Source organism: Cryptomeria japonica, chromosome 8 (assembly GCF_030272615.1).
Source record: "Cryptomeria japonica chromosome 8, Sugi_1.0, whole genome shotgun sequence".
Classification (NCBI taxonomy): Eukaryota; Viridiplantae; Streptophyta; class Pinopsida; order Cupressales; family Cupressaceae; genus Cryptomeria; species Cryptomeria japonica.
The window spans coordinates 119546564-119834921 of record NC_081412.1 but is presented as its reverse complement, the minus strand read 5'-3'; the positions used below and the strand labels follow the sequence as shown (position 1 = coordinate 119834921).

At 37.4% G+C, this 288358-nt stretch overlaps 1 protein-coding gene across 3 annotated transcripts; it reads right to left on the bottom strand.

Moving 5' to 3' along the window:
• Positions 1 to 57273: 57273 nt before the first annotated feature.
• LOC131031262 (uncharacterized) lies at positions 57274 to 215009 on the bottom strand. 3 transcript variants are annotated; one of them, XM_057962323.2, is made up of 9 exons: positions 214704 to 215009; positions 214512 to 214620; positions 205875 to 205942; positions 144271 to 144369; positions 139540 to 139596; positions 78007 to 78075; positions 61993 to 62055; positions 61063 to 61887; positions 57274 to 60874 (listed from the first exon to the last, which is right to left on the bottom strand). In XM_057962323.2, exons 1-9 carry the CDS (start codon positions 214902 to 214904, stop codon positions 58019 to 58021), a joined length of 4347 nt encoding a protein of 1448 aa, XP_057818306.2. In that variant the 5' UTR covers positions 214905 to 215009; the 3' UTR covers positions 57274 to 58018. The 3 variants fall into 3 exon arrangements, with proteins under 3 accessions (XP_057818306.2, XP_059065553.1, XP_057818307.1); XM_059209570.1 differs by lacking the exons at positions 139540 to 139596; positions 144271 to 144369; positions 205875 to 205942; positions 214512 to 214620; positions 214704 to 215009 and adding an exon at positions 81026 to 81713; XM_057962324.2 differs by lacking the exons at positions 78007 to 78075; positions 139540 to 139596; positions 144271 to 144369; ... (1 more) ...; positions 214512 to 214620; positions 214704 to 215009 and adding an exon at positions 77144 to 77266.
• Positions 215010 to 288358: the final 73349 nt, after the last annotated feature.

Below are 288358 nucleotides of genomic sequence, written 5' to 3'. Positions count from 1 at the left end.
TTTGTAGCTACTTTTAGTGCATCAAGCAAAGTCTACAAAAGGTAGGAAATAACTCCCAATTGATTTCAACAAAAAATCAAGAGGTAAGTTTGTATTTTTAAGATTTTTAAGATTTTTTTTAATAAAAAAATTATCTCTTTTACATTTCTTTTTTAGTTTCCTATTTTGTTTTGATGGAGCAAAGAACAAACCCTAGGTGTGTTTAAATTTTTTGTTAAACAAATCCTAAGTGTTTTTGTAATTTTTTTTTTACTTGTAAACCATAAAACGTTTTATATTAGCTTAATGATAAACCATAAATTTTTATTTATTTATATGTTATTGTAGCATTCTTGGGATTTATAAATTATCTTTACCACAATAACCAAAACCTAGTTAGAAGGGACCCTTGTTAAAAACATGATATTGTTACCCCTACAACTTTTTTTGTTGCAAAACAACTTTTCTTGGAGGAGGCCTTCATATATTAAAATGGCTCTATAGTGGCTCTTCCACTTGATGGAAGTTTCTCACATGTGCACAATGACTATCTCATTTTCAAACTCAGTTTCAATGGGTCTGTGTAGCGCTAGTTGTGCGGCTCCTCTACGTGACCCTACACCTTTAGGTGTTCTTGCTCTTGTGGGTGTGGCGCTTCTCCCAACTCCCAAGTTGTGGGTGGGTCTGGTGTTGCTACTAAATATGTTGGTACTACCATGGCTATTTTGAGTGTTGGGGTCCTCCCTCTTGGGCCTTTTTCTACTACTAGTGGGTAGAGCTTTGCTTGTGTTCAGGGTTAACTTTAAGAAACCATCCCCCGAGAAACTATGTAAAATCTTGGCGAATCAGACATTATTTTCTGAGGGAAATTTTCATATTGATGGCAAAAAAAAAATTCAAAATAGGGCAAAAAATTATTTTGTATTGGCAATTTTTTTCTAGGGTACGAAAATTCCATAAACTTCTGGCGAATTATACCTTGTTCTATGGGGAAAACATATATTATAGGAGGTGAATAATTTTTGTTAAAAGGAACAAATATATAATTGTATGGGCGAAAAATTTTACTCCGAAGGAAAAATTATTTAAATGTATTGGCGATTTTTATCCACCGCTTGAAAATTATTGAATTTGTTTTGGCGAATATTTTGTTATTTATGGAAAAATATATAATTTATTAGCGAATTCATGAATTCATTTCCATTAATAGACAATGCACATCACATCACATCAGTACATCACATTGAGTCCGAACTCTGCACGATGTATCAATAAGCGTGGCCTCTTTGACACGTGAAGGGTGACACATACCTAAAATCCATCAATGATTTTAAATCGTTCGATGATCATAGATCAATGGCTGAAGTTTTATTTCGGCCCAATTTTCTGAAGAGAACATAGCTCACCAAAAAGTGCCCCAAATGGAATTGGATTCAATAGACATGTATCAAATGTCACGAATCACATTCGATAATTTCGATCATTTAATATATATATGTTCACTTACTGCAATCCACTCTGTCCCCACAACTTCCAATGTGGTACTTGCCAACTTGGTATTGGTTTATAGTTGTTTCCAATTTCGCACACTCGTGCATTTATGGGAAAGATTTGCAAAGATACGAAAGATTTAAAATTTTTTAAAGCAATTAATACGGTTAGAGAAGTAATTATTACAATCAAGAGCTTCAATTATTTATATATGAGCTCTTCTTCTTTCATCTTCAATTAGCCTTTGCCATTTGGTAGATAAATCCTCGGAGCTCACGGTATTTAAATTCTTCCTCTGGTTTAGGTTTATAGGCTCAGGTTGTTTAATTTGTTAATCTGATTTCTCAAGATGGACACTCCCATCTGCTTGAGAAGCATTTCTGTAGAGGACTAGAGCGTCTTTCTGGGCTCTGTTAGAGACCCAACCCTCCAATCAGTCTACAAGGAGGTTGGGTCATTCACCAATGAGGTTGTGCGGATGGTGTTGGGTAGAGAGTTTCTACGAAATGAAAATAGATACCGTGTTAACATGGACATTACATCCCGGTTCTTGGTGTCTCTTCTGGACCTCGGAGGAGACAAGGTGGATATGTTGATGCTATTGAGGAAGGTTTCTAAGGAAGACTTCCTTGGAGACGACATTACTATTGTCGTCCTTGCAGAAGTAGGGGTGGGGATCCCTTGGGCGAGTGAATTATCCAAGCTTCTCCTCCTTGCCCAAACAGTGTCAGTGGCCAAGCAACTGTTTCTCCTAAACCTGAATGCAGAGCACTTGATGCGTCACAGAAAATGGGTGTGGATTGGTAGGGACTTCCTCTAGAAATGGTTGCTGCTGGATGACTTTCCAAACTACATGTGGCTTGAATAATTCTCTCAGCTTGTGATGTCTGAAGAATTCTACATGGAAGGAGGGCCAAATTCTTAGGGCAAAGTTGTAAATCATCCACTACCTGTGCCCTAGCCTCGACCCCCTAGCAGTTTTTTTTTGCCTATGTCCTCAAAACCTCACAGACTCAATGACTCACTCATTTTGGCTTTTAAGTTTTTGAGGGACTCAAGTCTCAGACGTAAAAATTGTAAATTTCCAAAGCATAAATATTAATGATAATTTTTCAAATTCCAGTTTGTTTCAGTTTGCCTCTTAGAGTCTTATGGATATAAAAATGCTTTCTATAATTCTATTCAATTTTTATTAATGATTTTTTTTCAATTTTTTTTTGTCTCTACGCTACGTTATTTCAATATTTTGTTAAACAATGGAAATAAATTTAATACTGTGATCTTTTTATGTAATGCTTCTTCCTCTATATTTAATATATATAATAAATAATTCAGTTCGTTCCATTAATTATTTGTACATTGATTATGGTTGATTATAATTTTATAAATATATATAAAAAAGAAGTTTATCTCGCAAAAAATAAGTGAATTAAAATTAAAAGACCAACTTACTTGTTGTTGAAGTTTTGAACTAGTGCATGTGTGGGTTGGTATTGGATACATGCTATGATTTATAGTTAAGATTTTGTCATAATGAAGAAATTTGAGACATTTATGAAGGGTAGATGGGATCGCTTTCATGGAAGAGAACCAAGGGCAAGGATGTCCCAACTTCACACAAAATTGATCTGAAGTAGGTTTTAGGAATGATAGCAAAAATGACATCTAAGCACTTAGTACCAACCTTAACAGGAAGAGTAATAGAACCTATAGTAGGACAAGAGAAACCATCTAAGATCTTAACCACTAAATCAAATTTATCATATCAATATGTTACTTCATGCAATTGTAAAGTATAAAGATATTCCTAACTTATTACATTCACCATACATGTTGGATCAATCATCAATGAGAACCCCTCGTGAGAGTATGTCTTTGATCTTTGCAGGTGATATATAGACTTATAGTGGGCCATCAGGTGTTTCAAATTTCAATAGTCTCACTAGGAATCTAGGATCAAAGGTAATGCTTATTGCATAGGTCCTTAGGAGGTGCAAGTTTATCGATAAGATTCAGCACATTATTTATCAACAAAATTATATTAAATTAAAATTTATATTAAACTAAATTTATGTTGAACTTTTATATATATTTTTAGTCTTTATTTATTTATTAAATTAAATTAAATTAAAATTTATATTACACTAAATTTATGTTGAACTTTTATATATATTTTTAAACTATTTTTTAAAATTATACATCGTAAACATATTTTTAAAGAATTTTGTTAAACTTTAAATTAATATTTTAGATTTAATATTGAATGTTTTCTTTTTTATATTAAACTTTTACCTTTCAAATTGTATATCAAAATTTATATTTTTATTTAGTAATTTTTTTAATTCTAGAAACTAAGTTTCATGTTCTATACTATTTTTGAATTTCATATTTTTACAAATAATATTAACATTATATTTAATAGTTATCTCAAACTATTGCACATCTTTAAATGTCTCTTATTATGGGACCCACGACATCTGACAATAGGTACCATCGTCTGTTGGATGAGAAAAGATCAACGGCTTAGGGTGGATTTCGGCCCGAATGTGGGAAGTGAACACATTTGTGAGAACTTCGCCCAGAATTGAATGTTTTAAATTTAATTAAATATAATTAAGTCTATAAAGCTCTTTTTTTGGCGGAAGTTTAAAGTCTCGAAAAGTGACACGAGTATGGTGACGTGCCTGAAAAATGGCAGAAGTCGTGGGACCCATGACATCTGACAATAGGTACCATCGTCCATTGGATGAGCAAAGGTCAATGGCTTAGGGTGGATTTCAACCTGAATGTGGGAAGTGAATACATTTGTGAGAACTTTGCCCGTAATTGAACGTTTTCAATTTAATTAAATATAATTAAGTCTATAATTATAAAGCTCTTTTTCGAGCGGAAGTTTAAAATGATTAAACAGACTTAAAAAATAGTCCCGACTCTCGAAAAGTGACTCGAGTGTGGTGATGTGACCGAAAAATAGCATAAGTCATGGGGCCCATGACATCTAACAACAGGTACCATCGTCTGTTGGATGAGAAAAGATCAACGACTTAGGGTGGATTTCGACCCGAATGTGGGAAGTGAACACATTTGTGAGAACTTCGCTCGGCATTGAATGTTTTAAATTTAATTAAATATAATTTAGTCTATAAAGCTCTTTTTCGGGCAGAAGTTTAAAATGATTAAACACTATAAAAAAAATCCCGAAAAGTGACTCGAGTGTGGTGACGTGCCTGAAAAATGGCAAGTCATGGGACCCATGACATCTGACAACAAGTACCATCATCTGTTGGATGAGCAAAGATCAACAGCTTAGGGTAGATTTTGGCCCGAATGTGGGAAGTGAACACATTTGTGAGAACTTCGCCCGAAATTGAACATTTTACATTTAATGTCCTCAGAATTTAGACTAAAAGTGAAGTAATGAATGTTTTGTCCTTTGACGGCGAATAGATATTAATAATAATTAATAAAATTACAACATGATTCTAGATATTTTGCCCTAAGTATTACTTTTGAACTTTTCAAAGTTTTCAAAATAAGTGGCTCATAAATCATAATCGTATTTCATTTCATGGACAAACCACTAAATCGAGGGAGATTCTGAAACAACTACTAGATTAAGGAATGCAAGTTGCAACAGAGACTGTCTGCACCAATCTAGTGAAATAGAAATTTTGGGTTAAATCTAGAACACATCCCGCCTTTTTTAATTTTTTTTAATCTCGTGGTCCAATTTGAGGGTTAGCATTTTCAGGTTTGTATCTAGCATTATTTTGAATTATTAACAATAACAGTGATGGGGAAAATGGGAAGTAGTAGTTCAACAAGAACCTAAGTGAAAAAAAATGTACCTAACCAAACTGGTTAAAACACTAGGTTTCACTGATGAATACCATGATATTTATGACCCTGCTATCCATGGTGAAAAGCGTATCATAGATATTAGATATGCATTATCTAATAAGGTGGCAAATCCATCCAAGGCAAAATTTATTGTTTTCAACGTAACGTTAAAACTAAGAACAAATAAAATCACATCGTGGGATGCTAGATTGGGAAGCATGGTGTTACCTGAAGTATTCCCTTGGCCTGATTTTGTCATGCTCTATGTCAAAAATTATGATGAAGATAAAAAAGCAATTGTCAATAAAAATACAAAAGAGGAAATTCTATCCATAAACATGGGAGAATTTGCTCATTTGTTGAACCTAGGGTTTGAAGCACAAAACTCAAACGTCCAAATTGACCTAGGAAATCTGGCAGAGAATTATGAGAGTCTCAATTCAAGTCACAGATATTCATTTATCAAAGCTCTAATAAAGCATGGTACTCAGTTGGATCAGAATCATAAGTCTCTGATTCTAACATTTTTGTTACATGGGTTGGGGATACTATTTCCTTGTTGTTGTTTTGCCTGGGATTGGAAAATGATAGGGAAGTGGGTGCAAGCCTTCTTGAAATGATTTTTAGGATCCATTGTGTAGGTCAACTAGTAAGATAATTTTATTGAGCACATTGTTCAATCCATGCAAAAGAAATTACTAATGATCAAAAAAGGTTCCTGTAAGACATTTAGGTTCTCATCCTACTTGTGGTATCTCCTTCTATCCAAGTATCGTGCAATATTCGAGACCAACAATATTGAAATTGTGAACTATAAGATTGATGAGAAGACTCGGAACAGAATAGAGTGTCTAATATATGAATGGTCACCAAAGATAAGAATGCATGATAACAGAAAGAACTACAACCATTTTGTAGACTTCTTTTTGGCACCAATGTATAATGAAATTACCAGCACTCCAATGCCTAGATTGCCTGTGTCTTGTAGAGATTCCATTCAACTCGGAAGTCAAATACAATTGGTTGACTGGTTCTTCATGGAAGAATACACTGTGTTAAGGTTTTATGGATCAGCAGTAAAACCATATAGACTTCCAATAGATGTGACAGAGAGGGTATTTGCACTGGAATATGTACGGTAGTTGGAGAGCATAGATAGGCACTTCCATGGTCAGCAAAAGAAGAGCATATTTATTTCCTTGCCATTCTCATGTGGAGGGTTCACATTTGAGAGAAAAGCATTCAATGTAGCACATGATTTTTTACAATTTTTAGCTTTGGTGATGAGGGTCTCTGGTAGTATGATCCAATCGGTGTAGTTCAAGCAAGGCTTAAGAAAAATGGGAACTCTTCAGTGTTATGTCAACATGAAAGTAAACCATTGCTAGAAAAGCTTACAAACATGGACTCCTGGGATGAGGTAAAAAAAGAGATGGAGAAAATTGTTGTTGACAATGACATTTCAACTGTAGAAATGTCATCACAAATTATGGCATTGCACACACAGAGGACAACAGAGGATGGCCAGGGCATCCAAAATAGGAGGTCCTACAATTTATACCAAAAAATATGCTAATCCATCTAACAAATCTATTCCCAAATCAATTCTGCAAGAATGTAAAGAGAGTTATTGGACTCAAACCAAAATAAATGATTTTTGGACTATGAGGAAGAATCTCGGTGAACCAAAGACCAGTGCAGAATTTGAGACCATTGACGAGGATGAAGAGTTTAGCAAATTGTGGAATATGGAGCATCCCACAATAGCATATGACGGGAGTGAAGATGATGATGAGTATGAGGTTGATCCCACTCCAACAACTACTACAGCCCCTAAAATATTAGGTGGAGTCAATGAGTCCATAAGAGAAAAATTTAGCAAAGGGGAAAACATTGTGGAAAAAATGGGTTTTGAAGGTGGTGGTCTAGGTCCCAGAGGAGAAGGCATTTGGTATCCACTTGAGGTACAACTTCCATCAGATTCAAAATCAAAAGCTCTTGTTAAAATAATCATTGGACTTGATTCTTCATATTCATCATGGAAAGGTACTACTCATTACCCTCAGGGTCCACCTACATTTGTTTCAGGTTCAAATCCACAACCACCGCCACAACATGGTACTCCCATTGGTGGTGAATCAAGTGCCATTGCCACTGGTGGGGAATCTGGGGATAGTATTCCTATTATTGTTCAGTCAAGTTTTGTTGTGATTGGTGGGGTTGGCATGGGTACTACTAGTGATACTAGTTGTCTTGGTATTGGAAAAGGGCTACAACAAAATATCTCTCATGAGAAGCCACTAGTGGTAGATACTCAATCGCATACTATTGAGAATCCTATATCAAGTGCCACTGACACTACAAATCAATCATTTGTAGCTTCAGATCACACACCTCAAAAGATTATGAAAAATATACATGAAAGTGTCAATGGGACAGGATCAGGAAAGGTTGTTGGTAATCCTAGTAATGCATTAGTTAAAACCACAGGCATAAGTGGAACTAGAGCCTCTATTACTCCTATGTTACCTTTCAAACATTGAATTGCTTCAGCAAGCCCAGATTTTCAATTCATGATTACTATGAAAATTTTGAACACACAACAAATGCAAATAAAGAAAAAAAAAATAGCATTTCATAGGGTTGCCCTGACTGAAGTTTTAGATGAACAACCTGCAAGGAACGGGGTATTTCCAACATATGACCCACACAAAGATATGATGGAGTTCATGGTTGTTATGCCCTCAACTAAAGATAAAAATCCACCACATAGTCAGATAGATCCCTCTGAATTTCAAGTTAGCACCCTCCAAATGGATTTTTCCAAAGTACATAATGTGGACAAAATTAGTGTGTCAAAAATGACTAATGAAGTGGTCTACACTTCACTGCTAAAGGTGGAGAGAGAAAAAAATAAATTGGAGAAACAAATAGAAAAGTTACTGATAGACCTGGCAAATGAAAAATCAAAGAGGAAAGCAGCAGATAACAAGTGTAATGATTTACAGAAGGATAAAAAATTTGGGCTCTGCAGTAGAAATTGCAGAGCAGGAGAATATGGATGTAGAATTGAAGGACCTGAGAGAAAAACTGGCTAAAAACAATAAAAAAAATTGATGAGGAAAGAGCCAGTTTTCAAAAAATATACAAAAGTTATGAGTTTGTTGCTGCCGAAATAAGAAAAACACGGGACCTATTGGATCATGAGAAGGAAAAAGAAAAACATTTGCAACAGGAAGTAGAGGAAGAAAGAAAGAAACGTGCACAAATGAAAGAAGACCTACACAATGCAAATGATAAAATTAAAACTTTGGAGGATAGATTGAAAGATAATATGAAAATACAACGAAGTATATACAAGAAAACATTTGGCGGCAAATAATGCAGAGGAGTGACAAGTTGTGTGAATGGTTTGAATTGAATGAAAGTCTGAGAGTAATTTATATGAAAATCAAAGGGTACTTTGAGAAGAGCATACGTGTTTATTCAAAAGAGGATATGGCAAAACAGATTCTTCAAGTAGTCTACAGTACCAGTGATAGCTACTTGGCATCCAAGGGAATTTTAGCCGCATTGATGCCACAGTTAAGACATCATCTATCACTCAAAAATGCAAGAAACTAAGGGAAACATCAGAAGTTCTGGATAAATGTGGCAAAAAGATATTGAAGCTGTAAGAAAAGAAAACTAATTTGATTAAACTTGGTTTTCCTAAGACCGTTGACCCATCAAATAAATTCATTGGAAAAGAAGCTTACAAAAAAAGAATGGAGATAAAAATGAAGTTTGATTTAAACTTGCTTCCTAAGGACACAGCTCCCCAAAGCTTTCTGGAATTCATCCAACCATTTACAACTCTGAATTTGGTATTGGGTGAAATAGTGATGTCAAGTCACTCTTCTAAATATGGAATGTTGACGAAGTTGCAGTTGATTTTCCATAGTTTATAGAATATTGACCTTCCATCAGACGAAGAGTGGAGCACCCTACAAAAACTGGCACATAAATCTTAAGAATCATAGTATGTATTGCACAATTTTCTTCTTTTACTCTTAATTTCAAGGTTTTATGTTTTTTTTTGTTTGGAATTTGGCATCGCTTGAAATAACTATGTTTTATGAATAGGAAAAAACTAGCACTCGCTATTGCTAAATTACTAATCCAACCTATGAATCTATGATGCACAGTGCAAAAGTTCAGCCTGTAAATTTGTATTCTCAAATTCTCCCAAGCTTTAATATTTTTGCATTTCTCTATTTCCGATTACTAGGTTTTGGGCATTGATATTGTCTATATTTAATTTTTCATTGCGTGAATCAATATTTAATTTTGAATTCTGTTTTTTGAACAGGAGACATCAGACATGTAGCAGTTGTTAAATTGCTAATTCGCCCTGTCATTGCCATGTAAATCTATGTTGAGTTTGTGATTTTTAAGTTGAGTCTTGTAATGCCCCTACCCTAGTTGGCCTTGTAAAACCCATTTGACCTTGGTTGACTTCCTATGTGGCATTTTTGTATGGTTGGTTAACCATGATGCAAGGTTGTAGATTAGATAATATAAATAATTGTGCATACCTATTATTGTGCTTTTGCATCGATTCTTGTGTAAATGTAGTTGTTTCCTAATTTTTGTTATAAATCTTGAGCTAACGCCTTCATTGAATATGTATATGTATATGTATGCTTGCGTGATTCATGGGTGCAAGAGATTGCAGGTACAACACCACCTAGGGCGAGGTTCATCTCCTTCAGGATTCGCAGGGTTGAGTATACCTCCTCCATCCTTAGAATTCGAATTTGGAGGTCATAAAACTCTCGTCTTGCCATAGCCATGATCAGGTGAGAGTCGTGTGATTGGTGGACTTTCTTGGTTTGCGTGTCGTGTGTGTGGTAGATGGATTATTTTATCCTAAGTAATTTAATTCCAATTAATGTGTGGATGTACGCATTAGTAATTTAGAAATTTAAAATAGATAGTTTCTTTTATATGATTAATCGTTAATGTAAGAGATCGCTTTATTTATATTTGTAGCAAGCTTAAGTATTTAAATCGAATTAATGTGTTCATTTACGCATTAGTAGTTGAGAAATTAAAATAAATAGGTTTCCTTCATGAGATTAGTCATTTATTAAAAAGATCGCTTTATTATGTGTAGCGAGTTCAATTTAATAGTTAATAACAAATTTAATTAGTTATGCGTTTTAGAAAGGAAAGATTTAAAGTCATTTGGAAATAGAAATAATTTAATCATTTTCGCATTTTGGAAAAGAAAGATTAATTGTCATTATTTAAAAGAAAATCATTTTTATTTGTAAAGTTTGATATAGTATAAAAGATTGATTTTTGAAAATTAATTTAATTTATATACTTTACCCTTGTCAATAGTTCGAAATATAAATGTTGGATAAATTTATATTGAGAAATTTAAAATAAAAATTAAATAAGAGAGAGCCACATTAATTAGAAAATCAAGTTGAATTGATTTAATAGTTGAAAAGAATTATTAATTCTTTTTATTTTAAAAGGGCTTAAATTTGGAAATTGGAGATTAGGTCAAAATTGGTTTTTCCATTTTAACCTAAGTGGAAAAATATAGGGGATTATTATTCTTTTTTGGGAGAAAAATGTTGGAAGGAAGATGGAGAGATTTCGGAAGGATGGATTTTTTTCTACAGGTGGGCTCTTCTTCAAAATTCTTGCCAGGAATGCTAAGGGAGGTAGGTTTCTTGTTTATCTGTTATTTCATTTTAAATCAAAAGGAATGTGTTTGATTCTTCCTTAAAATCCGAGTTCTAGTTTTGAAAATAATGGTGGACATTTGAACAAGTTTGTTGTTATTGTTTCATGATTTAGCAAATCTTACCCGTCTGAAAATTATTGGGTTTTTTGTTTGGGAAAAAATCATGAACTTTTTTTTTGGAAATTTTTCCCCATTCTGATATTTTGGTCATTCTGGAAAAAAAATGGATGTGACTGTGATAAATGGTTAATGGGGGATTTACGTTATTTTAGATATTTCGTTTATGTGCATTTAAAAAAAAAAAAAAAATTAGTTAAATCGAAACTGAAAATACAGAATACATAATAAATAAGAAAAAAGAAAAAAAATGAAAAAAAATGAAGAAAAAAATAAATAAATAAATAAATAAATATATATATATATATATATATATATTAAATTGGGGGGTTTTCGAGGGAGGGGGGGGAGGGGAGCCGAAGCTCAACCCGCCCCTCCCCGCTGCCATTCGGCACCACACAGTGCCGGCCGAAGGGGCTGCAATGCCCACAGCGGCCGCAGCAACCCTCGGCTCCACACAGTGGAGGCCAAAGGGGTTGCGACGCCATGGCGGCCGCAACAACCTCCGGTTCCACTAAGTGGGGGCCGAAGGGGCTGCGACCCCACGAAGGCCGCAGTAACCCCGACTACACTATAGGTGGAGGTCGAGGGCCTGCGTCCTCCGTGGAGGCCGCAGTTCCCTCCGACTAGGACACGGCTAGGGTTTCAGCCGCCCTAAAATTTATTATTTAATTTTTTTTGCCATGTTTAAAATTTAAGTTTGATGTCATTTTAGTATTAAAAAAAGGATATATAATAATAAAAATATATTATAAGTAATGTATATTTGTTATTAATAAAGTTTGGTTATGATTTATATTTTTAGGAAGTAACAATTAAAAACAAAAAGGAAATTTTGAATGGGGTTTTGGATTATTTAAATTCAGCTTTTATTTTATATTATTTAATTTGAGTACTAAATAATATTTGGACTTCAGATAATTGAAAATTAGATCATCCATATAGTAATATGTGTTATTAATCATATATTGATTTTTGTGAAACGCTGATTAATATATATAGCATTAATATTTAGTAATTATTAATTGTGGATGAATGTGGATTTTAAATAAATGTTATTTTAGATAATCCATTTATTAATATATAATATTAATTATATGTGGCTTTTTGGTCCCTTGTAACGAATTCTGTCAGTGAATTAACCATTAGTGCTTAGACGTTAATTTTAATTGGTTAGATATAAATCGAGATACATGTATACTTGCCTTATATATACGCAAGAGATTTGTAAATCATTGGGGAGTGTTTTCTTTTCACTTCAAAGAATCCTTTTAAGCTATATTTTCTTTTGAATAGGGTATAATGGTGTTGCAAGAGAGGGGACTAGAGTATAGCTCTAAACCAATATGTCAATGATGTTTTATCTAAGGATTAAATAACCTACCTAGATGAATGATGCTGTCATTTATGTGAACTTGGTTGGAAAACTTGTAAAGATGTATTTATTGGCTGAAGTGGTCGTTGTATAGTGGTTGTGATTGCCTAAATGGGAAGGATGTATATGACATGAACCTTATGTAATCTTAGCTATATTAAATGCCAAAGGGGTCTTGCAGTTGAGCAGACCCGAAGATGTAGCCCTTTAGGGGTGAACTCCGAGATCATATCCGTGTTATGCGATGCCTTGTCTCTTTTAATTCATACTTTAAGTTATCATGTATGGTTGCTTTTTCAAAAGTGTATAATGGGAATTTAATGAAGCTAAATCAAAGTGCATAAAATTAGTCATCTTGATAAGTGTAGTAATCAGGTTCATAAAATATTGTAATTATGATTATGGAAAAAAATATTTTTTTAATGTTAATTAAAAGAAGTAATAGTGGAAAGAATCTCGCTAGGTTACCATTATTGTTTTAGCTTGATATAAATTGGTAAATTGAACGAATTTGAATGGGAAACAAAGTTAGAATTGATTTCGTAATTTCTAGATTGAAATCTAAAGGATGAACTTCATATAGGTATTTACCTTTCTATCTTAGTAAATGAACATCGTCATGTTAGTTATATTTCACTATATTAGATGAATTTAATTAGTTATTTATGTTTTAATCTTAACAAATAATCTTTACCAAATCAATTTTATAGATGGGTGAACTCAACTAGTTATCCATATTATAACCCTCATAAATGAATTTCTTTATGATTGTTGAAATTGAACTGAAAGGGAAGGATTCATTAGTTGTTGAATTTCTTAATGACACACATTAAGTTAGTTATATTCTAATCCTATTGGAAGAACGTCACTATGTACTTATATTTTTAATCCTGAAAGAATGTATATCATCTTGCTAACTATACTTTAATTAAAGGGGTGAACTCATGTGGTCCTAATACATTTTCACCTTAATGAATTGAGCTCCATCCATTAGCATTATTTTAACTCCAATGAAAGAACTCTATGGCTACTTACATTTTATCCTCCATAAAAGAACTATGACTCATTAGTTGGTTTTGCTTAAAATCAAATGAAGGAACCTCGTTTTATTGATTGCAGTTTAATCCTAAATGAATGAATCTCATTAGGCATACTTTTAATTATAAAGGATGATATCAATCGTGGGTGGTTACCTTTAACCCAAAAGAACGAACTTTGTTATATTAGTCGTATTGTACCTTAATGGGTGGACTCTTAAGTTAATTTTGTTTTAAAGTGCATTGAGTAAATAACCTCGTGTTAACCTCCTATCCATTCAAAATAAATGAACGCTTCCTAAAATTCTAAGATGTCAATTTATCGAACATATATATATCCATGTCTTAAGCATTATCTCGTAATTAAGATATCCAACTTATTGGATCAATTGTCATGAGTTGAGTTAGGTGTAAGGTTACGTAATCGCGTTGGGAAACTCCTTAGGTTCATTTAGCCTTCCGCTATGTTATCTAAGTGTTAGATAACTCCAAATTATCTTAATGTTGGAACTTATTATTAACGCTCGTAATTATTATTATTATAAAAAAAAATATTTACACTCTATTTGAGTGTTTTTAACTTAAACCCTTTGGGGTTTCCTGGCGAGGCATTACACTTGGTATCAGATCCCATGTTGCAACACTGGGATCTCTGGTTTCGGTTGTGCCCTTAGTTGGTGTGTAGGTGTCCACCTTATGTTGTATGCTTGTCCTCCTTGATGTGAGGGTGTGATTGAACAAACCCTACTTGTGTGTAACACATGTGTTCACACCTTGTTGTCACCTTCTTGATGTGGGTGTTTTGGAATGATTATATGTGCTTTATTTACTTATTGCGGTCTTGGTCTATGATTCCTTTTATTCTGAAAGAGAGTCGTATGTACCTTCGTTCTTGAATTGTTTTACTTTTTTGACTAATTTGTCTAGGTTGGTTGGTATTGTCTTGAATCTAAAAGTACGAAATGTGCTTGTTATGGTTATGATCTATCTTAGTGTTGTCCACTTGAAGGACTAGTATGGCAAATATTAAATGCTTATTATGTAGTAAATTGAACGATTATCACCCTTTCTCCTCTCTCTCTCTAGAAATTTAAAATGCTTGTTATATGTGTAACTATCCCTTAAATATGAGTTTTCTCTTTGCAAGAGAAAGGTTGTGACTCCTTGAGCCCTTGTGTGAGCCTTATAACGCAATGTGTTTTTAGATTGTGAAAGGAATTTGGTTGGAAAGTTAATATTGGTTATTGAGAGAAAATTGTATGTTTACATTAAGGATTCTCCATGTGCTTGGTAGGAGTAATATAATTAAATTTCCATCTTAAGTAAGGTGCATTAATATGCGCATAGCTGATTTTGTGAAAATTGTTTTATTGTGAAAGAAGTACCAAAAGAGAACATGTTATAGTAGCTTCAAGAGTGTATTAATGTGTTTTTTTTTGAAAGATTGTTTTATGTGCTTCTTCAAACCAATTTGATTTAGGACCTATTTTAGCAATGCTCCATTTAACTTGCCTTTGGATATAGATAATTGTCTTTTTGTGTTTAGAAAGATCAAATGAAAGACTTGTTAATTTGTATGCATTAATGTGTAATATTTAGTAGATAGCTCCTCATTTACCTTCTTGTCGTATTTTGAATTTTCAATGTTAGGTTTGAGGTATTATTGTATTGTATTACGAATAGTGAGTGTTCTCAAGAGGACTTGTATTACCGAAAAATTGTTTGTCTAGATTTCTTGATTTGGAAAACTAGAACATTATATTGCAACAATAATAATTATAAATGCCATGTTAGGTTGCTTTGGCACCCTCCTAAAAGATAGCGAAATGAAAACCGTGCAACTAAAATGATAGACTTATATCTGAGCATATAGTGTGATCTTGTTGATCTTGTGTATTCGTAGGAAATAGTTGATTTTCCAACTCTCTTCCTCCTCTTGCCTAAATTATAGGATTTTTTGTTTTTGAAATACTATTAAGAATGCAGTGATTTAAGAAAAAAAAAATTTACAACGCATATGAAATTGTATGTTTGCTTTTGGCTTCTAATTGAAAGAGGAAATTTTTTCGCTTTGGAAAAGAAAATTGCATAGTTAGTAATGTGAATGAAAATGCTTAGTGGAATTTGAGAAAGATATCAGAATGATGTTATTTCCTTGTGTAAATTTGAATTGTTAATAATTTCAGAACGTGTATCTAGAGTAAACTTTATTTAGTGATTCATGTGAAAAGCATAATTAAAACTTCCCTTAAGCAGATGATAGCGTATTGAAAAGTATTCCCCGTAAATGTGACTAAACCAGTAATGGTGTTATTCCTTGTGTGTTGTAAGAAACCCATACTTGCTATGTGTGCCCATGGGATGGTGAAGTAATCAACCATGGGGGATATGTTTGCTTATGAGTATGGGAAACCATACTATTTATGTGATGTTGCATATTTGTTCCCTTACTAAGTGCCAACCCACGGGTTGCTGATAAGTCAGTATGTGAAGGGGTAATATTAGGAGTCACCATTCCTTGAATAGTATGAACAGCGTACAAGTAATGTCAACGTGAAGCGACTGTAGCTTCCCTATCTCGAGGAAAAATATAGTTATATAATGAAACTGTATTATAGGTGAGCTTAATACTTTCCCTTATGATGAACAGATTTATGAGGTTCATGTGTGCCAGCCTAATTCCTATCTTTAATTTTGAGCCTTCACTCATTCCTTGTGTGCGATGTGTCTATCTTTTGCAAAAGGGGTTGTGTTCCAACTCTGGCCTTCAATGCCATGATGCTCTGCATCCGCTTTGCTACATTAAATAAAAGTTCTCACCTACTTATGTGCATTTGCGAAAGCAAGTTTTCCTTCATCTCTAACTGTCCTCTATCTAATTTCTTCTTACTAACATTTCTTCCATCAGTCTTAGCAGTCCATTTGATCCGTTCGAACCTATCGTCTTCTGTCATTCTTATCGATCGCTTGGCCTCTTTTTTGGATTTTTTCAGCCAATTCCTCGAGGGGGCATGCATATGTCATTGTTATTGTCTGGGGAATTTTCATTATTGTTCTTTGAAACAACGCTTAAAATCGCATTGTCTCAAAGAGGGGCAAAATGTAGACATCTAAAAATGGTCAACGTTTGTGGAGTCATACTTTAACATTTGCGCATTGCCTTATTTTAGGGTTCTTGCATCGCATTAACATTTCTTCTATGTTGCGCACTTGGTCTTTATCATTTGCGAGCATTGAGTCCTTCTTCTGCATTCTTCATTTTTCTCGCTTTCGAATTAGGTCTTGTCGATAGCAATTTTTCAGGATTCGTCATCGATACTTGTCCTTGTCAATCTCATCATTTTTGCGATCGATTCGTCATCGATCCTTGTCCTTGTCAATCTCGTCATTTTGTGATCGATTCGTCATTGATCCTTGTTCTTGTCAATCTTGTCATTTTGCGATCGATTCGTCATCAATCCTCGTCCTTTTCAATCATGTCAATTTGGATCAATTAGTCATTGTTCCTCGTCAATTGGTGCCTATCAATTTGATCTCCTTGTCAATCTTGGTCAATTTGTCATTGATTTTTGTCAACCAATTTTAATCATTTATCAACATTGGTACTTTGTCAATCAGAGTCATGATCGAACCTACATTAATTTCTTGTTGTCTTGACCTAATTCCTTGTCTTCTTATTTCTAGGGTTTTATGGTTTGTTCATTTAATCCTTTTCTTCTTCTTTGTGGGTTAAATAAATCTATTTATTTAGTCCTAGGTCTCTTTCATGAATTAATTAATGGATAAAAACCTATTAATTAATTCACCTAATTTCTATTCCATCTTTTTCTTCAATTTTTCTAATTTTCTAATTTCTCCTAATTTCTAATTTCTATTTCTATTTCAATCTTGTCATAGTTTGTCATGCATTTTGCATAGCAACTTGTCATAATTTGTCATACTCCTTACATAGAAATTGTCATACATTTGTCATAATGTTGCCATTCTTGATTTGAATTTCCTTTCAAATCTCTTCATGCTAATCTTGTCCTCTCTCCAATTTGTCTATAAATTGGATGATTTTCTTCAATGAAACGATCAATCAATCACATTTTCGAGTAGCCTTATGCTGCAAATTTCATCTCTCAACTTGCTTTCTACTTGTATTTTGCACTTGTAGGTGAGATCAACATCAAATTTGAAGGTGAAAGAAGAACAATGGAGCCACATGAAGGAGATATCTGCATTGGTTTTCTTTGATTTCATGCAATTTGAATATCTTGTCTTTATGTTTTCATTGATTGGATTAGGATTGTTTTCATTGCAGTCTTAGGTTTTGTGATTGTCCTAATTTGATATTGCTTTGATGTTTTCTCAATTTCCTGATCTACACATATAGATGACAGTTCTTGAGCATATTGATGTATTTTATTGGAGCATCTTTTGCCTTGTCTTCATGAGAGGCATGTTATTCTCTTACATGAGTTGCCAATTGACTAGTGTTGGTAGACTTGTGGGTAGACCTTAGCCATGTATACCTCTGGCTTACGGCGAGTATCCTAAGAGGAACATCGCTATGTGGGGTGTGACCGACACATGCCTTATCCGTGAGGTACACTGCCATGCAGGATACATTCATTGTGTGCCCTGTCTTCTTGGAGTATTGCCATGTTGTGCTGAGACACGATGCGGGATGTAGTAGACATTTCCATGCAGCCTACCAATAGGTATAGGGTAGAGCCATACCGCGTGACGACGTGATGTGGGGTGATGTCGAGGTGCACACTACCATGCCATGCGGATGTGTGACTTGGCCACACCACATGATGAGCTACTAGGATAGCTAGATGATTGTCCCTTCCTTCCTCGTTGGTGGATAGCTGCTAGTCACGTAGTGATGTAATGTGCACTTATGATCTTCTTTTATTATTTATTTATTTATTTATTTCCTTGTGGGCCAGCAAATTTATTTTATTTTGACCTTGAAGGTTTAGCCACGATCTTGCAATCTTGTTCTTACTTGATTTGATGTTGCAATTCCGGAAATTATTTTCTTGTCTTATTGTTGGAATTGACAATTATTATCGTTATTCTTTTGTACTTTGGTGGCTAAACTGGTTTATCCTTGTTGTTTTCGTATGTTGGTCTTGTGTTGCAATGTGAATTCCTCTCCAAGAATGTAGGAGACGGTCTTGGATGAGTGTATACGAGGAAGTAGACATAGGGAACCTTGAGGATGGAGGTATGTGAGGTTGTGAGACAGCTAGGATCCACTACCTACCTATGAGTGGTGACTATCTCTTGGAGGCTAAACACCTTACACAGCAAGGGATATTCACGAGGGACTTGTATGGAAGGTAGCACTGCTATGGTGTACCCTAGCACCATCAAGCCCTTGAGTGAGATGTTGGATATTGATGATCATGTATTTGTTCTGAGAGCAGGCATAGAGATGTTGATCGTGTATGTTACCTTTGACCGAGCACTAGACATGCTCACATGTGGCCTTTTGTGTTGTGCAAACCAGTTATGTGGATGGTTATTATGTGTAATCATGGATTAAATGGTATTAACTTGTCACTATGTTATGGGACATAGTCATTGGAAAAGTTCTTATATGTCTGGAAAGTGTAAACAATTGAGTTATCTACGTTACTCCTAGTTATGGAAATGTTATCTTGGTTGTAGAAATTAATTTTTTGAAGTTAGTCCTATGCGGTAAATTATTGTTGGAAGAGGTATGGGTGAAAGAATTTGATCTTGAAGGCATGTTTTCTTGTCATGTTTGATAGGAGATTATGGTAACTGTCGTCTATATCTTGTAATGCAATAAATTGGTGTAATGAAAGGAAGGAAAAAATTTCTCATTTCTCTACTATGATTGTGTGTAAATTCTAGGATAGTTTAAGTGTATGATTTTAGATGCATCCTACTAATGGATAATGACATTCGTAGAGGATTTATAAATAATGTTTTAAAATGTTGACAAAATAGTTGTTGGTGCAAATTGATAATTGTTAATTGAGTTTAAGGGCTAATACGTGTTGTATGACTTCCGCTTAGCCTTGCGACTTCCAGGAGTAAGTCGGAGCCTGGGGGGAGAATGTAATGCCCCTACCCTAGTCAGCCTTGTAAAACCCATTTGACCTTGGTTGACTTCCTATGTGGCATTTTTGAATGGTTGGTTAACCGTGATGCAAGGTTGTAGATTAGATAATATAAATAATTGTGCATACCTATTATTGTGCTTTTGCATCGATTCTTGTGTAAATGTAGTTGTTTCCTAATTTTTGTTATAAATCTTGAGCTAACGCCTTCATTGAATATGTATATGTATATGTATATGTATATGTATGCTTGCATGATTCATGGGTGCAGGAGATTGCAGGTACAACACCGCCTAGGGCGAGGTTCATCTCCTTCGGGATTCACAGGGTTGAGTATACCTCCTCCAACCTTAGAATTCGGATTTGGAGGTCATAAAACTCTCATCTTGCCATAGCCATGATCAGGTGAGCATCGTGTGTTTGGTGGACTTTCTTGGTTTGCGTGTCATGCGTGTGGTAGATGGATTATTTTATCCTAAGTAATTTAATTCCAATTAATGTGTGGATGTACGCATTAGTAATTTAGAAATTTAAAATAGATAGTTTCTTTTATATGATTAATCATTAATTTAAGAGATCGCTTTATTTATATTTGTAGCAAGCTTAAGTATTTAAATCAAATTAATGTGTTCATTTACACATTAGTAGTTCAGGAATTAAAATAAATAGGTTTCCTTCATGAGATTAGTCATTTATTAAAAAGATCGCTTTATTATGTGTAGTGAGTTCAATTTAATAGTTAATAACGAATTTAATTAGTTATGCGTTTTAGAAAGGAAAGATTTAAAGTCATTTGGAAATAGAAATAATTTAATCATTTTCACATTTTGGAAAAGAAAGATTAATTGTCATTATTTAAAAGAAAATCATTTTTATTTGTAAAGTTTGATATAGTATAAAAGATTGATTTTTGAAAATTAATTTAATTTATATACTTTACCCTTGTCAATAGTTCGAAATATAAATGTTGGATAAATTTATATTGAGAAATTTAAAATAAAAATTAAATAAGAGAGAGCCACATTAATTAGAAAATCAAGTTGAATTGATTTAATAGTTGAAAAGAATTATTAATTCTTTTTATTTTAAAAGGGCTTAAATTTGGAAATTGGAGATTAGGTCAAAATTGGTTTTTCCATTTTAACCTAAGTGGAAAAATATAGGGGATTATTATTCTTTTTTGGGAGAAAAATGTTGGAAGGAAGATGGAGAGATTTCGGAAGGATGGATTTTTTTCTACAGGTGGGCTCTTCTTCAAAATTCTTGCCAGGAATGCTAAGGGAGGTAGGTTTCTTGTTTATCTGTTATTTCATTTTAAATCAAAAGGAATGTGTTTGATTCTTCCTTAAAATCCGAGTTCTAGTTTTGAAAATAATGGTGGACATTTGAACAAGTTTGTTGTTATTTTTCATGATTTAGCAAATCTTACCCATCTGAATGTTATTGGGTTTTTTGTTTGGGAAAAAATCATGAACTTTTTTTTGGAAATTTTTCCCCATTCTGATATTTTGGTCATTCTGGAAAAAAAATGGATGTGACTGTGATAAATGGTTAATGGGGGATTTACGTTATTTTAGATATTTCGTTTATGTGCATTTTTAAAAAAAAAGAAATTAGTTAAATTGAAACTAAAAATACATAATACATAATAAATAAGAAAAAAAAATAAAAATGAAGAAATATATATATATATATATATATATTAAATTGGGGGGTTTTCGGGGGGGGGGGGAGCCGAAGCTCAACCCGCCCCTCCCCGCTGCCATTCGGCACCACACAGTGGCGGCCGAAGGGGCTGCGACGCCCATGGCGGCCGCAGCAACCCCCGGCCTCACACAGTGGAGGCCGAAGGGGCTGCGACGCCATGGCGGCCGCAGCAACCTCCAATTCCACTAAGTGGGGGCTGAAGGGGCTGTGACCCCACGGCGGCCGCAGTAACCCCGACTCCACTATAGGTGGAGGTTGAGGGCCTACGTCCTCCGTGGAGGCCACAATTCCCTCCGGCTAGGGCACGGCTAGGGTTTCAGCCGCCCTAAAATTTATTATTTAATTTTTTTTGCCATGTTTAAAATTTAAGTTTGATGTCATTTTAGTATAAAAAAAAGGATATATAATAATAAAAATATATTATAAGTAATATATATTTGTTATTAATAAAGTTTGGTTATGATTTATATTTTTATGAAGTAACAATTTTTAAAAAAAGGAAATTTTGAATGGGGTTTTGGATTATTTAAATTCAACTTTTATTTTATATTATTTAATTCAAGTACTAAATAATATTTGGACTTCAGATAATTGAAAATTAGATCATCCATATAGTAATATGTGTTATTAATCATATATTGATTTTTGCCAAACTCTGATTAATATATATAGCATTAATATTTAGTAATTATTAATTGTGGATGAATGTGGATTTTAAATAAATGTTATTTTAGATCATCCATATATTAATATATAATATTAATTATATGTGGCTTTTTGGTCCCTTGTAACGAATTTTGTCAGTGAATTAACCATTAGTGCTCAGACGTTAATTTTAATTGATTAGATATAAATCGAGATACATGTATACTTACCTTAAATATATGCAAGAGATTTATAAATCATTGGGGAGCATTTTCTTTTCACTTCAAAGAATCCTTTTAAGGTATATTTTCTTTTGAATAGGGTATAAAGGTGTTGCAAGAGAGGGGACTAGAGTATAGCTCTAAACCAATATGTCAATGATGTTTTATCTAAGGATTAAATAACCTACCTAGACGAATGATGTTGTTATTTATGTGAACTTGGTTGGAAAACTTGTAGAGATGTATTTATTGGCTGAAGTGGTCGTTGCATAGTGGTTGTGATTGCCTAAATGGCAAGGATGTATATGACATGAACCTTATGTATTCTTAACTATATTAAATGCCAGAGGGGTCTTGCAGTTGAGCAAACTCGGAGATGTAGCCCTTTAGGGGTGAACTCCGAGATCATATCCGTGTTATGTGATGCCTTGTCTTTTTTAATTCATACTTTAAGTTATCATGTATGGTTGCCTTTTCATAAGTGTATAATGGGAATTTAATGAAGCTAAATCAAAGTGCATAAAATTAGTCATCTTGATAAGTGTAGTAATCAGATTCATAAAATATTGTAATTATGATTATGGAAAAAAATATTTTGTTTATGTTAATTAAAAGAAGTAATAGTGGAAAGAATCTCGCTAGGTTACCATTATTGTTTTAGCTTGATATAAGTTGGTAAATTGAACGAATGTGAATGGGAAACAAAGTTAGAATTGATGTCATAATTTCTAGATTGAAATCTAAAGGATGAACTTCATATAGGTATTTACCTTTCTATCTTAGTAAATGAGCATCGTCATGTTAGTTATATTTCACTATATTGGATGAATTTAATTAAAAATTTATGTTTTAATCTTAACAAATAATCTTTACCAAATCAATTTTAAAGATGGGTAAACTCAACTAGCTATCCATATTATAACCATGATAAATGAATTTCTTTATGATTGCTGAAATTGAACTGAAAGGGAAGGATTCATTTAGTTGTTTATATCTTAATCTTAGCAAATGTATCTCTTCATATTAACTTTATTTTAACTAAAAAGAGTGACACACATTAAGTTAGTTATATTCTAATCCTATTGGAAGAACGTCACTATGTACTTATATTTTTAATCCTGAAAGAATGTATATCATCTTGCTAACTATACTTTAATTAAAGGGATGAACTCATGTGGTCCTAATACATTTTCACCTTAATGAATTGAGCTCCATCCATTAGCATTATTTTAACTCCAATGAAAGAACTCTATGGCTACTTACATTTGATCCTCCATAAAAGAACTACGACTCATTAGTTGGTTTTGCTTAAAATCAAATGAAGGAACCTCGTTTTATTGATTGCAGTTTAATCCTAAATGAATGAATCTCATTAGGCATACTTTTAATTATAAAGGATGATATCAATCGTGGGTGGTTACCTTTAACCCAAAAGAACGAACTTCGTTATATTAGTCGTATTGTACCTTAATGGGTGGACTCTTAAGTTAATTTTGTTTTAAAGTGCATTGAGTAAATAACCTCGTGTTAACCTCCTATCCATTCAAAATAAATGAACGCTTCCTAAAATTCTAAGATGTCAATTTATCGAACATATATATATCCATGTCTTAAGCATTATCTCGTAATTAAGATATCCAGCTTATTGGATCAATTGTCGCGAGTTGAGTTAGGTGTAAGGTTACGTAATCGTGTTGGGAAACTCCTTAGGTTCGTGTAGCCTTCCACTGTGTTATCTAAGTTTTAGATAACTCCAAATTATCTTAATGTTGTAACTTATTATTAATGCTCGTAATTATTATTATTATAAAAATATATATTTACACTCTATTTGAGTGTTTTTAACTTAAACCCTTTGGGGTTTCCTGGCGGGGCATTACAAGTCTTCACATGTTGCAATTTGACTTGAAGTTGTTGTTGCTCCCTTGTTTCTATAAAAGGGAATTCAGGGTCATTTGCAAAGGGTTCTGAAACTTTGTATTGACTTTTGCATGGAGAATCACACATACTGGTGTATTACTATTGAATAAATTGTATCGTATAGCTATATTTTGAAAGAATTAATGAAAATCTAAGTTCTCGACATGTTACATTACCAAACATGGTTATGAAATGTATTACTATTGAATGAATTGTATCATATGGCTATATTTTATTACTGGACATGGTTCTGAAATGTATTACTATTGAATGAATTGTATCAAGGGAGGTTGGTTTTGCATGGAGAATCACACAGAGTGGTGTATTACTATTGAATGAATTGTATCATATGGCTATATTTTGAAAGGATTAATGAAAATCTAAGTTCTCGACATGTGTATTACTATTGAATGAATTGTATCATATGGTTCTGAAATGTATCACACAGATTTGAGACTCAAACATGTCTAAATAAACAATAAACATCTATGTATCAATAAACACATTATGGTCTTTTATTATGCTATTTCAAATCTGGAAATAGAAAGTTGAAAACTACAATTACAAATCAATATTAAATTCTAATTGCAAAAAGTAGTATTCTATTGTAATATGAATGATGAGATACAATAATAAGATTAATAAATACCAATCTCTTACAGTTTTCATCCATCCTAATCAAATTCAGAGCTTTCTTGATTCTTGCATGTGGTTTTTTCACTCTGAGTCTGCATACCTTCGTTGAACTGCATCTCAATGCTACCAGTAGGTCCAATAAATGAGTCAATAGTCCCACTGGCACTTTGGTTTGAAGTGTTGCCCAAACCTCTTCTTTCACATTTGGACCTCCAGATTTGCAGTGCCCTATCGTAAAGAAAAGTGTGGACATCATACCTAGATGTATAGAGCCTCAAGCAATTTTCCAAATTTTTGTCTAGTTTATTTCTTAGCTTTGATTTTAGGAACCCCAAAGCACTGAAAACTCTCTCATCTTCCACCGAACCCAATATCATGGTAAGACATAAATCAGCAAGCTTCAAATATTCTGGCATTGAATCATGCAACGATGCGTTCTCAGCTATATATTTCCAAAGCCTTGCTACTGATCCCTCTTCGCGGGGGGTCTCCATTTTGCCATATTGCTCTCTCATAGTGTATGCAAAACGAGATGATCTCTCTCGAAGATGATTTTTGTCTAATATTCCATTTATAGTTACCCCATTCAATTCTATGGATATGCAAAATTGTTTTATCAAAGTCAGTAGCTTACTTCAAAAATCAGCTGCACTGTTGAGGCTCCAATAATGAGGAAACACAGTAGACATGGTTTCAAGTAGGTTGTTAGAAGGGAATTTGGTTCTAATTTGTGAGGAAAGATCATACACAATTTTCTTCACAGAAGTAGTTACAGTCTCAACAATCTTGTCAAAATATTCCCTTGTAACTCTTGCTAGTTGCTTCCTGGGGCGCTTTCCTAGTTCCTCGGGGTCGACCATGGCATAGAAGTGCATTGGTATCTCAACTCCCCGTACATTGGCACATACCTCCCCGTCTGCACCAATTTGTAAAATGTTATCAGGATTGTTCAAATCTGTGAGTGTTCGCCACTTAACAAATTTTTCATCAGATAGTGTTGGTTGATTTCGATAGAGATTGTTGAGGGTCATGCATGTCATGTTACACAATGTAGCATATTTTGCAATATACAAAGCTCTTTTTTGGGTAGCCTTCATAATATTCCTCATTTCCTCTAGCATGGGCAAAAGAGATGCTAAAGTTAAGAGTGTCTCTAGATTACTTAACCTTTGAAGAAGGTCAAGAAATTTTGGTTGATCTGATTCATTGCGAGTTGTGTGAAACAGTCCAATCAAGGATGGATATTCTAAAAAAACCCGATGCGCTGGATCATCCAAAGAGATCAATCTGGTATCATTATCCTTGAGAAGCTTGTTCCCATTAGTTATTCCATTAGCAAAGTGTTGAAATTTCATAAATCGCTTGGGACTTTGACAGAAGTGTGAGTAGAGCTCTCTGATTAAAATTTTAATTTTTTTTACCGAAGCAAACTTGCTCACAATTCCAAAAGCTAGATTCAGTCTATGAGCCATGTAGTGAATTGCAGTAATGTACGGTGTAAATGAAGTTTCAATATTTGTACAAAGACCGTTCATGTGACCTTGCATTACTGAAGCTCCATCTACTCCAACACAAACCAATTTTTTGGCTACCGTCAAGTCATCCATACCTCGATATTCAATTAAAATTCTCTTTACTAGTTGAAATAAATTTTTCATTGTCGCACTCTCCTTCATTTTAACAATAGATAGTAGATGAGGTTGGCAGGTATGATTCTCTACAGTATAAACATGCATGCATACCCATGAAGTATTTTCTATTGCCATAACTTCATCTAAAGAATGCAATAAAGTTTGGCTCTCTTATTTTTTCCCTTACATCTTCTTTTTCAACCTCAGAGAGACAACTTGCCCATTCCCATCCACTGTTTACTGACCAGTGTCTATTAGAATAGTTAGGAACTTTCAAAAAGTGTAATAAACCACTAATTGATGGGAAATCTGTCATAGAACGCCCTCTGCTCAAAATATAAAAAACAACGCTTAACTGAACAACTTTTTTCCAGTTGTTCTATTTGCATTTCTTTTCCAAAACTAGCTTCAATTGAACCTTTAACTTCAACAAGCTTCGTCTGTTTTTTTCTCATGAAAATAATACTCTTCGGCATTCCTCACATGCTTACATTCCTCCTTTGTTTTCCATCTTATCATTGATTTTTCAACCCCATCTATCATTTGTTTTTCATAAACTTTACCCATATGCTTTTCTATGGTGTCAAATTTTAGCTACAACCTAATTTCCTTGTAATGTTTCCAAGTGCAAATCTTACACCTGCATTATATTGGAGGCTCACCTTCAATTGGATTCTCCACTGGTTCAATGAATGGATACTTTGATGCCTAATTAATTTGAAAATTCCTCACTGACATATCCCACTCCCAAACCTTTTTTGATTGTGGTTCATCCTTTTTTGATCTGGCTTTTCTTTTCCCCTTCTGTGCATTATCACCCAAGTCGATTATATCATTCTGGCTAACTTGGACATTTACCAGATAATCTTCTTCAAGATCATCCTGATCTAAGATATCAGGTTCGGCGTCGTCTTCAACATGCGATGTAGGTTGTGAATTTTGTACTTGTACTTGTGATGATGTACCTTTCTGATTTTCACCACACTCTTTTCCAAATCCAAAGTATGAAGACAACGTTCTACTTTTTGTTGGCCTCTCATGGCCTTCCCCACATTCAAGTTTCCTACCCTTCTTCCTGTTTGACATCTCCAACGAAATAAAGGCTGCATAAAAATATCAATTTGTTGAAGAAGCAATAATAGACTATAAAGTATAATATATGTTTCATTGGCCCTACGACCTATAATATAGATGTCTGAGGTCTGAATGTCTCGGCTGACCACTTGGCACTAACGGGTCGCCTTTGAATAAAAATGAACTCAACAATGCAAACAAATATAGATAAACTTAGAATAACATTATAACATTTCAAAAATATGATCGCTCACCTTTAGGTCACTAGCAGTCGCCAATGCAGTCAACAACAATGATTTTCCTTAGTCTAGAACTTTGCTATTGATAACAATTCAGAGCCTAGAACCCACTAGATTGTGTAGAGATAGATCTGATCTTTGCATGTATTTATACCAATCCTTATATGGTGAATTCCATGGGAATTTTATATGGTATACAAATATTTAGCGAATCCCGCGTAACTATAACACGACATGTAATTTTTGAGGCGATTATGGGTCGTCCAAATAATTGACAAATACAATATAGTTGGCGAAAGTTGGGGTGAATGGAGACACGCATCGGCAAAATGTCGAGTGAATTGGGTCCTCCTAGCTAACAAATATTCACATTCCTATAGGCAAATTATGGTCATCTATTAAGGCAACCTTGAAGAGTGTAGGCGAAAAAAATAAATTTAGCATGTGTCCACCGTATATTGTATTGGCAAAATCCTCACATAGAAACATTTAATTATATAAAACATATGGCGATCGAGCCATGAATTTGACAAAAATTGATAATGTTCTGGTGACATGGCCACCCCAATCAGTACAAAATATTCATCGTTTCCCAAGTCGCCGACGTGAAAAATTTTCCATTGGTGAATATTCGCCACTAATCTCTGCTTGTGTTGCCAAAGTCATTGTTTCTCATCCTTCAAAGGGAAAATCTTGTCATTTTTCTTATGCCAAGACCTCCCCTATTGTGGTTTATCACCAAGATGTGGTAGAAAACATTTCTTTCTACCAACATTGTGGTTTGGTGTGTAGATTTGTTGGGCTTTTTCCTTCCCTCCTAAAACTACATCATTGGGTGAGAGATTATTGGAAGTCATTGGTTGTTGGTAATATTGAGAGTTTCCCTTATGCTAAGGGTATTTTTATGGCTTCCTTTGCTTCTTCTAATGATTGTGACATGGTGTTGACCAATTTCTGGGCTTCAGGAGTTAACTCTCTCTTGGTCAAACCTTGGACAACTTCTTTTAAACCCTCGTATTGATCCACTCAATATGCATCCAATGTGGGTTCATCTTTCAATCTTCCTCTTTATTTTTGGCAGCAATCTTGTTATGATTCCTTTGGCAACTCTATCAGCCACTTCTTGAAGGTTGAAGATAATACTTCTTTCATGAGTCATTCTATTTTTGCTCATATTTTAATCAATATTGACATCTCCATGCATCTCCCTAAGGAAGTGGTTCTTATGGTTGGAGATAGGAAATTGACATAATCACTAGATTATGAGGGTCTCCCTTTTCATTATCATAGATGCTTCTCAACTATTACATAGCTATGGATTGTTCTCTCTCATGTCGTAAAGGTGATGTTGCTTGGTGAAAGGACACTAATGGTGATCATTTGACTATCGAGGCTTCTAATTTTGATGATTGTTCACATGCTGATGATTACTCCTCCTATGATGAGGTTGTGCCTCTTATTGTTGTTGTCACCTCCTCAATCCCCTTGCATCCTACTCCTCTTGTTTCTGGTGTGGCCTTCTCTGGGTCTGTCATTTTTACCCCTATTTCTTTTGTTCTGTAGCAACCTTTGATGGTTGGTCAATAGTCAGCTCCAAGTGCTGACAAATTCTCTAAGGGGATTTCCCCCCTTGATCCCACTTGTAATGTTGTTCCTAATAGTAGTATCACCTAGATTGTTGTTTGTCTGAGGTAAAAAGGTAATTCTCCCCCCCAAACTCTTCCTCAAGCTGTGCATGAAATATCTTCTCACTTTTGAGTTCATATACCACTAATGCGTTGTTGAAGGTCATATGTCATGGCCTATTCAACTTGAGTTTGTATGGGGGAAGAACCCTTGTTTTACTAGTTATTTTTTTAAGTTGTCTTCAAGTTTTTTGTTGATAGGGCCAGCACCCTTGTTTTGCTGCTTTCAATAACAAAAATAGATTAAAATACCATCTTGCACATATACCATGTTAATATGTTAATCCATGCCCACATTTGTCTGTTGACATTAAGTGTGAAGTATGAATTCAATTAGAAACCTTTGAGCAACAAAGAACTAAAAAAAGAGGAAAAGAGAAGAGATGGTAGCCTCTAGTGGAAGCAAGGAGTCTTCTTCCATTCCTCCATTTTGTCCATCTTTAGGTGTTGGTAGTACTAGTGCTACTGGTGGTGGCAGTGGTAGTGGCAATGTTGGCATTGAGCCAAGAGTTTGTGTATCTAGGTTAAATTCACCATGCACTACTTCAAGTTCCTAATTGTCACTTGAGAGCATGGGTTGGAACAAAGATTAACATGATGTAGCTAAAAGAACAATTGAAATTTTTTCGTTCTATTTCAACATTCCATTTCATGAAGCCAAATTATTTTTTATTTTTTTTCAAATATATGGCTCGATTCTTTGTCTCTTAAATCTTTATAAGAGGTATGTTGAATTCAAATTTAAACCTTTATTTTATAATTTTTATTTATTTGTGTTTGGTCTCTTTAGTCACAAAACATGGTTGATTCCATTACTGTTTATAGGGCAGAGTTCAAAGCCCCTAATGATGAGAGGATAAAAAAGGGCATCATTTTGTCATAAAAAGATGGTTGGTCTAAAAGCCACAATAGAGGAGCAACTAGATATTTGGAGGAAAAATGGTTGCACAAACAAGGATGATATGTCTGTAAGATATAAATCCCAACTAGCTATGTCTGGAAGAACAATGTTTTGTTGCATTGAATCAATGGGGATCATGCAATAGCCAATGCCAATCTAATTAGGGACCAACAAAAGATGAAGATGACTGAGATGGGATCTCAATGTCAATATGAACATTAAGATAGGACTCTAATCCATCAAAACATGAAATACCTCTAATATACTCAAGGTCCTCTAAAGTATCATCATCAAAGGGTATGAAATTTGTATTTGCAAGGCGAAGAAGACAATCTAGTGTGGGATCCTCTAGGAATGGAGAGATTTGATGATCTTCATGCATCTCCCAAAGTTGAGTCCAAAGTGTGTGGGGACACTCAAGGTCCCATATAGCACACATAGTGTCATGATTAACACTAGAATAAAACACACCTACAACATAGTCTATAATATTACCCCAATTTATCTACCTCTTGATGTGTCTGGTTCAAGTACAAGTCTATACAAATAAGACAAAAAATATGGCCACCTAAGATGTGTTAGGATACCCTTTCACCAAGACTTGTAATTGTCCTTTGTCAAGTGGATAATACAAGGATGAACCAATGAACCCATGATACCTCCTCAAATGAAATAATTAGACACCAAGAATATCATCACATGTAAAACACATCAAGTAAAGAACTCTCTAGCAAACAAATCCATTCTTGGTGCCAAAACATCCAAGTAGTTGACTAGATAGTGAAACACAAAAATATTAATAAAATATACTTGGGACAAAATCTAAAAAAAAATAGTAATAAATTTGAATAGAGCACTGAATGAGATTTCCAACAATGCTTCAAGTTTTGAAAAACAAAGTCCGAATGAGCAAGATATGGCCCCAAAAGCATAAAATTGAAGGCTGAATTTGGAGGCCTGGTACGAAAAAAATGGAGTTGAATCTAACAAAATAACTAGCAGATCTGGATTGGCACCAAAGCCATCTTTTAGACAATATCTCCTTTGCATGATTTCGACTCCGTATGACCAAGTTATGGCTAAAAAACCAACTGTGTGTCATTTAGGACCTGGAAGGCTTGAAGGGTTTCCAAAAATAGAAACTTTCTGAAAAATAGAAAATTCTTGAAAATAGTAAGTTTTTGAAAATAGAAACTTTCCAAAAACAAAAATAATTCAAAAACAATAATTTCCAAAATTGAAAAAATTGATGCTTATTTTGCTCCAAAAGGTGATAAAAAATTGTTCACTTCCAAATCCACACAAGAAGGCAATTTTGGTGACCCTGCAATGCTTCTGAGAAAAGAAACTCTCAAATCTTGAGAAGGGGTGTGTTGGATCCACGCTCTGATACCATGTTGAATTTTGCAACACAAAAATTTGCAACACAAGCCTGGAAGATCAAACCACAAACTATAACACCTTCCATAAAAGAGGGTAGCAAGAAAAATATGGCATATTCCTCAAAAGAAAATATTATATGATGAAATTACTATGCATAATGATGTGTTTTGTACTGTGGAAAATTGGTGCTTAGCAAATTTGCCACATGGAAGGGGGAAATCACTAAGTCGATTTTCACTTGGAGGACTTTAAATTCAAAAGAGGGGATGAATCCACTAGATCCAATCCTAAATGATACAAGGACTAGATACTAAGTAGATTGATTGTGTTTGAAATGTGTTTGACCCTCTTTTGTAAGTTGAATAAGTAAAGTGCTGAAATTGAAGACAAAAGTAAACAGAAATAGTAAGCTACATATTCGGGATTTCGTTGTGCACATGGATCTGAGAAGTTTGAGATGATTCGGAGCTGCTTTGCAAAATCTGCCAAAAGTAGCGAGGACCTTGTGTCCAGACCAGGTCGCCCACCCTCTTCGTCCTCCAAACTTTTTGCACGTTGAAAAGGGTTTCTCCATCACTACAAATAAATCTTAATTCCAGAAGTACAGTTGTGCACCTCTTCCCTGCACACAAAAATAAAGAGAAAGGGGTTGGGAATAGGGGTTTGCCTAAGTCAAACCCCAATTTGGAATCAACCTTGAATGAAATACTACAAATACTTGAAATAAATGATGGAAAGGTATACCTTTAGATCTGCAATAGATGATGATTATGCTTTGTTTCTTAGATGTACTCACATATGTTGTTTGAAATGGCATGAACATGACAAAACCCTAACACACACATGCTTGTAAATGAATGATGTAATAATGCTCCAATGGATAGATGAAGAATATGCAGCCTTGAGGAATGCTTGATGACAAATGCTTGAATGCTTGAATGTAGTCTCCTTGCCTTCTCCACCTTGTCGTGCTCTTTGTGTATGATTGATGGATGTAAAATGAGAGGGAAAAATCTCCTTATATACTTGTATGTCATCAATTATTTAATTTTGTGACATAGGCTAACATAAGGGATTTATTTCCCACTCAAATTTAAGATAGGTCCTGATTAGGGAGGACCAGGGCGCTAGGGTGTGGCACCCTAGTCCTACCCTAATTTAGGCTAGGAACAAGGGGCTATGCAAGTTAAAAGATGCAAATATGAAGCTTGGTTTCATAGGTGAGACATAAATAGGTCTCGATCAAGCATGGGGATGAGACCAATAAGGTGGGGGCCCAAAATGCGATCAAAATTGCAAGGGGTGCAATTTTAGGATGCTACATGTTTATATAAGAGAATAAGGATGCCCTAAACTGAATTTAGGAGAACTAAAGAAAAATTATGAGTTAAATAAAGATCAACTACAACTAAGCTAGAGTGAAGTTAATATTAGCCTAATTAAATAGAAACTAAAAAACACCTAAGTTTAGCTTAAGTGAATAAAGTAAGTAAAGGGTCTAATTAATTAAATAATTAGATAATTGTCCTAATTACTCCTACAACTAATAGATAGGTACTCATCATTGTTTTGACTCCTTGTATTGCTCATTGGATTGACCACACAATATTCAATAGATCAAAGTATGTGTGGGAATAGCAAAAGCAATTTGTAAATTCATATACAAGCACACATGGGTTCTCAACCTAATGAGGCAATTCATAGGGAAGGAGTTGACTTGTCCCAAAATAACTTAGTTTGCAACTAATTTCATCACATTATAATCCTAGCTTTAGGAAAAGGAATCTTTCAAATGTATGCTAGTTAGTGATGAGTGGACTTCCTCATCATATGCTAAGACTAATGCAAAGATTCATGTGGCAAATTGGATTTTTGATGAGAAAAGATTTGAAGTACTAACCGCAAAGATTGTATAGGTAAATCTAATTCGACATTACTATTATTTTTTTCTTGCTTATTTTTGTTCAAACTTATGTTCATGTGAGCCTTTGGTGGTTCTCGTACAAGATATTGATGGGGCGAAGCCTGCAATGGGTTGTATATGTGAAGGTATGAATACGACCAAGGAAGCCATGTGATACATTAATGCGAGAGTTGAGGATACGTATTGTCCCAATTAGAAAATTATTGATAGATGATGACACCTCTAGCTTCACAAGCATCTCCATGCAGCTGCTTATTTCCTCAATTTGGTATTCCATTTTTTTCCTAAACTATATGCAAGGAAACTCAATTGACATTGTAGTTAGGTAAAAACCTATTAAAAAGAATAATTTAAGTTTAATGCTACTATTTTTTCCTCTTTTTATATTATTACAGATTGAACCTCAAATTGGGTAGTGATATTGTTTTTTTTATTTTTTTCATCTCATATGTATGTTGAAAATATTTGGTGCTAAAGCACCAAATATTAAAGGATTATAGCTCAATTATTGAGCCAACCATGTGATGCTTCACGTTGTGAATGCAATTGGAGTATGTTTGAGCACACACTCCAAGAAGCACAATAATCAATGCAGAGGTTGAATGATCTAGTTTATGTTTATTACAACCTACACCTCTTCCACAGACAAATTTTGAGCACTGAATTATCACCCATCACATTAGAGGAGGTTGATCTATAGTCAAATTGGATCATTGAGGTTGATGATCATATCTTTAGTGAAGATGACCTTGATTAGGTTGACTAGGTGGATAGAGAGGCAAAGGCAATAGTTATGGCAGAGGTGGATAGAGAATTAGTAGACACCTTGGATGTTGGTGTGGGTGTCACAAAGACAAAGGAAAATATCTTGGCCACAACATCATCCAAGATCTATCTTAAACATTCACACAAGAGGATCGAGTAATGCAAGCTCCTCTAAGCCAAAGACTTATAGCTTTTGTATTAATATTTGTTCATAGATTTTTATGCCATGGATTTCATTATCAATGAGTTTTGTATACATTTGACAATATTTATATATCTAAATGTGTTATTCCATTTCACTAAAATTTGTGTTTATACTTATGTGATTAATGTATACTTGTGTATGTAGTTAGAGTAGCTTCTACTTGATGAGGTTATTTTCTTTAAGGTTTACTTATTAAAGGATTCATGAAACAATTTTTAAATATTTATAAATCTCTAAATTTCTTAGGGTTTTCAATTTGTCGAGTCTAGACGCCAAGTCCAAGCTTGAGCCAAAAGTCAGCTTGTCAAGTTGAGGCAAGTCTAAATCTTGTAACAATGCTAACATGGATTACCTTCAAAAAATGATTTAATGTTTCATCCCTATGAACATCACTTAAGATGTAATGAGTGTTAAATGGACCATTCATGCTCATGAGAGACAGTTTTGTGTTAAATACTACTCATAAAACATGTGTCAGTGATTGACTTTGAAACTACGAAGTTGAATCCTAACGAGACATAATAATTTGGCATTGTGAAAAACAACTTCTACTAGTCTATTTAAAACTTTGTAAAAAATAATTCTAAAAACTTTGGAGAACATGGGTATAGGTGATACCAATTCTGAAATTTGATGACCACCTGTACCTATCATATGAATTATTTATGACAGTTTGGTCATTTCAATGCCTTTCATTTGATGTTTTAAGGAAAATATTAATTTTCAGAAAATATTTAATTTATAAATAATTTCATATAAATTCTTTTATGTTTAAACATTTTTACCAATTTAACCAATAATACATATTAAATATGAAATACATTTTTATTTTTAATAAAATAATGTGCAAATAATCTAGTTTTTTTTTAAGTATATTATTATCTATTATTGAAATTAACTAATTATTTTTATTGTAATAGAGATTAACTATACACATAATTATATATTATTTCTATTATTGATTCACTAAACCCTTCTCTACCGTCCACCTATACATTTCTTCAATGGTAGCTTGTTTCTTTCTCTTTAAGACATATTTTTGAAGTACTTAAACAAGAGCAAATATATTAATTAGGTGTAAAACATCATTTTCTAAACTAATTATATTACAAACTTGATGGTGTTTTGAAAAATATTTTTAAAATAAATAAAGTGCAACTATAGACATAAATTGTATTTCTAAATAAAAAGAATTAGAACATAATTGTATGACATACATGTTAGGATAACTGGTGAACAACTGAGAGGGGGGTGAATCAGTTGTTAACAGATTATGAAACCTTTAAGCATACAAAACCTTTTACCGGAATAGAAGATATATCAATTAAGCACAAACATAAATTATAAACTAAATACCATGCATCCACAACACATAACACCAAGATTTGTACATGGAAAACCTGGTAAAGGGAAAAACCACTGTGGGAAGCCTACCCACAGTCAAATGATACTTATGCAGTAAGTATGTGATTACAATAAGGGGTCTGCACATGCAGGAAGGCCAATAGCCTAGAGCGCACTGCTCATGACAAAAGGAGCCTCACTGACTACAAAATAAATCCAGACTACAATCTAGAAATAAGAATGAAATGCACGAATAGCATCTCATATGCTTGAGTATAGTTCCGGTTAAGCTCAATGCCAGAGGTCTTAAACCTCTTACACAAACCCAATTCTATCACCTATGATCAACCAAACCTTATGCATATGATTACAACTTTATTCGCACACAGATAATCCCATAACCATGACTGATACCATGATCTACAAAGAGATTTTACATCATATTTATACCAACCCGGGACCTAAGCAATTAGGTCAACCACCTAAAAGATAATATAATAAATCCATTACATAAACCCACAAACCAATTATAATCCAAGTCTGCCTAAGACCGAAACAATATTAACCAAACAATAAATCCAACCGGTAACGCATCGGGAGCATGTACCAACACATTACATAAACTGGTTCATAACCTAGTAGGATAAGACCAGACCTAAAATAGGTCATCATAAACCAAATTAAATACCACCAATCAACTAGAGCATGAACATGATAACCATTAGCATCCTAAAAACCTTCTAGAAGCCGCACCAACGCCACTTATCAAATCCATCAAAAGATCTTCAACGAAGCTCTACCAGTAGAACCCTTCTCGGTAACCAAAAGGCCTACTAGAACATATGATATCTTTTGGATCACCAAATCCCAAACCAACTGAATGCGACACACATCTCAATAACATGAATGACCGAACCAAACCAATTCCACCAATCGGAATATACTGAAGACAAATCTCTTGATCATCATCAAAGTCCAACCACTCTACGAGAACCCGGTAGATAGCCAAAGAAGCTAGTGTTGACATCAATGCAACACATAATCAATTCCTCCAAATTTCCAACAATCTTCCCCTTTGGCATTGATGGCAAAATTAGATGTGAAAAACATCCAAGTGCCAAGAAGTGCCAAACAATTCTCCTCCAATGGAAGAAATACAACAAATGATATATCAATGATGTTTTGAACCAAATAACCAAACCATAGACCAAACTCCCGTTGTGATTGATATCTCTATTAAGCTTTATTTTTCACATGTATACCTCTCCCCCTTTGACATCAATGCCAAAAATCTGACATAAACATCAAAGAAAAGCCATAGAACCTCTGAACCACACAACTGACTAATCCCCCTGAGTAGTAGCACCAACTCATCAATTTGGAATGAATTATAGTTTTGATAATGCATACCAGACTGATGCCAATCAACATCACTCAAGTCTCAACCGGAGGGGCAGAGACCCTCAATCTGTCTCTAAAGTACTCAAATGATTCTTTGGGCAAAGGTTTAGTGAAGATATCTGCAATCTTCTCTTTAGTGTTCACATAAACCAATTTGACTTCATTTGCTTCCACCTTTTACTTCAAAAAGTTATGCTTGATTAATATGTGCTTTGTCTTAGAATGAAATATCAGATTCTTTGATATGTCAATAGCAGCAGAGTTATCATAGTGAATAACTACTGATTCATTGCAATCTACCCTTATATCCTTCAACATTTGCTTCATCCATAGAACTTGTGTACAACTAGTAGCAACAACAACATACTCCACTTCAGTAGTAGATAAAGAAGTACATGATTGTTTCTTGTCGATCCATGAAACAAGTTTCTTTCCAAGAAAGAAATCTCCACCAGATGTGCTTTTCCAGTCATCTATATCTCTAGCCCAATTTACATTTGTATATGCACTTAATTTAAAGTCATCATCTTTAGGATACCACAAACCATATTCAGTTATTCCTTGTAAATATCTAAAAATCCTTTTCACTACACTCATGATTTTCTCTAGGATCACTCTGATATCTTGGTACAATACAAACTGCATTCATTATGTCCAGTCTAGTCTGAGTCAAATATAACAAACCTCCAATCATAGATTTATGCCTTGTAGGATTCACCGAAGCTGATACATCTTTCTTTTTCAATTTCTCACTTGTAACCATAGGAGTACTAACTTGTTTAGAATTTTCCATACCAAATTTATTCAACAACTCTCTAGCATACTTAGTTTGACAAATAAAAATACCTTTATCAGTTTGAGTAATCTGCAAACCTAAGAAAAATCTCATTTCTCCAATCATAGACATCTCAAATTCATTCTTTATATTATCAGAGAACTCCATACATAACTTTTCCTCACCTCCAAAAATGATATCATCCACAAAGACCTCAACAATCAATATGTCATCATTAGTGATCTTATAGTATAAGTTACTATCAGCATTACCTTTAGTGAAACCAAGCTTCAAAAGATATTTTTCCAATCTAGCATACCAAGCTCACGGTGCTTTCTTCAATCCATATAAAGCTTTCCTTAATCAGAAAACCATGTTATTGTCATCTGAAAGAGGAAATCCATCAGGTTGCTCAATGTAGACTTCCTCTTCAAGATCTCCATTTACAAATGCACACTTAACATCCATCTTATAAACCTTGTATTTTTTATGGGCAGCATAAGCTAGAAATAATCTCACAGCTTCAAACCTAGCTACCGGAGCAAAAGTTTTATCATAATCAATTCCTTTCTTATGAGAATATCCTTTACATACCAATCTAGCCTTGTTCCTCACAACTTGTCTATCTTCATTCAATTTATTCCTATATTTAGTTCCAATAACATTCTTATTTTTAGGTTGGAGAACTAAAGTCCACGTGTTGTTCTTTTCTATCTGATCCAATTCCTCTTCCATAGCTTTCATCCAACATTCATCCTTACATGCTTCATCTACCAATGTCGATTCAATTTAAGAAATTAAACATACCTCTTCAGTTACCAACCTTCTCCTTGTCATCACATCTTTGTTTTTGTCTCCAATGATCTGGTTTTCTAAATGATTCAACCTTACATACCTAGGAGTCTTCTGACTTTTTGTTTCTTTGCTCTGATCTTCAGTTACTGTTGAATTTTTTGATACTTTCAGGGTCACTGGTTCAACATTTTGTTCCAGTACAGGTGTTATCTTTTCAGTTATGATCATTTCTACTTCCGGTTCTCTCTCATAAGTTCTTATTTGACCTCTGTACTGCTCATCCACCTTGACATTAACGCTCCCCACAATTATATGCAATCTTTTGTTATAACATCTATATGCTTTGCTTTCATTTGAATAACCAATAAATATTCCTTCATCACATCTAGGATCAAACTTTCCAATGGAATCATCTCTTTTGATATAGCATTTACTACCAAAGATTCAAAAATACTTAACTGTAGGTGTATGACCAAACCATAACTCATAAGGTGTCTTATCGGTGTCTCCTTTGATATGAACTTTGTTGAATGTGTACACCGGCGTGCTCACAGCTTCTCTCCAGTATATATGTGGCAAATTAGCTTCCATCATCATAGATCTAGTTGCATCTAGGATAGTTATGTTCTTTCTTTCCACAAAACCATTCTGCTGAGGTGTCTGGGGTGCAGACAACTGTCTCCTTATCCCATGTTTCTCACAATAACTGTTAAATTCACCAGATGTGAATTCATCACCCTGATCATATCTTAAGCATTTGATCTTCAATCTTGTCTCTATCTCAACCATAGCTTTAAAGTCTTGAATTTTTCAAAGGCTTTAGATTTCTCCCTTAGAAAAGTAACCCGCATCATTATAGAATAGTCATCAATGATTAGCATGAAATATATATCACCCTGAGAACTTCTTATTCTAGCAAGACCATATAAATTAGTATGAACAATATCAAGAACATCATTAGATTTATCTTGAATACTCTTAAAATAAGTCCTGACTTGCTTTCCCATTTGACATTCCTTACATACCAGATTATGAGGCTTCACAATCTTAGGTATATCTCTAACTACCTTACTTGAACTGATCTTTACAATGCAATCGAAATTCACATAGCCAACTCTCATCAATATGTGAAATCAAACATGTCTTCTCACCGGAGTTCAAATGAAAGATGTTACCTCTAGTCTGAGTACCAGTAGCAATCTCCAATCTAGATCTATTAATGATTTTGCATTTTCCATTCTTGAACTGTAATTGAAATCCCTTATCCATCAACTGACCTACACTCAAAAGATTATGTCTTAAACCTTGAACATAATAAACAGTTGTAGTGTTATGCTTACCATCCAATGATATAGTTCCTCTTCCTCTGATCATGCATGCTTTTTCATCTCCAAATCTGACTAGACCACCATCAAATTCTTGCAAAGATATAAACTTCCTTTTATCTCTAGTCATATGATGTCAGCATCCATTGTCTATCACTCATTCATCCTTGTCTTCAACTCTAGCAGCAAGGGCCTTATCTTCATTATGAATGACAGGTTCTGGAGCATCTTCCTTGATAGATAAGAATACCCATTCCTTTCCCTTGCCAGATCCACTAGCTGAATCTTTTGTCAGTTCATCATCAGAATCACCAGTTACACCTTCCTCACCAACATAATAGCATGATTTGTCTATGTTCCTCCTGTACTTATGCTTGTTTTGATATTCATGGTTAGGCTTAAAAGATCTTCTAGCTTTCTCTTCAAATCTTGAATTCCTCTCAGGACATCTAGATGCAAAATGACATATCTTATTACATGCAAAACATTTGAAAGGTAATTTTCCTTCATACTTACTTCCTGTTGGACCTTTAGGTACTCTTCTAGCAAATAGGGCTTCAAGCTCTTCATCTTGTTTCCTCATATCCTCCAGTTTCTTTGAATATAATGCTTTCCAAACACTCTTGTTGGTTGATGATGTAGATGCCTTGAATGCAGAATCTGTCTTTGTAGCTCCCTGAGAACCAAATTCTTCAAGCTCAAAGGTAGATAACTTTCCAACCAAAGTATCCCTATTAACAGAAGTGTTAGAAATTATTCTTAGCTAATTAATTGCAGTAGCCTTCATCTTGTAAGCAGATGGTAAAGCTCTCAATACTTTAGAAACAATCTCATCTTCACTCAGAGATCCACCACAACATTGAATTCCCAAGACAATTTCATTGACTCTTTCCATAAAAGCAGTAATTATTTAATCTTCCTCCATTCTAAGGTTCTCATACCTTACACGGTAACCATCAAGTTTAGCAATTTTAATAGTAGGGTCACCCTCATTCAGAGTCTCCAACTTATCCCATATAGATTTTGCAGATGATTTGTCTATTAATCCCATTACCCGTTGATCTGAAAGGGTGCTCAAAAGGGCTTCTCTCGCTCTACAGTCATTTTCAATGTTCTTATCCAAATCTAGTTGAGGAGGGTAGTCAGATGACGGATCGTAAGGGGTATAGCCTTTCTCAGTGATCTCCCAAATATCCTTGTTAAGACATCTCAGATGAGTCTCCATCTGAAGCTTCCATACTTTGTAATGTGTTCCTTCGAGCCTAGGGTTGTCCCTTTGGTGAGCAATTGAAGTTGAATGATTACTCACCATAGGATCTTCCTCAAGCAATTAAGCTTCTGTAGAGAGGACCAAGCTTTGATACCAATTGTTAGGATAACCAATGAACAACTGAGAGGGGGGGTGAATCAGTTGTTAACAGATTATGAAACTTTTAAGAACACAAAACTTTTTACCAAAATAGAAGATATATCAATTAAGCACAAACATAAATCATAAACCAAATACCATGCATCCACAACACATAACACCAAGATTTGTACGTGGAAAACCCGGTAAAGGGAAAAACCACGGTGGGAAGCCTACCCACAGTCAGATGATACTTATGTAGTAAGTATGTGATTACAATAAGGGGCTTGCAAATATAGGAAGGCCAATAGCCTAGAGCGCACTGCTCATCACAAAAGGAGCCTCACTGACTACAAAAGAAATCTAGACTACAATCCAAAAATAAAAATGAACTGCAAGAATAGCATCTCCTATGCCTGAGTATAGTTCCAGTTAAGCTCAATGACGGAGGTCTTAAACCTCTTACACAAACCCAATTTGATCACCTATGATCGACCAAACCTTTTGCATATGATTACAACTTTATTCGCACACAGATAATTTCATAACCATGATCGATACCACGATCTACAAAGAGATCTTACATCATATTTATACCAACCCAGGACCTAAGCAATTAGGTCGACCACCTAAAAGATAATACAATAAATCCATTACATAAACCCGCAAACCAATGATAAACCAAGTCGGCCTAAGACCAAAACAGCATTAACCAAACAATAAATCAAACTAGTAACACATCGGGAGCATCCACCAACACATTACATAAACTGGTTCATAACCTAGTAGAATAAGACCGGACCTAAAATAGGTCGCCATAAACCAAATTAAATACCACCAATCAACTGGAACACGAATAGGATAACCATCAGCATCCTGAAAACCTTCTAGAAGCTGCACCAACACCACTTATTGAATCCATCAAAAGATCTTTAACGAAGATCTGCCAATAGAACCCTTACCGGTAACCAAAAGGCTTACTAGAACATATGATAGCTTCTGGATCACCAAATCCCGAACCAACTAAATGTGACACACATCTGAATAACATGAATGACCGAACCAAACCAATTCCACCAATCAGAATATACTGGAGACAAATCCCCTGATCATAATCAAAGTCCAACCACTCTATCAAAACCCGGTAGATAACCAAAGAAGCTAGTGTTGACATCAATTCAACACATAATCAATTCCTCCAAATTGCCAACACTACAAAGTGTATAACTTAGGCTTCACCTATGAGCAAGTAGAAGATTGAAGCTACAATAAAATATAGATGCACCTGTTTCTTGAAAAGAACTACCTTGTGTAAAAATGCAAATGGACCTGTTTCTTTGAATAAAATGAAAATCCTTGTCCTTTCATTATTCATATCACATACATATATCTTATATAGATAAAAAAGAATGCAAAAAATTAGAAAATAATGATAATTTAGTAATATATGCAAAAATCTTAAATTTACTAAGTTTTTAAACTCATGCCAAAAAATATTTTTTACAATTATATTATATTTTGAAAAGATGCTAAATTAATACATATTTATAATAAACATTATAAATCATTAATATTGTATTTTAACATTAAATGATAATCATTTAATAATTATTAAATTACTAATAATAAATATCATAAACAAGTTTCTAAATTCATTTTTGAGACAATCTTATTAAATATAATTTAAAAATTAAATTGACTAAGTTTCTAAATTCAAATGAGAAAATGGTAACTATTCTAAAAATTCATATTAAAATATTATAAAATTAACAACTATATCCTTCTACATCAAAACATTTTAAATAAATTATAATACTCTATAATATATATTACCTATTATAATTTTTTACAGTTTATTAATAATTTGAAATGTTTTGGATTATGGCAAAAACAGGTTTTGAAGGGGCCTTGAAACCTTTTACAAAATGGATTCTAAAAGATATAGAATCAAAGCAAAAAAAATATCCATAACAAGACATGTTGTGAAGTATAGAACATTACAAACAGCAGCCAAAAAGATAGCAAAAGCCCAGACGAGCAGCAACAAGCCAGCATAAAGACCAAACACACAAACAAACAAAACCAGGAGACCAACTACATGAGGCTCTTGAGGGTTTTAGCCACCTCCGCCTCCAAGGTACTCATCTTTTTAGCTACAACCTTAATTTCTTTGTAATCCTTATTCTAAGTGGTCGCTTTCTTCTTCATATTGTCTCGCATCCTCTTAGTGGGTCCTTCATCAGCCTGGATCATATCAGTATCATCTCCAATGGTAACAACAGTTTTGTCCTGATCCATTCTATCAAAGTTGTTTACCATTGCATTCATGGCATCAATAGTTTGCTTGACAATCTTATGGCTGCTAGACATAATAGTCTTAAGGGTAGCCTAGATTTTCTCATAGCCAACTTCCACCTTGGAGATTCTGTCCTCAAACCCTTTTTTCATTTGGTCAATACCTTCTCCAGTCCTTTGAATGCACTCCAACACCTAATTTTTCTCCTCCTCTGACCACTGCCCAACCTCTTTCTGATTGCCTTGAATGTTACCCACAGGAATGGCCTCCATTTTGCTTCCCAGTGCCCTCTGATTAAGTCTAACCTCTTTCAACTCATGAAACAACAACTTAAAAATACTAAAGGTATCGATGGCATGTTCCCTTGCCATCCATAGAACATCCTCATAGTCCTCCTTATCATTAAGCTCATCACATTTAGGATGAAGATCCTCATGAATCGTAACACCAGTATTAGCAGTAGTAGTACCAATGGGTGGTGGAGGGGGAGACTATAGGTTTTGACCCATACTACCCTCCTTCTCACCCATAGAAACCTCAGGGTTACCTTTAGGGCCACTGGAAATAGGGGTATCCTTAGCTGCTGAAGTAGAGGAAGAAGAAATCACAACTTTCTTCTGCCCTTTTATGCCTTTTCCCATAGGAGACTTGGCCATTGGGATCTTTTCAGTCTTAGATTTTTTAAGAGGGGGAGTAGACTCGGTTTCAAAATCTGAGTCAGAGTCCTCACCGCCTAACTCTCCAACATTAGTGGCATCCTCAAAGGAGGTCTGAATAGAAACATTCGGAGTAGGAAGGGCACGAAAGTGGGAATCAATCAGGACTAAAAGCCCTTCATGATGGTAAATAACTCCACACTTATTATTCTGTCCTCTTTGTCCACATACCAAAATCAAAAAGGAATTGATCTTTCTAGATTCACTACGAGTCATGATGGCACAAATTATCATTAATATCTCTGCCTCGACTTCTATCATGAAGGATAAGCATGAATAGATCATCCTCCAGCTTGTCTCCATTGGTCCAACTCAACTAACTTTTGCTAATAACCCCTTTATTTGCAAGGTAGTCAGCCACGACATTAGACTCCCTATAGGTATGGGATATAAAATATTTATCAGAAGTTTTAATGATATCCCTTGCTTTTTTAATCAAAATTTCAACATTCCAAGAGGGTTTGGAAGTACCCCTTAGATAGTTTATGATATTTTGGGAATCTCCCTCCAACCAAACACATTTGAAATTGTGTTGTCTAGCAAGAGTGAGACTATTATAGGTTCCAATGGATTCATCAAGATGGTTAGTTTGTGTTCCAAATGGGAGCGCCATCGCTGAAAGAAAGTTGTCATTATGATCACACAACACTCCCCTGCATCATATCGGCCCAAGGTTACCTTTGGCCGCTGGTGCAGGAGCACCTAACACAAAAGCACAAAAGGAGTCTATAAGAGGATAAAGATCAATTTATAAGTATATTCAATTACATTTTCATTTGTAAAGTCATTTTGAGTCAATATTAATCAATATGTAAGGCTAAAAGAGCCCATTGTAATGAGTTGTCCAAGTTGTCCTAATAAGGTCTTGAATTAGTCATTTGGTAAAATTTGTATAAAATATCCTTGGAGGAATAAAATGGTGACAAAAATACATTATTATTCCATCCTAATAGGTTTTTAAGGTTATTTTGAAGGTTTAAAGTCATTTGAGTCAAAAGTTGTAAAAGTTGTAAAATGTAACTTTTCAAAAGTTGTAAAAAGACCAAAATGGGAAGTTGTATGGTCATAAGAGGAAGTTGGGTAGTTGTAACTTCCATGTGAATATTAAAAGGATATAAAACCTCTATAATGGTCATTCATAAGAGGATGTAAAAATTGGAGAAGGAATTGGAAAGCATTGGAAACATTTTGGTATCATAATTTCATTGTTTTCAATCTCTTGTTTTGTGATCTTGGAAGTTTTTCCTCTTGTTTCCAGGCCTAGTATGGCCATTTATAGCCTAGAAACAAGTGCATTTCCATAATTATAGTGTAGTATATTGAATAATGTTTCCATTGCTTTTGGTTTGATTTTATTTCATTTAGTTTTGAGAAAGTTATGGATGTTTTGGTGAAAACCATTTGGAACTACCCAAAACCCTGATTCACAGCGACCAGTTTTGGCACAATCATCATAACTTTGGATTTCACCATTGGATCTTTCTATACTTTGGAGAAAATTTTTATAACTAGCATTTCTAGAATCTCACTGGAGAGATTGTTTGGGTGATTAATATTTTAAGAGTTATTAATGACTATTCATGACTATAATTTCATGACCAGATTAGAGTAAATTTCATAGTTTGGACAAATTCTTAGTTTTCATTTGCAAGAAATGAATAGATGAAGGGTTTAAATGATCCAAGTTTAATGCATAATATATGGATCTACAATCATTATGGATTGATATATATGTAGAATATTTGATAATGGTTTTTTGATTGATGTTTTCATGATGCTCTGCATCAACTGCCCCATCAAAATTAATTTTGGCCCAACCATAAGGAGGATTTCTCTAGCCAAGATTAGGTCTGATATTAGGATTGGTCCCAAAAAAATGAGACATACCACAATCAATTTCCCAAGCCCTTGCAACCCTGATCTCATAGTCTTTAAGATCATTTCTCTGAATCTTACACTTTAAACTGACAATAGAGATGTTATCAATTATGGCTCTATGAATTTTCCTGAAAATAATCTCAGGCTAAAGATAAGTCTCCCTGAAGATTTGATTATTTCACTCCTTCCATAAACCCCACGCCACATGAGGAACACAAAGGACCATAAAGTTTTTAATAAATAATTTCTAGTAGGCGCCCTCCATTGGTCAACAAGCTCCCTAACCATCCCAGGAAAGACCCATCAGAGATCCCACCTCTGAATAACTTGATTCCAAACTTCCATTGTATAATCACAGTGCAAAAAAATATGATCAACGAATTCAGCTTCCTTCAGGCACAAATAACATCTATTAGGTATAGAGAAGCCCCTCTTACAGAGATTGTCAGTTGTAAAGATTTTATTCAGAAAGAGAAGCCAAAAAAACATGTTAATCTTAGGTATTAAGTGCTTCATCCATACTTTAGACCACCACGGAACAGGAGGATCATCACAGTAATCCGCATAAGCAACATAGAATTTACCAATAGAGGAAAACCTCCATATCAATTCATCTTCAGAGCTACTCTCTAACCCAAAGGAGTTTAGAGAAACTTGCAACTGGGCAAGAGATGGATTAATAACAAAGAGATTCACCCATGTGCCATCAACCCAACAGTCCACCATCGTCGACCCAAAGAAGCAATACAAACATCTCTAAAAGCCCCCAATTGAGGATCAATGGCCAGTGGCCTCTTACCAATCCAACAATCATCCCAAAACCAGATACTCCTTCCAATTCTAGCCTTTCGATAAGCTCCATGATTGGCAACATCCCTAGCCTTGATAATGTTATTCCAAAGATGTGATCCAATAGGGATATGAGAGGAGTTCAGGAAATCCTAAAAAGAATGAACATTGAAGAGATATTTGTTATGCCAAATAGTATTCCATTCTCTCCTACAATCATAAGTCCTCCACACTTGTTTAGTCAAGAGAGTGGAATAAAAAGACTTGATACTCTTGATCCCCAGACCCCCATATTTTCTGGGTTTACAAACATACTCCCACGCCACCAGAGGGATTCTTTTCCTTTCCTCCACCCCCGACCAAAGAAATCTTTTTTGAATTTTTTCAATAATCTCTAGGAACTTTGAAGGAATCTTGAACAATCTGAGGGCATACACATGAAGGTTATGTAGCGTGGCCTTAAGCAACTGAATTTCCCCAGCTTGACTAAGAAGAGCACCCTTCCATCCCACCAATTTCCTATTGAATTGATCAATCAAGGAAAGCCAAAATAAATCAGAAGGTTTAGAACCAAGAGGAAGACCTAAATAGGTAGAGGGGAGCGACCCAATCTTACAACCAAGAATATCGATAATCTTCTTTTGTCTTGCCTCAGAAGTATTGAAGAAGAAAATGGAACTCTTCACTCTATTAACCACCTATCCTGAAGCCTTTTCATAGATACTTAAAGTTGACTTTATAACTCTGGCTTCCCCAACATAAGAGCTCCCCATCAGGATAGTGTCATCAACGAACTGCTAATGAGAACAAGTTAAACAAGAAGAAGACAGTTTCAATCCTTTTAGATTCCCTTCAAGAACATATTTATGGATGAACCTACCCAATCTTTCAGCCATAATGGTGAACAATATCAGGGAGATAGGATCTCCCTACCTTAAAACACAAGAAGCTCTAAAGAACTGAGATGGCGAACCATTGACAATAACAGCAGTAGAGGTCGTGGTGATGAGCTGCCAAATGAGACTAATGACCCTTCTAGAAAACCCAAAGACATAAAGAATTTTCCTCAAAAAGGACCAATCCACCCTATCATAAGCCTTCGCAATGTCCAGTTTCAGCAGAAAACCTTGCGTTTTCGAAGCAACCAAGGAGTGAATGTTCTCATGCACAGTGATAATGGAGTCCAAAATTTGTCTCCCTGGGACAAAACCATTCTGCTAAGGAGAAATCAAAAGAGGCAAAATCCACAAAAGTCTAGAATTCATAACTTTGGAAATGATTTTATAAAATGAATTGCACAGGATAATAGGTCGAAAGGCATCCAAAGAATTGGCCCCTTGCAACTTCAGAATAAGGACAATATAAGTTGCATTGACTTCCTTAAGCAAAGATCTAGCTCCAAATAATTCTTTAACAGTATTAGTGACATCTTTTTCAACAATATCGCAAAAGGTTTGAAAGAAAAACATAGGGAATCCATCTGGGCCCGGAGCCTTAATACCATCAAAGGAAAAGACAGCATTCTTCATTTCCTCATTAGAAGGGATAGCAGCCAAACTATGGTTCTGTTCATCGAACAACACCTTACGAATAGACTCAACCATTAGATTTTGGGCCTCTGGATCCAGCATAGGATTAGCCTTCAGAAGCTCTTCAAAAAACTCAACACCAGCTTCACTAATTTCCTCTGCCTTCTCAGTTTTAGTCTTGTTTTTAATGATGTAATCAATTCTATTGGCCGCTCTAAGCTTGAGAGTGGTGATATCAAAAAAATCTAGTGTTTCTATATCCAGTTTTGAGCCATAAAGACCTAGATCTTTGTCTCCAAAAAAGTTCCTCCCTAGCAATAATGCTATGATATTTAGACAAAATTTCACTCTCCTTACCAAAATTGTCATTCGCATAACCTTCTCTTTGGATCTTATCCTGAATAGTATTCAATTCTGACTATAGAGCAGCTTTCATCAAGAAAATGTCTCCAAAGGTCTCCTTGTTCCATTTTCTAACCTTATCCTTCACAATCCTAAGCTTTTTAGCAATGTGAAACATAGCAGTACCCTCAACTTGAACATTCCACCATTCCTTAACACAGTTAAGAAAACTCGGATGAGACAACCACATTTTTTCAAATATAAAGGGGAGCTTTCTTCTCCTACCACCTTTGGGTTCAACCACAAAGTTGAAAAGGAAAATGATCAAAACCAACTTTGATCAAAGAATTTAAAGAACAGTAATATAGATGTAACCATTCCATAGAGATGAGGGTCCTATCCAATCTAACTTTTATTAGCTCTTCCCCAACTCTGCGGGCAGTCCAAGTGTAGGAAGCTCCAAATAGTTCCAAATCTATAAGACACTAATCATTGATGAAGTTTGCCAGGTCCTGTTTACTATCCACTTGTATTTGAGATCCCCCAAACTTCTCATCCTTCTGGAGAGGAGTGTTAAAATCTCCAATAACAAGCCAAGGAATGTTAGGATGGTAACTCCGAAAGGAAGAAAGTTTAGCCCAAAATTTCCTTCTAGAAATCTGATTATTAGGCACATAGATATTAGATAAAATCCATGAGAAACCATATCTAGAATGCTTAAACAAAGTAGCAACATGGTTGCCATGATGAAAAAGAGGCACACCCTGAATAAAATATGAGTTCCATAAAGTAACAACACCCCCAGAAGCCCCATCAGAATTGCTACCTAGGGATTCACAAAACTTGAAAAACTTAAGTTTCGCAACTCTCTCCTTTGGCATTTTAGTTTCTTGAATAAGTAGAATATCCGGTTTATGGTCTCTAGCAAAATTACAAACAATAGCCTGTTTATGACAACTATTAAGACCTCTAATGTTCCAGGATAGTATCTTCATTTCTTACCAAGAGAGTTAAAAAGACTATCATGGATCGTCCTCTGTGATCCATCTGCAATATTTTGCAAGCACTCCTATTCTCTTTGCCATATGTTGGATTTCCTACCCGCACTCCAAGGAGGCCCACAATCTGCTTTAACTCTATTACGAGTAGAAACACCAGCCCCATACTTTACCTATGTTTTCTTCTTCTTCTCCACTTTAGTATAGCTCATGTCATCATCAAACTCAATCTCATCCAGGCTTATGTTTTCTTTATCTTCTCTGCTATGTTCTTCCCTTGGAGATTGAATCGAATCCAAAATGACGACATTCTGATCCAGATTGGAAAGGATCCCATCAGAGTTTTGGGTTGAAGATTCTACAGGATTGGGATTCTTCAGAAGGCCTGTAACCATATCTTCAAAGGAAGAGTCTAACACCGGTGAAGATTGATGGTCCATGAAGGTGCAAAAAGGGCTATTATGTCCTTCCTCAACCCCATACCTTCTATTACTTGACGAAACACATCTGGATCCAGCATTATTCGGAAGCTCCCCTTCCTCCAAGTCATCCCCCTTAATCTTTTCTCCATTATCATCCATATTAGTACTTTGATCTCCTAGAGTATTAGCTTCTTCATTCTGCATAGGGGCATCACCTTGAGTATCACCCCCCAGACCTTTCTCCTTAGTTTCATCATTCTTCTCCTATTGTAAATTTTCTATATCATCAACTTTGTTCTCCTGGCCTATCTCCTTAACTTCATCATTCTACACAGGCCAACGATTTCCCCCCTCATCTTTATCGTCTTCTAGAATCTCAATAGGTCCTTTAGGAAACTTATTCTCTTCCTGGTTACCCTGATCCTCAACCGCCCTAGTTCTAGGCTTCCACATCCTATAACCTTTATTTTTCTCTTCATCTTTCTTAATATTCTGGGGTCATTTCTTCGTCCAGTGTCCCGCCTTCTTGCACAAAAAGCATACAAAGGGTAGAGATTCGTATTCAATGGCTTGGGAAAGCGAACCCAATTTTGAAACAAGCTCAACCGAGGAAGGAAGATCCTTGGATTGGCTGACCCCCACACATAACCTAGCATAAACCATTCTCTTCCTAGCAACAATCATAGGGTCAATTGAGAGAAGCTCACCAAAAACTCTGACAATACCTTTGAAGATATCATCATGCCAATACTCCAAAGGAAGCCCTGGGAGTCTCACCCATACAAGAGCAATTTCAAAAAAGGCGTCGGACATGTCCATATTGGGAACCCATTTTTTTAGGGTTAGTGTAGATCTTCCCACAACCCATGCCCCCCCACAAAGAATCACCAAAACATCTTCAGCACAAGAGAACGCAAAGGAGAAAAAACCCCTCGGAAGAGCAGAGACCTCAACTTGTCCTTTCAACTTCCATCTTTTACTCACAAAAACCCTAACCGGGTTGATATTAGGTCTCAGACCAAAAAAATTACCAACAAGGGACAACTCCATCAAAGCAATGTTATGGTCAATCACCTGATCCGGGATCGCAAGAGCAACCTTTCCACTGTCCTTATCAGAGATAACAGAAATAGGGGGAAAGGAAGACTTGCCAGTCGGTTTGACTTTGAGTAACGAGGCTCACTGATTACCTGTGACTCTAGAGAGGAAGGCACGCTCTGTCGCACCCGTGATCTTATGGTTAGATCGAGGATCCCTTGACTCCCCATTTTTCTAGGGACGGTTTTCAAAACCCGCCTTAGGGGTTCACTCAACTAGGTCCACTTGAAACCCCATATTTGGGCCCCCACCATCTTCTGAGTCGATCTCTCCTTGCTTTTCTGCATTGTCAGCTGGATTGAGGACTCCAACATTCGCCTAACCCTGAAGGACACCGATTACAAATCCCGCTGAAACCCGCATGTCGCCATGCTGTAACCCTTCGCCTGCCACCATTACAAGCTATTAAATTAAGATGTTATTCTTAATAATTTGAAATGTTATATATATGGTTTTAGAAGAAAAAGAAAATAGCACGTCAATGCCTACAACCAATAATTTTTTAAGCTAGTGATACTACGAAAATATCATGCAACATGCAACTTATCCAAAGGGAGCATGTAGATATAAAGAAAATCTAGATGCAAAAATAAACAAGTACCACGCAATGACGAGTACTTATCATCATAATATGTTCTAATTTTGAATTATTATAATTTTGAATCATTGTTATTTTAAAGCTATATTAGTATAATTATATTTATGTACTATTAGCTATAACTTTTGTTTTAATAAAATAATATTGAAAATATATATTTTTCTTAAAAGCATAATACTAATTTAATTTTAAAAATTATATAATTATAATTATAATAATAAAATTAATCTCAAATTTAATTATTAATCTGTAGTGTAATATTATATTGTTTTAATTATATTTATGTAATATTAATTATAATTGGTCTTAATAAAATAACTATAAATAATTAAACTAAAAATAAACATTGTTTGAATAAGTTGATGAAAAATATTTAAATTTATGGTTACAAGTTATTAGATTATTTTGTATATATTAAAATAATTAAAAAATTATGATTTTCAAAAAATACTAAAAAATAGAATGATTTCAAAAAGATATATAAAATATAGTCATAAAGAATACATATTATATTTAGGTTTATTTTTTAATAGAAATATTTGTATTTGATTTAATTTAACCTTAATCAAATCCTTATAATTGGTTTTATTATCTGTATTTTGAGACAAAAAAGAATTATTAAAATTTACATATCTATTTAAAAATATATATTTTATTTACAATATTATAAATAATGAAAAATGAAAAAAACTATTTAAAATAAACATTTATTATTTTTAAATGCAAAGAAATCCAAAAAAAATCTTAAAACATCTAGAATTTGTTCTTATAACACCAATTTTTATAAACCAATAGATACTTAAAAATCCTTAAAAATTGGTGTTAAAGCTATATTAGTATAATTATATTTATGTACTATTAGCTATAACTTTTGTTTTTTTGTATTAAGTATCATAGAATCACAACTCAAGAGTCACAACTTAGAATTCTACACAAAGGTGTCCCTCATGAGAGTTGAACTTAGGTCTCCACATTGAGAACTCAATGCTTTAACCAACTAAGAACTTTTGTTTTAATAAAATAATATTGAAAATATATATTTTTCTTAAAAGCATAATACCAATTTAATTTTAAAAACTATATAATTATAATAATAATAATAAAATTAATCTCAAATTTAATTATTAATCTGTAGTATAATATTATATTGTTTTAATTATATTTATGTAATATTAATTATAATTGATCTTAATAAAATAACTATAAATAATTATAAAAATAAAAATAAACATTGTTTGAATAAGTTAATGAAAAATATTTAAATTTATGATTACAAGTTATTAGATTATTTTGTATATATTAAAATAATTAAAAAATTATGGTTTTCAAAAAATACTAAAAAATAGAATGATTTCAAAAAGATATATAAAATACAATCATAAAGAATACATATAATATTTAGGTTTATTTTTTAATAGAAATATTTATATTTAATTTAATTTAACCTATTAAAATATAATATTACACTACAGATTAATAATTAAATTTGAGATTAATTTTATTATTATAATTATAATTATATAATTTTTAAAATTAAAATAGTATTATGCTTTTAAGAAAAATATATATTTTCAATATTATTTTATTAAAACAAAAGTTGTAGCTAATAGTACATAAATATAATTATACTAATATAGCTTTAACACCAATTTTTTAGGATTTTTTAGTATCTATTGGTTTAAAAAAATTGGTGTTATAAGAACATATTCTAGATTTTTTAAGATTTTTTCTAGATTTCTTTACATTTAAAAATATTAAATGTTTATTTTAAATAGTTTTTTTTCATTTTTTGTTATTTATAATATTGTAAATAAAATATATTTTTTTTATTTTTTATTATTTATAATATATTTAATTTAATTATTTTTTATTTTTTATTATTTATAACACCAATTTTTTTAAACCAATAGATAAATAATTTTTACAATGTCTTAAATTTAAAAATATAAATCTTAACTAAAAAAAACCAAATTTATTTTCAAATTTATTTTGATTGGTGCAAAGTAATTGATTAATTGGACTGAGTGAATGCAATAATACAAGTACTAATAAAACCTAGGTATGAAGGATTTCAAATCAAGCTATGAATATTTTAAATTGTCGACTTGGATAAAGGTATAGAAAACCTTACGCAAAGATAGACTTAAATGGAATTTAAAGTATTTCAAATTCAAGAAAGCCTCACATAACAGAAAGCCGTAACGTAACGTAAATACATAAAAACCAGTGTTCCACGGGCGTTGGGGACGAGGGGACGGGGGGACGGGGGGGACGCGTTTCCGGGACGGCGGGACCAAGGGCCTAAATTTGGGGACGGCGGGGGGACGGCGGGGGGGGCGGCGGGGTGGTGGCGCTTATATACTTGTACATATACATATAGTACTTGAAAAACTAGTTTTGAAAAGATGTATGACAGTATTACAGTGTAAGAATTACATTTGAAATGAGACTATAGGAAATTTGAAATACTAAATCTAAATACCAAGATTTCTAAGTTGTGTTGTTATATGGAGCCTAATCAAACTCGGAGGTTAGATTTTCCCTACTTCTATCGGCGCGGTTTCCCCCTATATTTTTCAACGGGGGTTTGGGGGCAGCGCCCCCAAGTTGGGGTCAAGGGGCATCGCCCCTTGCGGGGTCAAGGGGCAGCGCCCCTTGCGCGTTCCCTGTCGCGATACAGGGCGGGGTCGAGGGGCAGCGCCCCGCGAGGCCAAAAATACTTTTATTATTTTCTAAAGGCGTCGGGTGTTATTTTTCTATTGGCCCACGTCCAATTAGAGTTACTCCTTAACCCTCCAAAAACTTAAAAACTCACTTTTTAAAAAAAATTTAATTTTAAACATTGCATATAAGTGGGGGCGACAGGAGACGTCTGGGCGTCTCCCCGTCCTTGGAGAGACGTCTGCACGTCTCTTGAAGGACGGGGAGACGCCCAAACGTCTCCCAAGGAGACGTGGAGGCGTCTCCATGTCTCTTTGGGAGACGCCCAAACGTCTCCCAAGGAGACGTCTCCACGTCTCCACGTCTCCCTGGGAGACGCGGGGACGCGGGGACGTCTCCGCGTCCCGGTGGCGTTTGGGTGGCGGTGGCGGGACGGCGGGGGACGTCGCGTCCCCGTCCCCCCGTCCCCGAGACGTTTCTGACGGGGGGACGCGCCCAAAAAGGGGGGGGACGCGTCCCCGTGGTTCACTGATAAAAACTCAAATACGAAGTGACTTCAGATCCGAAATGGGCTTGGGAGACAAAAGTAATGAACACGGGGACTTTACTCTCCAAAACTAGAATGAATGCATTGTAAAAATCTAATCAGGATATGAAAATGATTTCGGTCCGAAAACAAGGAAAACATGGCCAACCTAGATGTGATTAATATATAGATGGGAATGTATGAACAAGTTCAAGTAGATTTGAATTTAGACCAACTTTCTTGGAAAAGATAGGTGAGCCTAGAGAAATCACGACAGGCCTAACCCAATGAAGAAGAACAAAACATGACTGAATTAAACCAGATCACCTTGGACATTAAATCACACCCAAATACGTAAACACTAAGAGTTGGAATTAAAACTGAGAATAAACAACACAGACCATGGGACTTAGGAACATGGAAAACCAAATAGACAGATACAACACATAAATAAAAGAGAACTGACCGATGCAACCCCAAGTTTGAATATTTTAGATTGTAAGAAACACGTCACAACAATCCATGGGCCAATTTTGGACTTTCTTGAACATTAATATCGTTATCTTGCATCATCTAATCTTATCTCAAAGTGCCAAGAATTCTGAAAGTGCTGAAGGGCGTTGGTTTAATAGCATAACAAAGTTCATGTTGTAGGTACCTAGATGGAGCTGAATTCAGATCTTCTACATTAAAAAAACCAATTGATGAAAGTAAAAAGAAAAGTTCCCTTTAAGATGACATGTTTCACAACATTACAATCAAAAGTCTTTTTAAGCTGACACTGCGTATCACAAAATTATGATCAAAAGTTTTCGTTCCATATGACTAAATATTAATATCTACAATAAATCTCTTCCAGCAATAGAAACTCTTCGACATTTCTATTATGATGCTGATGGGCAAAGAAAGTCTTACATCGAAATGGGCTATGGCTGCCTCGGAACTACCATTAAATCAAGGTATGTCATGGCAACCTGCCACAACTCATCCTAAGGTATGACTTTGAATTCTTTATTCCAAATAATTGAAAATCATGAACTAGTTATGTTTGAAACACTCTGGGTGTAGGTGGTTTGAAAAGGTTTAGTTTATTCTGAAGCCTCATCATGAGATTGAAACCCAATGGTATAAAACTTTGGAGAAAACTAAAACCCTCTGAGATAAATGAAACAATTTACTCTTGTGGTTTTCCGTAAGGGGTATCATACACAATTTTGATGTCTGACATTGTCATGAATTTAAAATGACTCTACCTTTTATAAGTAATTCTGTGCAAGAACAGAGACTACACATTGAGATGACGAATCTTTGTTAACAGTAGACTGCTAAAGCCTAGAACTAAATCTTGTGAGATTTATGTGATTTATTGAAGCCTAAAACTACCAGTGGGTAAATATATAGCAGAAACTATTACAACCTAAAAACAGAATCTTCATATATAAGTTGAAAACTTCCTGCTGGTTATTGCTAGACCCAAGTCTGGAGTACTTTAAGACTATTACATGAACCACTCTAGTCAACGAACACCTTATACTCTCTAGTATATTAGCACACAAAAAATAAAATTGAGTTATAGAGGAATTAGGCATTTGAGTAAATTTATAATGACAAAGTAACCATCAAGAGGGACCAATCTCAAATTTGCCTGTAGAGATAAGTATAGCTGATAAAATAGAAGAATTACAGATCTTCCCAAAGATGGATGAACAAAAAGCTACAGTATAAGTCTGAAAACACTTTTATTAATAATTGAACATGGAAAAACTAATACCCTGATACTTCATTTCCTCAGAACAACAGTTTTTTTGTAACCTTTTAAAAAGATAAATAAAAATAAGCTGGATGCATCTTTAAAGGTGAAATGATAATTGCATCCAGTAGCAGATAATACTTCATCTTCTTTTGAAAAGAGTCCCGCTTTTCTGTTCAGTTACATTTACTTGCAATGTTATTTTGTTGAGAGACATTGTTACTTTTAATTTAGATAGTGCCCTGCTTCTGTAAAAAAAATAACCATTGCATTCATATTCTATTACACAAATACGCTAAAAAGGATAAACGTATATTGAATGAAGCAATGGAAGGAACCAGCATTGGGCCCCAATCATGATCATAAAGCGACTATCCAATCTGCTTTCTGGATGGAAGAAATAAAAAATAAGTTTATTTAAAAACTAAGCTAAAAAGAAAGGAAATCATACGAGAAATTTTTTGAAGAAAATGCATGGAAAATTGTGGAGGCTTCTCATGAAACTCAGATGGTACCTAGAATCTAGAAACTGTCTCGTTGATTTTGGACAATAAAACTACTTCGTACAGCCTATACACTTTATGTAGTAGCTATTGGAGCAATTATTTCTCCAATTTCACTCGTAAAGATTTTTGGCAAAACGCACAACTGTAATTCCATGCAATGTACTGCTGGATTTCAAAATCCACCAAACTAATAGGATTATTTGTATGCAAGAGGGAAGCAACCTTCGTAGCTGAACAAAATTAATGTACAATGACATGCAGTGCCCACCTTATGCATCTTTTCAATGCCTTGCATACACACTCTGGAATCTCCATTATCACAATTCTGATTTCTCCTTAGTATCCAAATGCTTGGTAGGAACCTTCTTGCTGAATATACCCCAACCTTTTTGTTTTGGCTCAGTAACAATCTTATTTTCAGTCTGCAGTAAATCCAGCTTTGGGGTACCAGTACCACTGATGGGAACCTTCATTTGGGTTTGAATGTGAAGATGTCTCGGTTCTGCATCACTTTGAGTTTCAATAGATGCACCAATATTGGTTTCCCGAATGATATTAGGTTCTTTAGATTGATACTGTGACATCTTTACAGGATCTCTTTGATTTTGAAGAACAGAACCTTTTTGCTGACTGAAAATACCCCAGCGAGAACCTCCTGTAACAGAAGCTTGCCTAGGATATGAAACATTAGGAGACTGTTTTCCTGTGAATGAAGCATGGTTCCCTTGGTCTCTTGGACTGTCAACAGCGGGAGCTTTCCTTGCATCATCCCATTGGATAGTGTCATAGTTTGGAATCTCCAATGAATCTCTTGGCATGGCAGTATTATTCACTCGAACAGATGACAGTGGCAGCTGCTTGGAAATACCATAAGTAGACACTCCTGTCTTACTGACTGGCTTAGGACTCAAATCAACAGATTTCTGTGTGACTTCCTTTTTAGCAGAATGCCCTCCCAGAATAGATTTGATACCAGAAAGATCTTGTTTCTTATGTTCACTGGGAATAGTTAGTTTGGTATTTTGAATTCTATTTTCTGTTTGCATTGGAGAAGCACCATTTACATCAACGGCAGATGATTGTCCATATGATAATATACTGTAAGTTTCTTCCAATACTTTGACAGGAGTTGAATCTGATGCTACAGGTATTTGCTTTTCTACATTTGAAATATTATCCCCTTGGCTGTTAGAACTATAATGATTTTGCTTTGTGTTATCACTGTTAGAGTGATAATTAGAATTTGAAACTCTAGGTTGATCCTGTGTTGTAGTATTATCATCACCCTCAAAATGTGACGGCTTTATCCATGTAAAAGTGGTTGACTGAGATTCGCTGGCCTTCTCGGGATGCAAATTTGCCAAAGGCTGCTTTTCTTTTTCTGGAACACACTTTTTGAGGTTACCATTGCTTGTTGCTGCAATAGTTGTGGTGGCATCCTTATAATTGTCAAAACTTGATGGATTAGACTGATTCTCTGTTGACTTTGCCGGATGTCTTTGAGTTTCAACAACACAGCTTTTTGGCTGGCTGAAAACACCCCAGCAAGATCCTCCTGAAACAGAAGCTTGCTCGGACAATGAATTTGAAGGAGGCTGCTTTCCTGTGACTGAAGAGTGCTTCCCTCGACCAATAGGATTTTCACCAGTCGGAACTTTCCTTCCATCGTCCCAAGGGATGCTTTTAGTACTTGGAATTTCCAATGGATCTCTTGGCAAGGGATTACTAATCACTTGAACGCCTGACAGTGGCAGATTTTTGTGCTCACTGGAAATAGCTTGTTTCAAAACTTTTACTCCGATTTCACTTTGTGTGGTAGCATCTTCATTTGCATTAATAGCCAAGAATTGACCCTGTGGAAAAATTTCATTAGTTTCAAATAAAACTTTAGCTGGGACAGATTCAGATGCTAAAGGTATTTGCTTTCCTATATTTGAAATGTCATGCCCTTTGTTACTAGGACTGGCGTAAGGAGGATCTTGCCTTGTGTCATCCCTGACAGCATGACACTCAACATTTGAAAATTCAAGTTGAACGTTTGCTACAATATTTTTATCTTCAGAATTTGATGGCTTTATCTGTTTAAATGTTGCCTGCTGAGGTTCACTGTGCTTTCTGAGAATCGTATCAATCAAAGGTTCCTTTCCTCTTTCTGATACACTTATTTCCTGGTTATTAGAACTGCAGTTACCAAGAACTTGCCCTAGAGATTCGGAAGCAATTTGATGACTGCTAATTGCTACATTCTGTTGATCTTGTGTTGCAGCATAATTATTCAAATCAAGGGCTGAGGTTTGCACCTTTTCAAAAATATTGCTTTTTATTTCACTTGTGGTGGTATTATTATTGCCATCAAAACATGATGGCTTATGATGCCCTAAAATATCCCCCCTAGATTCACATACTTTCTTTGAAAGCAAATTTTCCAAAGGCCACTTTCCTGTTTCTGATGCACCTTCTTTGTCATCAGAATTGCTGTTGGCAAGAACTTGCCTCAATCCACCAACAGAAATTTGTGCACTGCCAACTGAGATACTGTGTGAATCTTGTGCTGCAGTAACATTATTCAAAGTGGCAGGTGAGATCTGCAGCTCTTCAACAATATTACTTGTTACTTCACTAATTTGGGAGCTATTTTTATTGCCATCAAAATGTGCTGGCTTTACCTGTTTCAAAATAGCCCACCGGGATTCATTGGCCTTCTTGGGAAGAATATCTGCCAAAGGTCGCTTTCCTGTTTTTTCTTGGTTACCAGAACTGCGGTTGACAAGGGCTTGCCTTAAACTAGCAGCAGAAATTTTTGGAGTGCTATTTGTCATTTTCTGTTGATCTTTTGATGGAGTGGCATGGTTCAACTTGATAGGTGAGGTTTGAATGTCTTCAAAAATAGTGCTTGTTAATACACTCACTGTGGAACCATGAATCTTATGGTCATCGGTTGCATCTTTTGCATTAGCCATGATGGAACCACTGGCAGACTCAGAAACTGAATCTACAGTTTGTGGCTTCTCAACATTTGAAACATCACGCCCTTGGTCACTGTGAATTTTGCCAAATATAACTTGCCTTGAAGCATTAACTGGTACAGACTGCTTATGTTTATAATTCTCAAGCTGGTCTTGTTCTGCTGGTCCATTGCTCAAATTAGCAGACATGTGCAAGGCAGAGTGCTCCTGAAATCACAAATCATTACTCATGCTTAATCAATTCAAAAGCAAGTTTGATGATAGAAATTATTGAAATACTAGTTACATGTCAATGGGAATCACACACCTTCATCAATGTACCAAGTCAAAATGAAAGAATAGAATAAAGGAACATTACAAACAACAGAGACCAGCACTGACATGGTATTTCATACCTGCTTCAGAATTTCAATGTCTTTAGCTTTGGTAGAACCAAGAGATTGCTTAAAAGGACGATCTAAAGGAAACTGTTTTCCAGTATTTGAAGCATTATGATGATGCAATACAGAATGGGTGTTAGAAAGAGTTTCCATTGGTTGATCAAAATCATCATGTTTACTAGCATTTAAATTTCCAAGCTTGGCTTTTGTTTCAGTATAATTGATGCTGTCAACAACCACTGGCTCTTCTTTGAGAGCATTATTAGTATGCATTTCTCTTTCACTAGATAAAAGGAAATTGGCAGGGACTTCTTGGACTCTATCTATGCATGGAACTTCTTCAGCTGCAAAATCTTTGCGATACTCAGTAGTATCTTTCTCTTCAATTGATACACATTCTTCCTTGAATTCTTCATTAAGTGATGAAATTTTGTTATTTCTCTCACTGATTAAAAGAGCATCAGCGCTAGGTATTCCTTCTACTGTATCTATGGTTAATAGGGCATCAGCATTAGGGATTTCTTCTATTCTATCTACACTAGAAACTTCTTCAGAAGCAAACTCTTTGAACTTCTCAAGAGGAGCATACTCTTCAAATTGGCTGCATTCTCTTTTAAATACACCCTCAGGGAACACAACTCTATCAAGCTTCTTGTTTTCACTCTCACTTGTTTCATTAGAATTACCCCTTTCCATTTCACTCGTACTTGTTTCAACCAGCTTGGTAGTTTCTTGTGCTTCATTTTTCTTTGCACGTCCAAACTTGATATGCTTCACTATTAACCATGCACCTTTTTTATCTACCTTAGGCCCATTTTCCACAATGGAATAATCTTCCATCTGCACAATGGAAATCAAAGAAAAGAATAATAAATACTGCTTACTAAGAAATATTTGCGAAGTCAGAAAACAAAGTAGATTTAAAATTTAAGATTAATAGATTACCAAAGTTGAAAGCCGTGATAGTTGTTCTTCCAAAATTTCCTGTGCCGAGCCCATTGCCATACACTGTTTTATGACACAAAAGAAGTCAATATCAACAAATGGAATGTCTTACCTAAAATATAAAATATAGCACCTTACATCTCATAAGCCTTGATTTCAGAGTGCAATCTTGGGCAGCAAAACATGAGTATGTAAACAAAACAATAAAGGAGAGCAAAAAAGTAAAACATAATCACAATAACATAGAAACAATCCAGCATGTACTAATAGCAATCTTGAAGTCATATTACAGATGGTAAATTTACATTACAAGAACTAAAAATTAAATATTGCCACCAGGCTGTATTAGTATGTTTAACTGGAGTGGATGAATTTCCCTAGAAGAAGCTTCATCACAATATACTTTAATTTCACCTATTTTGAAGGGTATATCAGTATATGTGAATGTAGGGTCCTTTCACATTTGTGCCCAACCATTTCTATTTTTTTAATAAAAAGAGAAGTTTATATTTTATAAAGAGATGTATGAAGGTACAGAAACGTATAGAGCTAAGTCATTAGGAGCAGATTACATGGACCTTACATAGAAAGCAAACCAAGCATAGATAGACAGAAACATTGCAAACCTGGTAGACACTAGACAGAAACATTGCAAACCTGGTAGACACAGTTAATATGGTGAAAAGCAAGAACCCAATCGGCTTTAACTAAGGTTATAGACTTATAGTAGCATTACATTTGCACTGTATAGGCATGGCAAACTGAAAGTGTGAATGGAATTCAATTATACAATTTTAAAACAAGAATAAAGCAGCAAATTTACCCAAAACACTAAAAATAGCAGCTTTTTCAGAAAAACACGGGTTATTCAATAATCTGCATTTTTTTCAAAAAAAGAAACAGGCTTGAACAGTTAAAGCTGTGCCAGTTTGAACAGGTTTGATTGTTGGTAGGTTGCAAATGAATTTCAACCTGCCAACCTCACCCTAGCCAAGCCCTGGCTTGACCACCAATGTATAAGTTCCATTGATCTTCAGGTTCCCATTTGATCCCAACCATTTCATTACCACAAAATAGAGCCATGCTAAACAATAGTCAACATCTTATATGTTTAAGTTATAAACAACTGCCTGAACCTCAAACAAGAAAGGATTCACAAATCAAATGCACATAATAAATAAACATGCTGACTCACATCAAGAACTTTTCTTATCTTTTGCCGGTGGCAAGCTTGTGGAGCATTGTTTTAGCACTAGAGAAGGCTCACAGTGTTCTTGAAGGATCAATATGAGCTACTGATTATAAATTCTTCGTGATGATGGTTTAGATGAGGCACAATCCCACTCGTCTGGAATTCTCCTACTTTGGATTTCACCAAGTCAGTCTTTGTGTTGATTCACATTTCCATTCTTGTTTCAATATTTTCACTTAATTTCATTATATTCAGCTGCTTCACAAATTTGAGCCCTTAAGCAAACAATTACAAATTATTTGTTTAGTTGATTGCAAGCATTGTTCTTGTTAACAACAGCACATGGAAGTAGAACTGAGTCACATACAATTTAAACTAAGTGGCCACTTCAGGTTTGGTACATGGTTTTCGCAAAAAAATATTTGGGGTTGGGATTGTTTTGGGTTCGTCCTTACAAAAAAACATATAAATATATTAATATTTTAACCTAAAAACAAGGATAACCACTACATTTTATAAACAAAACAGGCATAAAAATATATGAATTCATATGAAGCTAGTATTAAAAGCTTGACTCCCTTTGTGTGAGCCCCACAGAGAGCATAAAAATTAAAAATTAAACCCAATTCTATTGTGTTGGATATTTAAAAAGCAGTTAAAAGTAAAGAGCACCCTGTTAATAACATGAATGAAGCCAGTGGCTTGATTTCATTGCAATCGCAGTGATTTCTACTTCTAGGGTTTAAACCTTGTCCCCTTCTGTCTGTCACCTCTTCTGGGTCACATGGCCTACCAGTCCTGGCCATGGCTGGGCCCTCTTTCAAACAAGTGGCTGGTCTTTGAGAGAAAGCAACCCATATGTTACTAAAGCAACAGATATTCTTGTCAATCTGGCTCATAGGCAGCAGGATTAATGTTTCAGATTTTCAGAGCAATTCAATCCAAGGTCATATGAGCATTTGGAGGTGGAAACTTGTTGGTAACCCTATGATAATTTTCTGTAAATCAAAAATTGTAGTCAGTAAACCATGTCGTTTGACTCGTTTCTGTCATGTCAGCCAAGTTTTAGCCCTACTCAATTTGCCAAGTAGTAAAGAGTTTGCCCAGTTTGTTTACTAACAGAGTCTGTAGATTGATAATGGAGAAGGAATGGCAAACAAAGATGAGTCAAGTTTTTGAAGGTTGATAGGTCTAGAGAAAAAATGAAGATGATACAGTGGCAAAGACTAGAAGCTAAGAACAAGGTTAGAAAATAACTAATAAATCCTCTACCACTTCATTCAAACAGAATTAGTAAGAAGTGGGAAAGATTGGGACAATGCATGCCAACTATGAAATGTCTAAAATTGTCAAGGTTCATCTCCATTTTATTGTTGCAATGCCAGCACAAAATCACACCTAGGAAGACAGACCCCTAAGTAATTTGTGCTAAAGATGTTAGGTGTTTCAAAAACATGAAGTGAATGTCACACACTTTATTGGTTGCAAGGCCAATATAAAACTTCACCCAAAGTGGCTAAATTCTAATGAAATAGTGCCAAATTCAAAGATGAAAAAACAAGAACAAGAAATCCCATTTTTAAGTGGCAAAATGCCAAGTTTCAAGTGAATATTGACAAGTGAAACTCACAAATTTGAAGTGGCTTCACCATGAGAAAATGCAGCAGATAATTGGCTATTCAGTAAAGAAAAGATGACCAGCAAGTGAAAGGAAACAAAAGTAAGTCATACATTTTACCTGGCATATCCATAGCAAAGCCATGAGTCAAAATGAAAAACACATTATGGAACTGCACCCAATCAAAGAATTTTTATTTTAAATGTCTATCTTTTCACATGGCATCACCACCTAAAAACACAACTAAGGAGAGTAAGCCAGGTTACAGTCAAACACCTAGTTTTAAGTTTTGAAGTAAAAACCACTAAAATAGGACGGCATCATTCTATCCAGTAAGCATACTTTAGAAATAAAGCAGAGGTTAATGGTCTATTAAACATTTTTTCCTTCATTCCAAAACAAAAAACAATCCTTAAGTCTGCTGTGTATAGCAGAAAGCTTCTACTTCACCTTCAATTTGTGGCTAAAAGTCTGAATTTTACCACCATGTGAGCTTGCTTGTGAAGTTGCAGCAGTGTGTAGAAGAATTCAACATACTTACTAGCTTACCTTTCAAAATTCATAAATTCTTTGCTGCTGTGATACTGAATATCTCATTTCAAAATTGCTGTTCTTTCAGTTGCACAGTTTACTATTTCAAGTGACGAAGACCTTTTTGAAGATTGAATTGCATGAAGATATCATGGAGCCTAAAACATTCATATCAAATGGCTCATATCATGTATGGGATATGATGCTGAGTCATATGAATATCCTAGACTTGAAGATGGATGAAAGAGTTAGAACAGAGCAATTTGGCTGTCAAATTAGTAGAAAGTGGACTCCTCTAAGCTGTCTCATTTCTTGTCTCAATTTAATCCATTGAATTGATGACAGCATGTGCTCATCTCTATAAGCCTAGCACCAAAAGGATCGTATCTTCCAACAACTGAGTGACTTGCAAATTGGATGCTAAGGCCCTCAAATCCACCTTTGGATTACAGCTCTCTGAAGAGACATGATTAGTTGATTTAGACGAATTGTTGACTTCAGTGAGACAACAAAGTACAAGGTTGCCAAAAAACAAGTGCATGGTAGTGGCTCAACGAGACTAGGAGGCCTACCCACTTGCCGACATTATACTAAAGTGATTCCAAAGAAAAACTCGGTATAAAGATTACCATGCTCAACAAAGTGGCAGGCCATGTGGAAGCGAGGATTTATGAGAATTGGATGTTTTCCAATATTGGCTTTATTTGTGATGGAAGAAGATGCATTGGCTGGGGTCATTTAATCAACAACTCCATTCATTCTTAGTTGACGATGTTCTCTGACACCACGGCTTTCCATATGGTTTCATATCTCAAATGCCTTTATAGGGTCGGAAAAGATCCAAACAAGAAGATGCACTTTCTTGAGATATCCACAACCGATGTACAAACGTTGATGGTTAGGGATTCAGAAAATGTAAACTATGTCCAGATTCATATCAAGCAAGGATGTTTATTATAGAGTACACAAATTGGTTCATCCAATTCCCTACCTTTGCCTGCATCAAATTATGCAAATTTGAGTCATATCCTTACAGGCTTCCACAATATCAAAGTAAACAGATTCTTTTGATGGAAATTGTAGGCAAATGTCACATGCAGATGAACGTGGCTCAATTCACTTGATCTGAAACTAATTTTTCCTAGAGAAAAATGATTGCTAATCTAGCACGTTTCAAGAAAATGACCAAGTGAATTATAGAATGGGGATCAAAATAGTCTCTAGTTCCCAACAGGAGTCTTGATTGGATACCGCTATAGAAAGGACCTTATATGAGGGGACCTCTAGAATTTACATTTTATGAAAACATTTCAAGGAAGAAACACAAGTTGGAGGCTAATTCTTCAATCTATTGGGCTATACAAATGTGCAAATGATATAGTTGTCAAGAACAAGGGTGCTAAATTGTCTGGTTTCAACCTTAAATTTTATTACAAGGGTAGGTGCTTTGACTCCAATACAAAATGATCAAGAGAGTTGGGACCAAATTTGCACATAACCTAATATTGAGGAATTTTGGGTGAACTACCTTGATGAATATAATATTTATAGAAGACATAAACGAATGATCTTGGAATACTAAATAAAGGGAAATCATATCCAATGAAGTGTCAAACAAGTTAGTTGATTCAGGTGAATATTTTGTCTCCACAATTTGTTCAATCAAAGGAATCTGTCCAAACATTATCTCCAATTGATCAATCGATCAAGGATGGCATTGCTGAAGATTGGAAGAACAAGACAATGTTGGACAAGTCTAGAGGATATTTGGAAAGAAAATAAGAAAAACAAGTGGGGATAGTACCACAAAGTAAAAAATTAAGACTGTTAGAAAGAACTAAAGAGGTGGCTCTTAGAGATTCAGCTGTTAGTATTGAAGATCAAAAAAGTAAGATGAAACTTTCAAGTGAGGCTAAGCGAAGTTCAAAGCCTAAGAAATTGAAACGAGTGACCAAAAAGAAGGTGAATTCTTCTTTACTTGATTCACATATGAAACTCTCCAATGCTTGGAAGTGAAACTCTCTGGTGCTTGGACCAATGGTAGTCACTCAACTATAGATAGTTCCTTAAGTTCCCAATTATCCCATTTTTTAATCTCCTGATCCAATGGTTCAGCCAAGTGAGGAAATTACAGATATGGAGATAGAAGTTTTGAGGCCAAGTATAAGTAATGAAGTATGGATCCAAGAAACTCTAATCAGGAAAAGAAGAATTGTAGTTGCACAGTCACTTAACCTGAAGGCAATTTCCAAGCTAATCATAAGGGAAAAGACATAAACAGACAAAAGACAAACAAAACAAAAAAAAATGAGAAAGGTGCAGTATGGCTAAAACTGCTATTCCTCCTGTCACCATGGATAAAAATGTTCAAGATGTATTGGTTACTGATTTCCAATTTCTTAAGGCCAACCTAGGACCAATAAGCTAGCATGGTGACATTGACTTCTTATACTTTGCTTCAAAAAATGCAAAAGAAATGTTAGAAAAGGATGGCAAAGATAAGGCAAATTTGTAGGCAGAAAACAAGGAATTGAGAGCATACATTACTCATCTTGTGAATCCAATGTCAAAGCCAAGAACAAGTTCACCACCAAGATTGGATGAGGGGCCCCAAACACAACATCTTGATGAGTTAGTGTCACATGGAAGAATAGTTCAATAGTGGATTAAGAATATTCGTGAAGATAGTTCAAGAACAATTGATGATTTATTTATCTTTCGAGAGGAGATCCAACTTACTACTCAACAGTCTATTGAATCAGAGTGTTCCACAACTACCAGTATTTCATCATGCAGGTGTTTAAACCAGCCTAGAGTCTATGGAATTTTGGGAAGTAGAGAGCTGATGAGGTTCAATGTGATTGTTGTTCCTAAAATGAAAGTTATCATATTCTGAAGTGGATAGCTAATTGCCACGTGCTACAGAGTTCCAAGAACCTTCTCTATTAAGGAAAACATAGAGAAGCTGAAAACTGAAAATTGTTGAGCAGTGTTTTCTACTATATCTGATAAATTAAAAGTTAAATACATGAATTAGTAATAAATATGATAATGCATACCAGATACAGGAGTAAAATGTGTCTTTATTTGCACATGAAATTATTACAAAAGAAGCCCAGAGATGATCAACCAAAGATCGGAGTTGATCCAACTAAATCATGTTACTTTCCTTAACGATACACAATATATTTAAAAGACCCGACGGTTGCCTAGAGGAACACAACCCTCAACCATGTGATGTCCCCAAACAAGACTCCATCAAGTATTGTTAATATTGAGAAAGCTCCTTGTATTATCTTTATAAATGATAATAGGCTTCAAAGCTAATATAACGAAGGACAAATGCTTAAGGTCGAGTATAGTGTCAACATCATCTAATGATGGGCAAGTTAGGCGACTGTATGAGTATGATCGGTGAATGTACATACAGTCCCATACGCATATTATGGTCAACAACTTGAAGAAAGACAAAGCATTGTTCAACATTGATAATAAGTTATTCATGAAACCAACATCATAATGAGATCGAGATTATATTAGCATCAACTTCATGATCAGACTTGTTGACGTGCATTTTGTGACCACACCAACACAGAATAAAGTTTCCCAATGGCTACCTTATCCTCTCTTGATAAAAATCATGTGTATGCTAAGATTGCAGGAAGATCATACAATGACTCCAAATTTCCAACTACGTACTAGTGACTTTCTGATGGATATAGGCTCGTTTGGCTTGATGTTTGTTGGTAATCCAAGGGGACTTACGTTTGGATCGTTCTTTCACTTCTTTGTTGTGGCTAGAGCTTCATCATCAGATATAGCAATTCTGTGATGCTTCTTCTTGGAATGAACTAAACTGGAATGAACTGAAATTAAAGGGAAAAGGGTTTAGGAAGACTAAGCTAAATCTAGGAACTCGGTAGATAGCAATGTTTAGGATAAGATCAACCCACTTCACTTCGCCATTAGGAGACAACTACATGAAGTAGGTGCAATCTTCAAGGGTTGTGTCAAAAGATTTTAAATCATTAATGAGTACCATCAGAGAACAATACTCATTCAATAATTCAGATTGTGCACACATAAAATGGCTCAGTCCAACCTTGCACAGTTGGTAACAATCAGCTATCAACAAAAGGTATGAGCAAGCGATCTTCTCCTTAACACACTACAATCAACCTCATTCATCAGAATACTTGAAATAAATCTACGCTAAGCGAGGAAGGTGAAACCATGCAAGCTACGAAAAAATAACTTAAGTGCACACCATCAGAGAACAATGTATCACTGTTATTATCTCAATAACTTATCGCAACAATTTCTTACGAATTTCCCTCCTTTACAAATGAAGGGGTCACCCCCTTATATAGGCCTCAAGCCTTGATTACATGCAAAAACTAATTAGGGTTTGACCCAAAAGATTCCACACACATGATGCAACAAGGTGGGAATAAACATTAATGACCCATTATGCTCATTATCAATTAATTACATTCATGCCAAAAATGACGTCCACTATGCATTAAATGCACCACTATCTTTCAAGTTTGTCCAATGTGCAATAAATGCTCCATCATGCAATTAGTCGCCCATAATTCCTTGAATGCTCCACCATCTTCAAAACTGGCCACATGTAATAAATGTTCCATTATCTTACCATGGAAAAACTCAGCCGCCATTTGGTCAAATTTTCCAACAATGAATGCGCCACTACCATGCTGCCATACATTCAATAGATTCTCGCCGTGCTAGTGGACCCCGCTATCATAGAACCTTTTATAATTTTTGAGTTGTGCTTCATTAATACAGAATATTCTTTACATGTTGCCAACTCATCCTATACAAGAATCTTTCCATTTTGGGCTCACAAAAGACATTTTGGAAGATTTTCTTGCCTTGGAAGAATTTTAACAATCTTTTCCACTTTTGAAGGATTCTTGTACGTCTAGAATTCTTGCAGAGAGAAAATTCTCCATTTATCTGGGAAGAATTTTCTCATGTTTTTGAGTTCATCTTGTATTGAATGAGATTTTTGGTCAATTATAACATTTCCTATTTTTTAGGATTTTTTTCCATTTTAAGCTCCGAAATTCTGGAGAGAGAAAAATTCTCTCATTTGGCCAATTTTAACCATTGCCTTGAAATTTCTTCACGTAGGGCAATTTTTATTTTTATCTTTTTTTTGAGAAGGAAATTTTGAATTCTTGAAGTTTTTCCTCTTGCTCTGAATTCTTTTCAATATTGACATATTGTCCTTGGGCTTCATTTTCACCTTGTGGAAAAATCCAGTCTAGGAAGGAAAATTCCAACGCTCCTTTCCTGACCTTGGGCGCAATCTGACTATGGAGGAGGAATTTATGACCCTGGAAGAAATTCCTCCATAAGGTCATTTTGGCACTCATCCTCTAATTGGAGTACATTTTCCAATAGGTGAAGGAAATTTTACCTTGGAGGAAAATTCCTCCACACCTCCATTCTGGCACCCTCAATCCAACTTGGGCAGAATTTTCATGCTAAGGAGGATTTTCTCTTGGAGGGGAAAATTCCTCCCTTACCCCTATTTGGCGCCCATCTGGCTACTTGGGTGGAATTTCTCAATCATGAAGGAATTTTACACTTGGAGGAAAAATCCTCCATTTCCTTGATTTGGCACTCTCCTTCATGTCTAGACGCTAATTCCATGTGCTGCAGGAATTTGTGCTTGGGAGGAAAATCCTCCATACCCTCATTCTAGTGACCTCCATCCAGTCTTGGGTGCTAATTGAACATGGTGCAAGAATTTAGTATGAGGAAAATTCCTCCACAACAAAGTTTTGGCGCTCCTCTCCTAGGCCTAGGCACTATTTCAATGCAGTGGAGGATTTTCGAATTTTCCAAGGATTCTTTCATGACCTCCATTCAATGCCCCTTCCAAATTTGATGTGCATTTTGCCATGCTAAGGATTCTTGCTTGATTTTCCTCCAGACTTAGCCATTTTTTCACTTTTCAGATTGGGATGCCATTTTTGGATTTGAAGTGGATTTCTCTGCCTTACAAGATTTTTCACGCTTTTTCCACTTCAGGAAAGAATTTAACCATTCCTCTGATCAACTGTCTACCTTTTCAACTTTCCGGATTTAGCCATGGATTTTTGGGAATCAATGTCAAGACCACTGCCTGTGATGAACCTACCAAAAATAGACTTACTAAAAATAGAAGTACTTCAAAACGTCAAAATTAGGGCAAATAGGATGAAACTTAATAAAAATAGAAACTTGCTAAAAATAGAAACTGCTAAAAATAGTAAGTTTGATTTTTGGCCAAATAAAGACAATCTGGGATGCAATGAAACTTGCTAAAAATAGTAAGTGCTTAGAATTCGCTCAAATTTCACTGGTAGCTTCCTTGAAGGGCTCTGATTTCATTGTGATGTTCAAATTTTCCGAAACCCTAAGGAAATGACCTCAAACCTAAGTCTGAAGGGAAAAACCCTAAAATAGGCAAAGAAAGTTCCAGACTTGGCCAAATTCGCTCAAATGACTTGCAGACTTGGACAAATTTCATCAAAACACTTGAAAACTGGGGAGACCGAAGAGATTGCAGCGAAAAAACCCAAAGAACAAAAACCAAAATCCCAAGAGGGCCTAAAAAGTAGGGGGTCCCCATTTGCAATGGGGCGATGTGTGAAAATGTCACAACAAGACTATCCTAGCAAACAACATATTCAGATCCATGTGGTGATTATAGTGGCTGACTCTATATATAAGTAGCAAATCCATCAATGACTGATAGAGCAGTGATAACATTAATGAACTGCCCTTTAGAATCTTTTTGGGGACACTACAACAACACAGTGATAGAGGATTTAGAAGAGCGGCGATCATGGTTGAGAAGCTTGAAGAGCCAACTTTAATGAATGACTAATATGCGTAATGAACAACAACATTAGAAGATAACATGAAACACTGAATAGGGAGCAACGTTTAATTCATTCTGAGACAATGCACAGCAAATTAATAGTGATTGTGGTTATATGTGCAACAATCTTCTAGTACAAACAATATGGCCAACTTCATATGCTTGGCAAGTTCTTAGTATATGCTGTAATGACCACCCCTATTTTTCCAATGAAAGAGACTTGCAAACTACTATGTGATATCAATTAAATTGCTTAATAATCAACATGGCATTTTATCAAACACTTGACAAACATACAACAATATATGCAAAACCCGAAACTTCTTATTTGTTGTTAAATACTGATTTGCAATATAAATGTGCACATTCAACTGCCTTATGGGCTGCGACAATTGTTCAGGTTTGTATTCAACAATTACAATGCTTAGTTATGAAAATATGATAGAAAAAACTTGGAATTGAATGTTGTAGTGATCTGCAGATGTAATGGTAGCCTTCCAAACAAGTAAACTTCATACCAACATTGTTCATGCACTATAGCAGCACTATTCATGGCACTGTAGCATTTTTACTATTCACGCTCACTGTAGCATAACACTATTCACGCGGCACTATAGCAAAACACTATTCACGTGGCAGTGTAGCAAAACACTATTCACGTGGCACTGTAGCAAAACACTATTCATGAGGTACTGTAGCAAAAATATTATTCACGCGGTACTGTAGCAAAAACACTATCTTCAAATCTGCACTTTCAAACCCCTGTAAAAACTTCATGGGAGAGCACCAGATGAAGCCCAATGTGTTTCCTGAATGAAAACACCATTAATCCTCCTGACTGTGTCTTTCAACAGCAAAGAGAATGCTAGCAAAGAGGGATTCCGTCCTCCAAGCCCAATAATCAAATCTCTACGAAATCCAACAGCATAACATTAATCTCATCCAAGCATACCCCAAAAGAGAGCTCGCAACCTCAATTTATATCTTCTTCCTGGATGCAAACACTTCATTTCCTAAATGTGGGATAATACATTTTAGAATAAAATATTATTTCCCACAATGTACACATTAAAGGGAACTTTTAATATTTTAAACATTATTTTATATTCCCAACCTTATAATATAACGATAAAGTTAAATATTTAATTTTACTTTACACTTTATCGTTAAATATTAAAACATTGTTGATAATCCCTTTAAATCATTGTCGCCTTCAAATATTTTTTACTGATAATTATGCCAACCAGGGAAACACTAAAAATTTCAAGTCGCTGCTTGGAGACTAACTTACTATAAATAGTAAATGTCTAGAAACCCTGTCAGAGCAGCACCGATTGGCCTGAAACTGAAAACACCTAGGCCAAAACACCTCAAGATCCCACCAATGTCCTTGTTAGCCTTCGGGACCGTGTCAGAATAGGCTAACAACACCCCATATCATGTTGCGCTAAAAAAGGGGACATTACATATGCCTACAACTTTATTGAGACTAAAACAAATGACTCATTTACTTAGTAAACAACAACTTCATCAAAGAAGTTAATAAAAGTTATAATAAGAATGGGGCAGTGACTAAGAAGGATACATTGCTTTGACTAAGAAGCAAGATAAATGCCAGCGACTGCAAAGATGGATGTGTATCTAAGAAGATTTAGTTAATGCAGCGATTGTTATCATTTAACTGACAGCGTGTATAAAGAACCAATTATAAGAACTAGAAAGACAGCGATTAATAAGAAGTATTGTAATTGATAGCAGCGATTATTGTTAAGGAAATAAAGCAAGCAAACTAATGAAGCGATTACTATCAAGAAAGACTTAATGCCAAGGAATTTGTGAACAAACCAAAAGGTGTGATTGGTCTGGAGTATTATTATATTCAAATATACATTGCAACGATTAAGTCTATGACAAAGGGACGCCTCTCTTGGTAAAAATACATATTTTGTGAGTGTTAAAGTTTGGATCAGATTTGATATGTGAGTAGTTTTATTTTTCTAATACTTGGTTCACATTAAACTATATGACAATGAACTCTTGAGTGCAGGTTGCTGCTTATGTGAAGGGAACACAACTTAATTCATAAGACTGCTAAATGAAGGAGATCGATATCTAATGGCTTGCACTTTCAATTACTGTACTTACCGATTAGAATCGAACTCCATCATAATATATACCTTATGGTATAGGCATGTCAATGGACAGACATGCCCCTATGTACGTGGAGACATGTCTCTTCATTGAGATGTCTCTTAACATACCGAAAATCATAACCCGATTTGCAAGACAACGATTCTCCTAATCGTTTGTTATCGGTTTAACAATAGACAATGATTCCTCAAATCGTTTGTTATCGGTTGACAATAGATAACAATTCTCATAATCGTTGGTTATCACTGTTATCTGCAAGTAACGATTCTCATAATCGTTTTTGAAGGGAGATCGACTATTGTCGATATACACAGCAATAAATGATATTGAACTATTAATGTGGAGAATCGATTTATATTGATCATTTCTTTTGATCAATATAATCGATACTTATATAGATACGGTGATCATATTCGATTTTGTATAAACAATGATAAGTATAAATTATGTATATATAAATATTCATATATATAATAATAATAAGAACACGTATTATTATTACATTTATTAATATGTATATATTCATATCAACTATAATCAGCATTACTTATACGTATGATTTTATGAGACTACTCCGACCGAAGCTATAAATTATCAACAGTGAGGAGTTGCATTTCTTAGAAGAGGTCATGCCTTTTCGATGGAAGAAGGAAGATATAAAGAATGGTTGTAGCATTGTGAGAAGGGGGTGGATATAGAAGATTTGTTTTTCAGATATTTAATTCAGTTTTACAGTGCTCACATGAGCCAATAGACAACCAAGTGAAATGAGGGTAAGGACCCATCCGATTTCAAGGTGAAGAGTACATATGCACAAAGCTAATATTCAGATACAGTACAAAGAATTACATAAGCAAAGTAATGACAAAACTAATCATAATGAAGAGACACTTATGAGTCACTAAGTGCAAAAAGGGTGCAATGGTGAGATACAACTTCTCACATCAAGCTCTATCGAAAGATATTAAAGGCCATAGTGAGATTTTCCAAAGGAATGGGTGTGAAGAGAGAAGGGAAATAAAAGGGATTATTCATCACAAGAAGGTCATATGAAGAAGTAAGAAGATTATCTTATGTAAATATGTACGAAGAAGTAGTAAGATGCAGATTTGAATGTGATGTGTATTGGGTATGATTTCAAAGACAACAAAACATATGTACCAAGTATCATTGATAAGGAGATAGATTGCAGACTTACGAAGGAAGAGTATGGGAACATTATTTCAGATTTAAAGAGAAGAGTATGAATTAATAGCAGATTCAAAACAGAGCATGAGAAGACAAATAGCAGATTAGATGAGAAGAATATAAGGAGTTTGAGATAATATTCATTACAGATTTATGAACAGACTATATCAGATATAAGGAGTCTTATAACAGATTTATAGTGAAGAGTTTTATAGAAGAATTGTAAGGAGATAGTAAAAAACAAGAAGCAAAAAACCAAAGAGAAGGAAAAAAGCGGAATTTCGAAAAAATTAAAAATTGAAGGGAAAAATTTCTATGGAGTGATAAGGGTGAAAAAATTGAAATCTAAAAATACAAGAATTGGCAAATGGTGGAGGAAAAGGATGTTTATTAAACTGTTGAACTTAAGGGAGTGCGAAAAAATAAAGATTACTAGTGAGGCCGTAAAAGAAATTATTGGCAAGAAAAAAATTAAAAAATGTTTTAAAGTGCCCAAGGGAGGAAAAATTAAAATAAACACCTTTAACAAAAAGGAAAAGTGATAAAAGAAAATAGGAAGGGAAAAATAAAGACAAGTGATAAAACTTAGCGAGAAAGGGCAATTATAAATTGACAACGTGTCAAGTAGTTTTACCATGGAAACCAAAAACAAGGAAGGTCTGGGCAGAGAAGGCATTGTACAGACTGAGGGAAGGCAGAGAGAAGGTATCATACAGATAGAAAAAACCTGAAGAATTGATGAATGGACATTTAACTAAGTGGAAAGTGAGATAATTACTTATTAAAGAATTACTACTCCCTTTAGGGTAAGGGCACCTTTTTTTACCACAAGACAAAATCTAACATATGAGAACATCAATGATAAATTGAAGCTCTAGAAGTAGTTTACTCTCATATAAATACCAAGTCTATAGATACTAGTGACCAATACAAAGTCTAAATTAACTTACTAAGAAGAATGTGCCTCAATTATGTTTCAAATTGCCAAAGAAATATTGCATCGAAAGGGTCTATAGCCACCTCAACAATATAAAGGAGAGATATGCTAGAGAATCAAGTGAAAAATGGTTGAGTAATTGTTAGCACATGTTCTATGAAAAGTAGACACAAACCTGTTTTAAATGTGTCCTCAAACACTATTTTTTTAAGACAGAGAAAAACATCTGATGCTCATTGGATCATCTTTCAAAAAGCATCACTCTCTAAAGGATCTTGCAATGGCAACTATATGGCCCCCACGAAACTACTGAAATCTCACGCTTGACAGTTACAGATTAAAAAATTCACTGGAAAATGAATCAATTAAATTGCCTTTCTACATGCTATTTTGAAATTATGCAATTAAATTTTCCCTAGATCTTGGGTATAACATATCATGCCCATTTATGAGCCTTCATGGAACTTGTAATCAGCTTATATATAGTATATAGTATATACATTAATGAAGTCCTGTTTCTGTAAGAATTCAGTCTCAATTTTGTTCTGACATAGATTTGACTTCTAACTTTGTATGAATACAAGTATCTATCCTTAACAAGGCTAGTATCCTTTGCATTCGCTCAGAAAAACATACCTTATTTTTTCCCAAAGTTGCCAGGTAACACCGTTATAGTAACATGGACTGCATACTCATCCTGATACCCATTATTTCTGGTGACTATGTTTATATATAATATATCTGTCTCCTTATTCATTTACTTGTGTACCCTAATTTGATTGAAATCCCTGTCTCGATCACCATACTTGTACCAGTATCCCTGCATCTCCTCATAACAATGTTAAATTTCTCCTACTCTATAAGATTGTTGAGCATCATCTAGTTCTATATGTGGCAATTCAATGGACGCAGAGAGTGCATTAATAATCAGATGGTAGAGTTAAGTATATAAATATTTAGGGCAAAGAAAAAATTACTTAAGCCTAAAAATAACATCAATAAAGTACTAAAGCCTGGCAATAGAGTTTTAAGATATATAAAGAATTAATCAGATTTGAAGATTCATTCATGGTTAGGGAAAGACTATCAAATGTAAGAAACTGAAGTTCTACTATCATCCAGGTGTGACATGTAACTTTGAAATTTTAAAATTCTATGTGAATCATTAAGTAAGCACAATTTTAAATTCTCTGGCCTTGTTACAAAGAAAAAAGTGGAAATTTTTTACTAAGAAATGGATTAGAAAATCATTATGAGAAAAATATAATTATGGAGGACCAATTTGAGGTTTGCATACAACCATTATACTCATTTACAGACAAAAGAGAAAAAGAAGTGACAACGTAGGAGTAATCTTGTATATTCCAGCAGATAACTGGATAAAAAATTGCAGCAAAAGGTTTCTTAAAAAAAAGGGTTAAAAATATAAGACATGATTCCCTACATCCTGGAAAAATAATTTTTTCTGCAGCCATATAGGAAACAAAGGAAGATGCTACCTTTACACGGTAACCACGTTCCAGGAGCCGCTTTGCCATTTCTGCTTTCCTTTCAAGGTCCTTCTGCTCCTGAAACCATACTCATTTCAGAATTAAAACAATCTCAAAAGACTGAAGATATCTCTAAAGCTTTTACTGCAGCATTGATTAATTCATATTGTATTTTACATGGATAAACCAATACGTGCTAGAAGTTCACAAAACCTCAAAACCTTAAAGAAAGAGAGAGAGAGAGAGAGAGAGAGAGAGAGATGTCTCATCTGTGAACTACTAAATTAAGTCATGGGTCTCAAAACATCACTCCATCATGCTTTCATAATGTGCCTAAAGAAGCTCCTATAACAGAAAAAAAGTAAAAAAATAAATAAATATTCTAAACCCTATAGGAAGGTCATCTCAGTAAGCTTCAAGTGTGGGGTGCAGCAATACCATGTTGTCACTGTTAGGAATATTGCATCATAGGATGCATAAGATGATAATTTGGTAGGTTTGTTATAATTTATTATATAGGTTATTGTATTAGTGGTACGAATATGTTGAGTTGTTAAAACAACTCAATATATTTGGGAAAGTTGTTTCGGGAGTTTCCTATAATGTACGAGATTAAAATCCTATATAAGTGTGATGTATTTGATTGAAAAATAATGAAGAATGCAAGCATACTATATCTAGAAAATTTTATTGTAGAGCTTCTATAAACTCTCCTCAAATCTCTGCCCATATTTCTAAAATGGTATCAGAGCAAAAGTTATAGCAATGGCCATGAAGGGGCAATTTTTGCAATTCCTTATTTGCCCTGTTCTACGAGATCCTATGAGAGTTATATTCTAGAATAGTAATCAGTTTTGTGTTTAAATCTTCTGAAGAACCGTGATCAGATGGATGGAACAGTGTAGGATATGAAGGACCCTGTTTTGAAGGAACTGTCATTAGATTTGGCATTATTAATATGCGTCAGGATAAGGAAGTGCAGCTACAAGTTTTAATGATAGGCTCATGCATATCAAGAGCAATATTTGAGCTCAGGTTGTTTAGATATCCTTTCATAATATCAGATCTCCATAGACTATTAGAAATTGGAGTACACAATTCTGCAAGAGGCATCTGAATTGCCAGAAGCTATTGTGTTTCAAGTTATTGCTGTTGTCTTCGTTGGGTGCTGCAATTGATCAGTTTTGGGGTGTTAGAGAAGTTTGAGATGCAACCATCATTGCCTCATCCATCACAGGATCTTGGGCACTGTGTGTGTTGGAAATATTGTCATTGATGTCAAAGGCACTCAATGGAGATTGTTAGCAAAGATATCGTCATTGATGTCAAAAGATTGTGAATGAGATCGTTGAACATATTGTCATTGATGTCAAAGCATAATTCACTGATATCAAGAAGACAGTAATAGATGTCACAATGTTCTTATCAATGAAAAATAGGGAATATCTTATGAAGAGCCGAAATGTATGGAGGAGCAGCAATTAACAGTAAAGAAGAAGACAACAACTATAATTTATAAAAGGCAGCAAGTTAAGGTATGAATTAAAGGTGGTTAGTTAACAAATGGTCATACCTTTATAAAAGGTTGTCTCCATTCAAAGGGATGCCTCCTTTCATGAAAAGGCATAAGGAGGATATAAAGGTAAAGAGAAGTTGGAGGGAGGAATATGGAGATGTAATAAGAGAATTGTGTCATTCAAACAGATTTATTAATGAAGAGGTGTGATTACCATATGGAATGAAGAGTTATAATTTTTAAAGGTGAAAGGAGATGTCTCTAAATGAAATTCTCTCTCTTGGGAAGATATAAAGAGAGCATTGAGTGAGGGATGATAGTCTGAGTTGTGTGTGAAAAAAATAAGTATATCAGATATAAAAATAAGATTGATTTGAAGATAAATAAAAGCATTTTAAAAAGACAATTAAAAGGTAAGATTATTAACAACGGGTGATATCTTTTCAAAGATGTCTCTTTTCTAAGACATGCATCATTTCATGAAGACATAAAGATATAAGATGTGAGTGAGATTTGTGGAGATAACTGTGTGTGGAGAAAAAAGAAAGTAGAGTGAGTGAGATATAAAAGATAATTCTAATATGAAGAAACATTGCATTCTGATGAAGGTTTACCTCTCTTGGTGAAGAGGTATGTTGGATTAGTATAAGAGGAGAAAAGTGAGAGGTGTGAAATGAGAAAATGTTTAATGTAATGTCCTTCCAAATAGTGAGCGGATTTATGAAGACTATCAGCATATTTATAAAGACTTTATGAGCATAATTGTGAAGAGTTTATGAGACTTGTAAGGAGGGTTTCATGCAAAGATAAAGAAGACTATGGAGAAGAATTATGAAGCATATTGAAGAGAGTTTTGTGAGAAGTAGTATGATGTAATATCCCCTTCTGTTGTATGGCTGAAAGTGTAGGGAATATTATCAACAATTGTCTGATAACCTGCTGTTATGGTTTTCAGACTGATAACCTGTGTGTTATGCAGTTTTGGACAGCTGTATAATTCTGCGTGTTATGCAGTTTTGCTAGTAGGAATCTAGGAATGCAATACAATGAATCTAGAGATGATTTATCAACTAATAAAGCATTCAAACATCATAATCATCTAGTTGCATTTTGACGAACACTTGGCATGCAACCTCAGATATGAAACAACTAATGACATCAAATGCAAAGCTCACAGCTGACTTATTTATTTAATGCAGTCTTGATTACAAATACTAGAGAAAGGGCCAAGACAATAGATGACTGATGCAAATAAACACTTACAGCCAAATGACATTATGTCAAACAGTTGGCACACATGCTGATCATTAAAGCACATATATATCAAATACTAGATTCCCAACAACAGCCCTTATTGAATGCGTATTCCAAACAACTATGGAAACCCAGCCTTATGGCTTACTACATAATAGTTTTCAGAATATTCTGAGTAACAATGGCAGCCCTGAACTCATACAAACATTCTGAAAAACTCAATGAAACACATGTCAAAAGAGAACCTAATTAAAGCACCTTGGTGTCTAGATGAAGAAACAAGCAATATCAAGTCTCCTCAAGCCTCCATTATGCCAAATCGAACCCTTAGTCAAAATTGCCCCTGTTCTGAAGCAAGTGGCAATAATAAATAATTATCAGCTCTTTCACTCCTTATGAAACATCTACATCATCGATAGATCCCTTCCAAGTGGTCGCTCCAATCTGGGACTGAATCAAGGCTCATAGATGAAGTTATAAGCAAAAATCGTGGTTATGGTAGGACTGGTCGATCTTGCTTCAGACCTGATATATCAACTGGAACCACCTCAAATGCTCCTAAGGATCGCCTAACCCTTCTTAGTCTGCTGATGCAAGTGTGGGCCAAAATGAGCCAAATCGTGGCTCTCCTCCAATCTGATAAAGTCTGAAAATTACTGAGATTAAACTCAGAAGTGAGGTAGATGTAATCAGCTCCGCGTAGACAAACAATGAGGCCCTATTGTCTCCAAATGTCTCCAATGTCTTCTCAAGTTCGTACCTAGCAGGTTGGCCTTTAGCCACAAATTAGTACCAATGAGATGACTGAATTATCACCTCCAGCTGCAACCCTTCAAGAGATGTTTCACTCCCTCAGTTATGCTATCAATGGGAGGTATCGTTCCCAAAGACAAATAGATCTGCAGAAACCCTTGGCTCCACAAACTCAATCAATACAAATATCAATTCCTGGCTGCCCAACAATGAGGCTGCCTCGTATATTTATTCTTTTCCTTTTAGAGGTCGGCCTCCTGCTAGAAGAAATAAAATAATATTTAATTGATCTTTCTAGAAGATAAACCTTAAATAATAATATTATCATTTAAGTGACTTTATTATTTAATTGCACTTTAGATAATTAAAATATCATTATGAATATAAAGTGCAACACACGTGACATCATACATGAGAACACATTATCTTACTTAAATCATATTAAAATGGAATGTGAAGCCACAAGCAACCGCCCAATCGACCCTCTCATCAACCTTTTGGCCTACGAGGATCAAGTAATAGGCCAAACTCCTCTGCGGACTGATCCTCATGAAAATGGGGACATTACATATGACGGATTTATAATGAGTTTTATGACAAGATTGTAATCAGTTTTGTGGCAAATTTATTGTCACCATGATAGAAGATTTGAAGAAGAGAGTTATCGCTCTTGTGAAGGCAATTTGAATGAGGGGTTGGTGCCTCTAGTGGGCTAGTGCTCACAAATTGAATGAGGGGTTGGTGCCTGTAGTGGGCAAGTGCTCACAAACTGAATGAGGGGTTGGTGCCTAGTAGGTTGACCCTACGAAATTTTTTAAGAATATTATATAAGCAAGTGATTTGTCGTGGTTTTCTCCCGTAAGGGTTTCCATGTCAATATTGTAGTATTGTGTTATTCACATGTGCATGATTATTGAAATTGAGTTACTGATGCTATCGTAACTGATAAAATTTAAATCTAAATTGATAAAAAAAATTATACTAATTCACCCCCCCCCCCCCTCTATGTATAATCGCGTGCTCATCAATTGGTATTAGAGTTGGTTCCTTCAAAAACATTTAACCACTTGAAGGTAGATCGAGAGCGCACATATGGAAAAGAGAAAAGGAAATAAAGGAAAAAGAAAGGCCAAGCAAAGTATTGATGATAAAGCACCAAATGAAGTAATGAAGTGATAAATAGAACACCCTTGGCAATAGAAGATGAATTCTTCGAAAGAGAAAAATATTTTGTGAGTAATAAAGAGATGAACTTAGAAGAGGAGTCAAAACAATACGATGAAAATGATGAGGAGAGTTTTGAAGAATAACTCTATCGCGCCATAGATGAGATTGAAAAACTTAGAAAGAACCAGAAACTAGAGCTACATTTTCAAGAGAATCTTGAATCTAATAAGGAATAAGTACTAAGCCTTGACGAATCCGAAAAGATAATCATATTTCTAAAAGTTCAAATTGAAGAAACAAAAAAAATTAAAAAAGAAACGAAAACCCAGTTGAAAGTAAAGTCAAAAAGTTGTGAAAGGTTAGAAGCTGAGATTACTTCTATAAAGATAGATTTAGAGAAAACTACTACCGAATTAAACACTACACTCAAGTTTGAAAAGAGATTTGAAATCCTAGATGACATCATTAATGGGAAAAGATCGCCATTGAATAAAACATGACTTGGCTATAAAGAAAGATTCCAAAGAGACTCCTAAGAAGACAAATGAGGGAAAGAGAAAAAGCCTTGAAGACACTTTCGAAAGCCCTATCAAGAATGAAGGTAGCAAGAAGACAAAGACTCCTCCTAAAGTTAACAAGGGCAATTTCAAGAAGACCTTTTCTCTAAGGCAAGCACATGCATACAAGTTCAAGAATACCTTTTATGACTATTGCAAGAGAGTGTAAAACACAACAGAAGTAGAAGTTTTTATGGGCGGACAAGTAGAAATTATAATTCATATATTCCTTTAGTGAATTAAAATGTTATATGCTACACATGTAGTAACTGTGGAAATATAGCATGACATTGTAGACGTGGTTTTGTGACACCACCTAGAGAGTACAAAATGAAAGATGCCATGAACAAACAAAAAAGAAAGCCTAATAAGGTATGGAGGAGGAAACAAGAGCAAAATATAAAAAGAATGAATGTATGATTATGCATTATGCACTTCATGCACAAATTTGAGGAGAAGCATGAATTTAGGGGTAGCTTATCATTGCACTATCATTCAGCTCTATTGAAAAGTAAAATAAAAAATGAAGTCATAAATGTTAATTTTGTGGATCAGAATTAAAATTTATCTTCTTCTATGTATTGTCTATCACTGAATTGTTGTATAAATCTGATTGTCTTCCTTTATGTTGCAGGAGAGGAGGAGCATTTTTTTATTTCGATGTCCATTCTCACACATTTCATTTGGTATATGTAGTGGGCTGGGTACGGTCAAGCGATGCCTTGACCGGCCATGTCTTTTGGACATGGCCGATCAAGACATCACTTGATCGTGCCCCCTCACGATAATAAATGTTTGAATGAGAGACATCATTTATCTCTCATTCAATCATTTATCTTACCGAGGCTATCATGCATTAACACTCCCTCTTAGCTAGGTAAGATAAATGTAAAAGGTATTGGGAGCAATATTCATAAATCGTATGATGCTTATCTTGGGACCATAGTTTCAAGATGTGAATTGCCTCTATCGGCGATTCTATTCACAAACTCTTGAGTGGATTGCCTCTGTCGGCGATTCTATCCATAAGCTCTTGTGTGGATTGCCTCAGTTGGCGATTCTATCCATGAGCTCTCACGTGGATTGCCTCAGTTGGTGATTCTATCCATGAGCTCTTGTGTGGATTGCCTCAGTCGGCAATTATATCCACAAGCTCTTACGTGGATTGCCTCAGTCGGCGATTCTATCCACAAGCTCTTGTGTGGATTGTCTCAATCGGCGATTCTATCCATGAGCTCTCACGTGGATTGCCTCAGTCAGCGATTCTATCCATGAGCTCTTACGTGGATTGCCTCAGTCGGCAATTCTATCCATGAGCTCTTGTGTGGATTGCCTCAATCGGCGATTCTATCCACAAGCTCTTACGTGGATTGCCTCAGTCGGTGATTCTATCCACAAGCTCTTATGTGGATTGCCTCTGTCGGTGATTCTATCCACAAGCTTTTACGTGGATTGCCTCAGTCGGCGATTCTATCCACAATCTTGAGTTATTGTAAGATCGTCACCTTCCAATAACCTCAAAAATACAAGTGGAAATCATTTGGAAGTCATCACTTCCTTATGATTTACACAGGGCCCATAAAATAATTATTAGTATTAATAATAATAATCAATATTTACAATTTTTACCTTAGAAGTGCTCAATCTTGATTAGTAAGCTCCCTCTCAATCACAAGGTATCTTGAGTTTCTTCTAGAGAACATATTTTTCTGAACATACGTCTGAATTTCTGACTTCAGCAAGGGACACTTGTAGTTTAAGTTTGAAAGGACAATTTCTTGCAATGTGGCCATATTCGAGACTTTCAAGGAGATATCAATCTGATCTTAATCGGATCTTCCTTCAGGCGGTTAGGCTTTATAGAAGGAAACCTGGCTCTGATACCATGTTAATTTTGTGGATCAAAATTAAAATTTATCTTCTTCTATGTATTATCTATCACTGAATTGTTGTATAAATCTGATTGTATTCTTTTATGTTGCAGGAGAGGAGCGTTTTTTTATTTCGATGTCCATTCTCACACATTTCATTTGGTATATGTAGTGGGCTGGGTACGGTCAAGCGATGCCTTGACCGGCCATGTCTTTTGGACATGGCCGATCAAGACATCACTTGATCGTGCCCCCTCACGATAATAAATGTTTGAATGAGAGACTTCATTTATCTCTCATTCAATCATTTATCTTACCGAGGCTATCATGCATTAACAATAAATATTAGAGAAAGAGAAGTCATGGTTGAAGAAAAGGATGAGAATTTTAATAGGGTAATAACAAACTACATATTAAAAGGTATGATGATAAAGACCCTAGAAGACTTAAGACAATGAGAGAGCATTTCAAGAATTTGATAGGAGGATGAAAACAATCCAAAGAAGTATGCTTGTATATTTGCATTTGACAAGCATGTGTTGGCAAAATAATACGAATTTGATAGAGGAAAGTAGGATGCTTATGTACACATTCACATTAAAAATGTTCCTATTAATGAAATGATCCCATAGAAGACATGGATGAAGGTATGATGAACATCCCTTCACCATTAATGTCAAAGAAAGAAAGTATTGTCGAGTAATTATGTATGTGTTAATTTGTGTGTTAAAAGTCGGCGGTTAACTGACGGTTGCCGGCAGTTGGCACCGGGCAACCGTCAGTTAACCGTCGACCTTTAACACACAAATTAACACATACATAATTACCCAACAACATAAAGTTACAACAAAGAGAGAATGACGGCATTTATGTCAAGAGGAAGTTTACCGAAGCGAATCAGGATACAAAGGATCAAGAAATGTAGAAAGAGGAGTATTAAAGCAAGGAGGGGCATTAGAGAATCTCCAACAAGTGGAGAAGCATATTCCCATTGCATTAATGTAAGTATAAGAATGGATGTTTCTAATGATCCATTTGTGGATAGAATGTTAATGAACATTCCTTTGCCATTGATGTCAAAGGGGGAGAGATATCGAACGGGGGAGAATTAGAAAGAGAAAGAGTTATGTTGCCATCAATGACAAAGGGGGAGATTGTTATAAATATTGTTATTGATGTCAAAGGCACTTGGTGGAGATTGTTGGCAAAGATATCGTCATTGATGTCAAAAGAGTATGGATGAGATCATTCAACATATTGTCATTGATGTCAAAGCATAATTCATTGCTATCAAGAAGGAAGTAACTGATATCACAATGATCTTATCAATGAAGAATAGAGAATATCTTATGAAGGGCAGAAATGTACGGAGTATGAGCGATTAACAGTAAATAAGAAGACAACGACTATAAATTATAAAAGGCGGAAAATTAAGGTTTGAATTAAAGGTGGTTAGTTAACAAATGGTCATACCTTTATAAAAGGTTGTCTCCATTCAAAGGGATGCCTCCTTTAATGAAAAGGCATAAGGAGGATATAAAGGTAAACAGAAGTTGAAGTGAGGAATATGGAAATGTAATAAGAGATTTGTGTCATTCAAACAGATTTATTAAAGAAGGGGTGTTATTAGCATATGAAATGAAGAGTTTTAAAGGTGAAAGAAGCTGCCTCTAAATGAAATTGCCTCTCTTGGGAAGATACAAAGAGAGCATTGAGTGAGGGATGATCTTCTGAGTTGTATACAAACAATAAGTATATCAGATATAAAAATCAGATTAATTTGAAGATAAATAAAAGCATTTTAAAAAGACAATTAAAAGGTAAGATTATTAACAAAGGGTGATATTTTTTCAAAGAGTTGTCTCTTTTCTAAGAGATGCATCATTTCATGAAGACATAAAGATATAAGATGTAAGTGAGATTTGTGGAGATAAGTGTGTGTTGAGGAAAAAGAAATTAGAGTAAGTGAGATATAAAAAATATATAGTTCTAATATGAAGAATGTTGCATTACTAATGAAGGGTTACCTCTCTTGGTGAAGAGGTATGTTGGAGTAGTATAAGAGGAGATAAGTGAGAGTTGTGAAATGTAAAAATGCTTAATGTAATATCCTTCCAAATAGTGAGCAGGTTTATGAAGATTTTATAAGCAGATTTACAAAGACTCTATGAGCATAATTGTGAAGACTTTATGAGACTTGTAAGGAGGGTTTCATGCAAAGATAAAGAAGACTTTGGAGAAGAATTATGAAGCATATTTAACAGAGTTTTATGAAAACTAGTATGGCAAATTTATAACAAGTTTTATGAGGAGATTGTGATCAGTCTTGTGGCAGATTTATTGTCACCATAATAGAAGATTTGAAGAAGAGAGTTATATCTTTTGTGAAGACAATTTGAATGAGGGATTGGTGCCTCTAGTGGGCTAGTGCTCACAAATTGAATGAAGAGTTGATGCCTCTAGTGGGCAAGTGCTCACAAACTGAATGAGGGGTTGGTGCCTCTAGTAGGTTGAACCTACGAAATTTGTTAAGAGATTATCATATAAGCAAATAATTTTTCATGGTTTTCTCCAGCAAGGGTTTCCACATAAATATTGTGTTATTGTGTTCTTCTCATGTGCATGATTATTGAAATTGAGTAAATGATGCTATAGTGATTAATAAAGTCTAAATTGATAAAAGTCATTATATTGATTCATACCCCCACCCCCCAATTAGTATAACCGTGTGCTCATCAATGTGAGCACTTAGGCTCAGAGTTCCCAGACTCGCCGCGAGTCAGGCGAGTTCGCCGAGTTGGTGAGTCGAGCCAAGCTCAGCAAGTTTTGCTGACTCGGGACTCGGACTCGACGAATTTTGGCCATAACTCGCGAGTCAGGCGAGTTATGCCAAAAAGTCGCCGAGTCCGAGCTCCAGGATTCAGCCGGCACAATGTTCAAATTTCGATTTAAAAAAAAAAAAAAAAAAAAAGCTTTTTGACATTTTTTTTTAAATTTCTCTTTCATTTAACCCTAAAAGGTCTTCTAATTGCTAGTTGTGAGAAGAAGAGAGGAAAAGTGAGAGAGAGGAAGGAAAACAAGAGGCCATAGGTTTGCAAACAGCAGGGAAGAAGAGCATCAAGGAGACCACAAATCACATTGGGGAGGCCATAGGCTTGCATTGAGAGCATCAAGGAGTCCATAGCAAGACTTCTCAACTCATTTGAAAGAGGTAAGTGTTAAACTTTGTAGATTTTGTTGATTTTTTTAGGTATGTTAATGGATTTTTTTCATTTGTTTGTTAATTTTTTTTAGTTTAACACTAAACTTTCCAAACCTTGAATGTTTTTATTTTTTTATCTTAACTTCAATGAGAGAAGTAGAATAATAGCAAAGTGCAAACCCTACATTTTTTTAGAAAAAATTTGTAAACATGTATTTACAATTTTTTCTTAAAAAAAAGTAGGGTTTGCTGATTTTTCTATTAGTTTAAAACTTTATAAAATTTTCTTATTGCAGCAACCTTCATGTTTAAAAAACATTCATTTTTCACAATGCCTAAAAAGGATGAAGTTTGGAAATATACTGAAGACTTTATTGGCAGACAAAAAAATCAAACAAAATGTTTTTTTTGTAAAGAAATTAATTTTGGTGGCATCAATAGATTTAAATACCATATTGCCAGCATACCTGGCCATGATATTGAGGTATGTAAAAAACATGAGGCAAAACGTTTCTGTTATGTCCAATTAGAAACACATGAACAAGAAAAGTTAACTAAGAAGAGGCAATTGGAAGAGGCTATTGGCTCCTATGCACCCACATCCGCATCCACATCTGCAGGCTGTGTTGGAGAGGGTTCTTCCATGCCTCCCTTTCGTCCTAGTGCTTCTGTTAGTGCTAGTGCTTCTACTTCTACTCCTCCGAGTGGCACTATTATCTTTGGCCCTAGAGTTTGGAAATCCAGGTTGGATAGTTATTTTGTGCCACGCAGTACTCCTGGGGCACAACCCTCGCTTGAGAGCATGGGTTGGAACAAGGAGGTTCATGATGCTGCAAGAAAACAAATTTGCAAGTTTTGGTACTTTTGCAACATTCCATTTATTGCAGCTAGGAAATTCTTTTTTATTTGATTGCTTTAAGTTTAAAAGTAAATTTATAGTTTGAAGTTGAACTCTACTTTGTCTAATCATAATCTATTTGTGACAGGTCTCCTTATTGGCAAGGCATGGTAGATGCCATAACCATTTGTGGTGCGGGGTTTAAAGCCCCTACTGATGCTGAGTTAAGTGGCCCCCTCTTGTTAGAAATGGTTTGAGGATATGAAAGTTGAGCTAGAGGACCACCGACAGTCTTGGAGCCAAAAGGGTTGCACCATCATGACAGATGGTTGGACGGATAAGAGGAATAGAACACTCCTAAATTTTCTTGTTTCCTGCGGAGGTGATTGATCATGATTCATTCTAATTTGTACTTCCCTAAATGCATTGAATAAATTAAATTTTGATTTGTTGAAACTCTATTTTCAGGATCCACCATGTTCTTGAAGTCTATTGATGCTTCCTCACATGTGAAAAATGCCACATACTTATGTGAGGCTATTGAGGAAGTCATACAAGAGGTGGGGGAAGAAAATGTGGTGCAAGTGGTGACAAATAATGCAACAAGTTAAGTTGCTGCAGGTAAACTTTGAACTTTTCAAGTCTCGATGGAGAGGCATCTATGATTATTTAAAATTTTCTTAACACATCAAAATTTCTAATTAATTTAAAATTGCTACAGGTAAACTTTTGATGGAGAGACACCCGAAATTTTTTTGGTCTCCATGTGCGGCCCATTGCCTTGACCTCATGTTGGAGGATATTGGTAAGCTTGAATGGGTGAAATCAATAGTTGAAAGGGCCAAAAATATCAGCAAGTTTATCTACAATCATGCATTGGTCCTTAGCATTATGAGGTAATACACGGGGCAAAAGGAGTTGGCTCGTCCTGGTATCACGAGGTTTGCCTCAAACTTCCTCACACTAAAATCCTTGATGAAATCAAAGGCGGCTTTGAGGCATATGTTTGTTGGTGAGGAGTGGACTTCCTCATCCTATGCTACGACCACTGCAGGGATAGATGTGGTAAATTGCATTTTTGATGAGCCAGGTTTTTGGACCCCCTGTGGAGAAATCGTGCAAGTAAATTTATTACAATTTAACATTTAGTAATTTAATTTTAATTTATTAACAAATTAACTTTGCAATTTTGCTTTTTTATTATTTAATTTGTGACTTAATTGTTTTTGTTTAACATTATGTGTAGGTCACTGAGCCCCTCGTAGTTCTCCTATGAGTTGTTGATGGGGAGAAGACCTCTATGGGCTATATATATGAGGGTATAGATAGGGCCAAGGAGGCCATTAGATCCATATATGCAGGAGATGAGGATAAGTATGGCCCCATTTGGGAGATTATTGATAGGAGATGGCAAAACCAGCTTCACAGGCCCATCCATGCAATAGCCTATTACCTCAATCCGGCATTTCAATTCCGTGATGACTTCAAGGCAGATAAGAAGGTTCTTAGTGGCCTATATACAGTGGTACAAAACTTGTGTATTGATGGCATAACCTCAAGTACAACGCTCTAGCTAGATAAATATAATAATCAAGAAGGGGCAATCTTCGCAAGCAGCATGTGCATAGAGGCTCGGACACAATTGCAGCTAGGTAGAAATATATGTAAACTTAAGATTCTTAAGTTTATGGCTTATGCATTTTAATTTTTGATTTTATAATCTAGCCTTAAAGTTGGAAATGAGTTTGATTTTTTATTTTTTTCGTTATTTCAGATAGATGGTGGCAAATGTTTGGGCCCTCAATCCCAAACCTTCAAAAAAATTGCCATCCGTATTTTGAGTCAGCCATGCAGCGCTTCTGGATGTGAGCGCAATTGGTCCATGTTCGAGCACATCCACTCGAAGAGGCGTAATAGATTGTCTGTGGAGAGGTTGAATGATCTTGTTTTTGTTCATTACAACCTCCATCTTAGGACCAGACAGATTTTGGACACTGACTCCTCTCCGATCACTTTAGCAGAGATCGATCTAGAGTCTGAGTGGATCACTGAGTCTACCGATCCCGTCTTCAATGAGGAGGACCATGAGTGGGTTGACCAGGCAAACAGAGAGGCTAAGGCTGTGGCTATGGCAGAGGAGGAGGATAGAGCACGATCCGACACAGGCACAACCGATGTTGATCATTGTGGCACCTCACAGGCAGAGACTATGGCTACTTAGTCATCCAGGACCTACCTTAGACGCATTTGTAGGAGGCAGACAGACTACTCTGAGGCTGAGGATGAGCTAAAGCCCGAGCCATAGACTTGTTTTTGTTTACAGTTACATATCTGTTTGGGAACATTTGATGTCATGGATTTTATATACATTTGACAACATTTATAACTCTATATATCTATGTTTTCTATTTCCTTCAACTACAATTTACATTTTGTAATATCCCTTGGCTAATCTGACCCTGTTTTTGCTTATTTGAACACCAAGGAATATTGTCAAACATTTGGCATACAATGTTTGAAGCCGCTGTAGTGAATTCTTTATTGTCTTCTTTGGGTTTGTAGGCTGCAAATGAAGTTATGGAAAGCTTCTAACAATGCAAAGTTTTTATAGAAATGATATACTAGCTGTTTTAGACCTTTCCACACATATGTAATGACTGAAATTAACTAGTACAGCTAGTTGACATTAAGACAAACACTTGTCATGCATCCCAATGTATACCTACAACCATTAGGCATTTAAGCAAACAATTGGCATGAAAGCTAAGTGGTTGATCAATGTTGAATGTTACCATGAATGTGGAATATGCAAATTATATCTCCATTAAACATATGCAACCTCCAAGTATTTCATATCTCCATTAAACATATGCAACCTCCAAGTATTTCATGATATAATCATAATAGAAAATGATGCAATGAAGTAATGATTTTCTAATACAATGACCATAGATAGAAAACCTGGTATTTCAATGGCTGCCTTGATATATTGGTTTGATTCTCCTCATATGCAAATCCCTTGTCAAATATATATAGCTGTTCAACCTTTCTAAATCCCCTTCTATAGAACTCAAACTACTGTAGCGCACTATTCACGGCACTGTAGCGCACTGTTCATGGCACTGTTCACGGCACTGTAGCGCACTATTCACGGCACTGTTCATGCGCACTATTCATGGCACTGTAGCGCACTGTTCACGGCACTGTTCATGCGCACTGTTCACGCGCACTGTAGCAGCAAGAACAAACTTGCAATCTGCTCTTAAAACCTTGAATAATTTGTTGATAATCTCTCCCAACAAGAATGATATAACTCCATGTGCCAAAGAAGGATGATTCACAACCAATTATAAATGTTCGCCAACAATAAACTTCAAACCCTTGTAGAAAACTTCACCAATTTGGACAAATGAAAGAACTGAAGTATTCTTTCCCACAACTGCAATAATTCAGGTGTTATTTCACACCTTCAAAATTACTATCAATAGGAAGTTTTCGTTTCCTATGATCAAAGAAGAAAATTGCGAAAGCCCTAGGCTCCACAATAAAAATCAATCAAAATACTATTCATCAACTGGATGCCGAGAATGAACTCTTGCCTTTCTTTTTATTCTTTCCTTAAGAGAGCTCAAACACCTTCCTGGCCAATGTGGGATAAAAGATTTATTCCCACATTAAATTATTCACTTAACGCACTTTATTATATTAAAGTGACTTTATTATTATAAAGTTACTTTAGAACTTTATAATAATATTAAAATATTAAATAAATCACTTAAGTCACTTAAACTTTAATATCTCTTGATGTACTTGTCTGATTGCTAAGCCGTCTGAGCCCGGAGTTGACTCTCCCTGTTCTCCATGCGATTGGATGCCTGTCTAAAAATAGAAACCCTGAATAGTAACTTACTATAAATAGTAAGTGTGCCAATCTGAGTCAAAAAACTTGTGCAAAGGCCAAAACCTGAATCCAGCTGAAGAGTAATGTCTCTAATCACCAAGTAACTGCCACACGAGGCCCTCTATCAATAATTATTAGCCTACGAGGGTCAAATGATAGGCTAATTCTTACAAACTCTGATGCTCGCAAAATGGGGACATTACAGTCCGCCCTCCCTGAAATTGCTTGTCCCCAAGCAATCTCCACTGCAAAGAAACTCCAATCCTCGGGAGGCCCAAAAGGAGAATTGTGAAATGTCCCACACATCCTTAACCGACTCCTGTAGCACCAACATAAACATAGTTGCGCACAATATCCCTGGATCCCAAACCTGGAATGGAAGTCTGCCAAGCCTAATACCCTCTGACTTCCTCTGCGCTACTCTGATCTCAACTTCACCATGCCAGAAGTGGTGAAGCAAACCAATGGGACCCATCCAATACACTGTGCCAAACCTGTCGCCTCCTGGATCCCAAAACAACTGAACCCCACATCCATTCGCCATATAGAGATAAAAATATCTGGAAGCGTCTATAACACAATATCTCTCTACAACTCTCGGTAAACTCCCATGGATGTGATAACTAACCAAACCGTCATGCCCACTGACACCATAGTCATCCTGTAACCATGTACCCATAAGAAAACTTTGTGACATAGAAGTAGCAAACCCTGTTGGATACATATCAGCATGATGTATAACTGACAGCTGTCCCTACAAGTAATCCCCCATAAACTGTTGAGTCAGGCGCTCGCAACTGCTAATCCCATCTTCTGAAGATGATGAATACCCATCCCACAAAGGATGGCATCTCGGAGCCAATCCACACGAATGCATCATCAAGTCCTCTGTGTGTGGATCAAAAGAAAAATGATGAGCACTCCTCATTGTGTAGTCGCGGTAAAATGCTCCAACCTCTATCAATGGCTCATCACTAACAACACTTGAATCGAGCAGCTTATCCCTTTGATTCTGAAAAACAACAAGCTGGCATCCAAAATCAGCTGCATGGGATGAAGTGATAGATTTGCTTCCAGGAGAGGGAAACTAATCTACATGAGAGCCATACTCCCAACCAGATGACACTATGCGAGTTCCATGTGAAGTGGATGGCATAATGTCGCGAACTAACACACAACTCTCTGGAGAGTCCACCACTGCCACACAAGAGCTATCAACAATCTGACCTGTATCATTTGTCATAGCACTAACCTCGGGAGAACCTGATGCAACAAGTGGTTCTCTGCTACTCTCAACACAAATACTCATCCCAGCTAAGTCACCTGTACCTGCATCAGTGACGGATGTAACCACATCCTCAACATACCCATCACTACAACCCGTGCGTGTAAACTCATCACCAAGTGATGCTATAGGAAACTCAACTGTATCCACAGATGGTGAAGACTGTGCTAAACTCAACGCCACGGTAAGTTCCTCAACCTGTGACTGTGACTCACAAAGGGCTGACTGAGCGCTCTCCAACGAGTCCATAGTCACCTCAAGCTCATGGGTGAGCTCATCAACCTCCTCCTCCTTTCCCTTTAGTGCATCGTAGCAAGTGCAATCCCACTCGAGAAGATAATCCCTATCAGCAAGTAACTGCAAGTAATTCTGTTTCATTATCCCAATAGCTGCTCGGAGTGCATGGAATTCTGCTAGGGAAAGGCTACTATCACCGTGCTCATATGTCTCAGGAGTACTCCAACCAAAGGTCGCCAACATTTGTCGAGCGACATCAAAATGCTCCAAAGCTGTAGCAATCATATCATCATTAACCTTCAACTGCCCAGCCAGATGATGATACCCCTGTGACTCATTCTTTCCACCCAAATCTGCACTATGGTATGAAACTGAATCAACATCACTCACCTCGTGATCAACAACATCATGCGTGCAATCAATTGTGCACACATCAATATCTAAGGTACTGCTGCTATGTACCTCGTAGGATGGCTCAACTGGCAAGGTAGAAGTTGTTGTTATGACAATATCTTCACACACTTCCACTTCCAATGCAACTACATGGCCATCCAAATCATGATTCTGGGATCCTATGCCAAAGCATGAATCTTCAAACTTGTTCTCTAAGGTCTGATCTGAAAAATCAGACTCTAAATGACATGAATCCACATCACACATTACCCCATTAGTACCCAAATCTCGAGTACCTTTATGCGGCAACTTAATAGAAGCATCTTGCACATGTGTAGTCACTGCTTTCTCATGCTGATGCAAAATTTCATCACTGCTGTCATGAAAATCAGAAGTAGCCTCTATATTAGAAACTTCTTGAGTCACCTCTTGCAAGGATGATGTAGATAAATCATTACCCAAAGCTGTGCTAGTGTCTTCTTGAATCAAATCAGCATGTCTATCAAATTCATCATATAAATTTCTGCATACTTCATAGGAATTTGAAGATACCAAATCATTTTGATGAAGAGTTGTATCATCTTTATGTGTAGATTCTCTATCCATTTCATGTGTAAACAATTCATGAGCTATAGTGTGATATTTATTCCTTGCCAACTCTGTGTTATGGCAAAGACTCGGGTGCAAATCCATGTAACTCATGAAAGGAAGTTCCTTCTTAATTTTTTGAGGAAGAGTGCTATACTCCTTAAACATGCTAATCACTTCTTCTTCTTTGTTTTGTGGTGTTCGACCTTTGCTGGTAGGAAGTGAATTGAATCTTTTAGGCAACCCAAACTTTGAAAACGTTTGCTCTAAACGCAACAACTCTCGGCTGAGCTTGTATTGTGATTGTTCAAGTTCTTTCAGTGCCTGTTTATCGCTGAACAATGTTGTCATGTAGCCCATTTTCACTACCCAACTGAAAACCAAATCAAAACCGATTTGTACACGGATGATTTTCCCACCAATTGAATGCAACCATCACCCAACAGGTTGGCAGGAAACCGCTCTGATACCACTGTAATATCCCTTGGCTAATCTGACCCTGTTTTTGCTTATTTGAACACCAAGGAATATTGTCAAACATTTGGCATACAATATTTGAAGCCGCTGTAGTGAATTCTTTATTTGTCTTCTTTGGGTTTGTAGGCTGCAAATGAAGTTATGGAAAGCTTCTAACAATGCAAAATTGTTATAGAAATGATATACTAGCTGTTTTAGACCTTTCCACACATATGTAATGACTGAAATTAACTAGTACAGCTAGTTGACATTAAGACAAACACTTGTCATGCATCCCAATGTATACCTACAACCATTAGGCATTTAAGCAAACAATTGGCATGAAAGCTAAGTGGTTGATCAATGTTGAATGTTACCATGAATGTGGAATATGCAAATTATATCTCCATTAAACATATGCAACCTCCAAGTATTTCATATCTCCATTAAACATATGCAACCTCCAAGTATTTCATGATATAATCATAATAGAAAATGATGCAATGAAGTAATGATTTTCTAATACAATGACCATAAATAGAAAACCTGGTATTTCAATGGCTGCCTTGATATATTAGTTTGATTCTCCTCATATGCAAATCCCTTGTCAAATATATATAGCTGTTCAACCTTTCTAAATCCCCTTCTATAGAACTCAAACTACTGTAGCGCACTATTCACGGCACTGTAGGGCACTGTTCATGGCACTGTTCACGGCACTGTAGCGCACTATTCACGGCACTGTTCATGCGCACTGTTCATGGCACTGTAGCGCACTGTTCACGGCACTGTTCATGCGCACTGTTCACGCGCACTGTAGCAGCAAGAACAAACTTGCAATCTGCTCTTAAAACCTTGAATAATTTGTTGATAATCTCTCCCAACAAGAATGATATAACTCCATGTGCCAAAGAAGGATGATTCACAACCAATTATAAATGTTCGCCAACAATAAACTTCAAACCCTTGTAGAAAACTTCACCAATTTGCACAAATGAAAGAACTGAAGTATTCTTTCCCACAACTGCAATAATTCAGGTGTTATTTCACACCTTCAAAATTACTATCAATAGGAAGTTTTCGTTTCCTATGATCAAAGAAGAAAATTGCGAAAGCCCTAGGCTCCACAATAAAAATCAATCAAAATACTATTCATCAACTGGATGCCGAGAATGAACTCTTGCCTTTCTTTTTATTCTTTCCTTAAGAGAGCTCAAACACCTTCCTGGCCAATGTGGGATAAAAGATTTATTCCCACATTAAATTATTCACTTAACGCACTTTATTATATTAAAGTGACTTTATTATTATAAAGTTACTTTAGAACTTTATAATAATATTAAAATATTAAATAAATCACTTAAGTCACTTAAACTTTAATATCTCTTGATGTACTTGTCTGATTGCTAAGCCGTCTGAGCCCGGAGTTGACTCTCCCTGTTCTCCATGCGATTGGATGCCTGTCTAAAAATAGAAACCCTGAATAGTAACTTACTATAAATAGTAAGTGTGCCAATCTGAGTCAAAAAACTTGTGCAAAGGCCAAAACCTGAATCCAGCTGAAGAGTAATGTCTCTAATCACCAAGTAACTGCCACACGAGGCCCTCTATCAATAATTATTAGCCTACGAGGGTCAAATGATAGGCTAATTCTTACAAACTCTGATGCTCGCAAAATGGGGACATTACACATTTTTACGCATGTGATGGATGTATGTTTATGTATGTGATCAAATTAGCTTCTATTTGATGATGTTATAGTGTCTTTAAGCTTTATTCAATAATGGGTGCATGAAACAAGTTTTAAATCGTTAAAAATCTCTAAATTTCAAGGATTTTTTATTTTGCCAAGTCATTGTCGAGTCGTTGCCGAGTCATAGCTGAGTCACGAGTCGAGCCAGCCTTGCCGAGTCCGAGCTGAGTCTAGGTCTGGGAACTTTGCTTAGGCTAGGCTCAATTTGGCAATGTGAGGTCTGTAGTCAATATTAGAGCAACAAGAGGAACTGCTCGGTGCAAAAGGCCATGGAGGAGAAAAGAATGACAAGTCACAAAAAATTAAATCATAGTGAATAATTAAGAACATAAGTAGATTCAAATGCATGTGGAAGTGAGGAATACTAGCAAAGTGCAAATTTTATGATGCTACATATTAATATATTGACATCATCTTACCAAGTAAAATATCTCTTTAGATAATGTGATCTTGAATTTGAATCCTAATTCTGTGTAATGTCCCCTTATTTTATGCTTTAGGAAATAGGGATATTTATCTTACAAAGACCAATTGTAAGAGACTTCTTTCAATTTAATGTTAATGAATACAATTCTACATGGATTATATTGCCAAACAACAATTCTGAAATGATTCTTTAAGTCACTGACAATATACTTGCTATATGATGGATGATTATCTTGATCTATATTATTGCTTATATAGAACAATGTATCCACACAGTTTACGATAATGTGAATAGATATCAGTTTGCAACTATAGATAGATATCAATCTGTAGATATATGGATCAGATCTGACTTGCTGAAAACACTGGTATAAACAAGTGATTGATATGGTATTGCTCTACTATTCGATTACTCCAATTATGGTTCTAGGAGGTGATCAAAAAGGATGAGTGGTGATTATTTTCGCTATGTGATGTTTGAATATGGCTTTATACCAGTCTGATAGTAAGATGATTACAAGATCAAATTATGATTCAATTGCTGGCTTGATACTAAAGCCGATCTGAAGTTTCTTATCACTGTCTCTGATATATGTATATATTCCTTTGCTTAGGCAATGTCCTTCTGATGCTGTTTCAGAATAATAATCTCTTTAGAATCGTGCATCCATGACACATAAAAATTTGTGGCTCCACAGAGCGCTCCACTTGGTCTGAGTAATTAAAGTAAATTCTTCCCCCTTCAATTGTCTCCAAATAACCTTTCATATATATCTTTTCCAAGAGAGTTGTCTTTTCACAAATAGACACACTCCAACCACTGGTCACATCCCTTTCATTAAAAACAAAAACACTTTCTTTGATTGCACCCTTTGGATAAAAAACATTTCTTTAAAATGATACCTTAACATATCGCACCTCTTTTGAAGAGTATTTTCTATTTAAATAAAAACAAGATACACTTCTTAATCGCACCTCTTTGAATACAACAAACTGCTGCAAACTAATCATGATTTAATCGCTGCATATTAGGGACGATGATATCCACAACCGCTTCTAAATTCCCTTCTTAATAGAGTCACTATTTTTGGTTTAGCACTAATCACTGTTTTGCTGTTCTGTTGGTCGCTGTCATAGTTGTTCGTTATGTTATTAAAACCATTGCATTCCAACTATTACTTTGATTCATTGTTTAGACTTTTTCCTTGGTCAATTCTCATATCTGTAAACATATCACTGTCACTGTATGTTTATTCACTGGCCTACATCATACAATCACTGGTCTGAATTCATTGCATGAAATCCTTACATTAAATCGCTACTATCTTACTATTCTGATGAAGTCGGCTATCAATATTATAAGTCAACCATATAATATTAATTTCAATACTGATTGCCACATCGCTGTCTTCCTATACTCAAATTGCTACCTTAATGATTATTGTTCACTGCTCTGCTGCATCTTATAATCATATATAACTCTTCACTTCATAATGTTGAAATCAATAGCTAGAATCGGATTATTTAAATTAACCTTTTAAATAACATATTGTAATAATTTAATGTAGCTTGTAAATCATATGAGGCTTCCCTATTTGGGCTTATAAGCAATGTGTAACGTGTTCTAGGGTAGGACCCAAATTGGGCGGTTGAGCAAAAAACATATAACGTGTAATAAATATTGTTTGTATTTTTGGCGGCAAGTGTACTTAGCCAACCTAGCCTATAAGGCAATGTAACCATGTATAAATACAAGATATAGTGATGCCTTGTTACAATCACAAGCAATAATCTCTTCTTCAGCGAATATCTCTGCAATATCAGCGAACTTGTTTTGGACATCAGCAAACACACATTAGAGACCAACGATCACACCTTGAGGCCTGCGATCTTCATCTGAGTCTCAGCTAACATCATCTCTGCTCATAGTATCAAGTTCTGAGTGTATTTCATCTGCCGAATCTGCCCTACTGGTGATTGAAGGATATTTCAAGTTCAGATCAGAAGTTACAAGTCAGATAAGTCAGTCTTGCCTTTGCCCTAGGAGGGTGAATTGTATTTGATCAACTGCTGATATTAATAAATAAGATCTGAACATTGTTGCTGGGTTTTTCCTCCAAGAGGGAGGTTTTCCCAGGGTATATGTGTGCCATGTGTTGATTTTGTGGTTGTTTATCTTGCATCTTGATTTTTTGTTCCTTAATGCTTATCTGATTACTAGTAACTAACATGGTATTAGAGCTTTAGGTTCATTCTAAGTAATCAGATTAACAGTAAGCTTTCACCTTCAGTTTGCTGTTTTATTTTCAAGATGGTGACAGGTCTGAAAGTAGAGGACAGACTTGATGGGGCTCTTAATTTTACCTCTTGGAAGGTTCGTGTTCTCCTTGCTCTTGAGAAGATTGATCTGTTGCAGTTTGTAGAAGATAAGGATCTGCCTGAGCCCTAAGATCCAGAAGAGTTAAAGCAGTTCAAGAAGAATGCTCTTAAGGCCAAGAAGTTCCTAATTGATTCTTTAAAGGATCATCTTGTCCCAATCATCTCCAAGCTACCTTCAGCCAGGGAGATGTTCAAACACTTAGAGGGAATGTATGAGATCAACAACATCAGTCGGGCACTTACCCTAAGGCAGCACCTACTTCAAGTCAAGATGAGTAAGGGAGATTCAATAATGTCTTTCTTCATGAAAATTTCAGAATTGAAGGATCAACTCAGCTCCATTGGAAATGAAGTTGTGGACAAGGACATTGTCATGATTGCATTAAATGGACTTCCTGATTCCTGGGATCCATTCATTCAAAGCATAAGTGGAAGATCTGAATTTCCCACATTTGATTGCCTTCGGTCTGATTGCATTCAAGAAGAATCACGCTTAGTTGCAAGAGGAATACTCAAGGGCACTCATGGAGGTGACCATCACATGCTTGCATCTCAATGTGTCAAAAGGACGGGTGGTCACTGGAAGAAGAACAACTTCAAAAGAAATAGAGATTTCAGACCTCCTGTTGTTCACAATTCAAGGAAGAAGCCAAGGGATCTTTCACGTATCCATTGCTTCAGATGTGATAAGTTTAGACACTATGCTAAAGAAAGTCAGAATCTGCCCAAGCAAGGAGAAGCGAACCTGAATGAAGTTGCAGATTTGAAGGATAACGAAGACTTCCTCTTCATTTCTGCCTTATCTAGCAATGTGACAACTGACAGCAACACTTGGTTGATAGACAGTGGTCCATCCAGGCATATCACGGGATACCAGGAGGACCTCTCAGACTTAATGGAGAAAGAGTCCAGCCTTCATGTGGTAATTGGTGATGATGATCGGTATTCGGTAAGAGGTTTTGGCAATACTTCTTTAAATTTGGAATTTGGTATCTCCTTGCATCTTAGTGATATTTTATTTGTTCCTAGAATTAAAAGAAATTTAATCTCCATTTTTGCCCTAGAAGATAAAGGTTATCAAGTAGCATTTTCTGAGGGTAGAGTACTTGCATGGCCTAAGAAATCTAGTTTTAAATATGCTCGTGTTATTGGAAATAGATATGATAGTTTGTATAAGCTTTCAGTTCACCTTGTTCAAGCACTCATTCATGAGGTTCCCGAATCTAGTGAGCTATGTTACACAAGGCTTGGTCACCTTCACTTCCAGGCACTTCCCTCACTTGAAAGATGGTTAAAGGTATGCCTAAACTTAGTCATTTTCATGATGATACTTGCAAAGGTTGTGCATTAGGTAAGAACACTAAAAGTCCATTCCATAAAAGTGAAAGTAGAGCCAAGGAAAAATTAGCACTTGTTCATTCTGACTTATGTGGACCTATGTCAATTCCTTCTCCCAGTGGATTTCTATATACTGTTACATTTATAGATGATTTTTCTAGAAAGACTTGGATTTACTTTCTAAGATCTAAAGAATTTGATGAAGTACTAAGTAGGTTCAAAGAATTTAAGGCTCTAGTTGAAAATATATCTGGTAAAAGGATTAAAGTGTTAAGATCTGATAATGGAGGTGAATACACCTCAAGTAGTTTTCATGACTTTTGTGTAGAGACAGGAATTAAGAGGGATTTTTGTGTCCCCTACAATCCTCAGCAAAATGGTGTGGCTGAAAGGAAGAATAGAGCCATTGTTGAAGCAGCTAAAGCTATGATTCATGATCAGGACCTGTAGACTTTCCTATGGGCCGAAGCATCTAAGACTACAGTGTATATTCAGAACAGATGCCCTCATCATGTCCTGAAGAACATGACTCCCGAAGAAGCCTTCGCTGGAATCAAACCTGATATCAATCACCTAAGGATTTTTGGAAGTCCTGTCTGTGTTCATGTGCCAAAAGAAAAGAGATCTAAGCTAGAGCCATCCAGGAAGAAGGTATCCTTGTTGGATACAGTGAGTCCTCCAAAGCATTTTGTCTCTACATTCCAGGACAAAGGTACATTGAGGTGAGTAGGGATGTTACGTTTGAAAAGAATATTGCTTAAAAGAAATCTAAAGGTTTCCTTGTCAATAATGATAGAGAAGTTAATGATAATCAAGATATGGATATTGATACTAACCCTGAGATTCAGGGGGAGTCTATTGAGCCTCCCGAACCTATTGAGCATGGTGATCCTCCTAGCCTCTAGATCCAACTAATGGACCTAGAGATATTGCAGTTAGCAAGAAAAGACCACTTTGGGTTAGGAGCAGAATTCAAGAAGCAGAAAAGTTTGCAGCTCCCCAAGGAACATTTAGAGAAAGTCGAAGACCTCATAAATTCTCAAACTATGTTGCAATGATGTGCAATATAATTGAGACTGAACCATCAAGCATAGAAGAAGCAATGAACTAGCAACCATGGAAACTAGCTATGGACGAAGAGTATCAATCTATCATCAAGAATGATGTCTGGGATATTGTGCCTAGACCTAATGGTAAGTCTGTTGTTTCTTCTAAATGGTTGTTTAAAATTAAACATGTTGCTAATGGTAGTATTGAGAAATATAAAGCTAGATTTGTAGCTCGTGGTTTTTCTCAAAAAGAAGGCATAGATTATGAAGAGACATTTGCTCCCGTTGCTAGATATAATTCTATTAAAACTATTATAGCTATTGCTATAGCTAAGGGTTGGAAGTTACATCAGATGGATGTAAAGACTACTTTCCTTAATGGTGTCATTGAGGAAGAAATCTATATTGAGCAACCAGAAGGATATGAGACTCACACTAGAGAATCTCATGTATGCAGATTGAAGAAAGCTCTTTACGGCCTCAAGCAAGCTCCTCGAGCTTGGTATGAAAGAATTGATAAGTATTTGGTTAATTTAGGGTTTTGTAAGAATGATGTTGATCATAACCTTTACTTTAAAGTATTTAATGGTGAAATACTAATTCTGGTTTTATATGTGGATGATGTATATCTAACTAGTGAAGATAGTCTCATCATTAGATGTATGAAAGAATTAGCCACTGAATTTGAAATGAAAGATCTTGATTTAATGCATTACTTTCTAGGGTTAGACGTATGGCAAAGATCTAATGAAATTATACTTAGTCAAGGAAAATACACCATTGATATATTGAAAAGATTTGGTATGCTGGATTGTAAACCTATGCTTACTACTATGGAAACTAATTTGAAGAAATTGAGTTTATCTGTAGCTAACTCTGATTTTGCAGATCCATCGGAGTACAGGCAGTTGATTGGATCCTTGATGTATCTAGTTAACACTAGACGGGATATTTGTTATGCAGTGACTGCCCTCAACCAGTTCATGAACAAGCCTAAGCATGTTCATCTTGTTGCAGCCAAGCATATCCTGAGATATTTGCGAGGCACAGTTGGCTATGGGTTGAAGTATCCAATCAACACTATCATCACCTTGGAGGGCTACTCTGATTCTTGTTTGCCCTCTCAAGTGAATAACTTAAAACATAAAGCACATAATGCAGAATAATGCCGTGAATATCAAACAGAGTATATAAGATGTTATTCCATTCATAATAATTGTGTGTTGCAAGTTACATTTCGAAGTATATAAAGATACCGAGGGGGTGCGAGTGCCAACCGTCGCACCGCAACTACCACCGCTCGGCTGCCAACTAACAAGCCCAATTAAAACTTAATTAACTAGTCGTATTCCCGTATACAATAATGCGGCTAACATCATCCCCCCCAAAAGAAAAGTCGTCTCCAGGCGACTTACAACAAAAATGGAGATCATGCAACCTAGACTATATACATATGAGAAAAACTAGGGAGGGGGCTGAGGAAGCGTCCCTGAAACAGAAGGCTGAGATGCCGGTGTCTAGGCAGCCAAGTGGGCGCGGAGCTCATACACCTGCTGAGTGCATACAGTCACATCTCGCTCTGCCACCAATACTTTCTCCAAAGTTGTCTTCACCATGTGTGCAGCTTCCAGCAACTCCTCTTTTGTATCCGCTGCCTCTGTCGCGCAGACCAACCTAGTCTGCAACAGACTCCTCTCGGTACTAACGGCATCCAACTCCTGCTGCACGTGGCTCCTCACACTCTACTCAGCCGCCAGACGAATCTCTACCTCGGCCTTCTCTGCCCGGGTCTCAGTCGTCTCTGCACGGGCCACCTCAAGCTGTGCCAACAACTGCGCCCTCTCGGCTGCCCAGGAGGCCTACTGACTGGCCATCTCCTTCTCCAACACTACTCGTGTAGCCTTGCGGACCGCAAACTCCTGTTGTGTACGCCTCAATGTATAATAGGCGTCCCGGTAGACCTACTCGATCTCGCGGACAACTGCCGTCACCCGACTCTCCACAGCGGGCTGACGCAGCCTCCAAGCCTGGAGCATCTCCTTTGTCTCGATAGTCGGCCAACCCTGAGACGCAAAGCAGGTAGCAAAGGCTGTCAGGCAGCCCACCCGTATAAACTGTAAGACCTGCTCTAGCTCCACCACCACCTGCTGCAATGCTTGCGATTGGGCAGCGGCCACCACCCGCCTACCCCTCGTCACCATGTCAGCCATGTCAGCTAGATAGGTCTCAATATCCTCTCCCATCTGCACCGAAGGCTGTGAAGTCTCTGGTGGAACAGACACAACCGCATCCTGTTGTGAAGGTAGCTCCTCCGCCACCAAAGGTGTACCATCTCCTAGCGCCTGCCCAGCAGAGGCGACCTCCCCTGCCTCGTTCCCAACTGTGAGTCCATGTGCCTCTCTTGATGAGTCATCCAAGTCGACTACCTTTGCTCTAGTCTCTCGACGCGGTGAGAATACAATAGCTCCCTCCGGTTGTGCCAGTGTCATATGAAACTGCTGTGTGAGCCAGCTCTGCATAGCCACGAGGTCGGCACGCATCTCTACCACCGGGAGATGGTTCGCTGTCGTCGGTTCCTCCAACAAGGAAGCAGAAATAGTCACCACTGCGTCACTACCCACGACGTCCAACCGCACCTGAGGCTCGGTATCCACCACCTCCGTCAGCCCCTGCTCCTCAACGACCACTACCCGATGCGATGACTCCTCCGTCCCTGACTCTGCCATGTCCTCCGCAGGTGCCGCTGTGGTTGGGCTCGGTGGTGCTACCTGTTGCTGAAGGGGGCCAAGTGTAACTGGCGTGTGGCTCTGTCCGAAAGCCGGAATAAAGGTGCCGCCTACTCCAGATGATGGCAACGGCGTGCCCATCGGTAGCAGGGGTGGGGCAAACAAAACTCGCTCCTCTGTTGCCCTGCTGCTATCATCCTCCTCTTCCGTTTCTGATTCCTTTGTGCTACTGGAATCCCTCCCGCTGTCAGGCTCCCCTGAAGCCGAGGTTGTATCTACCGCCCTTTTCCGCTTCACAGAAGAGTGCCCAATGTCCAAGTGCCTCTAATAGATTATTGGAGGCTCACCTGCTGCCAACGGTCCCTGTGGCCGTACCTCCAGCTCTTCTTCGGGCACTGCTTCCCGTGTGGCCTCCAGGAACAACCCTATAGCGTAGTGAGGCATATAGAATGTGCGATGCTGCAGCGTCAAAAACTCATACATGCGCTCTGCGAGTAACGCAGCCCAATCATACACGATGTCATTCATCAACCCGTTCATCAGCATAATCTGAGGGAGGGCGATGTCCGACGGCCTACCCGACCCTGTCAATCTGCTCTTGATGACATCCATAATGCATCTCCAGTGGCCCTCCGCAACAAAAGTCTTACGGGTTCCTCGACCCTTTGTGGCACTAGCCACGCTGTCCAACTCTACTGTCGTCAAGTTCCTGGAGATTAATTTAATCCACCGCTCCTCTTCCCGCTTCATCTTTTTAGCCTTCAATTCTATTTTCTTGCCTTGGATGCCTGGAATGCCGAATACCCTCGTAAATCCCCTGCTTTGAAGGATATAGTAACATCCCTCCCGAGGTATTCAAACGTGCTGGTGCATGTGTGCCTGTCGAAGGTGTCCACCATGAACCGTAGGGCACCATCATACTCGCGGATAGGAAACACGGGCATCCGAATAGCCCACTCCACTTCCGCCTTACGGAGGTTTTGCTTCACCACATCATCGTCGGGAGTGTCCTGCCACCATTTCCGGCATTCCGACCCATTCAAGCCTTCAAAGGTGATGTTCTGGGGCATCAATGTGTTTTTCGCACTTATGGCAGCCTGTGGTGCTTTCTGCTTTTGCTTCTGTCGGACGCTGGCATCCATGGTGCTTCCTGCAACACGTACGCCTGATGACAAAACCCTAATATTGCTATCCCTCGGGCTGCTACTGGAAGAAGCCTGCAACCGTTTTTCCAACTTCGTTTCCCTTCTGAATCCATTAATCTCTGGTATAACTTGGTATAACTGATTTCAGGCTATCGTTGGACACCTTCGTAACGGCCTTCCTTCTTGTGTATGGTTGCTGTTGTGCGGGCTGCTGGGGGTTTCCTTCGCCTTCTTTTTGTTCCTTTTCCTTCTCCCCATTTTTTTTTATTTTTTTTTTTTTTCCTTGTCTCTCCCTTTGCCTTCCTTCTCCCTGTGCGTGGGCTGCGTGGTGTTCCTTTATGCCAGCTGCGTGGTTTCCTTTATGCTGGTGCGGCGTGTTTCTTTTCTTGTTGTGCAGCGTGTTTCTTTTTTCCTTGTTTGCGTTGCGCGGGGGTTTATGCTGGGTGTGCGGTGTGTGGGTGATCACCTTCGGTGGCATCCACCGTCGGTGGCCCCACCGTCGGTGTGACCACCGCACGGTGGTTCCACCCTCAGTGGTCCCACCGCCAGTGGTTCACCGTACGGTGGCCCCACTTTTCTTTTTTTTTTAATTTTAAATTTTCATTTTTTTCCTTTTTTTTTTTTTATAATAATCCGTACGGTACGGTCATTGTACGGACTTTTTTTTTAAAAAAAAAATTTAGTGGATTGACAAACAGCCCGACTGGAGGGTCCAGGTTCCCTCCGTTCGTGATAAACCTTTAATTTCGACCCATTGACGGTGTCTGGTATCTCCTTCCCATCCAACGTCCACAACTTAATCGCCCCATTGGTATTGACCTCACGTACTTTGAAGGGCCCTAGCCACCGCACTTTGAATTTTTCAGGTTTGATTTCGTTCCTTCCATTGAATTTCAACACTAGTTGCCCAGGAGTCAACTTCATCCGTCGAAGATGCTTGTCATGCCAGACCTTTCGTCTTTGCTGGGCTGCCTCTGTGGCCCATTGTGCCATCATCTTTTTTTCATCCAACTTGCTTAAGGCATACAGTCTCTCCCTCAGACTCTCCATATCCACGAGTCTGTTCTCTACTGCAATGCGAAGGCTTGGTACCTGTTGTGACCATTTCACACATCGACCCATTAAAATGGGGACCCCCTCTTTTTGCTCGGTTTTGCCTGTTCTTCTCTCTGCTTTTAGGGTTTTTGGGAAGTGAGTGAGTCGTGTGGACTAGGGCTAAGCCTTAGGGTTTCTTTTTTTGATATTTTCAAGCCGCAGTCCAGTCAATTTTGAAGGTTATTGAGCATCCTCGTATGGATTGCAATTTTGGAATAGGACGAATCTGTCAAGGGGTCAAGTGAATCTGTCTAGATTCCGTCGGAATTTTGAAAGCAAGTCCAAATTTTGCCTAAGTGTTGATTATGGAATTGTGCAATTTTGTCAGGGTGAATTTTGACCAAATTTTGGAAAGTTTGATAATTGATCCTTCGCCTTGGAGATAACTTAATTTTGCCTTGTGAAGTGACTGAGAGCCTAAATTCTTGATATTTTGGCCTATAGAGGTAAAATTGCTCCTGTCCCTCAGCCAGGGACCAGGGCGAAATTGGTATTTTATGCGTCTGGGTTATTGACTTGCTTCATTTGTCTTGTGCAGGGTTGCCAGGAGATGCAATAATTGAAGATTTAGAAGATTTTTGAGACTCAAAATGGCAAATTTTTAAAGTTTAAAGTCAAATCGCTCCTGCCCCTCAGTCAAGGACCAGGGCGAAATGACTTACTTAGACCATTTTTGACCTCATTTTGATCAAATTGAAGCGTCAAGGACGCAATGGAAGGTGAAATCAACATGATGGAACGCCAGGATTTAGCCGTTTGCAATGAAAAGTTGAGATTTTGACCTCAAGGACAAAAATCGCTCTTGTCCCTCACTGAAGGACCGGAGCTTGTTTCTTAAAATTCAACTGTCCTTGCAGGACCAAGACATTTTTTGGATTGGAAGATATCAAGGAGGGCATCTTTGTCCATTGAATATAATTTGAAGAAATTTGCAAACAAGGAAATGTGCCAGAAGGACAAAATCGCTCCTGTCCCTCACTGAAGGACCGGAGCTTGAAATCCAAGATTGCTTTGTCCCTGCAAGATTTTAATGATTTCGCGATTTGAGGAGAACAAAGAAAGTGTGTTTTATCAGTTGAATATAACTTGAAAATGCCATCATGGAGAAAATCTACCCAAAAGGTCAGGATCACTCCTGTCCCTTTGTCAGGGACCAAGGCGAATTTCAATGATAGCTCCTGTCCCTCTCTCAGGGACCAGAGTGATTTCCTTAAAAGACAAGTTTGTGGCGAAGGTGAAGAAAGTTTTAAGTTTGAGGCAAGCAAAGGAAAGCATAACGAATCTATTGAAGATAATTTTGAAGGTTGCAAGACGCCAAGCCAGCCCATATTTGCCTAGGCGCTCATGTCCCTCTCCCAGGGACCAGAGCGATTTCCTCCTAAGACAAATTTCCCACCAAGTTGAAGCGAGTTTCATGCCAAAGATGAGTGAAGGGGAGCATAATAAATCCATTGAAGACAAATTTGAAGGTTGGCAAAACACGAATAAGCTTGCAAATGGAAGTTCGCTCCTATCCCTCTCCCAGGGACCAGAGCGAAATAGTCAAGTATGCTTAAATTTTGAATGCCACTTCCTTTTCAAACGTTCAAGGAGGAGTAAGGGACACTATTTTACGCTTTGAAGACAATTGGAGGTCGATATGATCAAAGATTAGCACAAGGAGCAAAAGTTCGCTCCTGTCCTTCAGACAAGGACCAGGGCGATATTCATTAAAACAATCATTTCCTTCAAAAAAACCATATCAAGGCGAAGTCATGCAAGGTCCGAAATGTCATTAGAAAGGTGATGAACAAGGAGTTAATATTAAAAGTTGACAATTTTGAGCTAAAAATACAAAGTTCGCTCCTGTGCCTCACCAAGGGACCAGGGCGAAAATCACTCAAATATCAAATTTGCCTTGCAAAGGACAAGTTAAGTATGCGTAGAATGAATGGATGAAGTTATTTCTTGCCTTGTGACGTAAGTTGGCAATTAAAATGATCAAGGATCAAGGAGAAAAGCAAAGTTCGCTCTTGTCCCTCACCAAGGGACCAGGGCGAAAATGGTCTAAGAGACATTCATTCAAAAGATTGAATAAGATCAAGCTCAAGGTTCCCAATTAAAATGCCAGTTTGGACGTAAGGGAAGTGACTTTGAACGTAAAAAGCGAGAAATTCAAGAACAAAATGCTAAAGCGCTCCTGTCCCTCTCCCAGGGACCAGAGCGATGAGGTTAATATTCATTATTCTTCCCATGTCTTGGCGCCAACATCATTTTCAAATTGCATTAAATGCTAAATTTCGATGAACCTTGATATTTTTAATTAAAATTGGCATTTAATGGGTGCGCACAAGGCATTTAATAATTAATTTTGCATTTTAAAAATCGAAACAATTAATTACAAAGGTATTTTAATTAATTAATTAAATAAGAGGGAGAGCGCTTGGGTTTTATTTTTATATTTATACAAAAGTTGGCCTCCTTTTATTTTAATTTTTTGTTATTATTTGCCTTATTTTCAAGTCGGCCTAGAGGTAATTAAAGAGGTGAGCGCCTATAAAAGGGAAGTATGATATCGCATTTCAAATCATCATTTAATCATTCATTTGCATGCAATTTGGAGAAGGCAAGGAGAAGTGCGAAATTTCCATCCAAGGAAGAGTGCGAATTTTGTTGCAAGTGGAGCGAATTTGTCCTCAAGGTGGTGAAATTAAGTAAGGAGGCGCCTTTGCTAGAGGAGGATCACGTTGAATACTTCAAACTTCGATTTTGCCTAGGTGAATTTCCTAATTTTGCATCCTTTTGTTAGAGTTAGCTCTCAAAGTGAGGTATGGCAAGATCTCCCTTGTCCAAATTTTGAAATTTGAAACGTCCTAGTCTTAATCTAAATTTTGAATTTTGAAATTTTGAATTTCCAGTAGCTCAATCGTATTTAGGAAATGATAACTCAAGGACTTATCATGAAGTTTCCTAAATTCAATCTTTAATCCAATCTATATTTATGCATTGCAAAATCTGTTACTCATTATGAAATGTTGTGTAGGTGTTACGATGGCGACCCCGAAGGCAGGAGCATCCACCAATCGTCCAACTCTCATGAAGGAAGATCAGAAGAACGAAGAATTGGAGACCAAGATCGTGTCGAAGTGGAGCAACATTGGAGATACCAACTTGGGAAACTTCAGTACGAAGAAGTTTCGAGAGGTCCCTTACATTGGCAAGCCATCACCTGTCGCAAGGAGAATAATTGAAAGTGGCATTATCAAGGCGGCCGGCTTCCCTCCAGCAATCCAGTGCCATGAGTTGATGATCAAGTGTGCTCGCCATTATGATCCATAGTCCAGATCGATAGTGTCCAAGGAAGGAGACACTTTTGCTTATCTTTCAGAGGAGGCTATCAGTGAAGCTCTTCACCTGCCAGAACATAAAGATATGATTTATAAAAGCTTAGAAGAAGCTAGGTCCATGTATGAAGATGATCCAGACACTTGCTTGAGCATCATCAACAAGCATTGGTTACTCAAGAGTCATCGTCGCCTAAGCAAGATTCCGAACACACCACATAGGATCGACTTCCAGGAGGAGTACAGAGATTTGATAACACTACTCAACCGAGTTACAGGGGCTCCTCAAGCCTTCTATTTTGAGAAGTGGATGTTCTACTTCATCCAAGTGATAGTTCAAGGAAAAGGAACAATTCATTGGGGTAGAATGATTAGCCATTGCTTGGACGTGCAGTTAAGAAGACTAAAGGCTACCAAGTCTTTCCACATGAGTTCATACATCATATATGCCTTGATCAGGAGTTTTGAATATGCAGGACTGCCTCACAGAGGAGTGATCGGGAGAGGGCCCGAGGAAGTTAGAGTTTGTGATTCCTATGTTCACTTGCATCATCCGCCAGGAAGTAACTACAAGTTAGTCAATGATACCTTCACGATGAACATCACCAGGACATTGCAAGGCGGGATTCACAATCGGCTATCTCAAGATGCACAAGAGCTTGTAAAGAGGTACGGTGCTTGGTTCATCCAATTTCAGAAATTTACATATATTAGAGTTCATGGATGTCCTTCACCTCCCTACATGTTGCCAAGATATCCGACAGACAGAAAAGTGTTACTTGAGGTAACTAGACAGTTGGCAGCATATGCAAAGGCATTCAAACACAGACATGGGAATGGAGTTCCTGTGCCTATCATACTAGGAAATTCAGTTGAGGTATGTCCTAATGCTCTAGCCATGGATGATGCAGAAAAGGAGTTAGCTTTGTATTCATTTTCGTTCTTTGCCATGAGAGAGAGTTTTGATCCTTATGGGTATATAGAAGAGACAGTCGGAAGGAAATACAGACATGAACCTCAGGTAGAGGACTTCGTGATGAATCCCTCAGATGATCTTGAAGTGAAAAGAAAGATGCATTCCAGATTGCCTTTAGACTTTATCAGGAAATGCAAAATTTACAGAGTGGCCGACCAAGCTCAGGACAGTGGTAGACATCTCCAATCATCTTATGACCGAGAAAGCAAAGCAGTGCGGCTAGATTGGAATGAACCTGAAATTTTGGATCTAGATGCCTTGATGGCTCCAGTTTTGTCTTGTACTCGCAGATGGGTTGATGTGCAACATCAAAAGTTGAGAGAGCAAGGCATATCTATGACTTTTACTTTGGAGGAAAGGCCATCCGAAGGAGGAGCAAGTGTAAGTGAAGGTAATCCTAATCCCAGAAACACAAGTGAAGGCAACCTTCGAAGCGTAAGTGAAGGCAACCCCCATCCTAGAGGCTCAAAGAGAAAAGAGAATCCTCCAAGAAGAAGCAAGAAGCCAACAGAGATCGTTCATCCGGCACATCTTCTCGACAGGAGAACAGGACACTTGAAGTGGAGGAATCTATGGAATCAATGGTACAGAACGATAAACAGGAAGAAGGACAGGCACCTCAACATTCATCAAGCCAATCTCTCCGAGTTAATGAGTTACATGAAGACAAGAACGATGATGAAGTGACATCTCCTCTCAGAGAAGAAGAAACATTGCTTAAGGAGATACAGGTTAGAGAAACAAGATCTGCCATTCCGGATTGGTTAAAAGAGAGACTAACAAGGGTGATTGTGATCGAGGACGAGGATAATGTGATTGATTTAGAGAGCCTTGTTGGAAATTCTCAGGAAGTGACAGAAAAGAGGAAGGCTACTAAGATGTCCAAGATGATCAGAGATGAGACAGGATCCAGGAAATTGCAGATAGCTACACCAGCAGTAGACAAGTATGAAGGTGAGATCCTCGCAGAGGAATATGATGTAGAGACATTTGAGCTTGGTCCACTCACAGCCGAGCAGAGGTTGGATGATGCCACTGATTCATTTGAGGCACTTAAGGACAAGCTTAGAGAAGAAATGGAAAAGAATAGGAAGCTTGAGCGAGAGGTCAGTGCTTGGAGAGGCTACTTTAGCCATCTCAATCAGCCTTTGAGGCGTCAGGATCCAACAGTATCTTCTGCACAGGCACTTCCCCTTGAATCAGTTGGCGAGGCAGAGAGAGTCAGGAGTTTGGTTCAGCTTATGAGCTCTTGGATTGACAAATCCCATACAGTTGCTATTGAATTTGCAACAAGGATGATGCAGACCATTCACCGAGCTATTCAAGTTCTTGAGGTCATCCACAACCTAATGATAACTGTAGCTGCTTTTGCTCATACTAAGGATGTTATCATTCCTGTCCTGCAAGTAATCAGACAAACATCAAGGAAGGTCTTAGCACAAGAAAAGATAATAGATGGAGGACCTCATAGTTTACTCCAATGGTCAACTTTACTCCAGATGAAGGAAGTTCTTTTTGAGGACATCAGTAACAAATGCAATCAAGTTGAAGAGATTATCCATCCAATCCAGGACAAAGTGTTTGAAGTATTATGTACTATTCTTGGCAGGAGGATTGCAGTTGAGACAGATGTGGATTTACAAGAATTAGAAGATAGAGTCAAGGTCATCTTTTGCAAAGATGAGAATGTTATTACAAATGAACAACGAGATCAGATGTTTGCCACCATGCTCCTAATTGAGAAGATCAAAGAACTTGAACCTGGATGGGACACTGCTCTTCTCAAGGCTTTCGATCAGGTCATCCACTTGGAGGAACGAATGAAGAATCTTCCCGAGATTCCAATTGCTGAGATCGAAGGAATCGTGTCTAAATTCATTGCATATGCTAAGAAGGAACATTGGAAAGGGAATAAGATTCTAAAAGAAAGGTTGTTATAGATGATGTGGCACCTTAATTGTCATTGGTCTATGTTTCCTAGATTTTCGTGCCAAATTTAATATTTGGCTATGCATTTAATGTTGTGCAATAAAAAGGGAACTTTTGTAATAAAACCCTAATTAGGGTTTAGGTGTCATAATCTCGGCCATTGATCTTCTTTTGATCTGGACCGTTCATTGTAATTGAGGATGCTATATATACCCTCATTCATTTTCATTTTGATATAGATAGATATAGATAGAGGGAGATAGAGAGATAGAACTAAGAGAGAGCAATAAGAAATAGTTAGAGTTTTAGAAGCAAGTTATTTTGTAGCAAGATTGAGCTTTGAGGAAGGAATATCAAACAATTGTTGTTTATGATGGCTTTTAGATCACTAAATTATTGAAGTTATGGTGTTTTATTGCAATTCTTGTGGCTATTTTCATGGTTGTTTACTTTCTTGAATCATTCTCGGTCGAAGTAGTATTTAAATTTGAAGGACTAAGTGTTGGGCTTGATCTTTGGTGAGATTCATACTCCAAACCACTAGCTTCTTGCTGATTGTAAGGACGCCTTGTGTGGTCGACTGGAAATATTTGGATTGCATAAACCTTCATTCATCATTGAGTCATTGATATGTACCTTCATGGTAGTGCCTATGATTCTTGATGATTTGAAAATCATTATTCACCTTAGAAGATCGCATCAGTTTCAGTAAAGTTGCAATTCCTTGGCAATACTGAAGTTGGTAGAATCTTGCCAAGTCTAGCTTACATTGAGTCATTCTTAGGATTAGATTAGAGTTTATCTCTTGCAAGCCTTACCCTTTTGATTTTTTTTGGAATTCATTAGTATTAGGAAATCTTGTTCCTACAATTCGGATACGTAAGTCCCCTTGATGAAACAGCAATCACAACGACCACTGGTGCTTATCCACACGAAGAGACCCTACATAAAAGAACATTGGAGTCATCCTGATTGATCCTTTTTTGCAACATCTTCAGCAATCAGAGACTTTATTCAAGAGAGGATAAGGTACCCTTGGGTATTTTATTCTGTGTATGATTGTGTACAAAATACACGTCAACAGTACCATGAATTATGCTGGCACCACAGCTTCTTGCCCGAACATGAGCTGGAACGGAGTCTGGCCTATGGTCACCTTGTAGGTTGTACGATAGGCCCACAAGACCGAAGGTAACTTTTCTTCCCAATCTTCTCCCTTGACACCGAACGACTTGTATATCACGCTCACAATAACCTTGTTGGTAGCCTCGACCTGCCCGTTGGCTCACGAGTAGTATGGGCTAGATAGTGAATGAAAATCTTGAATTCTGTAGTAAGGAGTTTAATCACGTGGTTCACAAAATGTCCACCTCTGTCGCTTGTCAGCTGCATAGGGATCCCATACCGCGTAATAATTTGTTCGTAGATAAATCTTGCGGTGCTTACGGCTGAGTTGTCTGGTAGGGCTTGCGCTTCGACCCACTTTGTTAAATATTCAGTGGCTACCACAATGTAGCGACACCTCCTAGCGCGGCTCACTTTGAGCGGCCCGATGAAATCCAGCCCCCAGCGCTCGAACAGTTCTTGAGCATGCGACGGGTTGAGGGGCATGAAATCCCTTTTCAGCAGCCTCCCCGCTCTCTGGCAGGTATCACACCCCACTACCCATTCTCTCGCATCATTATACAATGTGGGCCACCATAGGCCTGCTAGCAACACCTTTCTTGCTGTAGTATCTGGTCCCATATGGCCTCCTGCGGGCCCCTCATGTGCTTCCCTCGAGATGCTTGGCACGTCTTCCCCCATCTTACACCGACGTAACACCTTGTCGGGCCCCATTTGATACAATAAACGATTAATCAGCTGGAACATGCGGCTTCTCAACACAAGCTTTCTTCGCTCTCCCGACGGCATGCCTTGGGGGAATACAGAGGTGGAGAGATATTCCCCGATAGCAGTATACCATGGTGGTAGTACTGCGATCTTGAATAGGTGGGCGTCTGGAAAGTCGTCATTTACCCCTTCTGGCGGCTCTCCGGACTTGATCCGGGACAGTTGGTCAGCAATGACATGGCTTTTTCCTGGCCGTACAATTATTGTGAACGTAAACTCCTGTAGCAAGAGTAGCCACCGACTAATCCTTCCCTGAATTATCGGCTTATTGACCAAGTACATGAGGGCTTGATGGTCCACGTAGAATGTGAATGGTGTCGCCAACAGATAGTGTCTGAATTTTTGTACCGCATAGATCATCCCCAATGCCTCCCGTTCTGTTGTGCTGTAATTCTTCTCCGCTTTAGATAACAGTCTACTGGCAAAATAGACGGGGTGATCCAACCCATGATCTCCCACTTGGGCCAGTGTGGCACCGATCGCAAAGTTTGAGGCGTCCACATGGACATGGAACTCCCTATCCCAGTTGGGGTAAGCGAGGATGGGAGCAGCTACCAGCCTAGTCTTCAATTCCTCAAATGCTTCACTCTCCGGGGTCCCCCAGGTGTACGGCTCACCCTTGCGAGTGAGCTTGTCCAAGGGGTGGGATATTTGTGCAAAGTTTTTTATGAATCTCCTATAGTAGCCGATATGGCCCAGGAAGGACTTTACCTCGGTGACATCCGTAGGAGGCTCCATCTCCACGATCACTCATATTTTGTCTGGGTCCGTCTTCAAACCTGCCTTGCATACGATGTGCCCAAGCAATTTGCCTTGTGGCACCATAAATCGACATTTTTTGGGGTTAAGGGCCAGTCTTGTCCTTCGGCATCTCTCCAGGCACTCTCTGAGGGCTACCAAATGCGTATCTTGCCCACTATAGATGGACCAGTCGTTGAGGAAGGCTTTAAAATTCCCAACCGACATTTTGTCGAATATGTGCAGTATAATCCGCTGGAATGTTGCAGGTGCATTGCATAGGCCGAATGGCATCCGATTGTATGCATAGACACCATCTTTGACCACGAAGGTGGTCTTCAGTTTATCTTCCTCGGCGATTGAGATCTGGTTATATTCGGAGAATCCATCTGTTGTGCGTTGCACACGCCCCCTGTCGCCAACAGGGTCCCCCTTTCCAGTTTTGAGTTTTTGTTTTTTTTTTTATTGTCATCCCGAGAATCGAAGCAGAGTTTCTCGTGTCTCCTCGAGCGAGTTCGTGATCAGTCCATAAGCTGATCGACGTTGGAGTAATGAACCAATGAGTCCTCTTGACTGATCTGGCTTTCGGGCGTAAATGCCGAAAGTTTGTTCCAAAATTTCAAAGTTTAACATGATGCATCTCCTTTTCGGACCCCAGGTCCGAACTTGGCGAAAGTCAAGTTGAGGTAAAAAAAGGGAAACGTTATGCGCTCCCCTTTTTGGATTTAAGCGTCCGAAAAGTGAAAGTTAAGTTTTAAAGCATAAGGGCGAACATCCATTTCGGACCCTAAGCCCCGAAAAGTGAAAGTTAAGCTTTAAAGCATAAGGGCGAACAACGTTTTCGGACCCTAAGCCCCGAAAAGTGAAAGTTAAGCTTTAAAGCATAAGGGCGAACAACGTTTTCGGACCCTAAGCCCCGAAAAGTGAAAGTTAAGTTTTAAAGCATAAGGGCGAACATCCATTTCGGACCCTAAGCCCCGAAAAGTGAAAGTTAGGTTTTTAAACATAACAAAACGCGCATTTCGGACCCCCGCGTCCGAACTTAAACCAAGGCGAAGTTAAGTTTTAAAACATAGCGCAGCATCCATTTCGGACCCCCGCGTCCGAACTTAAACGAAAACAAAAGGGAGTTTTTAAAACATAGTGCAAACAACGTTTTCGGACCCTAAGCCCCGAAAAGTGAAAGTTAAGTTTTAAAGCATAAGGGCGAACATCCATTTCGGACCCTAAGCCCCGAAAAGTGAAAGTTAGGTTTTTAAACATAACAAAACGCGCATTTCGGACCCCCGCGTCCGAACTTAAACCAAGGCGAAGTTAAGTTTTAAAACATAGCGCAGCATCCATTTCGGACCCCCGCGTCCGAACTTAAACCAAGGCGAAGTTAAGTTTTAAAACATAGCGCAGCATCCATTTCGGACCCCCGCGTCCGAACTTAAACGAAAACAAAAGGGAGTTTTTAAAACATAGTGCAAACAACGTTTTCGGACCCTAAGCGTCCGAAATTCCAAGGTGAACGTTTAAAGGCAAAACATAGTGCGATTATCGTCTCCAGACCCTAAGCCTCAAGCGCTGGCGAAAGGCGAGGAAATTAACCCTGTGAGATCGCATTTCGAACCCCAGGTCCAAACCTCGGCGGGGATGGAAGCTGAAGGCGACACAATCATTTTCGAACCTTAGGTCCGAACACAAAACGAAGGCAAAGCTAAAAGCCAATGCGATCATCTCTCCCGACTTAAGCTCCAAGCTTTAACGCAGAAAGCGAAGTCCAAAAAAGCAAGCGAAACTTTAACGCAAAAGGCACAGTTTGTAACGCGGAGGCTAGGTCGAGCAAACCCGCGAAGGTTAAATCCGAAACCTCCAATTTGTCAAAATTCAAAGAATGCAATTCAAAATTTGAAAGAACTCTCAAATCCGAAAACAAGGAGGTAAGACACCGCATCATCCTCCCATCAACCATTTAAAATTCAGGTTGCTAAGCACAGAACCATGTGAAATTGATAAATTCTCTTTCATCTTCCAAACCGCGAAAATTTAAACAGGAAGGATAACCGTTGGGATTCAAATTTTGCAAGGTCATCCGCTCGCCCCCACCCAACAAGGTCGAGCAATCACCCATCATTCGCTCCAATCAGGTAAGTACGCTTTATCGCGTACGGTCATTTAAAATGTGTGGATCAAATAGGCAAATCCGCAAAATTTGAAATGCTTAGAGTCTGCATCTCCATCATTCGAACATCCAAAATTTAGGATTCATTCCCGAGGTTTGGCCGGAAACTGCATCTCTTTTCAAAATTCTCATGTTTTGCCGTCGTTAAAATTAATCCAAAAAATTCGAAAGTGAGAATGCTTAGTCATAAATCTTCAGGAATATGATGCTGTTGAAGTTAATCAGATTGTTAGCCCAGAGTGATATTTAAACTAATCTCGGTCTGTTGAAACACTTCTGTTATTATCTAACCCGCATTATCATTCTCGTACCACCTTGTAATCCGTGTCTGGCTGTGCAGGATAAATGCCTAAATCAGCGGCAGAATCATCAAAAACACCCGCTGCAACAGAAACCTCACGAGCATCCAAATCAGACATCCCACGGAAAGTTGAAAGAATGAAGTATCAGTATCAGAGGGGAGGGTTAAGAGAGTCAAAGGTCCAGAGCATCTGGGACAACATTGGTGACACCGACCTTGGCCACATTGATATTCAGGATTTCAGGGATCGGGTCTTCTCACCCAATGCATATGGCAGGCCTAGGCAAATGCTGGAAAGTGGCATCGCCCAAGCAGCAGGTTTTCCTCCAGCAATCCAGAACTATGAGTTAGTAGTGGAAGCCGCTCGGCATTACGAGCCAAAGTCCAGATTAGTGCTTCTGGAAGATATCACTATTGCCGACTTCTCCCCTGAGGCTATCGGTGATGCATTTGATATCCCCTTTCCAAATAATCCCATAGCTACAACAATGGACGAGGCACAGGGGGCGTATGATATGAACCCAGCCCGATGCAGGGCATTGATTAACGAAGAATGGTTCAAAGAGAAAAGGCCTTCAAGCACCAGGATTGTGAAAAAGACCCCCAGAAGTGACTTTCATAATGAACATGGCGATATGGTCACCTTACTTAGCCGAGTCATGGGACTTCCTAAGTCCAACTACTTTGAAGAATGGATGTTCTATTTTACAGAACAGGTCTTTGCCGGAAAGTCTAAGTTTGACTGGGCCCAGATCATAAGTGATAACATCCACGCTCAGTTAATTGAGCTTGAGACAAAGAAGTATTTCACCATGACCTCCTATTTGGTCTATATGTTCGCAAAGAACCAGCCACTGCCAGGATTAATAATGAAAGGTGAGATCGGGAATGGGCCTGGTCAGGTAAAGGTTTATGATTGCTACCCGCAGCTGCACTACCAGGATATAGCTCAAAGGGAAAAGAGCAGCCCGGCTTACGCGGTCGGACAGTACGAACGTGTCAACGACGCCTTCACAATGCGCCTAGTTAGGCTAATGCAGGGAGGGTTACACATAAGGCTCTCGGAGCAAGCTACCATTTTAGTGCAGAGGTATGGGGCCTGGTTTATTCAGTTCCCAAGATTCTCCTACATCCGAATTGCTGGCTTTGAAGGTGCCCCCCTTCGACTTCCGCAGTACCCAACCGATAAAGTAGTCCTCATGGAGGTGGCAAGACAATCACGCCCTGCCGGCATGTTATTACGAGAAAGCAAGCAGGCTGGATTCGCATTTCCAATGATCATAGGCAACCATGATGTCCAATTGAGAACTCCCACCCTAGCAGAAGAGTCCCTTGCAGAGCTAGCCTCTTATGGCCTACAGGAACATTTCCCAAGAAAATGTTTTGATCATGACAATTTGGCAAAGAGAGCTTATGGTAGGCGCTACAGAGCAAAGGAGTCAATTGAAGATTACTGGAAAAATTGCTCCGATGACTACGAAGTCAGGCGACGGGAATATTCTAGATTGAGTGTGCAGCAAATGCGACTCTTTGAGTACCGTCGGGTCCCGGATCAGCTCACAGACTCGGGGAATTGTCTCCAAGTCCGGGAATTTGAAGCAGTAAGGCATCTCTTGCCAGGCGTTGATTGGTCTCAAGACCCAATCACGGATTTCGAAGCAGTCATGGCAGCCTCGGCAAGATACACAGATCAGTGGTTACAACACCAGATCGAGAGGCTAGTCCATGAAGGGGTCCAGTTCACTTACCATCTGATGGGCAATTTCGACTCTCAGTCTTCCGAAGATGAAAGGACATCAGCTGAAAAACCAGAGAAAAGGAAGAAAACTAAGGCTTGCAGAGGGACTCGGGCATCCAAGAGAACAAGGAGGGAGAAGATTCCCATAAGAAGGCCAGAGACCACTTCATCCTCAAGGGATCCCAGTTCGTCCGACGACGCCATAGATTTGGATCGCATACCTGCTCCGCCTTCCCAGAGCGACATAGAGGCATTCCAAGCCAATGATCCTCCTGCTCCAGATATGCCGGACATCGAGCAAAAGAGGCCCAATCCGACTAAGCCGGGTGACCAAATAGAGGAAGGAGAAATCCCATCCACCCAAGGGATCGAAGTGCATGAACCTACCCAGCAGAGCCGCCACGAATTGCTACTCCTCCATGCAGCCAAGGACGACTCAACTGTCGAAGGGAAACAAAGAACAGACGAGATCCATGAGCTCGAGGGAACCCAGGAGCCACCATCATAGGAAGATGTCAGACAATTATTCAGTGAAATAGGGGAGAACTCAGATGCAAACAAGGAGCTTCCTCCTTCTTCCACCCCTCCGATGGCGGGACAGCTGTTAATTTGTGATCAGCCAGTTGAAAGCATGGGAGCACAAGGTGCTAACTTAACCCTATCCTCAACTCAGACAGTGCCTCAAGAGTGGCTGATCGCCAGAGCTCAGCGCAGGGCCGCCACCAAGGCGCCCATCGATCTAGAGGACATCTTCTCACGAATGGATCAAGCAAAAGCAAAAGGGAAGAAGAAACCAAGAACATATTCTAAGATAACCAAGGATGAGCAAAGGAACCGCACTCTTCATATTGCTACCCCACCCGTAAACAAGCCAGCAGATCAAATAACACTGGCAGATTATAGCATTACGACTGTCCCCATCAGACGAGCTACAAAAGAGCAAGAAAAGGAGGAATTCAAGGACTCAGTGCAGAACATACTCAGACAGCTCGAGGAAATCACGGCTGAAAAGGATATGTATCGGGCCCGTGCTGAACAAGCCGAGGGATACATCAATAAGCTCCTGCAGCCACTACACAACCCCTCTGAATCCCATATTCCCCCAATGGCATTGGCGCAAAGGACCACGACTGAATTTGAAGGAATTCGGGATACCGCAAAGGCCGTTAAGGAATGGGTGCAGGACATCAAAAAAAAGGGAGAACAGATCCTCAAAGAAGTAAAGGAAATGGCTCTCCATCGAGAGCTCACTCTAGTCAGGCTGTTGGAAGTAAAGAGGGAATCCCTTCACATGCATGAAGTAGCGGCCTCTACCCTTCCCCTCCTAAGAGCTCTTTTCTGGACACATACACAAATTCCCACACTGCCTGACATCCTGGATCCCCATAGCATCAGTGTTCTCAAGGAATGGTACTGGACCGTCACCATGAAGAACGACGCCCAGGAAATTATTGACAAAGAAAATGACGCATGTGAGGCAATTCTGGGGAACATGCAAGAATTAGGAAAGACCATCCTCCGATCAATGGTTTCGGGGTGGATAAATGACCTGTCCGACAGTGTAATCCGGTCGGATTGGGAGGAAAGGTTGGGAGCAGATAAGGTTTCTTATTCCATTGAAGACTTGAGTTTTGCTGGCCAGTTCCATTCAGACATATTGTGCTTCGAGCGTAATCGCTCCAGCTGGAAGGACGGTTTAAGGCACGTGGACCAGTATCTCGAAGGCATGCAGTACAAAATTCGCCACCCTCCCATGCCACCTTTTAATCCCCTCTTCCAATTATGCATCAAGTTTCAGGAATATGTCCGCGAGGAACGAGCAGCAGGTCGTGATTTATGGCGAGAATACCTGCATGGCGAAGACCAGTTTCTACAAAAGGAATGTGAAACCAGAATAGAGAAAATAGTTTCTCAAAAATGCCCTTTTTCCTCCAAATCTTAAAAAGTGCACTTTTGTTCCAAAAAGGTGACAGTTGACTTTTGGTCAACATATTGTAAAGTTTTTTGTGCACCTCCCTTTTTGGATTATTTCAAAAGTTGTAATTATCCTTTGGTAGTTATTGCTCCTTTTGGGGTAGTTGTAGATATTTATCCCCCTATTTATGAGTGTGGGTCCCTCTTTTTGTAAGGATGAATCTGGGCCACTTGTCTAGATTAAATCTTGGCCATTCATTCATTTTTTGGAAACCTATTTAAGGGGACTGGTTTTCCCTCATAAAAGGAGGAAGTTCTTGAATTGTTGCGAAAGCTCTGAAGAAATTTTGCAGGAATTAATACAATGGATTAAAATTACCTTCAAATTTCCTTGTGAGTGCATGGTCTCCTTCTTCATTTAAATTAGAAAGTTTTTAAATTATGTCTATTCATTTTGCACAGCAGTTCTTACCAAGCATCTGATAGAACCTTCACAGTCCATACCATTAGAGGATAGCTGATTGCTTTTTTCCTTTCTGCATGGTTAATCTGGGCTATTTTATGATTCAGTTCGATTATCAAATGTATACATATCATGAATGTAGAAGTTCTAATATTGTATTTGGTAATATGAAAATCTGGTTTCTCCTTTGAAGATTGCACTAAGTTTATGCAAACATTGTGTCTGAATGACTGATGATGCTTAATCTGGTTTCCTGGAGGTGTCTGTCTGCTTGGGTAAATCTGTTGTCCTAGTTAACATTTACAGTTCTCTTTCTCCCTACCCTTCCTTTCTTTCCTCCCAATTTTATCCCCTTTTTTGAAATCTGCAGTCCTACTAAATCAGCTTCAAATTAACCAACATCACCTGAAAGAAAACCGTAGGAGGTCCCTGGGAATTCGTACATGGAATTGCCAATCAAACGTAAGTCCCCTTGTGTTTCCAGCATAAACACATCAAGCCACTGAGAGATCCCGCAGTCAAGACCTGACAAAAGAAACCTTGAGGTAGTCTCCTTTGATCAAACTTAGGAAACAGCATTAGAGACTTCCTTATCTCAAGAGAGAGTAGGATAATCAGTCGGCTATTCTATTCTGCGTTGGCCGTATGAAGTTTGCAGCAATGCGATTTCAGACGCGTCAACAGAATTGGCGCTAGAAGGAGGGCCGACCACAGTAAATGCATGATTGTTTGAACTGCCAAAATCAAGATAATCATATCCGTAAAGAGTTATCCAAGACTTTTGTCCCTCCTTCGCGCACGCAACAGAATTGGCGCTAGAGGGAGGGCCGACCGCAGTAAATGCATGATTGTTTGAACTGCCAAAATCAAGATAATCATATCCGTAAAGAGTTATCCAAGACTTTTGTCCCTCCTTCGCGCACGCAACAGAATTGGCGCTAGAAGGAGGGCCTATGATGAATGTCTAAACAACTAAATTCGCATCATATCAGCCTGCATTTTCAAAGAGTAACTTTATAGCTGTTACCCTCCGCACGCAACAAAATTGGGGAGGGCGCCTTAATAGTTCCTTGCAGCAAGTTGAGTCTAATCGACCTTTTAAATGCTATATTCGGGATATGCAAGATCCCTATTAAACCAGAAAAGCCAAAAAATCAGAAAACCAGAAAACACCAAAAATATTTTTGGGTCAGTATGTTGAGCCAGTCGCTTCATGAGGGTTGTTTGCAGTCCGAAATTTTTCAAATCCAACAGAGGCTGAGTCTACAGCTATATCCCAGGCAGCTGTCCGCATTTGCATCTGCAGCTCACTGCAGAATTCATGACACCACAGCGCACGATGAACTGAATTGCTTGACATTTTTGTCAAGGGTCGAGCTCGCATTACAGGGGCAGATATTCTTTTGGGATGTCCCCAAACCAGAGGCAATTGTACAGTCGGATATCCCCAGTCCTCCGTCCAGCATCGAAGAATTTACAAGGTTCAAGAATTTGATTGAGAATCAGTTTGGTCTCGAAGAGGAGTTATGCTTGGAGAACGTGTTGTCACCTTGGTGGTGCAGAATTCACCGCGCCCCACATTCAAAGTTCACCTGCTCACTATGCATAGAAGCAGTCAGTCAAGTCAAAGCCCAATTTGGACTACCGGAAGAACCAGAGGAGAGCATCACCAGCAAAGTGTGGAGTGCCTACCTTGCTGCAGACGAGTATAGACGAATGCAAAATCCATGCAGCGCCGCACTCCCCGATGATGAAAGGATGGAGTTGCCAATTGCTAAGCAAGATGGATCGGTCAATCAGACCAAGGCAGCAAATGAATTTGTTATCCCTACAACTGATGAGAACAGTGTTCAAGAGGACGATCAAGGGAGCTTTGTGGATCAGCCACAGGTTGAAGAACAATTTGCAGCAGCCCCACAAATGGACGATGCAGTCCAAGAGTCCGTCGAGGATGTTTTTGAGAGCCAATCAATCAAACAATCCCTGCTGTTTGAGGAAATACGGATAGAAGTGCATAAGGCTGCATTGTTCACACGATATGAAGATGCACCAGCAGACGATGCACCCCTCTTTCCTGAGTTCGAGTTCGGTTTTGAGATCAACTATCAGCCTGCGCCACCCAATGAAAAATCAGATGCTGATTTACATACACCAGACGCTATCGAGATGTTGCACCACCAATGGCGACCTCCTGATACAGCTGCTGAAACCTTCCCGTCGTACAACGCACCGTGCAAAACTCTGCATGACTCGGAATCCTGCCAGGTTGTTTCTTTCCCTCTTGCTGTTAATTCTGAAAATTTTGCGTTTAATTTTGAATATTCTGGAAAAACAACTTGTAAATGGATTAACCACGGACCTAATGAACTCCCTCAGCTAATAATTTTGCCCGATGTCTTGGTTAAATTCGAGAGTGGCCAACTGAAAATTTTCTTTTCAGAGTATAAAGACAAACCAGCCAAACTAAGAACTGTTCCCACTGCCCTGTTACTGCTGCATATACTGAGAAATCGTCATGGGTCGGGAACACATGCATATAACCCGCCTTTTGTGCAGTCGGTCTTTTCTTGTACATAGTTAGTCTAGGTTTTATTTCCTGTTTTGTGAATAGTTTGTTTTCTGTTCTAGCTTAGTTTCCTTGTTTTCTGCTTTAGTTTAGTTTGCTTTCTGTAGTGTAGGTGTCCTTTCGGAAGGGTCTATCTCCCTGTCAGTTTTTGAAGGGGTTTGTTTGCTTTTCCCAGCTCTGGTGTACAAGGTCAGGAAGTTTTTTCCGGCTCATTTCTTGGATGCCGACTTTGGTAGAGCGCCTAATTGACGGTTGCCCCCGTAGTCAGTCCATTTTGGTTTAAGGCTTAGTCAATCTAAAAATTTAGTTGCTTACGGCATCTTGTCGCCAACGTTGTGATCACTGCACTTTTAAATGCTTAAGTCTGTCGTTTTATCAAAGGGAGGTCACTGCAAGTGAAAAATTTTGAAGCTCTGCTTCAGCGACCACTGTAACGCTCAATCCCACGTAGGCTTTACTGCTTACCAGCCAAGGTGAAAAAGTGAAAATAAAAGAGAAAAATCAAAAGAAAAGAAATTGAAAAGCAAGGAAATATCAAGTTGCTTGGCTTTGGGAATGCAGACACCTCTGCCGATTTTCAAAAAAGAAAATTTATCGGAAACAGAGCAATCTCTGTGAGCTTATAGGCGATAACTCCGCCGGGGCTATAGACGCTTGCTGGCAGCGAGGCTCTATCCAGGTTGCTTTTGAAGTTAGAGTCGCTCTACGTAACTTGCATTAACTAAACAATGATATCTCAACCTTCTTTAGGCTTGAATGAACTTCACTGCACACACTCGATTTTTCAAGGTTGGTGACTTGATTCAGTTTGCGACCTCATTTTTACTTTGAATCTGTCTTCTGTCATTTGGGTTGTTTTGTGGGGTATATACCAGAGATTCTCGGGTTCGATCCGGATAGTCATCCTTGAAATGTTCAGGAACATTTCCCAGCCGAGTCGCCATTTGTTGTGCGAATCGCACACCCATCCCCGTCTTGGACAGGGACCCCCAGTTTGTGCCTTTTTGTCCTGATCCTGAAATTTGGCTAAGTCTGGAATTCCCTGATCCTGAAATTTGGCTAACTCTGAAAACTGAGGAAACCTCCAAAAACTAGAATTTGCAATATAACTCTTGGAGGGCCGAAACCACTCTCAAACATCCTGAAAGTATATATGGAATATAACTTAAAGTATAAGAAAGGAGAAAGACATATGGAAATGTCACTTATACTTAAATGTTATATTCCATTAAATGATCCTCCGGGGAGATCTGGGCAAACTTGCCCAAGTGCCCAAGCTCGCACTTCTTGAGGAAACGTTTAAAATCGCCCAAAATGCCCAATTTCGGACCCTGGGGCCAAAATGTGAAAAAGTTCAAAAGTTGCGAAAATGCCCCAGAGGTCCGAAAATCACTTAAGTTGTCCAATTTCGGACCCTGGGCCAAAAAGTGAAAAAATTTGATAAAACTGGCAGGAGGTCCGAAAAAGTGAAATGTTGCAAACGTGCCTTCAGGTCCGAATTTCACTTAAAGCACCAATTTCGGACCCTAGGGCCGAAATTCGAAGTTTCTTCTAAATTTCCAAACGCGTTTTTAGGTTCGAAAAGTGAAAACGCGATTTTGCGAAATATGTTACAAGGTCCGAAAACCACTTAAGCGCCCTCATTTTCGGACCCTCGGAGGTAAATGTAAAGTGCGTCGAGTTTAGGAAACACAAAAAAAAAAAAAACACGTTTTAGATCCGAAATTTACCAAAAGCGCTTCAAGCCCCGAAAGTCATTTAAAGTGTCCATTTTCGGACCATGGGGCGAAATCGAAAAAAAGGTATAAAGGTGCGAAATCCTACAAAGCTCCTCCAGATCCGAAGTTTGCCTTGGACACCCATTTTCGGACCCCAGCCCCGAAATTTTAAAAACTCAGAAATTTGTAAAACGCCTTCAAACTCCAATTTTGTAAACATGTTTAGGTCCGAAGTTCACTTATTTTGCAAAAGGTGGTTTAGCTCCGAAAATGAGAGTTCACCAAAAACGTGAAGTCCCATTTTCGGACCCTAGGGACGAAATGTTTGAAAATCGCGATTTGCGAAATATATGTAAGCTCCGAAATTTGCAAAAGGATGGCAAAGGTCCGAAATTCGCCTTAAGTCCTCAGACTTCGGACCCATGAGCCAAAAGTGAAAGGTTTTGAAAATTCAAAAGTTCAAATGCTCCAAATTTGCAAAAACGCCAAAGGGTCCGAAATTTTTTGCAAATTTCAAAAGGTGCCCTCCGTTCTCCGAAATTTACCAGAAAAGCATGAGAGTTAGAGTTTTAAAATTTGCAGAAGTTCTCCAAACCTCCAGAATCGCGCCATAAACCCATTTAAAACGTCCAAGACTCCAAAGGTAAAATATGCAGAAATAAAAAACCAAGGATCAGATTTCACAATCGAAGAGAAAGAGAAGCATTTTCAAGATACATCCCGCAAAGAGCTTCTCAAGCCAGACGTCGTAATTAAATTTAATGTTTGTTAAAATTAAATTATTTAATTTTTCAAATTGATTTAATGAAATGAAATTGGTTGATCGCAGGACGTCATCGAAGAACCAGGAGAAAGACCTCAAACGCAAATCAAGGAAGGATTGCAATTCAAGGCTAGGCGCTGAAGATTGGAAAAGAAAGATACAGGAGCGCAAGAGCAACCGAGCATTGGGAACCGTGCCGTTGAACAAAGATGAAGTCTACCTGCGAAATTGGAGGCAAAGGGCAAAAGAACACTCTGAATGCTGCAAGTTTATGCATTCTCAGAAGGCACACAGTTGGATTTAAATCCAAAAATTCAGTCTTAAAGCTGAAACTACTTTATTGTAAACTGCCTATGGGTCCCGTGCAAGATATTTTTGTGGATAACTATTCCCAACCACCAAAAAGACCGGATAAACCTGAATTAAAGCCAAAAGTGGTTGGTAGTTGAGATATTTGTTGGTTGGATAACTGAGAATTAATTCGGCATGGATCAAAGCTGTCAGCTTCTGGAAGACAGATCAGGACCCTTGGATGCAGTCCATCCTGGCCTTCGGTTCAAAATTGTAATATCTATAAAAGGCAGAGGCCTTTCTTTTGTAAAGGTTAGATAGTTAGATGGTTAGAGATTGTTAGAGATTGAGAGATTGTTAGAAAAAGGGTTAGAAATTGCTAGATAGTTAGATTTTAGAGTTAGAATAGGTTAGATCTTAGCAGTAGCATAGAGATGCTGCAGAAATTGTTGTAATAGGCAGATGAGATCAATATATCAACATTGATTTGGTGTTTATTGTCTTGTTTTCATCCTATTTGCATGGTTTCCTTCAGCATTTTAGATAGATCTTTATGTTTTGGGTGTGCAGGTATTTGATAGATTCGGGCTCATACCACTGAGGATATGCTGATTGTATAACCTTTTGTGTGGTTAACTTGAGCCTTCGATTGTGCTTAGTTCAATTGCAGGTGTCCGTCCGAGCTGCGCCAGAATTGGGTGCTTAGCCGTGCGTCTCCAATCTGAAAATCTTCCAAGTTCCTTTGAAGATTGCACCATTCCTGCAAGGTTGTGAGCCATTCTGGCCAAGCAGGAATTGGTTATGTTGAATCTGTCTACCCGCATACCCGTGTTGTTAGTTTTAGATCTCCTAACCCTTTCCTTTTTCTCTTTATTGCATAATTCGAGAATCACAGCAGACTAGCTTGTTGCAAATCGTAAGTCCCCCTTGTGTTTCCAGCATAAACACATCAAGCCACTGAGAGATCCCGCAGTCAAGACCTGACAAAAGAAACCTTGAGGTAGTCTCCTTTGATCAAACTTAGAAAACAGCATTAGAGACTTCCTTATCTCAAGAGAGAGTAGGATAATCAGTCGGCTATTCTATTCTGCGTTGGCCGTATGAAGTTTGCAGCAATGCGATTTCAGACACGTCAACACCATCCAAAAACGAGTACATCTCATGGCCGGCCACCTCCTCCAGTATGTTGTCCGTAAACGGGATTGGAAAAGGGTCTTTAATCGTAACTGCATTGAGACACCGGAAGTCCACACAAATCCTTATTTGGTTAGCCTCCTTTAGTGAAATGACTATGGGCGACACCCATTTGCTTGTCTGCACTTTAAAAATAATACCAGCCTCGAGCATTTTTTCTATCTCTTCGTTCACTCGCGCTGCATAGTTGCGGTTCATCCGGTACGGTCGTACCGGTTGGGCTCCAAGTACCAGCGAGATGCGGTGCACGCACAGTTCAGGAGGTACTCCCTTTAGGTCTTTATACGTCCATGCGAAGACATCATTAAACTCCAGAAATATTTTGAAGGTTGCTGCCTTCAGCACAGGATCCCAGTCATCCCCGACTAATATATTTCGTGGGTCCTCCTCTTTTCCCAAGTTTGTTGCCTTCAGCTTGGACTCTTCAAATTGAATTGGTTTGTCTTTTTTGAACTGATGTGCAGGTGCCTCGTCCACTCGGGCCTCCCCCTCCTTATATTCCCTGTATTCCGGAGGGAAGACCTCCTTATCCGCGGGCTCTTCTATCTGCAACATGTTGCACTGAAAAAGTTCGTAATCCTCCATTTGCCAATGGAAGAGCCCGTTGAGTGAGCACACTTCGTCTTCAGAACATTCCTCTAATTCGAGGACCCCTTCGCTGTTTGGCTCCATCGCGTTCTTGCCTTTGCTTCCCTCGAAACCCCATTCCCATCTATTAGAGTCCTTTGGGTCCGAGTCGGAGGAGGCGAGCTCTTCACCAACATTTTGGGCTTGTAGGTCAATGATATATTTCCGCCCTCCCTTCTCCACAGAGAGTGTATTTTTCTTCCAGTTGTGGTTCACCCTCGCGGTGATCAACCACACTCTCCCCAGGATGGCGTCATAGCCTTTCTTCTTCGAGGGAATAACCACAAAATCTAACAAGAATGGTTGCATACCAATTGTCACTTGCTGGGCCATCAACAGGCCGAGTGGCTTGATGCCGTGTTGGTCCGCTCCCACCAGGTTGAATGTGGGTGGCCACAGGGTGGGCTTCCCCAGCCGATTCCATGTTTCTTCTGGTAGTACATTCACCCCAGATCCCCTGTCCACAATGGTGTCCTTCAGAATGGTCCCACGGATACCCATTTCTACCACAGTTGGGTGTCTACCACTGCTCAAGGCTAGTAACATCGGGTCAGTCGAAGGGCTGACGGGAACCTCCACCTGTGGTGTACTCTTCGAAGCGGTGGCGGGAACCCCTACCTGTGGTGCACTCGACGATGTATGTGCGGTACTTTGCACATTGGTGAGGATGGCAGTCCTCAAATGTGGCATAGAGTCTAGAAGGTCTTTCACCTTTATAGGCACCTCCATTTGCAAGATTTGCCCAATGATATTCTGTTCCGCTTGCAGGCGAGTTGAGGGACTCATTATCTCCATGTCCTTCCGTCCTTCTGTCGCCATCTCCCGTTCAATGTCGGCCTTTGCCTCCCGCAGTCTCTCCTCCTCCGTGTGGGGGTCGAGATAGGTTGCCTTCTTCGCCTGCGCGCGAGTGATTGCCAGCACTTCTTTGTCTTTGCCCCTCTTCTCAATATTGAGCAAATTCACCCCCTGCTTAGGGCAGTGTGTGTCATCGTGGTCACTGGGGCCGCACCATCTACACAGGCTCTGGGGGGTTTCAGTGTTCTGGCATTCCCGAGCGAAATGCCCCCATTGGTTGCAGGTCCGACATTGAATTATTGGTCGCCCCTTAGTATCATACTGCACTCTGCTCCGATTGTTGTTGTTGTTGTTGTTGTTGTTGTTGCCTCTCCCTCCTCTTCGGTTTCCTCGATAACCACCGGATGATGCAGTGGCGTCGGCTTGTGTCTGGGCGGGGCCTGCTGCTACGGACAACAAGGGTTGCTCTTGCATGAAGAATACCTGGTTCCCTTTCGTTTTCATGTTGTAGGGACACTCTTTGACGGTGTGTCCCAACATTTGACAAATTTCACAGAATGCCTTTTTTGGGTAGGTGCCTTTTGTGTGGCCTTCTTCCTTACAGTCCGTGCACCACAAGTCTTTGTTTTTACTCGTGCTCCCTCTCATATTCTTAAATTCCTTCATCATATGGTGCATATCCTTTTGAAGAGCTTGCACCTTATTTGACGATTCATCACTGCTGCTTTCTCCCGAGGACTCTTCTTCTCCAGAGGACTTTGCCTTTTTCTTTCGCGATGTTTTGTCTTCACTTTCCAAATCCATTGCGCGGTTGTAGGCGTCATCGTATGAGGTGGGCGGTACAATTTTCATTTTTCTTCGTAGGGATGACCGCAACCCTTCCACGAACCATCTCTTCTTTAGTCCATCCGCCGGCTGGTTCTCCATCTTCCCCAGTAACTCTTTTAACCGTCGACTGTATGTTCGCACTATCTCGTGCTTTCCCTGCTTTGTGCTTAATATCTCCACCACGATCTCATTATCATCTCGAAGGAGTCGAAACTCCGTCTCGAAAGCTTTCTGCAGGTCGCCCCATGTTCCCACCTTTGTTTTATCCACATCGGAGTACCAATCGATGGCTACTCCTCTCAGGGTGGCAGGGAACTGCACCACCCAATCAGCTTTGTCAACTACCCCGTTGGCTGACCATATTGTTTCACACGTTCGGCAATGCCGTACGAGGTCATCGTTGCCATCCCCGTTGAATTTAGGCAGCTTTTGTTTGCCCGCCATCGATGGGGGTCGTCTACTTGGAGGTGGTTATGGCTGTGTCTGCGCCCCTGTGCCGCTCCTTCCGATGTCGGTGGTGTGTCCTGCGGGGGTGACTGGAGGTACGGTGTTTTGCCTGCTGAGTGTGGCACCTACCGTACGGTTGTCCTCCCCTTCGTTGTCACCGGCGCCCACTCTTGGCTCCCTTCGATGATCCTCACTTTGTGGTGTAAGGGATAAGTTTCTGAACCGATCCCGGGTCTCTTCGACTAGATCTCTCCGTAACCTTGTTTCCTCTAGAAACTCTTCGTGACTTCTCACCCTACGATGGCCTGGCGACGCGTAGAAATTCCCCTCGACTTCTGCACCGTCCGTGACACCTCCTTGGTTCCCTTCGGGCAACCCTTCGGCAAGTCGTCCTTCGGCAAGTTGCCTCAGCCTCCGTCTACGTTCTACACGTTGTTCCAGAATCAAGGCCCTCTGCGCGGCCTCCCACTCGTCCGTTTCTGCTTTTTTATTTCTATCTTTATTCAATAGGTTGGGCATTAATTGCCGCACATTTCCAGAATTTGCAATACATAAATCAACACACTTCTTTATTAATTCATTTGTCGGATACAATCTTGTGTCAATGACACTTTTATTTAAATATATAAAGTTCAAGTTTCAATTCCCTCCTGGCCTGGCGCCATCCCGTTCCGCTTCCCGTCGGTTGCCGTCTTCATACTGTTGCAGGATTTGTTGGCGTCGCTCTTCCTAGGCGGTCTCCTCCAAGCGAGCTTGTTGTGCCAGCGATGCCTGTGCAAGCAACCGGGGAAGATGGTTCATCAACCGATTTACTGTCGGGCTCACCTCCAACGCTGTCCACACGGCACTTGGTGGGATTTCCGCCTCCGTTGCCTCTCGTCGGACGTAGGTCTGGATAGCTACCTGGAGCAAAATTGAAAATTCTCTCGTTGCGATGTCTTCTCCTGTGTAAAGTTCTGTTTAGGCGTCGTCGGCCTCTGGGTTTATTTCACCAACGGGTAGGCCCATCGTGTCCATGCGCCATCCGCGTCTTCCGTTCCCGAGTACGTCTAGGCAGCGGCGCCAAATGTTTGCCCTCTCGAGTGAATAACTTAAAACATAAAACACATAATGCAAAATAATGCCGTGAATATCAGACAGAGTATATAAGATGTTATTCCATTCATAATAATTGTGTGTTACAAGTTACATTCCGAAGTATATAAAGATACCGAGGGGGTGCGAGTGCCAACCGTCGCACCGCAACTACCACCGCTCAACTGCCAACTAACAAACCCAATTACAACTTAATTAACTAGTCGTATTCCCGTATACAATAATGCGGCTAACAATTTTGATTGGGCAGGAAGTGTAACTAATAGAAAGAGCACTTCAGGAATCTGTTTCGGTTTGGGTTTTGTCGTGATTTCCTGGGCCAGCAAGAAACAGTCCTCAGTTGCATTGAGTACTACAAAATCTGAATACATTGCATCAAGTGTGGCGTCAAGAGAAGCAATGTGGCTTCACAAGCTTCTTGCTGGGTTGTTTGGACAACCTTGGGAACCCACAGTCATTCATTATGACAATCAGAGTTGTATTAAAATGTTTGCTAATCTAGTGTTTCATGACAAGTCAAAACATGTGGAAACTCATTATCACTATGTTCGTGATATGGTACAGAGAGGTGCCATTCAACTGAAATATGTCAGCATTGATGAGCAAATTGCAGATGTTCTTACCAAGCCTCTAGCTCGTGTGAAGTTTGAATACTTCAAAGAGAGACTTGGAGTTGTTGGGAACACAGCTCTTGCTGAGGCGGAGTCTTAGTCTCAATGATGCACTAAGTTGCATCTACCACCCTCTGCGGACAATGCAAGGTGGAGTCACCCTTTGCGGGCAATGCAAGGTGACATTGAATCCTTCTCAAGGAGAAGGTTGAGGTGAAAGACCTCCTCCACCCTCTGCGGGCAATGCAAGGTGGATCCATCCTCTGTGGGCAATGCAAGATGGATTTCATGGAAAGGTCCATAATGTGATTATTACAATATGTGGTTGCTTGCTATAACCCTCCCTAGCTAAGAGGGAGTGTTGAAACCAATAGCTAGAATCGGATTATTTAAATTAACCTTTTAAATAACATATTGTAATAATTTAACGTAACTTGTAAATCATATGAGGCTGGCCCTATTTGGGCGTATAAGCAATGTGTAACGTTTTCTAGGGCAGGACCCAAATTGGGCGGTTGAGCAAACAACATATAACGTGTAATAAATATTGTTTGTATTTTTGGAAGCAATAATCTCTTCTTCAGTGAATATCTCTGCAATATCAGTGAACTTGCCTTAGGCATCAGCAAACTTGTTTTGGACATCAGCGAACACACATTAGAGACCAGCGATCACACCTTGGAGGCCTGTGATCTTCATCTGAGTCTTAGCTAAAATCATCTTTGTTCATAGTATCAAGTTCTGAGTGTATTTCATCTGCCGAATCTGCCCAACTGGTGATTGAAGGATATTTCAAGTTCAGATCAGAAGTTACAAGTCAGATAAGTCAGTCTTGCCTTTGCCCTAGGAGGGTGAATTGTATTTGATCAACTGCTGATATTAATAAATAAGATCTGAACATTGTTGCTGGGTTTTTCCTCCAAGAGGGAGGTTTTCCCAGGGTATATGTGTGTCATGTGTTGATTTTGTGGTTGTTTATCTTGCATCTTGATTTTTTGTTCCTTAATGCTTATCTGATTACTAAAAACTAACACATAACCATTCCTTGGGCAGTGATATTGGCTAAATATATGTCTTGGTGAGCTAGAATTCTGTAGATATTCTTCATCACAGTTTGACTTGGATCATGGCATTATCAGCATACTCATTTAACTTTTCTATGACAGCTTCCTTTGTAATGGTTTGCTCATGTCTTCTATCATCTATAAAGATAATACAAGGAGCTTTCTTTAAGTTGTTTGGGTTCTAGAGATTTAGCATTTGGATGGGGTCATCACATTCTGAATTATAGTCTGATTTGTATGGGGTGCCTTAAGATAGACGTTTCTTCTCCATGCAACCCCCCTCCATTCTTCCATGGCTGAAGAATCTTGGGTTCATCAACAGTCCCTCAAAGTAGGAGTTGGAAGGGAAATTGTAACAGGATGCCCTTAGTCGTTCTCTCCCTTTCACAGTGTAATAGGGTGCCCTAATAGCTGTTCTCTCCCTATTTGCCACTATAGCAGGATCCCCTACAGCTGTTCTCCCTTAATTGCAGATTTCCTTCCTTTTGATAGACTGTTGTAGTGTTAAACGTGTATTTTAATGCTTATTAATATATAACAGATATGTGCAATAAATTCATATATAAAGGTAAACAATAATTTCTATATTACCACAGTGGATCGGAATATTCACAAGTTATATTTTGATCTGATTATTACAGGGTTCAGTATTCTGTAATCTTCTTTTTTGCTCGACCTCTTTCTCTCGGTGCTAGAATGATTCCTTATACCCTTTGCTTGACTGGAAAGTCATGTTCTTTGCTTCAGGTTGCAATGATTGAGAAGGAGACGTCCCTTCATGGTTGACCGCTGCCTCTTCCTAATTGACCCTTGCTTGGAGACCCCTTGCTTCATCTCATCTAAGCCATTCCATTTTAATGTTTATTAACTAATTAATAGTTATAAATTCTGAACTGTTCCACTTTAATCTGTATTAACCAATTAATAGTTAGGGATGAGATCGCTGCACCAAGGCGGATCGATCCTTTGACACTAATGATGTTCTATGTCTAGCAAGTCCGATAACATGAGGGACGCAATTTAAAGCATAGTACTCAATCACATTAAATTGTGAAGTCTTACTTTGTAAGACAATTTCATTTTAAATTTGTTGTGCATTGGATGTCAGATCGGGGGCATGACCAGATAGGCCTTCCACAAAGAAGGCTATAAGCCTTTTCTCTGACACATCAGAAATCATTACCGCAAGCCTCTCAAATTATGCTACATAGTCTTCCACCTTACCCTCTTGCTTCAGCTGTGCCTATGCTAGCTCCCTAAAATGAGTCTTTGGATTCTTCCTATCAAACCTTTCCATCAATCTTTGGCTGAAGTTCTCCAAGGTGGTGACATAATCATGCACTTGTATTATCATGCCATGATAACACCATTCGTGAACTATCTCCTCAAGATGCAAGCTAGCAAATTTGATAGCCTCTTCTTCAAGCATTGGATTCAATGAGAAATGTGTCTAATTTCTGCAACCAAACCCTTGCTAATGAATTACCAGCACCATCAAAAGTAGTAGTGTTTTTTCCCAAATGGTGTTGAATGTCTTTCCTCTCTACATACCTCCTCCTCCTATGCCCAGTTGTTTTCTTCATCTCATAGAAGTCTCTAAAAGTCAAATCTTTGCGTATGGCAAGGCTTAAGGCATAGTATGCATCATGAAATCCTGTCATTTCTCCCTCTCAATCCACGTTCTTCCTCAATACTTATGGTTGCTTCTTTTTCCAGAAATTTAGCCTCGAAGTTTCTTGTATTAACTGAAGCTTTCTCACCACCAGCTAAATCTTTTTCTCCACCAGAACTGTTGCCTTCGGCACCATTTTGCATAGGCCTATCAGCACTCCATTGCTGATTTAATTCCCTTAGAAGCTGGACCGTCTCTCTCATGGACTCCTCCATGCTGTTCCGGAATTCTTTGGTCTCCCTAGTAAATTCCTGGGCATTATCATCCTCTTTGTCACCCATCATGGTCCCCTCCTCACACAGCCGGTAACGTCGTTCTCTCTCACTCATCAATCACCCTCAGGCTGGCAGGATGCCAAGCTCCAATACCACTGAAATAAACCAGATAGGAAATAGTGCAATTTTTCACAATATCTACTATTTGCAATCTAAAACTATTTTCCAGATCATGATATCAAATCAGTAAACAACAATTCCAGATTATTTGCCCTCGAAAAATAATCAGATATCTTTATTCATGAATCCAATCTTACAATATAAATCTGACTGCTTATAATAAAACAACAAATATAAGTGGGATTCTAAAATTGTAAATATGAAAAGGACCACCTAAATCATATAAATCGCCCTCCCTATATTGTGCACCGCTAATCATTGTGAGGTAGTTCGATTACAATTTGAGCTTGTGTTTCAATGCGCAAGCAGCAACAAATTTATATCACCAATCCTGTGCTCAGGCCAAGTCCTGCTCCTCCTTTGATTTGCAGTGATGGCCTCAGCCTTGCACTGATATTGTTTGCAACTTCTGTGGGTTTGTTGGACCCATAGCGAATATATGCTGACCATGGTATGCTTAGATGCGCCTTAGGGTGGCGTATACAGAGACAATTATAATCTACACAAAACGGTTGACAGGGTTTGCGTCCTGCCAATGGGCTCCCTCCAGGTTGGCACCTGAAAGGGGTGTGCATTTGTTTAATGCATCTAACATATAAATTCTTCCATGCCTTAACTTCCAACTGCAATACATATGTCAGGGTTTGCGTCCTGCCGATGGGCTCCCTCCAGGTTGGCGTCTGAAAGGGGTGTGCATTTGTTTTATGCATCTAACATATAAATTCTTCCATGCCTTAACTTCCAACTGCAATACGTATGTATACTAATTCCTTCTAATGTCGGCCACAAGGAGAGCCGACACAAGGTCGTCTTGAAAGGAAATAAAACAAGTCAGCCTTAGCAAAATTATTAATAATTGCATTTATTATAATTTCAATTTAGGGTTTATTTAAAACTTTATTTATTTATTTAAAGGAACATTAGCAAAATATATGGAGGCTGACCCATTCTAACCAGGGTTATTACAGAATGTCAAAGAGACCGTCTTGTTTAACCTAATCAGTGGTCTTGATGTGTATAGGAAAACCTTGTGCTGACTAGCACGAACCCATCAACATTTCATTAGACCTCCTAATAACAACAAATTGAAACTCATATATACCAGTGTCATGCACCTGTCAAACAGAAAGTCTATGTATAGAATCAAAAGTCATCTATGTACAGAATCAAAAGTCTTTGGGAATATCAACAGTAATACACATTTGAGGATCTATGCATGTCCTCAAAGATTGAGTGAAAATAAGGGGAAACATGTGACCAAAATGTTCAAGTATAATCCGATCCCAGGCTGTTTTATTTATCAAATCAATATCTGATTGAAAAGAAAAATATCCGTAATAGCAAAGATGTTCAAGAGGTATCCCCCTTCAAAGTTAATTTTAAGTAGGGAAAGTTTTGAGTGGTTAATATTTGCAAATTCACTAGTTTTTACTAAAAGGAAATAAAAATATTCACCAAATAAAAGAGAAGATCGGCCTCTATTTCTATAAAATGAATTTCAAATCTTAAGGAAAGTTGCAAAAAGTTTCAATCTTTCACTGAACTTTTGAAATTGACGATTTGGTATTCAATTTGCCAAGAAATTTAGACTTCTGAAAATCCATGATTAAGCTTTTAACTGATTCTTCTTTATGAACTTAATGCCAAATTCTCCTCTTCAAGGTCAGAATCAGAGCAATTTTCTTGGTGCTAGAACATGATGTTAACTTCACCATTGAAAGAACAATCTTCTCTTCAGTACATACTTGCATGTTCCTTCGCTAGTAATATTCCTTACATCAGAGGCTAACCCAAGGCTTAACCTTTAGTCTCGGGGATTAGGGTGTCTTTGATTCTCTAAAATTATGACTTTTTGAGTGATTATTTATGTGATCTTAGTTAGAAGTGAAGGCCAAGTTTAACCAATAACAGTTGACAATGTTGTCACACATGATTTTCTTCCCTTTTACTTAGTTTAATACATTTCTTTATTGTCGAAATCTGGTTTAGGCTACTTGTTGGTCATGCCTAGTAACACAGCCTTAAAATAAACACCTGAGTACAAGAAAGCATTCAAGATGAGACAACTTCATATAGATTGCATAGCAAAGAAAAAATATACTTACTGTTTTTGAAGTAAATCGAATCTCTCTGCATTCAGATTTACGTAGAACAAGATCTGACTGCATCACACAGTAAAAAACCATGACTGATATGAAGTCAGAACAGAACACAAAAAAGCATAAAAATTTTAAGCATGGATATCAATGAATTTTAAATTAGTACATCAAAATAGTTTTTCAAGAATATAAAAATGTGTACACTCATTCAAACTTTTTTATTTTTATGATGCAACCCCTCTCAATAACTGCCAAAAAAAGACAATCCACTGTCATAAACATTTACAAATAACCTTTCTGCACCTAAAACACACGAAGACAGGAGTAAGCACAAATGTAGAACATTCAAAGCACTACAGGATTGTGATCAGTAAGTTTAGGATTGTGTATAGGGATAGTACTGCAACCTGTAGGGAAAGTATATGATTAGACAAACAATTGGTAAACAAAAACCATGGATAACATACTGACCATCAACCTAAGGGGTTGTCTGCATCTAAAAGGGATGCCGGTCCAAAAGACCAACATAAACTAAGATAAGAAAAATGTATACATCTGTTTTCATACACTCTTACAACACAGCCACCTCATACTCAGAATCGTATCGCTTGATTGTTCTCCTAAATGGGTAAAGTAGAATTTATGTGCTACATAATGAAGAGGTTTTTCATAATATTGATAATAAAATATTAAAAAGTGACCACAATAACTATTTGGCATATAACACATGAATTCAACCAATAAGGATGGGATCTTATTCAAACAAAGTAAAAGTTATCATGCCTACACAAAACGTATGCCAAAAAATGGGGAGTAAAGAGGAGGAATATAAACTGAACGCATCATTTTTACAATGCTATCTAAATGTGGGGACAAGAAGGTAAGGTGATCTTCATTTTAGGTCTAGAAAAGCTATAACTTGATAATTACGAAAATCATTGTCCATATGATGCACAACAGAAGTAACATGCATATGTACAGGTGCCACCTATACACAGTTGATCATTAGCTTCTTTTGATGTTGCAATCCCTATTATGATGGATTGTTGGTTCTGCAAAGCCGTAAAATTTACGTTATGTGGAGCCGCATCTTGTGGTGAACAAGAAATATGGGGATGCAAAAAGGGGATGTTTAGAGGTTCCTGCAAACTCCGAAGACAAAGGGGACTGCAGAAGGTAGTACTGTACAGAAAATCTAATTTTTTTTTACTAGAGATTAAAATAAATTTAACCAGACTTTCTAATTAATACTAACAGAAAATGTTCAAATACAATATGATAAACCTACATCACACAAAAACACAAAAAACTCATTAGATGTCTTCATTTTTTAAGTTCAAATAAAAATTCTCATTCCATTGTCCAATCCTTATGTCACAGTAAGATTTGCATCTGATTACTATTTAGTATTTCTGAGTCACCGATATAATCATTAGTAATAAATAATGTATACTTAATTCCAGGAAGTGAAACTATTGAGAATATGTTGTTCCATACTATTAGAATCTAGCTTTGTTGTAAGTAGTGTACATAAAGGCATTCATTCCCATTACTCCAGAGACAAAAATATTACACATGTAATGATCATTCATCATCTAATATCCCCAATAAAACATGACGAGAACTTTTTTGTGAAAGCTACAGATTTGCTAACAATTAGGAAAAATCATGTAACCAATGTTTAGAAGTTAGAGCCGTTTACTCCATTTCCATCAACACTCAAATAGAAAGCAAAATTGGTCTTTACAATAAATGAATTAGGTGAAATATATTACTACATGGTAATTTCAGATATGTCTATTTCAAGACAATTATGAATGTGAATGCTTTTGGAAGAAAACTGTGTGAGAGATTTTGTATAATATCTGTGATGGATATATGAAATCTCTCTCACAGTTTCTTCCAGAAGAATTTGAAATTTGAATTCATTAACATGGAGTGTGGAAATACTCTGTCTATTGTCAATTATGTCTACATTCTCCTGGGGAAAGGATGAATCCCCATAGAGGAAAAAAGGAGGACATGGCAAGAGTGTCAACATCCTGTTCCCAAAGGCCCTAAGGAACAGACCCCTGAGGGTATATCTCATAGAAGACAGATTAAAACATTTTCATTACCATTCTAAGTGAATTTACCATCTTTGGACAACATGATCATAGAACTGAAAGAAATCTAATTTCAGTCTTCTGATGTCAATTAATCATTTTCTACCTTTCCAGCAATGATATTTATGATCATTTGTATCTCCATTCAATTGGTTCATCTAGTCAAATTAAATTCTCCACTAAATCGAGGCGAGAGATGGGAGCTGTAGAAAGGAAGGGACATGGAGGTGTTAGTCATTTTTTACAAATTGGTTCTCCTTGTCTTATTTATTTTTTCCATATATCAGTTATGCTCCACTGCATCTATATAATGGGTTTAATGATGTATCTGGGTCAAAATGCATTTAGTAAGGAACATTAGACTTTAGAATCGTGATTTCAAAACTTGAATTCCTGCTGGACTCATGAATTTTTCTGCCTAGAGAGTAACTTGCCAAAGACTCACGTGCCAAGTCCTATAGAGAATCTTGGGAGATTTTTTCCAAGTTTTCTGTGCAGAAATTGACAGCTCAAAACAAACTACAGACTTTTGATAAAACCCTTTTTTTCTTGTAACTTTTGTCTTCAATGATTAAGATCTCAATGGCATGAATTGATTGCTGAATGATTGAAAGGACATATCAATGGTTGGTTAAAAGTAATAAAATTATGAAAATAGCATGCTCCATGAAGGTTCCTATGGCCTCGAAGGCCTTAATTTGGGCCTAGTGGTGTGGCCTCCACCCCTTCACCCTGCACTGTGCCACAAGCCACTGCCCCTCAACCCTGCAGGAGGTTCCTGCCCTCAAATCCTCACTCTAGTTTTAAAAAGCACAACATAAAAATTGTTTTGGAATTTGCCAGAAGGAAAAGCTTTTTCTATATTTGTAACAAAATAACAAACACAGCAATTTCGCATTTTTTGGCGGTTTTTAGTCTCCCAAGTAATTGAATACCATTTGTACTTTTGGTTTGCAGGTCAATCCTGATTCGGAGTAATGATCCAATGATCAAAATAGACTTGTGTATTCTCTAAATTCATTCTTTATGTGTCTTACACATTATTTAGGGTTGTGTTTTGGGCTGCCGAGTTTCTGTCAGGTCCAAGTTTTCAAACTATATTAAAAACTATCTATTATATAACAAATGCATTTGCAGCAGGCTAAGTGATGAATTATGGTGCCATTTGCATGATGTGATATCATCCTTGATATCCACAACTTTGATAGGCTAGTTGTTATGGTTTTTAAACACTTACACAATTAGAGAGATGGTTCAAGTTAGTCAAACTAAAATGATGACTTAGTTAAAGGGTGACAACCCCTTGGAGTTATCACCAAGGATAAACTTCAAGGTGACATATCTATTGAGTGATTAAATTGATTGATGAGTTCCACTATGTGAGTAATGAGATAAGATGCCAATCACAACTCAAATAATTGGCAGGTCTTCAGTTGCATTTGTCAGGTGTCCAGCTGACTGTTGACTGTATGAACTATTAAGTGTAATGATAACTCCAAAGTCGTAACAGGAAATCAGCATGACATGGCTTCTATCTAAGCACATCAGTACTAATTTAAAATGCTCATTCAGTTGTTGACTGAATGAATAAGTGTAGGTTCCTGGAACTTATTATAGCATCCATTTGTTATGCAAGTTCAGTATTTTGAAATGCTAAATCCAGTAATATTTTCCATCTTCTTGATGTACCATTCTCCTTAATTTCACTAAATTTATCCTGCTGCTTGCATGATGTTTTAGAGTTACTACCATGCCTGCAAGCTTGCTGCAATTTAGAAAAGCAAATCTGAATTTTAGACAGCAGCATTAATAGCTGTTTAAGATATTGTTTGTAAATTGTACTTCACATTTGCAGGACTCTCACCATGCAAGTTTAACAGGAGGTTGTCTGGTATTAGGCAGCGGTTTCCTTCTCTAGGTACCTTCATGGTTAAGAAGCCCTAACAGGAAATCTTGTCAATATGCAGATTCCTTTAACAACTAAACCACCTATATCAGTGCTTATTAATTTCTTTCCTGCTGTGTTGTGGCTGTAGCAATCCACTCTTTTTATCTGTCTGTCTCTGATGACGCCTTCTCATCACTTAATTTGAGTGCTCAAAAATAATATTCATTACAACCAAGACACATGATTGTCTTCTATCTACAAAAATGTTTTAAAATTGTCATCATCTTGTTATAAGATTTTAATGATTTACATTTGGCGTCCACACATTTTTCATCAAAAGCCTCACATGAGACTATAAGGATTACTTATATTCTCAGTTAAAGCAAATCACTTCCCTATCAAAAGAAGGTTCTCCAAGATAACATAGCTTACTTGATCAAAGCATTTAAGACAGTTTCTAACCCAGAGGGGATACAAATAGTTCAGATATAACAATAGTGAAGCATTCAGGCAATTCCAAACTTGTAAACTTAAAAACATAATCTATTTTAAGTACCACAAGAGGCAATAAGAATATTATACTACTACAGATATTCCAACAATTTCATGGTCAGTACATTGTTTTCTAGTCTGTTTCTGACTGGATAACTTTCGAGATTTGATTATTTAATGCACTTTCTGACAAATTTCAAGTTTGATAATTATATTTCCAAAATGAAGAAATGGCCAGAGATTAATTTGCACCTTATTCTTTGTCCGTTCCTTTTCTCTTTGTTGTTGAATGTACCTCTCTTTATTACAGTCCATAATTTTACAAACAGGAGGACTTGCATTACGCTGAACCTGCTTATAAAAGAAAAAATAAAGCTATTACATAATCATAAAGGATGCATGTTTTTAAACTCAAATTTTAGAAGATATATTTCAAGAGTTATAGTTCCTGAAAACCAAACTCCATATGCCTTGTATAGATGTTGTAGCAAATCATTGAGAAGAAGATAGATGCTGTTTCAAATTATTGACATGGAGAACATAAAATTGTAACACAGAGGCACTCACAATACTGCTTTATAGCAAACTACTTTTCTTGTCTTTTATTTCTTTCAATCTATCACTATTACGAAAAGTAATGACACAAAGACGTCCCCTTTTGGGATTTCCCTAAATCTTGCCTTAGATTACTATTCTCAATTGATAAGGGAGGGTTAGAGAGAGGGTTCCTTTATCTTCTTAAAGGGAAAACAGTTTGCCGGTCCCTTTATTGTTTTCTGTTCTGCTAAAATATTCTCCCTTTCGATTCTTTTTTCATTTAGATCAGAGTGTAGATCGAACTTCTGTATATATCTGAATATTAATCTATTTGTATGTGTTTTCTATCTGCATATTAATCTATTTGTATGTTTTTTTCTATCTACATAAGGAATTCACTGGTAATCATACCCAGATGCTGTTATAAGCAATCAGTCAATTTCGGTGTGGCTTTCTGAAGGTATCTTTGAGTTTGATCCACCTGTGATGTTGATGTAATTCTGAGTGCAGTCTATTTCTTTCCAACTGATTCATGTATTATGGATTAAGTATGAATGTCATACATATTGCAGTCTATATTAATATTACTACTTGTAGGATTTTGCCAAGATCAAGGGCACAATGAAAAGCATAAAAAGAGACAATAGAATGACAAGAACAAACTGTATTCTCATCAATATGCAAAATGATCAACTGGATTAACCAATACAATGAATAGAGGCCTGCTTATATAGGCAAGGCCATATGGATGTATGAGCACACAAATATGACATGTGGCTCAATGAGAAACAAGGGTAGGTAAGAAATACTAGGGGTAGGTAGGAGAAATAATATAATATTCCACAAGAGGTGGATGACCCACCGAATGTGGAGTGTAACAACAAAATAAGACCACAAAAGGTGGAATTTCTCCTACAAGCTCTATCCCTGTGTGCACACTTCCCTAAGTGTCTCAAATCCAAACTACGAAGAGATGCATTATCCTAAGTTAACTTAAGAAAGTGTAATAATATCCAAAATGAATATTTATTTACACCAACACCCCCCCTTAAGTGCAACTTAGGGGAATGAAGACTCAAGTCAACAATGCAAGATGGGTCCCGACTACTAGGCCATGATAGGTACCCATGTACAATATGCAAATGCAAGCAAAACTATGCAATGCAATCTCTCACAAACGGAGAAAGGGAGAAAACCCAGTGGGAAAAAACTCCCCCCCCAAAAGAGAGATGAATGTACAAAAGACTCTCAAAGAAGAAGGACAAAACCTCAAAGAGGAAAAAGTCCCCCCCATAAGAGAGGAAGGAGAAGTCAGCTGACCCCCCCTAATGACACATCCCGCACCCCCAAGAGAGCTCGCAACTGCTGGAACTTACTCTCGATGAAAGGTTTGGTGAATATGTCAGCAATCTGCTCTGTTGTAGGACAATACTGTAAATCAATGACCTGCTCCTAGATGAGCTCTCCGAGATAGTGCATATGAATCTCGATGTGTTTGGTCCGCTGGTGCTAGACCGGGTTCTTCGAGATTGCAATAGCACTCTGATTGTCGCAATGTAGAACTGTCGGCCGTGGAGTGGTGAAGCCAAACTCAGTGAGAATCTGCTAGAGCCAAATGGTCTCAGTCGCTACGTTAATAGCGCCTCGATACTCAGCCTCATTCGAAGAGAGAGCAATAGCATGTTGCTTCTTGCTCTGCCAACAAATGGGGCCCAAACCAAGGTGAAAACTGTAACCAAAAGTAGACTTACGATCAACTAGATCGCCAGCCCAATCGGAGTCTGTGTAACCAACCAAGCGAAGTCCTGTGCATGCTGCATAGTGAATCCCATAGTGATGTGTACCCTGGATGTAATGAAGGATGCGTTTGGCGGCTTTCCAATGAAGCTCATGTGGTTCCTGCATGAAGCGGGAAACCATGCCAACTGCAAATGAAATATCAGGGCGTGTATGAGTCAAGTAGATGAGACTACCCACAAGCTGACGATACAAAGTGGCATCAACTGGTGGAGAAGAACACTGAGCCTCAAGCTTGACTCCTAAAAGAAAGGGAGTCGGGGCAGGCTTACAATCAGCCATATGAAAGCGTGCAAGTAGATCAAAAGCATACTTGGGCTGCGATAGTGTAATCCCGGAAGGTGACTGTGAAATCTCTATCCCGAGAAAGTAGTGCAAAAGACCCAAGTCAGTCATAGCAAATCTGTCATGCAAAGCAGATTTGACCCTGTTAATGATGGATGAAGTACTCCCTGTAATGATCAAGTCATCAACATAGAGCACGAGTATCAAGTAAGAGTCATCCTGTTGCAAAATGTAGACATTCCGATCGGAATGACACCTGGTGAAACCTGTGGAGAGAAGAAAGGAATCCATCTTGGCGTACCAAGCCCTGGGGGCCTACTTAAGGCCATAGAGAGATTTCCTTAGTCTGCAAACCAAGGAAGTATCCTGGATGAAACCCTATGGCTGCTCCATATAAATCTCCTCATCAAGATCACCATGAAGAAAAGCACTCTTCACATCCATCTGATGTACAGCCCAACCATGAGATGCAGCAATAGCAAGTGTCAAACGAATGGAGTTCATCTTGGCTAGGGGTGCAAAGGTCTCAGTATAGTCAACACCTGCAACCTGAGAGAAACCTTTCGCAACAAGCCGAGCCTTATACTTATCCACACTACCATCCGCTACAAACTTGGTCCGATAGATCCACTTACATCGAACCATCTTTCTCCCCTTAGGGAGATGGACTAGATCCCATGTGTTGTTCCTCATCAAGGAACTATACTCTTCCTCCATAGCTTGGTCCCACTCAGGAACCCCTGATGCTTCCCTAAATGTCTGTGGATCAGAAGCGGTAGCAATGAATGCATGTGGTAGATCCTGATGTTGTGATCGAGTTCTCCGTGTATCCGAAGGATCCCCAACAAGAGAACCCGCGGACTCAAGTGTCTGTTGAGCCCAACGAGGTCTAGGTGGAGGTGGAGAACGAGGCTCCTCAACTGCAAGTGGACCCTGCGGAGGTGTAACCCTGCGAGTCGGAGTGGAAGGAGACTCATCATCTGAATCACTAACATCACTATCCACAATGGAGGAAGGTGGAGGAGGTAGAGAGGCTAAGCTAGGAGAGCTTTCCTCAAAGTGAACACTCCTCTCAATGAACACCTCATGTGTCTCTGGATCCATCAATCTGTATGCCTTAACACCCTCAGGATATCCAACAAATATGCAAGGTCGACTCTGTGGTTCCAATGCCTTGCGTTTCTGCGGAGGTATGCGAGCCCATGCTGGACACCCAAAGACTCTGAAATGTCTCACAATCGGTTTCCTACCAGCCCAAGCTTCAAAAGGAGTAATACCTTGCAAAGCTTTGTGAGGAACCCGATTCTGGATGTGTGTGGCACAACTGATAGCCTCTGCCCAAAAGGCGGGATCAAGAGAACGTGCATGTATCATACAGCTAGCCATTTCTTTGAGAGTTCTATTCTTGCGTTCTGCAACCCCGTTCTGCTGTGGAGTGTATGCTACAGAATGCTAAAGATCAATCCCCTCAAATGTACAAAAATCCTCAAGTCTCTTGTTCACATATTCCCTTCCATTATTTGTGCGAAGAATCTTGACCACTTTCCCTGATTGCTTCTCCACACGAGTCTTGAAGTCCTGAAATCTGTCAAATACTTCACTCTTATGAATGAGAAAGTAGACCCAAGTGAAGCGGGAGTAGTCATCAATGAAGGTGAGAACATAGCAGGCCTTACTAAATGAAGGTGCTGGAAATGGACCTGCTACATCGCTGTGAACAAGTTGAAGAACTTCCAAAGCTCTCCAAGTTTTCCCTTTATCAAACTTCTCTTCGGGATGCTTGCCCATGGAATAACCTGAACATACACCCTCTGAAAAACTCATTCGAGGTAGACCTGTGACCATGTCTTTAGTGCTTAGCTGCTGAAGATAGCGGTAGTTGAGGTGACCAAACCGCTCATGCCATAGCTTACTTTCTGAATTTGAATGAGTAAGCAAGGCCCTAGAAGGTGAACTTGGCACAAAGTGGGAAAATGAATAAAGCCTTGAGTTGTCATTGACTTGTCCCACTGCTACCAAGGCATCATCATCAAGTTCCTTTACCACAACTGAATCTAGTGTAAACTCAACCTTTTTCCCATTCCCATAGTGAGTAATTTGGTAGATGGAGAGAAGGTTGGTAGACAAGTTAGGAACATAGAGAACATTCTCAAATGTTCCATCATCCATGTCAACTGAACCTTTCCCTTCAACCTCTACTTGTGTATCATCACCTATGTAAATGTGAGGTACCTTAGATGGCTCCAATGAAGAAAACTGCTCCCTTGTAGAACCCATGTGATATGAGGCACGCGAGTAAAGTATCCATTGCTGTGAAGAACCTGTTGTAGCCACAAATGCTTGCCCTTTTCCCTTAGACTGTGAGGAAGAAGAAGGAGATGAATCCTTCTTTGTGTAGGCGGATGGCAAGTTGATGTTGTTTTTCTTAAGAAGATTGGTTAATTCATCAACTTGCTTTGTGTGGCATCGATGCTCATCATGACCATACTTATTGCAATATGCACAAGTTGGTTTATCCTTCTTAGGTGGTGTCCCCTTCTTGGAAGAGGATGAAAAATCGCCTTGTGATGGAGAGGATGATTGCCCTTTTTCCTGGTGTGGCTTAGACTTAGAGTGCTTCTTCTTCTTGTTGGAATCTTTGCCTTGACTTCCTTGATTCCCTTGATTAGCCACCAAAGCCTTGGACTTTGAAGACTTGAGAAACCCCATGTTCAACAACTTAGATTGTTCCAATATCAACATTTCTGTGAAAGCATCAAATGAAGGCATAACATAAGAACTCCCCACTGTCAAACGATGAGTTTGGAAGCTAGACACAAATGCTGCATATTCTGGTGCAAGCTTATCCAACAAGTTGAATATCAATTGAGCATCCTTTTTGTCAATTCCACAATCCTTAAGCTTTGCTCTTAGCTCATTTGCTTTGGTGACATAATCTTGGAATGTATCAAAACTCTTGGGATCCAAGTTGGTGAGCTCATTGTCAATTTGATAGCCTCTGATTTCATCAACTTGTCCATACAATTTTTGAAACATATCCCAAGCCTCCTTGATTGTTTTACACTTCTCAATGTGAAAAATGAGGTCATCTGATACATACTTGCGCAAGGTTCCAAGAGCCATGCAATTCTTTGTGAGCCATTCTAATTGAGCATTTGGATCAGCCTTAGGATCAGGTGGTGTTGTTATTGTTCCATCTATGTAGTGTGTGAGACCCTTTTCCATTAATTTACTCCATACTTTAATTTTCCATGATGCATAATTATGTGGAGTGAAAGGTGGAATTTATTAAGACTCATTGCAACAAGAATGGAAAGAGCACAAAGAGAGGCACAATCACACAAGACACCCCCCCAAATTCACTCAATCAAAGAACCCCCCCCAAATGTGATGATTTTGGCACTTTATAAGTAGTGCGTATACAATGAGCCACTTGCAAAAAATGGCAAAGTGGACTTCTGATTTACAATTTTACAACTGCCTCAATAAGGCCAAAAGAGTCTCAAACTGATAATGCAAGAGATCTAACTAAGATCCAAGCAAATTACAATACCTAATAGGCCAAATAAGACCAATATCTGAAAGTACAATTTCCACTCAAAATCTCTGAAATTTGATCATAGATTATGAAGGTAGACGAAAAAATAAGCACTTTCAAAAAAAACGGCACCTGAAAAGGAGGTCGTATGAGCTCAAACGAGACCTTTGAAGTTGCAGAATTGAAGATTGGACAGGTACAGCTGAGAGAATCCGAAAATTCCGAAAAACCTGTGCACCAAAATCAGAAAATAACCACACCACTGCGAAAATCACGAAATTTTAGCCCATTTCAAAAATAATTGCACCAAAAAAGGAGCAAAAATGAGCAAGATATGGCCTTTCAAAGTTGGACTGCAAAACTGAAAAACTCAATGGAGAGGGGTCAAAAAAATTTCAAAAAGCTGCTGATGTGGCGCTGACGTCAACAATTCACTGTGTTAAATTTGACGGCCGTATGACCATCGCAAAAACTTCGCCTCCCTGCTGACTGGGCGTCCGTACTGTATAGACTGCTGACTGGGCAGATGACTAAGCTGTCGTACCGTACGGACGGCTGACTAGGCGGTCGTCGTCAGTTCTGCGTGGCGGATGACGTGGCAGATGACTAGACGTACGGTTTTGACCGCGGGCCAATGCCCGCCTGCCACGTGGCAGGCGCGGTTTTTGCCTGGTTTGTAGCGCCAACGGAGAGAAGGCGTCGCCGGAGGTTTTCGACGGAGGTTTTCGACAACCAGGAGCCGAGGCGCCGGAGACCAGCGGCCGGGATCCGAGGGAAGCCGGCGGCGAGAGCAAGGCGGCCGGCGGCGGCGATGATAGCAAGCGGGGACTGGCAGGAACCGGCGCAGGCGAGGGCGGCGGAGACCGGCGTGGGTGCCAGAGGACCAGTGCTGGCGCCGGACGGTAAGGATTGCGCGAGTTGTCGGCGTCAGACGGGAGGACACGGCGTGACAGAGGCCGGACGGTAAGGATTGCGCGGCCTGCAAATGACAGAGTACGGGGGGTCTGCGGACCCCCAACAACCACAAAAGTTTTTTTTTTAATTTTTTTTTTTTTCGATTTTTCGAAAAAAAATTTAAGAAAATATGAAAAAAAAATTCCGAAAAATAAATTAAAAAATTTCGAAATCCGTACGATAATAGCCAAAATGGGAAAAAAAAATTTCTCACCAAAATAGGTCGACTTTATAGTCGAAATTTATGGAAACGGCCTCCCGGATTCAACAGTGATGTCCAAATCGTTGTATGATGCCCCCAAAAAATGAAGATCCCCGAATCCAAAAATAGAAGTCTTCCACGATGTCTCCAAAAACCAATCAATGAAGCCCCAATAGCTTTGATACCATGTAGGATTTTGCCAAGATCAAGGGCACAATGAAAAGCATAAAAAGAGACAATAGAATGACAAGAACAAACTGTATTCTCATCAATATGAAAAATGATCAACTGGATTAACCAATACAATGAATAGAAGTCTGCTTATATAGGCAAGGCCATATGGATGTATGAGCACACAAATATGACATGTGGCTCAATGAGAAACAAGGGTAGGTAAGAAATACTAGGCGTAGGTAGGAGAAATAATATAATATTCCACAAGAGATGGATGACCCATCGAATGTGGAGTGCAACAGCAAAATAAGACCATAAAAGGTGGAATTTCTCCTACAAGCTCTATACCTATGTGCACACTTCCCTAAGTGTCTCAAATCCAAACTACGAAGAGATGCATTATCCTAAGTTAACTAAAGTAAGTGTAATAATATCCAAAATGAATATTTATTTACACCAACACTACTGAATTCTGCATAAGAACATTATCAGGCTTCATATATTAAGCATACATATTTAGCACATCCCCAACCAAGAACAAAGATGTTACTGCCCGTAACTTAATAACAGTTCTGATTTGATCTAATCGATGGTGATCTCCTTGGATGCTTGGATTACTTTCCTTTACATCTCTCAATGTGAGGGAGGGGTCACACCTCTTCACCATGTATGCCCTTTGCCAAGAGGTACACCCTTTCACCATCAGCACCCTTTGAAAGAGTGCAACTCTTAATTATTTCTGCCTTTTTGAAAGGGACACAACCTTTCACAATCAGATCTGCACTTTTATTTAATTAGATCTGCACCTCTGATTCCCAAATTATCCCCCTCAAATGAGGTTCTCTTCTCCCTTTTATATCTCATGTTTGAGGGAGTCACAACTTTTCATTTCATGTCTTTGACAATTCATTAACTTAATTAAAATTTAATTATATACTTTTATATTTTAATTTTATTATTATTTACCATTAAATTGTATTTCAAAGAGGGGACATTACAATATTCAATATTAACGAAGGAGCAAAGTCTCCTCAAATAAGAGTTACAAACAATTTATCCGATTAGGATAAGATTGACAACTTAAAAAGCACAAAAGAATAAAATAATAAAGAATATTTCTAAAGTCCATCTTAACAACTTAATTGACCATTATAACTAAATATTACAATATTATTTTAAAACCCTCCCTAAATGGTCAATCTGTCAACTACACCAAGTTTATCCTGAAATTTAACAAATTTGTTAGGACTCAGACTTGGTAAGAATGTTTGCAATATGGTCCTCGATTCGAACGTACTGCAACATCATTGATCAATCTTCTACAAGTTGTCGTATGAATGACAATGAAGTTCCACATGTTTTGTATGCTCGTGGAAGATTGGATTCTTGGTCAGCCTTAGCACCTATTGATTGTCACAATACAAGGGTAAAGGCCCTGCTTGAGACATTTGCATGTCTAAAAGCATCTTCCATAGCCATACTGCCTCACAATTTTTTCTGACTATTCCTCGATACTTTACTTCTATCAAGGAAAGAGCTACTACTTGCTTCTTCTAACCAAGTCCATGTGACTACATCCATACCAATACTGAAAACATGCCTAGAAGTGGACTTCCTATTATCAACAAAAATCTAAATCTGTGAACCCAACCAGCCTAGGATCTTTGCTTTTCCTTCTTAATTTGCCCTAGAATCACAATTGCAACAAATTAGGGTTAGGGTTACATCTTAAGAAGTAAATATCTCTTTGATAATGTGATCCTGGGTTTGAATCCTACAATCATAGAATAAGCAACATATACAATTATATATATATGTGTGTGTGTGTGTGTGTGTGTGTGTGTATAGAAAGAGAGAGAGATAGATTGTAATATCCCAACATTTTTTTATTTTATTTTAACAGATTTACAAACACACCAATCACCCATTAGGGTTAAAATAATGCAATCCAAACCAATTGAAAGGAACCCTTCCACCTTTTGATCACCAAGAGCTCAAACTGGGAGGGTGAGAGCATACAGTGATAGGGGATCGTTAGATGCAACACTAAAAATGCAGATTACAATACTAGAGCGGCAAGCCAGCCCCTTCCACTTATACAGCGGCAATCACCTAGCGGTAAACCAACCAAGGACAAGTCAAAGAACTAAGAATGCAATCACTCTGTCGGTTGTGCGACGGGAGGACTAGAAATGGAAATTAATATCAACTCCACCGCTTATTCAACGGGAGGACAACATTACAATCAACACTACCACTTATGCAAAGGGAGGACAGTATTACAAACTCAAGATAGGCGGCTAAGCCAGCCTCTTCCACTTATGCAGTGGGAACAAAATGAGAAATTTGAGAGGATAGTTGTTAGTACTACTAACCAGCTTTACAATTCATTACAAAGATTTTTGAATTTAAGAAATATTGCTAATCTAAGGCAGGCGGCTAAGCTAGCCTCTTCCACTTATGCAATGGGATAGCAGAAAGCCAAAATGTTGCTGTTAGTACTACTAACCTGCATTACAATGAATGTAGAATTTGGTAACCAAGTGCTGATTAAGAACTGACAACTGCAACAAGACCTCCAAACATCATCTAACAACCCAATCTACTCACTCTCAAAATCTCACCCAAAATCCAACTTTCAAAAATCTGATATATATGACAGCAGGCTGGAAATGCATTACTAGCAACACCAATCCACACCAAAATGCTCCTAACTCGCTCAAAACCCACTCAAATCACCCCACAACACACCCAAACGTACAATAACCATTAAGCGACCAAGTACGAAGTAGAAAACAGTAGCAATATGACCCCAAACTGGTAACCAAGTGCTGATTAAAGACTAACAGCTGCAACAAGACCTCCAAACATCATCTAACAACCCAATCTACTCACTCTCAAAATCTCACCCAAAATCCAACTTTCAGAAATCTGATATATATGACAGCAGGCTGGAAATGCATAACCAGCAACACCAATCCACACCAAAATGCTCCTAACTCACTCAAAACCCACTCAAATCACCCCACAACACACCCAAACGGACAATAACCATTAAGCAACCAAGTACGAACTGGAAAACAGTAGCAATATGACCCCAAACTCACAACGCGCATCCCATTGCATGTTCTTAACAAGTACGTCTAGACTGGAAAGTACGATTTGCATTTAAAATTTGAAAACTCAACACTAGGGGCTGAAAACTTACCAATCTCATCGCTAGATGCATAGAAATCTTTACAGCCAATACCCAGAATCAGCAGAAGCCCGCACAGAAACCAAGGAGTGATTATACGCTTCAGCCATGACGCCAACCAGCAACCAAGAAACACACAAACTCGCACCAAAACTGAAAACCAACTGATGCAAACCATTCTCAATATGCTCTATCTATTCCTTTGAGTGAGAAATAGTCTCTCCACAACTAGGTGCTATATCTCAAGCACAAAACTGACATAGGCTAGGAAGCTTGCAACTTCAAAGCACAAATCTAGCACCATTACGGCAGCACTTTGTTATACAAATTTTCATGGATGGCAAAATGAGAGCCCAAGTCACTTATTTATAACTTTTGCCCAGTCAAATTCAAATGCAAATGCTCACCAAATTTGCCCAAATCAGAAGTCATTTCATCCCACTCACATTAGGCGATATATTTCATTTCATTTCTTTCAAGTATATGGCATCCAAGATAAAAGTCCTCAACCTAGGCTCCAAGTTCGAACTTTTCTCTTGGTCCACACTTTGCAACATAAAAAAAAATTATAACTTAAGCACTTTTTTCATCCACATCGCCTAACTTAAGAGACTTAAAAAAATTTTAAATAAAATGTATTTCCCCTTTCCTAAGTCGTCCAACAATAATAATTAAATATTAAACCTTAGAAAAACACTTGCAAATCAAATACTGATCAGTACCAAATTGAACTATGAATTTAAAGCGCTGAAAACTGTCAAACTGGTTGGGTTGGAGTTCTGCACTAAACTGCTAAAAGTAGAGCTGCCTGATACCTGAAAGACACTTGCTAAAAATAGTAAGTCCTGAAAACAACTCCAAAAAGATTGTTCTTTGAACCCTGTAGCTCAGCACAGAAAGCCAAAAAAAACCAATGTTACCCCGAGTTTCCGGGACGGGGACGGCAGGGGACGGCGGGACGCGTTTCCAGGACGGCAAATTTTTTTGCCAAATTTGGGGACGGCAAAGGGGACGGCTATATAAAATATAGGAAAAATTTAAAATATATAGGAAAATTTCAAAATTCTAAATGTTCATATGAAAACATGGATAAAGCATGCATACATACATTATATTCATATGAAAACAATAAAACATGGATATAGCATGTGTATGATACTATGAAAAGTTGAAAACATTTTAGAATGTAAATTCTGAACATACAACATTGTTAATACTCAATAGACAATATGCAATTATGCATTCATAAATCAAAATTTCAATTCATTCACATTGTCAATATGCATATCATAATAGATATTAAAGAAATAACATACAAAATGTCAAAACAAAGAGGTTAAATTTTCCCTACTTCTATCGACGCAGTTTCCCCCCATATTTTTCAACGGGGGTTTGGGGACAACGCCCCCAAGGTGGGGTCAAGGGGCAGCGCCCCTTGCGCGCTCCCTGTCGCGATACAAGGCAGGGTCGAGGGGCAGCGCCCTGTGAGGCCAAAAAAAATTATTCTTTAATAAGGGCGTTGGGTGTTATTTTTCTATTGACTCGCCGAGTTTGGCGATTTTCGAATCTCTGTGTCAAAATGCCCAAAGGCTACACTGCTGCCATATAGTTTCATTTTCAAAATTATGAATTAAATTAATAAATTTAAAATTTAATTAATGTTATCTTTTAATTTTTTTATTTTTAATAACAATTTGAATTAATAAGGGGCCCATATTAGAAAAAAAATTTAAAAAATTGAAAATACAACTTTTTTTATTTTTTTAATATTTTTTAATGGCCTTAGATATGGGGGACGTCTGGCCGTCCCCGGGATGGATTGGGGACGTCCCAACCATCCCCAGCCATCCCCAGCCATCCCCGGGACGTACAGACGTCCCTCAGAGCTAGGGCAGGCATCCCCCCGTTTCGGGGACGTCCCCTCAAAATACAGGGCAATTTGGGGACGGGGGGAAATGTCCCCTGGCCGTCCCCAAGTCCCCGAAACGTCCCCAAGATGGGGACGGGGGTTTTCAGGTTGGGGACGCATCCCCGGGTAACTCTGAAAAAAACCCAATAATCATGATAACTGACATCAACTTACTAAAAATATTAAGTTTTGCAAACTCCTCAGAGCTATTTGCATGTCATATCACTGCAAAGCTTACAAAAAACCCAAAAGGAAACCTCGATTCATTCTACCAAACTCCAACCAGAACATCCCTGAAAACTGCGAGGAATCCTCCTCGAAAATAGGAAACCCTAATTTTTGCTTCCAGTTAGCCTATGGGTCTCCGGAATAGGCTAATGGCTCACTGAACTTCTCCTCACTGAGAAGGGGACATTAAATAGATATATTCAATCACTAGGGTTAGATAAAATCACAACATATTCATATACCATCAGCAATATTATACAAGCATATTAAGGATTGGAGGAAAAGACATGATAGGTCCACCCAAAGCTATTTCTACACTAAGCCCAAAAGTGGTTATCTACCTGTTGGTGTCTGTTTTATCATCTTCCAAACATTAGAATAAGATACCCAAAGGTATTCTATCCTCTCCTGAAAAATCACTACTGATTCCAAGGTCTATATGTGCGAACAAGCAACTTTAATGAAATAGCTTCTTGGGTAGTGTATGCTGAAAACTCAAGGGGGACTTACGTTATCAAGTGTCGTTCAAACTTCTGGACTTAGATAGATTTATCAATTTTAGGCTCTTTCTTTTTTTTTTTTTTTTGGATTTTCGAGATTTAGACTTTCAAAAAGGGAAAAAGGGATAGGGTTAAGAAAGTTGATCTAAACCTACGAATTCTGAAGACCGTATTAACTGGGTGCTCTCGGGAAACTGCACTTTGCTTCGCCACACTGAGGACAACTACACAAAGCAGGTGCAATCTTCAACGGGTTGTGCTTATGATCGAAATGTTGGCATTGCTTGTGATCGAAATGTTGGCATGCATAGAGGATAGGCTCAGACTAACTTTGCATGGTGAAATCGAAATCATCCATTCACCAAAAGTATGAGCAGATATACACCGTCAATTAACACTTATCAAATCCTTCATTCAATTCTAACAACATGAAAGCAAATCTAAATTAACTTTAACTAATGTGTTGAGGAAATTGAAACCATGCTAATCACTCAAACAACAGAGATTACAAGGCCTTAAGAGAAAGCGCACATGCAATATATTATTTGAAAAAAATGACCTTCACGCAACAAAATATCAAAAACCTCACACTCCAAATGAGAGGAGGTAACCTTATATAGTTTTTCAGAAAATAAATAAACGGTCGAGATCAAACAGTGATCAAAGGCCCAGATTGAAAGTTACAAACCCTAATTAGGGTTTCCCAAAACTCTATCAGTTTGAATGAATGAGAACATGAAAAGTGGCACAGCTGCTAATGTCACTGAGGTGAGTGTCCAATTTCCCCTTTTGCAGATTCAATGTATCTGGACACGATTAGCCTAACCTCTTCCATAGTGACACTTGGCAGGTTACTAATCTGGAAGTCGACGATATCCACATCATCAGTACACGTGGCGAGGATGCCTTCCCACTCAACTGCCTGGACAAGAAAGTTCTCGTCAATGAGAAAACTTGCAATCCTTTAGAGATCGCCTTATCAATCATCCCCGAGCCTTTGAAAAAGCTTAACTGAATTCTGGCTCTTAGGTTCTCTGCCTGCAGGTGTTTTTCTCGTATACCCTATTTCTTCCAGATCTCTAATGCTACACGAAACACCTTACTCAAAATTTCTCTGACACTTTCCTCCGTCTCAAAACACTTAGTTTCGAATTTCTTCAGGACTTCAACCCTGGTGACCAAAGCATAATACCAAGTGTTAAAGTCATACCTATCCCCAGCCTGTATGACACCTACATCTACCAAGTTTCGTTTTGATAGACCTCGAATAACCCTCAATTGTGGAAGTATTTCATCTTGGATTTCTTCAACATCTTCCCAATTGTAGCTAAGTCCTGAATTCAGCTGACCAATGAAGAAGCTAACTCATGTGCTGATACTAAATTTTCTACAAGTATGTCAGCATGTGCCAAAGCATCTGAGATCCATTCCTTAGCCTGCGTGAATGTGCCCTTCATGTCCTCGTAATATTTCATTGACTCTTGCTGAAGAGGCTGCGGAGGGGTGACTGGTATCTCATGGTTGAGTGGCCTGGATAGATGGAGAACATATTTCCTCAACCTTCTTTCTTTTCTCCTTCTCCTTGGCTAGCCTTGCCTTGAGGACATTGCAAGAGTCGTCAAAGTACTGGACTTCTTGGTCCTGAGTAGGCTTACCCAACTATTCAGTAGTAATCTTATAATCCTCCGAGGCAATATTGTCTCGAGTTTTTCCTTCTTTTGGCACCGCTATCTAAACTATCCTAAACCCTGCACTATCCCTCTGAATCAAAGAGAATTTTCTAGCTGGCTTAGGTGGTTTAACTACGACTGGTTCGTTCACCTTTGCCAGAAATGTTGTTGTATTTTCTTCCGAATGGGTTTCATTAGGAATCTTAGCCCTTATCCTTTCTCTCAACCAGTCAGGAATGGTTGACTGCTCCACAGTGTTTTGATCAAATCCATCATCTGTCCCTCCTAGTCCAGTAACTATACCATCAAGGAAAACTATTGGGGGCTCAGACTCTTCAACCTCCGTGGCTGCATTAAAAACTTGTTCCTTGTCCGGGCTTTGGACAGCTTCTCTTATTATTTCTTCGATTGAGGGAGAAGGCACTCTCACTTCATTATTCCCCATATCTGTGTCCATCTCTTTCTCTTCAACTGCATTCTGGTCAGGCATAGCAGATGCGGCACTCAAAATGGAATAACCTTTGTTGGACTCATTTCCCTCCCCAACACCCTCCCCAACAACTTTCTTTCCCCTGGCCTTTCCAGAGCTTCCAACTAATTCCTTCCTTTTCTGGGACCCAACACTCTCCGGATTCCGAGCATTGCCTGCAGAGATACAAGGGTTGGAGGACAGATAGTCATCTATTCCCATTAAATCATAAGTCAAGACAACACCTTTGGACTTCAATTGTTTGGTCTTCTCAGATGTCCACCACTTGGAGTATTTGACCACTGATCTCATGAGGTCTGCTAAATCTGACTTCTCTCCTTCTAACCAATCAACCAAGGCCAGTGGCTCATTCCTCATCTTTTCAAAGCTCGGCTGCTGAAGCTCAGGACTGTCTTCTATTTGATCAGCAACTCTGAATACTTTTGTTGCTCTTACCATGCTCAAGGGAATCCTTAACCAAAATCTTCTCTTGATTTCGAAACTATCAGCTGCGTTAACCCAATAATCTTCCAAATCAGCTTTGTGCTTGAATTTCATCCCTTCTACCCTTTTCATCTTATGGAATGGATAAAAGTTCTTTCTTGCTTTGTACTGGTAGAAAGGGTACCAAGCCAGCTCTTTCTCTGCAGTGGCAGCGGCTTGTGATAATGGGCACGTCTCTAGTCCATTTCTAATCGTGAGAGAGGAGGTTCCTGCCTTCTTTTGCTTATCTCTTTGAACTGTCATATAGCCCTCTAGTTGCCTCACTACTTCCAGTAGCACAACTCGGTTGGTAGGGTGGGCTGGGAGCTTATAGGGAGATCCGGAAAACCCCTGAATTCTGATATAGGTGAACTTCGGGTATTGAATATACCAATACCCAAATCTGCTTATGAAGTCCATAGACTCTTGAAAGTCTCTGATGTAATCCACCTTGCAATGTTTGTGTGATGTGCATCAGAAATGTATCATTTACCCTCTTGAAATGAAACTTTTCTTCCATGTGTAGCTGGGGATAACAATCATAGACAAGAAATTGATTCTCTTTATTTCCCACTTCCCCTCTACAAGTGAGGCCTCTGTATCTGTAGGTTCTAGCCAGGGAATAGAACAAGTATGAGCTCATGTAAAAGGTCCTATCTGCCTCCAGATTTCTCAGCTCGCTGTCCAAGTTATTGCTTATCATCCAAGCCCAGTCTATCATCTTGACTCCGCTTATTATTTCGTTTATGAAATAATACATCCAAGGCTCAAATGGAGCGCCTTAAGGATTACCCATTATCCTGTTCAACAGGACAATCATATCTCCAATATCCTCTTTGAAATACGCCCTTACCAAGCTCTTCCTCTGTAGTTTGGAGGCACCCTTCCTTGGCTTGTCCAGCCAGGAATGATTAAGGATAGCATCATACTTCTCCAAATGATCTTGATACATTCGATCAGCCTCATCCTTGGTCACATATATAGCATTATGATATTCTGGAATTCTGAAAGCTTCCCTTATGGCCTCATCGTTGATGTTTTCCAACACTCTTCCATCTGGTGCGACAATATCCCTACCGACAGGGTTGTAGTGCCTAGCGCACTCAGCTACCAACTTTGTGCACTGCATGGTAGGGAGAAAGCTGGCAGCATGCACGATACCACTCTTTGTCATCTTTCACACGATCAAGGTAGGCATAAGGTTATCTAAGCCAAACATACGCTTCTTGAACTCCCTCAGATTGATATGCCCAAGGTTGGTATCGCTGATATTCTTCCATTTTGAGTTCATTCTTGATTCAAGAGGAGCATCCTTGTCTACTTGGAACTTCATCGTGTCTGAAATCTACGAATAATCATGAAGCTTAAGTTAGAAATCAGAACTTAGATTAAAAATTCGAGGTTTGCGAATGGCTAAGTGTTTGGAACTTTTACTTCACTTTCATACTTAGTCATGAAAATAGAATTTTCACATGTAAACTCCCCACTCTAGGGACATTTATGATTGCAATCCAAAAACCAGGTTTTATAGCTTTGAAAACCCTCATCCCAAAAAAATGATCTTTCTTACTGAAAATTTGGATAATTCCACAATAATCACCTCCAACGAATCTGGAAAACTCAGAAAATGTAATAAATCTGTATTTAAGACCAACTTCACCTTCGAATGAATGAGAATAAGGCAAGAAGATAGAAGGAATTTCAAGAAAACTCGGAAGTTTTGACTAATCTGCCTTCTATCAGCTGGTTCAACTCCAAAAATCTGCAGATACTTGATAAGAATGAGGTTGATAAATTAAAATTCCTTAAAACGTTTGCTCAACCTGCAAGAGATCACCTTGTAACACCTCCAATCTACAAAATCTTCTTTGAAATAACCCTAAATCTGCAAAATAACTCTCAATATTTCTCTCAACTTGCTCAGAAAGTTCGAACTTTTGTGTGAGAATGAAGAAGTGAAGATTGTAATGAAGTTTGAATCTGCAATTAGAAACACGTAGATCTTTTCCAATTCATGTTTCTAATTCATCCTCAGTCCATTGTATCCACAAAGAAAGTTTCCATTTTATACTTTAGTTGGCTTGTCATCTCTTTAAGTTCGAAAATCTTCTTCTTGGCTCACAACGTGCAAGTTTCTAAATTGATTTTAGTCTATACATCCGAACTTGATCTTTCAAATATCCTCCTAGAAACTTTCTAATTTGGGATTCAGTTCAAATTCCATGAAGATTTGGATGAAATATCATCCTACTTTTCAAGGCGGACTTTTGAAGCATCTTTCTTGTTGTGTTGCAAGGCAAAGTCGGACTTTTGAAGCATCTCTATGAAGGTGGACTTTGAGTGATCTTCAAGAGGGCGGAGTTTTGAGTGACCACCAAGAGGGCGAACTTTTGAGACTTCACCAAGGCGGACTTTTGAATGACCACCAAGGCAGACTTTTCTTTACCTTAGACTTGCTTTGATGTCCACTTAATACTTACCAATCCCCTAGGGCAGACTTTGAGCAACTTTTACTTCATAGGGCGGAGTTTAAGTCTTAGGCTCCACTACTTATCTCCCCACCCTAAGGCGGACTATTTAGCCTTGAACACCTTTTCACTTCATCCATAGGGTGGACTTTTGAAGGCTTGGTAACTTGCTTGGAGGGCAGACTTTTGAGCTTCCTTCTTCATGGCGGACTTTGAAGAGATTACCACCATGGCGGAGTTTCAGACACATGTTTCAAGGCGGACTTTAAAACTACCTCCAAGGGCGGAGTTTTGAGAGACTACCAAGAGCGCGGACTTTTGATCTACCTCCAAGGCGGACTTTAACTCTTTGCATAGGGCGGAGTTTCTCATGCTCTCTTCACAGGGCGGACTTTGAAGATACCTCTATCATCATGCTTGGGTAGGGAGGACTTTTGAAGACATCTCCATGAGGGCGGACTTTTCATCACCTGCCATAACACTCACCATCAATCATTAGCCAAACTTAGAAAATATTTCGAAAAAAAACTTCAAAATTCCACAATTTCTTCAATTTTAACCAGATTGACTTGAAATTTGAAATCCATAATCAGGCAAACCATCTGAAGCATCATGACCCCTCAAATGTAGGAACTTAGCTCTTTAGGTCAAAACTTGGAATTCCTCGATCACGATCGAAGCGGGTTAGTAGTACCAGTGCAAACCCTAGGTCCCGACTTCGAAAAAGCAAAAAGTAGGCATCACTAAAAAATGGGGAAAACTTTCTAAAATTAGCCATACCAAGGATTGGACTAAAAATGTCAAAAATGAAACTTCCTAAAAACTAGGAAAAAAGCAAAAAAAGCAACTTTCTAAAAATAGAAAGTTCTTCAAATTCGTTCAAATCAATCGTGTTCTTCGTCCTTTAGCCTTTCTGGGCACTTCGACGGTATCCAGACTCTATTATCACTTGGCTCGCAAAAACTGACTTTCAATCTTTAGGACTCGAACCGTTCAAAGCTTGACAAAACTGAGTAGAACTTGAAGCGGAAGGCCACTGGCACTAACAAAAACCCTAGAAAGCAGGAAAGGAGAGGGTCCCCATTTGTAATAGGGCGATGTGTGAAAAAGGTCACAACACTACCACAGCCCTCTTTCTTGCTTAGCGGCTTGTATCTTGTTTCCCCATCGATGCCTCATCTCCCTAAAGACAGGTGCCATCTTGCAGAGTTGGGCGGAGGTCATAAGTGGGTTCCTTGGCTCTTCTACGTAAGTGCCCTCTGGTCCTAGGAGCCAGTATGATCAACTCTATGATGGTCTACTTACTTAACCCTCTCAAACCCCTTATGCTTACACCTCAGGCCCTTCCAACAAAATGGATTTCAAACAATCAAGCATATCTTTAATCATATACACATATTTAATCATCATCTATAGTGTATAGGCAGCATTGATATATATATGTATATATATATGACAATCAAACAAGAGCATACACTTAAACATCACTCATTATGTGTAAGCAAAATGTACATATGTATATCACAATCGAGTTGGCAGATATGTTATTGATACTGTAGAAGTAATGGTTTGATTCTTATTTAAGTACCCTGATCTGATTGTGTTTGTGATGTTTAATTTTATAGACATTTAGCCTTCATACCGAATTATTAATATAATGCACAATGGCTATGTATCTGAAAGTCTGATTATGTCCAATCTTCTCTCTTACTCCCCAATGATACACCTTCCTTCCCATAATAACTTGGCTTATATATCCTTAAGACAGCATGGAAGGTTGTATCTCTTGTTTCGGGTGTACCTTTCCAAAAGAGAGGTATCTCTTCCCTTCATATCCCTTACCCTTTTATTAAGCTTCTTAACTAATTTGTTCCTTACTAACTCCTCTGCACCTTAATTAACCATGCCCTTGATATTTGTGAGTGTTTTTGGGTTGAAATAGAATCAATTCATGGGAATGGGAATTGTTGGTAATACAAGAGTCTCCTTATCGCTCCATATTAATCATTATTTGAAAGTGTGCCTTCCTTATTACAAACATTGATAATATTGAACACTCAATGTGCATACAATACTCTGCAGAAATGTAGAGTCAAGAACACCATAGCTTTTAGAGGCCCAATTGAATGCATTAGTGGTACTCCTCCAATCTTACTCTCCACATTCCCATGCCAATCACTTGCACCTCCTATTCTTGACTGAACATATCAATACATTATTTTCCTTATAATTCTCCTACCGCTTCACAATGATATTTACTTCCGGTTTGCTACCAAGGTCAAGCCTGTGAACTTCTTGATAGATGTTCTTTGTAAACTGCTTGTCTATGTTTGATTGATCAATAAACTCCCTTAAAGCTTCTTCTGCTGGCCAAGGAGACTCCTCCCGATATTGATAATCTTTGTCTCAACGCGAATAGAGATATCTTTCGTCAACCTTGGACTACACCTTAGAAAAATTGTAAAATCTTATTTAATAGGATAGTTTTTCTCATCTATTATTCATTCATCCTTCTTTAAGGTAGGTTGTGAATAGTGTCATGGGGGGGCATGACACAAAGTCAAGTGTCCCTTTCACATATCTCAACACCTTCTTAGCTGCAACCCAATGTTCTACTTAGGTGTTGTCATGAATCTAGAAATGTAACACACAACATAGCTCAAGTTAGGTCTAGTGATTGTAAGATAGATAAGAGCACCCACTAGTTTCATAAATGTTAACTAATTGATCACTTTTAAGTTTGTTTTGGCTTAAAGCTTTAGCCCTTTCTCCATAGGTGTAGACGAGATCTTGCAATATGTCATTCTAAACTTGTCTAGCAAACTCCTGGCATATTTAAATTGAGAAACAAAAATACCACCACCTGTTTGCCAAAGTTCTACACCAAGACAATAATGTAGGAGGCCTAAGTTTGTCATGTCAAAAGCTTTGCCCAAATTCCACTCTATTGGCTCAATCAAATGCGTCTCACTACCTATTATGATGACCACAAAAATGACCAAAACGATGATGTTATGGCCTATGCTTTTGACAGACAAGTTAGAATCTGAAGAACTTCTTTGAAACCCCTATTCATCCAAACACCTGTCAATCTTTATGTACCATACCCTAGGTGCCTAATTTAGGCCATAAAGAGCCTTTGTCAATCTACATACCTAATTGTCCTTTCCTACAGCTTGAAGCCCCCAAGGCTGAATCGCGTATGCTTCTTCCTCTAAGTCACCATTGAAGAAGGCACTCTTCACATTCATTTGATAGATTTTCTAGCCAAATCAAGCTGCCATGGCCAGAACCAAGTGAATGGTGCTCATCTTTGTTGTAGGAGCAAAGGTCTCCACATAATCAATACCTTCTCTCTGTGAAAATCCTATAGCCAACAACTATGCTTTGTACTTGTCAAGTGTACCATTAGATTTGTTGTTGACTCTATATACCCATTTGTAGCTAATAAGTTTCTTCCCTAGTGGAAGATTTGAAAGAAGCCAAGTCCTATTCTTCATAAGACTTTGATGTTTGACTTTCATGGCCTTTTCCCTTTTAGGTTTACCTTTTGCCTCTGCAAAATCTTGGGGTTCATAAACACTCTGAAAGTTAGCCATAAGCACAAAATTAATTGCGTTCTACTTTCTCTTGCCTCTAGATGATCTGCCCTCAATCATCTCATCATCTTGAACATCACCAATAAATTGTTCCTACCACTTACGTCTCTTTGAAGAAACCTCTCCATCCAAATCAGCGTGGTCATCACGACTTGGAGTCTACTACTATATCATCTAGATGCTAATCAAGGTTCTCTTGAAGAAACTCTGTAGAACAAGTAGAGGTACCTATCTATGAGATTCCACATGGTCAAAATCATCAAAGCCGCCCCCCCTCCCCCCTTCAAGTTTAGCTAATGGAAGCTAGAAACCTAAATATTTAGCCTTCAGAGGCTGATCTTTAGAACTACTGATGTCAAAAGAGAGCTGAAAAGGCCCAACTTCTTCATCAATCACCACATCCCTGCTGAATGTCAAATAGTCAGTGTCCATATCAATCGGCCTGTAGGCTTTATGATTGTCATTGTATCCTGTGAGAATTAACTTTTGACTCTTCAACTTAAGTTTGGTTCACTTGGCATCCTAAATCAAGACGTAAACAATGTTGTGACCTAATGACACATCACCCCATTCCAAATGGGGACCCCCTACATTTTTTGGTCCTCTTGGTCTTTTGGTTGTGGTTCTTTGGGTCTTTTCGCAGCAATCCTTTTGATCTCCCCAGGTTTGCAAGTCTTTTGATAAATTCTAATCAAGTCTACAAGTGTTTTGAGAGAATTTGACTAAGTCTAGAACTTGTTTTGTCTAATTTAGGGTTTTGACCTTTCAGACTTAGATTTGAGGTCATTTTCTTAGGGTTTTGAAAATTTGAACTTAGCAATGAAGTCAAAACCCTTCAAGGAAGCTACTAGTGAAATTTGAGGAAATTCTGAGCACTTATTATTTATAGTAGGTCTATTTTTAGTAAGTTTCACTACATCCCGGATTGGCCTAATTTTGTGTTTAAAGTTTAAACAAACTTATTATTTTCAGCAATTTCTATTTTTAGTGTCACCCTATCCTGGTTAGCCCTAATTTGATGTTTGGAAGTACTTACTATTTTTAGTAAGTCTATTTCTAGCAGGTCTATCTCAGGCAGCTAGTAGGACATTTGAACTTCCTCAGCAGATTTATTATTTTCCAGAAGTTCTTGGAGGTTTTATTTTATTCCAAGTTTGGAATTTATAGCCTGGAATTCCTTCCTCAACAGATTTATTGAACTTCTTCATTATGAATCTAATGTTATTTATTTTATTTTGCAGAAATGGCAGAATCGAGCAAGGCTATGAACACTTCCCGACAGATGCAGATCAAAAATGAGCAAAGAGGATTTCTTCTTGAATCGAAAATCATTTCAAAATGGAAGTCAACGACACTAACCTAGGAACGTTCAGACTAGGAGAGTTTAGGAAGAGAGTTTATGGAACAGCTGGATGTGCTCCATCAGTCATTGCCACCAGAATTGTCAAGAGAAGGATTGTTGCAGCAGTCAGTTTCCCTCCAGCCATCCAATGCTTGAAACTGATTATGAAGTGCGTGAAACATTATAATGCTAAGAGAAGGGCAATTTTGACACTGGATGGCAAACTCTTGGCCAACCTTTCAGCCGAAGCAATTGGAGAAACATTTGGAATTCCAGCATACCAGTCCATGACCTACAGGAGCAAGGAAAGAGTAACGATGATATATGACGCTAGCCTCGAGAGATGTGCTGGAATAATTAACAAAGTCACGATGCAAAGGCCAACGCCACATATTTCCAAGCTACCTAAGCAGATCACCAACATGGATTTTAAACAAGAGTATGCCGACCTTGTGCTAATGTTAAGCAGAATTATGGGATGTCCACAAACCCTCATGTTTGAACCCTGGATGTTTTTCTTAATTAGTGAAATTATGGAAGGCGAAGGAATGATGGATTGGGTGAAGATGATCAGCCGCAACTTGGACCAGCAGCTGAAGAATTTAAAGAAATCCCAATCCTTCCATATGAGTCCATATGTCATCTACTCGCTGGCCAAAATGGGCAAATTCAATGGTTTGCTAGGAAAGGGACCCATGGGATGTGGATCGGGACAATTGAAAGTTCATGAGTGCTATCCGCAGTTGCACTTTTACAAAATTACTTCTTTCAAAATGGTAAGTGACACCTTCACAATGCATATAACCAAATTGTTACAAGGTGGACTCCACACGAGGTTGTTGCAAGAGGCTAGAAAGCCGATTAAGAAGTACAGACCTGGTGTATCCAATTTCAAAAATTCACTTACATCTGGGTCCAAGGGTTCTCTGATCAATTGCACAAGTTGCCAAGATATCCAATGGACAAGATGGTGTTGCTAGAGCTTATCAAGCAATTGACCACCTATGACAAAATCCAAAAGAAAAAGAAGTTGTCAATAGAATTTCCAATTGTCATAGGAGATTACGTGGAGATGTGTCCAACATTGGCAGCGGCTGAAAAGTCCATAGATGAACTTTTATTTTATCACTTGACATTCCATATGGCAAGGTCATTCTTTGATCCATACAACAAGATCAGGATGGTTGCTAGAATGAGGCATAAACACAAGATTCAACTAGAAGATTACTAGGCCAACGCCAAAGATGACTTTGAGGTCAGGAAGAGGATGTTTTCCAGGTTGCCTCTCAATATGATAAGAATTTTTGAAGTTATGCAAGTGCCAGACCAAGTTGAAGATGATGAAAATATGGTTCAACCAGAAAATGAAAATCTGAAGGATAGGCCTATTCAGGCTCCAGATTGGTTAGAGCCAGAGGTTGATGGTTTGAATGTTTTAAGTAGTCCAGTCCTAAAATTCACTAGGCACTAGGTTGAGTAGCACACCACAAAGTTAAAGGCAAAGAATGCTCGCCTGACTTACCAGTTGATGGGAAACCTAGACTCTCATAGTGAGGCGACAGAAGAGTCATCAGGAGCCGAGGCCGAGGAAGAAGAAGTTCAACAGGAAAGACCAAAGCGAAAGAGAAGAACATTTGTGGGAATTCACAAGCAAGGAAAAGAAAGGAACTCCAACAAGAGGAGCCGCAGCAAAAGAGGCCAAGAGTATGAGAAGCACAATCACCGGCTAGTTCTTCCAGCGTGCACGAAGTTGAGATGTTCCCAAAAGGAGTTACAAGGAACCAATCGTAGTAAGATGATCTTGACACTGCACAGGCACAGGACATTCTCAGCATTAGTGCTTCCCATAGACCTGTTCAGCATAGGAGTTAGAGACAGGAAATCCCTCCTAATACAGAACAACAGGATCAAGATTGTTTCATGGAAACAAATCTTGGGAACTTAGAAATTTTTGAGGAGGTTTCACAAGAACAGGCACAATTGGAAGTTCAGGATCAGCCAGCAGCCGCTCCAAATTGGTTGAAGGAAAGGATGAGAAAAGAGTCAAAAGAAGAGATGGATCCTGCACAAGCCAACGAAGAAGAAGGCAGCTAAGAAATTTTCCCAGATCACAAGAGACGAATCAGGATCCAGGGCATTGCACTTAGTTGTGCCTAGAGTGGACAAGGATAGAAATGAAATCACGCCCGATAAATATGAAATCAGAGAAGTCGACTTAGGGCATGCTTCCAAAGCATATGTGATGGAAGACTTCGATGAATCTTCCTTAGCACTAAAAGAACACATGAAAAGAATGGAAGAAAAGAATAGGAAGCTGAAGAGTGAAAACAGGGTCTTGTGCAAATATCTGCAGCACTTGAATCATCCACTCAGAGAAGAAGACCCATCCTTTGTTCCTCCCCCTTCTCTTCCAAGGGAATCCATTGATGGCATTGAAGAAATGAGGAGAAGAGCTCAATGTTAAAAGGAATGGGTGGAGGATGTCTTCACTTCAGTTGGAAAATTCATTGAAGACTTGGCTCACTTCCGTTGGAAAATTCTTGCTATCCTGAACAGGCTTGAGACTGTGGACAGTTCGTGTGAAGATGTGCATATCTATCAGGATTTAACAATTCCGCGCCTAAGAGAATTAATGGGAATTCCCGTGCAGACTTTGATTGACGAGAAGGTCATCCAAGAAAATGAAATATATGACTTCCCTCAATGGTTTTATGCAATTTGCACTGGGAAGGAATTGTTTGAAAGACTTGGCAAGGAATCAACATCATTGAAAGAGTCAGTCAGGAAGATACAGGAAGAAGTCCTCAATGCAGTTGAGGCATTGTTTGCAAGAAGGTTGAGTGAGGAAGAGCTGACAGTTGACTTCCTAAAGGACAGGTTGCACGAGTTCTTCTTTGTGGAATCCTTCTCCAAAGAACATCTGGAAAATGTTTCCTTGTTCTCCAACACGATGCGAAGGACTCAAGAAGCAGCATCAAGTTGGGAGAAGTTTTTCTCCGAGTGTGAAGAGGATATTTTGTTGTTGGAATTCAAAATGCAAACTATGCCAAGTGTCTTTGTAGGAGAGCTAGAGACCATCATAGCTAGATTCATTGCATTCACTATAAATGAACGGGATAATGGTCGTCCAGTTTTGGACGAGAATCAATTAATTGCATGATGGCATGGTGGTGCATTCATTGTTGGGGAATATTTGGCCAAGTAGTGGTTGATTAATTGCATGGTGGTTGGCATATTCAAAGTAGTAGTGGCTCATTTAATGCATAATGGGCGATTTTTGAGGATTGATGGGCATTTAACGCATTATGGATGCCATTTTGGGAGTAGAGAGCAATCAATACATAGTGGGCATGATTCCTTGTTTATGATTATTCCCCACTACTTGGCATCATACTTGGAATCTTTGGTCAAACCCTAATTAGGGTTTTGCATGTTCAATCTTAGCCATTGATTGATTTGTAATCCCGGTCGTCCATTTTCCTCTTGGAGGCCTATAAAAGGGGGTCACCCCTTCATTTGTAACAAAGGGAGATTTGTATGAAATTGTTGTGATAAGTTTCTGAAATAATAATAGTGAAGCATTGGCTTTTGGTGTTCATTTATGTTATTTCAAAACTTGCATGGTTTCACCTTCCTCATTTAGTTTAGATTTGTTTCAAGCATTTAGATGAGCGAAGTTGATTGCAGTATTTTATGGTGAGATTGCTTGCTCATACCTTTTGTCAATGGATGACTTCTATCCACAATGCAAGGTTGGACTTAGCTCTTATATGTGTGTTCTTAATCTGAATTGTCGGATGAACATTGTTCTCTGATGGTGTTCATCAATGGTTTAAAATCTTTCAAACACAACTTCTGAAGATTGCACCCTCTTTATGTAGTTGTCTGCTAGTGGTGAAGTAAAGTGTGGTTGATCTCGTCTGAATCATTGTTATCTATTGAGTTCTTAGATTAGAATAGCTTTCCTAAACCCTTTCCCATTTTATTTTCTACATCATCTTATTGAAGTCCCAAAAAAAAGAGATTCATTGCCAAATCATTCGTTGAAAGTCTCCTTGAAATTTCAGAAATTTGTTGAAGTCTTCTTCAAGTGTGTGCAAGTCCCCTTGGATTACCAACAACATCAACCAAACGAGTCTATGTCCACCATAAAGTCGCTAGTACGCAGTTGGAACCTTGAAGTCAATGTATGATCTTCCTGCAATCTTAGCATACATATGATTTTGATCAAGAGAGGAGAAACTTTATTTTGTGTTGGTGTGGTCACAAAACACCCGTTAACAAATAGTAAAACTAAAAACCTTGAGATGGATTACTCTTGCTTTCCACCTAGACCATGCTTCCTTTGGGGTCTTCTCCTTCACTACCTATGTCGGAGACCTGTTGAGAAGGTACATTGCAATGTAAACTGTCTCTACCCAAAACTCCTTGGGAACAGTTTGGTTCTCCAACATGCACTAGGCCATCTTCGTAATTGTACAGTTCCTCCTCTCAACTATACCATTCTATTGAGGTTTATAGGGTGTTGTGTATTGGCATTAGAAGTCGTGTTTAGTATATAAGTCAATGATTTCATTGGAATAGAATTCTCCTCCATTATCAAACCTAAGAGTTATGATTGCAAATCTTGACTCTTTTTCAACTAATGACTTGAACTTATAAAATTCTTGAAACAGTTTTGATTTTTCTTTCAAGAAAAACATCCACACTTTCCTACTATAATCATCTACGAACAATAGAAAATGCCTACCACCAACAACCGCTACTATATTCATTGGTCCACATACATCTGCATGAATCAGTTAAAGGACCTTTTGAGGTCTCCAAGCCTGTTTGTCTAAAAATGGATTTTTGTGCTACTTTCATGCCTAGCAAGCTCCACAAACACCCTGTATCTGATGCTAGATCTCAGGTAAACCTTCAACCATATTCTCTTGAGCCAATTCAGAGACATAAGAAAGGTTGAGATGCCCATAATGTTGATGTCAAAGAGTACTGATAGCAAATGAACTCTTTGCAGCCAGTGCATGCTCCTAAACCTCTCTAGTGTCAATAAACCGATACAAACCATGATCTTCTATGCCCAATGCAATTGTTTTCTTAAACTCCTTGTCAACAATATGGCACTTGTGTGCACTGAAAATGACATCCAACTTGGGATAGTAATGCATAATTTGACTCATTCAAAGTAGATTGACCTCCATTCCCAAATCATAGTATACATTGAAGAAAATAAGAGATTTCCCTCCAGAGTGAATCTGCACATTGCCTTTGTCAACAACTATATACTCATCACCACTAAAGATCACAGAATCTAAGCAAGTCGTATACTTAGTGAACCAATCCTTGTGTGAAACGTGTCTAGCTCCAAAATCGATGTGTCATGCTAAAGACTCGGAGTGATTTACTGGCCGTTTGGCCATAAAATCATATAGAATGCTAACTCCTACTTTGAATACTCTACAACATGAGCCTTAGGTGGAGGCCCTCCCTGGTTGGATTTTTTATCAGCCAACCTCATTCTTCAATGCTTCTTCATGTGAGCAAGTTTACCGCAATAATGACATGTGATAGTCTTTAGATTCTTTGAAGTATCTACATTTTGTCCTTGGCCTTTCTTCTAAGACCACTTGCCTTTGCCCTTGTCCTTGGTTGCAAAGGCCTGTTCCATACTCAATGAACCACTACCAATACCAAACTACTTCCATCTAACTTGTTGCAAGAGTTTGTTGCACAAATCGTCAAATTGTAGGTCAACACTAGTAGACATGATCTTGAGTGTTTCTGTGAAATGCTTGTAAGATTGTGGTAAGCTTTTTAGCATTATGACCACCATATCTGCTGTCATCATGTGACCAATAGCAACTAACTAATCATGAATGTCTTTGATCTTCATCAAATGATCTTGCAAAGATATCTTATCTATCATGATCAAGAATATCACATTTTTCAAGAAGGCCCTCCCTTTATTTGATGTCTCGTGCAAAACTTGAAGGTGTTTCCAAATCTCCAAAGAAGATTTGCCTTAGGAAATATCCAAAAGCATTTCACTTGTGACAATAATTAAATGAGCATAACGGCTTCACAATTAGGCTCATCGAACTTTTCCTGGTCTAGACCTGCAATCATCAATCGAGTCTCAATCCCTTGGACGATCTGATCAAGGTACTCGTATTTGAAGATAGTGAGCATCCTCTATTTCCAGATGTTGTAATTTTTGCTACTGAACCTTTGGCTACATTCCAACATGATGCTAATCAATGAAGCCATCCCTCCTACAATTCAAAAACATGAAAAAAACGAGAAATTCGCTACTATTGAAAACAACTACAAATTTTCTAGGAAATTTGTAAAACCCAAACAATGAACCAAACCCACAATTGAATAAAAAATAAAAAAAAGTTCTTTAATTAAAAATTCTAAAAAATGACAAGAAATTTTGGTCAACCACATTTTTGAAAAAATGTCAAAAAATGACAAAGAAAACCACAATTTTTTGGAAAAAAAATCATTCAAAACCCTAGATGCAAAATTACAATTGCTAAAAAACTAAGCAATAGCCCATGATTTTGTATAAGAAACGCCAAAACAGTAATTAAAAATGATCGGTCACACTAGAAAACCAAAAGAAAGTCCCGATAACAGCTGAAAAATGATGAATTTCGATTGAAAAATGGCCAAATCCTGTCAAAAAACTTCTACAAATCTGTCCTGTGCCACAAATAGGCAAAAATACCCACAATTTAGTAAACAATCTGACATGATTTTTGTAAAAAACATCCCACAATCAAAAATAACCTTATGGAGCTCAGGATAACTTCAAAAAAATGTCAAGATCTTCAAAAAAGGCATCGCCATGCCCAAAAAACAAATCATGACTAGAAAACTTGTATAACCCTTGCATAATTTCTCCAAGAAAAAAATCACAATTTGCTGCAGAAACAAATCTGTGATTTTCACCAAAAAGTTGGCCACTAATTTTTTTTCAAAATCCCACAAATTTATGGAGAAGAATCTGCCCAAAGCCTTCAAAATAATACCCATGAATTATGTTTAAAAAAAATCCACCAAAAAAAACCTTTGTACAAAATTATACAGCTTCCTTTGGTAATTTCTCTATTACGAACATGAACTCGCATCCACCAATCCCGAGGTTCCTTCAAACCTAAGCTTTTATACAATATTACAGAAAGTAATGACACAAGAAATGATTACCAAGATATTTGATAGTAACAAAGGAGTGAAAGTCTCCTTAACTAGGAGTTACAAACAATTTATCCGATAAGGATAGGATCAACAACTAAGAAAAGCAAAAAAAAAACTAAAAGAATAAAGAATATTGCTAAAGTCTATCCTAATAACTTAATTGACCATTATAACTAAATATTACAATATTATTTTAATAGTCACTATCAAACCATAAGAACAAGAATCAACTTGGCATCTGGAAGAACACTTTGAAGGTAAGAATTGCTTCCTTGGCTATCTTAATTTCTCAATTCATTTAGGAAACCATCTAGGCTGATCACCTTAAAAAAAGGCCATCTCAATCAACTACCTTGCAAAGAAGAGTGGTTAGAAGGATTGCAAAAGGAATCACAATTAATGTGCATGATGTGAACAAGATATTTCAAGTAACATATAGCAAGAAAAGGTAAAATCTTAAGGCTCTAAAAATAATATTCATCTTGTGATGCATATATGTGTACAATATAGGATTTTATGTCGGTACTAGAGGTCACAACTAAAGTAATACACAACAATTTTGTGGCATTTGATGTTCATGCTTATTCTAATGTGATATAAAGCATAGCTCGCAATATCCACAAGTCACCAAGTACTTGCTAGTTATTCCAAAGGGCAAATATGCTCACACTTGGGTTTCAACATTGAGTTTTGCCAGTTTTTATGAAAAACTCACCACAATTTTTGGCAAGTACTTGTTGATTATTTTGTCATTGATGTCAAAGGATGTTGTAAAGAGAACTAGAATGAAATACTAGTCAAGTTGCTGTTTTTTTTTCATTAGCTACTTGGTTACGTGGTTGAGCTACTTGGCTACCTGGTTGAGCTACTTGGTTGTGTGGTTGAGCTACTTGGCTACCTGGTTGAGCTACTTGGTTGTGTGCTTGAGCTGCTTGGCTACCTGGTTGAGCTACTTGGTTGTGTGCTTGAGCTGCTTGGCTACTTGATTGAGCTACTTGGTTGTGTGCTTGAGCTGGTTGCTTGTCCACTTCACCTACTTGCTGGCTTATCTTGCCAAATTATTGACACGTCATCAATTGAATGTTCAAATGGATTCAAATTAATCTCTTATGGGCTGCAATAGTTTTTGACAAATGGTGGCTAAAATTATTATGCATTCACTATACTTTCTCAATGTTTTTTGGATGGTGTCAGAAATTTAAGAATAGCAGTTTTGGTTGAAACAATATTCATTAATTTATTCATCTATTTTAAGTGTGACGGCTTCAGACAATTCTTTTGCATGTGAGTGGGGCAGCTTAATTCAGCAGACTTTATAAAGTTTTTTTAATTGCTGTTAAGTTCAGAGTTTTATTATGGGTTTTCTAGTTCAATACTATTTGTAGAAAAAGGAAAACATTGTAAGTGAGAGAAATAACAATTTTGGATTATTCTTTTTTATATTGAGGGCAATTTCCTTATGACTGGTTATATACAACGAATTGAGGTGTCGTGACATGGTTGGTTATCACTTCAGTTTTGTAAAGTTTTTGTGCATTAAAGAGGTTTTTGGAAGTAAATGGAGATATTTTTCAGCTGTCCATTCTCGGTGTGGGCTTTTCTTTGAGTTAAGTAGTGTTTTGAGTTGATGAAGGGCAGTATGTGATATTTATTGAATCAAAAAAACATTGGCCGTTTTTCAAGTGTGTGAGTTCATATAGAGTCGAAAATTTTGAAGGAGTCCATTTTTTTGAATAAAAAGTTGTGCATGGCTATCGAGTCGAAGGATGATAATAAAGTTGAACACGATGATGGGTGTTGAGTATATATATAAAAATTGTTTTATGTGTTGAAGCTGAAAGAACATGATTCTTGGACGTTTAGATACTAGTAGTGCTCCATGTTTTCACATATATTACCAGTGAAGCTTGATTTCAGGATTGAATTTCTTCCATGAACATGGCATGACAATCTGATATCTATAATAAAAAGCTAAACGAAGTTGGTGTTTTGAAGATGGTTGGTGCTCACTTGTGTATTCAGAGTTGGTGCTATCAATGAGTTGGTGATCATTTTGGTAATTTAAAGTTTTTTACCCGAAAGAGTTTTCCACTTGAAATTTGGTGTTCTCTTTGTTGATGTTTGCTCTCTCTATTCTATCTCTTTGTTTATGTGGTTTCATGTGTTTAAAGTTCAAAATATTTATTCACACCCCCCTCTTAGTATTTTCAGTGTGCTTTCAATTGGTATCAAAGCAAGATTCCTTTGGAAATAGAGCTTAAACACTTGGAGGTTGATCCTGATTGCACACATGGGTTCTCTTGAAGGTCTTGCTACGAATAGAGCACCTTTATTTGATGGCTCCAACTATGCATTCTAAAGTGTTCAAATGCCTAATTATCTAATGTCTCTTGGTTTCAATGTTTGGAATAGTGTGGTGTCTAGTTACACAATTCCTTCAGTTCCTCCAACGGATGCTGATGGGAAGGAGTTTGAATACAATGCAAAAGCCATGAATGCAATTTTATGTGGTCTGTCGGAGACAAAATTTGTGAAAGTCATGCATTGTGATACAGCTCATGACATTTGGGAGAAACTTCAAAAAACATATGAAGGAGATGACAAGGTTAAGAAAGCTAAACTTCAGACTCAGAAGAATTTTTTGAAGTATGAAGGAGATGACAAGGTTAAGAAAGCTAAACTTTAGACTCAGAAGAATTTTTGAAAGTCTTGGGATGCATGAAGAGGAAAACAATGCTGCTTATTTTCTGCGAGTAGATGAAGTTGTTAACTCTATTAAGGGTTTTGGAGAAAAAGTTGAGGAGCCCACTGTAATTCAGAAAATTTTAAGGTCTCTTCCTTTGCAATTTGATGAAAGGTTTCAGCGATTAAAGAGATGATAAAAACTTGATGAGTTGACTGTTGATAAGCTTCATGGCATTCTAACAGCCTATGAGATGATAACAAACTCAAATTCTTCATCCAAAAGGGAGGCAACCTTTAAAGCTTTGAAGAAAGGAAAAGACAAGGAGTGTGTATCTAGTGAAAATTCTGATGAAGAATCTGATTCTGAAAAAGCATATTTCATGAGAAAGCTAAAGAGAGGGTCTGGTCAATATAAAGGCAAGTTGCATTTCAAGTACTTTAACTATGGCAAGGTAGGACATTTTGCAGCTAAATGTCCATATGCGAAAAGGGAGAACAGCAACTAAGAAAAGAAACCCAAATTCAACAATAAGAAGTATAAGGGAAAAGAGAAGTCTTGGAAATTCAAAAAGAGTCTATTCAAAAACAGAAAGTTGTTCATCCAATGTTAATGATAAAGACTCTTTAAGTGAAGAAATATTGTTCATGGCCATAGAAGAGGTACATGTTTAAAATCAAGAAGATGAATATCATTTTGATGAAAAAGAAGGAGAAGTTGAATTTGAAGAAGAGCTAATAAGTGCACTAAGTGAAATTACGAGACTTAGAAAGAAAAATCAGAACTTGAAGGTGCTACTACAAGAAGAGAATGAGACAAAAAACAAGACATCTCAAGCTCTTGAAGAAGCAAAAAAATTGACAGTTGATTTAAAGGTTCAGTTTGAAGAAACAAACAAAATAAAAGAAGAAATTAGAAAGCAGCTTAAGGTCAAGGAAGAAAACTGTGAGAGACTTGAAGTTGAAGTAGTTTCACTTAGAAAGATAAATCGTTGACACATCTAAATCATGAGAAGATAAATTAGAAAAGTTCCATGTCATTGGATGAAGTCATTGGCTCACAAAAATCGTCTACTGATAAAGGTGGAGTTGGTCTTGAAGAAAGTCAAAGTTCTAAGTCTACAAAAGAAGAACAGCAGAAGATCAACGCGGACAGTGTTGACGTGGTTTTTATGACTACGTCGAACATAGAATAAAGTTATCAATGGTCACCTTACCCTCTCTTGATTAAAATCAGGTCATATGCTAATAAGATTGCAAAGAAAGATCCAATGGCTAATTTCAAGGTTCCTTTTAAACGTGGACATGACTCAGTCGGTTGATGAGTTTGTTGTTAACCCAAGGGGCCTTACGTATGTTCGCAGAAGGCTTTGATAAATTTGCAGATTCAAGGAGTTTTAGTCGCGAATGATTTATCAATAAAGTTCTCTTTTTTGAATTTTTGGATTAAGACGTGCGGAAAGTAAATGGGATAGGGTTTAGAAGGCTACTCTAAGTCTAATCTGATCCTATGAACCAGGAGACGAGATTACTTATGCAAAATCAAACCACGCTTTGTTTTGCCAGCAGAGCACAACTACGTAAAGGCGGTGCAATCTTCAAAGGGTGTGTAGAGGGTTTTCAGATCACCAATGAAGACCATCAATTCGAACAATCTTCATTGATAACTGAAGTTAAGCGCACACATATAATGGAGACTCAGGCTAACTTTGCAAAGTATGCAACAATCAGCTGCACACAAAAAGTATGAGCTCGGACTCTGCAACAAGCAATCCTATCAAATCCAATTCTTCTAACAACATAAAGAAAAATCTACTTTAAATGAACAGAGCGCAGAACATGCAAGCTTCGAAACAACACAAGAACACACCATCAATCGAACAATGTATTAAGTGTTTGCTTCAAAAACTCTAAGCAACAATCTTTGAAAACAATCTCTCCTCCTTTACAAATGAGAGGGGTCACCACTTTATATAGGCCTTGGGCCATGAAAACATGCAAACCCTAATTAGGGCTTCACCCTAAAAGATTCTCCACTCAAGATGCAACAAGGTGGGGATCAGCAATTAATTCCCGCTAAGCCCATATACAATTAATTCAAATAAGCCCAAAATGGCATCTATTTGTGCATTAAATGCACCCCATTACATCAAATTTGCCCAAAATACCATGAATATTCCTCATGCAAACATAAATGCCCATCATTCTCCATGCGACAACTACATGCGGAAGGAATCTATCATAAGATCATTGATACGGCGGTTGCATGCAAAAAGATTCCTCATGCATTCAACATGAATTGACCAGGCCGTCATTAAGTCAAAATATTCCAATAGTAAATGCGTCACCACTATTCAATCAAAAGATTTGTTGATGTGTTTTTTATGACAGTGTCTAACAGAGAATAAAGTTACCAATGGTCACTTCACTCTCTCTTGATCAAAGTTCAACGGTATGTTAAGATTGCGGAAAGTTCAAACGGCTAACTCCAAGGTTCCTTCATGCAACGGATGTGACTCAATTGGCGGATGTGATTGCTGGTAATCCAAGGGGCCTTACGTTTTGATCCTTCTTTCACTTCTTTACTGTGGCTGGAACTTCATCATCTGATATGGCAATTTTGTGATGTTGCTGCTTCGAACGGACTAAAATGAACTGAAAATAAAGGGGAAAGGGTTAGAAAGGCCTAAATCTACTCCTAAGGGCAGTGATATCAACAGTTAATGCTTTGGTGGACAAATTCCAAATAAACCAAGCTTTGCTTCGCCAAGTTTAACTACAACTCCGCAAGAACTGGTGCAATCTTCTAAGGATGTTGAAGGATTTTCAAATCCAGAATGTGCATTTGAATACCCAAAACGGCGCAATCCAAATGACTGTCCACAACCGAACTTAGCACAAGTTTAGTGGCTTGAGCTTACTTTACACTGCAACTTACAATCAGCAAGATGCAAAAAGTATGAACCATGGAAATTCATCAGACACCATTACATTCTCCATTGAAATCAAAGCACTTTATCTAACAACTGAAAATATAAAATTCTACTCTGAGGAAGGTGAAACCATGCAAGTGTTGAAAAAATAACTTAAGTGGACACAATCAGAAAACAATGTTTCACTGTTATTATCTCAAAACTTATCGCAACAATTTCATACAAGCCTCCTCTTTTTACAAATGAAGGGTTCACCCCTTTATATAGGCCTCAGGCCATGATTACATGCAAAACCCTAATTAGGGCTTTCCCTCAAAGATTCTCCACATATGATGCAACAAGGTGAGAATTAGCAATTAATAACCCATCATGCCCATATACAATTAATTACAATCCTGCAAAAATGGCACCCATAAAGCATTAATTAACCATTACATTCAAAAAGTGCCCACTATGCAATGAATGCACCCTCATGCAAAAATCGCCCATGATGCCATAAATGCACCCTCATGCAAAAATTGCCCATGATGCCATAAATGCACCATCATCTCTCGAACGTGACGGCTGCATGCAAAATTAATCTACCACAATGCCATAAATGTGACGGCTGCATGCAAAGAGATGCTCCATTAATTCAACGTTCGTTGACCCGGCTGCCACTTAGAGAGAGAAAATCTTTGGAGAGAGAAAACTTTATCTGGGAAGAATTTTCTTGAGCTTTTGAATTTTCCTTGCCTTGGAGAAGATTTTCCATCAATTTTGCACATTTCCTGTTTTTTAGGAATTTTTTCAAATTAGGGTTCCAGGGTCAAGGAGAGAAAATCCTCTCACGAATCCAAATCTATCATCATTTTGAAATTCGGATGATTTTTGATGCCCGAAAATGGATTTTTCAAAAAAATTTGGGGGGGAAATTTCTTGTTCAATTCATATTTGATTCCTTCCTTGCCTTGGAAATTTTATCTTCAATTCATCCTCGGGTGTGATTTCTTCCTTGCTTGGAATTTCGTCTTGAAGGAAGGAATTTCCCACACTTAGTCAATTTTTCACCTTTCCTGGAATTTTGTCGTGAAGGAAAGAATTTCCATTACTTAGCCAAATTTTCATCTTTCCTGGAATTCTGTCCTGAAGGAAGGAATTTCCAACACAACCAAATTCACCTTTTCCAAAAATTCTTCTTCTTGGGCGCAATTCTTCCCTGAGGTAGGAATTTTTTTGAATTTTGAACTTTTCTTCCTAAACCTTGATTTTTTTACGTCCTGCTTCCAACCTTGGGCACATGGGCACATTTTGGAACTGGAGAAGAAATTTTGGAATTTGTTCCTTAAGGAAGGAATTTTTTGTACTCTTTGAATTCATCATGCCCGCAGGGAGCTTTTGACCAATTTTTTCACACCTACTTTTTAGGGATTTCCCTAAAATTTAGGACCCACGTCCAGTAGAGAGAGAAATTTCTCACGATTCCAAATCTGCAAAAAATTTCAGATTCTAATAAGTTTTAGTGTCTAAAAATAGATTTTTCAAAAATTTTCCCATCGGGATTTCTGCTTTTCATTCCTCCTTGACCCTTGGATTTTCATGCCTTAGACAATTTTTTTAATTTTCCAACTTAGGCGTGGAATTCACTTTGTGAAGGAATTTATCATTTCATCCTTGGCCATTTGATACCTTGACTTAGGAACCTACCTTTGGACTTGGGCAATGATTTCGCATTGGTAAGGAATTTTGTGATTTTGAAGCTTTCCATGACCATCAAGTTTTGGCGCCTTGGTACCTTCCTTAGGTGCAATTCTCCCTAAGGCAAGGAATTCCTAACTTCAACATTTTTCCATGCAACATCCACTTTGGCGCCCTTCCATGTCTTAGGGCGAAATTTTGCTAGGAAGAAGGAATTTCATCACATTGAAGGTTTTCCAGGATAACACCTCTTTGGTGCCTTCATCATGGATTGGGCGCTAATCTCCTCTAGACGTGGAATTTTAAACTTTCTCCATTCTCCTTGAGCACTCCACTTTGGCGCCCTCCCTTGGAGTAGGGCAGAATTTTCACTAAGTGGTGGAATTCACAATTTTCCATGCTTTCCATGTCAACTTCACTTTGGCACCCCTGGTAAAGCATGGGCACTAAAACCACTTAGGCAAGGATTTTCACATTCTCCACGCTCTCCATGGACTCCTTTGTTTGGCGCCCTTGCCCAAACTTGGTCGCTGAATTGACTTGGGGAAGGATTTTCATGATTTTTCCGCATTCTCTTCATCAGGATATATACATGAAATATAACATTTAAGTACAAGTGGCATTTCAATATGTGCCACTTATACTTTAAGTTATATTTCATGTACATATTGGCAAGATGTTTGAGAGTGGTTTCAGATCTCTATGAATTATAATGCAAATTCTAGTTTTTAGAAGATCTTTTAAATTTTCAGACTTAATCAAATTTCAAGCCATTTCCTGATCAAGATGACATTTGTGGATTGATGTGAATTTCCAGACGTAGATGATTTTGCATGCTTTCCACTTCTAGAATAGGAGTTCCGTACTTAACCATTTTTTTGATCCAACTTGTCTGCCTTCTGACTCTTCCGGATTTAGAAATGATCTTTAGGAACATTTAGTCTTCAACGTCCTTAGGGATGAACCTGCCAAAATAGATTTTCCCAAATAGTAAGTGTTTCAAAATGTTAGGGTTTGGACAAAACAGGTCAGGAAAGCACTTACTAAAAATAGTAAGTTTGATTTTTGGCAAAATGAAGACAATCTGAGACTCGGTAAAATCCCTAAAAAATAGGAACTTTCCAAAAATAGAAAGTTGCTCCATTTTGGCTCAAATTTTATTGGGAGGTTCCTTGAAGGGTCCTGATTCCAATTATATGTTCAGTTTTGCCAAAACCCTAGTAGAAACCCCTAAAATCTAGGACTAAAGGCAGAAACCCTAAAATGACAAAACGAGCTCTAGACTAACCAAATTCACTCAAACGAAAAGCAAACTTAATCAATTTGACTCCTAAACACTTGCAAAGCGGAGAGACTGACGAGACTGCCCCCAAAAGACCCCCAAAACCAAAACAAAAGACCGAGAGGGCCTAAAAAGTAGGGGTTCCCCATCTAGAATGGGGAGATGTGTGAAAACGTCACAACAAGATTCTCGTCCAAGAATGGACGACCATTATCCCTCTCATTAATTGCATAAGTGATGAACTTAGCGATGACGACTTCCAGCTCTCCTATGGCTATGGAGACACTTGGCACACTTTCAATGTCAAACTCCATCAAGGTGATTTCTTCCTCACTCCTGGAAAATTTCTCGCACTCCACCATCATTTCCTATGTTTTCTTCATAGTGCTAGAGAATGAAGAAACATTTGCAAAATGATCCTTGGAGAATGAACCTACGAAGGAGAATTCGTGCAGTTGGGATTTCAAATAGTTCACAATCACTCCATCTTCACTCAGCTTCTATGCGAACAATGCTTCAATCCTGCTGATAATTTCTTCCTACACTCTTCTAACCGAGTCTTTTAGAGTTGAATACTCCATGCTAAACTTTTCAAAGGTATTCCTTTCGGGACAAACGGCATAGAACCATCAAGAAAAGTCATAAATCTTGTTCTCCTGAATTACCTTCCCATCAATTAGTGTTTGCTTCGGAATCTTCAGTAGAGCCCTGAGTCATGGAATGGTTAAGTCCTGATAGATGTGAATGTCCTCCCATAGACCCTCTGCTACCTCCAATCTATTTAGAAGAGCAACAGATCTGGAATGAAGACGAGCTAAATCTTCAATGAACATCCCTGCTGTAGTAAAGACGTCTTCCACCCATTCCCTGGAACTCTGGACCATCACTCTGATTACTTTTGTGTCATCAACGACTTCCTTAGAGAGGGAGGAAGAAGGAATGAATGAGGGATCTGCTTCTCTGAGCGATCGCTTGAGACTTCTAATGTATTCACATAAGGCCCAATTTTCTTCCTTCAGCCTTTTACATTTTGCCTTTGTTTTCTGCATCTTTTCCTTCATGGCCAAGGAAGATCCTTCGAAGTCTTCAATTACCTATCCAGTGGAAGCATGGCCTAGATCAACTTGTCTGATTACATAATCTTCCGACCTAATCTCATTCCTGTCTTTATCTACTGCAGGCTCAGCTATATGCAAGGTTCGGGATCCAGATTCATCCCTTACGTGTTGATGTTTTATAGCTTCGGTCGGAGAAGTCTCATATGTATAAGTAATGCATATTATCATTGACATGAATATATATATATATATATATATATATATATATATTAATATATGTAATAATAATAAGTGTCATTATTATTATATATACGAATATCTATATATATATAATGAATATTTATTGCTACCTATACAAATCAGAATATGAGCACCGTATCTATAAGTATCGATTATATTGATCATTTCATTTGATCAATATGAATCGACTCTCCTCATGAAATAAATCCGATATATATTTATCGCTGTGCATATCGACTTAAGTCGATCTCTTTTCAAAAGACGATTATGGAAATCATTATTGCACATAACAATAAAGATTAACAATTTGAAGAATCGTTAAAATGCTAAACGATAAGAGGAATCGGTGTTTGAATATTAATCGAATAAATAACGATTAGATATCGTTGTATTGCATAAACCTTAGGTGTAGAGACATCTTAATGAAGAGACATGTCTCCATGTACGTGGGGGCATGTCTATTCATCGACATGTCTCCACGTACGTAGAGGCGTGTTTGTCCATTGACATGCCTATACCATAAAGTATATATTATGGTGCAGTTCGAGTTTAATAAGGCAAGTACAGTAATCATAAGTGCAAGCCTTTTAGATATCGATCTGCCTCATTCAGCAGACTCTCATATAAATTATGCATTAAGTTGTGTTCCCTTCATATGTGCAACAACCTACATTCAAGAGTTCATTGACATATAATTTAGTAAGAACTAAGTGTAAAAAAAAAGTATTTACATATCTAATCTGATCCAAACTTTAACATGGTATCAGAGCTAGTTTGAAGAAAAGATCCAATCAGATTTATAAAAGGGAAACAACCAAACTCCATTAAAATCTCTAGATTTCTATATTCGTCAAAATGGTGAGTGGAGTTAGGCCAGAGGACCGGCTTGAAGGAGTTGCAAATTTTGTATCTTGGAAGTTTAGAATGATGCTCGCATTAAAGGAACATGAATTAAACACCCTTGTGGAAAAGGCCTTACCCATGCCCGATGAAGAAGACGAAAAACTCTTATGGACAAGGAATAATAATAAAGCTATGAAACTATTGGTGGATGGAGTAAAAGATCACATTGTTTCTATCATCTCAAAATTAGATATTGCTCATCTAATGTTTTCAATACTAGAGAACATGTTTGAGATAAATAACACTAGCAGGGTTGTTGCTCTAAAACAGCAACTACACCGCATCAAAATGAACCAAAGTGAAACTATCACTTCATATTTCATGAGGATAACGGAACTAAGAAACCAACTATCTACTATTGGTCACACATTCGATAGCAAGGAGTTGACTATGTTGGCACTCAACGGACTTCCCACCTCTTGGGAATCTTTTATTCGAGGAATTAGTGCTCAATCCAAACTCCCCAAATTTGATCGATTAAAGACTGATTGTATACAAGAAGAATCAAGATTGATCACTAGAGGGACTAGAATTAACTCCCAAAATGAAGAAATGCAAGCCCTAAACTCTCAATCTCACAAAAGAGGAAAGAGAAATAACTTCAAGAAGAGGAGAGGTAAAGACTCAACCAGGAAGCAATCCTTCAAAAGGAAGAGGGACCTATCTAAAGTACAATGCTTTAGATGTGATAAATATGGTCACATTGCTGTAAAGTGTCCTGACAGACCTAAGCCTCAAGCCTCAAGCCTCAATTGCTGAAGTCTGTGAGCCCAACACAAACTCTGAAAGACTTGTATTCTACTCTACTCTATCCAGTCAAGTATCAACCAGCCTCAACACCTGGGTAATAGACAGTGGGGCATCTCGGCATATAACAGGGTTCAGAGAGCACTTAGACACTATGATAGAAAAATCTAATGAGGAAGTCACAATTGGGGATAATTCAAACTACCCAGTGAATGGGATTGGAACTTGTACTATTCAACTAAAATCAGGCATTGTCCTTTAATTAGCAGGTGTACAATTCGTATCAGGCATCAAACGCAACCTAATCTCAATATCAGCTCTTGAAGACAAAGGATATAGAATCACCTTCATGGATGGAAAAGTCTTAGCCTGGCCTAAGAACTCAACCATCAAGAAGGCTCACACCATTGGAGTTCGACATGGTTGCCTATACAAACTTTGCATCTCTCCTTCACAAGCACTTATTCATGAATCTTCTAACACTTGTGAACTATGGCATAGAAGATTAGGGCATCTTCATTTTCGTGCTTTACCTTCTATAGAGAAAATGGTGACAGGGATACCTAAGCTAACTCAAGAACATGAAGGAATCTGCAAAGGGTGTGCCTTAGGAAAAAATACCAAGGGCACATTTCATAATAGTGAAAGTAAATCCAAAAATCTATTAGAAATTTTTCATTCTGATTTATGTGGACCCATGTCAGTACCCTCCTTAGGAGGATTTTTGTATCATGTCATTTTTTGTACATGATTACTCTAGGAAGACATAGATATATTTTCTAAAGTGTAAAGAGTCTGATGAAGTCCTTAAAAGGTTTAAGGAATTGAAGGCTTTAGTAGAAAACATATCAAGTAAAAGTATAAAGACTCTTAGATCAGATAATGGGGGGGAATACATCTTTGAAAACTTTAAAAAAATTTGTAATAATGTTGGGATTAAGAGGGAGTTCACTGTTCCTTACAACCCTCAACAAAATGGGATTGCAGAAAGGAAAAACAGAACTATAGTAGAAGCAGCCAAAGCCATGATGCATGACCAAAACCTTCACACCTCTTTCTGGGCTGAAGCCTCTAGTGTTGTTGTATATATCCAAAATAGATGTTCACGTTCCTTTCTCGATAACAAAACTCCTGAAGAAGCATTCACAGGAATAAAACCAGACATAGGTCACTTAAGAATTTTTGGCTGTCCTGTTTACATTCACATCCCTAAAGAGAAAAGATCTAAATTAGAACCCTTTGGGGGAAAGAGAATCTTTGTTGGGTATAGTGAAACTTCTAAAGCCTATAGGGTCTATATTCCAAGTCAAAAACAAATTGAACTAAGAAGGGATGTAATATTTGAAGAGGATGTTGCATTCAAAAGATCTAAGGATGTTAATGAAACAGAAGATGAATCCCCTCAATACAGTGAAAAGGATCACTCCTCTGAGATTCAAAATGAGACTCACGAATCAATTGAAGGCAACACTCACATTGAACCTATGGACTATATGGTTGAACCTAGGGACACTAATGTGACAAAGAAATGACCACTATGGGCCAAGAAGATGATTGAGGAGGCTGAAAATTATGCAGCTCCAAAAGGATCTTTCAGGGAAAGTAAAAGACCTAATAGATTCTCTAGCTACATTGCTCTAATGAGTGAAGTCATTAATTCAAAACCTTCTACCGTTGAGGAAGCCTTCCAACATCAAGCCTGGAAAGAAGCCATGACAAAAGAGTATAAGTCTATTCTCAAGAATGATGTCTGGGACATTGTGCTTAGGCCTAAGAACAAATCAGTAGTGTCTTCTAAATGGCTTTTCAAAATCAAACATGTTGTGGATGGAAGTAGTGAAAAATACAAAGCAAGGTTTGTCACCAGAGGTTTCTCTCAGAAAGAGGGAATCGATTATGAAGAAACTTTTGCTACTGTTGCCCGATACACTTCTGTCAGAGTTGTGATTGCTATTGTTGCATCTAAAGGATGGAAAATCCATCAAATGGATGTAAAGACCGCATTTCTTAACGGTGTGATAGAGGAGGAAGTCTATTTGGAACAACCTGAAGGATTTGTAGTACATGAACAACTTTCTCATGTTTGCAAATTGAAGAAAGCCTTATATGGGCTCAAACAGGCTCCTCGAGAGTGGCGAAGAGCATCTCATCATCAAATGTAAACAAGAACTTGCAGCTGAATTTGATATGAAAGACTTAGGGCTTCTACACTATTTCCTCGGTTTAGAAGTGTGGCAGCAAACTGATGAGATCATTCTAAATCAAGGGAAATACACTATTGACATTCTAAAAAGGTTTGGAATGATGGATTGTAAGCCTGTGTCCACTCCCATGGAAACAAACTTACACAAATTAAGAGAAGCAACTGCAAGTTCTGAATCAGCAGATTCCACCCTCTACCGACAGATGATTGGATCATTGATGTACTTGGTCAATACTAAACCAGATATTTGTTATGCTATGAATGCACTCAGTCAGTTCATGTGTGAGCCAAAGCAGTTACATATAGTTGCAGCAAAACACATCTTGAGATATCTTCGTGGAACAATTGGATATGGCTTAAAATATAAAAATATAGATCTAAACTTATACGGATATACAGACTCAGATTGGGCTGGAAGTGTGGTAGATCGAAAAAGCACATCAGGGTGTTGCTTCAGTTTAGGATCAGCCATGATATCCTAGTTTAGCAGAAAGCAATCCTCAGTTGCTCAGAGCTCCACAGAAGTAGAGTACATTGCAGCATCTATGGGAGCACAAGAAGCAGTATGGTTGAGAAAACTCCTTGTAGGATTGTTTGGACAATCCTTAAGTCCTACTATTATCCACCATGATAACCAGAGTTGTATAAAGCTTTCAGTAAACCCAGTATTTCATGACAGGTCCAAACATATTGAAATACCTTATCACTATGTTAGAGACATGGTGGAAAGAAAGGTAATTCAGCTGAGATATATTAGTACTGAAGATCAAACAGCAAACATTCTCACCAAGCCTCTAGCCAAAACAAAGGTAGAACACTTCAGAGGTAAGCTTGGTATGGTTGAAATGTAAAATTCTGAGTTTTGAGCCTCAGCATTGTTATTGTACTAATATATTCTAAAAGATGTTTAATATAAACTCATTCTGTCATTTTGGGCACCTGTGTACATCATTAAGAAGTGACGACTTCTGAATGATAATCACTTGTATTTTTAGTAGTTATTGGAAGGTGACGACTTTACAATAACTCTACAATCTATCATGATAGATATCATATGGTTGATATCTGTGAACATGTCATGATAGTGCATATCTCTTATAACAATTTTTATCATAAGGTTGATATCCTGAAATTGTTGAGATATATCATGGTGGATATTAAGTACTTAATATCTGTGAGTATGCCATGATTTTCATACATCCCTATGGTAGGCATCAAATGGTTGATGCTAGTGCACATACCATATTGGGCATGTTGAGTTCTGGTAAGTATCATAAGTGTTGATACTTGTAGACCATTGCTCTTGATATCATATAATGATTCCTATTACACTATGTGTAGTTTCCTCTATATATAAAAACTTGTAATCCTCCTCCCTAGCTAAGAGGGAGTGTTGATGTTTTATAGCTTTGGTCGGAGAAGTTTCATATGTATAAGTAATGCATATTATCATTGACATGAATATATATATATATATGTAATAATAATGTGTCATTATTATTATATATACGAATATCTATATATATATATAATGAATATTTATTACTGCCTATACCAATCAGAATATGAGCACCGTATCTATAAGTATCGATTATATTGATCATTTCATTTGATCAATATGAATCAACTCTCCTCATGAAATAAATCCGATATATATTTATCGCTGTGAATATCGACTTAAGTCGATCTCTTTTCAAAAGACGATTATGGAAATCGTTATTGCACATAACAATAAAGATTAACGATTTGAAGAATCGTTAAAATGCTAAACGATAAGAGGAATCGGTGTTTGAATATTAACCGAATAAATAACGATTAGATATCGTTTTGCATAAACCTTAGGTGTAGAGACATGTCTCCACGTACGTGGAGGCATGTCTATTCATCGACATGTCTCCACGTGCGTAGAGGCATGTCTGTCCATTGACATACCTATACCGTAAAGTATATATTATGGTGCAGTTTGAGTTTAATAAGACAAGTACAGTAATCATAAGTGCAAGCCTTTTAGATATTGATCTGCCTCATTCAGCAGACTCTCATATAAATTACGCATTAAGTTGTGTTCCCTTCATATGTGCAGCAACCTGCATTCAAGAGTTCATTGACATATAGTTTAGTAAGAACTAAGTTAAAAAAAAAAAAACTATTTACATATCTAATCTGATCCAAACTTTAACATTACGACCTTGGAGAATTTCCGGGAAGCCTTCTTCTCTACCGATTGATCCATTCTTTTTAACAACTCTTCTAACTCCCATGTTGGATCAATTTCTTTTTCTGGCTCCCTTCTTAATCTATCCATTAGGCAATCAGGAGCGGGAATGGAGTGACTATGAATTTCCATCTGCTCATGCTCCTGTGATATTTCATCCATCTCCCCAAGGATGGCTTCTACGAAACTATCCTAGCGGTTTTCTTCATGATGAGGAGGAATTTCTTGTCTTTGACATCCTGGTTGACTGGGTCTATGTGAAGCACTGACGCTGAGAATATCCTGCACTGGAGCACCATTGGGGAGATTGCCTTGAGGTAGACTTACTAGATTCTCCCGTGCAAACATTTCTACCTCCTGCACACTAGAAGAGTTGGTTGGAGATTGTATCCTTTCCACCCTTGCTATTTTCGGTGTTGGTTCATCTCATTGAACTTCTTGTTGACCTTCCTGATGAACCTCCTGATGGACCTCTTGCTGGATTTCCAATTGAACATCTTTCTTCCTTGTCGTCCTTTTTCTATTTGGGGCATCTTTCCCTTTGTTGAACTCAACTCCTTTCTGCTGAACTTCTCCTTCCTCAGCCTGAGCTTGCGAAGATCCTTGCATAGCCTCACTGTGGGAATCAAGATTTCCCATTAATTGGAAAGTCAGGTGCACATTTCCTTCTTTCGGCCTTCTTAAATGCTAATCAACCCAATGTCTGGTAAACTTTAGAACAAGTCTAGCCAAGATGTCTAGATCATCAATTTCAGGCTCTGACCAATCTAGAAGCTGAATGGGCTTATCCTTCACCTTTTCGAATTCAGGTTGAACTAGGTTCGAATCTTCCTTCACTTGATCGGGCACCTGCATTACTTCACCTATTCTGATTGTTTGCAAGGGCAGCCTAGAAAACATCTTCCTTCTGACATCAAAATCATCCCTTGCATCTTCCCAATAGTCTTCTAGGTGAAACTTGTGTAAATTTTCACTCCAGCAACCTTTTTGATCTTACGATAAGGATCATAGTGAGACCTGGTGTGTAATATGCCAAGCGGTAAAATGCCAATTCTTCAGTTGCCTTCTCAGCTGCCACCAAGTTTGGGCACACTTCCACGCAGTCCCCGAGGACAATTGGGAATTCAAGAGACAACTTCTTTTTCTTCTTTAGAATTTGATCATAAGCTGTCAACTGCCTCATAAGTTCTAACATTATCAATTTGTCAAATGGATACCACAGTAGTTTATATGGCTGGAAAGCAAAACCCTATGTCCTGATATATGTGAATTTTGGAAATTGCAAAAACGTGGCCCCAAATTGCTGCACTAGAGCCCTGGCCTGTGGTGACACTCTTGTATGAAGTTGATTCTACATAAGTCTAGTCAGGTACATGGCAAAAGTGTCGTTTGCCAGCTTGAAAGAATTAGTATTGTAGAGGTGCAACTGAGGATAATTCTCCTGAACTTTTAGTTGTGTCGGTCCGTAGCCCATAACTCCCTTTCCAAGTAGACCATCAAAGCCTCCCATCCTTGCAAGCATGTAAATTATATAGGAGCTCATGTAGAAGGACTGAGACTTCTTTTCTTTTAAATCCTTCAGCTGTTCATGGACGTAATGGCTAATTAACCTGGCCTAGTCCACTAACCCATTGTAATTCATAACCTCGCTGATGTAGAAAAACATCCATGGCTCAAAATTAACAGTATGTGGACACCCCATTATCCTGCTTAGCATCATTATCAGGTCCACATATTCCTGTTTGAATTCGAAGATGGTGAGTGTCTTTAGCATTTTGGAGATGTGCGGTCTGGGTTTCAGCAACCAATGTTTTTTGATAGTCTTTGCACATCTGTCAGGACCTACATCATATATTGCCTTAGCTCCACTCATGGTCCGGTAAGTCATCGAATGATGTGAAGGAATTCTACAGGATTCACCAATTGTTTCCAGAGTCAAGGTGGCTAACAACTTGCCACTTGATGTTGAAATTGTCTTCCTTTCCGAATTGTGGTGTTTTGCACATTCTAGAATCAAGTCTGAACACTGGATAGCAAGAGGAAAACCAGCTACCGCAACAATTCCACTTCTAACAGCTGTGGGAGATGGGTTATGTCATGCTGTTCCGAACATCCTGATCCTGAAAGCCGCCAAGTTAAACGTTCCCAAATTTGTATCGCTAATCTCCTTCCACCTGGACACCATCTTGGATTCTGGAAGGAATCCTTTCAGCTCTATTTTTATCTGTGCCTGCCTGGTGATAGTAGTCGCCTTGCTTGATTCTGTCATCCTGGAAAAGCTCCTTAAAAATGATGAAAAATTCTCTAAGTATGACTCTCTTTCTCTCCAACTCTTCTTTCTTAAATCTTGCACGTGAGAAATGAAATATATCTTCACGCTTATATAGAATTTCTCCAATCGTGTTGCTAAGTTGGGAGGAATCTAATTTGGCAATTGCATTCATTATGCGTCATACTTTCCCATTCACCATGCCATGCAAATGGAATTTCCCTTGTAGTTGAGTTCAAATTTGGAAATTTCTCTTCATGCATTAAGTCATGCGTCATACTTAGAATATTCCTTGCCAACTCACCAACTTCCATTTTTCAAATTTTGGAGAGATTTTGGAAGATTCTTTCAAGATTCGCCTCATTTGTCCACTTGGCTTGACTTTTCTTGCTCCGGAGGGGATTTTCCACGCATTTTGACCATCTCCTATTTTTTAGGGATTTTCCTAAAATTTAGGACCCGGGTTCAGTGGAGAGAGAATTCTCTCACGATTCCAAATCTACAAAAAATTTCGAATTCTAATGAGATTTGGTGGCTAAAAATGGAAATTTAAAATTTTATTCAAAAGGAATTTCTTGCTTTTCCTTTCCTTTCCTTGACCTTCAAATTCCTCTTTGCCTTTGAAATTTCTTCATTCCCGACCTTGGACTTGGAATTTTCCTTGATGAAGAAATTTGATCGTTTTCATGTCATCAAGGAATCCATCACCTTCTAAGTTTTCCTGGAGGCCTTTCATTTCGGTGCCTACAATCAGGCTTGGGCATTATTTCCATGCAGGGAAGGATTTCACAATTCTTTCTATCTTCCATGATGACCCTCCTTTGGCGCCTTTCTCACACCTTGGGCGCTATTTTGGCTGTGGCGTGGAATCCCTTCGTTTCGCATTTTTCCATGCCTCCATGGATTTGGCGCCCTATGAGTTCCTTGGGCGGATTTTTGCATGAGTCACAAAATTTGAGGTTTTTGGCACTTTCCTTGTCAACACAACTTTAGCGCCTCACCTTCCTCTAGGGCGCTATTTACTCTTGGAGAGGGAATTTGGAGTTTTGAGTGTTTTCCATGACCCTAAGGTTTTAGCGCCCAACCTCCTCTCCTAGGTGCTATTCTCCATGTGTGAAGAAATTCATCATTTCTTGTCTTTTCCATGGTACCCTTCCTTTAGCGCTTTTGGTTTGGCATGGGTACTGTTTTGGATGAGTCATGGAATTTAGCATTTTCCATGACTACTTGAATCTAGCGCCCTTCCTCATGCATGGGCACATTTTTGCACATGTGAAGGAACTTCACCCAATTTGGATTCTCCACGACTTATTGGCTTTGGCGCCCTTCTTTGTCTTGGGGCGGAATTTTGCCTAGGCTAAGGATTCACTGCATTTTTATGAATTCCAAGGACACCCCATTTTGGTGCCCTCATCCTTAGCTGGGCGCTATTTTCACCTAGAGGTGGAATTTCACCCTTTTCCATCATTCCTTGCATAGGTGATTTTAGTGCCCTACTTGGATGTCAAATTGATTTGCTGAAGGATTTTCACGTTGCTTTCCAAATTGAGCCAATTTGGAGATTTCCCTATTCAAGATGCCACTTTAGGAATTGAGGTGAACTTCCAAACTTAGATGATTTTTTGAATTTTCCACTTCAAGAATGGATGCCAACACTTAACCATTTTTTATCGATCTTGTCTGCTTTCTGACCTTCCGGATTTAGACAGATTCTTCAGGAATGCTCAGTCTTCATTGTCTGCCTGTGGGGACCTATCAAAAATGAACTTTCCAAAACTAGAAACCTTTCAAAATGTCAAAGTTAGAGCCCAAAACAGGACGCATGATGACTTACTATGAATAGAAACTTACTAAAAATAGTAAGTTTCATTTTTGGCAAAATGAAGACATTCCAAGACACAGTAAAATCCCTAAAAAAATAGGAACTTTCTAAAATGCTCTAATTTCACTCAAATTTTACTAGGAGGTTCTTCGAAGGGTCCTGATTCCAATTCTGCATTCAGTTTTTCCAAAACCCTAACAAAACCCCTAAAATCTAGGACTATGTAATGTCCCCATTCTTTTGACAGGCCATTGACAGTCAAATTCTAGCCACTCTCATCCCCTAGGCTAGAATTAATCAATTAATAAAGGGGATAAATAAATAATTAATGACTTACCCCAAAAAGCTAATGATTGGAGATCAAAAATTATAACTCATCGATAAAACTTAAGTTGGGGCCACTTCAAGCTATAAAGTTATTTCTCCTAGGCAACTAAACGTGGGGGATCATTTATTAATTAATATAATTTATAATATTTGCCTAAGTTGCCAATGAGGATTCTTCTAGAGGCTGGAGTTTTTATTTAAAGGCATCGACTGGGGTTTAGATTATTCATTCAGCGATTTTGGTTTATGTTTTTTGGCTCTGCAAATCAAGTCTTCCTTCCAGGACGAAACCCCTGTGAAGTTTCTCTTCTGGACGAAACCCCTGTGAAGTTTCTCTTCTAGACGAAACCCCAGAAGACTATGGCAAAATCCATCTCCAGCACTGAAGACGTCTCTCTCGTCTATTGCTACTGCTAGGAGGTGACTTTCTGGGTGGTTAGTGGCACCAAAGATTTGTCTTTGAAGAAATCTGAAAGTTCCTGCTTGGCGGCTGGCTTCAGTAAGGTTCGGTACGCAGCCCTCATTCTTCATTGGACCTATAAATTCATATCGCAGCTCTGTAACTGGGATCGTGGCATGATTGAGGGTCTTATTCCGCCAAAAAGAAAAAGTTACAGGTCTATAGTAAGTTTCAGTCAATCATTGCAGCAGGTGATCAGACCATAATTCTGGGTATGTGCAATACAAACTATCAACTACATGCAAAAATATTTTGAATGAATAGTTCCAGGTTTTCAATCAATAAAATATTTATTGCCATCTCGTAGCCTCCTGTATGTCTGAAATAATTAATAAATGATTATGTGATTTAATTTATTCTGCAATCAAAACAAATTGTGTGTCATAAGTTTGTTAAACGGAAGAAAGGATATTTCAGACTAAAGGCAAAAACCCTAAAATTGACAAAACTAGCCCTTGACTTAACCAAATTCGCTAAAACGTAAAGAAGACTTAATCAATTTGACCCCCAAACACTTGCAAAGCAAAGAGACTAACGAGATTGCCACCAAAAGACCCCAAAAACCAAAACAAAAGACCAAGAGGGCCTAAAAAGTAGGGGTTCCCCATCTGGGATGGGGTAACAGGCAGCACAAAGGATTTAGCATCAAAAATAAGAAATAATGCTTTCAAAAGGCCTCCTATCTCAAGGCAAGCACATATGACCATGTTTCTCTTGCAATTATTTTGGACACAAGGCGATCAACTATAAAATGTTTGCAAAAAATTATTTCAAATTTATGAGTAGGAACCCTTTTGTTCCTCCAAGAAATTACAATGTTATATGTTATAGATGTAATAACTTTGGTCACAGTGCAAAAGCTTGTAAAAGTGGTATGGCAGATTTCTCTAAGCAGAACCAAAAAGTTGAGAAAGAAAACAAAGCAAAGGAGGTTACTAAGGTTTGGAGGAAGAAGGAGAAAGAAGTTTTAGTAAAATCCTTGATTGTGCAAACAGCCTTTCTTGCACAAAATGAAAAAAAGACATATGGTATATTGGCAGTGGCTGTTCTAGATATATGACTAGAGACAAGCAAGTTTCTTACTCTCAAAAGCACTTATGGAGAAGGTAAGATTTGGTGGTAATTCACCTATAAAAATCAAAGGTAAAGGTACACTTGTTTTGGATGATGATGAGACCAAAGTTGAGAAGCTTCTATATGTAGAAGGTCCAAAACACAATCTATTAAGTGTGAGTCAATTGTGTGATTAAGGACACAATTTATTTTTCAATTCAAATTATTGTGAAATTAGTAAAAAGGTGGTAAACATATTGTTGATGCAAGTAGGGTTGCTAACAATCTATATATTCTTGATGATATCAAAATTGAAAAGTGTCATTTGAGTCAAGTGGATGAAAGTTGGCTATGGCATAGGAGGATGAGACATATGAACTTTGATAGTCTTGTACAAATCAGCAGAAAGGAATCTGTTAGAGACATGTCAAAGCTCACTAAACCTTCAGACATTGTTTGCAAAGATTGTCAGCTAGAAAAGCAAACAAGGAATAGTTTCAAATAAAAAGAGTATTCTAGCACAAAGCCTCTTGAGCTGATTCATACTAATTTATGTGGGCCTACAAGAACTAGGAGTATGCAAGGTGAGAAGTAAAATATGCTTTTGATTGATGATTTTTCAAGAATGACGTGGGTTACATTTTTTGAAGGAAAAATCAGAGGCACTTGAGAAGCTTAAGGCCTTTAAAGCCTTACTAGAGAATGAGAAGGGTCTGAAAATTAAATGCTTGCGTTCAAACAATAGGGAAGAGTTCACATCAAATAAGTTTGTAAATTTCTGTGAAAATCAAGGTATAAAAAGACAATACTCAGCTCCAAGGACACCACAACAAAATGGTGTCATTGAGAGGAAGAACAGATCGGTCCAAGAAATGGCTTGTAGTATGATGAATGAGTCTAAAGTGAATGATTCATTTTGGAGAGATGCGGTCTATACTGCTGTTTACATTCAGAATAGGGGGCTGATTAGAGCAAAGCACAACAAAACTCCATATGAACTTTGGAAAGGTAAGACTGCTTCAGTTAAATATTTCAAAAATTTTGGTAGTCCTCGTTATATTAAGAGAGATGAAGGCAATCTTGGAAAATTTGATTCTAGGGCTGATAAAGAGATTTTCTTAGGATATTCTTTTAAAAGCAAAGCTTATAGATGTTTTAACAAAAGATTACACAAGATTGTTAGAAGTGCTAATATGAAGGTTCATGAAGATGCTAACATTTATGACAAGGTGCAAGATGATGATGGTAATTGTCAAATAGATGAAGAAGAAAGTGATGTTCAACAAAAACCTTCAAATGTACAACATGGGACAGCAGATGTAAAAACTGAAAATGCATCTTCAAGTGTTCAACATGGGACAGCAGATGTAACTACAGAAAATGCATCTACAAATGACAAAGGTAACATGCAGGTCCTTTTTGAAGACTTCATCAAAGTTTGTTCAAAGAAATCATCCTATTGATCAGATTTTGCAAGAGGATAGACCAAGAGCCACAAGAAAAAGTGTTAACTATTCTGAAAATGAGGATATCTTCTTGCTATCCATGATTGAGCCTAAAACTTTTGAGGGGGCAGTTGAAGATAAACATTGGGTGGCACCATGGAAGAAGAGCTTGATCAAATTCAGAAAGTGAAACTTGGGAACTTGTCCCAAGGCCCAAAGACAAGAACGTGATTGGCAAAAAGTGGGTGTACAGAATTAAGTTAAATGAAGATGGTAAAGTGGTGAGGAACAAGGCAAGACTTGTGTGCAAAGGCTATGCACGGGTTGAAGGTGTTGACTTTGAAGAAACTTTTGCTCCTCTTGCACGTTTAAAAGCTATTAGAATGTTCTTCGCCTTTGCTTCTTTTACAGGTTTTAAAGTTTTTTAAATGGATGTTAAATCTGCTTTTCTAAATGGTAATCTGAATGAGGAAGTTTATAAAGAGCAGCCAAATGGATTTGTTATATCAGAAAATCAGAACTATGTATGCAAGTTAAAAAAGGCACTCTATGGTCTTAAACAAGCCCCACGTGCTTGGTATGCTAGACTAGACAGTTATTTGCAGCAGCAGGGATTCAAAAGAGGGATAGAGGACAACAATCTATATGTTAAAGAAGAAGGGAATCATATGCTGATTATTGTAGTTTATGTTGATGATCTAATTTTTGGTAGTGATTGTGACGAGATGTGTCAAGTTTTTGCTACTCATATGAAGGAGGAGTTCGAAATGTCCATGTTGGGTGAGTTATCCTTCTTTCTTGGTTTGTAAATTCCTCAATCAAATAGAGGCATTTTTATTTCTCAAACAGACTATATTAGAGAGATGTTGGAAAGGTTTAGAATGGACGATTGCAATCTTAAGAGCACTCCAATGGTGACAAGATGTAAGTTAAGTAAAAATGATGAGTCTTCAGATGCTAATTAAACCTTGTACATGTCTATGATAGGGAGTTTATTATATGTTACAGCTACTAAAACCTGACATTATGCAAGTAGTTGGTTATGTTGCTAGATTTCAAGCTACTCCTAAGGATACTCATGATCATGCAGTTAAGAGGATTTTCAAGTATCTTAAGGGTATTATGGATTACGGGTTATGGTATCCTAAAGGTAATGATTTTACACTCATAGCTTATACAGATGTAGATTGGGGTGGTTCTATTGATGATAGAAAGAGCACAAGCGGAGGTGCATTCTTTCTAGGTGGCTATCTTGTATCTTGGTTGACCAAAAAGCAAGCTTCTACTTCATTATCTACAGTTGAAGTAGAGTACATTGTGGCAGTGTCTTGTTGCACACAAGTTCTATGGATAAAGCAAATGCTGAAGGACATTAAAGTAGAGTATGACCATCCTATATCTATCTATTGGACAACCTCTATTGGAAACTATAGGGTGAGAAAAAGAAACGCACAAAGAAGCAAATAAGGTATGTGCAAACTTTTGATGTTACAACAATCTTCCCTTCAATGTGGCAAGGTGCTCGTTGTGACATTTTCACACATCACCCCATTGCAAATGGGGATTCCCACTTTTTGCTCGCTAAAGTAGGTGTTTTTGCTTAGGTTAGTTAGACTTGCATAGTCTGATGGTAGTTTCGTCTCCTAGCTCTTAAGAGGGTCATTTCTTGTCAGTCAAAATTGGGTAAATCAAGTCAGGAATTCAAGTTTCAAGACCGGAATTCATACGTGAGCATCAGGATTGAAAATTAGGGACGAGATTGTGAAAAGTGCAAAAGGTTGTCAATTTTGTCAAAAGTTGTCAAAAGTTGCTAAATGTTGTAAATATTGTCAACTGTTGTCAATGTTGCAAAAATGTCAAGAAAGTTGTTAGGAAAATTGTTGAGTTGAAAAGGTAAGTGTGAAAATGAAAGAAATTTCAAGGAATGTGACGTCTTGACAAGGAAAATGGGTCGGATTTTCCAACCTTGATAGGATAGGAAAATAGAGAAGACTTTGTGAAATCCTTGTGCAAGAATCAAGTGCAACAATAAAATTGTCAAATATTGCAAATAATGTCAAAAATGTCAAAATTATTGTCAAGGAATTGTTAGGAAAGAGTGAGGTTCGAAAAATGTTAAGTTTGGAAAATATGGAAATCCACTTTCAAACCATGGATTGCAATTTAACTTCCTCTTCATGATGAATTATCACTCAGGAATTTCCTCTACTTGGTGAATTTCCATTTCCAAGGGTCAATTTCCATTCCAAGTCAAAGATTTTCTTTCCGAGGCATCAAAATTTCAAAACAAGCTAGAAATTGCGCTCACCTTTCAATGAAATTTCCTTACCATAGTGAATTTGCACCCTTCAAAGGGGAAATTCCTTCGCATGTACCAATTAGCACTCAACATTTCTTGACAAACATGAAAATACACTCAAGTTCCTTCTCTCGGGTGAATTAGCACTCTAACTTGGAAATTTCCTGACAAGGTCTAAAAAGTGCTCTTCTTCAAAGAAGAAAATTTCCTTGGCAATATATAAAATGCGCTCATTCCCAAATATGAGTTTCCTCTACAACATGAATGTGCGCCCTAAGAGGTTTGCAAGATGCAAGTTAAAATTGCATAAGTCTCAAATATGAACGCTATTGCACTAGGTGAGTGCAATCCCCTCCAAGGGAAGTGAAATTTCCTCCCCTCATGTGAAATGCGCTCAAGGTTAGAAATTTCCTTTGCATCATGAATTAGTTCTTAACACATTGCAAGGTGAAGAGATATCAAGTCAGCCTCCAAGAGTGTGCTTAGGCAATTATTGAGAAAGAGTGTGATGTAGGTTTCTAAAGGCAAATTGCACCTTCACTTTGTGAATTTCTGTAATGTCCCCTATTTATGGGTTGTCAATTCCCAAAGGGAAACATACATTACTACCTACCATGTTACAGTAATTACGAATTAATACTAGGGTTGCTCATAGTATAGTTAGGCATTGTCCTTCTTCAGGCCTAATCTTAATCCCATTCTAATTTCTAATCTTGGATGGGAGATTTGCTTGTCTAGGGTGCAATGATACCATCTCCCTAATGCAGCCCAGATTACCGGCACCTCAGTCCATTCACCCTTGGGGCCCACAGCCCAGATTTCAGGATCATGAATTCTTTCACCCTTGGGGTTCATCTATCATGAGACGATTTTACTCCGCTTCTCCCTAACAGCATCACACCACTCCCCAAGAAAAAGGAATTAGAATGGGTTAAGAGCTTGGGACTGTAAATATGTCAATATCTTGTTGTACTGTGAATGTATATAAAATTAAGTATGACTGTCATACATATTGCAGTCTATATTAATATTACTATTAAATTCTGCATAAGAACATTATCAGGTTTCATATATTAAACATACATATTAAGCACATCCCCATGCATACCATCAAGAACAAGGATGTTACTGCCTGTAACTTAAAAACAGTTCTGATCTGATCTGATCCATGGTGATGTCACTGGATGCTTTTGATTCCTTTCCTTTATATCTCTCAATGTGAGTGAGAGGTCACACCTCTTAATCATGTATGCCCTTTGGCAAGAGACACACCCTTTCACCATTAGCACCATTTGAAAGGGACACAACCTTTCACAATCAGATCTGCACTTCTTATTTAAATCCGATCTGCACTTCTAATTCCCAAATTATCCTCCCTGCAAACGAGTTCTCCTCTCCCTTTTATACCTCATATTTGGGGGAGTCACAACTTATCATTTCATGCCTTTTGACCATTCATTAACTATAATCAAATTTTAATTATATTTAATTATATTATTTTATATTTTTATTTTATTTTTTTGATAAGTCACAGCCAAAGCAGTATTTTTTAGCTTTTCCCTGGAGCTAAGAACCAGTCGAGTAGACTCGAACCCAAGACCTCTCATGTAGGAGGCTTGCAGATAACCGCTGCGTTGTGGGGTCATCCCCAGTTTAATTTTTATTTTTAATCTTTTGTATTTTAATTTTATTATTATTATTATTCAATATTAAATTATATTTCAAAGTGGGGACATTAAAATTTCCTAGCTCAAATGCAATTTGCACCGAGCATCCAATTCATTACTATCATAGAAAGTGTGCCCAATGTTTTTTCTTGCTCAATAAGAAATTGCACTCAAAGCAAATTTCTTCACCATGATTAATATGCGCTCAAGCCTTTTACAAAGCATCAAATTCCTTGCTCAACATGAAATTGCGACCAGCATAAGTTCCTTGCCCCTAGTGAATTTGCGCCAAGGAAATTCCTCTTTCACAATGCAATTGTGCTCATGCTAATTCCTTATCCCAACTACAATTGCACCCACCTTTTAAGATGAAATTCCCTGTCTACTATGAATATGTGCTTCAAGTTAAGGTAATTTCTTTGTAATGGTGAAATTGTGCTCACTCCAATTCCTCATTCAACAGGCAATTGCAATCAATAAATTTCCTCTACAAGGTGCAACGTTTTTTTTTTTAGAGAAAGGAAGACAATTTTGTTAAGTTTTACTTTTTAATGTTTTATTTCAAATTTTCTCGCATTTTATTTGAATATCAACACATGTTTAGATTTGCAAAATTAGTAATTTGTGGTGATTGTTCTTTCTCAAGAATCATTGCAAAGAAGAAAGCAAGGGAGGTGAAGAGACAACATAAAGACACAAGAACATTTTTCTTTATCAAAGAAGAAAGTGCAAGGATAACATCAAGGAGTTCAAGAAGATGATGGATGATGCAACAAGACTCAACCACATGAATGTTGGTGTTGGAAATAAGCCACACCCGGACCGACAACGGACTGGTCCAAGAGGGGCCAGTAGCTCAGTGGTAGAGCACTCCAGTAGCGTATGGAAGGTCCTAGGTTCGAGTCCTAGCTGGTCCATGTCTCAACATGGTATCATAGCCAGGTTCAGGCTAGGAGCCCCAAGCACACGAGAGGTGTGGCTTAAGGGGGGGTGTTGGTGTTAGAAATAAGCCACACCCGAACCAACAATGGACTGATCCAAGAGGCGCCAGTAGCTCAGTGGTAGAGCACTCCAGCAGCGTATGGAAGGTCCTAGGTTCGAGTCCTAGATGGTCCATGTCTCAATAATGAAGACTTCAAGTTAACAATGCGAGGAAGGACAAGATTCACACTTCAAGAGTGACCAAAAAGAAGATCGAGTTCAAGGTGTTCAAATTTAAGACATTACTCTACAATGAAGAATATTTTGCAACAATCCTGAATTTCCTTCAGAAATCCAAGATCGTGGTCAATACATCAAGGAAATTCCAAGACTAGCTATACATTCCAAGGCGAAAGGATTCAGGATCGAGGATTGAAATGCATCACAAGGAGGTGAATTCCCAAGCTAGAGGAAGGAAGAGTAAAAGTGATCAAGTAGATAGTTTCAAAAGAGTTAAGCAAAGTTAGAAAAACCAACTTGATCACAAAGAGATGATACAATTTGGGAATATCCCCATCTTCATCACATCAAGCAATTACACAATGTTGAGTATCAAGAGATATTGCTCAACCACAAACACTTCTTTGTGATGATCCATAAGTTGTGCATGTTGAGTTGGCATCCAATTACCCAATCACATTATTCCAAGTCAAAGCGTCCAAATTCATTGAACCCGACTCATCTCGAGAAGGACAATCACATTGTGACATGTGGCACTACATTGATTATTGTTAATGTACCTAACCTTATTTCCTATTGATCCTTCACCTAGAAAGACATGTAATCATTGCAATGTGATGATCTCATTGGTCAAGAGGAAGTTAATTGTAACTAACCCTGATTAGGGTTTTATTGTTGAATCTTGGCCATTAATTTGAGAATCAATCTAGGCCCTTGAATTGTAATTGGGGTATCTATAAAATGCTTTGCCTTTCATTTGTTAAGGGTGAATAGACAATAGTGGATAGCATTAGAAAGTAGAAGTAGAGTAGGAGGAAAGAAGAAATCGTTGCCAAGACTATATCAACATCAATACATAAGTTTCATTGAAGTTATGGTGGTTCTTTGTGTTGTGTTCTATATTTTGTATGGTTTCTTGTTACTTCTCAAAGTTAACTGAAGTTCATGATTAAGGTGAATACATGCGATGATATGTGATGAATCCTTTGGTTCATACTTTTTGTGGTTTGCTAATTGTAAGCTATAGTGCAAAGTTGGCCTGAACCTCATTATTGCAACAGTTCGATTGTGAATGTTTCATTTGGATTGCACCAACATTGGGCATTTGAATGTATGGTTCGCAGTATGAAAATATTTCATTTCCTTGGGAAATTGCACCGTTGTGTAGTTGTTATCATAGCGAAGCAAAGCTCGGTTTGAAGGAGTTTGTATATCAAAGCATCATTCATTATTATCATTGTCCTTAGGTGTTAGCATAGATTAGCCTCTCTAAACCCTCTCCCTTTTGATCTTTATTTGAGTTTGAGTTAGTGTAGGAAGAAAGCATCACCGAATTGCTATATCAAATGATCAAGTTCCAGCTGCAATTCATAAGCATAAGTCCCTTTGTGATTACCAACAAAATCACATCACATTCACTGAGTCTATCCTGAGCATGAAGTCGATTGTTCACATTGTAAACCTTGGAGTTGTCTTATTTGATCATACTCATTAGAGAGGATAGAATACTTAGTATTTTATTCTGTGTTCGAAATGTCCTAAAAACACATCAACAGTGCCCATTTTGAGAGTATTTGATGACAATGTTGACAACTACAATGAAAGGGTACAAAGTGTCTGTAGTGCTTTTGGGTGTGAATGCAATTGAAGCCTATTTGAGAGCATTCACATGAAGAAGAGAAATAGGTTGACCCAAAAGCACCTCAGTGATCTTGTCTTTGTTTGAAACAACCTCTAGCTTCAAACCAAAAAAGTGGAGGGCCCTTTTCGTGAAGCCATTAACTGAAATGACATCTATCCATATGTTAATTAGAGTCTTAGACTATTGAAGAAGAACATAATGGTATCATGTTTACTGATGAAGATACTGAATTGAAGAGAGCAGCCACAGAGTTGGATGCATAGGAGGAAAACAAAGACGTTTGACAAAACAATTAGCCCACATGTTGATAAGAACTTACCTTCTAGTTCAAAGCCCAAAAAATTAAGTTACACTAGGAGGGGAAGAGGAAGATGTAGATTGTATTTGAATGTTTTTTGACATCTGTAAACAGTTATAGTGCTGTTAAACAATTATTATTTATAATTTTGTTGAATACGATGTACTATATAACTTTGAAACCTTGAAATTCCAAATTTTGAGTGTATCATATGGCACATAATGCTTGAACTATGACAAAAATATTATTAAAGTAGACTTCTGTGTTCTCTAAATGCATTAATTTCAGTTTTGTTTTGTTTTTTTTTGGCCACATTTTTCACCAAGTCCAAGTCAAATTTTGGGCTCCCAAGTCTATGTTTTCAGACTATGGTATTTGCTTCCACCTTCATTGCCAACTTTGGTCTTCATCAAATCTCACCACTTTGAGAGGTCCTACCCTCATACAATTATTTATGCTTTTTTTGGCTGGCCATCTTAGGTTTGACTGCACTTCTCTATTTCTTTGGTTTTTTTTAACCTTTTTTTTTGCTATATTTTTGTTTGCTTTGTATCTAGTGCCTTTTTTGCCTCAATACTTTGTTATAGTAGCAGTTGTACACTCTGGTCCCTTTGACCTATTCTTGGTCAACTTCTTACTATAATGGCCAAATTTATTTAGCATGGAAACCTAAAAGAATAATTTAGTAAAAAACTGTTACATCAAAGGTAATTAATTTGTACAAAACATCTTATATGCATCACCATCAACATTTGTAAATTGTAGGTTGAAACAAGCACACCCATGAGACTAACTTGCATGATAGAACGTAGTGACAAAAGAAATAGAGAAATAAGGAAAAAATAATCATTTGCTTTCTGACAAATTGTGTTAGGAGACCATGCTTGCTAAAATGCTGACAATGGAGAATATTTACCTCCACTAAATCAAGTTTAAGCTTCTTTGCACGGGTCAACGCTTCCCGCCTTGAGATAATCTCATTACCTAGAACATAGCATGAGTTTTAAACATGAATAAAAAGCAGTCTTCTCTTTCTAACACAAATCAAGTAATAAAATAGCTAATTAATACATCCCATAACCAAAAAAATATGTAGTCCAAGGAAAAGAGACAACTCATAAACAATCTATAGATAATACAAATACCTCCTACACAACTTAAAGGCAATGTCTCAATCTATTTCAAGGAATCCACAATACAAATCTTAATAATCGCCCTAACAGTATAGAACTTTATAGTTTATAACTTTGGTTTGGGGACATAATCTTTGATATATCCATTCAGAAAGAACTAGAGAACACAACCACTGCTACTTCCTCTAGTTACAGAAATTGAGAAAAGAATCCTTGGTATGCATGTTGAGTCATAATCAATTATTTTGCAATAGGAAACGGCTCAGATGCTAGTTTTTCTTGCTTTCGTAGGAAGGATCTTTCATGTAACTCTGATGTTCAGCTGATGTTCATGCAGCTATCATTTTTTGCTTTGGTGTAATATAAGATGTATTTCTTACATAAAAATGTAAATAAGCAATCCTTCATTTCAGTGCATGTCCACATTTTTATGCATTTCGTCATCTGACAACCCTATTTAAAATATGTCATCTATAAATGATAGAACTTACCAAAAGGTTAAGCAAGATAAAAGGGAAAGCCAATTGTAAATACCTAGCTTTCAAATCAAAATTTGGCAACCATACAATAAGTTCTCACAGGCATTCATCTTTTTTTCAGTCATTGGCATATAAGGGAATCTTTAGCCAATCACCTCTTTATTTCTGAACATCATCTCTCTCAAATCTCTTATTATGACCTCTACCCAAATTGTATTCAAAATTTGAAATATTTTGAACTCATCCTCTCAGTCTTCTCACTATACTTGTACGCAAATTGTTAATACACATACTAAGCAACAAAACTCTTCCTCCCAAATAAATTTGCAAATATTTGTTGTACAACATGAGATATATCATAGTCCAATGCATTTTTTCCCAAACCAACCTAATTTTGAGGCATTACCTACTTTTATTATGAACCAACACCTTCACCAATACTGGTCCTAAAAGATCCTTTATTTAGATGCTAGTTTTATCTTAAAATATTACCGTGCATTCTCCACATTTCATAAAAGCAAGGAGTCAAAGTTCATAGCTCTGTGTGTGAAGTACTAGAGTTTTTCATAGTAGAATTTATTTGGAGACAAATGACTACCAAACATCATGGCATAAATTCATTTTGCTTAGATTTAATAAAACACATTGAATTTCTATATGCATGAAAAACAATTAACATATTTTCTGGATCTGACTAATTGGTTCACCGTGTGCTCCCTTCCAACATGCTTTTTCCTTGTAATATAAATGGTAAGACAATGTCAATCATAGTTAAACCAAACCATCCTTAGACAATTAAATATGAACAATTTAGCTTTTAAATTGAACAACACAAGAAACCCAACGAACACTCAGATAAGGCGAAGAAAGTCCAAACAAGCATAAAATTTAACAAACAAATCCTATACTAGACTCCCTGTTGCATACAATTTGTCCAATTGATTTGTCGATGTGTGCTCACAAAATTCTGACAGCATAACAACATATTCATGAAAATGTGGTATGTCAAAAATGGCCAAGTGTTGGAAGTTTTATAGATTTGGAGAATATGAAAATGGAGGGCTGAATTGGAAAATGGAAATCAAAGGTGGAGGTTGGTTGGATTCTTTCAAGCAATGGAATTGTGCCAAGTGGCACAATGAGAGTTCATGAGAGGATGGGAGGTACATTTAAGTACCTTAGGAAGATTAGCCATAAAGGCATTACTTGTCCCTTGCACTCAAAAGGGACAAGTGAGGAATTTAAAATTCCCCATTTATGAAAAAGAGAAAGGGAGACCCATGCCTCCAAGAACATGGGATCTTTTCCAAAAAAATGAAGAGTTAAATGAGGGGAGGACAAGGTGGTTGGAGGAAGATTCAACTCCACTTAATAATAATTAAGTGTGTGCACATTGATAATGAGGGATTAGATGAAAGTCGGAAAGGGTTAATAGGAAAAGTTGGAGGATGTGAAATGTGAGGGAAATTAAATAAATAGATATTATTTATTTAATTTTTTGGAAGAAAGGGATGGGGTAAGGATAGGGATAAGTAAATAATTAGAATTAATTATTTACCTTCGGCTAGTACTTAGGAGTGATAGAGGAAATATTTCAGATGATGATCAGGATAGATGAAAATTAATTAAATAATAAACATATGATTTATTAATATGGAGATTGCGAATAGGAGAATTTAAGGATAAAATTTATCAAATGTATTGATCAATTTTAGGTGTCTACAGTTACAAAGTACCAGATATTCCACAAATCCACTTTTTCTAAGAGCTGCATACTAATATTTGGTTCAATTGAACAAACATGAATCATACTGAAAAAAAAGTTTAAATCATGTAATGAATGAATTGAATGGATCAGAGGAGATCAGAGAAGAGACACATAAATCACTGGATGAGCACCAATCAAGGACCAAACAGAGATCAAAGAGGACTCGAGGAAGATCCAACAAAAATTAGATTGTACATTAAGGATAAGGATATGCAATTACTTTATAAGGCAGCTTGTTTATAGATCAAAATAGCAGTAATTTTGTTGTGAATTTTATTTGTCTCGAATCTTGTTACATAGACTTAAAGAATTTTGAATCTTGGACTTTGGATTGTGTGTGTGTATACTACAATTAATAGATCTTTGTTTTGGTTTATTATTATTTGGTAGTTTGGGCATTGAAATGTTGAATCACTAATTAAAATTTTATGGAAATCCCTCCAAATAGAGTTTTGTGGTTTAAGTTATGAAATTAAAATGATGACTGTATGGCTTAATTCCTATTCTATGATGTATGGGTTAATGCCTATTCAAATAAATATACGAACATGTAGAGAATTGTTGAAATTCTGGATGATTTTTTACAGACTTTAACATATATGTAAATACTCCATTGCAGCAAGCATGCCAATACCAAATCACTGTGCTTATTATTGAAATCCCTCCAAATTTGGTTTTGTGGTTTAAGTTTTAGAATTTAAATGATGACCATATGGAATAATGCTTATTCTATGATAGATGACATAACAAGGGTCAAATAAATAAATGAACATGTAGTGGATTGCTGAAATTATGGATAAATTTCTATAAAATTTAGCATATACGCAAATCATCTGTACTCAATCGATGTGCCTATTTTGAAACCGTGCAACTGAAATATCAACATCAACATATTCTAACTCTAGTATCTTTGGCACATCTACAATAAATGTTCTCTTGTTTGTAATACTTTCTAAATCCACATGTGATGCTTGTTGTGAGGTATTCACACATCGCCCCATTGCAAATAGGGACCCCCACTTTTTCCTTCTTTCTAGGATAGTGTTTGAGTCCTTAGCTATTAGCCTTTGTATTGAAGAGGTATAGATGGTCAAGAGGTCAGGAGTCAGGAGGATAGCACGTCTTTGGGGGTGAAATGAAGTCAAAATGAACATAAAGAGAAAGAGGTCTGATAGAGGGAAACATCAATTGGGTCAACTACGTAGGCACCATGAGCCTAGTTTTAACAAGCTTGAACGAAGGAGAGTGAGCAAGAAAGCACTAAGTGTCAAGTTTCACTTCACTTCATGTGCATCTACTATGATTTGGACTTCACTTCATGTACCCCTCTTGTGGAGCGAACTTCATGTACCTCTCCCTCAGAGCGAAATTCTTCCTAACACTTCAAGTTAAGCACGGCATGACGCATTAGAGTTGAGAAAGTGAGTGAAAGTGAGCAAAGGAGAGTTAGAATGTTGCTTTTGAAATTCACTTCAAGTGCTCCTTCTTTGGAGCGAATTCCACTTCATGTGCTCTTTAATAGGAGCGAATTTCCCTTTTAGGCCTTCATGAGGTAAATTTGACATGTTTTTGTGAATGAAAGTTTGAGAAACCTAAGGATTGAATTGATGAAACGAGTTCATTTTGGTTTTCACTACATGTCCAAGGCAAGGAGAGCGAACTTCATGTTCAAGCCAAAGGGAGCGAACTTCATATTCAAGCCAAGGGGAGCGAACTTCATGTCCAAGTCAGGGAGAGCGAACTTCATGTCCAAGGCAGGGAGAGCAAACTTCATGTTCAAGCCAAGGGGAGCGAACTTATGTCCAAGGCAGGGAGAGCGAACTTCATGTTCAAGCCAAGGGGAGCGAACTTCATGTCCAAGGTAGGGAGAGCGAACTTCATGTCCAAGCCAAGGAGAGCGAACTTCATGAGCAAGGTGATTGGAGCGAACTTCATGTGCACACCATTTGGAGCGAATTTCCTCTAGAGGCCTTCCTTAAGGCCAGTTTATCATGTTTGCATCAATAAATGGTGGGAAGACTCAATGTTAAAACCCATAGAATGAAGGGAAATGAATGAAAGCGAGTTCAAAGACAAGTTTAAGGGTAACTTCATGAGCATCAACATTGGAGTGAACTTCAAGTGCTCCTCTCTAGGAGCGAAAAACAACTTCAAGTGTTCCTTCATGAGAGCGGATTTTCTCTAAATCCTCTTACCAACCCTGCAAAACACATAAAATCAAAGAATATATCAAGTTAAAAGAACTATCAAGGTTGTATATTATGTGTATTTGATGCCATACTTGTTTTGTTTTGCAGATATGAAAGGAAGATGATGCAAATTGCAAAGCAGCACCTTGAAGAAATGAGAGAGAAAAGATTGCAAGACTCCACCACCATGCAAGTTCAAGAAGAAAACTTCATCAGAAAGCACAAGGATATCAAGGAAGGAAGAATCTCAACTCTCACCACACTATGTAGACATGAAGAGATCAAAGGAGTGAGAAGAAGAACTTATACAATCACCCCAAGGCTAGCAAGCGAGGATGAAGGAAGGACTCAGCTACCTCAATGTTTCCCATCACCACTACTTTGAGCAAGGTTGAATATCAAGAGATATTTCTCAACATCCCTTCATGATGATCTACCAAGTCTACAAGTGCAAGTTGAAGTGGCATCCTAGTCATCATCCCAGTCACTACCTCCACCAATCAAAGAAGTTTCACCTCGACATGTCTAGATGCAATGAACTTGACTCATCCATGATGGCACAAACTTTGAGGTACCTACCCATGTTATCCATTGGTCGAATATTCCAGAGATGACATGTGTCAAAGTGTTGTAATTATTTCATTGGCCATAATTGAGTTTGTTGTAACAAACCCTAATTAGGGTTTTCATTGTAAAATCTCAGCCATTGATCTCGAATTGATCCGAGCCATTGAATTGTATTGAGAGCATTATAAAAGGCTCAAGCTCTTCATTTGTAAAGGTTAATAGTTAGTAGCAGGAGAAATACTGAATAGTGAGTAGTGAATAGTTAGTAGCAGAGAAATAGAGAAGAACAGAATAGCAATTAGAGTAGAAGTTAGATTAGGAGAAGGCAAAGATTGTTGCCAAACCTTGTTGTAAAGAACAATTGATTTCATTGAAGTTATGGTGAATTTGATTTGTTGCTTCAACAACTTGCATGGTCTTTACTTCTCAATTTATTTTCATGTTGATCAGATTGAATGGAGGAACTTGTTGAATGCATTTGGGTGGAATCCGTTTAGTCCATACCACTAGCCTCTTGTTGATTGTAAGTGTGCCTTGTGTGGTCAACTGGAATGAAACGAGCTTAACTTCAAATTGTTATGCGTCCATTGTTTATGCATTAACTTGAATGGTGATCAATGTTTGATGATAATGATTTGAATATCTTTGAGTTATCCCTTAGAAGATTGCACTGAGCTTGTGTCAAATTGTTCAAGTTGATGGTGAGACCTCGCCCAGTAGGATTCCATCTAATCGTTCACCCATATTCTTACATTCTAGGCTTTAAGATAGAGTTCCTCAACCCTTCATCTTTTGTCCTTTTTTCACCTCAAACTAGTTTAGGACAAAAAAAGCATCACCAGATTGTAACATCAGATGATCAAGTTCCAGCGATTCAAGCATTCGACAATTCAACGTAAGTCCCCTTGTGATTCCAGCATAATCACATCAAACCAACGAGCTTATCCACACGTCAAGACCTGACATATAAGAACCTTGGAGTTATCTCAAGTGATCCTTAAGCTAATCTTCAACATTTGAGTAACTTTGTTCAAGAGAGGATAGGATACTCTTTGGTGTTTTATTCTGTGTCCGCATATGCTTAAAAAACACATCAACAATGCTCCTGCTGAACACATTATACACTTGCTGACTTTCTTCCAGATCATGCTAATGGATACATTTAAGAAAATCACCCGATCATGTGTTTGTGCACTATGTTGTACCCATACCGAATTTTTTGTATTGAGCCCAATTTTAAGTTGATAACTTGTCCTTTCATCAAATCCATGTCATGATTCAAACTTTGTCTTGTCCATCTATGTGGTTTTGGCATTTCTTGTTTATGCACTAACCAACAGAGCTTTTAAGATTATGTACTACAAGGAAGAGTAAAGATCAATCAATGAAGATATGGCAGAGAGTTCACTAAGACAGGAAACAAGTTTGACTAAGTTCAAGGCATTGAGTGTTTATCACTGTGCCTCCTTGAATGATAAACAAAGATTTCATTAAATGTAATGACCTTTCACGAAAATATTCATATAAATTGCTCAAATCTAAATCAACCAAAACATTTATATAAAATACGTAGATCTGAAATGCCCCCATAAAATAGACAAATTTGCACATGTAAACTAGCTAGAACAGAGTGTTTCATTCACAAGTCAAACGACTATATAGATCTGCTACTACAAATATATTATAAAAATGACTAAACAACTGAGATATCAAAACTGCAATGATTACAAGTATATTATAAAAATGACTAAACTACTGAGATATCAAGAACATTGTTGTAGTCCTCCAACTTGAAGTGTTGATGCAACCTCCATATGAAACTACCCTTTAGAAACCAAAGGGCTTTTGTCCTCCAATCTCTAAATTCAAGGGTTTCCATCCTTAGATCCACTAGCTGAACATTAGTGCTTCAATGAAGGTTTGGGTGTGTTGATGGAATGATGAAAGACTATCCAAACCAATGAAATTACCTGCCTTATATGGGAGTTGAAGGCCTAGTATGACAAACATAACCAATGGCCATAAAAAAATAAGTTAACGCATCATTAGCATGTAATGCCATAACGGAGACATACCAGTGAACATATGGTCAGTAATATTGTAATAGTAATTCCTTTGATGTTCTGATTCATTATTCCATTTCTTTAAATAGATGCCAAACAAGAAAATAAAAGGTCCTCTTGAGTTGAAAATGAAAAGGCATGTGTGGGACATGAGGAATTATGTGTTGAGATTGAGGAATGATGTGCGGAGCATGAAAATACAAAGTCAGACATTCCATATCCTCTTGGAAATGAAAAGACAAGAGGGGAATTCCATTCCCTCTTGGATCCTTATGGATAATGGTTTGCAGTGGGTTTTTAGTTATTTGATCAAATTGCTCACGATCTGAGTTGGCACTGGTGATTACACTTAAGTAGTATCTGAAGTGCCACATAACAGCCTCTAAAAGGTTCAATATAATGATCTTTGAAATTTGGCTTTAGTTGGCTGACACATGTCTAAGCGTTATTTGGGTAGATTTTTGCATATTTGTACAATTTGTTCAGACCATGATTCTAGAGAATAAGTAAAGTCCAACTAGTATTGCATCCCTGTCAGGGCACAGTCAATGCGAAGGATTTTTGCAAAGTCAGCAGATTATGAGTGACAAGTGATGGGATCAGGTGATTACGAGAGAATTTTCCAACCTGAATTTTTTGTGTCGGTGAGGAGGTGAGGGGGACATGGATGGGCCTACGGGAAGATGGGGGGTTTTTTAAGCTTGGTGACTAACCTTCAAATGGCTATAACTTTGTATTTTCAACCAGTTGGAAAGCAATTTAAAAGCTCTTAGTAATGGTATTATTTTCATCGCCATTTGCTACTTCAAATATAGTCTTATCTTCTTTGAAGATGAAGAATTTTGAGGATCGCCACATTAACAGGACACAATTATCAAGAATGAGATTGCATTTGCAAAAATATATTGTTGAACTAAAAAGGTCCCTTCTACTGGAAGAAGGATGCCTAGTATAATTGGGAGGATCAAGCAACAGAGATTTTGATGACCCACATTATGCCTGACTTTCATTTTCATCTCAAGAGTTATAAATTGTATCCTTATTCATTTACACCCATCCTATTTCAAAAAGGCATCCAATAGGCTGTTCCCATATTCGACGATTCCTGATGACTATATTTTTTCAGGTTGGGTTCTTGTTTAAAAGGACGGTAGTGCTCGGATGAATTTCGACATACCAGGATGTCCTCTAATACTGGTTTTCAGTCTTAGGTTCAATGCAGAATCATATATTTCATGTAATATGATGTGATTTCCTGTTGCTTTTTTAGAAAATAACTAAATTTGCAAGGTGGTTATCTAGGTAATTAGATACAATTCATTCTTAAAAAGTTCAGGATGGGATCGGAAAATACCTTGTTCAGAAATAAGCCGAACCTCCGCAGCAGTTATTTCTGCATTAAGACGACGACCATGATGTTCATTTGCAACTTGTATTTTATTATCCACCTCCTTTGACTTGACCTACAATACCATTGATGTAGTTAATAAATGCACTGCATCTTAAAAATTTAAAACAAGCAAATCAAAGCACGTGATTTGTTTACCTTGGCAAGGCCTGCATAGCTTCTTAGTAAAAAAGACCGAGCATCTAAATGTGGATGTAAAGAAGGTAAAATGACGTGAGGTTCCTGTTTTACCAATATGGACCTTTGCAAAAAGTAAATGGGTGTTTGAACATTATATCTACTGCTGCTATAGATGAAGAAGGCTGCGGATTTTCCACCGCTTCGCCACCAGATACCCATGTAAGCCAGCGTTCAACAGAAATCTGGGACTCGTATCTCTGCAGCCCCTAAGTTCCGAATGTGAATGGATTTGCCTGTTCTGCCCAGAAAAAAATTTCAATGATGCTGGAAACGTTCAGGCTAAAATTTATTTTATATTATTAGGATACTATTACATTCATTTAATTCAATTTTTAATTTGTCTAATCAATTTATAAAAATAAAATTTCTCCTCAAAAATTTACAATCTTTGTTTAATTTTTATTTTTAATAATTATAAAATTTAATTTTCTTTTTATAAAATAATATATTTATCTTTTCTATTAATTATTTGCTAGAAATCACATTTCAAATCTTTTTTTTTTTTTTTAAATAATTGCTTATGTAACATTCAATAATATTATTTGAAGATCCTATTTTAAATATGAAATTTAACATTTTTAAGATGATGGTTTATAAATCTAGACAAGTAATGTTGAACACAATGTACCACTGAGAGTGGGGTGAATCAGTGGTTCCTAAAAATATTTTCTCTTTAAATCAAGTTGTGAGTACCAGTTAACAACGTAACCACTAAGCAATCAAACTGGTAAGATATGAGAGGATATCAAAAAAGATAAACACACAAATGCATAACCCACAACACCAGATGTACGAGGACAACACTATATGGGAAAAACCTCGGTGAGAAATGTTGTTGGAGTCTACTGCTCCAACCTGTTGATGTGTTTTTTATGCACATGTGAACACAGAATAAAATACCTAAAGGTATCTTATCCTCTCTTGAGCAAAGTTTCCTGACTGCTGAAGATCTCGTCGAAGGATCAATCGAGGCAACTCCAAGGTTCTTGTATGTAGGTTCTCTACTCGTGGATAAGCTCTCTGTGGTATGATGTGATTTTGCGGGAATCATAAGGGGACTTACACTTGATGACTGAACGTTTGTTTCGCTTTGAATATTACTAGAACACAGGATTTCACTAGTCTAGACTTTGAAAAAAAAGGAAAAGGATGAGGGCGAGGAAAGGATCTAATTCTGACACTAAGAATGTAGGAGCAATGAATAACCTTTGATGAAATTCTAACTAAGTCTTGTTTTGACATCCCAGGACCATCTCCACAAGGTTAGTGCGATCTTCGGAGGAAAACTTTATGATGTTCAGATCATCGCTACAGGCATAGACACCATCAGGTTGATGCATATTAGTGAAGAAGCGACAATTGAAGTTAAGCTTAAACTAAATGATTCCAGTTGACTACACAAGGCGAGTCTGCAATCAACAAATTGCTAGTAGTATGGATATACAAATTTCACCATCAATCAAACACATTTCTTCCACTCATCTAATAACATGAAATCAAATATGAGAAGTATAGAGACCATGCAAATTGTTGAATCAACCCATATATTTCACCATTTCTTCAATGAAGTTTTACAAGTCTTTTACAACAACATCTTGGCAACAATCTTTGCCTTCTCTTTCTATTATGCTTTAATTGCTATTCTATCGACTGACTATTCACTATTTCTAACTATTCACCTTCTAACTACTGACTAACTATTAGCCTTTACAAATGAGGAGCCAAGGCTTATATAGCACCCTCAATACAAATCGATGGCTTAGATCAACTTGAAATCAATGGTCGAGATCTCACAATGAAAACCCTAATTAGGGTTTGTTACAACAAACTCAATTATGGCCAATGAAATAATTACATTATTTTGACACGTCTTCTCTGGAATATTTGACCAATGGAGAACCAGGGTAGGTACATTGAAGTTCGTGTCATCTTTGATGAGTCAGGTACATTGAATCTGGACACGTTGAAGCGGACCAATCTGATTAGAGGAGTGATGACTGGGACGCCACCTTGTCTGACACTTGTAACTTAGTTGATGTTCAATTTGATGATGTTGAGAAGCTAACTTTAATTAACTCTTCTGAAACTATCTGCTTCTCCAACGGACCCTTGCTTTAACCTCCTTTGTCTTTGATGTGCAGGATGGATGGTGTACCTTTCCTTGAAATGCTAGACTGAAAGAGGTCGTCCTTGATCCTGGCTTGATCTTCTTTCATCTGCAAAACAAACCAAAAGATGATTAAGGACACATGATAAATTCATTTCAACATAGCATTTTCCACTTAAATCATCAACAAAAGATATTAAAATGAAGCTCGCTCAAGATTATCCCGAGGGACAAGCCCTATAAGAATTTCGCCTTGGACCCTCTGGAAGGGTCAGGAGCGAATTTTGCATTCTTGGCTCAAATTGTTCTCACTTTGCAACCGTACTTGCTTAGATACATGCCCAAGGATGCCCTCATTCTCAACCAACACCAATCTTGATGCAAATTTGGGGCAAAAGAGAGGTTTTGGAGAATTTCGCTCTGGACCCTTTGGAAGGGTCAGGAGCGAAATTCGCTTTTTAGGACAAAATCTATCATGTTTCCACTCCAAAATACCTTCCAAGGCAAGCACACACTAGTTTTCCTTCCTCCAGATCCCAAGGATCCATGCCTTGACCTCTCATGAGCAATTTGAGTGAAATTGGGAATTTCGCCCTGGACCCTCTAGAAGGGTCAGGAGCGAAATTCTTGTTTTAGGCTTATTCCTCCATCTTCTTCACTTTCAATTTATCTTGCAAGGTTTAAATAACCTCCCTCCAGTCTTTTCATGCCTTAGGAATCAAAATCCTATCTTGACACAAAGGGGAAATAGTGATTTTGATAAATTTCACTCTAGACCCTTTGGAAGGGTCAGGAGCGAAATTCACTTTTTGCTTGCCCATTCACACCCAATTTGACTTTCTTCACTTCATCTCCTCTGGATTCCCTCACATTGAATTCATTTCCCAGCTTGGCAACATTGGTTTGATCTTCACAAGGCCTAAAAGGTCAAATTCGCTCAAAAACCTAGCTAGGGACATGAACTATCCAGAATTTCGCTCTGGACCCTTTGGAAGGGTCAGGAGCGAAATTCTCATTTTAGCTTAAAATTCACACTTTTGATGGTCAAACATCTTTCCATGGCATTCCAAATAGCTTCTCTCGCCCTAGTCTAGGCCTGACTTAGCACAAAATTTGGAGAAAAGGATAGTTTTAGTGTTTTTCGCTCTGGACCCTTTGGAAGGGTCAAGAGCGATTTTCAAGTTTTGACTCAATTCCTTCAAACTTGATAATTATTGGCAATTTGAAGTCATTCCTAAGGCCTCTTTTGATCTTGATCCACACTAGATTTGGCATAAAATTGAGGGAAAAGATAGGTTTTGCACAATTTCGCCCTGGACCCTCTGGAAGGGTCAAGAGCGATTTTCCTTTTCTAGCCCAAAATCATCATTCTTTCAATCCCAATCTTCTTTGCAAGGTGAAATTTCATCTCTTTTTTGCCTAAGGAACAAGGTTTTAAGCCCTAGCAAGGTTGAAAATATAGGTTTCCAAGGAATTTCGCCCTCGACCCTTTGGAAGGGTCATGAGCGAAATTTCCTTTCTTGGCCAAAACCCTCATTCTCCAATGCTTTCAAACATCCCCAAGGATTTCAATATGCCCATTCTCTCTTTCAACATGCCTTGGACATCAAAATTGGGTAAAACAAGGAAGGAAATGCATCTTAGGTAGATTTTCGCTCTGGACCCTTTGGAAGGGTCAGGAGCGAAAATCTCATTCTAGGCTTGATATTTCATCTTTTATTGCTTTCCATCATTTCTCAAGGCAAGAATATGTCTATCCCTCCTCCATCATGCCTTGGACACTACGAACTTGGCCTAACAAGGAAGACAATGAGGTCCATGAAGATTTTTGCTCTGGACCCTTTGGAAGAGTCAGGAGCTAAAATCATGTTTTGAGCTTGCTTTTTCATTTCTCCAACTCCAAACCACCTCAAGAGGCAAAGGCATGCTATCTCACTTCCATCCATGCCATAAAAAACCAAGGACTTGACCTCCTCCAAGGAAAAATAGGTGCTTCTAAGAATTTCGCTTTGGACCCTTTGGAAGGGTCAAGAGCGAAATTCACTATTTGGCTCAAAATCCTTCACTTTTCAATGCTTTCAAACATTTCCAATGCCAAAGATGTCCATCCTTCCTTTCAAGATGCCTTGCAAATCCAAAATTTGGTCAATCTAGGGAGGAAATGAGCCTTAGGAGGATTTTTGCTCTGGACCCTTTGGAAGGGTCTTGAGCGAAAATCTTAGTTTAGGCTTGATCACTCACTTTTCAAACTTCAAACCACCTCAGGAAGCAAACTTAGATCATTTTCCACCTAAGGAACAAGGATTGATGCCCAAATCAAGTAGCAAATGGGGTTTATAGTGAATTTCGCTCTGGACCCTTTGGAAGGGTCAGGAGCGAAATTCTCTTTTAGGTTAAAATCTTGATCTTCAAAATCATCCAACTCCATCTCAAGGAAAAAACATACTAATTCATCTTCCAACATGCCCTAGAGACCAACACTTGGCCAAAATTAGGAAGGAAATGAGAGCTACAAAGATTTTCGCTCTGGACCCTTTAGAAGGGTCAGGAGCGAAAATCATGTTTTGGGTTTGATCCTTGACTTTTCCAACTCTCATCCTCTTTGGGAGGCAAACATAGATCCTTCCTCATGCATCTCCACCTTGGTCTTGACTCTTACAAAAGTAAAAATGACTGTCTTCAAGAATTTCGCTCTGGACCCTTTGGAAGGGTCAGGAGCGAAATTCACATTCTTGGCTAAAATCTTCACCTCATCCACCTTTACTCACCTCCTAAGGTTAGAACATGTCAAGACACCCCCAAACATTCCTAAGGAACTATGAAATTGGTCTTGACAAGTGATAAATTGAGGTGCACAAGGATTTTCGCTCTGGACCCTTTGGAAGGGTCAGGAGCGAAATTCCTAATCTTGGCCAAGATCCTAACTGCATTTTCACATTTCTTCATTCAAACAAGCGTTTTCACCTTCATTCAAGCCTGGGTAAGCGTTAGTTCTAGGTTTTGGTCAAAGTAGAACGTCTTATGGAGAATTTCGCTTTGGACCCTTTGGAAGGGTCAGGAGCGAAATTCGCTTTGGACCCTTTGGAAGGGTCGGGAGCGAAATTTGACATTTTGGTCTCTCCGTCAGGATCATTTTATGAAATATAACATTTAAGTATAAGTGAAATTTCCTTATATCTTTCTTCTTTCTTATACTTTAAGTTATATTCCATATATACTGTCAAGATGTTTGAGAGTGGTTTCAGACCTCCAAGAGTTATAATGCAAAATCTAGTTTTTGGAGGATTCTTTAGTTTTCCAGACTTAGTCAAATTTCAGGATATTTGAAGATCAAGATGACATTCTAGAGTCAAATTTCAGGATATTTGAAGATCAGGATGACATTCCAGACTTTATCACTCACCAACTTGACCTAGCTTAGACCTTCAAGAATGATACTGACTCACCAAGCAAGACACAATTAGCAACAAGATCAAAACCAGACCCTAAGGAAGACTTTCAAAGAAACCCTAATTCTAGGGCCCCAAACACTCAACCTAGCTCAAGCAGAGCTTTCTATCCAGTGATCCCCCTGACAACACTCATCGTATAAAGGCTAACAGACAAAACCCTAAAAGACCTAGAAAGCAAACCCTAGAAAGCCAAAAAAAGCAAGGGTCTCCATTTGCAATGGGGCGATGTGTGAATACGTCACAACACAACCCAACCTAACAATGAAACAATAGATTACAAATGATTTAGAGCACCAACCCCTACTGATTTTAGGGCACCGACCCCTGCACCAAGCACCAACTCGATGTAATACAATGAAATACAATTTTAATGCAATGATAGCACCTAGTTGCAAATGAGTCATGCAACACCTGATCAATTGATGTATGTCAGTTATCACCTTCCTCTGTTTCACTAGTCCTTCTTATGTTGATTATCAGATTGCTCTCTTTGATCTCTTACCGGTTACTCTCTACCTCTCTTCTCTTTCTTAGAATCTCACCCTACACAGTATCACACTTGGATGCCTTCTTAACCATACAATCTATATCGGTACGCTTGACTGTTAAGATTATAACAATTTACCGGTTACTCTCTCTTTGCTGGTTAGAACCTTTCACTAGTTCAGCCTGCTAACTCCACACTCTAACTCCCTGTGAAAGAACTCTCAAGCAGATAGTCTCTCTTCTTGCTCAAGCTCTCTTCTTACTCTCAACTCGCATCTAGTATCATCATCTTCAATCTCGAGTTCACATATTTATATGTGAGGGTTCCCACCAAAAACAACATTCAAATGGTGGCATGCTAGGGTTTTCCTCTACCAACTCAATCCGTATCAAATCTGATCGGATCTCCTTTTCTAGAAAGATGATCTACATCATATCCAACAACACCTCCATATCCTTGCCTTCCAATGCACGTTTTCTACTTTTAGATGTCTGCAACATGCTTTTCAGCGTTTCTCTGTCAATCATCTTTAATGGCTTGGTTGTTTCTTTCAATCAATGAGTACAAGGATCAAATCATCCTACAAGGTTAGTTCAATCACCTTGCCACTTTGTCTCCCTCAAGCTGCAACATCCTGCCATCGTCCCATGATTTGCGGGTTCTTCATTAATGTCGACCTGCTCGTCAAACTACTACGTCGATGAATACTTCACCAACCTCTATGTGCTCGCCACCTGGTGTCCACCTATCATCCTTGTTGACATCCACCTATGCTTAGACTGCAAAGTCAGTTTGACATCCTTAACCGACCAAGACATACTACTAGTTCAACTCACTTTATCGGTGTAACCTAACTTCACCGGTGGACCTTCATACCCGCTAACCTCTTATGTGTCGATGGATCAATTTGGCCTTCCATCAAACATTCTGGTCCATTCACTGAATCCATTTACCGATTGCATTATACTTCTCTTTATTTATCGGTGATCACATCCCTTTGTTCTTCTTTGCTTCTTTGCTTGCTTGTCGATGGTCCTGCTTCACCAGTAGATGTTGCACTTCATGTGTACCGATAACATACCTTTTATGTCTACTTACACACTTCATCCTTCATATCGATTAACATCATTTCTTACATCACCCATACGTATCACCACTACTTACTCATCGGTGACCATTTCATACTGGTTAACATCAATGACAACATAATGCCAACAAGTAAGTATTTACAATGTTTATTAATAAAAATAAATAATTATTTATATAACAACATAATTGTGAAAATTGTCTATTCATGTGATTCTCTTAAATGACAATAAGATTTTATTTTATGTATTGATGAGTGTTTGATTTAAAGTTCATATCTACACACAGTAGGTTTGGTAAGCACACAAAATTGGGTGGGTCAACACAAAAGTTTGATAATAATTTGACAATCTAGTTTATAACCCACATGGTGTGCTCATTTCTTCTAATAGTATATTTGTCTTGATGAAGTCTTCCTACTGCCAAAGCGCCCTCCCTCATGTGCCTTCTACCCTATTAACGACACTCTCGATCTGTTTGTTCCTTTTTAGCTTCTAAAACCAAGGTCCTACACCTTCCATTGAAAGGGCACTTGAGAGGCCTTATTGTTGCCTAAGCAACCTATGTTAAGTTATACGGTCACCCAAATAACTTTTCTCCAATAAAAGAGGTGACCCACATCCTTGCATGAGTAGCCTATCATAAGTTAGCAATCATGTGAGTATCTTAGTGTCAACTTTTCCCCTCTAACTTATCTTTTGATCAACAAATTTTTTAAGCCATTAATGTCATGCATTCTAGCTTTCAACCTTTTCCTTTAACCTTTATTTTTGGATTTTTACTCTTAATTTTCTCCCATCTTTTCCTATCCATTCCTCAATCATTTGGAGGGGGGATTTTTGGAAGGAATTTTTTTTTGCATTTTTTAAGAAATTATTCTCCACATTAGAAATAGGATCTAGAACAATTTAAGCTATTAGTACAAATCTTTGCTAGAAGCTATGTATCCCTTCCTATGGAAACTAGATCATCTTTAGAAGGTTATAAGCCTCTTTGCAAAGCCTAATCTTGAAGCATGATGCTTGTTCTCTATTCTTACCCGCAAAACACAAGAAGCTTTTGTATCTTTCCTTCTTTCCAAAGAATCCCTAGATCTTCCATTTCTATTAAGAAAAGTAACCCAAGGCTTAAGGAAAAGAAAAAACTATTAATTAAGATAGATCCTCTAAGGACTCTAATCATAACAACTACAAAGAAACTTCAAAGGTTTAGGTTCTTTAGCTTTAAAAGCATTTCCATTTGAAGTCTTATTTGTTTTAGTAGTAATTAGATCACTTGAATTTCCTGAAGACTTTAACAATTTGTTGTTATTTTTTAGTTAGTTTAAAAATTTATTTGCTTGGGTAAAATTAGATTTAAACTACTTTAAATAATGTCTTGCAAGTTTCAAATTTTATTTGATAGCTATTCTCAAAAATTGAAAACTTCAAAAACGTAGCATAGGTTGCATTTAAAGTCATGTATAAATAATCAGACACATATAGTTAATTAGATCATAATTTGTATTCAAAAAATAGAAAAATAAAATAAAACATTTCCTCTTCTACATGCATTTATATTAATTTATTAAAATATCTCAACTTTCAAGAGTACAAAACAAGAATATAGAAGCCCTTAATATTGATATATGAGGCATTCAATGAATGTTAAACCAACTTTCAACCAAGCAAGCATAACAACTTAAACAAAACAAACAATATGTATGAATACATGTTCATCTATCTACAATTTATCTTTCAAACACAATTATTTTTTTCTTAAATGAATAAATTAACATTAGGAGCTACATTATAGTTTCCCTTAAGAAAAGAATACAAAAGTCAACATAATTCGTTATTTGTTACATTAATAGATGTACTTCCTTCATTAAGTGTTGCATCTTGTAAAGTATTGCACAATAATCAGGTATACGAGTACATAATACAAATGTTATAATCATATCATAAAAATATGCATCATTAATATTACAATGCTATGTGAAATAAAGATGTTATCTTTGAGAAACCAAGTCTTTGATATTTCTCAACTAAAAGAGGGAGAGCATCACCCGACAACTTTTCCTCCAACCACAAACTAGCAATCCCCTTACACATCTTCCATTAGGAAGTGACCCTACCCTTCACGATGGTAGTAGATCAAGTGAACTATAAAGATCACCTCGCAATCAAAGAACCAGTGTTGTGTTCTAAATACAAACAATGTGTCATACAACTCTAGACACCCTCTATCTAAGTATGACACATCTAATTAATTTATATTAAGTATAAATTATAAATTGATAATACAACCAATGATTTGCATTACTTTGGTCAAAGATTTAATAATAAACTAAAAAAAATCCATTATGGAAACATGTGCCATATGTTCACACACCTCCATCTCAAACTGGTTATTAACAATTATAATTTCATATTCTTAAAGTTCACAAAATGGTTTGGATAAACAAGTATATGTATATTCACATCAAAGATAGACCTCATAGTTGTTTTCTATAAGCCACTAACATATACAATTTTACCTTATAATACTCAACCATGCCCAACCTAAACATTGATCTTTATGTAGACACCTAAAAATGTCTCATTAATCGCATACTAATTATTCGTCTTATTAATTAAGTAATTCTTTAATTATTTAATTAAGATAATTAATTCTTCTTACTAATTCAAATTGTCACTTTCTACATTACTAATTATTCAATTTCTATCTTTTAAGCAATTCATCATCAACCCCCTTTCTTAAATATTAATTATTTAATTAATTACGATTAATTCCCTTAATTAAATAATCTTTATTATTTAATTAATCTGATTCCTAATGATTGAATAATTTCATTTAAATTATTTAATTAATTAACTTATTTCTCCCATTCCCCAAATTCGAATTTCAACTCATTCCATCTAATTTCATTTTCTCAAATTCACATTTCACCAAATCTTAATTTCAATAAATTTTAGTAAATCTCGTGTTCATTTCATCATTCGAAAATCCAAATTCAAATCCAAATAACATGAAATTGAATTTCAAATTCAATATCCTACAACACATGTTGAAAATCCTATCAGGTTTATCAAATTAGTTAACTAATCAATTAACTCAGATAACTCTCCAATCTCCCCTTTTCACTCGCATTCACCTTTTTTGACTAATCAATCAAATCAATCATCTCCCTAATCAATTCAGTCCACTAATCAATCAATTGAGTCAACTATCCAATCAATCTTGTTAATAGATCAATCAATCCACTTAACCGATCAATCAAAATCAATGAACTATCAATCAACACTTAAGTTCCAAATCTCATCCCATCTCACCTAAAAATCTATAAAAGCAAGGCTTATTTCTCAATTTCAATCTAGAATCACTATCTTCAAAATAATTGTGTCTATCATATGCAGAAATCCCAGTGCAACACCTGAGAGTCACCTACCACACAATTTGGAGAAGAGCAATGGAAGCCACGATGCAGAATCAAGAGTTTGATTAACTTAATTATTCAATTCTTGCATCTATTTTTTTATTGTCATTTAGGAGTTAATTTTAATTGGATTAGAGTTTGTGATTCACTCTTATATATTTGGTTAGTTATGCTTAATTTTACCCCTGAAATAAATGGTGAACTCGGTGTCAAGTAACAACATTTAACTTTTTTATTTGATTTTGTGTCTTGCAAGGTTTGTACAAACACACAGGAAAACGTGACGCATACGAACATAGAAATTCACATTCGCTCATATTGCTACGCATTCAACATGACATAAATTTGCAATCGCCCATACATCAATTTGCATTTTCCCACATGATGATACACATTCGCAAGACTTAGTGGCATGCTAAATTTCTTTTGTCGTTTATGTTTTTCAATTAGTTGTGCTTCTGACCCATCGTTCTTTTTTTATTCTAGAAATCTTATTCTTCTACATAACATGTGTCTAACCCTGTGGTAGGGAAGGTAAAATTCAAGATTTCAGGTGCCAGAAAGAGAACTGAAGATAGAAGACAATGGAGAGCTTATCAACGGTTGATAAGAGCAGAGAAAAGATTCCAAGATCTTGAAGAATTGGTTGCCCTATCCCGATACTATCATATTGTGCACAAATACTTGGAAAGATTTGACATATTTGATGACATCGAGGTCACGGGCAATATGATAATGGATGAAAGTTAGATATGTGCTTAATTAGGTCATTTTGAGCTAATTTTTATCTTGTAGGTTCCTATCATTTTTCCACCTTCTGTTTTCTGCACTTTTTCCAAACTGTCTTTTGCACTGCATTCGATAACATAGGAATGTGCATTCACTCAAACTTTGATTTGCGTTCGACCAGACAGTGCTATGCATTCGAGTATATAGAAATTCGTATCCAAGGAAATAGAAATTCACATTTGATCATAAAGTAGTTTGTATTCATTGGATAGAATTAAAATCTTTATGTTCTGTCATTTTCTCAAATTCTGGTCTTCTAATGCTTTGTTTTAATAGACAATGAAGCAAATTATGTAATTAAAGGAAAAACTTAGGCTTGTGAGCCCACAATATGAACTAATGCTTTCATGGGTTTTGCAGGTACAACTGGACTTAATTTAATTCACACTTCCTTTGGTGTTATTTAAAAAGAACAAAACAATTTTTTTTCATTACAAGTTATTCATCATTGCTTTGTGGATTAAAATGAACATCATGCTTGTTGGAGCAACATCTCCAAATAGTTTTTTAGAAAACTTTGCAATGAAAGGATAAAAAGAACAATCTATTTTTCATGCCTTGAAGGTGGTAGGCATATGCTCTCCCTTTAACTAGGTGACCAAAAAGCCAGACTCACCATTTATGCTTTCTATCAATTTTGCAATAGGATAAAACCCTTAGCAGGTCTGCCCTCCCAAGAAGCCCATAAGGTCGGTGAGAGGGGAATGACCTAAGTGGAAATGGCTAAAGGTGTAATCCAAGTCACTATAAATAAATGTATTTGTGATGAAAGTTACAAGTGATGAGTGTTATATGTTGTCACAACGACATCATGCCTCCCTCGGTGTCTATATGGCATGTTAAAATTTGCAGAGTGTAACCTCTGCAAACTGGGAGACCTCCTTTAATGGAGTGGAAAACGTTGTTTATTGTGACCACTCGAACGAAACCCTCTTTAAAAACTTTAGGAATTAGTAGCCAAGTTGAGTCAGTAACTAGACACTTACAATATCACATTATAAGGGTGGATAACAATCCGCCCCAAAGATACTCACCATATATCTCCTAGGAAAATGAGCCAATTAAGGAGCAATTCTCTTTGGTTCAACTTCCAGACAAAGGCAAAAAAATGGGTGCACCCTAGGGTGTGACAAGGTTGTTTGAGCTGACGAAGTATCAAGACGTGGGCTATGGTATTATTTGTGACCTTTTGACCCTAGAAGAGTCTGACTATTTTATGATCGTATGACCAACATTTATCAGAAACATATGAGGTTTGAAAAAACCCCAACAATCATTAGGATTTGAAAAGATCCTTTAAACAATAATCTCTTTGGTTTATTTCAGATTGTTTGCTTACTTTGTTGTTGTGTCTTATGCACCATTTTCAAAATATCAAACATTCACAACAAAGCCAAAACAAATTCAAAACAATCAAGTCTTGTAAAGAATCTTTCAACCACAAATATACTTTGAAAACCTCAAGAGAAAACATTGCAATATCAAGTATCAACATCAACAAATCAAACCAAATTTGCCACATTCATAGAAATGGAGAATATGCTACTGTAGTCACATAAATTTGTCCAATTAATTAAATAAATATTTACTTTTTATTTGATTATTTAACCATCAATAATCAGTTAATTAAATTAATATTTAATTAATTCATCCTCAACCTCTTCTCCTATTAATTAAATAAATTATTCAATTTATTTAAACTAATTCATTAAGCCACACTTTAAATCAATTAAATGAATAAAGCGCATTTATTTAATTTAACCCGCTTTCCTCTCTTAAATAAATAACAAAAAAAATATTTAAATCCCTAAACTCTCCCCCACCCCCCCCAACTTGCATTCTCCTACAAATGCAAGTTGCGCCTATTTAATTGAAATAAATGAATTTTATTTTAATTAAAATCCTATTTTCCCTCACCCACCGAACCCACTTGCATCCTAAATCCCCTTCTAGACTCTTCTAACCACCTTCTAAATTCTTCTAAACCATTCCTAATTAGCCTAATCTATTTCCTAAATATTGTCACATTCCTAAGCAACTTGAAGTCACTTCTCAAAGCCTCAAAGTCTTTGAAAAACATTTAATGCTTTATGACTCCAACAAGTTAACCCCTAAAGTATTCCAAACCATTAATGGTTCTTACATGATCATTTATGGCTCTCACATAACCATTAATGGTTAACTCAACTCACCCACATGGTTAGAGACTTTCCTTCTAACTCAACCTCCATTTAACTTATGGGTCTCTTTAAGCACTCATTGCTTTGACCATGGTTATCCTCACTAACTCTTGCACAAGAGTTTATCCATTGGATAAAGACATTATTCATTGGATAATGACTTTATTCATTCAACTCAAGCCTAACCTTACCTCCTAAGGTAACTTTCAAGTCATGTCAAGTATTTAAAGCTTCTTCCCTCTCCTCTCAAGCCATGTCATGTTGACATTTGTCATCCTGGGACTGGGTTGAAAGCCTTCACATGGATCATAAACCCATCAATTCTGGCCCTTGTTGAGATTATTCAATCTCAACCATCCATTTCTCTATTTTTCCTATAAATAGAGCCCATTTCTTCATAATCCAGATCTAGAAACCTTGTATGCATATAATCTATACTAAATTTGAGAGAGCATTTTAGGAGTAAATCATAATCTACATTGTTATTTTGGTTAAAATCAATATAACTTAATTATGCTTTCTCATATTTAGCTTGCATTTGCATAGTCTTTTAATCATTTTTCATAAATCTTGAATCTCCATAAGACTTCCATAGTAGTGCAAAAAGTTGAGGGCTACACTCATGTGGAACTTGGAGAGGAGAGGAACAAGGGAGGAGAAACTATGAGCATGTTTGAGAGCATTTGGGAGTGTTTTGTATCTTTTCTCCGTTTGTGTATGTTTTCTTTAATGTGTTTGATATCTCTCTTGATATGCATGCTTAGGATTGTAGTTTCCTTTGTATTTTGTTTATGATTGATACTACTAACACTAACGTTTGACTGTGCATGTCTTGTGTATTCCTAACATCCTTTTTGCAGTGCATCATTTGGTGTATTAACAAGAGAGGGTCATCTGGAAATACTGGGTTAAATCTGACAGATTAGAGCAATATCATGTCCATCTTAATTCGAAGAAATGTGTCTTTCGAGTAACCTCAGGGAAGCTCCTAGGATACATTGTCTCAAGCAAAGGCATTGAAGTAGATCCGGCGAAAGTTAAAGCAATCATAGACATGCCACCTCCAAAGAACATCAGTCAGTTAAGGACACTACAAGGGCGACTACAATCAATTCAAAGATTCATTGCACAATTAGCTTATAAGTGGCACCCCTTCACACATCTGTTACACAAGAATATCCATTTTCAATGGGATACAAAGTGCCAACAAGCATTCCAAATGCTTAAAGACTACCAGATGAATACACTGTTGCTGATCCCACCAGATCCAAGTAGACCTCTATTGCTATATATTTCAGCTACAAATACGACATTGGGAGTACTACTGGCACAACATAATGTAGAAAGAAAAGAATGTATTGTATACTATATCTCTCACACATTGATAGGCTATGAATTAATTACACACCTATTGAGCGAGCTTGCCTAGTAGTTATCTTGGTAGCCACCAAACTGAGGAACTACATGTTGACACACAAGGTACAACTTATTGCTAAAATCGATCCACTCAAGTACCTACTCAGCAAGGCAGCATTGACAGGCCGCTTGGCCAAATGGGTTATGATTCTGAGTGAATTTGACATTGAGTATGTAGACCGCAAGGCTATCTGATAGGGAGGCTACCTAGTTTGCCATCAATTAAGTTTCTTTGATGGTTTGCTTCTATCCCTTTCCGGGTTCCAAGTCTACCCCTCTAGACTTCTAAGGGCTTCCCTACCATTTGTTTGCTTATCTCACCTTCCTCAAGCTCACAAAGTAAGCTTGTTCACTAAATCCTTGCAAGGTGAAGGACACACACAATATTTCTCTCTTTGCAAAACCACCCATCTTGTTTGGTTTAGCAAACTTTCCCCCTTTGGTTACACAATGTCTCGATTTCAGGCTTGTAGCCTTCTGGATCTTCTTCCAGTTCTCAGCAATTTCCTTCCCCTGCAAGTTATCTCCTTCAAAATTACTGATACCTAGCCGGATTATCACCAAGCTCGCCTAGGCTCAGTATGTAGAAATGGCGATGGCCATTTCCTGGTTTCCTCTTACTGCTACTCTACTCTTACTGTACATTTTTGGCTCTTCTTGAAGAACTCCAAGGGCCATGTGGATCCCACGGTGGAGGTTCAAGACAGAGCCATATTTACACTGTGAATTCAAAACAAAGAAACGAACAACAAAAAGGAAGCTTTAATTACAAAACTGTAATGAAACTTAACAAAAACAAGACAATACAACACTTAATGATAGAAAACTAGAAAACAGACTTGTATGTATTTCTCTTGTGTTTCCTGTAGTATCCAACCAATCCAACGCCTTATAATTAGTCTTTTATAGCTCATCCATCCATTGTGAAACATTGACGGTTATAAAATGGAGAAAACAGTTTCATAACGGGTCATCAGCGTAGCCTCATAACCTGGCTTCTGATGCTCATTGGTGACTTGCAAAGTTAGCACTTTTCCATCGGGTGATCAAGGTAACCAAAACACACCTTCACCGATGACCAATAACCATGTCCACCACTCACACTTTTCCTTCAGGCGTCAAGATAGCAAGAAATCCCTTCGTCTGATGGCCGATGCTTTCATCCGCTTCCTGGGCGTTTCCATCAGGTCATCGGGACCCCTCCAAACATGTTGGCCTGATGGTCGATGCCATCTTCCTCCACTTTGTGATGTTCCATTGGGTAGCATTATATTGCACTTTTCTTATGGCCGATGTCTCTAATGTCTACCTCTTCCGCTTGTGCCTTGTCATCGGGTCGTCAGGGTAACACTGAAGCATTCCTTCTGATGCCCAATGGCTCCACTCCACACCTATGCTTTCTCATCGGGTCGTCAGGGTAACTTAAAACTACTTCATCTAATACTCAATGGCTATACTCTGAGAACTAATGACTTATGGGGTCATCGAGGTAAGTGTGAACCATTCCTGTCGATACTCGATACAACCACTCCAACTATGGCGAACTCATTGGGGCAAGACTTGCCGATCGAGGTAGGTCTTGCCGATAAGAAATTTTTCAAGAAACTGCAACTAAAAGACCAAACAAATGGACTAGAGCCAGTCTTTATGTATTTACATGACCACTGGAAGGTCTCACAAGCCAAAACTGGTTAAGGGCATTTCAACCCCTAGGTGCTCTTGCACCATACTCCCCCCAAAACAAAGAAGTCAAGTAACTACGCTCGGCAGCAAGGAAAGATCAATTCCCGACTTAACAAAGTCTAATTTAGGGACCTAGGTCACTTCAGAATCAGGTTTATGCTTCCACTTGACCTAATGTTCCATGTAGACCTATTGTCTAGTCTTCTTGAGAATGCAGGAATCCAACACTTTCTCAGCCTAAGGCATGGAAGAAGAAAGTAAGGGTAGGTCGGCAAGTGACTGTTGAACATCTAAAACTCATGCATCCTCCTTGGGAAGTTGCCCCTTGTAGGCAACCAAGTCTGCAATATTGAAAATGGGAGACAAAGCAATATCAGATGGTAAATTAATCTTATGGGCATTAGAGCCATACTTGGCTAAAGCTTTACATGGGCCTATTCTCCTCATTTGTAGCTTGCTAGGAACCCCTTTCTACAGTCGAGCCTTATTCAAATGTACCAATAACAAATCTCCAACTGAAAATTGCACATCTCTTTGTGTGGCATCAACTCTAGCTTTAACGTTTTGTGAAGAATCTTGGAGAGCTCGTCCGACTTGCTCATGAACCTCCTTCATAGATTGAGTGACATCATCAAGTTGACCACTTATGTGCGACAAATTACTAAGATCTAGTAATTCCATAACACCTCGTGGGTGCATACCATACACTATCTCAAAAGGACTCTTCCCAGTAGACCTGTTGACACTGTCATTGTACGCAAACTTTTCCTAGTGAAGAACCTGATCCCAACTCTGTCCATGCTCTTTTTTTCAAGCACCTTAAAAGTTTTCCAAGTGTCCTATTGACCACCTCTGTTTGACCATTTGTTTGGGGATGATAGGCTGAACCAAAAGACAAGTTAGTTCCCAGTCTTTTCTAAAGAGTTTTCCATAAATGTCCAAGGAATTTGACATCTCTATCTGAAACAATACTAACCGTCAAACCATGGATTCTTATAACCTCTTTGAAAAACAAGTGTGCAATGTGACTAGCATCATGAGTAGTTTTACAAGGAACGAAATATGCCATTTTACTAAATTTGTCAACAATAACAAAAATGTTATCATAGCCAAGCTTAGTTTTGGGTAATCCAACCACAAAATCCATACTTACACATTCCCATGACCTTGCAGGAATAGGTAATGGCTGATAAAGACCAGCATTAGTAGTTGTACCTTTAGCTTTCTGACAAATCATACACCGCTCAACATACCTTCTGATATCCCTCTACATTCTGGGCCAATAGTAGAACCCTTGAACAAGTTCCAATGTCTTATTAAGGCCAAAATGACCACTCAAACATCCATTGTGCTTTTCTTGGATCGGATTTTACCTCATTGATCCTATGGGAACACACAACTATCCACCTTTAAACAACAAACCATTCTGCAAAGTAAAGTCAACATATTCACTATGAAAGTGATTCTGAAATTCTTGACAAACCTTGTAAATGGCTACAAAATATTCATCATTGGGGTACACATCCTTGAAGTAATCATCTCCAATACTCTGAATCTGCACTTCTTGCACTGTTAGTAACCTTCTACTCGAAGCATCTGTTACTTTATTACACTGTCCTTTCTTATGCTTAATAGAAAAAGTATATGACTGCAAATACTCCACCCATTTAACATGCCTATGACTCAACTTATCTTGTGATCTCATAAAACTTAAAGCTTGATTATCTGTGTAAACAACAAACTCCTTAGGTAACAAGTAGTGCCTCCACTTCCTAAGAGCTTGGACAAGAGCATATAGCTCGAGATCATAGGATGAATATTTCTTCTTGGCATCATTGAGCTTCTCACTAAAGAAAGCTACAAGTCTATTCTCTTGACTCAAAATAACACCAACTACTATATTACTTACATCACATTCAATTGTGAACAACTTATCAAAACTAGGAAGAATGAGTACTAGTTGTGTAGCTACCTTTTGTTTTAAAAGTTCAAAACCTTTGTTAGCTGCATTGGTCCATTGACACTTAGTTTTAACTCCTCATTTGATGGTATCCAACATGGTTGCACAAATGTCATTGAACCCTCTGATAAACTTCCTGTAGAACTATGCCAAACCATGAAAACTTCTTACTTCACTTGATGTCTTTGGTGTTGGCCAATTTGTGATGGCTTCCACCTTTGATGTGTCCATCTTCAAATTTCCTCTAGAAACTACAAATCCAAGATAGACAAGTTCCTACTTCATAAACTCACACTTCTCCAAGTTTATTGTTAGTTTCTCATCATACAATTTTTGCAATACAATACTAAGATGCTCTAGATGTTCCTCTTTAATTCTACTGAAAATTAAGATATCATCTAGGTATACAACAACAAATTTACCAATAAAATCTTTCAGCACTTCATTCATGAGTCTCATGAATGTACTGGGAGCATTACTAAGACTGAATGGCATAACAAGCCACTCATAAAGTCCTTCATTAGTTTTGAAGGTTGTTTTCCATTCATCACCTTTCTTTATCCTGATCTGGTGGTATCCACTCTTGAGATCAGTCTTAGTGAAATACTTTGCACCTCCCAAGTAGTCCATCAAGTCTTCAATTTTTGGGATAAGAAATTTGTACCTGATAGTGATTCTATTTATGGCTCTTGAATTTGTGCATAGCCTCCATGTTCCTCCTTTCTTAGGTGCTAACACTATAGGTACGACACAAGGACTTATGCTCTTCTTTATCAACCCTTGGTCCAATAATTCTTGGACTTGTCTAGCCACTTCCTTGTTCTATTCGAGAGTCATCTTATAGGCTTCTTTGTTAGGTAAAGATGCACCTGGAATGAAATTAATCTGATGGCTTATGGCTCTAATAGGAGGTAGGATTGCTGGTGCTCCATCACTTATGATCGCTTTGAAGTTGTCTAGTATCTGCTGCACTTCATGAGGTATTTGAACCTTCTTTTCTTGCTTTGCTTCCTTTGGTTTCACTATAAGAGAAAATCCAACTCCTTCTCCTTCCTTGAGAGTGTTAATGAACTCTTTTTCACCTAACAGTAATGCATTTGGGCCTTTAGTTTTTCTGCCCTCTCCTTCATCATTTAGGGACTGAATATGGTATGTAACTCCATCCTTCTAAAAATAATAAGAGTTCTTCTCTCCATTGCGAATGGCCTTTCTATCAAACTGCCATAGTCTACCAAGAAGTAGATGACAAGCATCCATAGGCAGGATGTCACACAAGACTTTATCCTTATAACTACCTATGTTGAACTTAACCCATGTTTGCTCATTCACTACCACATGCTGCTCCTTGTTGAGCCAAGTGACCTTATATGGATTACTATGTGGAATTCTTTTCAAACTTCAGTTTACTTACTACTTCCTCTGACATAATGTTTTCAGTAGACCCCGAGTGTATCACCACTCTACAAACCTTACCAAGGACCTTGCATTTGATTCTAAACAAAGCTCTTCTTTGAGTTGGTTCTTCTATGATTGGTTCCTTAATCAGGACTCTTCTCATCATTAAATTTTCTCCATCTTCAGGAGCTAAGCTCACATCTTGTGTCTTGCTGCTTTCTGCATCTTCTTGCGCATATGTCACTCCTCTTTCACTTTCTTGTGATGAAGAAGATTTCTCTGGACATCTATAGGCAGGGTGACCCAACTTTTGGCAATTGTAACACTTCATGGTGGAGAAGTAGGACCCTCTTCCCGGTCCACTAGATCTACCTCTTCCTAGGTTGCTAGATGATCCCCTTCCTCTATAGCTACTCTTGCTATGTGAATCCTCACTTTTCTCTATAAGTTTGGACTCTGCTTGGGATCTTTGATATGCTCCTCTTCCACCAAAATTGCCTCTTTGGCCTCTACCATCTTTTCCTCCGCCTCTTCCTCTGTTGCCTTGTTCTTGTTTCTTCTTGCTCTTTTCCTCCACCTTCAGTGCCAACTGATAGCACTTATGCATGGTGTTAGGACATAACAAACTTAACTCCTCTTTAATATTCCATATCAAGCCATTCAAGTATCTGCCTACCTTGATGCTTTCATCCTCTACCACCTTGGATCTCAGACACAACTTCTGAAATTCCTCAGTGTAGCTGCTCACATCCAAGTCTCTTTGCCTTAAATTTTGTCTCCTCTTGTGCAGCTAGATTTCATAATCTATAGGGATGTGTGCCTCTTTCACCTTGGCTAACATGCCCTTCCAAGTAGCTATGGGGTTCTTGCCCTCTTTTTGCCTCTCTTCTTGGATAAATTTCCACCAAGTCAAGGCTGCCCCTCTCAATCTAGACTTGGCCACCTTCACCTTTTGTGCCTCACTGGTTCCATCACATTCAAAGTGATTCTCCAATCCCTCTATCCATTCTAGGACTATTTCAGGTTCCATTTTTCCACAAAAAGGTGGCACTCCTTCTAGGTATTTTCCTCCTAAGGCTTTGATTGCTTTCAGGAAAGGTTCTTCAGGTAGAACAAGGTCTGGTGCAAGTATCCTATCCTCTTCTACTTATTCTTTTCCCTTCCCTTCATTGACCTAGATTGTCACTTTCTCAGTTTTATCTTCAACTACGTATAGTTTGCTCTCTAGTTGTAATAATCTTTCTCTGAGGAGCCTAATTTCTTCTTCTTGGTCTTCTACCTTCTTTGGTAACTCTGCATTAGTCACCATTCTGAGACTATTTTCTCCTACAGATTTAGTGTCTAACATCTACTATTTTCTTCTTCTTTCTCTGAGGAGCCTATTTTCTTCTTCTTGGTCTTCTACTTTCTTTGCTAACTCTGCGTTAGTCACCATTATGAGACTATTTTCTCCTATAGATTCAATGTCTGACATCTACTATTTTCTTCCCAAATCTAAACTTGCTCTGATACTAATATGATAGGGAGACTACGTAGTTTGCCATCAATTAGGTTTCTTTGATGGTTTGCTTCTATCCCTTTCCGGGTTCCAAGTCTACCCCTCTAGACTTCTAAGGGCTTCCCTACCATTTGTTTGCTTATCTCACCTTCCTCAAGCTCACAAAGTAAGCTTGTTCACTAAATCCTTGTAGGGTGAAGGACACACACAGTCTTTCTCTCTTTGCAAAACCACCCATCTTGTTTGGTTTAGCAAACTTTCCCCCTTTGGTTACACAATGTCTCGATTTCAGGCTTGTAGCCTTCTAGATCTTCTTATAGTTCTCAGCAGTTTCCTTTCCCTACAAGTTATCTCCTTCAAAATTACTGATACCTAGCCAAACTATCACCAAGCTTGCCTAGGCTCAGTATGCAGAAATGGCGATGGCTATTTCCTGGTTTCCTCTTACTGCTACTCTACTCTTACTGTACATTTTTGGCTCTTCTTGAAGAACTCTAATGGCCATGTGGATCCCATGGTGGAGGTTCAAAATAGAGCCATATTTACACTGTGAATTCAAAATAAAGAACCAAATAACAAAAATGAAGCTTTAATTATAGAACTGTAATGAAACTTAACAAAAACAAGACAGTACAACACTCAGCGATAGAAAACCAGAAAACAGACTTGTATGTATTTCTCTTGTGTTTCCTGTAGTATCCAACCAATGCAACGCCTTACAACTAGTCTTTTATAGCTCATCCATCCATCGTGAAACACAGACGGTTACAAACTGGAGAAAACAATTTCATAATAGGTCATCGATGTAGCCTCAGAACCTGGCTTCTGATGCCCGTTGGTGACTTGCAAAGTTTGCACTTTTCCATCGGGTGATTGGGGTAACCAAAACACACCTTCATCGATGGCTGATAACCATGTCCACCACTCGCACTTTTCCATTGGGCATTGAGATAGCAAGAAATCCCTTCATCCGATGGCTGATGCTTTCCTCTGCTTCCTAGGCGTTTCCATCGGGTCATCGGGACCCCTCTAAACATGTTGGCCCGATGGCCGATGCCATATTCCTCCACTTTGTGATGTTTCATCGGGTCATCGGGTAGCATTACATTGTTCTTTTTCGATGGCCGATGTCTCTAATGTCTACCTCCTCTTCTTGTGCCTTGTCGTCGAGTCATCGAGGTAACACTGAAGCGTTCCTTCTGATGCTCAATGGCTCCACTCCATGCCTATGCTTTCTCATCGGGTCATCGGGGTAACTTAAAACTACTCTGTCCGATACCCAATGGCTATAATCCGAGAACTAACAACTTATCGGGTCATCGGGGTAAGTGTGAACCACTCCTGCCGATACCTGATACAACCACTCCAACTCTGGCGAACTCATCAAGGTAAGACTTGTCGATCGGGGTAGGTCTTGTCGATAAGGAAAATTTTCAAGAAACTGCAACTAAATGACCAAACAAATGGACTAGAGATAGTCCTTATGTATTTACATGACCACTAGAAGGTCTCACAAGCCAAAACTGGTTAAGGGCATTTCAATCCCTAGGTGCTCCTACACCACTATCAAGGGGCAAGTTATTGCAGATCAGTTGGCTGATGCACCCCTCGCAGGTGATCATCCTCTTGTTTCCAATTTTCCAGATGAAGAGATCTTCATGATCACAACAACACAACCATGGAAGCTATATTTTGATGGTTCATATACTAGACATGGCTCGAGGGCAGACATTCTTTTCATTACACCTCAAGGTGACAACATCCCGAAGTCATACAGGCTCACTTTCCCATGCACCAATAATATAGTAGAATATGAGGCCTTGATCACAGGACTTAGATTGGCTATACAATGGCATCTCAAAGAGATACAGGTATATGGAGATTCTCAGTTAGTCATCTGACAAGTCACTGATGAGTACCAAACTAAGGATGATAATCTCATGCCATATAAAAGGATGGTGTATAATTACAAAGAATCATTTACAACTATCACATTTGAGCAAGTACCTAGAGATCATAATCGAATTGCCGACACAATGGCTACAATTGCATCTCTCTTGGATCTTTCGCAAAATTCAACACGCTATGAGTTCTTAGTAGAACAACTTTGGGTCCCCACGTATGATATCCCCAAAACTGAAATGATATGTCACCTCGTCGGTTTCGAATCCCCATGGTATGATGAGTTCTTCAGTTACCTCCGCGATCACACACTTCCTCCCAACCAATCCAATAACCAATGAAAAGCCTTCATCCGCCAAACCGCTTGATATACCATCATTGTTGAAACCCTATACCGGCAAAGTCTTGATGGTATCCTTCAATGTTTGGAACACGATGAGATAACAAAGGCCTTGGAAGAGGTACATGAAGGAATTTGTGTGGGTCACTTAAGTGGTCCTTCACTCACAAAGAAGCTCATGCACGTTGGATACTGTTGGCCATCCATGGAAAAAGACTCCTACTATTTTGTCTAAAAATGCAAGAAGTGCCAAGTTCAGGGAGACCTGATACATGCACCAGCATAGGAATTGCAACCAATCACAATACCATGGCCCTTTTGTCAATGGGGCCTTGACCTTGTGGGTAAAATTTATCCATCTTCATCCAACGACCATAAATTTATCATTACCACCACTAAATACTTCACAAAGTGGATCGAAGCCATTCCACTTATCCAAGTCACCAGAAAGCAGATTGCCTCATTCATCCTTAATTACATCATCTTCTGGTATGGTGTACCCATGTCCATCATCACATATAACATGCTTCCTTTCAAAAATTATGATGTTCGTGATCTCTGTGAGAAGTTTCACATCCAACACCACTTTTCCAATCCCTATTACCCACAAGGCAATGGTCAGGTCGAAGCATCAAATAAAAACATATTGAGGATCCTTAAAAAGATAGTCAATGATGCTGGTCATGATTCGTACATGCAATTAAATCTAGCACTATGGGCATATCGAACTAGCATTCGAACCCCTACAAGCACAACTCCCTACTCACTGATCTATGGAGCAGAAGCCATCCTTCCTATTGAGGTTGAGATACCATCTCTATGGGTTTCCTTGCACAATCTGATAGATGATTAAACATACCAAGTCTCACATCTTCAAGACTTGGAACTACTTGATGAAAGGTGACAAGCTGTATACAACCACCTCAAGGTCTATCAACAACAAATGAGCAGAAGTTATAATCATCGGGTTAAATCTCATATATTTGAGGTAGGTGATCTTGTTCTCAGAGAGAATCCTCATAATCAACCACATAGAGAACATTAGGGCAAGTTTGAATCCAACTGGCTGGGTCCATATGCTATCACATTTGTGTCTGGGGCATATTAGTTGGTAACTTCAGAAGGAGAACCGCTAGCAGATCTAATCAACAACATGCATCTCAAACGGTTTCATACATAAGCTATATAGAGCATTAGGCTCCTTCATATACCAGAAAAACACCAAAAATATTCAAAAAAATGTCCTGAAGAAAATACAAAAAAAATCAAAATAGTAAAGAAAATTCATGCATCCAAACGGTGAAAAACCACTACGGTGGCACCTTGGGTAAGTGTAATGGTGAAAACCTGGCAAATAGACGCCACTCATAAAAGCTATGGCTCCATTGTCTTTCAAACTTGTTGTGATCACATTCATTGCATCCATTCATCCATCATTCAAACCATGGCTTGTTATTGATCTACAATCAGGGTTAGTATTTCATGTGTACTGCATCTTGCTTTTCATAGTGATGTCTAAACTGGGGGCAATGCTCTTAACCTATTGATAAAATAAGATTCTACATTACTTGTGATTCATTGAGTTCTTCATTCAAAACTATCTGGAAATAATATCAAAAACATTTGTAAAAACTTAGATAATACCAAAAACATTCAAAAACACTCACAAAATCCAAAAACATGTCAAAAACATCAAAAATCAATCAAAAACATTGCAGCATATATTATTCTTTGTACATACACATCGCACCAGACACCAAACAAACATTTTAGGCTACTCAAACAATGATCACTTATCAAATCAACCAACCAATCAAACCATCTACACACAACTGTCTTCACAAGGACGCATCTTTCCTTACATACAAGACATGGTAACATTTTCTTTGACAAGAAAATTATGTTTAAGCTGATAAGTACTTGGTCGGCTTGTTATGCTATTTATTTATTCATATTAGGTTCCTACACTACTCTGGGATATCCACAAGTGATTAGAGTAGCCAGGATGGTTCTTGAATATCATTTTGTTTTTTGTCTGTGGACTGTTCCAATGGAGCTCTAGGGCATGTACTAATGGTGTCGACATGGGAAGTTCACTAAGCTACGTGATCATATGCAAAAATATAGTCATGGATCGCTATGGCTTATTGACTACAACGTATAACTCGACCATTTGCGCATGAACCATAATGGAGGGTCACTTTTTCCTTATTTATAATGCTTGCTTACAGGTGAAATGCTCAAACTTGTTTCCTTCTACCTCGGCCAAGAACGATACTATCATGCTTGATGAAGAAAATAAAGCACTATGGATCATCATTTCATATCATCTGTATATATTGCATTTTGTTGCATTCCACCCATCCATACATCCATATTGCTGCATATCATTCATACATAGTAATACAATGGATACTCTCTCTTTTTTTGATCTTCTTCCATAGGAATGAGTCCTAGGTCCTCCATATCTTCTATCTAACATTGAATCTCCCCCCCCCCTCACCCTCCCCATCTAGGTTAGAATCACATACCTTGCATCATTTCCCATCCAACCCAATCAAGCCACATTCATCACCGTCCATCTCTAACAGGAGGGGTTGTGTTTCCCATCGTAAGTCATCCTATAAGCAAATCAAGTTACTCTATCTACACAGGTACATCGACTCACGCACACCTAGACTATCAACATATACTTTTTGATCAAGTATCTTTGGGTCTCAATAGGTAATCGATTATGGCAAACCTAGACTACAACAAGTATTTATCACAATGACCTAGTCTCAACAGGGCTGCTATGATTCACCACAAACAACCTACAATGCAAACACTATCAATTGATCAACCAATCAAACACAATCCAAATGGACAATTACATCAATTGTCTAAGTCTCAATGAGTATTTTGGTTCAAATACCTTAACTTCATCGGGCAATTTCACCAATTGTCTAAGTCACAACAGATCACTTTGATTCACTTACTTAGACTTTATCCTGTCCAAGTGAACAACTGACATCAACTGTCACGCTTTGACTAAACCAGGGTAATTCAACCGATTGCACCAGATTGTCCAACCAATTTTGATCAATTGCACAGTATCAATTACAATCACACACACTACATTTGCACCGTATCCCTTGCATGACCTAAGGGTACTCATCGGCTTGTCATTTCTCTGTATTCACTCCATCTTCTCCCATTCTTTCACCATTACTTCCAAATTCTTCTATTCTACCTCCCCCCAACTTCTTTCTCTTTTTCGAGAGATCACCCGATTTTTTAAAAAAAATCAGCCCATCTCTCAAGGGGGCATACCATCCATTAAATTAACATTTATGAGGCATATTTCTTCACACATATTTTTCTTTCTTTAAAATGACGCGATAAACCACACCGTCTCAAAGAGGGGAAAATGTAGTCACATAAATCTGTCCACTTAATTAAATAAATATTTATTATTTATTTGATTATTTGACCATCAATAATCAGTTAATTAAATTAATATTTAATTAATTCATCCTCAACCTCTTCTCCTATTAATTAAATAAATTATTCAATTTATTTAAATTAATTCATTAAGCCACACTCTAAATCAATTAAATGAATAAAGCACATTTATTTAATTTAACCCCCTTTCCTCTTTTAAATAAATTACAAAACATTTATTTAAATCCCTAAACTCCCCCCCCCCCCCCCCCCCAACTTGTATTCTCCTACACATGCAAGTTGCACCTATTTAGTTGAAATAAATGAATTTTATTTTAATTAAAATCCTATTTTCCCTCACCCACCAAACCCACTTGCATCCTAAATCCCCTTCTAGACTCTTCTAACCACTTTCTAAATTCTTCTAAACTATTCCTAATTAGCCTAATCCATTTCCTAAATATTGTCACATTCTTAAGCAACTTGAAGTCACTTCTCAAAGCCTCACAGTCTTTGAAAAGCATTTAATGCTTTATGTCTCCAACAAGTTTACCCTTAAAGTCTTCCAAATCATTAATGGTTCTTACATGACCATTTATGGCTCTTACATAACCATTAATGGTTAACTCAACTCACCCATATGGTTAGAGTATTTCCCTCTAACTCAACCTCCATTTAACTCATGGGTCTCTTCAAGCAGTCATTGCTTTGACCATGGTTATTCTCACTAACTCTTGCACAAGAGTTTATCCATTGGATAAAGACATTATTCATTGGATAATGACTTTATTCATTCAACTCAAGCCTAACCTTAACTCCCAAGCTAACCTTCATGTCATCTGAAGCATTTAATGATTCTTCCCTCTCCTCTCAAGTCATCTCATGTTGACATTTGTCATCCTGGGATTGGGTTGAAAGCCTTCACATGGATCATAAACACATGAATCCTGGCCCTTGTTGAGATTACTCAATCTCAACCATCCATTTCTCTATTTTTCCTATAAATAGAGCCCATTCCTTTATAATCCAGATCCATTTATCTTGTATGCATCTAATCTATACTAAGTTTGAGAGAGCATTTTAAGAGTAAATCATAATCTAAATTGTTATTTTGGTTAAAATTAATATAGCTTAATTAGGTTTTCTAATATTTAGCTTGCATTTGCATAGTCTTTTAATCATTTTTCATAAATCTTGAATCTCCATAAGACTTCCATAGTAGTGCAAAAAGCTGAGGGCTACACTCATGTGAAACTTAGAAAGGAGAGGAACAAGGGAGGAGCAACTATGAGCATGTTTCAGAGCATTTAGGAGTGTTTTGTATCTTTTCTCCATTTTTGTATGCTTTCTTTAATGTGCTTGATATCTCTCTTGATATGCATGCTTAGGATTGTAGTTTCCTTTGTATTTTGTTTATGATTGATACTACTAACACTAACGTTTGACTGTGCCTGTCTTGTGTGTTCCTAACATCCTTTTTGCAGTGCATCAACTACCTTTTATGATCTTAGGTCCCATATATTTAGTCCATGCATAGTCACTTCTTATGTCCTCATTTTGCACAAGTCCTCACCACATACTTAGGAAGTAAGGTCAACTATTCACATCCAAATAGTCTTTGCAAAGCTATCATTTACGTCTCTCCTAGGATAGAATCAGTCTCGCACACTTCAATAGGTTGCCACGAAGTCCATCATATTAATTTTTGCATTGTCTGCATCTGCATCAGTCGTAGTTTTTCACCCTTAGAAGTCTTAAGAGCATTTAATTTTCATGGGTCTACCAGGGGATGGAGAATTTCCATTTGAGCAACCAAACCTTGGACCAACTAATGATCAATTAGAAATAATTGATGTTTTAGACAATATTGCTTGGGAATTAAGAATTGACCTCCCACAATATGAAGAGGTTGAAGTTGTCTTAGATAACAAAGTTCATAAGTTAGTTTGAATCCAAAGGCAAGCTGAATGAGAAATGAAGAAACAAAGAGAACAAAAAAATGTTCGACAACTTTCCAGACTTACCATTGAAGAACAAATTCCTCAACAGTAGAGAGTCCTCATAGTAGTTTAAGTTTGCATACATAATCTCATAGTCAATAGATCAAAGTCTTGCATATTAGTTGTCCAAGTCCTTCATTCTCCTATTAGGTGCACCATAGAGAGTCAAGATTACTTTGAAGTTACATTCATGTCATTAACATGGTCTCAAAAGGAAAAACACCAAATAGATCCAAATAGTGACCCCACAAAACACCAAATGGATCCAAATAGTGACCCCTATTATAATCCTACTTGGAATATGAGCCCACATACAAGCTAAAATTCATAATCAAGAGGTGGTGCTACGTTACCTACAAACACAAATCAACTACCCACAATTGAAGAGTTACAGACTGGATTAACACAAGAAGATATTGAGGCTACTCAACAAGACCCACAAGTACTAACAGTCCTCAACGCTCTTATCAATAACAACAAAGATAGGTATGTCTCTCTTTTGATCCAAAATGGAGCAAAGTCAGCTCTGAATGTAGACGTTTCTCCAATCTTGCCTCCTGAGGTAACTCTAAACCAAAATACAGCTCAGATGCCAACAACAACAATAAATTCAACACAATCAAATGCAATACAAGCTACCATGGCTTCAACACAAATGTCAGGAACCATGTCTGCTACATTCCAAACAACACCCATGGTCAATTCAAAATTGGCAAATACTTCACAAGTCACAACAACGGTATTTGCAGGATCTACTCTTAGTGGTCAAGGGACACAACAAGGATCTACCAATCCCTTTGGGCCCATTAAATCCAATACAAGATCACAATTTCCCTACTTACAATTCCTAGTGGAGGTTTCAACTCATAGTTCCACAATCAAACAATGTCTTCAACGATACCTGTTTATACAAAAACTTCATCATATGTGTGTTTAATACATACACATCTAGTGTACCCTTGACACAAACAAAGGTTTTCGCTCAACAAGTACACAATCTACAAAGGGAAATGGTGACAATCTAGTCGAGTAAAGAGAAAAATAATTACACTATGGAAGATCTTAGACCTTATCCTTTTGATAAGTCATTATACATGCCACCCTTTCCTCCTCATTTTGAAACACCAAAGTTTGACAAGTATAGAGGAAAGGGTGATCCAAGAGATCACATCAGATAGTTCTTTACATCATGCATTGAAGTAGCCCATGAGGATACACACATTTTACGACTTTTTCCCAAAAGTCTTGGAGGGTCTGCACTAGAGTGGTTTTCACATCTACCACCAAGGATTACCTCATGGGGAGAGCTAACAAAGTTGTTCATTACAAAATTCTCTCAAAATATTGACAACCCAATAACTCTCATAGACTTGTGCTCTACAAAGTAAAAGGAAAGTGAGGCCTTTGCTACATTTTTGCAAAGATCGAGATCTCGATACCACCAGTATCCAAGCCACATACCAGAAATAGAACAAGTGGATATTTTTAGTGAAAACCTCATACCTCTAGTGAAATATCCTTTACAAATGCAATGTTTGAGTACCTTTAAAGAGATCATTGAGAAAGGATTAAAATGTGAGAAAGGATTGCTAGAATAATGCATCCTTTAATATAGCAAAGACAATGGTACATCCAACACAGCAAGTGCAGAGAAACCTAAATTCTAGTCCAGAAATAAGACTGTGACAAATGATGGAGTGGTAGATGCTCGTATGGTAAATAGAGTTCAACCAGTTGTATCACTACAAGGACCAACAATTTCTCCTTCACCAAATGTGAATCAGTCACAAGTTAACAATGCAACATCTACCAACACCAATGTAGTGCAATCCAATAGCTTCAAACCTCCAAGGAATAACGCACCAAAAAGAAATTGTACACCCTTGGGAGAACCAATTGACTCTATATTGAAGAAGCTTGTGCAAACGAATGTAATAATATTTCCTGAGGTGCGACAATATGACCCAGGTCCATTCAAAGCAGCATGGTGAAATGAAAATGACTTTTGTGAGTACCATCGAGCAAAAAGCCACAAGATATCTACTTGTTATAAGCTAAAGAACCTTATCCATGATTTAATAGACGAAGGGGATGCCACAGTGGATGCCAATAAAGGATCTACAAATCAAGCCCACATCATCTACAAAGATCTATTTGTTAAGCACAATCAAGGTCAAGCTTTTGGTTCAAGAATGCAAGATAACACAACCAACTACATAAAGGTTAATTATGACCACACCATCAATACACTCAGTGAAGGAGATGCAGTAGTGGCCACTATCAATGTTAATCCTAGGAACAAAGATTGTGTCGTTGTGACCTATAGATCAAAGGTTACACTACAAGGAGTACCTTATCATACACCTCCTCAAACAAGCAGCTTCAATGTTGTAGATCAATTAAAGAAGACTTCACCACAAATATTGCTCTTTGAATTGCTTCGTATATCACCAAGTCATAGAAAAATCTTAGATAAGGCACTCCAAGATTCAATTGTCTCAAGAGATATGGATGAGACTACATTTCAAGCAATGGTGGGAAACATAGTTGCTTCATCTCGAGTGGCTTTCATAGAACAAGATGTCCCCATAGATAGAATCACACACAATGATCCTTTACATCTAGCAGCATACATTCATAAGAAAAGGATCAAAAGAGTGTTGGTTGATGGAGGAGCAGGGCTGAACATATACACTCTCAAAAATTTTCAAGCGCTAGGCTATTCTCAGTTTCACATAGACCCTACAAAGAAAATCAACATAAAGGCATATGATGATGATGAACGTCCTTTAAAAGGGATAGTCACGTTGCCAGTACAAGTTGGACCTATCACTACCAATGTTATTTTTCAAACATTAGACATGGAACTAGGATATAATATGTTATTGGGTCGTCCATGGATACATTCCATGCAAGGTGTACCATCCACATTCCATCAATGCATCAAGTTTTCATTCAATGAAATTGAAATAACAATACATGGAGACCCAGATCCTTTTCAGCACTGTAACTACTTGAGAGCAAGTACAGACAACCAAGTCCCCATCAATCAGGAATCCACAATCATTCCATAGTTGGGATCTATAACACCATTGGATGAACAAAATTTTACACCATAAATATCTACTACACGTCCATTGCAAATCAAGGATGAAGGGTGTGGAGAATATTGTCATGTCCCCATTCAAATGCTAAATTTCTAGAACCAAACAACTAAGAGAAAGCTCATTGTATTATCTTTATAGAATATTAACAACTAATACAACATAAGACGTCAACAACTATGCCACACTTGATTAGTCACGAGAGTCGTTCACCATGGATGAGAAAGATGAGTAAATAAGTATTCAGATTCTCTATTCATAAGATATTGAGAAATTGAAAATAGTGTTCGTATTCAAGGGCGAGGTTCAAACAAATATCATATCTTACATCGGAATAATATTTAAGATATTGATGTCGAATCGGGAGCACTTATCGAGCATCATTGTCAGTGCAAATAACATACAAGACAACTTCTATGCTAACTGTTAGAATATTTAGTCTTTACTTGGCTTAGGTTTATTTGTATTTCATTTAGGATATTCCTTTGGAATTACAACATGTAATTTGTCCTCTAGTACATGTGTGAGGACAAGTCATTTCTTTTATTTTCCTTTATTAAGGAAGATTAGATTTCCTCCATAAGAGGATGTGGACACATGGCACACACATTTTATGAATGGTGGCATTCATAGATTTGGGAGTTACTTTGTAAATCCTCTCCTCATCTCTATTTAAGAGATGTCTCCTCTCTCATTTCTTCTTAATGATGTTATTGTAAAGAGCTTCTCTCTCTCTCTCTCTCTCTCTCTCTCTCACACACACACACACACACACACACACACACACATTTTAGGCATTGCCTCATTCATAATATCACAAGGGGTTTTTCTTTGTTTTTCCCCTTTCAAAAGTTCTTGTGCCTCCTTCTTCACATTTGAGTGATTGCTCCAAGGTTTCTGCATTTCTTTTGGTAACATTTACTTCATCAATAAACTTACTTGGATTTTGTTTTTCTTTCTTTGCTCTTGTATTTCCTTTCATGGTATCAGAGCAGGTTCTAATCCTTGTTTCAAGTTGAGATTGATGAAGGTTACCATTCTGTGGAGTTCACCTTCTTGGAGGCATTCTTGAGAGGAGAAGAAGTTCTTTCTCTAATATTTTCTACTGTGGAGGTTTTTTATTTCAGATTTTTAATTTTTTTTCAAACTTGTTAATAAGTTTGCCTGCAGGTTTAATCTTCTTACATTCTAGTTTTAAAAAAAAAACTTTGGAAGACTTGCTGCCAAAGTTTCTTCTTTAGATGGTTTAAAGTTGTGGCTTTGGAAGGCTTGCCACCAAAGTCTTCTTTTTGGTTTGAGTGTTAGTTTTGGAAGGCTTGCCACCAAAACTCTGTTTCTAACCTCTTTTCCTGCATTTTATAATTTATATTTATCAGTTTGGAAGACTTGCTGCCATAACATTTTGCATTATTAAATTGCATCTCTAATTCACTTGCAGTTTTTTAAAGTTTCTATCTGCTTTAATCTACAGTGTTTTAATGTTTCTCTATAGGCTTTCCAAATACGATTCATCAATATCGTACTTTTGCACATTATCATTCATATTATCTGTTTCTTTAATATTGTTTTTAGCAGTTAAAAAAATAAAACTATTTTGCATGTTCTTGATATATATTATCGTTTATCTTTGTGGATTCTCTATTTGTCACGTTTTCTCTCTGATTTTACTGTTATTACCTGCCCTCAATCTGCAACAAAAAAATTAGATTTAAAAATATCGTCCTCCTCTATCGTTTCTTGCTCACTTTTCAACTTGCATCGTGTAATGTCTTTGCTATGTCATACGTTTTTTCTTTACTCATTTGACCTTAGCATTTTGTGTATCCTGTTCTATTGCTTCATGCATTACTTCATTGCATCGTTACATGCAAGTTTAATCCTTTATAAGTTTAAAGTTTTGTTTCCTTTCCTTATACGTATAAAGTAAAGGCTATTTGATTTAAACTAAAAGTATAATTTAAACTTTATTTGAAACAAAGTATATGATGTTTATAAAGTTTAAACTAATACATTAATATTAATTTTTTTTAAGTTTATAAAGTTTTTTAAAATAAGTTTTTAATATAAATTATTTTATTTTATTATTAATAAAGATTTCAAGTTTCTTTTAATATACAATTTGTTTAGTTAAATATTTCATTATTAAAAATTTGAAAATATATATTTTATAAAAAAAAGGTTTAAAAGTTTTTTTGTAATTTTAATCAAGGAGGTTATTTTTTGTTAGTCTTTTAATCAAAGGGGTTAAATTTTTTTTATTTTACTTTTAATCATTATTTTGCTATCATGTCTACTTTAATTCCTGAAATTAAATTAAATAACAATAATTATCATTCATGGAAAACACATATCTCTTTTATTTTTCGTTTCAAACACCTTTTGGATGTTGCTACTGATAAAACCTCTAAGCCCGCTACAACTGCTCCTCAAGCCGACCAAGACAGGTGGAAGGCTCAAAATGAGGAAGCACTTGGTTTAATTGGTATTTCAATGGTTCCTGATTTGTATGTTCTAATTGGAAATTGTACAAAAACGTATGACGCTTGGGAAATTTTAAAAACAACTTATGATAGCTCAAATGAATCCCAAAAAATTCAGCTTCAAGATCAACTCGAAGATCTCAGGTATACGGATTTTAAAACCATGGATGAATTCTTATTAAAGTTTGATTCTATTAATAGTCAATTAACTGGTTTAGGAGTTACTCTAGCTGATTTACGTTTAATTCATCTTATTCTTAAAAAATGTCTTCCGTGTCAATTTCAGCAATTTATTACGTATATTCATGCTCAACTTGCTATTCCTAGTTTAGCTACTAAATTAACTTATGATATTTTTTATATTTTATTATGTCAAGAGGAAGCTAAATTAATTCAATTTGGTACTCTTAAAAGTAGTGAACATGCTTTTATGTCTAAAAACCAGAATCATAATAATAATTTTAGATCCAATAATAATAATCATAATAATAATCACAAATCTTCTAATTATCAATATCAGTCTAAATCCTATCATCACAATTCTCATAATAATAATCATAATAATGCATGCAATAATCAAAGGAATAATTCTCAAACAAGACCCCATTGCACATATTGTGGGAAAGATGGTCATATTACTAATAATTGTTTTAAGAAGCAAAATGGTAAAAAACTCATGAACCAAAATACTCAAAATAATCAACAACATAAACCTCATTATAAGAAAGGTAATAATAATGGTAATTCATCTCGTCATGCATTTACATGTACTTATAATGTTTCTCAACCACTTGAGTGGATTATTGATTCTGGTGCATCTCAACATGTTACTTCTCATAAAGAATGTTTTGAATCTTTGCATCCTGATACTTCCAATATTCCTGTTCAACTAGCTAATAATCATAGTTGCAAAGTTGAAGCTATTGGTGATGTGAATGTCCCTAATGGAAAATTACATGATATTCTTTATGTTCCTGAATTAAAAATCAAATTTGCTTTCAGTTCCTAAGCTTTGTCAAGATTATAAGATTAACTTTTATAGGGGCATGTGTTATATCATTGATCCAAAAACTAATCATGTTATTGCTACTGCTAAAATGGATACTGATAACTTATTCAAGTTCTATGAACTTGCTCCTACATAGTATTCCTTGCTTTCTACTGTTGATTTTACTATATGGCATGAAAGACTTGGCCATCTCAATTCTGATTATATTTCATTGATGCAAAAAGAAAATATGGTTGATGGATTGCCTACTATTGTTCCTTCTCAAATTGTTTGCAATGGTTGCATGAGTGGTAAGATGCATAGGGAACCCTTTCTTCATGGTCAATCTTGGAGGGCATATACTAAATTGTATCTAGTTCATAGTAATCTCTTGGGTCCCATGGAGAATCTCTCCATCCAAGGTTCAAGGTATGCTCTTACCTTTGTTGATGATTTTTCAAGGATAACATGACTATATTTCCTTCATAGTAAGGATCAAGTGCTTGATGTGCTTACTGAATTTCATATGTTTGTAGAAAGGCAATCTGGTTCTAAAATTAAGATTCTTCATACTGACAATAGAAGAGAATATGTCAATAATGCATTTAATGCTTATTTAAAATCTTTTGGAATTAAATATGAGCTTACCATTCCTTATACACCACAACAAAATGGTGTGGCGGAATGGAAGCATAGGACCATTGTTGAAATGGCTAGATGTTTATTGCATGCAAAAAATATGGATTACAAGTTTTAGGCTGAAGCTATGCCTTGTGCAACTTATTTAATTAATAGAACACCGACCATATCCTTAAAGGATAAAACTCCTAAAGAAGCTTGGTTTGGTAGAAAGCCCAATTTGCAGAATTTAAGAATTTTTGGTTCCACGGCTTATGTTCACAAACCTAAGGAGAAAAGACAAAAATTAGATGCTAAATCTTCTCCTTTTATTTTTGTTGGTTATGATGAAAATACTAAAGGTTATAGAGTTTACAATCCTATTACTAACAAGGTAAAAGTTGCAAGAGATGTTTGTATTGTAGAAAAAGGCATTCATGATTGTTCTAAAGTGGAGGATGATGAACTTGCTCAAAGAAAAGTTGTGCTTGTGGAGGACCAACCTCCTTCTCTTAACCCTACTCCTAATGCATCTCTTTCTATTCCTTCTAGTGATAGTGATGATGATAATAATAACTCTACTCCTCACGACTGTTCTTCTAGTGATGAATCCATTACTTCTAGAAGAAGTCCTAAATGTTTTAAATCTTTAATTCAAGATAGTGATGAATACTTAGCTAGAATGGACGAAATTCAAGCTAGAAGAGTTAATTATTGTAATTATGCTTTAATGGCTACTATTATGAATTCTAATGATCCTAAAACATTTGATCAAGCTAAAAATCAACCACATTGGCAAAAAGCAATGAAGGAAGAATATGATGCTTTAATTTCTAACCAAACTTGGGATTTAGTTCCCTTGCCTCATGGTAAAAATCTTGTTTCTTGCAAGTGGCTTTATAAAACTAAATTGAATGCTAATAGTCAAGTTAGTAAATTTAAAGCTAGATTAGTTGCTAGAGGTTTTTCTCAAATTGAAGGCTTAGATTATACTGAAACTTTTGCTCCTGTTGCTAAAATGCCTACAATTAAACTTGTGCTTGCTTTAGCTTCTAGAATGAATTGTAAGTGCTTTTCTTAATGGTGATTTACATGAGGAAATTTATATGTCTCAACCTCCTGGTTTTATTAAAGAAGGTAATGCACACTTAGTTTGTAAATTAAAGAAATCAATTTATGGATTTAAGAAATCCCCTAGGGAGTGGTATTCAAATATTAATGCATTCTTTCTTTCTCAAGGCTTTATTAGAATTAAAAATGATCCTAACTTGTATATTAAACATAGTGAAGATGATATTATCCTTATTATCTTGTATGTAGATGATTTTATTCTTACTTCAACTTCCAATACTTTGATTTCTGATATTAAGTTTCAACTTAATAAAAAAATTTAGATGACTGATTTAGGTCTTTTACATTATTTCTTAGGAATGCAAATTTGGCAAACCTCTAAAGGAATTTTCTTATCTCAAAGTAAATATGCTCAAGATCTCATAGATAAGTTTAAAATGAATGATGCTCACCATGTTTCAATTCATATTGAATTAGGCACTAAGTTAACGCTTGATATGAAAACTCCTCTTGTTGATCCTACTTTGTATAGACAATTAGTTGAAAGTTTGAATTATTTAACTCTTACTAGGCCGGATATTGCTTATAGTGTTGGTTTGGTTTCAAGATTCATGTCTAAACCTCAACAAACACACTTTAAAGTTGCTAAGAGAATTTTAAGATATATTAAAGAAACTATTAATGTAGGTTTGTTTTATGATGCAAATTCTGATTTTACTTTAAACGGTTTTACTGATTCCGATCCAGGTGGAGATCCCAATGATGGGAAATCTACTTGTGGTTATTGTTTTTTGTTGGTTCAGGAGCAATTTCCTGGAATAGTAAAAAGAAAAAATCTACCTCTCTTGGATCCACTGAAGCTGAGTACAAAGGATGCACTAATGCTTCCAAAGAAGCCTTGTGGCTTAGAAGACTACTTGACGATTTGGGTCTACCTCAACATGAACCAACTCCATTGTATTGTGACAACCAAAGTGCCATTACCTTGGCTAAAAATCTAGTTTTTCATGCAAGGACAAAACACATTGCTCTCCAACACCACTTTATTAGAGAACAAATTGAAGACAAGCAAGTTTCACTCCTCTATTGCAAGGGAGAAGACCAAGTTGTAGATATTTTGACCAAGCCACTTTGTAAAGAAAAGTTCTAATTTTATTGTAAAAATATTGGATTGCAACCCATTGAAGGGTTTGATGTAAACTCCCCAAGTAAAGCTTAAGGGGGGGTGTTAGAATATTTAATCTTTACTTGGATTAGGTTTATTTGTATTTAGTTTAGGATATTCCTTTGGAATTCTTACATGTAATTTGTCCTCTAGTACATGTGTGAGGACAAGTCATTTCTTTTATTTTCCTTCATTAAGGAATATTAGATTTCCTCCATAAGAGGACGTGGACACATGGTACACACATTTTATGAATGGCGGCATTCATAGATTTGGGAGTTACTTTGTAACTCCTCTCCTCATCTCTATTTAAGAGATATCTCATCTCTCATTTCTTCTTAATGATGTTATTGTAAAGAGCTTCTCTCTCTCTCTCTCTCTCTCTCTCTCTCTCTCTCTCAGAATTTCCTCATTCATAATATCACAAGGGGTTTTTCTTTGCTTTTCCCCTTTCAAAGTTCTTGTGCCTCCTTCTTCACATTTGGGTGATTTCTCCAAGGTTTCTACATTTCTCTTGGTAATATTTACTTCATCAATAAACTTACTTGGATTTTGTTTTTCTTTCCTTTCTCTTGTATTTCATTTCACTAACACAAGAGTTATTTGTGAAATAACATATTGAATTAATAAATCTCCATATCGATGTCTTGCTAAAGGCATTTGATTATATCAAATATAGTATCGTAATAAATAGTTGAGGATAATCTGTGTATACAAATAGGGATTAGTTATATTGATAATGGGCATTACATATTCTTAATTAAAAATAATCATTATGCTTAACCATTATTGTTTATACACAAAACCGATTTGCTTATGATATGAATGGGTACTATTAACGACAATAAGGAGCAACGATTTGGAAGAAACATCAGACGTGTCCCTTAGAGACATCTCATCGTATTATATATAAAGACAATCAAAATCATTTCAGAGGGGGGAGAAGGTAATTTTTGGGGAATGTTATTCTAGATTCCAGTTTAGAAGAAGTAAAGGAAACTAGACAGAAAGGCCTAGTAATGTGCAAAGTGAGATTCAGGGATATTCATATCAGTCACAATATTATAAACTCAGAATAATATTATGCCCAGATCCCAACGACATTAATTGTTTGTACTTGTTATATATGCCTATTAGTCCTCCCTTCTTTCCTTTGAGTTTCAATTCAAAGTCATCCTTTAATTTTTATTATCCTTTTCGGTTGTGTATTTCCTTCCTTTAAACTCTAGTCATTGAACCTTGCCTTAGTTAAAAGTTCAAGTTCAAAGCACACCTTAAAGATAGTTGTCTTTGCTACTTTGTTTCATGATAAAGGTGAGTGCTTTGTTGAAAGTTTATGTTGAACTTGAACCTTTGAACCTTTCGGTTCAATGTTCAATGTTCAAAGTTGGTCGTGCGTTAGTTATGTCTTTGCTCGTTAGTTGTTTTTTTTGTTGTTATGTCATGAATACTGTTTTATGTTCTGTTCAATGTTCTTTCTCAGAGTTGAAATTGAACCTTTGAACCCTTCCGTTCTTGGTTGAAGGTTCAAAGTTCGAGATTCATAGTCCTAGGCTTTATTTAGAACTGGTGTGCGTCTCATGGAGGAAAAATGGTGGCGGGAAAGGGAATATTTTAGGTAGTTCAAAATGTTAGTTTCTAATTATGGAAAATAATCATGGTAATTTGTGTGACATGTAATGGAATGACCCAAAATTAAAAGCATGTTGGATATCCATCAAATCAGGTGTCAATTCACATGAGCTTACTTAATTAGTACAACTAGCTAGGATTTGAGTGAGATTTTATTCATTTTTGTTACAAAAGCTAGCAATCTTTGTAGTACCTTCTTAGTAGCCATGAAAGCGAAGGAAGCCAGAGGTATTGTATCTGCATTCAGAAGGTTTTGAGAATTTGCTGTCAGGATCAAGTTAGTTTCAATTGTGATGCAGAACACAGGTGTATTAGGGTCATGAATGGTTAGGTGTTGTTGAAAATTCAAAGGGAGACCATAATGGAAGCTATGGGCATTCCTCATAAGGAGCCGCATGAAAATTGGACCATTGGTACTTCGTACTCTTTCTTTTCTGAGAAGAAGAGCACTTACAGAAGCCTAATTTCCAGAAACTGGTTGTTGAAAATTCAAAAAGGAGGTTCTAGGTTACCAAGGCCACTCACTAGAGAGTATTTTATAACAAAAGTATAGGATACTGTTATTCTGTTGAACAGATTGAAGGGAAATGTTCATGCCTTTTATTGGGAAGACTGGATGTATTTCTACATTCAAGTCATGTTGAATAGAAGCGCTTATCTAGATTGGGGACAAGTTGTTGCAGAGAGACTACATGAGAGCTTGAACAAATTTGTAGGGATGAGTGGTTTTTATATGTCCTCGTACCTATTTTATATGCTCGCCTGCACTCATGATTGGAATGACTTACACCATGAACCCTAGGTTGATGGGATAAGCGTTTATGAATACTATCCTCACTTGTAGCAGCAAAGATATGTTGAAAACTTCATGAGGTGGAACGATATTTTTGCAGGCAGATTGGTTCATGAGTTGCAGGGTAACATAAACAAGAGATTGTCAACATAAGTGATGGAATTTGTAGGTATCTATGGTAGTTTCCTCATCTAGTTTGCTCAGTTCACTTATATTAGAGTTGGCAGCTTTTAGGGTGAACCTTTCAGGTTACCCAACTATACTCTATATAGTTATATTTTGATTGAAGTTAGTCGTCAGCTCGCCTAGATTGATAAGAGAAGTGAAGGGAAGTTTGGAGTTGTCTTTCTAGTAGAGCTAGGATATTATAGCTATAGATCCGTTTCAAATGCCTTAAATCATGAACTTGAATTCAAGAAGTTCAATTTGCAGTTATATGTTGCTAGACGTAAATTTGATAGCCGAAGGTTTGCCATAGAGAACTTGAATGTTGATGTTTATTTTTATCATGAACCTCAACTAGAAGACTACTAGGAGAACTGTGATGATGAATTTGAAGTCAGAAGAAGATTATGGTCAAGGTTCACAGTTCAACAGATTGTGGCAATGACTTTTTCCATGAATATCTCTGATGTACAAGAGGATGAAGGTGAGGAAGTTGTTGATCCCGAGTTCAATGAGAAGATACAGGGGCAACCTATTCTAGAAGTTGATTGGGATAGAAAAGGGTATGTGTAAAGCGGAAAATTGCGGTCGAACCCTAGTTGGTCTCCCCTCTTCTAACTCCAAGGAGAGAGAAGGGAGGTTCGCTAGGATTCGATGGGTTTTCACTTAGGGGGAAGACTTTACATTCAAAAGAGGGGTTGAAACTCATAAGATCCAATCCCACACGATGTAAGATTGGATGCTAAATGAATTTCAAGGGTTAGGAAAGCAAGGCTACCCTCTTTTGTAAAGAATGTTGATTAAGGAAATTAAGCTAAGGATGCATAGAAAGTCATAAAGATTCACTTATAAACTGAGTTCGGGTTATAAGATGAAGCTGCGGACCTGGAATTAGCAGTAAAATGTCGATACGGCGCTGTCCTGCAAATTTGAGCAAAAGTTGTCGGGACGATGGCGCCCGGTGCCACGGTCCTCCGAAAAATCCACGAAACGAAGGGGGATCTGTTCGTCTCTGCACAAGGATTCCAGATCTTCAATTTCAGCCGCGTACCTGCAACCTACACATAGAAAAGCGAAGACGATTGGGGGGTTAGGGATTAGGGGTTTGCCTTTAGGTCAAACCCCGGTTTTGGAATTAACCAAGAAATGAGCAAGAGCTGTAAATGTAAATGACTGTAAAACAAGTACTAATACCTTGTTCTAAGGATGTTTGTATCCTTATGTGCAAAGGTTTAGATGTTGTATGTTGTATGTTGTATGTGATCTCCTCTTCAATGGTTGAATCCTTGTATTGAATGCAACACTTAGCCTTGAATGGAGACTTGGAATGATCAATTGCTTGAATGCTTGAATGCTTGAATGCTTGAGTATAATTTCCACGCTTTGTACACATCTCCTCTTCCTCCTCATCTATCTCAAATGAGAGAGAAAAATGTAGTTTATATACTTGTCATTTAGGGCTGATAGACTGATTTTCCCGACCTTAGGCCGACCAGGGAAGTATATTTCCAAATTGCAATCAAAAAGACCCAATATCACTTAGGAAACCAGGCCCAAAATAGGACCCAGGGACCAGGGCACTGGGCGCTCTGGTCCCACCTCCCGGGACATCAGGGTGCAAGGAGGTTCAGGCCAGGGTGCTTGAAAAATGCAGTTTTCAGTGTCGTGAGCAAGTTTTGGGGTCTCCATTCAGGTTGCGTATTGCGTCGCCATCGTGAAGACCGAAATGCAGTCGAAATTGCAAGTGTCACAATTTTAGGACGCTACATTTAGCCCCCACTTTAGCGGGAGTATGTATGCTCATACTTCCGGTAAAGTACCAGGAAACAACGTTGAAAGACTTTCACCACGTCAAGGAGGCAAGATACACCAAGCCCCCAGTGGACAAAGGATCTTACAACTTCGATTGACAAAGTAAAAGGGAAGATCACGAGGAAGAACCATGACTGTCAGTAGTAAGGTTCCCTCGCTATGAGTCATGCAAAAGAAATACCAAAAATCTTCAAGACAAAGCTAAGTTTGCCAAGAAATTTTCAAGTATCTTTGAAAGGATAGACAGGGTGTATGCCCCCCTACGTTAAAGCGATCGCACACGCCTCAACGGGGGTGATTGTTTTAACGTAGTGATACACATAAGAAATGAGAAAGGAAAAAAGGAGCACGTTATCGCAAGGATTTAGCCCCCAAGTGTGAGATAAGCCCAAGGATAATAGACACAAAACACAAAGCACGAGGTGACTTCGCTTTCCTTGGGGTCAGTATGCTGTATGATAAGTCATGTATATATATCATATGTATGTATGCATAATTGTTCTTCATTCCCCAATCAAGGAAGGTCACCTAGAAGAAGGGAACACATGTGTCTTTTGAGTCAACATGAGAGAGATCGAGAGATCTCAATGCTTTGCATCGTCCTCAAGTAGACAACACTAAGGACGACAAATAGAAGAATGAGAATAACATATAGAAGAAGTAACAAAAGAGAGGGGGAGAGAGTCTGCTATGCTAATGTAACTAGTCTAGCATGTCATCTACCCCCCGATCTTGCTGATCAATGTTTCGGGAAGGCAGGGAACACGCTAGAGGAGGAACATCCAACACAGCAGATGGAGCTATCACAAGATCCAAACAAGGGCTATGTTCATGTTCCAAGCCACATTGTTCTTGTCTAGGAGCTAGGATAAGTGCTTTAGAAAATTCATTAGATAAATGGTTATCAACATCAACAAGTTCATATTCACTATCAGAAGCAAGAGGAGTAATATTTTCATCTATATCATCATCAAGATTTATAAAAATAGGATCTTTAACTCGCACAGGATCAAGACCATCATGCATCTTATGTTTAGGAGATTTAGGCTCAATATCCGGCTGAGGAGAAAATGGAATAATGCTTGTTGAAGGTGTTTTTGGAGATTGTAAAGTTTGAGAAGCAGCTGCTTGAGCCCTAAGACGACGCTTTCGTCGACGTTCCCGTGCAGAACGATTACGTCTAGTCTTAGTAGGAAGTGTAGAAGATAGAGGAGGAGGAATGTTCTTATCCCTATCACTTGGGTGTTTAGGTTGTGGTCTCTTAGGCTGGATAATAGGAGAAGAAGAAGGTCTCTTCTCTCTATAGAAGGCAGGAGGAGGAACTGCTCCATATAAAGGAGGAGTTTTTGGTTTAGGAAGAAGACCAAGTCCATCATGACGAGGAGGTATAGGTCTATTTTTAGAAGATTTATTAGGCATAGACATAGTCGCATCCATAGGGACGGGTTGGGAATCTTCTTGGGGAAAGACATTAGTTTTGTCTTTCAAAGGAAGAATTTCCTTCTCAAGAATGATAGGAATGTCAAGTTTAGGTGCTCTAGGTTCACTTAGAGATAGGATCATATTTGTTTTCCACTTTTGATAAGATTTGAAAAGATGATCACTTCGTGGACGAAGAGATTGGAATTGTTTAGGCCAAAAGTAATCAATAGGAACACTAGAGGTTCTTTCAGCTGGTTTAAAGAGACTATGATTGATAGTAACAACTTCACCATTATGGGGAAATTTCAAACACTTATGAATAGGAGAAGCAATAGCTTTCATGGAAGATAGCCAAGGATAGCCAAGCTTCACACGAAATTGTTCGGAAGATGGAATAATAGCAAAGTTCACATCAAGGGATTTGTTATGGACCTCAATAGGCAATGTAATAGAACCAATTGCAGGAGAAGAAAATGCATCAAATAGTTTCACAATCACATCTATTTTGTCATAGATCACTTGATTCAATTGCAAAGTAAAAAGAAATTCTTTAGAAATAACATTAACCATGCACGAAGGATCAATAAGCACTCCACGGCAAGGCATATTCTTGACTTTTGCAACTATGTATAAAGGACCATCAGGTGCCCTAATGGTTTCGCTAGAATCAAATGTGATGGAAGGTTCTTTAGGGTTTTCTTGCTGCTCTACAAAGTTAATCACATTCGGAGTCATAGACACAAGACCATCAGATGAGAAAGAGGAATCATTAGCCTCAATCACATTAGAAGTATGAGAAGTATGAGAAGGTAATGGATCAGTAAAAATCTGAAGATTTTGGTTAGGAGGAGCTACAGATGTGTTGCCTTTATCATTCACTCCAGAAACAGAAATAGTATTATTATCAATCAAATCTTGAATTTTACCCTTTAGAGAAAAACATTTTTCAGTATCATGCCCAGGCTGACGATGAAAGTGACAAAAAGCTTTGTGATCAAAATAAGGTGAAGTAATCTTTGCAGGATCAATTTGTCTTATAGGAGGAAGGGTAAGCACATTTTGTCCCAATAACTTATTCATAATATCATGCAATGATTCATTCAAAGGAGTATATTTTCTTTCTTTCTTGAAAAATTTAGAAATAGGAGGCACACCTGATGCTGCATTCACATTGTTGTTGATGATGTTTTCATTGAATTTGATGGAATCTCTGTTCGGTTTAAACTTCCCAAATGGTTGTTGACTGCTATCACCCTTATCACTCGGAGCCATAGGATGTGATTGTTCCATTTGACTCACAGTCAGTTGATAATTGTGAAGAGTGGCGCACAACTGTTGGAAAGAAGTAAACTCAGAAAACAGAAGTTTGTCTCGAATATCTTTTTGCAAATTAGAAATAAAGATTCTTTGAATATCATTATCAGGCACTGGAAAAGAAATTTGAGCATACAAATGCTTATATCTACCAATGAAATTAGTCACTTTTTCTTTAACACCTTGTTTACAATGCATTAAATCAATCAAAGTAACTTTAGGACTTATATTGTTTTGAAATTGTTGAATGAAAGCATTTGCAAGTTGTTCGAAAGAAGTAATAGAATAAGAAGGCAACAAGCAATACCATTGTAGGGCTTTGTCTCTTAATGTTCTGGTGAATAGTTTTGCAAGCAACCTTTGGTCATAAGCAAAATCAGTACATATTGTTTGAAAAGTCTTAACATGTGTCAGAGGATCTCCTTTACCATTATAAAGCTCCAAATGCGGGATTTCAACATGTTTAGGAGGAATAGCTCGAACAATGTCAAGAGAAAGTGGGCTCGCAACATCAAATGTGGGCACACTAAACTTAGATTGCTTCATAGAGGCAATTTGTTGCTGTAAAGAAGAGACAGTTTGTGCAAGATTATTAATGGTAGCTTCAGTCGAAGAGTTCATATTAGGTGTGTTAGATTGAGATGGAGGTGTGATGTTATTGAAAGATGGTAAAGAGTAAGGTGGTGGGACCCTATGATAGTCAACCATAGGGGATGATTGGATAGGAGGAACACTACAAGGTGGTGGGACCCTATGATAGTCAATAGCACCATTAGAGACCTCGAGCAAGATTTAAAATTTGATAGGCTAATGGAAAAATTGTTGACAAAGCAAAAAGAGAAATATCTTTTGATGTTGGCAAAATCTGGAGCTAAACTACCACAAGACTTTAACATAGAAAGCTTGAAACAAGATGAGGAGGCAAGTAACACCCGAAACATAGATGATCCAAATAACGAAGATGTGAACAAAGAAAGTCATGAAGAAACAAGGAAAGAAAGGGATGACACAAGAAAAGAGCGTAGTGATAAAAGAGCTCACGAAGAAACAACAAGAAACAATGTAGATAATCCATTATCAAACCTTACTCAACAAATGCAAAATCTACAACAATAGATACAAGATATTTAAAATGGAACAAGCTCCAAGAAGTATTCATTAGAAGATATAGGTCCATATCCTTTCGATAAAAATTTGAACATGATACCATTTCCGCAACATTGCGAGATTCCTAAATATGACAAATACGATGGAAAATCCGATCCTCAGGATCAAATTAGGGAGTTTTGTACTACGAGCATGGAATTTTCTCATCATGAAACTTACCTTATGCATCTTTTTCCTAGGAGTTTAAATGGATAATCAATGGAGTGGTTTTCAAGATTACCATCCGGAATCAAATCTTTTGAAGAACTTGTGAATAGATTTATTTCACAATACTCCTATAGTATAAGGAATGAGATAATGATGCTGGATCTCTGTAATGTTAAACAAAAGAATGGTGAATCTTTTATGATCTTCTTACAACGATGGAAACACATGTTTAATAGGTATCCCCGAGATGTACCTTATCAAGAAAAGATGGACATATTCATTGATAATCTTATTAGTGAAATGAGTTATCGACTAAGAATGCAATGTCCTCCCTCTTTTGCCAAAATGATCGAGAATGGTCTAAAAATAGAGAACGCAATGGTAAAGAAAGGAAAGCTAAAACTTTACAATAATTCATACAACAAAAACAACAACAACAACAACAACAACAACAACGATGACGACGACGACGATGACAAACCCAAGTTCTGGTCAAAGAATAGGAATGTCAGCAATGAAGGAAATGACGATAATAGTACTACAAAACAACAACAACCAATTTTTAATCTATCAAGTCAAATCCCAAGCAATAACAATAAAAAAAACAATAAATCCAAGTCCTTTTTCTCCAATGCTCAGAGGAAATTCAAAAACATTGGAGAACCTTTGGAATCAGCTCTAGAAACTCTGCTTGCCAACAAATTGATTGTTTTACCAGAAGCAAGAAGTTATGAACCACAAGTCAAGCCAAATTGGTGGAATGACAATCATTTTTGCAATTACCATCAGAATAAAGGACACCTAACAAATGATTGTCAGAGATTGAAACACCTTATCCAAGATCTAATCAATAATGGAACCATCATAGTGGATAGCCATAAGACAAATGAAAGACACCTAGCTTTCAAAACTCCACTTCTGAATTATGACAAAGGTGAGCCATCCCAATTAAAAGATGACAAAGGAAAAGCCAAAGTGAATTACACTTATACATATGATGATGTGGTAAATGTAATCATTGTTAAAGATAATCCATCTTCAAAGCCAATCAATGTTATTACAAGAAGCAAAGCAAAGGTTACCTTTCCAGGTATAGCAAAAGACCCAACATCCATATCACAACAATACAATTTAGTAGAGCAATTACAAAGAATACCTGCTCAAATATCAATTTTGGAACTTCTCAAGGTTTCACCTATGCATAAGGAAATTTTGGAGAAAGTTTTAGTGGAAACAACAGTTTCAAAATATTTGGATGTAGATCAGTTCCAAAACATGGTAGGGCACCTTATAGCTCCTCATTGCTTATCATTTTTTGAAAATGATGACGCATCCTTACAACATCCTCACAATGCTCCCTTACATGTTGAAGTCTCCATTAATAAAACTCGTGTTAAACATGTACTCATAGATGGAGGAGCTGGCTTAAACATTTATGCATTAAGTTTGATAAAAGCTTTGGGATATTCAGAAAATGCAGTAGACCTGAAAAAGAAAATAACCTTCAAGGCTTATGATGAAGTAGAACGTTTTTCTAAAGGAACTGTTGTGATACCAATAAAAATAGGACCTATGGAAAGGGATACATTGTGTCAAGTTTTAGATTTGAACCTATCTTACAACATTCTTCTAGGACGACCATGGATTCACAAGATGCAAGCAGTTCCTTCTACATATCATCAATGTGTGAAATTTCCTCATGAAGGACAAGAAATCACTATAATTGAAGATTCTAGTCAATATTGCAATAATTTGAAGCCAACACAAGATACAAAAGTTCTACATAACAGAGAATCAGTATATCCTACCAAAGAAATTCAAGCAAAGTTATGGGAAACTTTTGAGGAAAAGCTCAAATTAAATGATGAAGGAATGGGAAAATATTCTTTGTATAATTTTCCACTTTCCCCTAAGTCATATGGAAAGCCTACAAATATTCAATCAAAGACATCCACTAGGACATTCAGAGCTGATTTTCGACGATCGTTTGTCAGATTTGCGACGAATTTTCATCGGCATGCTGACAAAATCAACCATCGATAACTCAACATCGGATTGATCGATGATGCCATGCCCGTCGGAAATACAACAATCCAATGGACTATGCCGATGTTGTATGTCCGCCGATTACATCGTCGGTCGAAAGCTTGGTATTTGTCGTAATTCTGACGATGATAATTTTTATCAAAAAAATATAATTATTATCGATGAGACCCAACGATGTCTCATCGATACAAAAGAGCCATCGAAGGAAGGAAATGCCGATGAATTCCAAAAAGGACTCACCGAAGATAATAACTTCATCGACAAAAGATATCGAAGAAAGCAGAGAGGGTCTTCATCGACGGGAAAAGTTCTCGAGGAAATAATACTATCGATGCAACATAAAAATGACCCACCGAAAGGAGCGTTTTCATCGAAAGAATAATATCGATCCAAATTCAAAAGGTATCGATGAGACCCAGCGATGTCTCATTGATATAAAAGAGCCATCGAAGGAAGGAAACACCGATGAATTCCAGAAAGGACTCACCAAAGATAATAACTTCATCGACAAAAGATATTGAAGAAAGCAGAGAGGGTCTTCATAGATGGGAAAAGTTCTCGAGGAAATAATACTATCGGTGCAACATAAAAAGGACCCACCAAAAGGAGCGTTTTCATTGAAAGAATAATATCGATCCGAATTCAAAAGGTATCGATGAGACCCAGCGATGTCTCATCGATATAAAAGAGCCATCGAAGGAAGGAAACGTTGATGAATTCCAGAAAGGACTCACCAAAGATAATAACTTCATCGACAAAAGATATCAAAGAAAGTAGAGAGGTCTTCATCGATGGGAAAAGTTCTTGAGGAAATAATACTATTGGTGCAACATAAAAAGGACCCACCGAAAGGAGCGTTTTCATTGAAAGAATAATATCAATCAGACAAAAGGAAGCTACATCGATAAAAGATATCGATGAGGATATAGGTTTTGAGGAGGTTAAAAGGCATGTTCTCGATATGCGTGGTTTTGCTGATGTAACTTTATCAGTGAAGAACAATAAGGGAAAATAAAGAAAAGCTTCGGTGAGATAATAGACTCATTCATCGACGGGGCATAGTGATATTGATGAAAGAAGTATTGCGATTGAAAAATAAAGGACACCGAAGCCCAAGGTTTCTTTGACATAAGACCTGATGGATATCAGATATGTTTCGATGAGGAGACAACCATACTCACCGAATATAGTATTTTGATGAAGGGAAAAAATACTTGATCAAAGTAATATTCAAAACAAAAGTATCGTCGATAGAAACAAAGAGATCGATGGACTAAAGAAACAAATGATCAAAAGACATATCCTCATTGAAATGATTATTGATTGCCGCATGGAAAATCAGAAACAAATCCCGGGGAAGGTCATATTGCCATTAAATTCAAACATGTGCCCGAGTGACCGTTGTCCAAACCGCCATTATTAACTGATTAAATACGCCATAAGTAGTGGATCAACATCAAAGGACACAACATTAAGGAATTCACAGGCGACAAACTAAAAGTAGGAATTGGGCGAATTCACAGATAAAGCTTAGTAATTCCAAGTAAGTTGTTTCAAATATTTTTGCACACAGACATCTTTTTTAAAATTCAAATGGAATCATCATCTAAAACTAATAAGACCAGAAAGGGAAAAGAACCTATCGCTGCAGAAGAAAAACCTAAAAGACAGAAAAGGGAAGGGCATTCTTTGGCCCAGGACCTGATTGACCAGTGCCCATCATCCAGTTTGAGGTCCAAGAAGATTAGAGCTGATGAGGAAGGCCTGGAGGACCAGTTTGAGGATCTTGGAGACATATGGACAGAATTGAGAGGGTATGAATTATTCATATATGGGTACAATAGAAGAGTTGCCCCTCAACCTATCAACAATTTATGGTGATTGAAATTAGGAAGGTTAGCTATGGCTAATGTATTCATGAATGTGGAGCTCATGAAGGCATTGACAAATAATTATGACCCTAAAAGCAAGACCATATATAGCTACATGGGTGAGCCAATTCTTGCAATCACAAAGGAGGTTATTGACACCGTGTTTGAGTTGGATTGGGGATTTGAAGAATTGATATACCTCAAGAAGTTAACAAGTGAATATTTTAACCTAGAGCACATTTACAAAATGTGGAGACTCCTTATACATAGACCTAGGAATGCAGGGTCCTTAGTGCCACTAGGCCAGGATGACAAAGCTCCCTATGATGTCAACTCTTTCCATCCATATTTCAAGTATACCTATTACTGTGTTGCCCAAGTGCTAGGGATAAAAGCCCATCCTTTGATGGATATTGCAGCCATGATCATTTGTGCCGATTTGTAGTCTAAGGACCCCCGCTTCTTTGATTTTTCTGCTTATTTGGTTGAGGTTTTGAATCATGGGTTAGAAAAATTAAAGGGGGATGTCATCAATGTTCATTCCAAGCATTATTCCTTAATTATGCATATGCTATTGTATGTGGGCCAAGATGAAGGGTTATGGCCAGAAGAGTTATGTGTCAGGACATATGACAATGTTGGGATGAGAAAACCAGTGCAACTATGGGTTTTTGCATGGGACCAAAGGTATGTGAATAATCAATATTGGTATTTTGAGGAGTTCTTTGTCAAGCCATTATATAAAGTGTTGGGATGCCCGTGCAATCATGCCCTTGCACCAGAGGTTCAAAGATTCCTAAGACCAAAAGATTTCACTAAAGATCCCTCAATTGAACACAACTGGGGAGAATGGTATTGCTTTTTAGATTGCACACAAGTCAGGGTATATGGTTTCGAAGGCAGACCATACTTACTATCACTTACAATCCCTAACAGAGTGGCTTGTTTGGAAATTGTGAGGCAATTGTCAATAGTGAGTACATAACATCTGACAAGCCATGGGAAATAATCAATTGTACCTGGGTTGTTAGTATTTTCAGATTTTATTATGAAAAGTTCAAAGAGTTATGGCCTACTGCAGACAAAATTGAATTATTATGGCATGGCTATGGGGGATCCAAGGCCCAATTTTGATCCTGAAGGATACATAAGGATAGCCCGATTATCACAAAAGCTGAAGGCTGGAGAGCATAAATCTTACCTACTGGATGAACTCATTAAGAACATTGGCAGAGAAGAGGCCAGAGTGGAGCAAATAAAGTTTGAGAAAGCAATGCAGGCTTATAAATGGAAGCTTTTTAGAAGGAAAATGGATGAGAACGTGCTACAAAAGATTGAAGGCTCCTTGGAGCTGGCCAGCAAACTTATGGAGCATGAATTGGAAATACTTGAGGGAGTCCCGACTCATGTTTTTAGGGATTACATTGATACTATTAGGAATATAGATCCTTTGGCTCATATGTCTCCTACTTCCACATCTGGCATCATTCCATTCACTCCTCGAGAGGATTACCCCCTGGTTATGCATAGGATACACCGATAGACTTGGCAACAGGAGAACTGAATGTTCGAGAAGTGGTTGACATCAGATTCCTGGAGCATGAGGATTTCATTGCTGATAGTGACTTCATTGCTTCCAAGGAGTTCACTGCATTCCTCTATCAACATAAAGGATCTCAAATTAGGATTAACATGAGAAATAGTGAAGAAGAGCAGCAACTTCAAAAGTTACAAGAGGAGATGGATCTTGTGATGAGAGAAATGACACCTAAGAAGGGAAGACAGTTGCTTAAGGAAGCTGGTGTGCTATTATACTCTGGATGGGACATGAACTCTGCCTTGTTGTTTGATGGATTCCTCAAGAAACAGGACCCAAGTAGGCAAATGATGCCAAAAGAGATTGATAAACTCTTTAGAGGATCAAGATATGATCCAGATCATAAGGCTCTTCTACAGTGGGCTATCTATCCCAAAGATAAAAGACCTATATTGGTTGATACAGAAGAAGCTTTTGGACATTTGATGGTGAAACAGGTTGGAAAGACTGACCCTAGAACAATTGCCAAACTAAATTTGGATGTCGCTGTTGGCAAAGGGGGAGAAGAATTCTATTTGGGGGAAGTATTTGGTAATCAAAATTTTGATTATATGCTCTGAATATCTTTATATGCAAAATTGTTATACATTGTATTGTTAAAGGGATAGTGTATATGCTTAGGGGGAGCAATTTTGCTAATGGCATGATTTTGTTGTAAAACACTTAGATGTCAAAATTTTATTTTCCTAAGTGTTGCCATCAATGCCAAAGGGGGAGATTGTTGGCATTTTTGATGTTCATGTTGTGATTGTCATTGATGGACACACACTTGCATTAAGATCCTCTTTATATGTATGAGTTAGAGCACAATCGATATTTGTTCCAACCGGCATGATTGTGTTTTAGTCTTTAGACTATTGATGTTTTGCAGAATGTGTTTCCCAGTCTAAAGTGGCATATCGACCCCAAGCGGTTCATGGATCCCAAGCAGTACGAGGGATTAAAGTGGCATAACACATTTTTACTAGTCTTCATTTTTGACAAACTGGCAGCCGGTATTTTGTATGAACCAATAATACTCTGTGATGATTTACCAACTGACATTTTGTGATGAGTTACCATCCACCGATTGTTTGACGGTGCCAACACTCTGGCGGTGCTTTTTGTGTCATGTTACCAGATATGTCTAGATGCATTGAACCTAGGAAATTGTATTGTAATCCTATTGGACCGACATGAAATTAGATTCCTTTATAAGGACATCATGTCTAGGGTTTTTAGGTTGTTGTTGTGGTTGATGTTGTTGCTAGGGTTCAAGGTGACTAAGGAAGTTAGAGAGAGTATGAATGTGTAGAAGAATGAAGTAATGCTGTAATGCATTAAGATCAAGCTATCAAGGATCTAACCAAGCAATCTGTGCTATTTGCTAGATCACTCACTTGTTGATTACTCACATCTTTGACAAGTCTGTAGCCCTTAACCGGGTAGGCCCAAAAGCCTTTTGTAAATCCTCTAACAAGGTGGTTCACATCTGTGGATCTAAAATCCTCTAGCAAGGCAGTCTTTAATCAGACTTATCTCCTAATAGAGATTGAGATTCCTAACAGGATCTGTTCTGGTAAAGAACATTGTAAGACCTTAACTGGTCTGACCTTAACCAGTCTTGTTTCTATTCTGCAACTAGTTACTTGTGAGTTCCATCTCACTGTGGTTTTTCCCATTTGGGTTTCCATGTCAAAATCTCTTGTGTTATGGTGTTTGTGCTTCTGTGGGTGAATGCATTATTATCTATTTGGTTTGCATGTTTGTTAACCGGTTTGTCTACTAAATTGTTTTACCGGTTTACTGTTAGTCTTGCAAAGTGTTTAAGTGCAAAGATTTTTGGCATACTAATTCACCCCCCATCTTAGTATTCATTAGTCATTAAACTGAACCAAGATCAGATAGAGTTTCTGGTCTGAGAAAATTCTACATACAAAAACCTATATGAGAAAACTGATGAAGAAAAATAGAGGCTGCAAGCAAGATTGCTTCAGATTGATACAGGTACTAGTTAAACAGGGATGACATATGGTGTTGATAGAGATGCCATGGATGCCTTGACAGACGCTATGTATTGGAGGAATAGGGCCGAAAAGACATCTCAGCAAGTAAAAAAGGAACAACAAAAGATGGATAAGTTAGTTCTTGAGGTCGTTGAGCATAGATTCGAAAGTATGGTGCAGGTTGCAGAAATTTATTGGAAGACATACACTCGAATAGTCAAAGCTTTGAAAGAGAATGAAAGGCTTAGCTTTTGGTTGGAAGGCATGATGAATGACAATAGTCTGATGAATCCAGGTGAGTAAATTGAAGTCGAGGCTTACTTGAAGTCCCATGATGAATTGGCAAATCAATTAAGGAAAGAGCTTCAGAGGCTGGATGATGGGAATACCCCTAGGGTGCCCTCTTTTTACAGTAATGGTGAGTTAGTATCATTGGAACAATGGAAACAAGAGTTCAGTGATGAGAAGAATCGAGCAGTAACAGAGTTGGATCGAGACAAAGAATTGTCACTTTGTGTTAACCATATTCTATCCAATCATTTCTAGATAGAAAGTGACATGAGGACACTAAACAATGATGTTCTAATGTATCAAGATGATAAGTACATTGAACACATAGGAATGTTGAACTTGTTTATCTCCCAGTTTGTTAACAAAAGTGCTAATTAATAGTTATGTGCTGAAAAGCCATGATGCTTGGTGACAATGTATACCCTCATATAAATAAGGGAAATTTTTTAACAATAAGGATCATTAGAGAAGAAGTAGAATATAGCCTCAGGCTTTTGCAAACATACATAATATAATCAATCATCTTTCTTTTGTGTATATGCTGTGGATTACTACATCTTTTTGTAGGCAGTTGCTTGTGATATTATCTAAAGGAAATAAGGTTACTTGTGTTCTTCCAGGAAAACTCTGTGTTTCATATTGTGGATTTGAATAAAAGATTTACTTGTGAATATAGTTTTGTATATAGTGCACCTGCATATTATCTCAACCATGGTGCGCCTGCATATGTATATAGTTTTGTTTATAGGTGGAAAGCCTAAGGATGTCGAACTTGGTTGCTCTGATACCATATGTAATATTCCATTAATTCTATACTTAAAGAAAATAAATAGTGATCTATATTAAGATAAAAAATTGAGCATTTCAAAATAAAACATAACTACTTCAGTTGAAGGAGAAAACTAACTAAATGTTCTTCAACATAATAAGAATCTAACTAATTTATCTAAAAGGAAGGTAATCTTTTAATGATAAAAAACATTGAACAAATATTATTAAGGTAATCAATAGTGAAGAAGTGCAACAAATGACATGAGAAGTCTAAAGAAGTATTATAGCAATCACGAGTCAAGGATTAATGAAGAGATTTTTTGCATCTAGATCATCAATCCAGATTATATCAGTTTTCTCACTTTGTTCCTGACTCTCCTTCAATAGTTTTACTCACTCATGCATATGAGATTAGTTGTTTGTGGCATCAATGATTTGGCCACTTGAACTATCGTTACTTGCAACAACTCAGTAAACAAGACATGGTTTCAGGGTTGCCTTCTATTCGATTTTTTGATGGAGTTTGCTAGGGATGTATTCTTGGTAAGCATCCTGAGGAGAAGTATGATAAAGGCAAAGCATGGAGAGCTCCACAACTATTGGAGTTGGTACATAGTGACTTGGCAGGACCATTTCCACAACCATCTTTCAGTAGGGCTAGATATGTCTTAACATTTATTGATGACTTTTCCAGATTTACATGGGTTTACTTTCTCAAACAAAAGTATGAGGTATTTGAGAATTTTCTAGATTTCAAAGCTTTTGCAGAGAAACAATCTGGGAAGTTCATCAAGATTTTGCGTACAGATAATGGGGTTGAATATGTAAATAATCAATTTGAACAATTTTGTGCTTCAGAAGGTATCAACATGCAGCACACAGTTCCATACAGTCCTCAGCAGAATGGTGTCGCAGAACGGAAGAATAGGTCCTTGAAGGAGATGGCAAATTGTATGATTCACTCCAAGTCTTTGGCACCTCAGTATTGGGCAGAGGCCATCAATTGTGCATGTTACATCCAGAATCGAGTTCCTCATAAAGCTATGAAGGGGGTAACTCCTTTTCAAGCTTGGACCGGTCGGAAACCTACAATTAAGCATTTCAGAGTGTTTGGTTCTCTTGCATGGGCCCACATTCTAGCAGAGAAAAGCAAGGTTATGGATCTGCAGAGCAAGCCTTGCATATCTGTTGGGTATCTAGATGATGTCAAAGGGTATAGACTTCTCCATCCCTCTACACATGAGTTGTTCATTGAGAGGAGTGTTCAATTTGAGGAGAGTTCTTCCATTTCTTCTCATACCACTTCTCCATCCACTATCACATTGGAGACATTGCATGATGTTGACAGTTCTTCTGAGGATCTTAATCCTCCTAATCCTATTCAGGAGTCTTCTTCCTCCACTTCAGATGGTGACAGTGATGGTGAGGATTCACATTCTTCTCATAGTCATCCTTCAGAGGTTGATGATTCTCCCCCAGACTCTCCAGCTTCAGTGCCTCTTTGGGCTCGACAAACTTTTGAGTCAGCAGGAGATTGGCTTGGTGATCCATCAAATTCTAGAAGAACTAGGTCACAATTTCAGCAAGCTCCACATCTCTTCATTGCTTCATATTCTGATCCACAGTCTTTTCAAGAAGCTACAGGTGTTCCCGAATGGGATGCTACAATGCAAGAAGAGTTTAATTCCTTAGAAAGGAATCACACATGGGATTTAGTTCCTCTTCCTAAGGGACGTAAACTTGTTCGATGCAAGTGGATCTATCAAAAAAAATTTGCAGCAGATGGGTCGGTTGATAAGTATAAGGCTCGCTTGGTAGCAAAAGGCTTTTCCCAAGTTCCAGGGGTTGATTACTCTGAGACTTTTGCTCCAGTTGCTAAGATGAATTCCATCCGGCTTGTCCTTGCTATTGCTGCAACCCATCGTTGGAAATTTCATCAGATGGATGTCAAGAGTGCATTTCTTCATGGTGACCTTCAGGAGGAAATCTACATAGAGCAGCCACAAGGGTTTGTTCAAGATCCTTCACTTGTGTGTCAACTTCGAAAGTCTCTCTATGGCCTCAAACAAGCTCCTCGAGCTTGGTATGCCAAGATGGACTCCTTCCTTCTGACAGTTAGTTTTACTCGATGCCATTCTAATCCAAATGTCTATTTTCTGCACTAAGATGATACTCTCACATTTCTAGTTCTCTATGTTGATGACTTGTTGATCACAAGGAGTCACTCATCCACCATCAAGGTAGTGAAAACTGCTCTACATGATAGATTTCTGATGTCAGACTTGGGTCTTCTACATTACTTCTCGGGAATTGAGATTACTCAATCTTCTTCAGGCATCTTTCTTGGACAACCCAAGTATGCACTTGATATGCTCTCTAGATTTCGCATGGTTGATTGTAAGCTTGCACCTACTCCTTTTTTGTCTGGGATCAAACTTGAGGCTAAGTGCTCTTCACCCTTGGTTGATAGCCCTTTATATCGACAAATTGCTGGGAGCCTCATCTACTTGACTCATACGAGACCTGACATTTCATATGCAGTGGGCATGGTCTCTAGATTCATGCAGGAGCCACATGAGTTGCATTGGAAAGCAGCTAAGCGGATTCTCCACTACATTCAGGGTACTCACAATTATGGAATTCAGTATGCAGCAGGCATGGATATTGACTTGGTGGGATATACGGATTTAGATTGGGCAGGTGATTCTCAGGATCGCAAATCCACTTCAGGGTATTGCTTCTCACTTGGTTCTGGTCCAGTTTGTTGGTCGAGTAAGAAGCAGTTTGCAATTGCTCTTTCATCAACAGAGGCTGAGTATCGAGGGGCAGTTAATGCCACCACTGAGGCTATTTGGCTACAGAATATTCTCACTGAGTTTGGTATTCCAGTTAGGAAGCCTACTATCATCTTTTGTGATAATCAAAGTGCTATACAGATATCAAGAAATCCAGTTCATCACCAGAGGACGAAACACATTGAGATACATATGCACTATATTCGGGAGCTCATTCAGGAAGGCATCATTGATCTTAAGTATTGTTCTACAACGGAGCAAACTGCGGACATCTTTACCAAACCCTTCACCGAAAGCAAGTTCCTTCATTTGCGATCTCTGCTTGGGATACGACAGGTGTCTACTATAGGAGGGACTTCTTAGTCCTCCTTTCTTTCTCTCCTTATTTAGGGAGGGGGCTATTCCTCTTATGGGGGGGCTTCTTCTTTTGGGGGGGCTATCTATGTACATGGGTACCTAACATGGTTGCATTTGCTGGGACCCATATTTTCACCCACCTAAGCTACGCTTAAGGGGGGGTGTTAGTGTAGGTTTTTTATTTTCCTTATGTTAGGGGATATTTATTTATTTCCTACACATATATTATTTAAGCTTGCTTAGGTTAATAGGAGTGGTTTATATGAGGACACGTGGTGAAATACTTCAGCTACATGTGTAACTCTCCACCTCACATGGGTAATTGAGTTACACACCCTCTTTTGGCTTGTTGTGCCACCTCTCATAACCACTATTTTGTCATTTCCTAAGTGGGTTATGGGGTAGTTGGGTTTCACACCCTCTTTTGGCCTTATGTGCCAACTTTCTCAACTCCTTTTTTGTCTTCATGTAAGGAGGTTATGCCGCATGTTTTGGCATTTACCAAGAAGGTAAAACCTCCCACTTTTTATGGGGAATAGGAGTTAATGCACCCCTTGGATGTATATGCTTATATTTTTCTATATAATAAGCACTATACTCTCACCTTCACTAGTCAAGCAGGTGAAGTGATAGCTCGGTGAAAGTCTTCTCCAAATTCTATTCTTTGTCTCTATTTATCTCTCATATCGAAATTATCTTCATTCAGCTATTTTGATCTTTGATCATCTGTTGCATGAGGAGTTGCATGTGATCTACGACCGACATCAGATCTTGGCTCGGTTCTCGCTTCTCGCAGAATCTCACAAAGAGGAGTATTTTATTTCAGCATTTGAAAAATGAAACAATTTATTCAATTACCAAAATCTAGCTAACATTATTTTACAAACCATTAGTGATTAAAAATAGAGAGGGTTACCTAAGCAAAAGTCTGATGACCACCTTGACTAGAAGGTGTTAATGTTCAAGGTCCAAAATTAACCTATTCAATGTCTAATGTGAGTTATAAGATTACCATTCATATATGGGTAAACTATTCACATGTACTATATTTATTATTTCTTTACTAGTTACATACACGCAGGGTAAACTCACAAAGATGGTTCCCACTTTTTGGTACGTCCTGATTTTTGCTGAAATCATACATTTTTTTAAAAATATAATGATTTAAGCTTTAAGAGGTCCCATTTTAAGTAATTAATTGAAGAGAGTTAAATCAAAGGCTCTTAGATCAAAATTTCTTGGATAGAACCTCTCTACTTCTAAATCATACTTGCAATGGAGTCTCCTTTGCATCTATCAAATGCTGATAAAAAACCAATTTTACATTAGCTTTTGGGGGGTCAAATTAATTCATTTAAAAGTATTTTTTTTTAAGTATTTAGTCCTTATTATAAGATTTCCAAATAGTATAGCTTTTAATATATTTAATTTCATTAATATATTTTTATTTTATTTCTTATGAATGTAGGTTTTTCACCGAACATGAACTTATTTGTTCAATGCATTGGGAAAAATAGTAAACTAATTCAAAAAAATTCTGAAAAATATCTATGCACTAGGTATTGATGTTTTCTTTCTAACAAAAAAAAAGAAAATTGAATTTTGATACATATAGAACAAGTTATGTGTTCAAACGTACACCTATATCTAAATTATAATTAGTCGAACTTCAAAACTTAATAAAATGAAAAATATTCAACATATCACTATCAAACCAACTCCATGCCTTGGGTATTGATGTTACAAAGCAAAATTCAAAAGAATTAAGTTCTTATCATTTATAGAAAAAAAATTATGCGTTTCGGGATACACATCACTCTTAAAAAATGTTGTTTGCTGTAAAAAACTACTTTTTGAGGGAGATGGAAAAATCAATAAAATTTTATTCAAACAAATTTGAAAAAAATATATTTAGAATCTCCAAACAAGATGTTAAAAATCACTAGTTTATATCATCTTCAAATTCTTAACGGTTTAAAAGTTATAGGTGTTGGAAAGTGAAGGGTTTTTTCAAAATATTCATATAAGTGTCAAAGTTGGTCAAAAAGTGGGAACCAATATTGTGAGTTCACCCCGCAGACTTAACATTATTGTGTAATTTGGAGGTGGAGGGTCACCAAATGAAAAATGAACACACTGAAACTGAAATATTATGATTATTCTAGTAATATAGTTAATCTTACATTTCAAAATAAAATTTAATAAATTTAATTTGAAGTTGTTGAAATTTACCTCAATGCCAAATATTTTATTCAATTAATCATTTGTAATGAGCATTAGATTTGGCCATAGATGTGTCTTAGCCACATGCATCTTGATTATCCTCAAGATTATAAATAGAAAGAGACCCACAATTTTGACATAAGTGAGATGGAACTTAATGCTTGAAAGACTTGGCCACATCATCCTATGTTAGATGCTTGGTGTGTTGTACAAAGGTCAATGGGACTCGAAGGTCTCCACCTCAACACCCTCTTTCACAATGGAAGGAATAGTGACATGCTCAAACTCTAGTCTAGCAATGGATCTTAGTGCCTAGTTTAGGGCCCCCTGTGCCCCAAATATATCCTCTATGAATATTCTACCTCTACCCTAGAACTCTTGCATGTTGAAGTAATTAGGGATCTCATTGAGAAAAAAGTCGCAATAGAGTTTTCTCAAAAAATACCACACAACCTCATTGTTATTGCATGAACTATGGTAGAAAACCATCCACCATATATCATAAAATCTATTTCTTATCTCTTGGTGGTGGAACCTTTTGGTGCCCCAAATCAACAAAATGCTAAGATCTAAAAGATAGCCTAACTTTATACTCAATCCTAACACTGGATTTGACCAATTAACAAGAAATAAGTAATTTCCCCTTCACTTCAGGCTTTGCAAAACCTAGGCGATTAGACCTCTTGCAACATCTATAAATTTGACATGATTTAAAATAAATGGTGCAAACAATAGATAGATCTCAACTTGAATATCCAAAATAACATAAAACACTATCCAAAATTGGCTCTATTCTAGTTACATTTCATTTATGCACATCCGAGAGAACAAATAATTAAGAATAACTTATAAAACAATAAAGGGTAGGGAAAGAAAGATGATATTGAAAATGAATATATTTTGAAAATGAATTATGCCATACACAGAACGGTGCCTATCCTAGGGATAAGAGTCAAACAAGAGGATGCAAATGGAATCCCATTAGTAAACATATTATAACTAGTAGAATTTACTATGTTAATGCCCAACATTAACAAATCTACTCATGCTCTCACATTAATCTTCTTACAGATCCATATTATTCACTCAACCTCACTACAAGTTGGTCAAAGCAATTTAATCCCTCCCAAAAGGGAAGAAGAAAGAAACAACTAACAAAAATCACAAATCATCCTTAATGTATTGCATTCAAATGAGACTGAATTTACAATCACCGAGACAACTCTACAAATGTTATCTATCTAATGCTCAAACTAGCTATTATTTACTCATGAGACTGCACATTTACAAACAACAAGTCATATCCCTAACTCTAGAATTCAACCCTACTACTATGCACAAAACTTAAAACAAGACTTCAAAACCCCTACAACTGAGAAAGAATAAGAATAAATATAAAAGAGGAAACTCCAGATCCATATGATGGCTACCACATGTCTTCTTCTAAATCTGATTTTGGAAGTAACACCTGTCCCTCTTCTCTCCTCTCACTGCAACTGAAAATACCCTCTACCCTTTCAACACTTTGTTCTTCACTTTTTCCTTGCTGCTTTAACTGAAAATATTCCCCTATTTGAAAACTCTTGCCTTTGCATTGTTGTGAAATAATTTTTCAATTGGTGACGCATTCCACAATACCACATCTTAGCTGATTTACATAATAAAGTGAATGACATTGTAGTCCTTTTATGCCTTTATTACACTTCACATTTCATCTCTAGGTAAAACATTTTATCTGGAAAAGTAACTACATCCTTACTTTACCATTTCATCCCACGGGCACAAATATAACCTTTGAAAAGGATCTTAATCTCAGAGAAAACAAATTTTACCTCCCCCCCTTGGTAAAATCATGTGAGCACATTTCACCTCCTCCCTATTGAAAAATTCATTACCCATTACTTTATGCTAAGTTGCTAGTAAAAATGATTTTCACCACCGTGTGAAAATATTCACCTTAAAACTACATTTTCCATTGTCATGATTTATCTCAAGTATTTTTACTTCAATTTATGAAGTTTCTTCTTCACATAATCATTGCCTCTTGGTCTATAGTATAAATACTTCTACAAACATTTCAAGTTACACTATTAGATTTCCCTAAAGCATCATATAACATACCTTGTGTTTCTTGTATTTTCATGCTTTGCATGCATTGCTAGCAGAGCATTTCCAAATAAAATACTCACAAGCTCTTCCTCTCTTTAGACTTTAATGAATGTTAATATTTCATTTCACTACTCCCATGACTTCTCTCTGAGGCATCTATTTAACAGTTTACATGCCTAATCAATGCTTCCATTCTTGGTATAAGCTTCAGCAAAGTTGCAACTATAACATCTGACAAGGATTTTAACCATGTATGCTTTGAAGGCTATTGATGCTGGGACAGGTTGTGAAATTCGATTATACATCTGCAAATAGCATCGGCCTAAAACATTTTCACCAAATTCACTTTGTGCATTATCCTACAACCATCGCCTCCCGGAAAGAGAAAAAACATAAAACCCTAACTTATCTCACACATCAAATTAGGGAAAATCATTCACACACTCGGGGCTCCCAAGTTATTTTGTCTACTTTGTTGAGTGCTGAGAGAAAGCCTTCAATAATACAATCTATATTTCCTTCTCTTTATGCTTATGTGGCATCTTTCTCGGGGCTCATTGAAGCCTCTTTTCTTGTTTTTCTGAGCCCCGAGTACTTCTTTTCTTTGTGAAAGCAAGGTGGGCCCCACAAGACTTGGAATTCACTTAACATTGCTATATTAACTCGACACTCGATGAACTTTCCTTTCTCATCTCACAAGCTTTGAGTACCACCTCAACATATTTAAAATCATTGTAAAAATGATTTGAGTGAAACCTTGCTGGCATATAAACATATTTAATAATGTTTTAAAATATTATTAAATAATATTTTAAAACAAAGAATGTATCCATCCTCTCTCCCTACTCTGGGCGAACGTTATGAGAGGTCGGCCCCATATAAAAATAATGCCTTCATATTTCATAAATGCATTATTATTTAAATCATGAATTTGATTTAAATAATACAACATCAACATTAACCCTACAAACAAAACTACACTGTTTAATGAGGCAAGTCAAGTCCCTTGTGGGCCCGACTTAAAATTTTTTCTTCTCACACAATTGAGACTTGAAACTGGTCAAGAATCACTTCAATATGCACCTAGAGCAATAATATGCATAATTTAATCACTGAAATTTGATTTTTCAACCATTTGCAAAATGGCCAAATCAAGCCCGGGACCTCTACAAACTATCTGTAAAAATTGTTCAAATGGTCACATGAGAACATGACACCTAATAAGCATGTAGTTTGATATATTGAGAACCATGTTGCAAAGCGTATTTTCTTGATGATTCCTGGGGTGCAAGATATTCAACCTCAAAGTTGACTACTTAGTTGTTTCTGCATTAAAACCTGCCAGAACCCTCTTCAAATCCTTTTTCAAATCTATTTTGAAAAAATAGCAAATAACATCACGAGGGTTTGGCATACAAGCTCATTTAACTATAAATAATCACAAGAACCAATTGGTTTGATGAAATAATCATTTGGATGCAAGATACGAATGCTTAATGTGAGCTCTATTGAAACATTTTGCACTGTGCAATCTGCAAAACAAGACAAATTGTAAATGATTTGGGTTTGGAAAATATGTCAAATGAAGTCCTGGGGATCTGCAAATGGACAAAGAGGTACAAAACATTGCAGGGAATATAGGGGAACAAACAATTTCTCTTGACAATCAACTAGGTGCAAGATGCAAGCCTCCAAAGTAGGCTACTCAGGCTTTTCTGAAAAATGTGCACACAATGAACCTTTGTTGACCCCTCAAATCAAGTGCTTAAAAAATGCATCCAAACTGATCATAGGAGGCTTCAACTTTATTAATATTCTTACTAAAAAGTGAAGAACACGATCCCAAAGACATTTTGCATGATATTCATTGGGCTTCAAAATGGAGCTCTCTCAAGTGAGCTACCTGGGCAAGTTTCTACAATTGCCTTTTTGAGTGCATAAGCAAAATTTTATGTGGGCCCTCAAAATTCAGCCAAATTTTGGAGGTCCCAACAAAACCAATTGATAGATAAACTCTTGCAAGTGGCATGTATAGGTTCAATGGTTCATGGGTCGATGAATAATGCATAAAACTCATATTTTATTTATTTTTGTTTAAGTTGCTCATAAGATAGTTTGTTTGCATAAAATTGTCTTAGTTCTTCCCTCTTGTTGGACCAATTATTGATTTTCTCCTCATTGATACTATGTGAGAGACAATGGGCTGAAGTGATTTGGTGAGGGTAGACCTATGGGAGTTTGTTGTTGTTGGATCTTTCAACCTTGCAATTAATTCATCAAGTTCTCTTTTATTATTTTTTGTTAGGCCTAATTTATTTTCTTGTGTTTTTGGAGGATAATGAAGGATTGAAGGAGGGGTTTGTTGTGGTTTTTATTCGATTTAGTTTTTTTAAGGAGGTGAACCAAGGTTTTGATCATTTGGAGGATGCATTTGCAACTCCTAAAAAAATAAAAAAAATTCTGCTAATTTTTTTATTGAGTCTAACTATTTTAAAATCCAAATTTTACACTAGAAACTAAAAATAGTTACCTCTTCAACCTCAATGATGTTGAGGTAGCATTTTGGCAATAATCTAGTGAACAAATGACAAAGAATGGGGTCTCCAACAATGCAAGCATGCTTCAAGTAACTTGCAAACCATAACTTGGATGAGGGGAAACATAAAAATGAGAGGTGTGAAAACATTTATTTTTATGGTCATGTAGCATCGTAAATTGTACACCCTTAATTAGGGTTACCCAATTTCACGCTTAGGTTAGCACTCACATTAGTATTTTCCATTGCATTTTTCATTTATAAGTCTCCTTTAAGCATTTAATTATTAATTTAATTAAATCTAAAGTCCTCTCTCAACATATCACATATTATAAAATTGGGCCTTTAACCCTAAGCGTGCCCCTTTTTATTTTATTTTAATTAATCCTAATATACTCCCAATTCTCATCTTCAAGGTATATTTTCACATATCTAAACACCTTGGATTGACCTACCATTCTAGATTTGACTTTAAAATCACCATATCTTGCATCCCTAGAAATTTGGAAAAAGGTCGGCTGGACCAAAATGATATCATTCTGGTCTTGACTTTTTCTCCCCAAATTTTGGAAGCTTAATTTGGCGGTATTATAATGTTTAATTCTTGCTTTGTGTCAATTTTCATCAAATTCTAAGTCAGCCTATTATTCAAAATTAAAGTTAGGGTTTCATATATATAACCTTTTTTCCCCTCATTTGGGGATCCAACTCTAACAATTGAAGGAGATCCTTTATGAAGTGAAAGTATAGATTTATTGTGGAATCTACAATCAAAAAACTCATCATTCATCAAGTCTTCATCAACCTTTTTCATCAATTGTGGAAGCTTAGGAGATATTGAAGAGTAATAAGGAGATCACCGACTATTGATTGGCTTGTACCTCTCCCTTAGGGTTTGGTGTGGTTTCATGTTATTTTCATATCTCTATGTGAGTTTCAAATTTACATATCATTCATTTTCAGATATACATTATTTCTTTAGATCTACATTGCATTTGTGATGTGGAGCATTACATTTACATTCATTTAGGTTTTTTACTCCAAACACATGGTAGAACTCTAGTTTGCATTTTAGCTCATAGGAATCTTACAAACACATGAGATTATAGGGCACACACATTTTTCAACATTTCATTGGCTATTTGTGGAGGTGGAAATCACCAAAACAAGGGATTTGACTAAGGCAAAACCCTATATAGCAACATCCACACCATTTTTAAGATTGCAGAAACAAGTATAGGTTTTTGTAGAGCAGGAACTTTTTAGGAAGTCTCAGTCAACAATCACAGAGTCATCCTCAGAAGTTGGACCCAGATCTCTGGGACCAGAGTGCCCAGCAACTTGGTCCCCCTCAATCAGGTGTAGGTTTTGGCAGACAAAGTCCAGATCAACTCAATTTGTAGATTTCTAGTTTTTCAGCTTAGTACAGTCATTGGGACCAGAGCGCGTGGCACCCTAGTCCAGTCAAATCAGGCTCAATTTCCAATATCCGGTGCACATCATATTTCCATTTCTAGATCTGTAATTTTTGTTTCATTTTCATCTCTGCGTCAGATTGTTATTTCTAGTGTTCTACTTGTTTCCATTCATCCCACTAGCTTAGTTTGTTGTTTCCTCACATTTAGCATAGTCCCTTTCAAATCAATGAAAGAATAGAAACCCTAAAAGTATTCCTTGACTCTCTTTCATAAGAGCAAGTCCAAGTGAATCACTTCCTTGGGCTCTTTCGTATTCCAATGTATGGATGAAAGTGGGATTTGGTCCTAAACTACCTGATCCCATTTTTCACCATCATAGGTCAAAATTGAGCATAACAAGAGTACATTGTAACACACTCACGTTATAGTATTTAGGGGCCCAAAAAGTGGCTAGTCACTTTTTGGTCCCCCATCTTGAGGTACATACCCTAGCCTTGCACATTGACATAACCATTTATAGATTCTCTTCCAACAAAGACAAATGATCAATTTTGACTATTTTAATGCATTTCCCTATTCAATGTCACATTTATAAAAAAAATCCAACTCATGAAAACAAATTTATAATTAAATATATCCCACGCCCCAATGTGAGTCCCATTCCATGATTCTTGAAATGAAACAAATAATTAATCTAATTATGTAAAATATTAATCTCTAAGAATTACAAGATAAATAACGCACCTTTCCTTTGAACATTTAATATGTCCTAAAATCTAAAATTGTAGTTTCTTATGATGTTTACACTATTTTAAACAATAACATTAATCTAGCTTCCCTTTTTATGTCAATCACACAAAAGTAGAATATATAAAAACCTCTTCAATTCTTAACATAAATACAAAGCTCTTCTACCTCATTCATGCACCCCATGCATTTGTCCCACCTCTATTTTCTCTAAAAATTTAGAATGAGGTTAGCCTCTACATTATAAACTTCTACTACTTCGAAGTTAGAATCCATATTAATAAATGTCCTCTATTTTCTATTTTTGTCCATTAATCACAAATTTAAAGTTGTTTGTTCTTATTTCTAGAATTATATTTTTAATATTTTTTAATTTTTCAATACATATAATCTAATTAATTTAAAAATATATATTATATAGATTTTTAAATATTTATTTAACCTATTTAAATCACAGAGTTAAAAAAGTATTTAATTTTATTTCTACAATAATTTTAAATTTTTTTAATACTTATAATCTAATTAATTTTTAAAAAATACTATATAGATTTTTAAATATTTATTGAATCTATTTAAATCACAGAGTTAAAAAAGTATTTATTTTTATTAAAAAAATAAAAAATAAGATGAGACATAATTGAAATAGAACTAGAATCCGGTGCTGCAATGGTGGCCACTACGAGAAACAATGCAGAGCGTAAAGCTATGGATTTGGAGGCCATTGTGATGATCATTACTGTGCAGAAGAAATCTTTATGATGGATTTTTATAGGGATTGAGATCCACTAAACAAGGGTTGCATTAAGGTTAACTAAGCGGTTTTTCTTTTTCTTTTTTTGACAATGTGCTTCGCGAGTGTGGGGTTTCTCATCATTATTTTGAGCATTGTTGAAGGCCATGATAAGATTTGCACATTCAGTTGAAGATTCTTCGAAGTTGGCGATAATGATTTTGGCTCTAGTTTCAATGCCATCATAACGTGGTTGAACATTATAATTTAACATTACACAGGGTGTCCAAGGCTGGTAAGAAACCAACGAAAGGGGTGGTCGAAGGGAAGCCTAGGGCACGGCTACGGGGAAGCTTAGGGCACGGATGCGGGGGTGTCTCTCAAGCATGAGTTTGGAAGCCGAGCAGTTGCTGCATGTCTTCTACGTCTCACAGGCTGAACACAGAGAAAGGGAAGGAAGTAGGAACGGAGCCGCAAAGATCTAGAGATTTTGGGAACTTCCTTTGTAAATATTTGACCTTTAGGCAATAGTTGAGGTCGGTTGCATCTTTGCTTTCAAAATAAAAGATCTGGATCACAAGGACACACAGAGGATGGCGAATGGTGATGACATCCAGGGATATTCAAAGAAACCTCTAGGAATGGCGAATAGGCAGATGCGATGGGCAGATGTTCCATTTGACAATCATGATTTGGCTCAATTACAAACTTCTGATCATTCTCCTCAATGGGTTGTCAAGGATGGTCACTGACGTGACTTGGCTTATGACAAATTCCTGCCGGCTTCGTCATATTTTCGCAAATTTATAGGTAATTCTGTTCCAAAACCTTCGCATTCTTATTATAAATCTTCTATTCCCAAGGCATTAATATTTCAGGGCATTTTGGGTCCTCATCCTATTGATCACCCAAAGACTCCTTTTAAGCATTTTCATTCCTTTTTTGGTTCTAAAAAATCTAGGAAGCATAGATATGTTTTGCCTCAAGCGTCATTTGACATCTGTGATGGCTCCCCGCATCCTGATGGGTTTTCCCCATTAGCGTCTTCTGGATCTCCCTCCCATCTTATGTCACCTGGCCAAATAACACTTTGGTTTCGAACCCTCACTTCCTTTCTTCCCCGAATGACATTCATGTTGCTAAACGAGCTCCCTTCCATCCAAATCCACTTCCCCATAACTCTCCCTTTGCATTTTCCAATTCAATAAGGGGTAATCCGCATTCTTCTGTGCAGTATAAGGTTATATTCCCTGATTACATGATTCAGGACTCTGTGAAGTTATTGCGTTCTACTGCCCTCATTGGTAAGCTTCTTTCTCTGGTTTCTTTTGGTAAACTGTTAACATGGGCAAAGTCTAATTGGGATGGTATGAAGGATTTATTTCTATTTGATAAAGATTCTCTATATTTCACTATGATTTTTGATTCTGAAAAGTATAGGGATTATGTGCATAAATTTAAAGAGTGGTTTTGTTTTGGGATAGGAATTTTTACTTATGATTGGTCTCCTCATTTTGATATTCAATCGGCGAAGCCACAGTTTATGCCCTTCTGGGTAACTTTCCCGGGTCTTCCTTTGGAGTATCGTGATATGTATATGGTTGAAATCTTGGCAAACAAATTGGGCATTTTTATTAAGCATGATTTAGTTCCTTTCGAACGACCTCATCTTCTGGTTAGGGTTTGCTTGTTATTAAATCTATCTAAACCCATTCCCTCTAAGAATACTATTTTCTCTAAATATGGTGCATGGATTCAGCCTGTGGTGATTCAAGATTCAATCACTGTTCATTCTTGTACTCCATTACTTGGCCATTTCACCTCTCAATGTTGTGGTGATTCTGATGCACCTTTACAAGTTTTTTCAGATTTTTCATTTGATTTTTGCCAATGTTCCCTTTTTAAAGTAAGGATCCTCAGTCTTTAAAGGATCATAATGTTAAGGATTCTACTCCTTTACCTCTTTCTGTTACATCTCTTGTTCCTTTTTTTGGATATACAGAATGTGATGTGCCTCTGATGGATTTTACTTTTCTCTGCTCTCTGGCCGTGTTCTTCTCTGTTCTATCTGCCATTCATTGGTTTTGTTCTGTTAAGTTTCTTCCTAGTCCTTTCAAGGATTATTGGTCTTCTGAATTTCTTTTTGAACCTTTTATGTTCTCCTTTGCAAGTTTTTTTCAAATTTCTTGTCCTTCAATTCCGTTTCCAAAATTGTTGTTACCTTTGAATGGTTGCACAAACCATTGTTCTGTTAATTCTTCTCCTTGTTCTTCTTTTGTGGGTCTGGCAGATGATACCAAAATTGTTCATAGTTTGATTTTTGATAGTGATTCTTTTTTGCCCATTCCAAGGTCTCCTTCTTCTCTTTCCATTTCTAAAGAGAAGATTCAACTTATTGCTTCAGATATTTCATTTTTAGTTTCTTCTGATCTATTTGATGAGATTGTTGCAAAGGAATTTCCTGAATTTTCTTTTTCTTCTGCTTCTGCCTCTTTGGGGCCTGTCCATGATGGTTGTCATGTTTTCTCTTCTCAGCCAAATTCAGTTGAAGGTGTGGATGTGAATCTTATTGATAGTCCTTCTTCAATTGTTTCTAATGTGTATGGATTTGATTTCTCTCAGAAGCTAAGCTTGGAGAAATCTCCTTCTGTTTCCCCCCTATTGTTAAAACTCCTAAGAAGAGGGGTTGAAAACCAAAATTAGCTAAAATCAAGGAGGAGATTGCGGCTGGTATTCAATCCACTATTGTAGAGAAATTTTCTTCCCATGTCAAAACAAGGAGGGCATGTTGCTCTCCTTGTGATAAATGAGGATTTTATCTTGGAATGTCAAAGACTTAAATGCCTGTGACTAAAGGGGAAGGATCAAGAAATTTCTTGATTCTTCAAAAGTGGACATCATCTTATTGCAAGAGTCTAAACTTTCTCAGGATTCTTTTGATAACATAATTTCCAAATGGTCCCTTTGGAAAGTTGTTCATGTTCCTTCTTTGGGTGCTTCTGGTGGTCTTATAACTTTATGGAATCCTAAATCAGTCAAAGTTGAGATGTTATCTTTTGCTTCTCATTGGCAGTTGTTAAAGGTTGACTGGTTTGAAGTCTCTTTTGTTCTATTTAATATTTATGGTCCGACTTCTCCTTCAAATAAAACCGACTTGTGGGATTCCTTATCTGAATTGTTTTTACAATATGATGATTTTTTTATTGTGCTTGGGGTGATTTTAATGCTCTCCTTTCCTCGAATGAAAAAAGAGGGGGTAATCCTATGGCTCAGAAGGTTATTAATGACTTTTCTTCCTTTGTACAAAATAGTGCGTTATTCGATATTTTTCCTTCTAATGGTTCTTTCACTTGGACTAATAGGAGATCAAAATGCCAGATTGCCTCTCGCCTTGACATATTTCTTATTTCCCTAAACCTACGTTTGAGCAACTTTTCTTTTTCTTTTGAGATTCTTAGCTCCTCAGATTCTGACCATTTCCCAATTTTGCTCAATTTTGATAAATTGGATCATGTTCCCTCTGTTAGACCTTCTTTTAAGTTTGAGAAAATGTGGTTCACTCATCCTCATTTTATTTCTTTATTAAAGCAATGGTGGATAAGTGCTCCGTTTTGCCAAGGGACTAAGATGTTTCAGTTTTATTCCAAACTGAAATTCGTGAAATCTCAAATTATGGCTTGGAATAAATTGGTCTTTAAGAATATTTTTCATGAAAAAGAGGCAGTTGCTAATGATTTGAAGGTTGTTAATGAGGAAATTATTAGACATGGCACTAATTCCTCCACTAATGATGCTCAAAAGAAATTGCAAGCTTACTGGGAGATCCTTTGCTCCCGAATTGAAATCTATTGGCAACAAAAGTCTCGTGAGGTTTGGCTTAAAGAAGGTGACAAGAATACTGCCTTCTTTCAAGCTAAAGCCAAGCTTAAAAGATCTTCTTCTATAATTTTTAGTATTAAGGATTCTAAGTCTGGTTATGTCCTTAATTCAGATCAGCAGATTAGAGAGGAGGGGGTATCTTTTTTTAAGGAATTGTTTATCTCCTTCTTTTTCTTCTTCCTCCATGGATCATCATGTGGATTTGCTTTTAGATTCTATCCCCTCCCTTGTTTCCCATGAGGATAATGACTTTCTTATGAGGCCTTTTTCTTTAGATGAGCTTCATTTTGTTGTTTTTTACGTGGCCCCTGACAAAGCTCTAGGTCCTAATGGGTTTACTATCTTGTTCTTTCAGAAATGTTGGGATTTTATTGGTTTTGACTTATTAATGGCTTTGGAAGAGTCTAGGAGGGGTGGGTATATCCTTAAAAAAATTAACATCACTTATATTGCCCTTATCCTGAAATCTAAGAATCCCCAAACTTTTGCTGAATTTAGACCCATTTCTTTGTGCAACTCTATTTACAAAATCTTCACCAAGGCTATTTATTTAAGACTTAAAATTCTCCTTCCTCATATCATCTCTCCTCAACAAGGAGGTTTTGTTCTGGGTTGGGAAACTCATGAGGGAGAAATTGTTGCTCATGAAACTTTACATTCCATAAATTCATCCAATATCCCAGCTTTTGTGGTCAAACTTGATATGATGAAGGCTTATGATAAAGTTTGCTGGGCTTTTTTGCTCAAAGTTTTGAGAAAATTTGGTTTCTCTGAAAGCTGGTGTAAATGGATCAAGAGTTGTATTTCTTCTGCTTCATTTTCTATAATCATTAATCTATCTCCCTCTGGATACTTTTCTTCAACCTAGGGTGTTAGACAAGGAGATCCTTTATCTCCTTTCTTATTTATCATTATGGCAGAAGCTTTTAGTCGATTGGTTATTAAGCAAAGGGATTTGGGCTTTTGGTAAGGGGTATTAATTCCTAACTCTGATATGTCAATCACTCATAACCTTTTTGCCTATGATACACTTTTATTTGGGTCTTCTTCTATTCAAGAGGCTACTCATATTAAATTTATTCTGGATACTTATACTGCTGGATCTTGCCAACAGATTAGCTCCCATAAATCCAAGATCTTCATTTTTAATACTCCTTAGTTGGTGGCTGATAGACTTGTGAAAATCTTAGGTTTCCCAGTAGACTCTCTTCCTTCTACCTATTTGGGGATTCCTTTCTTTATGG

What these genes read in the sequence shown, in the direction of transcription:
- LOC131031262 (XM_057962323.2), bottom strand. Translation starts at nt 214,904, where the DNA reads ATGGGTATCTGGTGGCGAAGCGGTGGAAAATCCGCAGCCTTCTTCATC. An exon ending in TTCGATTTACTTCAAAAACA is followed by an intron (nt 78,076 to 139,539) that starts GTAAGTATATTT and finishes GTATGGTTTCAG; the next exon opens with GAGCAGAAGGACCTTGAAAG. An exon ending in ACATTGAAATTCTGAAGCAG is followed by an intron (nt 60,875 to 61,062) that starts GTATGAAATACC and finishes TTGTGATTTCAG; the next exon opens with GAGCACTCTGCCTTGCACAT.